The sequence below is a fragment of the Solea senegalensis genome, linkage group LG5 (genome assembly GCF_019176455.1).
Source record: "Solea senegalensis isolate Sse05_10M linkage group LG5, IFAPA_SoseM_1, whole genome shotgun sequence".
NCBI lineage: Eukaryota > Metazoa > Chordata > Actinopteri > Pleuronectiformes > Soleidae > Solea > Solea senegalensis.
The window spans coordinates 22,268,398-22,556,755 of NC_058025.1; the positions used below are offsets into that span (position 1 = coordinate 22,268,398).

General features: G+C 41.4%; 7 protein-coding genes across 21 annotated transcripts; 3 read left to right on the top strand and 4 right to left on the bottom strand.

Annotated features, from left to right (window-relative positions):
• Window positions 1-682: 682 nt before the first annotated feature.
• Window positions 683-103,208, top strand: cux2b (cut-like homeobox 2b). Of its 2 annotated transcripts, none has more exons than XM_044025816.1 (22): window positions 683-878; window positions 41,624-41,734; window positions 44,784-44,831; window positions 69,638-69,716; window positions 81,762-81,902; window positions 82,430-82,565; window positions 82,835-82,917; window positions 83,711-83,777; window positions 87,045-87,093; window positions 87,789-87,893; window positions 89,056-89,247; window positions 89,356-89,414; window positions 89,517-89,565; window positions 89,658-89,757; window positions 91,120-91,749; window positions 92,550-92,651; window positions 93,156-93,994; window positions 96,433-96,598; window positions 96,875-97,180; window positions 97,503-97,691; window positions 98,248-98,545; window positions 98,717-103,208. In XM_044025816.1, exons 1-22 carry the CDS (start codon window positions 816-818, stop codon window positions 99,528-99,530), a joined length of 4,626 nt encoding a protein of 1,541 aa, XP_043881751.1. In that variant the 5' UTR covers window positions 683-815; the 3' UTR covers window positions 99,531-103,208. The 2 variants fall into 2 exon arrangements, with proteins under 2 accessions (XP_043881751.1, XP_043881752.1); XM_044025817.1 differs by having other exon boundaries at window positions 98,269-98,545.
• Window positions 103,209-104,638: 1,430 nt separating this feature from the next.
• On the top strand, window positions 104,639-132,513 carry mtmr3 (myotubularin related protein 3). Of its 5 annotated transcripts, XM_044025727.1 has the most exons (21): window positions 104,639-104,808; window positions 109,814-109,890; window positions 111,384-111,440; window positions 113,556-113,645; window positions 114,273-114,389; window positions 117,290-117,372; window positions 118,297-118,463; window positions 118,554-118,650; window positions 118,948-119,061; window positions 119,557-119,747; window positions 120,148-120,279; window positions 120,660-120,771; window positions 121,880-122,075; window positions 122,237-122,422; window positions 122,684-122,854; window positions 123,305-123,450; window positions 123,765-125,286; window positions 126,057-126,167; window positions 126,292-126,380; window positions 129,360-129,386; window positions 132,271-132,513. In XM_044025727.1, the coding sequence occupies exons 3-21, from the start codon at window positions 111,438-111,440 to the stop codon at window positions 132,440-132,442; spliced, it is 3,726 nt and encodes a 1,241-aa protein (XP_043881662.1). In that variant the 5' UTR covers window positions 104,639-104,808; window positions 109,814-109,890; window positions 111,384-111,437; the 3' UTR covers window positions 132,443-132,513. The 5 variants fall into 5 exon arrangements, with proteins under 5 accessions (XP_043881662.1, XP_043881658.1, XP_043881663.1 ...); XM_044025723.1 differs by having other exon boundaries at window positions 118,297-118,650; XM_044025728.1 differs by lacking the exon at window positions 129,360-129,386.
• A 5,125-nt stretch (window positions 132,514-137,638) lies between these two features.
• Window positions 137,639-184,656, bottom strand: LOC122769936 (citron Rho-interacting kinase). 6 transcript variants are annotated; one of them, XM_044026850.1, is made up of 41 exons: window positions 184,421-184,654; window positions 179,598-179,703; window positions 178,641-178,784; window positions 177,658-177,777; window positions 166,698-166,868; window positions 166,532-166,585; window positions 166,304-166,357; window positions 165,650-165,790; window positions 164,578-164,703; window positions 163,129-163,224; window positions 162,844-162,960; window positions 162,538-162,647; window positions 161,307-161,481; window positions 160,695-160,892; window positions 160,545-160,598; window positions 157,017-157,214; window positions 153,375-153,568; window positions 152,000-152,135; window positions 151,813-151,917; window positions 150,251-150,391; window positions 149,854-149,961; window positions 149,403-149,664; window positions 148,917-149,075; window positions 148,686-148,709; window positions 147,793-147,963; window positions 147,478-147,658; window positions 146,900-146,988; window positions 146,714-146,818; window positions 146,317-146,486; window positions 145,810-145,854; window positions 144,424-144,504; window positions 144,166-144,301; window positions 143,919-144,058; window positions 143,687-143,779; window positions 143,143-143,251; window positions 142,457-142,585; window positions 141,622-141,702; window positions 141,463-141,541; window positions 141,044-141,217; window positions 140,525-140,813; window positions 137,639-138,766 (listed from the first exon to the last, which is right to left on the bottom strand). In XM_044026850.1, the coding sequence occupies exons 1-41, from the start codon at window positions 184,498-184,500 to the stop codon at window positions 138,743-138,745; spliced, it is 5,169 nt and encodes a 1,722-aa protein (XP_043882785.1). In that variant the 5' UTR covers window positions 184,501-184,654; the 3' UTR covers window positions 137,639-138,742. The 6 variants fall into 6 exon arrangements, with proteins under 6 accessions (XP_043882785.1, XP_043882784.1, XP_043882789.1 ...); XM_044026849.1 differs by having other exon boundaries at window positions 149,854-149,973; XM_044026854.1 differs by lacking the exon at window positions 145,810-145,854 and having other exon boundaries at window positions 184,421-184,653.
• Window positions 184,657-192,265: 7,609 nt separating this feature from the next.
• Window positions 192,266-218,850, top strand: bicdl1 (BICD family like cargo adaptor 1). Of its 4 annotated transcripts, XM_044026756.1 has the most exons (12): window positions 192,266-193,141; window positions 196,535-196,750; window positions 207,070-207,186; window positions 208,026-208,037; window positions 208,914-209,060; window positions 209,743-209,922; window positions 210,015-210,233; window positions 210,941-211,084; window positions 212,538-212,668; window positions 213,335-213,455; window positions 214,946-215,007; window positions 216,691-216,744. In XM_044026756.1, the coding sequence occupies exons 1-11, from the start codon at window positions 192,734-192,736 to the stop codon at window positions 215,003-215,005; spliced, it is 1,755 nt and encodes a 584-aa protein (XP_043882691.1). In that variant the 5' UTR covers window positions 192,266-192,733; the 3' UTR covers window positions 215,006-215,007; window positions 216,691-216,744. The 4 variants fall into 4 exon arrangements, with proteins under 4 accessions (XP_043882691.1, XP_043882692.1, XP_043882689.1 ...); XM_044026757.1 differs by lacking the exon at window positions 216,691-216,744 and having other exon boundaries at window positions 192,267-193,141; window positions 214,895-215,006; XM_044026754.1 differs by lacking the exon at window positions 214,946-215,007 and having other exon boundaries at window positions 192,268-193,141; window positions 216,691-218,850.
• Window positions 218,851-224,013: 5,163 nt separating this feature from the next.
• On the bottom strand, window positions 224,014-237,959 carry rab35b (RAB35, member RAS oncogene family b). Of its 2 annotated transcripts, XM_044026390.1 has the most exons (6): window positions 237,639-237,954; window positions 234,396-234,446; window positions 234,172-234,295; window positions 227,345-227,469; window positions 227,033-227,157; window positions 224,014-226,547 (listed from the first exon to the last, which is right to left on the bottom strand). In XM_044026390.1, exons 1-6 carry the CDS (start codon window positions 237,688-237,690, stop codon window positions 226,419-226,421), a joined length of 606 nt encoding a protein of 201 aa, XP_043882325.1. In that variant the 5' UTR covers window positions 237,691-237,954; the 3' UTR covers window positions 224,014-226,418. The 2 variants fall into 2 exon arrangements, with proteins under 2 accessions (XP_043882325.1, XP_043882326.1); XM_044026391.1 differs by lacking the exon at window positions 227,033-227,157 and having other exon boundaries at window positions 226,441-226,547; window positions 237,639-237,959.
• Window positions 237,960-238,831: 872 nt separating this feature from the next.
• gcn1 (GCN1 activator of EIF2AK4) lies at window positions 238,832-268,264 on the bottom strand. The gene is made up of 57 exons (XM_044025794.1): window positions 268,205-268,264; window positions 266,936-267,038; window positions 266,773-266,836; window positions 266,394-266,525; window positions 266,104-266,212; window positions 265,864-265,962; window positions 265,551-265,685; window positions 265,273-265,450; window positions 265,112-265,186; window positions 264,462-264,590; window positions 264,329-264,379; window positions 264,123-264,221; window positions 263,167-263,340; window positions 262,920-263,072; window positions 262,432-262,524; window positions 262,258-262,333; window positions 260,696-260,855; window positions 260,364-260,553; window positions 260,033-260,154; window positions 258,986-259,164; window positions 258,296-258,389; window positions 258,101-258,214; window positions 257,814-258,012; window positions 257,571-257,723; window positions 256,995-257,176; window positions 256,085-256,165; window positions 255,807-255,950; window positions 255,284-255,408; window positions 254,959-255,148; window positions 254,800-254,870; window positions 254,054-254,219; window positions 253,768-253,962; window positions 253,020-253,266; window positions 252,702-252,823; window positions 252,487-252,601; window positions 251,912-252,091; window positions 251,053-251,273; window positions 250,868-250,936; window positions 250,067-250,205; window positions 249,788-249,984; window positions 249,349-249,491; window positions 249,140-249,257; window positions 248,432-248,647; window positions 248,169-248,333; window positions 247,334-247,495; window positions 247,155-247,247; window positions 246,922-247,065; window positions 246,561-246,830; window positions 246,326-246,439; window positions 245,075-245,305; window positions 244,198-244,391; window positions 243,751-243,865; window positions 243,354-243,450; window positions 242,292-242,440; window positions 241,141-241,251; window positions 239,602-239,823; window positions 238,832-239,503 (listed from the first exon to the last, which is right to left on the bottom strand). Exons 1-57 carry the CDS (start codon window positions 268,220-268,222, stop codon window positions 239,378-239,380), a joined length of 8,013 nt encoding a protein of 2,670 aa, XP_043881729.1. The 5' UTR covers window positions 268,223-268,264; the 3' UTR covers window positions 238,832-239,377.
• A 2,029-nt stretch (window positions 268,265-270,293) lies between these two features.
• On the bottom strand, window positions 270,294-278,534 carry vamp5 (vesicle-associated membrane protein 5). Its single transcript, XM_044027152.1, has 3 exons — window positions 278,288-278,534; window positions 274,310-274,453; window positions 270,294-270,969 (listed from the first exon to the last, which is right to left on the bottom strand). The coding sequence occupies exons 1-3, from the start codon at window positions 278,288-278,290 to the stop codon at window positions 270,826-270,828; spliced, it is 291 nt and encodes a 96-aa protein (XP_043883087.1). The 5' UTR covers window positions 278,291-278,534; the 3' UTR covers window positions 270,294-270,825.
• Between the last annotated feature and the right edge of the window lie 9,824 nt (window positions 278,535-288,358).

A 288,358-nucleotide genomic window follows, 5' to 3' on the forward strand; every position in this document is an offset into this window, starting at 1 on the left:
TATAGTCACTTGATTCATTTCATGGGAAATTCAATATTCCGGGAACCCAGGACTGGCATGAGCGTATAAAAGCAGACGACAAAAAAAAAAGATCATAAAACCTGAAGAAATATATAAAAAAGCACAAGCTTAAAGAACTATTGAAGGATTTTTCACTTCACTATAATACCTATTTCTGTTAAAAATTGAGTTAATATATGTATATATATTGTATGTAGATTGTTCCTATTTCAAAATCTATTGTAATAGATAAAAAAACAATAACACTTAAAAATATAAATGTAAAAGTAAGAATTATAAAAGTGTGTAATTGTGACAGATTAAAAATAAAGCACAGGGTTTAAAAGAAAAAAAAAAGTAGGCATGGCTTAATTTCCCTAAACTCCACTAATCTATCAACACATCATCTCTTTTCCCTTTTCCAGACGCTATCGATCAAACTGGGACGTTTACGTCAGTATCGATAACTTTGCCAAAGCCAAATCAAGTGCAATCTTCCACGAGCCACAGCCGCGGATTCACTTTGCTCTTTTTACTTTGACTAGAAAAAAGAAAAGAAAACATCGTCTATTTCTTAGTCCTCCTCCTCCTCCTCCTCATCCTCCTCCTCCTTATTCTTCTTCTTACTTCTACAAACATGTTGTCGGACTTGTCAAACATTTCCGTGGACTTTCGTGCAGCGTGAACTCGCTGCTGTTTTCTTTTTTTTTTTTTTTTGAAAGTGGGTCCGCTGGTGGTGAAACGTTGGGGGGAAAAAAATCCAGCCCACGTATTTATTGCAGCCGCTGAAAAAAATCTCCTCAATATCCCCCAAGATGGCCGCCGATGTAGGATCGATGTTTGAATATTGGAAGAAATTTGATCTACGGCGGCTCCAGGTTAGTGCAATTCTCACCGTTTCTCGCCCTCTTTTTGCAGCGGGGAGCCTCCGCTCTGTGTCCCGCCTGTGTGTCGCTTGTTTCGGGTAAGCGTGAAGGCGAGAGCCGGCGCTGTTCGCATTGATAGTTATTAGAAATTGATCCCCGTTCTGCCTTTGTTCAGTTCAATCATTGATCAGCAGCAGCAGCAGCGGCAGCGGCAGCAGCAGCAGCAGTTCCCAGCCTCACTGATCTGGGATCAGCACCGCGGACAGCACTGCTGTGTTTATCTGCTGTTTATCGTTCAAACGCCGTGGTTTTCTCACGTACGGAAACTTTTAATTTCCCCTGCTCGTGGACGTAGCTGTAACTTTTTTTTTTTTTTCCACCCGGCGTAAATGTTTTATGCGGTTTGTGTCGACGGCTGCGTTTGTGCTGCATCTGTCAGTAGGCTTCAGTCCAAATTATTATCATTATTATTATTATTATTATTATTATTATTGTTGTGTTATAGTTTTATTTTCTCTTCTTGACACAACAAGGCTGTGCATGTCGTTAAGTGTCATTTGTGATGTGGAAAGTTTATTTAGTGCACATTAGTGGTTGTGTTACGGTGAAAAGGTTCCGTGTTGTGTGGACTGTTTATCCGTGGACACGCCGTGGTTTTTAAAAAGCGAGCTGTTACAAGTGTTGTGTGCACGTTACCGTGGTGTAGTTTGTTAGTATCGCAGCCATAATGTCAGCTATTTGTACATATAGACATATACACTCAGGGGGCACTTTATTAGGCACACCTGCTAGTGCCGGGTTGGATTCCCTTTAGCCCTTACATCTGCATTAATTCGTCGTGTCATCGATTTAAAAAGGTGCTCCTGTTCCACTACATCCATGCAAGGTGCGCTTTTATTGCATTTGAGGTGCGTTGACTGTGTGTGGAGGCCATTTGAGTGACAGTACACTCACTGTCATCAAGTTGAAGGAACTAGTTTCGGGGTAAATTTGAGCTTTTTTTTGCGCCATGGTCGTGGAAGTAGTCTTCAGAAGACAGGACACTGTGGTCATAAAGCGATGGACATGGTCAGCGACAGTACTCAAACAATGCTCAGTTGGTTCTAAAAAGTGTGTCAAGAAAACACCTGAACAGCTGACACAAGGCAGAATGGATCCACGCTTTCATGTCCAAATTCTGACCCTACCGTTCAAAATTTACAGCTGAAATCCAGAATTATCTGCCAATTCCTGTTCGTAACTGGCTCCGTGGTCTCCGTGCTCTTGTTGAAGCCCCCTGCTGCTTCAAGGTTCCACGTGTTGTGCATTCATCTGCATATCTTACTTGTAACCAGTGTTTATTTGAGTCACTATTTAGAACCAGTCTGGCCATTCTCATCTGACCTCCGCCAAGTGCCGTTCACTGGATATTTTCTTTAATTTGGACTATTGTTCTAGAGATGGTTGTGTGTCAACTTTCTTGCCCCATTCTAAAATAGCTTTTCTTGACCATGATTACTGGATTGAGCTGCTGCCGTGTGATTGCTGATGAGGAGCAATTAAACCTAACTGTACCTAATAAAGTGGCTGGTGAGCATGTCACAGTATATAGCCTAAAGCTTCACATGCAGAAAGTTGTGTTTATGAAGCACAACGCTGACAGCCAGGCTGCGCGGTTCTGTTCCTTAAAGCAAGCATGTTGAAATAAGGTTTGGAACGCCTGCTCTCCTCTGCTCCTCCTGAAGCCGCAGAAGGCTGCTCCTGCTCGGCCGACAGAGCAGAGCTGAGCAGAGGAGGGGGGCGTCTGTGTAATTGTATTCCCCGCTAATGTTTGTAAATCAGCCTCGGCCGGCGCAAGGGCACTGTCTCTGCTGCCTGACTGATGTTCTGTAACATGAGAAATGACAGGAGCATGGCAGCCTGGGCTCCTCGGAAAAGCCTACGGAGGAGGAGGAGGAGGAGGAGGAGGAGGAGGAGAAATCAGATCTGGTGGCTCTCGCTCGTCTCAAAGTACTGTCCAGCTCTGGACCTCGGTCTCATGCAGGCTGAGAGGGAGGGAAGGGGGCTATTGTTGTCGCTGATGCGGCTTTATGTGGCATCCTCTCTGCGGGCTCCCATTCGGATTCAGCCCGGCTCCACTGGACCGTGTAACATTTCTGATAGATGTGTGCGTTCAAGGTTTTCCATTAAACGTGACGGACTAACCTGGGAGCTCCAGCTCTGAACTGGCTGAGTCATTACCTAGTGTCCTGAACAGGAATGTAGTGGTTTAATACTGATAATAATGTTTCATTTATCAACATTAAAAAAGAGCAGTCGCCAGTGTCTAATTATTATACAGCCACTGATGTTATTATTAATGTGTTTGTTCCTTTAAATCCTTTATTTTCCTGTCTAATGGATCAGTTTGACCCATCTCTACCAAGCAGTGCAGTTCGGCTAAGTTGTTACATGATGCAAAATATCTGCGTTTCGCCTGTCAAAAGTTGTGACGGGTACCAAAGTAACGGCCTTCTGTCGGGTTACCTGGCACAGTGGGGTGGCACCTAAAGGGCGGAGCCAGACACACTGCGCACAGTTGATTGGTCGACACAGGTTTGTCACTTCTGGTTAGTTTGAAACTAACAGGTTAGTATATATTTTTCGTTTTCTCTTCTCTGACTTGTTTCATGTATTCACAAGTCCGGTGTGTAAGAATTAGTGACATCTAATGGTGAGACTGCAGACTTCGTGTGCCTTCACGTAGCAGAAAGGATGTCTTCGGTCATTTGTATTGTAATCTTCCTCTGTCTGCTTTGCCTGTTCAGGCTGCGATGAAAATCCAATTTTCATGGACAATATTTTCAGTTTCTGGGAATAACGCCTCCTTCATGTGACACACGGGATTTTTATTTTATCATATAAATAAAAAAAAAACACTAAATGTATGGAAATAAATTCAGCATCATAATTTGGCCATTGGCTGCTCACCCATTACAGATCGACCTCGACTACATTCAGAGCTCTGTTTTGATGCTCATCGCTTTACACATTTGACACTATAGACTCACGCATGTGACGAAGACGGCGTCTGTGTTCAAAATTCTCCGGCTCTCCTCTGAAATTGAGTTTGTTTGACACTGAAACTGATTACTATTTCACACGGCTTCGCGCGGATCTGATCACATTATCCTATTGACAGCGCCTCTGGTAAATATTCTCACAAGCTGCTGGTTGCAAACATGTGTGGAGCTTAAATGTGACACCCTCTGCTACATGTGTCTGAAATCAATTAATTCACTTATTTCTCATTCAGTCATGGTTGGAGCCAGTTTCTGCCAGCGTTAAATCATTACAGCTGTTTCACCACCTAAGCCCGTATATAGAAAACCACTCATACTATACCTGAGGACACCCATGAGCTATTTATTTCAGCAGTTAACACTGGAACGTTTATTTTCTCATTACAAGTTGTTATATCAGGAGACTAGAGTGTGCGGTTTCAGTGTTTGTTGCTGTAGATTTGTGGCTCCGAGTTGAACAGGATGAATAATTCACCTGCAGGCTGATGAAAAGAGGGCAGGGAAAGTGCGAAGCGCTGAGGTGGAGTGACCTTGGTTCCTGCTGGCTGCAGGTCACCTGGCCGATGCTGTGGTAATCATTCACACCAGCCAGATGGCATTTCCGTGGGCGAGCATGAAAAGGACGGGTCAGGGTTTGTCCTGCCAGGTCCTGCCAGGCCCAAAAACAACTCCGGGCCAGTACAGTACCTGGAGAGAGTTTGCTGCGTCTGTGCAGAGCCAGGTGATCAGAAGGTGTGGTTAAACCAGGTGGAAATGCAGTTTAATGTTATATTTAATTCCCCTGTCGCTCATTTGTTCCAAATATCCTTTATGTACACACAAAGAAAAAGGATTAGCATATTATCAAAGCAGACCAAAGAGACTTGTGAGTGTTTGGAAAAGTTGGGCACCATGCCTTTACCACCAGCTTCTTAAATCTCTCTTTTGTTTTTGGGTAGCCTTTGCAACGCTGCACTCATATGGCGGAATAAAGCGCCGCTTATTTATTGCCTTGTTTCCACACTCCCTTCCATGAATGTAAAAGGCGGTGAGGTTCTAAGATCAGGAACAAAAGCTTTGTGATTGTACTACATTTAGCATGACTCAGTTGCTCTGGTGTCAGCTCTAATCCACACACACAGACAACAGTATTGCCAAACAGTGAAATTGCTTTGCAGCCTGTGAGCCTGGCTGCCTCCACTGCCAGCCTGTGCTGTTTGCCAGTATCTCTAGATCCTACACACACACACACACACACACTATGCAATCTCAAATTGCCTGTGAAGAATCAGTGTCTGTCTCTGTTCCATTCATGCTTGCATGTGTTTGTTTGTGTGCTGCTGATATTGTTAATGTCACATGCGTCAGTATAATCTCATTGTAGTGGAGAGTAAAGTCGGTCCAGAGTGCCTCACGCCTCCTGTTATTTATCATAATGACTGTATCATTTCATTCACACGCCGCAATAGATATAGTGGGCTGTTTAAAAATCCGCTCGGCAGTTTGTGCTATATGTCGTCACTGTCACGTCCTTATTCTCAGACTCGTTTTAAGTCCGCTGCAGATTTACGTGCAGTGTTTAAAACGTAAAAGCTGCCACATCGTCATAATCAGCCATGGTGTTAAGTCACATGAGCCTCTCATATAAACATCTCTACGCGTGCCTTCATTATTAGCGCTTGTGTGAATAGATGGGTGGGACGTGTCTGTCACGGTCCCGTATCCTTGGGGTTACCTCTCTCTTCCTTTTGACAGTTACAACAAAGCAAATAAGAAAGAGGGGAGCTTTTACAAGACTATCTGGGCCAAATTGAGATGTGAAATCCAGGAGCCGTAACACCGCGGTGTAAAAGCGCAGCGAACATTAGAGAGTGAGAGGAGCGAAACAGACTTCAGCATTAAGCTGTTTAACCTCTGCGTTGTAGCATTAGTGGTAGAGACTTCAAAGCAAACGCCTCAGCGTTGGAAGCAGAATGACAAATGGGTTTAGAGACAGCTACGGTGAACGTTCTCACAGGAAGACCAGGCCTGTCATTAATGTCAGCTTAATCACTTTGACCTTCCTTCGAGCAGATTTCCATACCTATCCAATCATTTTGCCGTGGTTGTGCTCATGTTTGCAGATTGCTGTATGTGCTGCTGTTTGATCAGCGCCACAGTGATGAGTTATTGTCTTTGTCTTTGACTGTATACTTTGAATGTCCTAAATACTGTAATATTCAATGCTCATGCAGGTTTAGTTAATAGTTAATAATAAAAATGTATTGTACAGGTATCTCTCCTTTTAGGCACAAATTAAGATTTTTTTTTATTTTGCATGTGCCATTTTGTGTACCAACCTAATAGGTCACTAAAAGGTGAGCTGACCAACTGGCGAGTTGGAATTCTTTAAGTGGAGTTCCTGCTTTAGAAGCAGTGAGGACAGTGATAATGTATGATTATGGTGAGAGGGCGAGATCACATGTCCTCAGTCCTTCAACTGAGCTGCGTTCATAGCAGCTACTTTCTGTAAAAAGGAAAATTATTCACAGTATATTTTATACTCACAGGGACACTGATGTTGCTTTTAAATGTGAGAACCTCACTAACATCTGTTGGAATAAAACCAAAACGTATACCAGTAGAAATCATTTGGAAACCCATGATTTAATGCTATTAGATACTAGGTAATATTCAGTGGTATTATTTGTATATTTGAATGTTCTAAACTCCAAAAAGAGATGCAGGGTTCACAGAGATGTTTCAAAGACCCTGGTAAATTCATCACTTATGCAGGATCTACACGCGGATCTTAGAGCAGCACGTTCAAGATGCATTCAAGGACCCTGCACCTTCATTCATTCATGCATAATACTAATTGATTACTACTCAAGTGTTTTTTTTCAATACTAATTTTAAAGATTTTTCAACTTCTTAAATGTGAATATTTCCGGGTTTATATGCTCCATATCACAAAGAAATGATTTAAACTGATTTCTGACATTTTACAGACCAAAGAAGTACTCGATTAATAATATTTAATGCTAATTATGAAAGAATCAGTGATGAAAATAATTGTTAGTTGCAGCCGTACTAGGTTACTATTAAAAATTACTATTTATGTTAGCTAACCACACCAAAACATGTTTGCGGTCTTTTGTATTTCACTGGTCTGCTGATATTTCCAAGAAATATTCGGACACATCTCGACTTTGCTGTTGATAGCTCGATGGTAACTCAGTGGTAGTGAGCCGTCATTTAACTGGAAAGTTGTGGGTTTGATTCCCAGCTCTGCTGTGCCGGCAGTGTATGACTGGATGAAAGATGAGTGATAGAAAAATGCACCGTGAATGGGTGAATGTACTGGATGTGTAAAGAAGCTTTGAGTGGTCATCAAGACTATAATAAATGCAAATACAGACCGTTTACCATATGTCTATATGCCAGAATAGCAATATAACTGAATGTGTTTTATCTGCTTATGTGATGAAGTTTCTCGCTCTTGAAGGGTGTCCCATTCTGCAGAGCTAGAATTTAAACATTACCCCTTGTATGTCAGTTCCAAAGTGTAGGTAAAAATGAGAAATGGCCTTATTATCCTCTGTTTGTCTGCAACACTACCCAACTTGGTCTTGCCATTTTAATGTCTTCTGTTATGTAGCGCCGTGCCAAAAAAAGCAGTACCTCCGATGTTTGAGCAGGAACGCCCCCTTGGCAGTTGACAGTGCTTCATATTTTTCATAGCAACGCTTTCTCTGATCTGCTGCCCCTAGGCTGGAGCAATTGCTTTGCAGGAGTAAATAACCAGCTTTAACAAAACTTCAGGGACACATTAGTCTGCAGGAGGATGGCTCCATGGTGGTAGGGCTGCCTCTTCTTTCCCCGCACTGAGGCAGGTGGAAGCATCACGAGGAGAGCGGTAATGGCTCATCGGCATGGGTATAAAGCTGCGTCCTCTCTCCCTGCTGACAGCCGCTCCCCTACCTGGCGAGTCCATATTGAGCTGCGTTTCTTCACCGTGGCCTTGGCTGCGTTTGTGTTGACTGTCTGACGCCACTGTGAGCGTACTGGGCACAAGTCTTTTGAGTGTTTCTTTAAGGAATTAAAACAAGTTTTCGGATTTTCTGAAATCATGAAAGGACATCATCATTTCCAGGTTATGTAAATAATCGTTAGTTGCGTCCCTAGCCATGCCCATTACTCACTCTGTCTCTCTCTCTCTTTCACTTGTCTCTATTGTACCAGGCCCATGTTCCATAGAGTGTACAAAAAGAGTGGTCGTGGTCTTCTGGTTTGCAGGGTGAGCCCAACCAGGAAGTAAAAATGTAATGACTATCCAGTAGGGGGCGAAAATGAACTCCGTTTGAATGGAAGTCTTTGGGAAAACAAGCCTAGTTCTCGCTTGATTTATGATGTCAGTCAGAGTTAATGGTCTCAGTTGCTCGTTTCATGGTCTTCTTCAGTTTCTTCTTCATTGATCTAAAGCACGGCACATTTGGTTGAACACCAATGTGATTGACGACTAGTATTCTCCAATAGGTTCCTGGTCTGACATGGTCATGATCAACAAAGCTGCAAAGCGGGGGTTCCTCTTGCACCTGGAAGTCTGTGTCCACTTTTGATGTTTTATACAGTTTCCTGGTGTGTTCTGACGTCGGTTGTCTCTTAGCATGTGTTAGCAAGGTGTGCAGGGTGTTCCCGTTCCTGGGCCACACTCGTGAGATCATTGCTTCACTAACCTTCTCCAGGTCGCCTTTGGGGACCTCCTCCGCTCTCATTATGTGCCACAGCTCAGAGTGTGTTTACCAGGCTGGAGGAATAGTCGTCTTGTGCGTGCCACCCATTTGTGAGTCCCATTAGTCCTCATTTAAGTGTGAAGACAGAAGACCCGGGAAAGACGGCCTCTTGGTGGTCTTTCGAGTATTAAAGCAGCATTTGTTATTACTAAGCAGATGTGCTTGTATTTATCAAAATAATACAAAAGGTGTGTTATAGCAGAGGCAGATGGAACAGGCTTGTTGTGTTAGCCGGTCTTGTCTTTGTGCAGCTGCTACCCCCACACAGTTAATTACTCTCTTATTCATCCCCAACAATGGGAGGGGATGGAATAAATCTGAACCGCGCGCTCTCGCTTCTCCACCGCGGAAGGTGCAGACTGGGACCCTAAAGCGAGCGAGTGGCTTCAAGAGGTTCAGTTTATCATTTTTAATGGAGAGGAACAGGAAGTGGAGACGTGAAGCTGGGCTCTGTGATTTATACGCCGCCTCAGTCGTGGGGAGAAAAGAGCAAGTCTGTCTCCCTGTCCACACTTGACCGCTCGGATCAGAACATCAGCGAAAACACGAAAATTCTCTGGGGGAGAATTTGCCTTTAGTGACTGTAACGTTTTGGGAAAAAAAAAAAAAATCGGCCTTTTCATTTGTTATCAAATATTAATGTGAGCATTTATGTGAACACATATTCACTGGTTTGGAGGAGGAGCAGCAGCATCTCTCCTCTGCCTCCTACCTCTGTCTCTATATGGTTTTGTTGTTCCCTGAAAAGCTCCGTGATGTCACGCCTCTATTGTCACCTGTTCATTTACTTTCGTAGTGGAGGGCATCGGTGTATTGATTAGGCTTTGCAACTGTGTTAGCAGCTCTGCCGGTGTGTAATATAGGCCCTGAGGCTGTTCTGTTCTTCCGCTCGGTCTCACGAGTGCTTTCCAGACCTTGTAATCTTAATTAAATATGCAACTTTTGATCGCAACAGGGTCACTATTTTTTTGCATTCAAATGTGGTCACATACTCCCCCGCCTCCTCAGCGGAGAGAAAAAGCTGATATTTTGAATCTTAATGGAGGAGAAGAGAGAAAAGAACAAAGCGCTGAATTGAGTCTCTCCTTTTTCAATTTCCCTTGTTAGCCCGCTGATGCATTCCCCTCTATAGTTTTTTTTCCCCTGTTTTTTTTTCTAGATGAATTTTATGATATTTTTCTCCCCTCCCCATCGCCCCCCTCCCACCACCACCCCTTCTCTCACACACACTCCTCGGCAGTTTTCCCCAGACAGGTTCCACAGTGTTTTAGAAGGGATGGATTTAATTGCTCTGTGGGGATTGGTTGGCTGTGCCGGGCTCGGCTGTTTAATTAGTGTACCCTGCCGGGATTGGTTTAATGCTTCATGATCTTGAAATTGTCTGATTGTTCAGCTCTCTGGGGACTCTCCCTGCCTACGTAGGCCAGCAGGTTTAGCTAAACATTGCTCCCGGCTTCTGCTGTATACTGTTGTGCAGCAGAAAGAGTTTGCGTATAAGGAAGGGAAATTTGGTTGTGCTGGGGGATTCAACTCTTAGGACAAACCAGGGGACATTGATGCAGTGTGGCTACTCGTCCTCCAGGAGCTCTGCACAGACCTCATAGGAATGTTTACCCTCAGAGTATTTCATCTCAGCTTGACACTATATGGAAATGATCCAACTGATTATCAATGCAGCACTAATATTTAGACTGTGATACAGTGTTTCTTTATGATAAGCAGGCGTGTGATTTTTTATTTTTTTTCAAATAATTTGCTGTGCATGTGGTCGTCAGCTGTGTGAATGGATGTCTTTGGAGTTTTAAAGGTGCTCCTGTGTCCGCATGCCTTACACCGACCTGTTTTTGGATGTTTTGGAGCTCTGCTGCTGCGATGAGGCCATCGAGATCATCTCGCGCGGCTTGCTCTGGGAATTACATTTGTGTAAATGGGCCCAGGCTGTGTGTATGTGTGTGTGTTCTCCCAGTCCGCTGTAGCTTCCACAGGATGCCCTTGGTTTGTCTCAGTCTTGGCAGCGACGTTGACCTCAGCGAGAGTAAATGTGCTCTGCATCCGATCCTGAATATGGGACGAGCATGTGTTGTGCCGGCGGCGCAGTCCGGGACAGATGATACCTGAGTTCATTCTGCTTCATCAGACGTATCAAACCCCCTCCGTCAAAGACATAAATCTCCTGTGGATGATAATAAGAACACCTTCCACTGCTGCTCTGCCTGGACTTTATTATGTTTTTGTTCTCTCAGTGAGTGATGCCTGAGTGTGCGGGTGCAACAATGATTACTTTTTTGTCTGAGAGCTTTCTCCATTAGGAATCCTCCAGGTAGACGCCAGGATCATGTATTCTGCCGTTGTTGACTGGATCACATGTGCTTCAGCCAGAGGGTCATTTTTTATGCCTGTGTTTACTACTGTGTTTACACCATCGTGGACACTTGAGCTGATGCACATCATCACCGGGGCGATGGACCTCATAGCAACTGAGCTGCTCCCAAATGTAGAGTCACACGGTCCTGAGCTTCCGCCCCCGTCTCTCTGGGGGAGTTGCCCTGATTACTGAGTGACTGTGCTGGAGTTGAGGGCCCTCTCCAGCTGTTGGGGTTGTTTGTGCAATGATGATAAGGAGTTGTGTAATCAGAGTTTAGGTTGTGTAGACAATCTTTTAATCTCTCTATTATGAATGTTGTTCAGCTGCTGTTTATTGGTGAATTTTATCTCAGGCTGAAAGATGTGGGGAAAATACCTAATTGTGATTTTTTTTTTTGAGTTTAGCGTGCATGCTGTGTATAGAATTTTAAACCAGATTGAACATTGCCACACGATAGCATCAAAATATGACTTACTTTACTCAATGCAAGGAGGAGAGTATGGATTGCATTTTAAATTGAAACTGAAAAATCAAAAATAGAATTATTGTATTCCAGCCTTTGTGGTTTGCTAATTCCATTTCTTTCCAATTGCAATTAATGACCCATCAGTTGTTCCGCCCTGATTTCATCCATTTGTCTATGCACCTTTTATTCATTTAACCGTGAAGCTGCGGTGAACTTATTTATTTTGTCGTTGTTGTTGTTCGGGGGGTCCATGATACCGATAGTATCACAATACGATATCTATCAGTCAGGTCTGATAGTGTTGCTTGACAGAACAACTACACCATAAATGACCAACGGACTGTAGCTTTAAATGAAAAGTAAGCCAGCAGAATATAATGTGAGGTCTGGCTCTGGTCATAAATGTTGTTTTGGAGGTATTAATTGTGCTCTGTTTTTTAAAGGGGAACCCGGGTCAATTGTGTATCATGGTTAAAGTCAACAATATTGCTCTTTCATAAATAAGCCCCAAGACCTAATATTGGAGTGCTGGCTCTCCTTCAAAGATAAAAATATTATTGCTCCCCAGCCCCATCCCCCACTGCCTTTTGGGCAGGGTGTGAGTCCAGCTTCCGTCTAGACGTGCAGCATCATTAACCTGCCGCGACCTCACCCCCCCCTGATGAATTCGCTCTCACATCCCCTGCAGCGCAGCGCTTGCAGCCCTTCTTTTGTCCACTGGGAACTGGGGCTCCGTCGGACTGGCTATTAGAGCCACCAGCCTCTACTCACAGGCTTTAATAGGCCAAGTGGCCGGAGCCTCTCTCAGACTGTTGAATAATTCAAACCGTCTGGGCCGTGTCTAGTCCCGGGGCGCAGGGGGAAGTGAACTGGGGAGCTGGGTGCAGGGGGCTGCGTGGAGGTTCAGGGGTTAATAACAGGTCTGCCTCTCTGTGTCAGCAGCTGCTCAGCCCCCCCCCAGAAAAATGCACACAACCCCACCCCACATATGAAAGAATCCTGTTCAGTTGATTAGATTTTTCAAAATGGATCAATTTTTAATCAGCGGAGCATCTGACTACGGTCAATACCATTGTCGCTGGGAAGACGGTTGCTGGACAGTCGTCTTTATTTACAGGAATGTTTGTTTTTTACTTTATGCAGATGGAGAGACAGGAAACTGTTCGCTCAGATCACCACTGCACCACTGCAGTGTCCAGGCCGGAGACTGCAGGCCTCTTCATCCTCTGCAACGGCAACACTACCGACACTCGGTCATTTTGCCCTTTTTGGAAGATCAGTGGAGAATATTTATTCACATCAGAGCAGGAAGGTGGATTATGTCTTCTCCTGTGTCCAAAGAGACTTCTCTTAACCACTCACATCTGCATAAGTAGTGAGTGGGAGTGAGGAGCCGACAAACTAGCTGTAATGCTGCCATCAAATTTTCATTGGGCTGTGGGGAGACCCTAACATGTTAAATAATGAGGAGCCCATAAACTTAATGTTCAGAACCTCTCTGGAACTGCTGACGACGTCTAGTTATGACTTGATACGAAGGCAGAATTATGAGGAGATAATCCCTCTTCAGTGCGCACATCTGGTTCTTAAAGACGAAGAATATTCTGTGCGTGATCCCACTCCAGAGCCATCTGCAGGGGAAGATCTCGCTGAAGAACCTGCAGACAGTGGAGCGCCTCATCCGTCTTGTGTTTAGGTGACATTTTCAAGACGAGTTTGGGACGACTTAGAGATGCTGTAGAAAACCATCATATTTCAACATACAACGCCGTAAAGATAAATATGGACATCAAATGGAATTGCTCACATTAAAATATATGAATTATAAAAGCAACAGTGCCTCAAAGCAGAAGTATTTGTGAGAGCAGTTGATTTAAAGGCCCAGTGTGTAAAATCTAGGCACAATTCTTGTAATTTTTTATTTAATAACCTGATTGTATGTTTTATTTGAATTAGCCTTTTATATTTATATCAGGAGCCAGGTCACCACCATGTTTTTACAATCTTATTGAGTTTAGTTTGAAGGCTACATAAGTTCTTTAACACACTTAGGGAATAAGGAGGGGAGCGGTCTTCAGCTCCAAAATAACACACTGTACCTTTTAAATATAGATACGGAGCGATATATTGTTTGTTTCACTGAATAATTTCACTGAAGAGAGTTTGATATGAGGTTACATTACATTACATGTCATTTAGCAGACGCATTTATCCAAAGCGACTTACAAAAGTGCATTTAAACATTTGGGTACAAAGGTTAAATGTTGTGTACTGAAGTGTGTTAACCATAAAGGCAATGCATACAAATGATATCAACAATTTGGGAGGGGGGACTGTGAAATACAGTTTTAAGTGTAATCAAATTTCCTCCAAACATTTTTGATGCTATGGTGTGATGACTTGATGACTTTGACTACAGTGTGTCGATGCATTGATGTCACATGGTGAAGTAGTGCCGGCACACTGACATATTGGCTTGATATTGATGCCGTGACCTATTTGAGAATTGACTGCGTGACATATTTGTGTATTGACGCCGTGACCTATTGGCATATTGATGTGGTAATAGATTGGCACGTTGACCACTTTTGACTAAAACAGTGATTTGGCTGTAAAAAAAATTGGTCTCCTGGCAAATTGACTGAAATGTTGTAACATAGAGACAGTGGATGTTCCATTACTGTAAAGACATGGCACATGAGCATGTCATAACAACAATGTGAACCTCTGAAATCATGTTGTTGTGACAGAGCACGTTAGAATCATAGTATACAGGCAGAATGACAACAGAACATATGGGCTTCATTACATGCTGAGATAATATTCTGCTTCATTTCTTGTTTAATAGTCCAGTGTTTGTTTACTGGTGTAATTTGATTATGCTACCTATGAACATGTTTGTATAATGCTTGGATTTGGTCACATGGTGATGCAGTGGCTAGCGTTGTTGCCTCATAGCGAGAAGGTCACTGGTGTGGATCCTGATGCTACCAGTCCAAAAACGTGCACGTGATGTTAATAAGACTGTAGGTATGAATGTTTGTCTCTGTATGTTGACCCTGTGATGGACTGTTGACCTGTCTAGGGTCTACCTATGCCAGCTGGGATTGGCTCCTGTAGACCACAAGTGGAGCATAAAGCTGTAATGGATGGATGGATTTATGGATGGATGGTTTTCGTAGCCATAGAGTAAGCCATGTATACCATATGTATTTTACGGGTGATGCCGCTTGTGAATGGGTGTGAAAAGGTTGTGGGTTTGTTTCCCGGCTCTGCCAATGTGTCCTTGGGCAAGACACTTAACACCAGTTATGGTAAACCATTACCATAACTAATGACTATTTCAATAGTCAACTAGTCAGATTATGAACTGCACAAAAAAGAATTAACTACATTAAGACTCTTATTTTTGCCCAAAATAAGTTGAATGAATATATAATAACCCGGAAAATAGAATATATTTGAATATTACTACTACTAAATTAGTCGTCGACTAATTTTACAGCCCTAAAAATGAGTGCTGTGTGAAACTGTGAGTGAATGTGAGTGAATATTGTGAGCATTTACTTTAGGTAAGAGCCTTTCTTTTTTACAGAGGCTGCCATGTTTCTACAACAGCCTGAATTGAAAATGATGTGTTTTGTGTTTTTAAAATGGAAACTTGCTCTGCAAATCAGTGTTGTTTTTGGCAGCCATTCTAGATTTAGTCTTAGTTTTAGTCTTTTGGACTAAAATGCTTATTAGTTTAGTCATATTTTAGTCATTTCTATATGTGATAGTTTTAGTCGACAAAAACTCAAAAAGTATTAGTCTAATTTTAATAAATAAAAAAAAGAAGTATAGTCTTAACAATTGCTGTTGGGCAGAAACCTTTAATCTCCATAGTTCAACTTTTCAACATTTTTTTTTTTCATGAATTGATGCCGACTTCATCATACAAGTGTCACACATAAGTTGTGAAAATGAAACTTCCTCCGCGACTGACTCTAGGTTAGCCCACCTGACCCGTCTTGAAACACGGAACACCAAGGAATTTTTAGGTTTTAATTGACAGATTAACGCACAATAAGCAGAAATGTCACACGTTTTGAACGTCTCACAGACCACCCACTAACATTTACATCAATTTTCGTCTCGTCAACGAAAACTCACACACGTCTCGTCATGTTTTCGTCATCGAAGATCAATGTTCATTTCGTCACCGTCTCGTTATCGTCATGAAAAAAAGGGGCGTCAACAAAATAATGTCGTCATCGCCATCCTTGATGAAAACAACACTGCTGCAAATGAAGAACTATATCTTTTAGTGTACGTGAAGGCCACCGTAGCTCTGTGACCTGCTTGGGAAAGGGAGGAGTCAGTGTAGGTGTCCTTCATTTATTTGTCCCCCTAATTCTAATGTATTCCTTGGCTCAGTGGAAATACTTTGGTCGTTAATTGATTTTATTGCGAGTGCAGCATCCTGAAAAAAGTCTCTGATGAAATCAAAAACTCATAAATGACGATGACCATGTTTATTTGTAAAGAAGCAAATCAGCAAAAATTGAAACCAAATAGATAATAAGTTTTTATATTACATTCACAAGTCAAATCAATTTAAAGTTAAAATATAATGACATACTGAAGCTTTACCTTTTCTTCGCGTTTGGTGAGCCAGTTTGTTCACGACAGGAGATGAGTGATGATAAAACACGCGTCAGACATCAGACAAAATCTCTGTTCGCCGTCTAATCTTCCCTCTCAAACATCAAACCTATGCGAAAAGAAGCAATGCTTTCACTAAGGAGTACTGATTTTTGTACTCACTAATGAAAATTTGTTGAATATCTTTGCTGCAGTGCCATCGGCGTTGTTTTCCTTCTTCGCTCTGTGATTATGGAACTGTACTAACTGGGTGAGGTTTTGAATTCTTAGCTGATTGCCTGCCTCCAGCCACGGCACATTCTCTGCCTTCCACTCTCCAGACCTCTTTCGCCCGCTTTTCTTTTCCTTTTTGTTTTTTTTTTTCCCCTGCTACAGAGGGGATGCAGTGCACTTCATATACAGTTATGCTGAATAGGTGCTGATGTATGTTGAAAACAGTTATGCAGGTGCCTTGTCAAAATGTGCAGTGGATAGGCAGTAACACTGTTCTGTTTAATATGCTATCAATCAGCCAGCGAATTCCCATTAGTACATAAAGTATTATGAGTCTACTCTTCCCCAGACTGTCATGACAGTGCCTGTGTTTAGCTGCTCTCATGTCCTCCAACAGTGTGTCCCTATTGTCTGTTTGTCTGTTTAATATGCAAAGGTGGTCATTCAGGGAGTCATTTTGGACCAGTGTAAACGAATCGGCAACAATGATTAGCTGGCGCTGCAGAGGAAGTGTCCATCATTGTGTGAGTGCATTTGGAGACCATCACTCCTCCCTCAGCTCATCTCACCACTGCTCTCTCAGCTTTGTGGAAGACAGAAAATAAAAAAAAATAAAAAAAACACAACACCCGAACAGCACTGGAGTAAATACGCTATAAGTGGAGTTACTTAATGGGAGATTTTGCATGCTTAATTGCGAGTATGGATTGCAGGTCCATTAAAAGACATCAGTGTCGTGGCGTCCAGCATACAGTTTGAATGTACTTGAGATGGATTGATCCATTGACTTCCTGGCTTCTTTTCTGAGAGGTGTAATTAAAACAACGAGCGCACAAACCATTTTGAGGATGATTTGGAAAAACAAGAAATAAAACTAAGTATCCAGACAGTGCCGTTCCTGAGACCCAAGCGTTTTTGTTTGCTCAGAGTATGCAAGCATGCTTCAGGGTGGCATCGTAGACGTCCTGAGGGAAATATCAGGCTTATTTATTGGAGCCTTTTTAGCCCCAGCTCAATAGCAGAAGTCTGATGGCTGGGTTACAGAGGGACTCTCTGGCAGAGAGGGAGGTGGAGGAGGAGCCGGGGCCTGGCGTCAGCCCCACTGACAAGCTCTTATTTACCGTCCAGATCTATGACTCATTTTATGTACCTAATCGTAAAGCACAGAGATTTATGGGAGGTAACGGGACAGTGGGGAATACCCCAGGAGACTGGCAGATTCAGCTCCCTCCCCGTCTGCTCCTCTAACGGTTCCTCGGGTCCACGCTACCTGGTCCACCACGCCATCACCTTCTGGGAAGAGGGGGAGAGTTGGAACCCGGCTGATAAAGCCCATATTTCTGCCAGATTTAGACGGCTGATAAAGAAGAGGCTCGTAAAAATTGGATGGGCTAATGGACGACTCTGAAAAGATTGATAACAGCTTATTGGTCAGGTTCGCTGACCTCTGACAGAACTAACAATACGTGGTCAACGAGGTTCAGCAGTAGATTTAGCAAACAAAAAAAGGAAAGAAAAGGGAAGGTCGGCAGGCAGGAAAATGAATTTGCTCTTATACCTTTCGGAATCTACTGTATACCTCTTTTTTGACCTGTCATTTCTTGGTTTGTGAAGTGCAGTTGAATTTAGTCGGTTCATAAATAATGTATGAACTTCAGGGTGAAAAAATCCAAAGGTTTGACAACCCCACTTACCATCATTTTTGCCTCATGTCTGCCACTCCAGTAATGGCAAAGGGAGGAGGGGGGGGGGGAAACAAGAAGGTATTATAATACTGCCTTTGTTCTGACAGGAGAGCTCTGAGAGCCTGTTTTATATTCCTGCAGAAAATTAAAATTAAACTTTCATTGTTGTGCATGCTGTTTAATCCAATAACGATCTGATGTAACAAACTGCTGTAATATCTCCCAGCATACTTAATCGGAGCAGACTTAGCCCTGTCACTTTATATTAACCTCTGCTGCAACAGGAGAAGGGCTTCACTAATCTGCCATTGTTGGGTTTGGCAGACTGTAGCTAGTGCAAAACAGATTTGGCAGCGAGCAGCGCTAAAGTAAAGGCTTTATAATGACAGCGAGGCCTCGCTGCTATTTGAGCTAATAATGTCAGAATCTAATAATGGTGTGGCCCTTGGAATTAGATGGGAGGTGAATGGGTGGGAATAGTGGTGATGTGGATGGAGGTTGGGGGGGTGGATTCAGCCACTCCATCCCCACTTATTGTGTCACTAACTTTAAACAGTGAATTGAACAGTTGCAACCATAGAGACTTTAACATTGTCTGTGTGGGGGTGTTGTGTATATGTGTCCTGGCCTGTTTGCCTTGTTGTAGTTGTTGTGACGTTGGTGCGTCCAATACATCCAAAGTCATTAAAAAGCTGGACCCCTCTGCTGAGTACCCCATTGAAAAGGCGCCAGAAATGGAGATGGTATGGATCCGTTACTTTCGTAAACTTTGCAACATTTGTGTCAATGGAAATGCAAATAATTGTGTAACAGACCAAACTGTAGCACTCGGTGGAAATGAGGGCTTTTGTGACATTTAATAGTGAGACTGCAAATTGTAACAACTGAAGGACCACCCCCCCACCACCACCACCACCACCCCATTTCTCAAATGTCAGTGAACTGCAGTGGCCTTCACATACCGGAGAGGATGTTCTTTGTTTTTGCGTCGTAAGCTTCTGCTTCTAAATGTGAAATGCACGCTTTATGTAGCTGCTTTGTTTCAGTAGAAATGTTGAGTATAAAAGGTACAGTGTTTTATTCTAAGGTTAGGAAACCATTTAAAGTTATTTTACACATACACATACACAAACATGGGTCTCATCTCCTTAATGTTACACTCTGGACATTATAGGTCCACCAGGAAGTACCAGAGCATGGGACCTTAAGAGTTTCAGCTGACTGAGTGACCTCACAGTGCTCAGCAAAGTAGCATTTGCAGCGTCATCAAAGGACTTGACTCCTGTAACCCCCCCCCACCCCACTCGCCCACCCACATCCACATCCCACAGCTGAATGCAGCCTTGTAACTTAAAACAAAAAAAGCTGATTGGCCGCTCTCTCAGCCTCCCCTCATCCCCTCTGTGGCGGATGAGGTCTCAGCCCGGGAGATAAAATAGCAGTTATTTCTCATGTGCTATGCCATTTTGTCAGTTTGACTGTTCCACTTATTCAGTGTTTTGTGACTTGCTGAGCTTGAGGGGATGTGAGTGCCATTTCGCAGCCAGATCTGAGTTGTGTTGATTGAATTAGACAAAGTCGGAAGATAATTAAGAACCGCAAGGCGCTGCAAAACTGTCTGCTTCCAAACTGGTGAAAATGAGACGCTGCCACATCAATGAGCTGGCTGGCTCTGCTTGATGTCAGTGGTGGGTTATATCACTTGACACCCTTACCTCCTGGTGCTGGAGCCCGTTTCCTCCTTTCCCTTTAATGTTTCTCCAAATATGATTAATCACGAGTCATAAATGTGTGCTTCTGACAGTTCATGGCGTTTGCACAGCTATGTTTGTTTCTCTCACAGTAGTAACGTGATCCTCAGCTGCCAAGCCTGGTTTATGGCATAAACATTTCCCCAGTGAGGTTTCGGCATCAAATGGGGAACCACAGCAAAGTCCATGACATCTACTTCTTCGTGGGTAATGCAGTAATTCTGCTTGTGGTTTTATTAACATGCATGTTTCTAGTATAAACCCTCTGATATACATTTTGTGACATTCAGATATATAAATCCCCTGTCTGTACATTAGAATTTCCTGTACTATCAAGTTAAAAGTTGTGGCATAGTGAACTCCTCTCTTTTGCACTTTTGCAAGTTTCTTTTTGTTTTTTTTGTGGATGGTTCTATAATTTTTCAGGACAAACATTAATGAAAACAGAGAAGGAGGGGCCAGACGTTCTGTTAATGTGCCAGCGCCTCATGTGCATTCAGGCTCTTCTCAAACTTTCTTTTCTTATTCCACCCTTTTTATTTTTCACCCTATTTTATAGATGATGGCCGTGTTGGGGCTCGTCTCGCTCTTCCAATGCTGGATAGGTAATGTAGCTGTGAGGTTAATGTTGAGAATCGTATAGCCCAGGCTCTATAAAATTGACACAGTGAGACGCAGAGAGGTAATGTTTATGGTAGCACCTAGCTCTGTGTCTGCCTTTTGTGTTTGTGTGAGCCTGAATTTAAAAAAAAAAAAGGCTTAGGATTGTCCTGGAGCCCCCCAAAGGGGCCGGACAGTAAGATAGGAGGGTGGGGTGTCAAAGGCTAATTTTCAAAGCCACTCACGGGCGCTCATCTCTCACTGTGAAGTGGCAAGCGTGGCAAGTGGCTTGCATGTTGTCATGGATACCAAAGCATGGGACCCCAGAGGATGGGGAGCGGGGGACGAATGGCTGCCCTGTCTATAGGATTCCTGTCAGCCCCTGCCTGATAGATGGCATTGATGGATCATTTGTCATACTGTAATTGTTCTCCGCAAACACAGAATGCCCACTAGTATAAACAGTTGTGTGCCGCTGGGCTAATAAAGCGGGAAAATGGAAAGGGATTCACTGATCCACTGCCTCTTTCACTTAAAGAGACAATGGCTCTGTTGTCCGGGCAAGGCGGTCTGATTAGAGCTGTGAGGGCTGAGAAAAAGCCCGGCTGAGAGAATAAAACAAGGCAATCATAAAGCAAACGGCAGTCACTTCTCTGTATCGATGTGGCTAGGCGGGGGTGAAGTCTGTGAGAAGTGTTGACAGCCGAGGGAACAACAGGAGTAGGTCTAGGAGTGATTCGTTTTCTCCCCCCTCTCTATTTGGCCAGGGAAACAGTGAGGGAGAATGCTTGTCCGAGATAACAAATACAGTGCAGATGCATAGCCGGGACTAGGAGCTCGATCTGCCTGGCTCTGAGATAGCCAGGCGCCTGAGCTGGGTACAAATGATTCTAGGTACAAAGGTACTATTTGTTCACCCTTGTTTTGGTATGGGCTCTGTGTCTTTGCTATTACTGTTGGGATTGACCCTGTGCCATCTCTCTGCTCAGAATCCCCTCTCTCTCTCTCTCTCTCTCTGCTGCGGCTTTGTCTGAGTGCAGGGAGCTCACACACACACACACACACACACACACACACGTGACTGTTGAGGTATGTACAGGACATGACCTGGGATTTCTAATGTGAGCTGGAATTAGCTGAGGCTCCGCTTCACCTTTTTAGATTAGATCTGGGAAGATCTGTCAAACGAAAAAAAAAAAAGGAGAAATCCCTCAGGAGTTACAGATTAATGTTGATGGCATGCTGCCAGGGCACCAGCTGGACACGACGGTTCAGGAGTCTAACCGCAGCACAAATCTTCACATCGCTCATTCAATCTGGGACGATGAGGACTTTTTGTCAAATTACATCAAACATCATCAATTACACTTCCATGCATTCACACTCTGCCTCACTCGTTTGTCCAGGGAGCTTGTTTCTCTCTTGCCTCTGCTCTGGAGTCCTGTGGTAAGCGTTTTTATGCAGGAGGCGGTCAGTAGGTGTATGATTGTGTTGACTAATGTATGTGTTGGAGGCAGGACACAGGCGGATGTTGTGCTGAGGCCAGCGGCCCTCGTACTCCTCGCGGAGCACTTCACCCCTCCGACTGTACCCTGACACACTGTGACGACTGGAGCACTTTATGCTGACCCGGGTACTCACCTCCTGTCTGATGGACAGATTAAAGGGCCATTAAGCATAATTACTGTTTCGGTTGGAGAGTCCAACTCATCCTGTCAGAACCTGTTACAAATTGCTGCAACTTTGCCCCAGTATGACTCTTAAATTCAGAATTATATTGTATTTCTCTACTTTCTTACTACCAACAACTTTGAAAATGTGTTTGCTAAGGCCTGGGTCATACTTTCTACGTCCATGTGTCCACGGAGGTCTGATGTAAAGACATCCATGATGTAAAGGTCGTCATTTGATCATTTCCAATCAGGCGCTCGTGGACCCTTTGCAGATGAATGGAAGCACCTCCATGTTTTGGGACTGCATCAACTGCACATGCTCTCTGTAGCACAACACTCTCAGCCGGTCCCTAAACATGTGCATCATTTAAAAATGAAAAAATACACTAACATTTGTAGACAGACTTGGAAGTCAGGGAAAACTCGGAGCAACCTCATCAACCCCCAAGTTAGGGTCCTTGAAAATTAAAAAGGTTTTTTAATTTAATTTTTTTTTCCAAGGTCCTTGAAAGTTTTGGAAAATCGCCCTAAATAGACATGGGTCATTGAAAGTGCTTGAATTTTATGCTAGAAAGAAGTCAATTGATATTGAGGTAAATGTCTATATATATATGTATATATATATATATATACAGTGGTGGGCTGTCAGGGCCAGCAGGGCCTTCTCTGCTGGCCCTGACAATATCAAAAAAGTATTATTTTTTTTATTATTATAATTATTTTTAATAATCAAATTAATGTGTGTCTGAACGTGTCTGAATTGAATTACTTTTTCAGTATGTTATGATTATATTTCCAGAAAGAATATGGTTATTTTTTGTGAAGCTGAGCTGGATTTTCCTGGATGTCATTAAACGCATCATAGCTCTGTGGACCTGCTCTAGTAGTATTGCTGGCCTTTCTTTGAAGCTGCCATTTCCTATTTGGTTATAACTTTGACTGAGGTGTGTCGTCAGCCAATCAAAATGTGATATCATAGTGACAGAACGCCCCAGGCCCAGCGACATGTCTGGCGCTAGCTCCCGCTTTTGTCATCAACGACGTTTGAACCTTTGGCGGGTTTTGAAGTAAGTTATGATCACTGCATTAACACCACCGATCCATCATCTCCTTCGTGTGCACTTTTCATGGCGATCGTTTGGAGAAAAGAAGGGAATTATTTCAAGAGGAAGACCTACACCGAAGAGGTACATCATTTCCGGTAGTTCGAGTGTTAATGATAAATTGATAACATTTTTTAGAAGTGGTGAGGACAAAACTGTTGATCATAAATAGTGCCGGGGACGTGTTCCCCGCGTAGCTGATGATGCTTATGTGGAAGCTTGTTTTTGTGTCATATAGTAGCTTGTGAAATTGTGTTTGCTGAGTAATTTAACGGAAGATGTGGTGGTAATGGTAAAGTAGCCTGTAGATGCGTGTTTTTTTACTGAAGGCCCTGACTGAAACCCCACGGTACACTACTGTTTATATATACATATATAACTGTATATGTAAATGTAGTCCTGGGAACAAAGGAAATGACAAAGACTGACTTGCCCAAAATCCAGAGGACAATCACTTGTCCTGATGCAGTGGGCAAAGTGGTTCTTACAATTTGCCCTCCCATCGTAAGCTGTGTTTTATTTACATTGACATTCAGTCATTGAATTAGCAGAAAATGGTCCTCGAAATCCCTTGAAAAGTCCTTGAATTTGATGCCAACCAAGGTGTTTGCCAAATAATATGTACTGTTGAGACATGGCTAACCAGGGATTGGTTTGTGTCCATGTTTTTTTTTTTTCCCAACCCCAAAGGAGAAGTAGAAAAGAAAAAATGAACGGAAATACAACTTCAAATTTTGTACTTAGCTATTTTAGTTTGCTCTGTAATATTCCAGTTATTTTGAATTAGTGGTTAGGCCAATCAAAGTGAGCCTGATGGCTGTGGAGAGGAGTGTGTCAGGTAGTTGATGTGAGGAGTGGAGCGGCGTCTGTGTGTGTGTGTGTGTGTGTGGTCTGCTGCACTGTCTGTCTGATTATGTAAAATGTGGTGAGGTGGTGTAACGTTGGCTGACTGTTGCAGTGGTTTGCCAGCTCCACAGGGCCTTTTGCCAGTTTTTGCATGTGAATGTGCAACAGCGCCTTGTAATGCGCTCTTGTCTGTGTCCATAAGAAAACCCACACTGCCACCCAAGGGAAAGTGGTCGATACCATCAACCCAGCTGGAGGCCGAGGCATCAGACAAGAGTTTTCACGATAGTTACATCAACGTTGATGTTTATTAGGAGCTCTTCCACGAGTGTAACCTGTAACCTGCGCCGCCTTCTTTTCCTCATTTGGCAAATTATTACATCCACGGTGAGAACAAACTGTTTCCCCACTTAATAATTCACATCACTTTCATCTGATACTCAGTCACCATGGGCAATTTAGTAGTTGAATAATTTTGTGAAAAATTCATTTATTATCGCTGTGCGTTCTGAATCTGGAGAGATGGTGGGTAGAGTGGCGGAGGGGTTTTAAATTGCGTCTGCAGAGCGAGGGATCCAAGGGTAGGTAATGTGTTCTAATGTTCTCAGCCATATGCATTGTTTTCAGGGCTCATCGGTTTTACATCGATTCCCACTGAAGTGTTTAATTGCATCATGAATATGATCTAATTCCGTCCTTTTCACTGGAAACTGGAGCACTCTCTACAAATGATGTACGGCCTTGACAGCACCACATCAGGATGTGTTTTATATGGAATGTAAATTATAGTGTTAAATTAGCCTGGAAAGATAACTAGCTGGCACGGGGGAATGGACTCAACAGTTTAATTTAGTGTCAAAAGGCCATGAAGGGATAAATCACCTCTCTCTCTTCTCTACTATGCCATATTAGGCTTTAATCTTTCTCTTTTTCTTGTAATATCGCTTGTTTTTAACTGCTGCCCAAGAAGCTCTCAAGAAATGCACATGGATTTCACTTCACTGCTGAGAGTGTGAGTATGTAGAGGACGATATTTTAGCTTTGCGTCATGAGATACACTTATTGTACCTTTTATCTAGAGATCAGAAAGGGCACCACGGGAAATCTGGATGTTGTTTACCATCAGCATGGAGCTGTACTTCATTGTAGCTCTAAAAAAAAAACCTGAGACTTTTCTATGGCGTCTTTATGAAACACATGAAAGCCACTTGGTTTAGAAGAGAAACCTCCTCCCATTTCCTGTCCTCAAGGCTGGAGTGTTTGTCAGAGTGGCCTTGCCATTATCTTGAGTTACCCTCCATGACCCGGATAGGCCTCTGTGCCTGGGAGCAGTCCTCTTGCAGCCTGGTCTATCTAGTCTGATTGTGTCCTTGACGACAACAACTAGTAGAAACCACCTGGCCAAGATCTGGCATTTAATGTGAGAACTCTCTTGGCTTTGTGTTCCCAGACTTCTCGCCGTGAACAGATATTCATTTTAATTCGCATATTATTTGCTTGGTGGGATGCAGGAAGAGAGAGGATCGTGGAAGAGCTGGATGGGGCCAGAAGACCGCCCCCCTGGTGCCTGATGGATATGTGGACGGAAACACTTTGTACACACCTGGAAGCCAACCACTCACCAGAGCAGAGCCTGGTCACATTGTTGCTCTTTGAATTCCTTTACTGCGCTTTTGATTTTGACAGCTCTCTGGATAACAGAGCCCTTAAAATATCAAGTGGTGCTGTAGTTGTTTTCCTTGTTGTTTTCATCTCTGAGGAGGGGGTGATGGTGGGTTTTTGGGAGGAATTGGTTTGTTAAATGAGCTATGGGAGGTCTGCTGAGTTTTTTTTTTGAGTACGGGGGAGTTCAGTCAGATGAGAATTGCTGCGTTGGGCATTTGAGGCAGCTGTGTGAAGTCATTTTCCGGGAGTGCAAGCGGGAGAGAGGTGCGGATTAGGCAGCGCCTCTGAGCCGGAACAAGTCTGTCTGGGAAGGGATGAAGGCTACAAACCATAGATCTAATTCCCGCTCACGCTGCTAGACAGCAGAGACACTCTCACACAGCCAGTGTGAATTAGGCCCATTTGCTCCCCTCAGTCTGAAGCAAGCGAACACTGGAGCAGACAGGGAGAAGTTGACAGACTCCTCACATCCTGCCCTCTCTCCCCCAACTCCCCACGCTGTTTCCAGCCCATCTCTAAAAGCTGTCTCCAGCCCGTGCTCATTTTTATTGTTTCTTGTGCTGCAGGTCTTTATTATCGCTGACATTAACATGAACACACGGCGCAAAAACCGGTTCCACTGTGATGTTCGGAGGGAGGGGGGAAAGGGTATTCCACTGGCTGTGCAGAAAACGTTTGCACCTGTGGCCCCATTGATTGCGTGCCTGAAACTCCAATGCTCTGAAGTTCATGTCTTTTTAATGCGTGTAATGCTTTTGCCTCAGGTCATGCGATTGCCCTGAGGTTAAGGAAGGTTCACAGGGGCTTGTGCAGCGGTGGATTAGCCAATTTGCCGTCCTCTCTCTTCCCTCTACCTACTTCCCCGTTCTGCCTCCATGTGCACCAAACCAAACCTAGCGTCCTCGCACCAGAATACAAAAACCTGACCCCAGAGCCAGGCACTACAGAGCTATGATCAATATGACCCACATATACAGTCTCCCCCCAATCTATTTGATTAGACATAGTTTGCTTGTGGGTCAATCACAGTTCTAGAGTGGCATAAGCAGTGGTGTAGTCCAGGGTATACGCCGGTATATAGATTAATTAACTTTAGGCGTGAGGACTGATGAGCCAATCAGAGGCAGAGTAGGGCGGGTCATGCCGAGGAAAATATCGCTAACACCTCAGGTGCCAGTGAAAAACAAACAAACAAAAAAAAAAACTGCCGGTATTTGTAGCGATATTTATATATATATATATCTAACTAAGTATGCTATAAAAATAGTGTTAAAAATAACCAAATTGTCAACTTCAGATTTGAAGTATTTCATTTCAAAAAAATGTGCAAAAAAGAACCGAAACACCATGTTTGCCTCATGATAAATACATTTCACATTCATCCAGGCTGCTTGTGTGACCAGCAGTAACTACACACTGCTCCTAATCAAGTCATGATCATTTTATAATCGTGAGCAAGTAGAAATGACGGATCTTTGGGGAAAAAATGTCACTGTTTCTAAAACGGGGCTTTTTAAAGTTTACAGAGAAAGAAGAAAAGACTATTTGGTCATGTGTTTAAATTGGTAGAGAAAGAGGAGCTAGCTGCGAAACTAGCACTGTGTTTGAATCAGTAAACTGGTTCCAAAAGGGAGAAAATATTACTTTCCTACATGTTTGTTGAGCAGGTCGTTTATATTCCATGCAAAGTGATAAGTGCTGTTGTTGTAAACTGTACTTGCATCCAAGTTCCTGCACAGTGCAGCCTACAGGAGAGAGAAAATGAAGCAATTATGTAAAATACAGGTAATATCAAATGCAAGTCTGCCCCAAATAGAGCCCTGCAGCTGGCATCAATAGTGCGTCTCCGATCAATTGCCCTGATTGTCTTGGATCCAGTATTTGAGATCGGCATTGGGTCATCCCCGCAACAAAAGAAAGGAAGTTGTAACTGGTGTAGCATCTGTGGCACTTTTACTGAGAATGTAAACAGAGTTTCCCTCTTTAGTTCAACCACTTCTGCAACACTTGTTTCAGAGAACCTCCAAAAATCAATTGGACTGCTTTAGTTATTAAGGCTGGTTTTAGAGCTCTGCTGGTTCTGAGGAAAAATGGAGACGTTGGCGTGAGGGTGGGCCCCTGTTTCCCCCGCTGTGCTTCTCTCTCCCATCACAGCCCTCTGCACTCTACGTGTCCAGTAATGAGTTGTATTACATGCTCTGTGGTGGGCAGGTCTTGTGTTAGGGAGGTTGTATTAAATTTTCTGTGTGCTGTGAATGGAGGGGAAGGCTCTCCGTGTGTCTTGGAGAGGCACTGAATTGAAACGGTGTGCACGGAGTGAAGCTGATGAGCGGAGAGCGAGTCCTGAGAGGAACACGTGGATGCCTGGCAGGCAGGGAGACACTGTGCTGTGTTTGTGTGCACTTGTGCGTCGACACGTATCTAACAGTGTGTCTGCGAATGCTCAATGTGTGTTCACTGCCAAGGATTTCATGGAAGTGTGAAGCTGGATATAAGCTGAATTAACCTTAGTTAGTCGGCGCTGTTATCCCACAGTTTTAAACCGCGTTCCAAGAGATAGCATTTATTATATGAATGGAAATCTACTCCAGTCTCCTCATTCATCATCCAGCCTTTCATTGTGACCCTGCATCAGAAATGGCCAGGGTCGTAGCTATGGGCTAAGTGATTTTATGAGCACCATCATGGGTCTCAGGTCTTATTCCTCTTTTGTGGGGATGTATTTTCTACTTAGATGGCAACAAACTGCATTTGCACTTAAAACATATTCTGTAATCTTCTGTTATTTTACATACAAATTGCATCCTGGGCAATGCATTCATCATTGCTCATATCCAGCCCACTCTTAAATGAAAAATGTATCTCAGATGAATAATGGATCCCTCCATAGTATAATTTTGTGTTTCTTGAATATAGTCGAGTGTTTCTCCTCCGCCTTATCCGCTAAATTCCCTCCCCCCCCACCCACCCCCGCCTGGATGATGTTTAAGAGGAGGTAGATATGAAGAAAAATTACTTTTCTACCATACTTATTGTTTACCTGAACATTTTCTCAATATGAGCCCTCTTCCAAACGCATAATGTGTGAAATATGGTGTCAGAAAAAAGTACGCTGCCGTTGGGAATCATGGCGTAGTGACTTCAAGACACTGCACATTTGAACGGTAATCAATCATGATCATGTACCGTACCTCATATCGTGTAAATTTAGTCAGTATGGAACAGTTGGCGGGATAGGGTTTGTGACTAGGTAGTGCACATGGGGGCCGTCGTGGTGGCGGCTTTGTGGGGTTCCTCCGAGGTCTATGGGTGGGCAGCCTTGTGTGAAGCCAGGAGAATTGAGGTTGAGTAGCCGAGGCCTTTTGTCTTTATCTCTAATTACACGGTAGGGCTTGGGGAGAACTTTAAATCCCCCAAAGATATCTTTGTGTCCCCCCCTAGTTGTACCACAGCAGTGTCTGAGGGTGTGAAGCAGAACCATGTCTAGTAGGGGCTCTAATCCCACCAAAGACATTCTCCCTGGGGAGCCGCTGGTGTTCTCTACTCTCCATGGCAGCTCCGCAGTTTGCCACATTCGAGCCCGCCGCTGGGGGAGAAGCATGCTGAGGCTCCGGCAACCCACTCTGTTGTGCTCTACTTGCTCCTGTCGGTTTTTGTCGTCCCCAAAGTTTCCTAGCCCGTCCCTGGGAGACTTCCTGACACTGAGTTGCAGATGGGAGGCATTGGACCGAGTCAGCTGGTGTCACGATGTGGATTGGAATTCACAGTTGGGATAAAATATGAAACAAATATGTCATTATACATATGTTTTCTGCCGTTTGTTCATCCATCTGTTTCCTTGCTTAGCCCCACACCCTCTCCCTCTTGCCCTGCCATATAAACCTGTGTAGGGTTGACTGAGGAAAAACATGCAGAATTATTATCAGTCGCTTATGTCTGTGAACACCTTTAAAATGTGTCACGCTACTAAAGTACAATTAAAAAAAAGTCACATCACAATGGGCATAATGAGATCATGCCAATAAGTGAAGGGATTTTTCAAATGCCACTGATCATGACATTGTTCTTAGAATAAAATAGCTGCTCTTTACCCGTGGAAATACAAGATTGTGTCACTCCGGGGACGGACGTGATGGATGCAAATGATCCCACGACGCGTCACGTGTGATAGATGCATTTAGTATGAACACACAGTAAACAGTTTGATGTTTTCACTCCGGTGTCACCATCAAAGACGCGCACAGCACAAATGAACAAGGTTAGAAAAGGCAGAATTATTCCCAGTCAGTTAAGTGTCCTTTGATTCCTTTGCAAGTTTAATCTGCAGAAATCAATAAAAGGATGCATGTTGGGCCTGGGAGTCAACAGCAGCGGTGTTTGATGGGCAAACGGACAACCAAATGGATGATGTGGGGGAGCGTTCATCTTTCTTTGCTAAATTGGGCCGCGAGGCCCAGACTAATTGATTGATTGCATGACTTGCTGATACAATCAAAGCCTGGCCTGATTTATGGCGATAAATCAATTGATAAATAAAGTTTTCTGAGCTGGGGTTGGTTTGTGATTGTTGGGAGAGGTGTGTGTGTGAGACACATCCGTCTTGGTGCCATCAGCCTTGTTGGTTTAGTGTGGTAATAAGAAAGGCCCCGATCTCCCAGCTGACATTTACAAAGAGCCGGCTGGCTGTGACCCGCTCCCTAGATTAACCTCCACTTGTTCTCATAAGCACCACTGATATTAAAAGATGTGGAGCAGCAGCAGCAGCAGCAGCCGGGGAAAAAAAAAAAAATGAAGTGTGACTTTTTTCAGTTCACTGTTTGCATACATCATTAGGGGGAACAACAAAAATCAATTGCACATTCCAGAATAAATAAAAACAAATATCTTGTGCGGCATACTGCGAGGGGGGCCTCTTGTTGACTCTTTCCAGATTACATTTAGTCGGGTGTTTAAATGCTGATTTACAGCAAGATGGAGTCCATTCCCCGGCACTCGACTGCCTGTCTTGCCTGCCTGTTCATAATATGAAATGGAAGTTAAACACTGTGAATCTCCAGTGTGGGGAGGAGGGCTCTGGACGTGTGGGCAGTGTAGCATCAAATAGATTGTGTTTCCTCTCGTGTAAACCCCTAATGTGTGCCGAGTGCTCTGACACAGATGAATGTAAGGAATTTGCTGTAAAGACTTTACGGCCCTTTTGAGAGACATGGCTGGGAACTGGTAGAGGGGAACCTGCTCCACGCCCCCCTGACCACATGTCACACACACACACACACACACACACACACACACACACACACGGTTGCACAAGTGCTTACACATGCACACACGTCAAGGCACACAGCCCTCCGAGGAGAGCTGCTACATCAAACTGGTGAGGCTGGCGCGGACATCAGGGATACTTTTTATTTGCTTGGGGTCAGAAATGGCAGCCCTGATGAGGTGATGAGAATTTTCTCACAGACACTGTGTGCTGTCTTAGCAGAAACTAACACCACGCTTCTCATTTAACACGTGAGATCTACCCATCTTCTTCCGCAAAACAGCACACATTATAAAAAATGATTTATGTGTAAGCTGCTTGCTCCCATTCTGGGGCAACAGAAGCCTTCTACCCGATCTTCAAACCTTTGTGACGCCTCTCCGAGCTCTCAGCTGCTTGTTGTCAACATTGGTTTTATTCCCACTCTCACCGCTCTATTTAGATCCATTTATTTTTGGTTCAAATGCTGTAAAATAAAAGTGCAATGGAAAGGAGGAGGGTAAAGGAGTGTTCCCTGCCTCTCTCTCAGACAGGTGGCCCTGGTTCATGTCGCTTGGCCCCAGGGGCCCCGCTAACTGAGTCTGAGCGAGAGGAGGGACACATCTCTCAACACTACACAGGTGGTGTGAAACGCAGCCTTCTCTCCACACCTGAAATATTCAGATTCTTCCAGCAGCGTCGCTTTGATCTCGCTGCAATCGACATGGGAAAACGGAGAGAGTAAGGGGGAGAAAACAACAAAAACAAGAGGAAGAGCAGCACACCTGAGAGGGAACAGATTGACATTTCTTAAGAGAGAATAAAGAATCGCAGGTTTGCTGTGTTGCAGTGCTGCGGCTCGTCAGTTTCAGGTGAAAGTGGGCCATTGTGGTGATGGCTGTGCATCTGTGGAGCCGTCCTCCTCTCCTATTAACTGACCTCAGTGGTGTAGCTTCACAGAAACGAGTCCCCTCACTGTGCACTCGTCTTTTTCACCCAGTTTGAAAGAAGCACAAAAACAAACATTGTCCCCAATTTTAATATTCGAGATCAACGCTGTCACGGTTCCTCATTTATTAAAGCGCCCACCTCTCCAAAAACTTTGGAGCCACAGCAGCTCATTTGTGCCCTTGGTCATTTAAAAACCTCTCTTTTTCTCCCGCATATTCCCATCTCCATTTTACTTGATCATTTGGCCGTTCGAGGTTATCATGGCTTCTCTCAGGTTTCAACCCACTAGTCTGCTAATGAATCATAGGACTGTGTAATTAGTCACCCTGCATGTACCGCACAATGACAATAGACACCCTGATTGTAACCACAGAGTTTGAAAGGAGCAGAACAATGGTTGGCCTTAATGATGATAAATAAGGTGTTGTAATTGGCCTTCGTATGGAGCATTCGGCCATGGATTGCAATTTGAAGTTTTTAATTGGAGGACATTTTTAAGTAATTCTTTGGATTCACAGTGGATAGAGTATTGTGTGGAAGGGCTGTAACAACATGTTTTCACGATACAACTTCATACCATTTTGAATCCGACTCGCCAATAAGCAGAATAAGAGCCTCCGTGATCAACCGAAGATCTGTCACCAGTACACCAGTGAGGAATAGGAAGTGTGCGTGTGTGTCCAAGTGTGAATGCTGGATTTACAGTGAAGGAAGTGTTGACAAGTAGGCTGTGCTCTGGTGCATCAGGCGCCCAAAACTCCCTAAATGAAGCCGGGTATGACGAATAATGGCTGACAACACCAGTCACACCTTTTGCTGATGATTGTAATGCTCACACGCTTCTCCTTCCTTTTGTAAGATTTAGCATGCTGTTTGAAGACAGCCTGACTGACTGGGGATTAATTATTTTGGATGATTTATCAGACTTACCAGTCCAGAGTTTAGAGAGGTGTCAAAATGAAATGTGATTTTCCTCGTTGGTAAGTCTTCACAATCTATACACTACCTACATATTTCTCTGCACAGTGCGCTCGGTATCACTGCTGTAGGGAAAACATTTTCAAGAGGACTGTTTTAGGGCATTCTGAAAAGATTTTTTTAAATGATTAATCCAGCAATTATTATTACAGAGACACATTTTTCAATTAATCTTATTTGTTGATCAGCAATTATTTTCCCATTACTCAATGAATGCAATTTGGAATTATATTATTTGTCCACTAATATGTCGATGACTTTCATTTGGTCATGACAGACTCATCCACGTGCTTAGTTTCACAGCCATGAGTATAAAACAGAAAGCTAAGTTATCCTTAGTTGAACTGCCCCATGGCAATCAAACCATGTATTTACTTAAATATTTTACAGTTAAATATTTTGCTAATGCTGTAAAATAATTTCGGCAATTAATTCATGATATACAACCCACAGAGTAAATGGCTAATGTTAGAAGCCAAACCTGTTTCCTTAAGGAAGTTTCATTGTGGGTAGATTAGTGAGACGTTTAGCATGCTAAATTTCTCGTTAGCTGCAATCGCAGAGGGAAAAGTGTATGCGTGCGCTTCAAGTCACTCATTTATGTTCAAAACCATTGGTTACACAACAGAAAAAGTGATGGTGTTCATTATCAACAATGAATGTACTTTTCTGTGCCGTAGAAAAGCCGGGACTTTTTCAACGAGCTAAGCTAGCTGGCACTACGTTAGCTTAGCTCTTACAGGCCTACAAACATATCAGGAAGTTTGTCATTTGGAACGAACGCTCATATTAATACAAGCATTCGACAATTCATTGGTATAATTTCATTAAAATGCCCCCATACTGTTAAAAGTTTGGGTTTAGTTTATTCAGCCCTCGCTCCGCTCATTCTCTGGTGCCGTCTTTTATATATTCTTCTTCATTAGTGCGTGTAGTCAAAGCAGGAGAATGAACATGAAAAAGAGCTAATTGTAGCAGTACTTTTTTGTTGCGATATGAAATCATTTTACCTCCATGACCTTATAAACATCATTAAAATAACTACCTTTCAGCTGAATGGGCTGTGAGCAATAGTCACATGCTGTCACTGACAGTTGGCTGCTAGTACATGTTGTTTGGAATAGTTTGACATTTAAAGAAATGCATATTTGCTTTCTTCACAGTACTTATATGTAAAAAAAAAAAAAAATGATACCAGTCTGAATCTACACTGCAAGGAGGTAATTAGCTTGGCTGTTAGCATTAGCCTAGCAGTCAGAATGCATTTTCGTATTTCCATAGTTGTTGTGGGTGGAGTGGAGACACTTTCACATTTCTGTGGTCACAATGCAATGTGGTTTCCTTGGTTGTATTTACACCTGTAACATGTACATCTGATTGCAATCCAGTCACAGAAAATGCATTTGAATGCACTTTTAACCCGATGCGTGTCTGCTCCACCCACAGCAACTGCACGCTCTCCTCCTGATCGGATAGCAATCGGATTGTGATGTGGACACTGGAGACGCATGTTAATACCAGGTGTGGTGAAGCGCAATCTGATTTGAATGCCAGGTGTGAAAGAGGCCTTAGTGTTGGCGTCTGGCATGGTACCTCTTCTGAATCATCACCATGACATTAACTCCATTCATCTCACAAGTCAAAACAAACTCCTCAATGCAGATGGTTTGATGATGTGATGGTGCTGTGGTTTTAGAGCAGTGCAACAGTGGTGTGGATTTAATAAGCTTTGGTTAAGCTGATGGGGAGTAGAAGTGAAGGAGCATTAGTTTGTGGTAAATCCAGTGCTAAAGTCTCAGGGCGCCACCAGCTTTGTTGTTTTTCTGTCCGTCAGATTCTGCGATCATTGGCATTTGTCTTATATATTCGCAAACTGTCAATGAGTTTAACTCATGATACATGTGTATGTTGATGCTCAAGTCTTGTCATGAGTCATGTCTTGACATGAAGCTGCAGGACAAACACAGGTTTTTTACCAGTAACATTATATTTCACTCCAGGTTTAAGAGAGCCAGAGTCTATTGCTATTGTTCAAGTGTAAGAGAATATTTTCTGGATATTTTCTTTGCTCCATATAACATTTAAGAACGTCATTCACATTCATTTTACAAACCGTTACTCAATTAATTGAGAAAATAATGAAGAGATTAATCGATTATGAAAATAATTGTTGATTTCAGCCCTAGTGATTAAGAAATAATTGTACTGTTTGGTCATTATAGCTTTGCTAAAACAACAAATGTAATGGTCTAAGACTTTTGCACAGTACTGATGGATGGAGAGGTCAGTGGCTCCTCCCACCCTCATTCTGCATGGTCCAGCAAACACACACATTACAGGCCTCGCACATACACTGCCTATTTGTCTCTTAACTGATGCTCAGACCAAGCAGGCAGATAAGGTTCAGTTCTGGATCTTTTATACATATATGGACAGACGCCAACGTCTCTTCCCCGCATCACTCCACACCCCCCCCACCCCCCACCAAACATCTCCTTCCTGCCCCAGTGGCTGGAGAGGAGGAGGAAGGGGGGGTTGTTGTTCCAGTAATAATGTTGAGGCCAGACTAGACTGCAGTGATTGGGACCATTGATTGTGGTGATTTGATTTATTGATCAGTCCCCTCTCTCAAATGTGGCGTCTGAGATGCGGGGCTAATCTGGGGTAGCTAAAGACAATCTTGTGCCTCACAGAGAACGGCAGGCGATAAGAAACGTATGAAAGGAAACTACACTTATCTTAATCACACGCCGGTGCCTGTTCTGTCTTGCTGCAGCCCCGGTGCGTGGACGTCAGCACACATGTGTCTCAGTATATGCGCGTGTGTGCGTGCCCAATCGCTCTTTTGTGCGAGACCTTGTGTGTGTGTGTATTTTTGCGTCGGTGTGCGAATGCGGTGGGGGGATGTGAGGCAGTACAGTCACCAGGCAGAACAGAGTGGATCTATAAATTGATGGAATTCAAAGCCTCCAGCATCGATTACCATTATAACAAACAGCAGCACACAGAATGTCTGATTATTTTTAGACAAAGATTCTGTGCTCTCAGCAGCAATTCTGCTGATGCTGTCACACTTTCAGACATCTGCCTATGATTGCAATTAGATGGGATACAAAAAGAAAAATAATACCCCATCTGCATTTTCCCCTTTCTCCTCCTCCTCCCTATTTTTCCCTCTTTAATTTGTGCTGTCCAAGCCCAGCACACACACAATAGTGATTTTGACTCAGTCTACCTCATTGCAGTACCTTGGTAGTTTTTTTTTTCCCCCCCCCAGTTGTCAACATTTTCCAGCCTGGGTTGTCTTTGTGAAAGGCTAGAAAATAGCTTACCACTACAGATGTAATCAAGATGAGCTAGGTTTAATGAATCAATGTCAAATCTACTCCAGCACAATACATTAGTGAGCCCTGCTTTTTACCTACAACATTCACACTTGCACAGATTGTTCTAGTACCTCTTTCTGCTCTGTTTTTGTGCCTTGTACATCTTTGCGAGATTTGATTATAGATTTTTTTTTTTTTTTTCGCTGCCTTCACCTAAAACACACAAACCTTTCCACCTATCATTTAAATGAAATTGTTATTTTTTTCTTTTATACAATCCTTAGTGCTGCGTCTTTTTTTTGCACTGGACTCTGTAATCACCATCCAACAGGGTCTGGAATAGAGGTGTTGAAAATAATTGTATCCAAGATGAATTGTGATGTGGACATGGACAATACTGCATCGCTGCGGTGACAGCATATGATTATTTATAGCCGTGGAACATCGCTTGTTGAGTTTCCAGTTGCTATAAGCTGCAACACAACTGCAGGTCTATCTGGTTTTGTTTTTAGGGGTGGCGCATTTCAATTTTATCTGTAAAGAAATTCATATTTATTCTTCTACTGAAAAAGTAGTCAAAATGGACGATCATGGCCAAATTGTTGACATCGAATCAAATCATGGACCAGTGAAGGTGGACAGTTCTATTTTCAGAGACCAAACCCTGAACTAAACACATGTGCATAAACCCTAGCCCTTTAAATAATATCAGTGGTGATAGCTCCACCATGACCACTGATCGGGTTTGAAAAGGCGTTGTGCCTGCATTTGTAAGCCAAACAACACGGTTGTTGTTCTTTTTCCTGGTGTTCAGCAGTTCATTGAGCTTCAAGTCCATTTACTGACTGCCAAAAGGCTGCAGGTCTATTCTGTTCAAACCAATAAGCTTCTTGTTTCTTGGTTCTTTGTTTTGGAGTCAAACGTCCCCAAGATTGCTTTCCCCCCCTCACAGATTGACTTGAGCACATCGGGACTGGTTCCATGTATAAAATCCCTCTTTCCTGTCCCTCCAGCCCCAGTGACAGCTTCACCCTCCCCAGGGGAAACTCATCAATTATGGCTGGATGTTTGACTGGCAGAGGCTTAATGACAGGAGCCCTGTATTGACCGCACTGCCACACACTGAAAATTTGGTCCCAGTTGTCCTTTTTAAATCCCGTCAAATTATTACCAAGAAGCTTCTCCTCTCTTTAAGAGTTCAAAACATAAGAAGCAACACATGTTAATGCAAATAGTAAAGGACGTGGATCAACGTAATGGGAGGGGAATGTTATGGGGGAAATCCTCTTCAGTGTCTTTTGTGTCCCGATGGCATTGGCAAACTCTATATTATGGAACTTTTTCCATCATTCGTCTGAGCATGACACTCAAAAATAGCAAGCAGTCAGTCGTAGTTTCCCTTTGATGGGCTGTTGCTCAGGCTTCCCTCCCTCATAATGGTCTAGGAACTGTTGGGGTGCCTTTCAAAAATAACCACGCCATTATGATGGCACTGTTTGGCTCTTATAAAGCACGAGCAGTCACTGCTCTCATCAGCTAAGCTGCAGTAAGAAGTGAGCCCAGCTCTGCGTCGAGGCCACTGAAGCACTGGTGAACTTGAATCACCACACTGTTATATCTTAAGTACTTATAAAATCCACTCAGCCACTTCTAGAGGAATTTTCTCTTGGCAAGATTAGCTGGTCTGGGGTCATTTGAATCTCGCGGAGGTTGGCCGGCTTCTGAAAGCACTTTCTCTAATCTCAAGGAAGACTCATCCCAGATGGACTAACGGGAATTTATAAAGTCCTGTCGCCTTATCCACTTCTGCCATGGCCTTTTTCAGCGACCGTTCATTTCACCAGGAATGACATATTTCACACAAACCAAAATGGAATCTAAACATTTTGGATTCTTAAAGTCAATGAGAGGGAGCAGTTGTGGTAAACAGACATTTAAATCCATCTCATGTCTTTGCAACAAGTAGGAAATAGTGCAGAGAGTGTCCTCACCAAAAAATACCAGCCTTCTGACACGTATTGGAATTAAATTAGAGGTTGACCAATATGGGTTTTTCTATGGCTGCAGATGCCAAGTTTTAGACATCAGCGTTCTTTTTATAATAAATAATATAAGATATAACTGTTTAATGGTAACACATAAGAGAGAAAATATCTTTAGTGACCAGTTATTGAACAACATTATTGTCAGTATCTCCTATCACTATACTATACGCAGTATTTTCAACTACAATTATCCATAAACTAAATATTAAATGCATGAAATAGGAAAAAAAAAAGTTTTGGTAACTGCTGAGAACAAAAATGTGTCATTTGTAATATTTGGCTGATTAAATAATGATAATGATACCTAACAGCAAATGACTGTAAATAGTCTCAGTGATGGTGTTTCCTATTTTAAAGTGCTCATCCTTGCAGTGAGACATAGAGCAGTCAATATTTTGATAGTATTTCCTGGTACACTGTGAAAGGAAATGGTTTAAAACCTGAATCAATGATTACAATTACTGAACAAGTTATACTAAGTAATGTTAAATTTGAATGACCTTTCAATTATGTGAAATAGGAAATGAAATGGTGCTTTATTTAACGTGCAGACCTTTGAATGGACCTTAATCATTTGTGTTAATAAGTTCTTTTTAAATTTGTCAGTGATGCTGCATCACATTTTTTCATAAACATTTCACAGTAAATATTGAACTGAAACTTGACTTTAAACAGATGAAATCTTTCAGGCCTGTGATGAAATTTTCCTCCCAACAACTATTGGACTATATGAGTATGTACAAGCTAAAATCCTAATAGTTTTGACTAGTACTTGCATGTAGTACATGCTATAATGAAATTATAGTTTGTGTTGTATTTTTCCACTAGGGCTGAAACAATTACTCGATGAATCGATTAGTAATCAGTTACTAAATGAATCATCTACTATTTTGATAATCAGAGTGTTTTTTAAAGCATTAAAAACAAGTTTTCTTGAATGTGAATATCTTTGGTTTCTTTGCCCCACATAAGAAAAAAACCCCAATAACAAAACCAGACATTCGTTTATAGGTTTGGTAAACACTGGTCAGCAATTTTCCACGTTTTCTGACACTTTAGGGAACAAACAAGTACTCAATTAATCGGGAAAATAATGGACAGAGAGGAGCTTCAGAAGTGAAGTAGCGCATGAATTTTTGTGGCAATGATTAATAACTTATTGTGTTGTCTTTTCTCTGAACTTATGATTTACTGCATTACACTGCATTAGCCGTGATTTACTTGGCTAACGCAGTGTCACCCTTGTCAAAGTTAAATGTCCACGAGTGTCAACAAACCTTGATAGAAGCCACATTCATTGCTTACAAACACATTTAGCAAGTTGTAATTTTTGAAGTGAAGCATCTATAACAACAGACTGTGCACTCAGTGCTGCTTAAATGCACAGCATGTCATCTCTGCCACTAGGGGGCTCTCAATTTGATGACATCCGGGAGCTGCGTAAGATCCTGAGCTTCAGCTCACTTTCTAATTAAGTGACTGAGACTGTTATTATTTATGATTTCTGTCAAATGTTAAACAGCTGCAGCTCCACGACTTGAATGATGTCATTTGAATTATTAAAAGGCAACAAAACTGAACGTTAACAGTCCACTTTTTCAATATGGAATAAGGTGGAGTCATTTTGGCTAACCTATATATGTTAGTTGTTTTCAGGTATTTAAATTAGGGCAGTAATGATTAACTGAATCAAAATGACAAAGTAATTCATTCCTTTTGTTTTGTAGAAAAAAACAACAACTTTATTTCAATTTAACCATTTTTTTAAAAAAATATATGTTTATTAAATTTTCAAAAGATAAGACAGGAACAATTTTTAATTTTTTTTAACCATTTAACAAATGGGGGTGTCAAACATACGGCCCGTGGGCCAGAACCGGCCCACCAGTGCATCCAATCGGGCCCCCTGGATGAATTTGTGAAAATATCACAATGTGATTAGAATCTATATGTGAGATACCATATTTTTCATTTCCAGATGTCTGTAAATGGTTAACGCAGGTATAATATTGTAAGTAAAAAGATACTTCATTAAACGTAAAACAAAGGGAGAAATGTTGTTGTTGGTTGTGTGGTCCGGCCCCTGAACACCCCTGATTTCTGACCTCTTGTGGACCAGAAATGTTACTGTCATATCTTCAGTCAGTCCAGGGACTTGAACCAGCGACCCTTCAATTAGCTGCCTTCTCCTGACCGACAGACTGCCGCCATCTCACGAGGGCCGCTGCCCAACTTTCAACCTTCCATTTTCTCCCCCTCTTTTTTTTTTCTCTCCCTCTTTTGTGTGATGATTTATTAAATTGCCTTTAAGTAAGACTGCAGATTAATTAAAACACAGTCAATTTAATTTCCCGCCGTCATATATAAATTCACAGTGGTAATTGAATCCCCCGCTCCACTTTTATAATGTAACCCCTCATTTACAAGAGGAGATCCTCATCAATAACCTGGAGTCTCAGTCCAAACGGATGAGGAGGTGAACGTTGTCTGTTAACAGCTCTGCTCAGCACAGGAGAGTGGAGTTTGAATCTGTTTTCCTTTTTTTCTTTTTTGCCTTCCTGTTTGCTGAAAGAGCCGGGAATTGGACGACTGATCGATATTATTGGATTTGTGGATGGCATGTGGTGCAGCTGAGTCCAGCGTGAATGCAAGGTTCTGATGAAGGGGCCGGCTCTGAACAGTGCGTCAGACATGTTTGCCAGGGTGGAGCTCTCATTCTGCATCACACAATCATGCAAACAGACATTAATGGAACACTGATCGGGGCGCTGTCGTTGTTGCAAAAAGCCTGATTTGGTTAAAGCTATGGGCGCGGCTGTCGTGTACGGAAAATCAGTGTGGGGTCAATACAAAGATCGGTGCAGGCGATGGAAGAGAAGCCGAAAATAGATGTGACCTGTGGTAATTACAGCAGATGTGAGGTGTTTGGATGTTTTAGATTGGCTTTGCCTGAGCTTAAAAAACAGCCCTTCATTTCAGGAGGAAGCGCTTATTTGTTTCTGAGGTTGTTTGTCAGGTTATTGGGTCTCTGCACGTGCCACTCTCACACACTCATCCACTCTATGTCTCTCTACTCCCTCTCCCCTCTTGCCCCACTCCCTCACTGGCGCTCTATAGCCGTTGCAAGAGTATTGATTATTTCAAATACTGATTATCTAAAAGGCCTTCTGCTACTGTAGGCATTGGATTTATTTTGGCTTAATTATTTATGGGCCAGGGCTAGCTGTAAGTATTACTGCTGTGAGATCATGAAGGATTACATTGTTAATATTCAGCAGTGTATTTTTATTTATGTACACTCTAAGCTTTACTGGATGAGCGTTGGCAGGCTGGCTCCCCAAAGTGCCGTCTCTCTCTCTCTCTCTCGCTCTCTCGCTCACTGCCTCTCTCTCCTTCTGTGTGTTCATAGAGGGAGCTAAACTCTGTAGCATCTGAGCTGGCGGGTCGACAAGAGGAGAGTGAACATTCCCACAAGCACCTGGTAGAGCTGAGCAGGGAGTTCAAGAGAAATGTCCCTGAGGTGAGTCTGGCTACACACACACACACACACTTTTTATGTGTTGTTTCTCTCATCTTCACCTCAGCAGGTACTGCATCGCCAACGCTGCTCGAGCCCCCGCATTTACCTTTGTACTTAAAAAAAACAATAAAAATCTGCATTAGCGTATGGTAACATGCGCTTTACTAGACCCGCCTCTCCTCCTCCTCCTCCTCCTCCTCTGCCTCCCTCCCAGTGAGCGTAGTTAATATTTAAATGCAGAGGCCTGGGTGGGTGAGAGTACAGCAGGTTCATTTACAAAAATGTGGGCAAAAGAAGAAAAAAAAAAAGGAAGTCACCACAGTGTCGACAGCAGACTTTGTCCAAATGTCTGTGATGTAACAGGGAACAGGTGTCTCTCTCCAAAGCCGCAAAAGCAACAGGACTCTGACTGAACACACACACACACACACACAGAAGCAGCTCTCCGACATGACTGCAACAAACACTTCCTGTGCTACTTTTCAAAAATAGTTTCATTGAAGATGAATGCACAGTGGAAATTCAGGCCAAAGAAGAAAGGGGAAAGAAGAGGAAATACTGGAAGTTTAAAGGTGCAATTCAAGCTTAAAGCTGCAATAGACAGTGGTGACAGAAAATCAACAGCACTGCTCCATAGATACATGACCACGATGCAACTCAGGCAAGATACTTTTTATCATGGAGTAAGTTGATGCAATACAATTATTTTTATTCATTTTAATAACAAGCTGAGATCCAGATCTATTACTGCTTATACTTTCAAATAGATATTTTATAAAAGATCAGATCATCCAGTGTATTTTCTTTCATTTTGTGACAAAATAACTCGCCTCAGGTTCACAGTTAGTTTGGAACCTGTTGTTGTGTTTACTTTGGCACAGTTAGATAAAACCTGAGGCCTAATGTATGAATAAACATCTTTGACATTTTACATTTAAAGTGAAGCCTGTTTGACCCACGCTAACCCGTGATATCTAAATAAAACTGCCTTTAGACTCATCTCTTCATGTCTGCTAGCTTTTGTCACCTGCGGAGCGCCCCCTTGTGTCACTTGTCGCTTGTCTCACAGTTGGCTCTTCCACTTCCCCTCCCACGAAGTTGGCGAACACAAGGCATGGAAACAAATGTTTCAGCAACTCACAAAATACTTTGTCTATTATATCTGGAAGTGTCGGTTTCTTGTGTCCATTGTAATTACGTGATTGAAAGGCTGTCGGCAAGCGATGACGACGTGAACCAGTAGATCTCGACAGACAAGGAACTTTTAAAGTAAAAAAACTTTCGCATTAGCATTAGCAGAATTCTTAAACTGATTTCACGATAATAAAATATGGGACTTTGAATGGTTCATAGAGCGTTTAGTCTTTGGTTTTTTTTTTAATAAATAAGTGATCATGATTTCTAACAGGTTAATTATTACACCATCACCTGTAAAGCTTCATAAAATAACTTCTTTATTCTATCTTTGTGTTTCTGACTGCGTCTTACAAACTACTGCGTCTTTTCACATTGATACAAATGAACCGAATAAACTAAAGTAAACCTTTTGTCTGGTCACTCTGATGTGATGCCAGGGAAGTATGGTCTTCAATCCTTAAAGTCGTCAATCGTATATACTATATGGGCATGTGAAAATAAAATATGAATTAACCATGAGTCAATGTAAAACATCACATGTATCTGTCCTTTAATATTTCCCACCTATCTTACGCACATCTTTGCGTTATGCTATGTACTATATGTATATATGTATACATATGTGTGTGTATATTTGTGTATATGTGTATATATGTATACATATATGTGTATATATTTGTGTATATGTGAATATATATATATATATATATATTATATGTGTATATATTTGTGTATATGTGTATATATATATATATATATATATTTACATATATACATGTATATGTGTGTGTATATATATATGTATTATTGGTAGTCCTTCGTTGCCGAAGATGTCTCTTTGCATACTCATAGCATCACTATATGTACAGTATATATGATATATATACATATGTATATGTATGTATATATATATATATATATATATATATATATATATATATATATATATATATATATATACATATATATGATGATTACACACATACAGTGTATGTGTATAATCATTCGTTTGTCCTTCAACTCTCTCAGCAATGTTTACACCAAATTCAACCGACAAGTTCTTTTACTGGCCAAGTCATTAAAACTGCTGCTGACATCATAAACCTCACACTGATGAATGAATAACTCGCGTTTGCAGGAGTTATTTAACGTGCTCTTCCATTTTCAAAACCATATTGAGGAGGTTTTATCTCATATTTTGCCATCTCTGCATCGCTGCTAGCTTTCACTTTTCACCTGCCCCGTGTTTCAAATGTGCCCAGACCTCATTCCACTAGACTTTTGTGAGGCGAAAAAGGCTCTTAAGGTATTGAAGTGAATGCATAAAAGCTAACTCCATGAACGATAGCAATATGAGTTTGTCCTTTCTTTTTTCTTTTTCTTTTTTTTTTTACATCATCCTCTTTGAAACGATCATTTACTGGCATATTTTTATATTTTATAAATGAGCCCAGTGGCTGTTTGCTGTGGCGACGCTGGCTGCCTCTCAGCCTGCGTATGCAGTGTCGTGCTGTAATCTTGTCAGTATAATACAGGCGTTTAAGACAGGATCAGCCTGTCACCAGTGGCAGCACAATCCCTTTACCTGAGGCTGTGGGAGCTTGCACAAGTCTGAAGCACTGAGCTCTAACACAAGCCACTGGAAAGCCCCGCTTTTCAAACATGCCCACTCAAACACTTTAGGTTTTACCACTAATACCCACACCCCATAATAACATACCTAACACTCGCATTCATGCAGCGTAAGAGGAGCCACGGAGAGAATCCATTAACATTAAAGATTTTCAGTCCACTTTCTTCTGGTGCTGTTTGTGCCTCACCTGGGGCTCAGTGTGCTTCATGAACACGTGAACATCTGCACAAATGAAAAATGCTGAGACGGAGTTTGCCTTTTTTTTTTGTCTCTTAATAGGAAGTCCGGGAAATGGTGGCACCTGTTCTCAAGAGTTTCCAAGCTCAGGTGAGTCGCACGTCTTTTGGTTTTCCAGCTTTATGAAGGCTTCTACACAGCTGGCAGAATAAAACATACACAGTCTGGGAATTGCTAAGTAGGGTACTGACATCATCGTTGGAAACCAAGGTGTACCTGCTGCTTTAAAAACGTTCTATTCACGCGAACGTACACTTCCAGATTACTTTAACTTGCCATTTCAAGTCATTTTTTGGTTGTACAAATAATAATAATCTGTACAATTAAAGTGTACATGACTTTATTTTTCCTGTTGCCTCAACAATACAGAATAACAGTTTTTCAGGTTTCTCAGAACTAACCAGAATAAAGAGCTTACAGACATGAATGAAAGGAATGTTGACCATTAGTCAAGACAATAGATAAATGAAAGCTTAATAGCTTGTGTTTTTAAAGATAAGAAAGGATTTCAGGATGGAAGTAGCAGTTAGCCACCAGGGGGCGACATTTTGAATGGAAAAATTCTATCTCTCCCTTGATTTATAATGTCAGTTAACATTTTCCTGAGGAGTTAATGGTGGTTTCAGGTCTTAATGTCAGTTTGATTACAATTATTTTCTCATTGAGGAAAATAGTCGTTAAAGCACAGCGCATATGAGTGGACACTACTGTGAGTGCAAGTCTAAAGGCTTCACAACTGGACGTCATCCATTTTCTTGTGTGAGACTGGGACGGGATACGTTTCTGTTATAGATCACTGTGCTCCTGCAAAGAAGGATCTGATAGATAGGGCGGAGGAATCCCTGGCATAGTTTTCATGTTCCTGCTCATCTGCTGCTTATTGACTGATGCCTTTTCTGTCAAAGTGAAGTAGCATCTATCTGCCATTAGATGATCAGATATCTGGCTTCTCATATTTTCTTGGCTGAGACAAGCCCTCATTTCCTGTTGTGATGGTGCATTCACTGTGCCCCCTCCTGACGTCGCCATATTGAAAAAGTCATCTGATACCTACCAAGACTCTGCTCCAGCCATTAAACCAAGGTCATAAATCACATTTGTGTGCTGCGTTATGGTCCGCGAAGCAGAGGCTTATGGAAATGATACCACAAATATGTTTCCAGTCTCACTCTCTGCCCGGCGCTAACCTGAAAGCCCCCCCCCATCATCGGTAAACATGAGAACACTCAGCATGGATTGTTCAGTTCTCTTGGAAGTGATTATTGGCAGCTTCTTTTTAATGCTTTGTAATTGACTATGCCCAAGCAGCAGCAGCAGCTATCACTGCACTCTGCAATGCTCTGTGGTTGATTTGTGTGCTAATTCAATTACCCTGACTGTAAAGTCGCCCCAAATATCAGAGCCACCCTTCCATATCTTTATTGTGCAAACAGGAACCCAAAGGATTCATTTAAGCATCATTGATGTCTGACAACTGGGAGTCTGGAGATGCTTCATAGTAGATAAAATAGATGGCTGATAATGAGCGATGATTTTTTTATTTTTTTTTGCTCTTGTTAGCTGTGGGTCTCTGTGGGTTCCTCTCCACAGACGGATGAGCTGCACATTGATAAGTGAGCAGCGGTGCAGTTTTTTTTGTCTTATTGCTGGTGAAGAGCAGCGAACAACTCGGCACACCATAATAATATGATCCTCTGGTGTTTTTTGATACACTCTGACCTTATTGGTAATGTCAAACAGCTTGCGGAGGCTTGTGAACTTTACCCAGCGGTAGTCGGCGCGACCTCGGTGTAAGCTGTGGGACCCGGACCTGCTGCCGCTGCAGGGGGAGTGTGTGTGTGCAGAGGGTGGAGCTGGATGGGCTTGTTTGTCAGTGTGGTTTGGGATAAACTAAAGCTCCCCTGCAGCTGCACTGTACAGGTGGCGAACGGTAGAATAGTGAAGATATGTGAGAAATAAGTGGGTCCTAGCCGTCGCCGCCCCCTCCTCGTAGATCGCAGGCCCACAGGAGCGCCTTGTTGTATTTGGACCCTCATCATTCCACTTCTAAAGCACAAGCCGGCTCCTTTGAAGTGTTTGCGACATGACAGGTTCTCTTTCTTTTCTTTTTCATTTCAGTGTTCCCCACCCACTTTCTCTCTCTTCTCCCGTCCAATCTCGCCTTCTAATTATCGCTAACCAGGCGACTGATTAGAAACACGTTGGCGACCTAGTTTTTCTGCGGAGCTGGAGGAGGAGAAAGGGTTAATCCCAGAGCTGGTGGCTGTCATTGGTCGCTTCCCTCCTTCTTCTCCTCTTTTTCGTTCTGCTCTCCTCTTTCCTTCCCTGGAAGTTTGCTAATGAGGTCCCGTCAGAGCTGAGGAGAGGTGTTAATTTGGCCTTGTGAAGTAGGAAGGAGATTAAGGACAGTGAGGAGCTGAGTTTACGGCTTAAAATACACCGCTGTCCTTATTAATCCACAGGGCCCTGGGAGACTGGCGTTTTTGGTTTTATAATGAACACTGTCTTATAATGAAGGTAATTTTAATAAAAATTTACGGCAAAGAAGAAGAAGAGATGGTACGCGTCTCGGCGGTTCTCAGGCACACCTTTGGGGCTGAGGGATATGACAGTTATTTCTCAAATAACTGATCGCTGGAGAGACGGTTCCACTGGGCCACACTGTTCACACACAACTTTCACACAAACCCTCGCTGCCATCTGAACACGCCGGATCACATTCTTCACCAAGTCTCACCAAGACTATGAAGGCTTCTCAATGCAATTTACACCTCCCTCTCACTTTAGAGTGTAAACTCCCCTCAGGATAAACCTTTGTGAGGTGGGAAAAAAAAGAACAGTGACGGATTTCTTGTATGTTTGTAGCCTTTTTTTTTTTTGTCTCCCAGCTTCTACAAGTCTGGAAAATCAGACCAAAATTAACCAGTCATTCTATTTTTCTCCCCTCTGTCTGATGTGGTTTTGTGCTCTCAGGAAAAAGAAAACAGCAGTATGGCTCCCTAATTACTGAAACTTGCTTTACAATGATAATCCGCGGAGTAATTTAGCGTGCACAATGCGCAGATGGAGATTCTGATAAATAGTTTGTAACGTGTAATTAGCAGCTCTGCCGGTTACATACCATTAACCCCTGAAGCTCAGGAATCATTATTGGCCCTCATTATCAAGCAGCAAGGTACGATTGAGCTGACTAGACATCAAAAACATCAAACAGCTATTAAAGCGCTGCAAACTGGGGGCCGGTGGACACCTGTTTAAGAGTCTAACTGTGCCATTGCTTCCCCTGAGGTTGGGAAGTGATGATGTGTGGGGGAGGACTGTGATTTTTATGTATGTTGTTTGTCGTTGCTTGTTTTTTGACTACGCAGCTTTTCTAATTCCATTAAAAGAGAGCAGAGATCTCAAAATGGCTGCTCCGTCGCACCTATGCAGCCCAGTTCTGATGCCGACGATCGAGGAGAGGAGAGTCCAAAGCAAACTCGCTGGGGTTTGCGCTCGAGCCGCTCACGTAGCACGCTTTTCATGATCCGTCTTCGTCAGACAGAAAGAAAACAAGGGATTATGTGCAACAGAGGCCGTAGCGTCAGATTGCCATATCCATTTTCCCGCCATTTATCTGCAGCTGCTCGGTCCAGAGCCGTGGAGTAGTTTGAGTCTCGTCTCAGACCTCTTTCGCTTCACCTCGCCCCCCAGGTTTCGCCCGCAATGCAGAAAGGTAGACAAACACCGTCTTTGATCATCCATCGAGAGTGGACCAGGTCTTCCTCCTTTTGATTAATTCCTGAAGGAAATGATAATTTCTCTTGAATGTATGAATATGTTATGAATAGTGGGATGAATCAAAGAGTAAAGGATGATAATTAATTACAGCGCTATGATAAAAGGCTGTGGGTGTTATGACGCAAGCTTCCTCCGTGTCATTATGAGCGGCTCCGTAATTACCTTTCTGCACGAGCCAGCGCTCCTGGCGATGCTGGCGGTGAGACTGCCGCTCACTGAGTGAGTCTAACGGCCATAAAGCTTTTCCCTGCCTAATTGTCTGAGGGGCTCTATGGCGCTTTCATAGATGAGGGACTGCGCCGTTAGGAAAAATGCTTGGCGACACTACAGCTTTTCCAGCTCAATGAAGACGTATCTTCATCACGGGCTAAGCCTTGCAGTGATTAGGGGACAGATTGCTCGAGTGGATGGCTAACTTGGGGAGGTGCAGGTCGGGAAGAAAGTGAGGAGCGGTTTCATACAAAGCTGCCTCTTGACCACATACACTTATAAAATCAAGCGAGTAAACAATTGTGTGTATTTTTAGCACAGCATTGGCCCATATTTTCGTGGCGGTCGTCCAGAGCCCTGCCTTACACTTCTTATTATTCACACTCTGCTTAATGTAAAGGGCATTTATTGCCTCTTTCACACTTTAATGACTATACCAGGGAATTTTTTTAAACCATGCGGTTGAAGCTGCTAAAAAAAAAAAAGGTGATTAACACCATTTTTTCCACCTGTGCGTGAATTGTGCCATCACAACTCTACAGCAGTCAGTGATGATGTTATGGCGGTTAGCATTTTGCATCTTTAAATTGATCGTTTATGTCCATGGTTCTCAAACTGTGGTACGAGCTTCCTGTGGTGGAGGAAATGCTGTTCTACTGTATGTACTAGGGTATTTAGGTATTTTCACCTTATCTCTCGCTCCATCTTAATCTAATTTCTCTATACCAGTGTGTGAAGTATATGTGAGGAAGAGGAGGAGGATGAGGGAATAAATCTGCCTCCTGTGAAACGTCTGTAGCTGACTTTGCTCGCTCTCTTTACACCACTGTATTTCAACGTTGGTGCCGATGGTTTTACTCTAAACCACTGGTTTAGAAGATATGATCGCTGACATAAATAATATTGAGCACTTTTCCAACTTTCCCAGTGTTTCACACTGGAGGCACCGCTGCCGCATTCTGTTAGTTTTTAATTTGGGCGACCGTGTTAACAGTGTGGAGTGTTCACGCTGCATGTGTCTGCTTTCGAGTTCGGCATCTCGCCTATTCTTTCCGTGCGACACACGTGGTTGATAATGATATTGACATTCTACCAGCATGATTATATAAATCTGACACCTCTCGCAGTCGTTTTAGTGTCTCGGCTCAATCTGAATCCATCCGTTGTCTACCAGTTTACTCACAGGGTGAAAGGTGGGCTCCAGCAGCACAGAGACCAACAACAAATTCACTCTCACACCTACGGTCAATTTAGAGTGTCCAATTTGCCTAATTGCCTAATAAGGCAACCGGAGAATTTGGAGATAACCCACACACACGTGTGGAGAACATGCAGACTCCATGCGGTTCTGACCCAATTGTAAACCCAGTTCTTTTGCCTCCTTTTCGAGGCCCCGTCGCAACAACTTTCTCTCTAAAATGGTTTACTATAAAATCATAATCACGTCGCAGTCCGGCGTGAATAGCTGGACCCAGCAATGCAGCGATGCACCCGGGCGTAAGGATCGCTCCAAGAAGACGAGTGCGGGTTAGCGCTGTGCTGGAAATGGTGCTTTGCTGGCATTAGTAGTCATTTGACCTGAGAGTGAATGCTGATTTAACACATTCTCACTGGTGAAAATCCCGTTTAAACTTGGGGTTAACAGGGTTTTTAGACCAGTGGGAATGGACTATACCCCTCAGGCTAAGACTATGCTGCTCCTTCATACTGGGCTGACGAGGTGTCTCTAATGTGGGTCTCCTGCTCAGCTGTGTTGGGTTCATTGAGCAGCAGTAGTGGGCCGGGGCCCAGGATCTCCAGGCCATTACCTATTCACAGCACGTCCAGGCTTCCAGCCTATTGTGGGGATCATAATGGGCTCTGGGGCCATGTAAACCAGCCGCTCTCTGCTTCTGCTCCTGCTTTTATCACTTGTGTCCTCTTCATCCTAAGGAGAGGGAAAGACAGTGGGAGGGAGAAAGGTAAGGAGAGGAGAGGGCGGGGTGTGGGCTGTAATTGGAAGTTAGATAATTCCTTCCTTGAATCCTTGACGTCCTCTGCGTCTCCTGAGGGTGAATGCCTGTTCACCACGTCACTGCAGAAAAGGTGCTCTGACCCGCTCTTAATGCACTTCGCTCACTGTTTCAGGCTATATTACTTTTTAAGTTTGCTTGTATTGATTATGACCTGTCAAAGACAAACATGCTTATATGTGGATATTAGATCCAATATTATACGCCTGTCCATGTTATCCTTTCATAGTCATGCCACAGCTCATGTATTGATAAATGAAGGAATGGCACAGTCGAGGTCTTTCTCTTGTCTCTTGGTTTTCAGCCATGACAATGACCTGTTTTATATCCAGTTAATTAACTGTAGTAGTAATGTTTACGCTCAAGAAGTTTAAAGTGTGACAGTTGCACTCAAATAAAAAGACACAGTAAGGGCTAGAAATCACTAGAGTCACATTTAAAGTAACTCTGTGTGTTATATGTTGAAGTGTGTTGACACTATGGCTGTGTATCTCCTGAATGAATTAGACTTTAGTGCAGTAGCCATTCAATGTGCCTGGTTTTTGAGGGGGTGGATGCATGTCTCCCGCTATCTCTTGCATTGCTTCTCCAAACGACATCACAGTCAGCTCTGCACACACTGGCGGCCTCTGTTGGTCATATTGGCAAGTGTGGAAACACAGACAGACACACAGAGCCACTAAAAACAATACTTCACTCTCACTCCGTGGGCTGAAGTCACTAAGAAGTAGAGTCGAGTCGAGCACGAGTCTAATCTACTAGTGTAGCTTCGACTGTGGGACTGGTTGAAAAGTAAATGACACACACGTCACACGTTGTATTAAATATCTGAAATATATTCAAGGAATACATTCTAGAAAGACTAAACAAATGGAACATTAAAAAAGGTATTTTTAAAAACAGAAGTTATTTCAACATAACTTCTTTTGAAGTTATTTGTCACAATTTTGACGAGAACACTAAATCAATTTCAATTTCAAATCTGATTCAATCATGCTATACACAATTTACAATACATGTATTATTGGTAGCCTCAGTCTTTCAATCTGCAATAAAACATTTTAAACTGCAAAAACTTGAAAATCTCAAAACCAAAAGTCCTTATGGGAAAATCTGGTTTGAAGTTCTTCCTTTAGCTCCTTTTTTAAAAAGAAACATGACCCACATTAATGAGGAATTTCAATACTTTTCCTTATTTACAAGTTGGTTCTGCATTACCAAGTTTCAAGACAGTTCTGTGATTAACAGACAGACTTTCTTTGCATGTGCACATAAATTCCAACGCACAAGGTCCCAATTATATGATTTTTTTTTTTATTATTTGATTGGTTTTAATCTTCCAATTTAATCTTTCTAACCAGTATTGCTTACTGTGTATACAATTTGGATCTCTCTCTAACCTGATATATCATTATAAACTGCAAAATAGTTCCATGTAATATGACCACACAGCCTACAACCACATCAGACTGTTTGAAGTAATCACCAAATTGTCAGGGCACTCAGCGACATACTTTGGTATTCAACATTTTCAAAGTAATTGCAGAATATAATAAGACATTTTCCTTTTTAAGATGTTACCATAGATGCAGGATCAGACTGAGCCATATTATAATATTATATTACTATGAACTAAAGTTGATTAAACTAGCAGACAGTGTGGTCATTGAGATGACATCACTGATGAATCTCTGCCGATTGGCAGAATTCACCAAATATAGTTATTTGCCCGGTAAAGGGTTAACTTCTCACAGACTTCACTGAGACAGATTGTGACGTCTCGCCATTGATTATCTTTGTATCGTGATATTATTGGTATTGCGTATCGTGTCGTGAAGTACTCTGTTAATTTAGAGATAGATGGAAGGAATTTTATTTAACCTTAACCTCTCACTGACACAACACAAGAACACATAGGTTACTCTCCAGCGTCTGTTCAGGACTCTTCATACTGAAGATGTCTGGCATTGAGTTGAGTACAATGGAGTATTTAGAATATTAAAAGGACTCTTTAATGATTGACAAAGACAAACATGCTGTAAAACAAAGCTGATTTATTTCAATCTGTGTTTATATTGTAAACATCAAGCCCATATTTTATATATTCTGGTAACTATAATGTACATTTTGGTATTGCTAATATCTTTCTATATTGTACTTTCACATATGTTTTATTATCTTTATCTTTACTGTCTTTGCTGCTGTGACAATGTAAGGACTAAGAAATGACTTATCTTATCTTAACTTAACTTAGTATGTAAAAGGAGGAATGTATCATTCATTTTACAATAGCCACATATTTATTTTAAAGCTTTATGTGGAAATGTGAAGAAAAATGAGCAACAAAACAACAATAACATTAAGTTTTGGTGAAGACAAATGTGTAACAAGAAGGAGTTTCTCAGGAGCTCAGACAGTAAGTTTGAAAATGAAATATGATCAGGTCAGTAAATGACTACATAAACAAAGCCAGTAGTTGAGTGGTGGTGGAGCATCATATTTCAGCTCCAGACTCTAGGCCTCGTGAAGAAGAAGACTGACTGTTGTGATGCTGCGGAGAAGCCTGAACCTTTCCATCAGCTTCCCAGTGTCAGTCGGATTCCTCTTGTGCTGTGATCTGATGGCATGTTTGTTTTCCTGTCCTGACTGATGCCCTGTCGGAGTGTCCCAGTTGGGTGTATTCATCATTATGGATGCGTGTTTAGAGCTGGGGATGAACACCAGGTGAAGAGGAGTGTGTGTGTGTTATAAATAGGCACTTGGCTCTCTAGCCATGTGGAATTGATGAGTTTCAGCACATTCTGCTTTGCAGTGCCAGGTTTAATTTCTACCGTCCTGACAGCACAAACCTCAGAGCCCGGAGACGTCACGCCTGGCTGCCGCTGCTGTGCAAATGTTAGCCATGTTTGAGGATGGACGCACGCACAGCGCCGGGTGCACTGCTCCTATTGGACATCTGACTGGGTGTACATCCGCTCCTCTAAACCCCTGTCACCTTTGGAGACAGGCAATCACATTCCCCTCCTGACCCCCGCGCCAAACAGGCACTCACCAGCAGCACACAGTAACTAATCTAATAGGCAGTTCCTGAGACCTTGCTCAGTCTAACATGGTCAACTGCTTGTTATGAGACAGGTGAGAGCCTCCCTTGCCTTGTCTGCTCTCTGTAGGCTCCTCAAGTGAGAGAACAACAACACTAGCAGCAGCATCAGCAGCAACAGCATCAGCAGCAGCAGCAGCAGCAGCACTGTCTCTGAGAGTCCCCGACTCCTGGCTCACTCTCAGCTGCTGGCAAGAGCACAGTCAAATTAGCCAATAAAAATGTGTGAAATCGGTGGCTCGGCGCCGGCAAGGACATGCCAGGAGAAATAAACATCAGCACTACAGCACAACCAGGAAAAGCTCATGTGAGGAGGAACTGCTGGAACGGCAGAGCCGCTCCGCCAATTCCACAGCGCAGAATCAGAGCCGCGCCGACACAGTCGGAGAGGAAAAGTTGTTTCTCCACTCCAGCGAACAGCGAGACGTTGCCTCGGATCAGGCCGGTGGCAGCACGAGTCAAAAAGAACATGAGCTTTTGTCAGAGGCTACACAGAGTGTATCCCTGTGCTGAAGTGAGTTAATTCCATGTGTGTGTCAGTGGTGTTTCCTCTTTGCTGAAGCCTGGGAACACATGATGCTCAGCTGTGAAGTTTAATTTCAGCAGAAATCTAAACAAACTAATTAAATATCATAACTTTCTGAAGAAGGCTCTTGTAAAGGTACCTGAAATTTTAATTTAGACTTCAAAAGAGCAAAGACTTTAAAGCAAATCTATTGTTTTTCATTTAGACTTGCAATTTTCTTTTCTCTGCAGTGCTGCAGCACGTAGTTATGATTGATCTGGTAATTAAAATATGCAGAGAGGGAAAAAAAAATATTAACAGCTCCTTTTTTTTCCCACTTTCTTTTTGTTTTAGAAAACAGTCGACACGTTTTCCGTCTCTTTCCAGCACAGATAATTAAATTTTGCACATTGATGTTCTTTACACAGTATTCATCGGCCTCATTATTTTTCCATTTTCATCTTTCTGGAGAGAGATCGATAGATTGATAAAATGACGGAGTCCGTCTTAAATAATGCAAGCGCAGAAAAGTTACACTTACTTTGCTGCTGGCTAAGTGTTTGAACTTTTATTCTTCTTTCAAATAGTATTTAATATCCCATGAAGGTAGAGCTCACATTATTACATGCTAGTGTAAATCATTTATTTCCATTTTTGCTGTCCGTTTGCAAAAAAAAAGGAGAGAAAAAGCTGAAGCTCTTCTTTTCTATGGTATATGCGATGATGCTTGTCAGGGCTAATATCCTAAATGATAAAGAAACTGGCAATTCAAAGAAAGACGGCGTAAAGTAGGCCAATTAGTACCTAGGGAACATTTTGCTAGAAGAGATAGCAGCTCCAAATGTCACATACACGAACATAAGGACTGATTGTTTATAATATGACCTGACAGTTTGGGTCTCTTTAATATGGGATTAACTACAATACTAATTAAAACAAGTTAAAGCACCTCTCTTACTGCAGTGGGGAGCAACTCTTCTGATGTACGGCAACATTAAAGTGTTGCTTCCTCATCACAAATCAAAAAATGTGTTTTTGCACTTTTCAGAGACTTCACACTCAAAAATTCGACAACACTGCCCTTAACAGAAGCGATCCAAGCCCACAGATCCGTGCGTCCTTTGCCTTTGTCACACACAGATATATGTTTTAAAGTCCCACTGTGGGGATCTCTGTTTCATCTGAGACATGAAGTGGCCGCGGTGGCCCGAGGAGAGTGTTAAACACATCCTCAATTAAAGCAAAGTAACTTTGCATCTTGTCATGATTTCTCCTGCAGTCCCTGTAATTGGGTCTCAGTGGATTTCCTGCTAACGCTGGAGCTCTTCTCCAGGAGTGGGGCTAAAGGGGACGGCAGACGAGGGGAAAAAGCCACTGGCCTTGGGTGCTTGTCACTGGTGTGAAGAAGCCGCAAGAGTTGGCTGTAGCCAAACAGAGAGGACACGTGGAGCCAGGGAGTCCTCAAAGACAAGCACCCTTACTCAGGAAACCTGGGTATCACGAGGATATACGGAGGTTTACTGTTTGAAAGCAAGTCATGTTTTGCAGCACTGATAGATTTGAGCACTTTTACTCAACTGAAGCTTTAAAAGCTTTCAATGAGGAGCACACGGAGCTAATCAAAGGCAAAAGTGACATGAACTGAGCTTCTGCAGTTCTGAAACTTGGTTTATTGGTTCTTTATGTTCTTTATGTGTTAATCATGATACAAATTAGATGGAGCACGGCTCTTGTGGTTGCTGTGGAAACATAATATATACAGGGAGGATATTCTTCAGTCCTACTAAGCGTATACATGCCGTAGTAATCGGACTATGTTAATAGTATGTTAATAATGTTCATTTTAGTTTGACTAAGACTAGCTCGATTTGAGGGTTAGGGGACATTAAGAAAACCAAATTATTATTGTCTTAGTCCGACTAAAATCAGACTTTTAACATTCACGTAAACACACATGAGACGTCCCTCACTCCTCCCCTGAGCCTGCACAGCTTCCTGAAAGGACGACTCTGGGTCCGTATTCCAAGTAGAGGTGGGCTAGATATATCATCTAAGATAATATTATTGTGAACCTTCCTTGCTGATGGAGTTTTTAAAGGAACTCGTCTGATTATTATCGTCAAAATCCCCCAAAATAGAGATATCACCCACCCCTGATTCCAAGTCGTCTCACTTTAGCTTTTTATCTTACACCTTTCCTCAGTCAGCGGTGACGCAACACTGGATGTGCAACGCAGTGTCTTTCATCATTTATTTATTACCTTTACTTTTAATCACATGACGTGGATCACTCGGGTCCATACTGGAGCGTGTTGGAGCTCGCAGCACAGTCCGGTCCATTTGATCCGGAAATAAATCTGCTCACTTAAACTCGCCTGCGTTCTCCATTTTCACAGCAAACCACACAACATCACTATATTATTTATCTGATGGGCCCAGAGGGCGTTCACAATTAATGTGCCGTCAAGCTACGCTCACAGTGCCCTCTGCTGGTCCACGGGGTAATTACTCTGGAGGGTCCAATGGGCTTCTAGGCTGAATATTTTTGAACTTGAATCACCTGTCACCAAACAGATATCTGGAAATAATACTTGTTTTTGTACTTTTTATCATGCAGGTAAAGGTAAATAGAAGCACTAAGTTACACCAATTAGGTGAAATAAAGTCAATCCATTTCACAGAAACGGATGTAGGTGATAGATAGATAGATAGATAGATAGATAGATAGATAGATAGATAGATAGATAGATAGATAGATAGATAGATAGATGGAATGAATGCAGGCAATCTAATAATAACTGGAAGAGCAATATTTCATGGTTTTCTTCAAAATGGCAAACTGAAGGCCTCCTTGGGGTGTGTGTGTGTGTCTTCTTCTGGCAAGACGTGTGAAGGACAGCCGAAGGTGCGTTGAGATCCAGTGATGGGCTTGTTTTATTACATCTCATATTGAGACCAATCTCCGTCCATTCACCTGAAGGACAGCCAGCTATTCCCTAACTAAATTAGCCACACGCTTTGGTGTGAGGGATGGGCCTTCACACACACACACACACACACACACACAGACACACAAGGCAGGTACAAGCAGTCACACAATGCCCCCCCGTCTCATGCAAAACCTCACATGCATAATCTCATGTCCTGTCCGTCATGTTTCCTTTTTTCCCACACACACACACACTCTAACATTACACCCTCTATCCTCTGCCTTCAGCAGCTGCTCCCCTGTTGGAGCAGTGGATGTAGGGTAATTGCAGTCATTGTTTGTGCCCCTGTCATCCAGACCCCCATCCTTGTGGGACCTTGTGACACAGATCTCTGCACTGTCGCGTACCTGGCAATCACAAGTAAAAGTGCTTTGTGCACCTCGACAGAGCGTCTCCTCGTAATGCGGCGAATGCATGGAGTTTTAGCTTTAAACGCACCGTGACTGGGAGGGCGAAAGTTTCTTCATGTTCTTTCTCCCCTAATGAAAAGTCTTTTGTACAGTCTGTTTTTTTTTGTTCACTCAAGGCGGATGTTCTAATGAGGCAGAGCCTGAAATAGCGGTGGGGCTAGCACTGCAGAACGATGACATCCCATGTGAGAACTTGCCTAAATCACAGCGGCTGCAGCTGTGCGTCAGGTTTCTTTATTTATAACCCGTACGGAATTGTCCTACACTCGGAGCATATGGAGGGTTATGTAATGCTCAGCATCCAATAGATAACCACTAAAGTCAGATCCTGTGTGTATATATATATATATATATAAAAAACGCTTGCTGAAGAGTTGTTTCTGAGGCTGCATTAAATTGATTTAGTGCCCTTGAATGTATACTTTACAATGATGTAACAAAAATAATGGGAAATTGTGAAGCAATTTCTCTCAAGGGTTGGTTTCACCCAAATGAGAGTGGAAGTATTTAGATACTTAGTTTTATTTGTCCTGGTCTTGAAGTATGAATATGTATCTGACGCTCCTGCCTCCACACCTGACCCGTGGGTGTGAGTGGAATTTAGATGATGGTCCCTAAAGCCTTGTAAGTGCTTTTTTTTTTTAAGGGTAATCCACAGACTTTGTACTGTGTGTACTATCCCTTGAAAAATAAAAACCACTTTTGAAAACTGATGACAGCGTGTTCTGTGGCTCAGTGGTTTCCAACCTGTAGGTCAGGACTCCCTGTGAAGTTTTGCTGAGAGAAGAAACACAAAGTTGTTCTCTAACATTCGCTCCTCTGAAGTCTTGTGTTACTTCTAACTAGTAAATGGTCTGTGTTTATACAGCGCTTTTCTAGTTTTGGTGACCACTTGAAGCGTCTTCACACTTCTTTAGTTTTTTCCCATTCACTCATTCATACATCGCTGGCACGTCGGCATTTAGACAAAATTCATCGTTTCATATTGAGACAGAAGCGGAAATCTGTTATGGAGAAAGTTATACTTGTATAAATCTGTAAGTGAAGAGGACACATGTTTACTAAAGGCTATACTGTCCACTTTATTAGGTACACCTGTTCAACAAACATCAGTGATATCAGTGGGATGCAGGTTCAATGCAAGCAAAGGATTTATAACTACATTGTATGAATAATTCTAATCTAATTCAAGTCACTCTGTTTCATGTTAAAGGGATTTGTCTTATTGTTCCACTGTAGTTTCATCTAGTAATACAGTCAATATTTAACTGATGCTTGACTTTAAAACGATGTATATCACAAATCAAGTCGCAATATTTAAGTTGTTGTTTTTTTTAACCCAAATCTTTTACCCTTACCTTGAATCATCAGCAGCAACAGAAGACCTCACCCTGACCCATTATCAAGTGGCCACCAGTGAGTGTGTACGGGTCTGAAAGCACCACTTGCTGCGACAGGCATCTCCTCTGATTAGCCGTCATTCGCTCAAATTGAAACGCGGCGGCGCGTCTGTCACATCGCATATGAGTGATCCGGCAGGAAAAGCTGGTCATTACAATCATGACATCAAACGGCTGGCAGCACAGGTCAATCAGCGCGCATTAACCGAACAGAGCTCATGTGTTTTACAGCCTTTAATGGCACGTTGGCACCGCTGAACATGAGTTTTAGGCTGGCATCCAGCGGGCACAGCAGAGGGCCTCCCTGCAGAGCCACAGCAAGATGGGCCTTGGCCAGCCCTTCAACAGAGCTATATGAAGGAGTGTGTGTGCAAGTATTACTCATGCTGTGGGGACCTACATTTGTTTACACAGTCACATTATGGGGAAATGATGTGGCATGTTGTGTGGTTAGGATGAGGTGAGGTGAAGGTCAGATTAAGTCTCCAAGGAAAAGTCAATGTAATGTCCTCTGAAGTCATGGAAACCAGACTGTGTGTGTGTGTGTGTGTGTGTGTTAATGCGTCGCTTTCCCTCCATCGTTCAGCCACTCGGCTGATTTATGCAGCAGAAATGGACTCCTTTTATACCGGGGCGTTCATAAATACCTAAAAAGGTTTTAAAATGACGGTCAGGTCGCTGTCAGAAAGACATTATGCACGGGGACAAAATCATTTTGGGAAGATCCTGACTGTGCTGTGCAGTCTCTGCTTCCCGACTCTTTGTAATGTCGTGGTGTTGACGTGTGGTCACACTGATGCATTAGTGGGTGAGTTCTTGGATGACACACACACACCGTCCGCATCATCTCTTAACCTCCACCTGGTGCTAATTATAGCCGATGAAGGCACATTTGGGTGGCACTCGGGTGATCTGTCATCGACAGGCGCTCTCAGTCAGGCTGGGAGTGATATCTCTCTGTAAAATATGTATGACATCAAAAAGCCTTAAAGGTTATTACAAATTAATAATGAGTAGTGTGCCGAGAGCCGTAAAAAATAGCCTCCCCTTGGCGTCGTGTCTGAATGTTTAATTCAGCATGCTCCAGTATGGACTGCTTGTGCGCAGTATGTGCAGGGGGGCGACGAGGCCTCTCCAGTGTCCGTGGTCTGCAACGTAGAAACTAAAGCCGCTGAGTGCTGTGGTTTGGTACACTACAGTATGTGTTTTTTTTGTGTTTTCATTAGGAATAATATTAAAATAATCATCTGTTCCATTTCTTTGGCACCCTTCCCTTGCATTGCCAGAGTGGTATAGCTCCACCCACCACAGTCAGCTGACAGAAAACGCAACTGCCTTGTGATCGGGGTAAATATCCCATGGAAGTCGTGGCAAGCGCTCGAGCAGGAAATAAACAGAGCTGCTGGATTCCCTCCTTTGTTGTCTGTTGTGTTGCGTTTGATGTCATTGCACCAGTACGACGTCATAATACTTGACCATAGATGGGATAGAAACATTCAGTTTAGACTGATTAATACAAATATGAATGATCATCTGTCGGGAGCCGTCAACTTTTGTCTTGAATAGGTGCGTCGCTTCTGTCTGCAAGCCTCTGAGAGCATACAGAATTATAAATACACTAAAGGAAGCAGTTCTACTTGCATCAAGTGCAAACTCTCTGAAGACTGAAGACACAGAAAAGCTTTTTTCTTCAGAGTGTTTCTCTGAAGCAAAGTCGAATCATTGGCCCTGAACCGCTCCTCACAGTAATGTTTGAAGACACTGTACAAAATTGCCTTATTTATGCCTGTAATGTAAGCTGTCTGTTCTGGTGTCGCTCATTCTCCGCGCAACTGGCGACAGTGGCAGCCGAGTCTGGAGTGAATTTGCCGAGCGACTACCTGGGAAACATCAACAGTCATTAATTATGTAAAACTCCTCTCACAGTGGGAGCAGAGAGAGCTGCACACAACTGCAGCGCCCGTTCCTATTAGACTCAGTGTACTTTACAATGAGCCACTATCGCCTGCAGGCGTGGAGAGATTATCAGCCCACTGCCACGACCCCACCATAGAAAGACACACACTAAACGTGATGTGCGCCAATGTACGCTTGTGTTTAGCTGACGAGGAGAATCACAGGAGTCTCGGCGCTGTCTCTCCTCTCTTGTCACCCCATCATTCACTTCTCTCCTTTGCAGCTCCTGTCTGCTCTTTTTTTTCTCTCTCTCCAAGGCAATTGTCTGCGTTTGTGCTTTCTCACTACAATGAAATTGGCAAATGTGACAGGACAAATGCCGTGCCATGTTCGTCAGCGGCGCCGCGTGAAGGAGGCTGATTTTTCTTTGTTGATGGTGCTGCCACCAACCACCGCGCTGGTATCTGTTCCTCACAACCAAATCACACTCGCCGTCGTTCTTCACGGGGGCCTACCTGAGATCTTCCTCGGAGCGCCGCGATTGACAACAGCAGATTTATCAAGCAAATAATGGACCTCATTTTTGCACCATGTGTTCCCGATCCATCTTGTGCGATGAGCGACATATGCGGGACTGTTTGGCAGCCTTCAAGTCGTCGCCACAGCGCTTTAGTTTCCGCCGTCAGCTGCGGTCTTCTAAGCCGCGGTTCGAGGCTCGTTCATCAGTGTTGTTCTTTTTTAACGGATGCGGCTCTGGCACGATGTTCCTCCACGCTGAAACAAAGGCAGCGCTGACACCTGTAATTAATTAGGCTATTATGCATTCCGCAATGATAATTGCCTCACTGGAAAGTCACCAGCCTTCTAAGAGGGAGAGAGAGGAGAGGTGGATGAAGAGTGCTATCCATCATAGCGGAGCGCTCTCTCTCTCTCCCTCTCTTGTGCACCCTCCCTCTCTCTCTCCCTGTCTCTCGTGTCGTGCTGTCTCACCTTGACTAGTGTAGGCAGGGCTAGAGAAACACTGTCAACATGTGTCTGAGGGCAAGATACGCAGCTGCGGCTCTCCCTTGCCAGAGCTGCTCCAACAACGGCCTGCCAGGGTCCGTCCACTCCAGGGCTTTGGCGCACATTGGCACACTTACTCATGACACCCCATCTGTTGTAGCTTTGTTCACTAGGGCAGTACAACACCGGGATAATGGGGGCACTTTATTTTTATAATTAGCCCTTACCTCCACTTCTCCTCTCTCCTCTCCTCTTAACACTTCTCCTACCACAGGTACACTCATTGCAGCCCTCCCTCTCAGCACATCAACCACTGCCTTTATCGTAGCCTCAGCACGCCCACGCTCCCTCCCATCGTGCCATGATAGATAGTTTTTTTTTTCTCCTGCAGATGCACACTTTCCTCAAGGTTTAGGTCGTCGGCTGCATCAAACATTTGAAAAGCGCGAGCTCAAAGAAAACCACAGCGTGCAAAGATTGGTTTCCTTTCCTCCTTTTGTCTCTCGCTGGCTCTCGACTTTGACTTTGCAGCGACTTTGAGGTGTTGAGCTTTGAGTTTTGTCGAGAGGGCGGGGAACACGGCAGCTTGTGCCGCCTGTTGATGGTGAGGGGGACCCACAAGGCACCTGCTGTGCGGTGGAAACAGCAGGCCCTTTGATCTGGATTTTATGTCGTGCCATGTTCTGTCTCTTATGTTGCTCTCGGTGCCGCATCGGACTAGATTGCGTCACCTTCGCCTTGATCTGTGGAGATCTGCTCTCTTCTCAGTCTGGGTCGTTATTGGCACGCACCACTGTGGCATTGACCTGAATTGTTGCTCATTTATTTTCGTCTGATATTCGAGCGACACACCTTACTTCATAGTGTAAGGTGTGTCGCTTGAATAGTGTATTCATAGTGGTTGCCACATCTCAGTGGTGGTTATAAAAATTCTATTAAGGCTTATTCACATTTCACTCCTTGTCTTCTTGGACTAGATTCATAATGATGTCTCTAATCCAGGATAACAATATCACAACAGCTGACAGTGGCTTATTTCGGCACCATGGCATTTGAATCTCTGACAAAAACATGTTGTGTCTGCTCACGTGATGATGTATCATGTTCTTGAAGGGGACTCCCACTTGGTTGGAGTAGACTTTAAAGCTCCAGTGTGTAACTTAAGCATAAACATTTGATTATATTATTATATTATTGGTTATAAAAACGCTAACACTAAAAACTCAACCCGCTGTAGATATTGCAGAAGTGATGACATTTACCAGGGTCTTTAGTCATGTTACAGTACTGTACCACACAGTGGAACAGTTCCAAAATATAACACCAAAATAACTGGCCCCAACTCTTCTTTTTTTTTTGGCACCCTTCCCTTGGGGTACCAGAGTAAAATGTTACAGTGCGGTCCAGGTGGAACTAGCCCGGCTCCGCCCACGACAACCAGCTGATTGGGCGACAGAAAAACATCACTCCCCTGCGATCGGTGTAGCTCCATCAGTCTATTCTTCAGTAAAAACTGACCTATGGCTTTAAAGTTACAGACAATACTGTACTGTACCATGATGCAAAACATGTCATTATCTTTAGCATCATTTGACTATTCGAGAAATAATACCAGAAAATACTAGAAATGCTCATCCCTTGAAACTTTGCTCATCAAAACACTGCTACAAGGAGAGTTGTAGGAGGGGCAAAAGAATAAAAAGCTGTGAACAGTAGGTGAGCTTCTTCGATAAACACTCTATGATTCAACTTGTGTTTTGGCTTTGCATGAAGGGATATATATAGTAGTTGTGACGTGGTCAGCTTTGGCCATTTATTTGGCTGAGACGGCAGCTCTGTTTGTGAGCTCAGTGTGTTGACTGACAGGCACGGCTGATTGGAATTGACATGGAGACGAGACGTGTGCTCTGACTGCTCATCTCGCCGGGCATCGAGAGATGGCCACCGCCGCCGCCATGCTGTGCTACTGCTCCGAAGATGGGTGTCGCCCTGATTAAATCTGCCCTGAGAGGCAGTCTGTGTGTAGTGTGTGTCTGCATGACTATGCCGTGTGTGTGTGTGTGTGTTGCACTTGCATAAGTGGGTGCACACAGGCCTCTCACCATCCAGACTATATTGCGATAGGGTCTACATCTGCCCCTCCTCTCCTCCACACACTCATCAGTCACTCCACACAAACTCATCTCTCTCCTCCTGCCTCTCCTTTGAACCTACACTCCACACAAAACAAACGCCTGCAGTCACTGCTCCACCAGCGCTGGGTGGCATGGATAAATTATGATCCTTTCCCCCCCAATTGTCAAGGGAAAATAATGATTGCATGTGCTTTTCATGTATCTTCAGCTATTAAAATATGGTATATCTCTTAATCTTCTTCAAAACCATATAATGGGATCACTTTAAATGTATTATTGTATGTATGTTGTATATACATTTGTACAGGAAGTGAAGAGACAAAAAAAAGCTATTGGCTTAGACGAACCTTTGCCTTGTCACAATGAACTGTTATTGATGGCTGTATTAAAAATGCATCTCTGTTTGCTTGCTTTGGAAGAGCTGAAAGAATTAGCTGACTGAAATAAATTTTTAATCGTGAATAATTTGTTTAAGTCACGCATCAAGCAAATATGCTAAACGCTCCCCGCGTGCGGTCTCGATTAGACTATTGACGACATGATGTGGGGTTTCCACGCACTATTGTTTTGCAGCCATAAATGTATTACTATTATTATTATTAGAATACTTTATACTACTTTCTTGCTCTTGCTACTGCTTAGAATTCAGCAGGATTTAGCAACAGAATCGGTTACAATATGCAACTTCACCCCTAGATGCCACTATACCCAATACACTGGTCACACCTCTATGTTCAAATGCAGAGTTCTTTATGGCACTGGACCAACAATGATACTCTATGCTGTATATTATGTATGTTTGTGCAAGGAAATAAATGGACTTGACACATGGATCAAAAATGACGACATTAAAGGTCCAGAGTGAAACTTAGGGAGATTTATCCATCCATTAATCCACAGTCACACAGTCATATCAGCTACACAATCCAATGCTAATTCACCTAAATATGTTGTTTATTTTGCATATTTATGTTGCGATAGGGAAGCGTTCTCTGGAATAGGATGAGGTCAAGTTTATCAGAACGTTCAAGATGACGAGTTACTGCAGGTCTGTTTGTCTGCTGTTTCCACTCTGATGAAATGCTCCGGGGGCTTTATAAGAGTCAGTCTGTCAAGTTCTGCGCTAAATCGCTCCATCTCTGTGGATTTAAAGTGCACAGTGAACTCTGACGGCCACATGACATCTCTCGTCACTAAAAAAAACACTATGAGCCATTGTGTGGCTGTTCCAGTGATTAAAATGTGTTTAAGGAATGTTTATGTTATGTTTATAGACTTATAAACAGGAAAATGAGTTATTTCCTTGTATTATCATTATTATTATTATTATTATTGTTGTTATTATTATTATTATTATTATTATTATTATTATCATAATCGTTTTTATTATTATTATCATTATCATTATTACTTTTATTATTATCATCATTGTTATTATTATTATCATTATCATTATTACTTTTATTATTGGTAGTATTATTATTATCATTATTACTACTATTTTTATCATTATTATTATTATTGTCATTGTTATTATTAATAATAATAATAATAATAATAATAATAATGATTATGATGACAATAATAATAATAACAATAATAATAATAATAATAATAATAATGATAATAATAATAATAAAAATAATAAAAAAATTCAGTGTACGTAAACCGACAACTTTGAGCACATTTTGCTTCATTTTCTGAACGCTTCTTTTATCACCAAAGACTGAATGTTTGTCAGAATGCAGCAGATTTTGCTGGGAGGTGTTGTGACGTGCGCTGTAGTGGTGGTAGTGGTGGTAGTGGGCGTCCCACTGTTTTGTTCTAATAAGCAAGGAGCAGGACCTGGGTTGTTGTGACATCCTGTCAGCCTGTGGGCTGGACCGCCGCTCCGTGAGCACCGCAGTAGGATGGACTCCCTATGATTGTGCACTGACCTTTGCATCATGGGGTAGATGACAGGTAATTTAGAGGCCTCAGGGACTGTGCAGCCATACATTTGCTGTCCCCAAACCACCCGTAGCAGCAGCAGCAGCAGCAGCCCCAGCCCCAGCCCCAGCCCCATTCACCTTGACATGAAGGCAGTGTATTCGCTGCATGTGCACACACGCGGAAACATTCCACGCACACTTGCATTTGATTTTGATGCATATGCAGACAGGCACCGAGCATTCTACACTTACTTTACTCAGACAGAATCACACGATCTGCGTTGACACCCTCCCCACACCCCCATCATCATCATCATCATCATCACACACTCTAATCACCTACATCATCACAACCCATCCTCCAACAACCAAAACACAGGGGGTGGCAAACTGGTAAGGCAGAGGAGGGAAAAGATGATTTAGAGTGATAATTGCATAATCACCAGTTGTGATAATTGTAATTGATGACTGCATAATTGCTAATTGCGCTCTTTATGGGAACCTCTCTTTTCCGTTGTCTCTGTATGTCACTCAGTAGCCCTTCACTCTGCTTCCTCTACTTCATTCTCGATTTGTTCTCTCCTCCTTAATTTATTTCTCTCTCCCCTCAACACATGCTAGCTTGTTCTCACTCAAAGACACACAAACACACACTTGGATGCACACACTCACTACCGGGTACTGTATTCTCAAAGGCTTATCAGTAAGTATTTCCCAGCAGCCTCGTCCCAGAGGCTGTGCTCTGCCCACTCTGTTGCGGCATGAAGAGTTATGGAGGAGCGTTAACAGGTTTCCTTTGTCTTTCTCACGCTACTCTGCCCCAGGCTTTACTTCTGCTTGTAAAATCAACCTGCGGCCAAGCCCGTTCCCTTGGTAGCCATATCCTCTATCACAAAACGGGGTGAAAACAAAGAATGTGCTGTGAGCCAAAGCCAGGGCCAGAGCCACATCGTGCAGCCCGGGGAGGAAGAGGAAGAGGAAGAAAATTAGCCAGGTCTGTCGTTCCTCGAGCCGTACCTTTCTGCACAACAACCCCGTGTGCTGGGCTGAAGGTGGATTAGCATGGAGATGAAAATGACTCCCTGATCAAACCACATTATGCACGACACCTCAGTGCTTTGACGATAGCAAGGGTGTGTGTGTGTGTATACACGCATAGCGACCACTAACATGAGAAGGCACCAGGCAGGCGTGTGATTGATGTCTCTGCTTGCGTCTGTAGGCAGGTTAATGGTGTGATTGTGGAGGTAATCTCCGTGTTCTCTCGTTAAAGGATGATGGAGGGCCAGGAGACCTTGTGTGTCTCAAGAAAATGGAGCCCTGGCTGTTGCCTTCACACAATCGCAGCCTCTTTTTTTAACATATACAGCTGATGGCCCTCATTTGACGTCTGGGCTTCAGAAGATGCTCACTCACCCTGGTTGTAGTTTAGGTGTAGACTCAGGTAAACATCCATACATTGCGTCTTGCCCAGGACTGTGGACGTGTCCTCAAACCACCTCTGAATGAGGATGCGTTCAGAGGTGGATTGGAAGGGTACGGACCCACACGCAATCTGGATGTAATTGGATCGCTCAGGAACGACTGTTAATGCCAGACCTGAACAGAGTCAGAGATAGTGGTTTGTTTTGGTGCCACAGAGTGCTGTTGGAGGTTTGCCCGTTGTCACACTGAGCAGCAGAGGCCCTGCCTGACCAAATTGCTCCTCTTTGTGGTGAAAACGAAGCAATACATAAAACCGGTGGGTATCAAACAAACCTTTGCTGAACCAACACCAGTTCTTCATGTACTCCAATCCCACGCTTGAAGCTGTTTATGGAGCCAGGGTGCAGTAGATATTTTTTCGCTTGTTTGTGGAGGACCAACACGGCAAAATTAACACCAAGGGGGGGAGTGAGTGAGTGAGTGAGCGAGAGGTTTGAGATTTGTGGGTGGGGGTGGGGTTAAATTGGGGTTTATTTGAGTGAAAGAACAGCCCAGTGTAGCAGGGAGCTGGCTAAGAGCTGCAGACTATTGCATCTGTATTGATTGGACTCTAGCCTTTTCCATTTTCCATGAACTCCTCCGAGCTGCTCCAAGTGGGAGTGATGGGGGGGATTTGCTTGATCTTTATGATATTTCTTTAAACATGATGCTGTCGTTATGCTTCCCCTGGGGAAGACGCCAGCCGGCCATTTCCAGTAAATCAACGGCTCTCTGTCCCTCGCTGTTTTCCACACACCTTATTTATAACCCCACTAAACAGCCCCAACACACCACCTACATCCTCCTCAACCGCCACCATTCACTTAAGTGTTTTCATCTTTTTGCAAAATGAATGTTGTTCAAGTGCAGTCATGCCATCGAGGAGCAGCCATACCACGCACTTGACCCTCTGTTGTGGAGTCTATGGGGCCGGTCCAGGAGAGGCTGTAATCAACAGGGATAGAACTGGACACGGACAATAGATGGAAATTATTTCAATTCTGTCTACTCGTGCAAATCATCTGATTTCAGTCTGTACGTTTACGTGCACAGTTACATCGAGCTAAGGCCGTAGTCCGACTAAGACAGGCAATCCAACAACACAGTGTGAATATACTGTACATGTGGAAGAGAAACTCCATTAATTGGCCGTTTACGTCTGACTCCGCCTCTGTAGGTGGTGCTGTATCTCTCTATAAGCTACTGCGTGTTGAATCAGTTTCCTGTTGACTTTTACGTCACAGAAAAAGTATGTTTCGTACCTGCTGTGCGTGTTAATTGTGATAAGAATTAGATGGAGCAAGGCTCTCGTGGTTGACAGTGCCGGGTACCAAAGTCCAATGACTCGCATTATCCAGGTATGTTAGTCTGACTATGGCTAGCTCGATGTTAGTTGGACTAACGTGTTTATGTGACATTTCTTCTTTTAACATGCATGTAAACACACTTGAGCGTTGCAGGACGTCCTCTGACTTATAATCAGGCCTGAGATCTGATAACCCACATACCCACCAGTGCAGGTGCCCTCTCCATGGGGGCCAGGTGGTGGCTAATTCGCTTTCTTTGTCCCTCCTAATGAATCGTTAATTGGTTTGCATCACCCACTGAGCTGAGGATAGCAGGTGCCATGTGCTGCTGGTGATGGAGGCCACTGTCACTGGCAAGCCTCCCTGTTCGCGCCGGTACCTACATTTAACAGGCCAAATGTCATGTCGCTACTTGCAGCAGCTTGGCGCTTAAACAGGAAGAATCTGAAGCTGTCTGTGTTTATTGAATGGAGCTGCACTCTACTGTATGTTACACATATTGAAAATATAGTAAATATACAAGGCACGCAGGAGTGTTTGTTTCCTTTAATGGCAGAAGACTGTGAGGTTGACCTTTGCTCATGTTGCTATTGATCGAGAGTTAGCTGTTTAAGATTTTCAGCATCTTTTGCTCTGTTTAAAAGCATCAATTTATATCTAATGTTTAAAATATGACCTGCTTTGTGAGTTATAAAAATTCCCGGCATTCTATCAGTCAGTGTTTACCCTAACAGTGTCTCCTCCCCTGCAGGTGGTTGCTCTGAACAAGCGCAGTAAGGAGGCAGAGTCTGCATTCCTTGGCATCTACAAACAGCTTATCGAGGCCCCAGGTGAGTCTCCCACTAAGACCAGAGAGATGTGCATCTCCACAAACAACAGCAGCACACATAATGTATATATGTATATGTAAAGCGAGGCACACAACCCCTGAAAGTAAGCTTGTCATTGATGGATATGGTGCAACGGCACAAGGATATAGGATAGATAAAGCCGCGTAGCCTGTGGCTCTTATCTATTTTTCAAAGTATGTGCTCTCAGAATGGTTTCCAAAACTCTGCGTGAGGCCACTTCAAAACCACAGCACTGGTCCTTGAGTGTAGCCTGGCTGAGGAGCGAGCATATCCTTGAGGAACACTGCTGTTGATTGTGGAGGGCCAATTAAAATCCCAACTGAAGCCTGGCTTCATGGAACGAGAGCGCGCGCAAGAGAGAGAGAGAGAGAGGGAGAGAGAGAGAGGGGGCAAAGGCAGAAAGTCAAAGCAGAGGAAAGACATATTGTGTGTTTATTCAGTTGTTATTTCAGTGCCAGGGCAGATGTACTGTATTGCACTTTGTTGCGGGAGACGGCAGCAAAACGCAGCCCAATCTCAGTCTAGATCAGAGAAACACTTGTGGCAGGAGTAGAGAATGCTGTTTACAGATTCAATGAATACAAGATAAAAGTCTGCATCAGAGAAACAGTGACGGCAGCGACTGACTTTTAAAGGTCTCCATTTTTCCTTGAAGTCCCCTGCTTGATATTGCACAGCAGACACACACACACACTTTGAATGGAGTTGTATCCATTCAAAGTGTGGAAAAAAAAAAATCTGGGTCTTTGAAGATGTTTTCAGTTTGATTTTCTGACCTATACATTTTACATCACGGCTTTAATTCAAGCTCGCGAACATCTTCTGGGATTTACTCTGGAAGTCACGAACTCAACGCATCTCAAGTAGAGGGTAAACTCACGCTCTGCTTCAGAACAAAGAAGTTGAAATAGAAAGAGAGGTCCGTGACACTCGTTAGCCATCAAACATTTGTTTTCTAATACCTCTTTACATACAGCGTGTATATGAGCTATCACTGCCTCTCTGTCCTGGAGTAAAGAGTCGTGGTTCCTCAACAAAGTGAAGCTATAGTTGTTATCAAAGGATGTTGAGCAGTGGATTGAGCAACGTAATAAATGAATAATAACTTGTTATTGATGGAAATGAATGAGTGTAATAATGGACAAAATAATCAAAGAAAAAGTAATTGCTTAATTAAAAACTTAGCAGTTATATTAAAGAAGCAGTTGAGGTGGTTTTAAAGTGTGGTTTATGAAGTACTGACACACAAGAGGTGCCGTTTGAGAATGTTATTGAAATAAGTTATTAAATGACCTTGATATGTCAAGAGATTAGAGAAACGTGTTCATTTGAAATACAGGCTTCACTGATAACAAGCCAGTTTGCTCACGATTTAAATAAAAGCCTGCAAATATACTCCAAATGATAAAGTGATCATAGATCATTCTTTGGATGCAGTTCCTGACGCAACCTTCACATTCATATGGGCTTTGGACCGGCACCAGGAGAACACTGGTGCAGGGTTCAGATTTTAGAATGTAGCATCATGGAGCCGCTCAGCCTTTTGGTCCTCAGTCTTGATTTGAACCTGTGTCGTGTTTACACTCCACCGTCTTCTTCGCGTCACTAAGTAAAACTCACCTCAAAGTGATTTCCATGAACATGACAGTGAGTGGATTTCCCTCCAGTGGCTTCCACACAGTCACAACAATCGTTCTGCTGGAAAACCTCTGGGATGTGGTAGCGCAGGAGATTGGCAGCGCGAACGTGCCGCTGAATTATGTGCAGAGATGACGGGATGTGGTCATGTCAACATGGAGCACAGCACAAAAGGCACAAAAGGAGAGTTTCCAACGTCGCGTTGAATCAATGACAAGAAAGAGAGGAAGTACTCAGTACTACAATGATACTCCTGATGACTAATGTGTCACATTCTTTTTTACTGTCTCTGAAACTGAGTCACAGGAGTGCAGGACAACTGTAAACATGTCAGGTAAATGTGAGTGAGTGAGCGAGTGAGTGAGTGAATTTGTCTCGAGCATCATCTTTTATAGAAAGAATGGACGAGTTGCTCTGTTAATGACTTCCCAGTTTTATTGCTCCGTGTCACATCTGCTATTGTTGCGACTCAAACACCGGACATAATATTGGACACGACGCCATTAACTGAGACTGATTGAGGTCATTTTTGAAGTGACATGAAATTAGGACTGCGGCTAACGATTATTTTAATTATTGATCAACCCGTCCATCGTTTTTGGTCCATAAAATGTCAGAATATGGTGCAAAAAAAATGTTGATTGATATTTCATGAACCTCAAAATGATGTCATGCCGTATGATATAGAGCAGCAAAGAAACCCAGAAAAAGCTGAACAATTTTATGTATGTATATATATATATATATATATATGTGTATATACAGTATATATATATATATATATATATATATATATATATATATATATATACATATACGTATGTATATATATATATATACATACGTATAAATATATATATACATACGTATATATATTTTGTGGCTTCTAATAACGACATCAAAGGTACAATGTGTGGGATTTATCAGCATCTGTTTCTGAGGTTGTTTATTTATTTATTGTTGCCTCAAAAACAGGCCATATTTATATTAGAATCTGCATAAATAATAAAATAAATAAGTTAAATATAGAAAACAAAACATTCAAATACTTTGTATTTTCTTCTGTCACTAACACTGCACATATGATTTGGTTTACATACTGTAGCAACTATAATGAATAATAACTAATAATATATGACTATAATTGATAATTCATGCACCTTCACTGGATTTCTATGTTAAAATTCCAATCATAATTTAAAGCCCACATAGACCGGAAGCTCCAATTAACGCTGCGTTTGTGTGTGTATCTACGTCATTACCTCGTTACAAGCATTCTATGTCACCTTTAAAGTATCTATAGCTACCTGATGCCAACAAGTGACAGACACCAGGTTTTCAGAGTGAAACTATGATTAACTAACATTCGCTGTGAGACATGGAGACAAAGAAGAAGACAACAACATTTGCCTGTGTGTTTAAGGTATGGACTGACCGCTGTGTTAGGACAGGACATCACCTGCGCTCTCTCTCGTCTCCTCTGTGACTCACAGCCAGATTTGTGCTCGGCTGTGATGCGTTCACTGATGCTCGTTCGCACGTATAATCTGGCTTTGTCCAAATATTGGTGGGGACGCCGTCCGTACACAAAGCCACGCCCCTTGGATGTTTAGTCCGTCAGCTAAAAACACATGGCAGCCTTCAGTGTGCTGAACTGTTCCTGATGTAAGTACACGAGGCTCATTCTGTGGTAATGAACACTTCAATTCGCACGTTCATTTAAGTGATTGTAAAAACATAATTATTTCTGCCGTATGGAAATAATTTGGCCTAAATCTTGCACAGTGGACGTGTGAGTGCCGTTCGTCCTCTGAGTGTCTGCAGCCACAGCACTCACAGTGTCAGTCTGCCATCTGTGTGAGGTCGGGATTACAGTATCCGGTGCCTGTTTGTCACTGCGCGTCTTGCTGCCGGTGTCCAAGGTCACGACTGCCACCCCCCACCCCCAACCCTCGACTAGAATGGATGAGTCCAGGTATGCCAGAGGACAGTCATTTGGCTGCGGCCCCACTTCATTTCTCTCTGGCCCTCAAACACAACAGAGAGCCCGCCCCCCAACAACCGCTGCATCTCATGTATTTTTAATCTTTTCACAGATGCAGTTATTCTTTACGCGCCGTGCTTGTTCATCTTAATGCAGTTATTACTATTCATTGTGGGAAGTTTTTCGGGCCAATCAGATCAGGCCAGTGAAGGAGTTAATGAATGTAAGAGGTGAACGAGGAACATGGGTGTGGGGGGTGTGACCTGTTGTGTGGCGCTGTCGTTAACATCTGCTCATATATCAGTTATCCACTTTGCTTTGAATGCAGAGACACTCACTGGCCACTTTATTAGGTACAAAGTACACTCACTAAAGTGGCCCCCGCTGGGGTTCTGCTGTGCTGGAAGATCCACGTGTTTTCTTTCTCTCTCTCTGAGTTACTGTTTCCTCTCATTCCATTCCTCTTCATTCATTCATTCATTTTCTAATGCTTTATCCTCCACATGAGGGTCATGGCTGGAGCCAATCACAGCTGACATAGGGTGAAAGGTCACAGGTCGTCAGTCCAGACGAGCAGTCTCACACTCACACCCACGGTCAGGAGTGTTTTTGATGTGAGAGGAAACAAGGATGCACACTGGCAACAGCCTATGATTATCATCAGCAGTAATATAAGAAAGGATTAGTATACTGTATATATCAATATAATATTTATACACATGTACACACATACAGTATTTGCTATGAATGTTCATGTTTTAAACTGCAATTAGCTGCTTTCACAACTAACCACACACACACACAGGGAGAACATGTGACCTCCATGCAGAAAGACCGGGCTTAAACCCGGGTCGTCATCATATATCCAGTTTACTGATCAGATTCCAGTGTGATAATGCTCCACTGCTCAATAGCAACTTTAACACAACAGTCAACTCAAAACAGGAATAACTTTTTGATGCAAGTGATTGGAGTGTTTTTCCCCCCTCTCTCTTCTTTTGCCTTTTGTGAGGCCCCTAAGCCAACATGTCAATCCACGCGAGTGTTTCATTAGTGCTCTGTATTTTGATCCGCCTGTGACATCTCCCCATGCTGTGTACTGTAACTCCCACCCTGTCTGCAGCTTGAAAGAGGCTGTTAACACTGTTTCCCTAACAATGTTTATGTCACCTCCGCACGCTTTTGATCAGTGCAGACAAACACACTTCTCGATCGCTTTTTAAAAACAGTGCAAACTTCTGCCCAGATTCGTCAGGTTCTCAGTGATCCACCCGTCGCGTCTCTTCCTCTCCTCCTTCCAGAGTCTCCTCTCTGCCAGAGAGTGTGTGTCTGTGTGTGCGTGATGGAGCTTCAGCGTCTGATTTGTTGCCACCTCCGCGAGAGCAGTTGAGGTGCTGTCGCCAGGGGCGTAGCCCTGAGACTGATGCTCCAGGTGTTTGCTCTTCCTCACCTCCTCTCAGCCGCGCACACACTCATCCCTCAGGATCCACCCGCTCCCTCTCCCTCCTTGAGAACGCGGCGTCTTTTATGTGTGAGCGTGGAGCTCACAGAGACTTTGTGAAGATTCTCATCTGAATACACCCTTCCAAGAGTGTGTGTGGGGTTGTGTATGGTCGTGTGTGTGCCAGGCCTCAGGCATGTCTGAGTGTGTGTGAGTGTTGAAATGTTATGGCAACAGTGCTTGCTAGTGGTGACCACCGGTACTGCAGAGCAGAGGACTCAAAGATGCAGCCTTTTTACCACTTTCACTCGTGCGTCTGCCCGTGTTATGAGTGCCTCGCATGTTCACATCGGATGTCTCCTTTGGCTACGAGATTATGTGAACAGAACACTCTGACCGTAGTAATCCAGAGTCATTCAAATGCATAAAGAATAGCTGTCCTTTTTCAACCTTCCTTATACATAAGCAAGTACCAGAAAGTGATGCCTGCGAGGCACAAGTGAGCTGGTTTTATTGTAATTGTGTGGCTAAGTACCTGCAGTCAGAATGCTGCTGCTGCTGCTGCTGCTGCACGCGTTTGTGGCAGTCTGTCGGAAAATAAGGGCGTATAAAATGTGATGGAAAATGAAAGCTCTCTGGGCGGGACGCGATTATGCACAAGTGATTAATAAGAGCAGTAATAAACAAAGGCCCAGGAGATGTTTGAGGTGCTTAATAATGCATTATGTTCATAAAAGAGCCCGGGCCTCTCCAACTGATCCCTGTGGAGTAGGAGACCCCAGAGGGACCGGAGGAGAGTGTGCTCTTAAAAGAGTGTAGGAATGTGTGGGATTCATGCATGTATGTGAAGAGAGCAGACTGCTGTGTTAATCTATAGTGATTTGTCTCTCATGTGCCATAAGTAAGAATGTTTTTTTATTATTATTTTCCTCTGATTTCAGCTGTTTTTTTGGATGTCATCAGCTCCACTTTGTTCACCGCAGCATCCTCTGTTCATTTTAAACGCTGGGAAAAAAAAAAGCGTCTCCCTTTTTGATGTCACTCCTTCTCCGTCCTTCAGTGTGTCAAACAAAGACGTGGCAGCGCGGTGGAAAAATAACAGGTTAAGAAGTTTGTTTTGTTCACACACAAAAGGCAGCGGCGTCCTTCTTCCACCTACCTTTTTATATTCCTATCTTCTCACTCTATCTGCCACATCAAGGTAAAGTGAGACTTCAGTTCACCGCCTGAATGCCAAATGCTTGTTGGTTTAAACAGAGAAGTCATGCTCAAGAATTTGTGGAAGAATTTATTTTTTGTATTTGAAACTAAGGCTTGATTTCTCCTACATTCCATATATCACTTACATTGTCTATGGAGGTGAAAGTAAAGTGTTCTTTCAACCTAGTTTTGGTCCTTGACAACAATATTACAGCAGTGTTACTGTTTGTTGCAGCAGCAGTGGCGGCGGCGGCAACAGCAGCGGAGCATGTTTATGGACCTTGAGTCCACTCGGAGGAAAAAAAACAAAAAAAAAAACAAGACTGTTTTGAATGAAAAGAAAAAACCTTGGAGCACAGCCTTGTAAATTAATTTGTTCGTGTTGTATGATGGGAACACAGCTGGCCTCATTAACATGCGCACAACAAATAATTATAGCTTTTTTTTTTTCGCTCTTCAGCCAGCCAATGCTTGGCTAATGGGCTTGCTGGGTTAATTATGTCAGAGCATAATTACACAGGGCCCAGGGAGACATAATGGTGCACCCTGCTGCGCCCACACCGCCTAATGATGGTGTATCGCTGACAGGGCCAAGACGGACCGCCCCGACACACCTGCTTGTCTTGGCGCAAAACTGCTCCGGTCCACCCCCTCCCACCTAGACACACATCCTGGACCGTCGCAGTGTCCTCTCAGTTCCACCCACACTTCCCCAGGAGCTCTCCCCATCTTCTCTACAGTATCTGCCTCCTGCTTTGAGAGGAGCAAGTGTCACAGACGCGGCAACACAGTGACCACAAGGCGGCAGCTACAGGGTGGCAGCCTCATTATCCCTCAGCTGATGAAACTCAATAATAACAGAGCTGGGACTGTGCAAAAACAATTAAAACTCACGCTCAACTTTTATTAGCTATTAGCAACTTAGGCTTCATCACAAGCTCTGCCCTATTTTTGGAGTTTGGCTGTTTTCTTAAAGCTGCAGTGTGTAACTTTTTGTTGTTGATGTCATTGTTCCGCCTCAGGTCGGTCGTCATGAACACAAACCATGCAACATTGTTATTTTTTGTGCTCCATATTTCATCTGAAAACAGGCTCTGTTAAGCAGTACTGAGGGAGCGTTTGTGTGTATACAGCAGCAGTGCAGGGGCGGGTGGGGACAAGTAGCTTTTATCTGCCAAACATTGGCTTTTTTTGAGCAGTAGAATTCACTGCTGAAAATGTTTGTGGCAGATTCTTTGTGTCGTTAGATCGTTAATGTGCCGACTTTTAAGCATAATTTAGATTTTTGTTATTGTGTCACATGATGATCATTATGTGGCGTTACAAAAACCTGAGAATAATACACTTCCACTTTGGGAGAAATCACTGTGGATGGAAGTCAGGAAGTGAAATAAATGAATAAAGAAATGAATGAGAGACGCTGTTTCATACACAGCCTTTATGAAACAGCTAAACTGGAACTCCTGCAAAGAGCAAATGTTGCATTAAAGGTCCAGTATGTAACATTTAGGTTATATTAATGTGACAAAAATGTACGATAATTCTTCATTTTTCTGTTTGTACATTAACTTGATTGAATGAATTGTTGTCGGAGAATCAGCGTCTTTGTCACCTGACATAGTTTCCATTTTGTTGACCTGTTTTTGCACATTGAGAGACAAAGAAGCATTAAGAGACTCAAAAAAATTATGTTTTATCCTGTTTAAAAGCACTAAATTACGGGACATTCTCTGATCCTTTTATGGTTAAAATAAATAAAAAAAAGTCCAGATGAACATTTTGAGGGTTTGGTGTTAAAGGGTTAATGACACAAAACTGAAAACACATCAAATACTGACGCAAACTTAAGTATCTTTACCCATTCTATCTTCAGAGTGCGTAATCTTTTTAATAACCTTTTACAAAACACAACAGTGATTCAAAAGGACACACAAACTGAGCTTCAGTGCTTCTCTGTGCTTGTTTATTTTTATTATTTTCCTTTTTTCTCAGAATATCTGGAGTGAAGTAGCCCTGACCTGTTTCCGAGGGTTTTATTTAGTCGTCACAGAGGTGATCAGAGCGGTCAGCGGTCCAGATTCTGTGTCATCATTACAAATGTTTCTGTTTTTCTTTTTGGAACCGAATGTCATTTCATCGCGAGGCTCTAAAAATAGACGTATTATCATAATAAGAACACTTCACATATGGATCCTTTGCACTTTCACATGCACACGGATTCACTGTTCACGGAAAATGATCCTGGAAATTCTCCTTGCCTCGTTGGACTCGACTGTCTCTACGTTCCCAGACCTCAGCGAGTTCTTAATTATAACTGTTTAGAAAGAGTCAAAGCTACAAAAACACCATCCAGGTTGTAATAAGCCAGAATGAATCCCGCACTGCTCACAGCTCCTGAGCGCGTGTGAAGCGATGCGTTCACAGTTCCACGATGAGGTTATTGAATGTGAAGCTGTGTGTACCCTCCAGAGTTAGAGAAGATGATGTATTAAGTGTGCTGTGATTTATTAGCTCAAACGAGCCGCCGTTGCCCAATCAGTTATCATGACCTCAGAGCAGACATCCAATCACCCATAATTAAGATAAGAGATGAATTTAAAAAACGGAAGCGTTTATGTGACTCGCACGCTGCCCTGTCAGCTCGGCTCGTCTCCTGATGAACACGGTGACAAGTTTCCACTTTGGTTTGTGGGAAATTCCTCATACATTCAATTTATTGTCATAGTTTAGTGCAAAAATGACAAGTGCCCGATAATTTAAAGCTGCAGTGATCACTTTTGAATGCAAACAAATGTCCATGACATTCAAAGTATTGTCAGAAGAGTTCACACGCGGTGGATTAAGCCCATCAGCTTGTGATGTTTTGAATCTCACGACTCCGGAGCCTTTATTTTCATAACCACTGATGAAATTCTTCCTCCCACTGCCGTCTCAACTTAGCACAATAAATATACAACATGCAACGACAATGGCTTTTAAAAAGTTTATGAAGTATAGAATAATTATAATACTCAAACATTTCCCCAGTGACTTTGAAAATGCTAAATGATTTATTAAAGGCACTTATTTTTGTTTGATTTCACCCTGATTTGATACAATTCTAATGGAAATGATCAAAATGTATTCATGCTGTAGGGTGCAATGCATAATGTATATATACAAAAATACCCAGCATATATTATTACTGTGATTTAGGTGTACAGTGGGCTGCACATCACCTGCATAGGTTACTGTATTCACTATATGGACAAAAGCATTTGGCCAAACTGGTGGTCCGGGGGCCACATGTGGCACATCTGCCACTGAGGTGATGGAATATAGACAGAATATAAGACTATATGTATTTGCTAAAATATTATTACTATTATTATTATGATAGTAATAAGACATATGGTTGTAATCATTGCTTTATTAAATGTATTACACTCAACATTAAATGACATATATTTAAGCTGTTTTACATTACAGTTGAATTTTCATAAATGTGTTTTTATTGTTGAGTGTACAAACAAAACAAGCACTTTTACTTTGCAATTCTGTCTAATATTATAGTGAATATCATATATTACCCACCCACTACTACTTTTTTTCTCTAGACCAGCCCCCTCTTGACTAGACTAGATGCTCATTGGCCCCCAGGTCATTTGAGTTTGACACCCCTGCTTTAGGCCTCTTATCTCCAATGAAGGAGAATTTTAACACTTCAGCCTACAAAGACATTTTGGACAATGTCATGCTTCCAACTTTGTGGCAACAGTGTGAGGAAGGCGTGGCGCACAGAGCCCTGACCTCAACCCCATCGAGCACCTTTGGGATGAACTGGAACAGAGATTGTGAGCCAGGTCTTCTCGTCCAACATCAGTGCCTGACCTCATGAATGCTCTGCAGAATGAATGAACGGACACCAATTCCTGTAGAAACACGTGAAAATCTTTAGGAAAGTCAACCAACTCTCTCCTCTGTCTTCCACTCGTACCTTCAGAGCTCTGTGCTAAAAAGAAAAGCAAGCGGAGTAAGTGGACCTTATTATCTCCATCAATTAGTAGCTCTGTTTTCCAAAGTTCTCAGCTCTTTCTGGACTCTCCCTCCGTTAGTGAGTGCAGATCCCAGGCCCTGGGAGAACATCCCCCCGCTGCTCTACTTTGATGGGGTTAATTTTGTATACAGTCTTAAGTTCTATCCCTTCACTTTAAATTTGACTTGACTTTACTCCGCTGCTACTGATTGATAATCCTGGCTCGCCCATGTGTGAGAGATCCCTTACTATAATCTCTGCACTTTGATCATTAAAAGTTGAAAGGATATATGGGAAAGAGGCTGATAAAGTGATTTCTGTGACAGTGGGTCGATGGAATAGCAGTGCTTTAAGTCATCCTGTTTGTCTTAGAAGAGCGCTGCTCTTAATAGTGATGTCCCTCGTGACTGATGCAATATCTCCACGCTCAGTGTAACAACCAATGCCGACAATGCTCGACTGTAAACGGGCCTGGGAAAAATAGCTCAATCAATTAAATGGCCCAAAATGTTTTTGTCTGATGAAAATGCAGATGTGGCGAGCTGCAATGCGAGGCCAACGATTTCAACAAATTGCACTTTGCCGAAGTTGCGGCTCTCTGATGAGCGTTTATTTTCGTGGCCCCCGCCGCCTCCGACTTTGCATTCTCCCCGCGACGCGTGGCAAAGTTTAAACGCCTGTGTGGCTCCAACTTGTTATGAAAAAGCCACTTCAGTCGGTGCCCGCACTGAAGAAGGGATCCAATTGGGTTTCCACACAGAAGTCTAAGATGAGTGGATGAAAGCTGCGGGAGAAAAGTTTGTGCAGCAAAGCAGCGATTTTCCTCCTCTTTTAGAGTTTTGAAGGGCTGTGTGTGTGTGTGTGTGTGTGTGTGTGTATTGTGCATGCATGGAGCTACACCCCTTGTCAAGGAGCTCCCCTGAGCTTCCCTCTCTCTGCTTTGGCACTAGAAGTCACCTCCTTTGGTGTTCAGCAGGCAGGTACACAACAGGAGCAGCTCCCTCTCTCCCTCTCTCCCTCCCTCTCTCTCTCTCTCTCTCTGAGCTGTTGAACTTTTCGGGAGGGGAAGAAAGGGAAGGGGAAGATTAAAAACAGCGCTGTGATGTGGAGTGCCGAGCTGCCTCCTGAGAATTCCTGGCATAATAATTTAAATGATCAAATGATACAGAGGAGACTTGTTAGCTGAGAAACAGCCTCCTAGTTGGCCCCATGGGCCCGGTGCTGCCGCGCATGCATTGCAAAACAGCTCCTCTGTTGTGTTAAAGAATCCCGCTTTTTTTTTTTTCTTCTTCTTCTTCTTCTTTTTTTTTGTGCTCCCTTTTCAGGAGCAGACTTTTTCTACACTTTGCTTAGGTGCATACTCGGGTATTAAGACTGCGTCACAGTTCTTCTTCACGTCTTCTCTCTCATTCATCAGCATGTGAGCAGACTCATTAGGTGTGAGTCCTCTACATGTGACGGGGGTCGGAACAGCACTTGTGTCACTCGGTCCAGCCTGTGAACATTTCAAAGGCGCCTGAGTGGGGGAAAGTCTTGGAGTCATTCTTTGGAAACAAGTCTCAGTGGAATAGTCTGTTGAAACTGTGATGCAGAAAACTCTGTAAAGTGCTTCACACACAGTAAAACAGAAAAGTAGGAGTGTCTGGATGTCATGTGGATCTCAGTAGATTTTTTTTTTCTTCATAGATTTGTTGATGTGTCTGTGTGTGTGTGTGTGTGTGTGTTGTTGTTTTTTTCTCCCCACAGATCCAGCTCCCGTGCTGGAGGCCTCACACACCCTGGAGGAAAGGCTACAGCAGCTTCAGAGTTCGGCCCCAGACGGCGAGGCCCTGGTACGAGAGATCAGCGGGTACTGGAAGAAACACTTGGAGTGCCTTGAAAAGACAGGTCAGGTCAAAGGCAACTCTACTTAAATGCTAATGTTCCTTTAATGCAGGGCTGACGTTGCTGCTGCTGTTTATGTCGACGAGTGCTCAGAGAGATTTAAATGTTCCAGTGTAAAAGAAAAGTTGGAGTGCAGTGGTTCCTCAACTACTGACTAAATGAAGTTAAATAAAAAAATAAGCGCTTTGTTTTTTGAATACAAATTTGTTCTCTGAATTTCCAGGATCGTTCATATGATTTTTTTTTTTTCTGGTTTCTTTGAACTTGTTTACCAAAGAACCCAGAATAAAATGTAATATCTTTGATTATTTTTGAGTTTGGGCATCTCTTACCTCTTTGTGGACCAAACAAATAATCATCAAAACCACAGCGTAATCGCTAATGGAAATTATTGATAGTTGCAGCTGCAATAAAAGGCTTTAAAGGTAATAAGACGTTTCATATTTAAGGCATAAGCACAGGAAATTTTGTTATCTTGTGGATGTGAGGCTAAAAAGTTGGCTTTCATTCATCTTTTTCCTGCCGTGCAGGGCTCACAGAGGACAGTCCTGGTGAAGCCGCCCACTCCAGCTCTCCATCCTCTCTGATGACTCCCAACAGCACACCCGCTCCTGGGGCCCCAGGTTCCCCACAGCCCAACTATCAGGACCAAGCTGAGGACCGAGGGTGAGAACCAGTCAATGTTCCATTTATATTTCTTAACCAGTTTGTCCCAGGTATTTCCCCCCAAAATATTCATCAGTAACTGTTTGGAATTATGAGGATTTTTTGTTCTTATAGTCATTCAGTGTAGTGGCTCCACACTTTCACAAATAAAAACCGGCGTTCCTCCTGTGTTTAGTTTCTCCTGATGAAGACGTGCTCCCTTCACAGATCGTAGCGTTCAGCATGTGGCCATGACGCAGTGAAGGAACTAACAGAGTTGTCTCTTTCAGGGAGGAAGAGGAGGAGAGCGCTGACGTTAGTTTGGCTGACAGACTATCAGAGGCCGAGGAGAAGATCAAGGGCCTGCATTCATGTGAGTGCTTTAAAAATAATGGCTCGTACAGTCTCTGTTGAATTGAATTTAAGCCTGTTAAACAGGCCGCATGCGTTTCATTGCAATACAGCGCCCCCTGCTGAAACACTGTCGCATTGTTTACACAAATGGAACAATGTACTATTATAATAGTCCTTACATGTGATAATAACGCGATCAGAAAGGATGATTTTCAACGAGTTCAAATGCAAAACAAGGAAAAGACACTCAAACTCAGCGATGCTTGACTATGAAGTTAGTTTAAAGGTGCAGAGTGTAGAGGAGCAGATACGGCATGCATTCAATGACCCTTGTGCAAACACACTATACAGTACACTCCACTAAATATGAACTCACCAACGTCTGCTGCTGCCACCTAGTGGTAATAGATTCACTCCTTAATTGGAAGCAATTCAATAATTTGAGTGAATAAGTGTATAGTTTTACTATATAATACTATATACATTCACATCATATGCACATTTGTTGTTGCTCCTTGGTTGGGCTTGACTTTTCCGTGTTATGCATATTTTTTGACCATGCATTAATTACCTTTATGATTATTCTGGAGAATTTCTGGGAAGTATTTCTCTTTGTTTTGAAATTAAGCAATATTAATTATACACAATATTTGCATATTTGCAGTAATTTGCAAGTTCAATCGAATGAAATATTCTAAATATGTGTGTACTAAATTAATAGATGAATTTAGTTGTGCACTGTAAGGTAAAGGTCAGTGTTTGTGTTGGTGTGATTTTTCTGAAATGAATTCATCCCCCGTCTGTCTCCCCAGCTTTGAACACTGCACAGACAGAGCTGCTGGACCTGCGGTGTAAATATGACCAAGAGATGACGAAGAAGTAAGAGTCCGCTTCAGACTTTATCACACACAGCGCTGTCACACTGTTATTTTATAGCCTTAATAAAGTCCCTGCAAAACCCGGTTATGCTTTTAACTAGTATAACCCACACACACACACACACACACACAACAAGGGCCTCGGTGCTTGAAGAACATCATCTAGAGCATTTCCTAATTTTGCCGCTTAAACTCTAGTCCAGTGTGGAGCTGAGGAATGCCATTGTAAAGGCTGCGAGTGAGAGTGACTCAGCCACTAATGCGGGTCGATGAGAGAAGTCGGTGTTTGCCTTCACTGGCAGCTGGGCCTTGACAGCCCTCAAGAAGAATTGCTCCATTTAAAGATTGCTTCAGAAAACACTCTACCTTGTCCTGGTCTTTGAGCGCAATGTATCCACCGCACGCCTGAAATGAATCTGAGCTTGTATGAAGGATGTCGATAGACATTCAAAGCAAACACTCTTTTGTTTGGGTTGTGCTCCAGAGCACAGTCAGCCGCTGCTAATGGATTTTCCTCCCAGGCTTAATCCATGGTGCAATTGAACTGATGTTTCTAGACCCACTGCCATCCATTTTGTCGGGTTGGACACCTTTTTCAGTTTGGGCTTACCTTTCATGTGCAGCAGCCGCTTTGAAAGAGCATCTCTGCTGTGCAGTTTGTCATTTCCTGTGCGTGTGTGCTGCTGTGGTCACAGCACCGCTGACCCCCAGAGCTCCAGCTGCAGTTGTCCGTCCCTGACCCTGAGCCTCCGAACACGGAGCTCCTCTCAATTACTCTCACTGACCGTTTCCTCAATGTTGATAAGAAAGACTATTTGTCTGCTTTGGCTTGAGTAGTCCAGCAGCTAATCAATACAAAACATTTTCCGTACTGCACAAGTTCATTAAACGTGGATGTGACACCTGTTAGTGTTTGCTGTCAGCGGGGCGCCGCGTATCCTGGCGTTATTGATGGGATGGGGCCACGAGCAAAGACCCACTGAAACCAGGACTGCAACACACAACACTGACACAAATCCTTTTAGTCTGAGTCGGACTGGTTCCACAAATCACTGTAGAAATATTAGACGACTGAAGGCTGATGTCTGTTGGAGGGTCCCAGCGCCTCAGGAAACCAAAAGAACTCACTCACTGAACATTTTTTGACAATTCTACAGCCATAAAATCTAAATTTAATCCAGGAGGCCTGAGAATTAAAGCCTCAAGGAGGATCTCAAGGAATACTTTCCCCACTTTCAGAGTGAACAAAGACCAGTTTAACTGACTTCTTTGGCCCAAGTATCAAAGTGCTAGTGCGTTATCAGATGATACGGCCTACACATAAATGTAACGTCATTTTTTGTTCATGAAGACCAAACAGCCTAACGTTACGTACCGCAGCTTTAAGGCTAATCACATGGAGACAGTTTGTACAGTCAGGAGTAAACATGAAAGTTAGCGATTGCTCGGCTCAGTTTAATGTGAATCAGGGCGAAAAAATAAGTGTTATATTTGTGATTTGTAAGTGATATTTTCATTGAAGATTTTTGTTCCTTTGGTTTAAAGGACTGCTGTGTCCTGAAACTCTGCACGTATGTAAATCAATCACAGCGTCCTCGTTAATTCCGTATCCATATCTACCTTTTGAAAACCTGGTCCCATGTGTGCAAAAGGAAACTGTTGAACTTCAAACACACCTCATGAATAATCCCGCTGAGTCTCTGTTTAAATTAGACAACTCTAATTGTTAGATCTGTGGAGGGAAGTAAAGCAGGAGTTCAACCGCAGAAGATTTCTGAGGAAACAAAATCAGTGTGAGCATGTGCAGTGTGCTTTTTCTTTTTGCCCCAAACAATGAATGAGCACAGCCACAAATAAAGACCTGGAGATCAAAATAATTATGACAATAATAATAACTTAGAGTAGAGATCATGTCACTGGTTAAAGTACGTCAGAGGTTTACATATGAGGTGGGTGTTAATGGCACATTAAAGATACAGATGACGAACAGAACTTTAAAATATAGGAGAACAAAATGTTTTCAGTGCTTTAGTGAACTCTTGACTCTTTCTTATTACAGATGACAGTATTTAAATTGCCAATTAATGCTGCGTTTTTATGTGTATCTGCGTCATTACCTCGTCTATGAAGCCATAGTCCATAACAATCAGTTCTCCCACTGGGGTTTGATTGTTTTCCTGAGCTCTACGATGCGGAAATGCACTTCCGTTGACTAATAACGTCACTGGCGAATTTCACTACTCCTCTAAACAGCAGCGCCTCCTAGTCCGGGCACACCCGGTGACGTACTTTCAACCGTAGAAGAAGGACCTTCTTCTTCTTTTACGGCTGAAAGTAGTAATATAAAGCAGCACACAGCACCAAACTTCACCTAAAGTAAGGAGCAGTGCCAACAATATTTATATTACAATTTTTACAAACCGTAAAACTGCCTTTGTGTGCTTGTTTTGTCGTTTAGCATTAGCGATAGCCGGCTACAGGCTAAGCTACACGCTTGTTTGCATTTGTGTGAGTTTATCATCTCGGAAGCCACAACGTTATCCACTACAGGCGTCCTGCAGCAGTCTTTCACTTGTCAAAGTGTCTTCTGACTCTGGGATTACGGGATTACGGCATTACTCAATGTTTTGATCATTGCTAGGTGACAGTAGCTGCTCATTGGTAGAGGTCCCAGGGCGTTAGGAAGAAATGGGCGGTGGTGTTGTCTAGCGATGATGAGCTGGTGTTTAGTATTTACTGCACTGCAGTTAAATTACGCTGCTAATGTGAAAACATTAGCAACATACATTTGCTTAAATATAATGGGTTTTGTTTCTTGTAGTATTACAATGTAGTGACCAAGCATGTTCTAATTATATACATGTTATATATATATATAGTGGCAATGCTAAAATAACAGCTGCACAGAGCAAAAACTGCTGCTGTAGAGCTCCAGTGTCCCTTAGCACACAAATATTTAGCTGTTTCTTTCTCTGCATTTGGTATCATATACGTCACGGCTGACTGCTTTAGTTACATGTGAATGTTCCTGTGTGCGTTGAGAAAATAAAAATGGCCGTGTGTCTCGGAGCGTCCTGTGCGCCATTAAAGCGGCGGTCATGTGTGAACTTCATTTTAGGATGAATGATGTAATTAAAGAGATGTGCGGCAGCAGTAATGGACCTGTGTGTATGTATGTGTTGGTCACTGGAGAGTCGCGAGTGTTTCCTCTCACTAACCCTGCCTGTGTGTGTGTGTGTGTGTGTGTGTGTGTGTGTGTGTGTTTCAGGGCAGTGGAGGTCGACGCCATCATGGCAAATCTTGAGAAAGCAAACCAGGTGAGTACAGTCGCCTCCTGCACCTCTCTCTGATTGAGATGCTCCTTCGCTGAGGTAATCACTCCTGTAATCAAGCCTTGGCTTTAATTAGACTCTCTCCGTCCTGTGCACCCCCTTCTTCCCACTTCCTCCCCCTCACACCTCCCTCCAATGAATGTGTGATTAGTGAGTGTAAACTTGATCCCCTGTCGCTGGGCACGCTATGGCAGCATGGCTCCACTCAGCAGAGAACAGGAGGCTACCGTGCGCGATTGATGCTGGAGCGTCGAACGCCGGGGTTCTTAGTTATCTCATTGCCTTGATTGCTTCCTATCCTGGTGATACCTCTTCTCCTCTGCTCCTTTCTTCTCCCCTCTGCTTCTCTCTCTCTTTTCCTCACTCCGCTGATGTCTGCCAGCAGCTCCTAGATAAATGTCCTCAAAAACGAATCATTAATTAGCAGACTGGGTGTGACAGAGCAGGTAAACAGTTTTTGGGAATAAAGTGGGCCGACTAAGCAGCACCCTCAGCAGAATAAACCGGCGGCTGCGCTTGTCTGCGCTCTGTTTTTTTCCCGCTCGGCTCTAAATTTTCCGAGCACAGGCGCCTCCTTTGATTAATGTACAGTATAAGCTCTCACCTTGATCATCTCATTAGCCAATTGATGTGGCTGGTGTTTGGAAATTGTAACACTGTGATTCAATTTTTGTGCACAGAGAGCGGAAATGGCTCAGAGGGAAGTGGAGAGGCTAAAGGAGCAGTTAGCCAGCAGCCAGAGTGCCAGCACGGGGACCTGCCATCCAACAGAGGGTCCAAGCAGGGTAAGGAAGATGTGGTGTCCTACAGTATTTACTCAGAAGGTACTAAATACAGGTACACTGTAAAAACATCTATCCTGACGGTAGATAGTAGAAATCCGTCTCGAATTCCTCCTTCGATCCGATCACAAGACCCTGGTTAGGAGGTGGTTTGAGGACACGTGGCTGCATTCCTGTTCATGCATGTACACAACAGGAAGGATCATACACTAATTCACAGTATTAAATTTTGAGCTTCACAATTTCATGTTGCAGCAGACACAGATGAACACACAAACACTCCTGTACAGTCAGACGCTTCAATAACATCATTTTGTCATCACGACATCAGCGCGTGTTTGAATTAACAGCAGGGGGAGCCAGATCGGGTCTCATGTGGTCACAGGAGAGGCATCTATAGGGTGCATGTCACTGACACAGGGTGAAAGGCAGGGTACATCCTGGACAGGTTGGCCGTCTATTACAGGGATAACATACCTATGGTCAGTTTTAAGTTCCCAATTAACCCAGTGGTTCTCAAACCTTTTTTGGCGGGCCCCCCTTTGAAGGAAGAAACATTTCCGGGCCCCATTTTTCCTGCTTACGGTATTCAAAAAAGTCAGAAGTCTGTCATCTTCATCCCCCACCACATTCGCCACATTCCAAGACTGAGATACGCAGTCTTACGACTCTGTCGGATACGCATCGTCTTTCCTCCTCTTGGATGTTTTTAAGTGTTTAAGTAAGACACTTTTTCATTCTCGCTCCAACGCCAAAACATTACTTCCACATGCTCCATGTTTTGACCTCAAAAAACAACCACGAGTGCCAACAATGCGAGCCACATCTGCCAGATCTGGACTAATTCAGTCTTTTAGTTATGGACAAAGGCTTTGAAACGTTATCTTAACTTTGGCAGACAAACCTGTGAAGAGAAGTGTCATATAGTTTTTAATTGGTATGGAAGTATTGTTTCAGATAGGTCATTATCAGATCCATTGACATTAATTAAAATAGTGTTACCTTATCATCTTTGCAAAAGTGAAGATCTCTCACTTCCCGTCTGCCTGAATAACATCAGCGCCGCTCACAGACGCAGTAATTCGCTGGCTGTCCTCAAACATTCTCTCACCTCCTCACTCCCCTCACTTCTCCCTTCACTTCTCTGTGTGTGTGTGTGTGTCAGGAGAAGAATGCGAAGGGCGAGGTGTTACCATCACAGTTGGAGGCCGCCTTGCTGGCTAAAGACCGCGAAATCCTCCGGCTCCTTGAGAACATTCAGCGGCTGCAGTTCACACTGCAGGAAGTTCAGGAGACGTCGGCCAATCAGATCCTGGAGCTGGAGCGCCAGTTGGCATACAAGACAGAAGCTATTGAGGTGAGAGGCTGCGACACATGACAAGTGAGAGAACGCGACGAGCAGTCACTCAGCCCTCAGTGGCTCCGACAATTAACGCTGAATGTTTCTCGTTTTTTTCCGTTTCAGAGATTAGAAGCTAAACTGCAATCCCAGATTGATTATGAAGAGATTAAAACTGAACTCAGGTGAGTAATTTGGGGCCCACGGAATGTGACGTTCATTCATAACGATGTGAATTTATATTCAAAAGCCTTGAGTCTCTGTGTGTGTGTGTGTTCTGTCTGTAGTATCCTAAGGGTAATGAAGCTGGCCTCAGCTAATGGCAGCTCATCTCAGGTAAACAACAATAATTATAGCGATATGTAAAGCTACAGTAAACCATTAATGACCATTAACAGCTTTTGTGTGCGTTGTGTGTGTGTGTATAGGAGTCTGCCAAGGCTGCAGAGGCTCTTTTACTGGATAAAGAGGCGTTTCTTCCATCTCACAAGTACCTGATGGAGAAGGCTCGAATTTTGCACAGCAATGGTAAAATAAATATCTGTCATGTTTCATTCTCTGTCTGTTTCTCTCCTGGTTTAAATAGTTTATATCTCAAGGTTGTGAAATTTGAAGAGTTTGTGAGTTTTGTCAAATGGCTTTCTGACGGTGGTCAATTCCAGAAACGACACACAAATGGAAAATAAAAAATGGATCCTTTGATTAAAAAAACAAACGTTATTTCAGCACAGCTTGTTTTGAAGTTATTTGACTGCAAGAACTCTCTTTGAGTAGATGTGACACACACTAAATCAATTTCAATTCTGATTCAATTGTGCAATCCACAATATACAATTTGTGTATTATTGGTAGCCTAAGTCTTTCATTCTGCAATAAAAATAAATAAAAAAATGAGAAAACTAAATAAAAAATCCTACCACCCCAAACCAAATCTCCTTATGTGGAAATCAGGCTTGATGTCTTTATTCAGTGGGGATTCACTTCTTTCTTCCCTCTCTTTTCTTTAAAGGAAACATGACCCATTTAATGCCAGACATAAGGAGTTTTAATACTTCACAAACAATTGCTGCAATTCTGTCCACTTAGATTTGGTACGACTGCGAAGTTGGTTTTGAAGAGTTGGAGATCAGGCTTGTTAGCGTAGCATAGCTGATTACCTTTAGCATCTGATTCTTTCCTCCCATTTGGCACTAATCAGATATGACCCATGAAGGTGTAAGCAGGAAAAGTGGCCTGGTCAGATGCGGTGACCTGGTCAATGTGACTTACAGTAAGCGTCCTTAAAAATAGGATGGGGGTGAATGATGTAAGCACATGTGAACACTATCTTCAATCACATGACTCTCTTTTGAAGGACTCAAACCAGCAGGCTCATGCTGAGCTTTCAAGCTTTTTCAGGATTTCTAAATTTCTAATTAACACCTCTTTCATTTATTTTCGGGGCCTACTATTCATTTTCAAGTCATTAGCCACGCCCACTCCTTGGCTCGTGTCCTCAAGAGTTAACCAGCGTAAATGCGGATATCAGATATGAGTCACTTTTCAAAGTAAGATTCGATTCAGGAGCCACTTTCCGTCTATTAAATGGTCATTGATGCATCTTGGTGCACTTTCTATTAGTTTCTATAAATGAAATGTGTAAGCTGGTAAAAGTAACAACTACATTGAAAAGAAGTAACATCTTGAATCACAATTGACATTTAAGACAAAACAAACTGAATCATGCTTTTAGTTTAACAGCTCAGCATCATTAGCACCTGTGTGGCTCTTGTTTGGAGCACATAATATCTTATAATATCCTCAAACTCGTTATTTTGTGGCAGAAATTCCATTCATCATAAAGTGGACCTGTGAGTTATAAGTCAGGTTTACTATGCTTTGTGTCACCAGATGATGACCAGTCTGATGATGCAGTCAGGGAGACAGGCAGACCACCCGGCTCCCACTCGTCCTCCTCTCAGGTGGATGGCCGTGGCTCCACCAGCCCAGGCCTCCCCACCCTGGATGGTTCCTCCTCCAGCCATGACCTCCTGCGTCCGTTCTCCGTGTCGCCGTGCTCCTTGGACCGACACTCGGGGGACCACGTCCTCCACAAGCAGCTCCTTTCCCCACACTTTAAAAAGGAGGGCCTCATGGCGTTTCCCACGGCCCTCTACGCAGCCAAAGCTGCCCTCATGTCAGCGACCCAAGCGTCTGCGGCAGCAGGCAGCGGCGACGCTGGTTTGCCCAGCGACCAGTCGGAAAGCGGTAGCTCAACGGCAGGAGACGATGACCAGCTGGACACGGCCGAGATTGCCTTCCAGGTGAAGGAGCAGCTGCTCAAGCATAACATTGGCCAGCGTGTGTTTGGCCACTATGTGCTGGGCCTCTCTCAGGGCTCGGTCAGTGAGATCCTAGCGAGACCCAAACCCTGGAGGAAGCTGACGGTGAAAGGCAAAGAACCTTTTATTAAGATGAAGCAGTTCCTCTCTGATGAACAGAACATCCTGGCACTTAGGACCATCCAGGTCCGCCAGAGAGGTGAGTGGAAACGGCAACAGTGACACCATTTTTTGAGAAATATTAGATCAGCGACGAGTAAGTCGCTGATCAAGGAGTAAGACAAGGAGTTTCTGTCACACACTGGACCTTTAAGGGAAAAAAAATGTAAAACATGTCAATCCTGTATACATGTCTACATCTGTGAATCCTTAAATAACTACTTGCTGTTTAAAACATGGAAAGTTTTTGATGTAGCTGTCATGATGATGCATTTCACCATTTTCTTTGCCGTTGACTTTAAGAAAATCCAGTATGTGTTATTTTGTTGCAGTACAGCACCCTGCTGTTTTAGGAAATTCAGTCAAAACATGAATCTTTGCATTTATTAAATACAAATCTGGGGGTTTTAGAGATTGCCTTCATCCTGCAGCCTTGTTTTGTGTGTTCAGTGAGGCTTTAGATAACCTGGCAAACAAGGTGATGGCCTAAACTACCCTTACAAGAACCGTGTAGTTTTAGAAAGGGTCTTTTGAGAATTGCTCATGGACCTGTGTACGTTTTGAATCGTCTAATCTTCTTGGACCTCATCCGTGACTTCTTCACGGCTTCCTCTGCCATGTTACTTTTAAACTTTGTTTTCTCCCTAGATTCGCAGCGTTTGAAAGTTGAGCTTCCCGTATACTGCAACCTCAGACAGCACGCGCTCAAAGGCAGCCATTGATCTACCAGTCAAAAGCAAAGCTTTGGAACTGCTCTCTGATCAACCATCCCACTCACCCCCCTCTCCTCCTCTCTCCCCTCTCTCTGTCTCTATCTCTTTCTGTTACCCTCTGTGGCAGGGAGCATCACTCCGCGCATCCGAACTCCTGAAACTGGGTCAGACGAAGCCATAAGGAATATCCTGGAGCAGGCCAAGAAGGAGATCCAGTCCCAGAGGGGAGGTGAGGATGGAGCTGCGAGTCATAAGTCATCGCTGAAAGACATGCTAATTGATTTCTGTTTAAATTAACAACGATAATGAAACATTTTGCTCACCTGCTATGAAAAATGCAATAAATACTCAAATATATCAGTCGGTCATTCACTCAAACCTTTATTTAACAGACAAATCAAACCCACCACCTTCTTGCTGTGAGGCAAAAGTGTTAACCACTAAGTCACCATGCGCAAAACGCACAAACCTAACCTGATAATTCTCTCAAGACGTTTGTTACAAAATAGCAAAGCACGACCCATTTCCTGCCTGCACAGACTAACTTTGTACTTTTATATGTTAAATAAAAGGTTAGAGTAATTCAAGAAATGACAGATTTGAGCTTTTATTGCAATTTTATAGAGTGCCTGAACTTTTCTGGAAATAGGGCTCAGCAATTAAATGCATATAATGTGGAAAAGTGATTTCTGAGTTGTTTATCACTGTCAATTTGTGTCTCTTTCTTGTTCAGGTGATTGCAAGTCATCTCTGAACAGCTCATCAGGCAGAAGCAGTAATGGAGCAGGCAGCAGCTCAGATGAAACCATAAAGAGCATTCTAGAACAGGCCAGGAGGGAGATGGAGGCCCAGCAGCAGGCCCTGATGGAGATGGAGGCCTGTGGGAGAGCTTCCACTGCCAGTTCAGGAGCACAAATGGAACATCTAGGACCCCCGGAGCGCTCCAGGAGCCTGTCTTTACCAGTCTCCATCAAACAGGAGGAAGGGGGCTGTGTTACCGTGTGTATGGCTAACACCATCAGCAGCCCGCAAACACCTCTCAGTGTGCTCTCCCCGGCCGCTTTTGTCCAGAACATCATTCGCAAAGTCAAGTCGGAGATCGGAGAAGCGGGCACCTACTTTGATCAGCACTGGTCACAGGAGCGGAGCTCGCTGGGCCTCAGTATCGGAGGCAGCTCTCGACCCTTCAATTCAGTCTCTCCTTCCTTGTCTTCCTCCTCCTCTGGGCCCTCTGCGTTGCCCCGGCCATGGCCCCGTCTGGAGAACGGAGAGTGTCTCCCCAACAGTGAGGAGGCCTCTGCCGCCGAGGACGAGCTGGTGCTCAGCAGGCCGGTGGAGGTAAAGGTGGAGTCGGACACATCGGTAAGCGGCGAGTCTCCAGGACCCGGCACAGGACGCCTGTCCTACTACCCGGCGTACATCCCTCGTGCCCTCAAGCCCACCGTCCCGCCACTGACTCCAGAGCAGTATGAGATGTACATGTATCGAGAGGTGGACACCATTGAGCTGACCCGGCAGGTGAAGGAGAAGCTGGCGAAGAACGGCATCTGTCAGAGGATCTTTGGTGAAAAGGTCAGATGTTGCTATTATCTCTTAATTCATGCATACTGCGATACACCAAAAAAACACTCAGACTATTCACATATATTCAAAGTGAATTGTGTCCTTGAACCCTAATTATGGGTCCCATCATTTCCCACCTCTTCTGCTGCTTATGTAAAAAATAGTAATTAGGGCCTGAGCACTCACACAGCGGTGCGATGACCCTACTCCTGGAAGTTTTATTTATTTTGCATTTTTGAGGCACTCACAACATCGGTGAGAATGGACCAAAATTTACATCCAAATCAGAACTGAAACAGAACATGAAAAATGTTATGAGTTAAGGTTATAAAATGTCCCCAAAGCTGGAACCCAGTTGCACCAAATTTCATTGCCTCAACAGGAAGTCGGCTACTTTCAATTTGGCGTCCATCTTGGCGATTGGCAGTTTCATAAAAATGATAAAACTCATTGTTAATCGTGCAACATTAACATTAAAAAAATGCCTCAATTTGTACGAGACACAAAGAGAGAAGTTATCTATAGGTCTCTCAGATTGAAAAGGGGCGTGGCCACAGCAACCATCGAAATTGTGGCGAATTTTGAGCATTTGCCACGACACAGGAAGTGTGTCGTAAACTTCACCGTGCATTGATTGATCGGCTCAAAGGTTCTTACATGACATCAGACACATAAAGCTAAGTCATGGGTGCAGGGTTAGTACAGTGTGTAATATTTATGTTGCAGCTGTGAATATCCCTCACCTCACACTTCCCTTCCAGGTGTGTTGGAGAGCCAGTGTAGCCAGCAGTTATCATCCAAAGTCTGTACGTTGTGGGCGAGTCACTCGATCACACGCATTTCAATGAGTTCACACGCTCACACGCGACAGTTCTCACGCTGATAAGTGATAAAAGTCACTGCACATAAATGAGTAATCTATGAATCGATGATGCGATGGCAGATTGCTGTGTGTAGTTCATTCATACAGCTGTCTTGAATTAGCAACCTATCAACCAATCAGAGAACAGTATCTGTTGTTGCCAGGTAAAAACACTGGTTGCAGAATGGATCCACAGCTCGGACACACGCTTCTGCACGCCTGCACAGCTGGAGTCATCACACTAGGTTTTTTGGGGGTACTCCTCACACCAGAACTAAATCGGATGTTTCATTTTCCTACTTCCTCTCCTGCTCGTGCTGAATTCTGCTGAATTTATGCGGCTCTGCTGCTGCATCCGCCAGAAATAGAAGTGCTGCGTATACATTTCGACCCCCTGTGTGGGGCCAGAGGAGGACGGTTGGTGACGAAGCACCGGGATGAGGCAGCTAAGACGAAAATTCTAATGTAATGGGAGGTGTTTCTTCAGAGAAGGCGGTACATACACCTATTTTAACACAAAATTACCAAGAGTTGGACCTGGATCAATTCATAACATTACTAGGTAACCATATACACTAGTTTTAAAAGTGGTGTAGGGGATTGTAACAAACTTCTCCAGGTCCATGATTGCATCTTTGGTGAGTTTAAGGCCAAATGTAGACAAAGCCATTTATTCTACTTTTGTAGTTTAGATTTTCGTGTTAAATCTTGTGCCATAACACATTTCGTAGGCAGGTGAGTGGACTCTGGCCACACGGCAGTGGCCCCTGTGTGTGTGTGTGGGTGTTTTCCGGGTTCTCCGGTTTCCTCCCACAGTCCAAAAATATGCAGAGGTTAAGTGGGCTCTCTAAATTGACCATAGGTGTGAGTATGAGAGCGTATGATTGCCTCGTGTGTCAGCTCGGATCAGCTCTACTAGAACATGTTTCAGATGTGAAGTTCCTCTTTTTGCTATTCTAGAACGAGCCGTGTCTTCAGTCCTTTCAGATGTTTTTCTACAAATGTGGGAGAGCAGTATTTTTCTGCTTTGCCTCACTCCATACAAAACTATTTTTAACATCTACACAACATTATTTTGTGTAGCCATTAGCATTGTCCTTAGCTGAGTGGTCAGCATCGGAAGCTTACTGCAAATTTGACCCTACCATGTAGATACAGTGTCTCCCACTGTGGGATTTCCTTAGTGTACTTTGTGATAATTAGTTCAAGTGGTGCGGTTCATTGTTTAAAGTATCCAACTTTGTCTTAAAAAAGAAAATAGACATTGTCTTTTTTGTTGATTTGTCACCATGCTTAAATTCTCAGTAAATAATATCATCATCAATCATTGATAATGTTGCTGTTAAAATGATCCGTGAATGGATTTTTTTATTAAGACACTTTTCTGTGTGACCAGCGCCAACAGAAACATCTGTGGCGTTCTGCTTCCCTCTAGTGGCTGTTTTCAGACAGTTTATCAAGGAAGTCATTGTATCAAGCCAGTCATGTACAATCAGTTATGTTTCATTTATACATTTATTCTCATTAATGCTGATGATTTCCCATGTTTACTCACCACATATCAATCTTCTGTGGTGCGGCACAGGTGCTGGGTCTTTCTCAGGGCAGCGTGAGTGACATGCTGTCACGGCCTAAACCCTGGAGCAAGCTGACCCAGAAGGGCAGGGAGCCCTTCATCCGTATGCAGCTGTGGTTACTGGACCAGCTCGGCCAGAGCCTTAACCAACCCCCACACCAGGGCCATGCTCAGGGTAAGCCTGCAGTGTATAACACTAACAAATGTGTTGGTTTTTAACATTTAAGATAGTTAAAATGGTCATTTTATAGCTACAGGGCATAACTTTTGTTGATGTTTTTATGTTTGTTGGTCTTCATCAACAGAAACAATGAGTTCTTCATCTGAAAATAGGCTTTGTCAGGCAGTACTATCAGACCTGACCTCAGTTCTAAAGCACAGTAATTGCTGAGAATTGAAATGTGGATGTATCTAGCGCTTACAGTTTTCCTGTACTGTTTCCCTCCTCCAGATAAAAGCCCAGTGACGGCCCACTCCTCACCCTCCCCACCCTCTAGTCCAGCAGAGAGCCACCCGAGTCCACTGGTCGAGCCTGTCTGTCTCTCTCTGGAGAGCAGCAAAGAGAACCAGCAGCCTGAGAGCCTCGGGCTGGGCCTCCCCCCACACACAGACGGAGGCAAATCTACTCCCAGCCTCATAGCTTTGCATCAGCCCACAAACCCTCTTGGCATCCAGGAGCTGGTGGCCATGTCTCCTGAGCTGGACACCTTTGCCATCACAAAAAAGGTCAAGGAGGTGCTAACGGACAACAACCTAGGTGTGTATGACATCACACTTTACAGTTTATGTGCTCATTTTAGATTTGCACATTAAAAACTGAATAGCGAATTAAAAAAGGAAATATTGCATATAGTTGTTGGTGTTTTTTTTAATGTGACTGGAACATCACTCCAGCTTCCTCATTTCACTGCACTGGAAAAAAGTGGAAATGGCGCGTGAGTGGAGGAACTGTTTGTGTGGAGTGATAATGAAACCACAACATTTATTTAATTAGATGGAAAACTAGCTGGTGCAGGATGAAGCTGATGCAAACACGTGCGGTAAGACGTGTCACTGACTGCGTCTTTGTGTCATCACAGGCCAGCGTCTGTTCGGGGAAACCGTCCTGGGTCTGACGCAAGGTTCGGTGTCGGACCTGCTCTCCCGGCCCAAACCCTGGCACAAACTCAGCCTGAAAGGCAGGGAACCGTTTGTCCGCATGCAGCTGTGGCTCAATGACCCTCACAATGTTGACAAGCTGAGGGCCATGAAGAAGATGGAGAAGAAAGGTGGGCACTAATAATAATAATACTAGTGTCGGACAAGTTATTCAGGAAGTGTACTGAGTTACTGAATACAAAAGTAATAATTTTACTACAGTTTTTACTTCAAAATTATTATAGTTATTATAGTAAATATAATCACAACTCACCTCACTGCACACAGTGCCCTAAAGGACAAAAAATAAAGAATATGCTTCCTATTATAATTTATTTGAATAATTTTAAAATAATAACATGTATATTAATTTTAATTAACTAATTCATTTTATTATTAATTAAACAGAACATAAGACCTCTGCAAAACTTAACTGTAAAATTATACGTTTGATTTATAAAAAAAAAAAATGCCTGGAACAAGGTTAGTAAATAGCATATATCAGTCTTAATGAAGGTGTTCCAGATAAAATTATGATTAGAAATAGTGGCTCGTCTGCAGTACCTTTGCAGCCCACCAGGGGGATTGCACTGCAGTAATGTTAATGTGTAACACTAATAAAAATACTAGTAATAATAATGTGTTGAGTTGAGCTTTGAGTGTATGTTGTTGATCTCTTTATACCAGATATCACTGTCTTCCCTCCAGCCTATCTGAAAAGGCGCTACGGGCTGCTGAGCACCGGCTCAGACAGCGACTCCCCCAGCACTCGCTCCGAGTGTGTGAGTCCGTCCCTGGTCTCGTTGGACCTGTGCCCGTTCAGCCAGGTGAAGAAGCCCCGCGTGGTGCTGGGAGCAGAGGAGAAGGAAGCGCTGAGGCGGGCCTACCTGCTGGAGCCGTACCCGTCTCAGAACACCATCGAGATGCTGGCCTCTCGACTCAACCTCAAAACCAACACCGTCATCAACTGGTTCCACAACTACAGGCCAGTGCAGTGAACTTTATGACCTTTAGTCGAAGTTTTCATTGTAAATTCATACTTTTCATTCACTATGACACACGCTGTCAGGTGGTGACCGATGTAGTCTGACCTTGACATAAAGGTCATCCTCTCATACCTGTACGTTGCCCTCTAATGAGCAGTGTTTGTGTGCAGGTCCAGGATGCGACGGGAGGTGCTGATGGAGGGTCTGCCGGACAATGACACCGACCCTGAGCACCACAGTTACTCCCCCTCAGTGACGCGGAGCCCCCACTCTGACGGAGAGGAGAGGAGGCTGCAGAAGACCTCAGGACACATCCACTCCAGCCTTCCTCTCAGCGCCAACACTGCTCTGCCTCATGTCAAACAGGAGGCGATGGACAGGGAAGAAGAGGGGGGGCAGGGAAAGGAGGGCTCAGTGAAAGAGTCGAGGGTTCAGTGTTTTTCTATGGCAGTTCAATTCCCGCAGCTTAAAAGCGAGCAAGAGGACTCCATCGCCGCCTGTCGTGAGCCCCACTTGGCCGGCCAGGGCCTGAGGCACGAAGATGGTATGAGCAGCCAAGCTCAAGGGTTCTACTCTGGCTCGGTCTCCATGGACGGACCACAAAGAGCCAGTCAGTCCAGGCACGAGGGGGAAGACGCTGGAAAGTCCCCCGTCGACCCAGTCAGCTTCAAGGCCTCGTCAGAGCCATGCCGCAGTAGCCTGGAAGTGTCCCTGAACTCCCCCTCCGCTGCATCCTCACCCGGCCTCATGATGTCAGTCTCCCCTGTCCCTTCCTCCTCTGCCCCCATATCGCCCTCACTGCCCAACCCGCCCTCAACGAGCACCAACCACAGCCTGGACCCCAACCAGAGCCCTCCCTTCCAAAGCCCCAAACTCAATAGAAGCAGCCAGAGACGCAATGAGAAAATGGCCAACCTCAATAACATCATCCACAGGCTAGAGAGGGCAGCCAATAGAGAAGAAACACTGGAATGGGAGTTTTAAGCCCCGCCTTTCCTTGTATTTAGTCCTGATGACCCTCGCGGCACACTGGAGAGTCTAGAATCTTCCTGAAGACTCTGAACGGAGCGTGGCTCCTGAAGGTCTGTCCTCATGACTCACCACTCGATAGGAAACAGGAACAAGTAGCTAAACATGCGGCTCAACTCCCTGCAAGAACTAAAAAGTCGGGAGGGGGGAAAAAAAAAAAGAATTTATAAATGTGTATTTGTTTTTGATAATGCATACTCCTTTGAAATATATGTGACAGCATTAGCTGTTGTTTTACCTTTTGGACTCGACATGAAGACTTTTGCAGCTATGGTGTCATCAAATGTACACTGAAGTTCTGTAGATTGCCACTGGGTGAGATTAAAAAAAGACCCCTGTCTTAAGCCATTAAAAGCACTAGAACTATTTGAAAAGAGACATTGACCAAATTTGCTACTTTTTGAATAGCAATTTTTCAGATTTTGTCTGTAAGACTGGACAGTTTAAGTCAAGTAACATGAAATCCTATTACTGACTGAGGGATAGTCCTTTAAGACTCTAAATATTCAACATCCTGTATGTATTGGTTTCTCGGTGATATGTTTTGAAATATTTGTAACTCACACGTATAAAATGTGGTTGTACATGTTGTAGAATTGTCTGCAATAGCCTTCTCTAAACCTGATGTAGCATGGTACTCACCTGACCCTGTTATCCTCTGTAGTTAGTCACCTGTGATTATACTTGAGCGAAAACAAGAAGAAAAAAAAAGTTGAAAACCCTGCGAAAAATAAGAAAAAAGTAAACGTTCAAATCTGATAAGTAGAGTACTTTTAGTGTTTTCTTTTCTTTTCCTTGTTTTGAATAATCCTGGAGGTTTACAGTTTAAGGCCCTTGTGCTTCTGGCGGCACCGTTTACACGCTTTCTTTCAGACTTTACCTCTCTGACCCTCTTAAGGCACTGGTTCTCAGACTGTAACACCTGTTTTACCTCAGATTATGTTGACACACATCCAGCTGTGACCATGTGTTTCATTCTTACACACAGATATGACCCACGCATATTTGAATCAGTGGAGGAGAAAGTACTCTTCCGCGATCACGAGATAAAAAGCTACACCAGTCTTGTTTTTTTTTTGTTTGTTTGTTTTTTACAAAGAATATGCTGCTGTTTGAAGAGATGGAGCGCTCATGATTCCTGCGTGTTATGCTCCTCCTCAACCTGACTGAGTGCACTTTCTCAAAGTGCATCTTTTACTGTAGCTACAACAACGTGTACTTGACCAAACAATTCAACCTCTAAGTACAGTTAAAACTGTAGTGCGTAACTTTTAAATACAAACAAAGTGTTCAAACCGTCGTCAGATCACGTCACACATCAGCTCTACAGGGTCTGGGTCTGGTCTGGTACAGCTCTGGCACACTTCAGGAACCTGCACCAGGATTTTAACCAGCGAGCTTAACACTGTAAAGTCAGTCGTTCACTTGTGGAAACCAAAGACTACCTGGTTTTTCCCTTGTGAACCATCATGTTATCACTTATCAGAACGTGAGTGGGTCTTAGGGAGACTCTCACTCATCTTTACTTCCTGCATTGATGACGTTTGGTGGAGCTTTGGTTCACTATCTCTGTTTCTCAGTATAGCGTATGACGGAAAATTCAAAGACCATGACAATGTTTCAGAGTTGAATTGTACTGCTCAGAAAACATGGTCGCAGTTTGACAGTATTGTGGCTTCTTGTCCCCGCCCGTCCCTGCTCTGCTGGAGTATACACACAAACGCTCCCTCAGTCAGGTCTGATAGTTTTGCTTGAAATTCCGTTGTGTTCATGAAAACCAAACGGAGGTAGAATAATAACATCAACAACAACAACAACAGAAGTTACGCACTGCAGCTTTAAGATGGGCAGTCTGAGAGTGATACTCCAGTGCTGAGATGAGACCTCATCTGGGGCTCCAAGCTCAGCATGTGAGAGCATGATACACACAGTGTGACCTCTCATCCACATGAAAACATTCAGTCTGTAAGTACACTGAAGGTTACAGGTATCCCCTCATATTTATCTTTAACCACTTGTGTATTGTGTCCGTAGAAGTTTCTTTGTCATGCTTGCAAAAATGTTCTTTCTGTATTTTGCCTCTATTTTATACTCAGAACAGTTAACTAGATATTCAATACCTCGTGTATGAACTACTTACAGCACTTAGATTTTGATAATTGTGAGGAGAAATTTCAAATATCAACATTATCCTAACTTAGTGTCCACACGTTTTTTGCCTTTACTGTATCGTTGAAGTTGGTAGTAAACACTTGCACATGTCTACATAGTTCAAAGGACTTGGATTGTATTATGTAGAGCTATATATTACACATTTACAAAAAAAAAAAAAAGAATAATATCTTACATTCTTGGAACAAAATGTGCTGATTTTATTGAAATAGAGTGTACAGATTTAATAAATCAAACCCATTTAAGCCAGTTCTGGTCTGGCAAGCTTGCCCACGTTTTAGACCTTCTCTCAGGGTAGTCTTGCTTTTTAAAGCTTTACTGAAACAGTTGCTGTCATCAGTGATTCCGACTATGATATAAAAACATGTGGTGTAGAGAAAGGCTTCATTATATATTAGACGGGCCTGTGGGAGCTGTAAGTACAGTATATGAGAATTGGAACTTTGGGGATAAAAAAAGCAGTGGTGTGTTGCTGTTTTGTAATTCATTACACACGATGTGTCCAAGTGCAGCGCAGACTGAAGCTACCAGGACGAGGCTGATGGGTTGCATTTTTCCACATCAGTGACTTTGCCACCAACGTTTTTTTTTTCCTCTGATTTTTTCGTACCACCTTTTTTGTGCATAATATACTATATGATTAGAAGTTTATGAGGCATTTCTTTCACTGAAATGTCGTTGTCTTTCATGGTAACATATGTTGAAAAAAAGAAAAAGAAAAAAGATTGAAAATGTATTTACCCAAACCATTATCTCTACATGTAAAAGCTCACCTCATTGTTTTTGCATGCAAATCCATTCTGGTCACAGGACAAGGGAAGGGATAGACTGTGGTTTTGTGTTGTTGTTCTTGCACAGGGATTGAATCAGCACTTAGTCTTTTTTCGTCTTTTTTTTTTTTATTACATTAGTGAAGTCCATGCATGATGCAGCTGATTAATGTGGCTCTCACAAAGCCATGATGAATCCATTCAGAACCCCCAAATGACCCGGTTAACTTTACTTGCAGCAGATTTCAATTCAAAATTAATTTTGTGCCATATCATTATGCCTCAGGCAGAAATGCCTTGTGGTAACATGTGATTTAGGAGTGGTGTAGTGTGTAGGGCTTCATCTCACCCACTTTGGAGAAAAAGCAAAGCTTTTTTTTTTGTAACAATAGCCCTACACGTTAGATGGCTTTTATTTTATAACTGACATTTGTCACTAAATAGAAAGGTAAATGGTCAACACAATTGTAATGACTGCATTCAGAATTGAGAGTTTGTCACACTAAGAAAATGTTTTCTTGGGATGTGAGTGGTGAGTGAATAAACAGGAAGTGTCCTGCAGGTTTGGTAACTGTTCAACATGCCTCACATGTCACACTATGAAATGTTAAAGAATGGACTAAATTATGCCAAGCGTCTTGGAATTGAATTTGCGTATGTAAGCCATCATTCAATACATAATTGTTTAAGATCCTGCTGTGTTATGTTTTTATTTCTTTATGCTGAGGAATGAGCACACACGCACACACACACACACACCAAGGTTATAATAGCTTTGGATTATCATTAGTTTTAGTTTTGCTATTTTGTTTTTAAAATGATTTAGTTTTAATTTGTTTTTAGATCGGGTTTGCTAGTTTTATTAGTTTTTACTTTTGTAAATTTTTGTTAATTTTCTAAATAGATTTAGTTTATTTTTTGTTACTGTTTAGTGTTTTAGTTTGAGTTTTTTGTAATATGGAGTATTTGCAAGGTGCAAGATTCAAAAAGGTACTGTGTCTCAAATACGTTTCAAAATTGCAAACAGACAAAAAAGTTACACACTCAATATGAACCCAAAAGGATTATGCATGAAATTAATTTACAAACTCGAAAATTAAGCACATTTTCGCTACAGTTTTAGTTTATTTCAGTTAACAAATATTTTTTCAGTTTTAGTTTTCCTTTCGTTTTTGTGAACTATAATAACCTTGACACACACTCACACACACAGTGTCTGGTTTCCATGACTTCAGAGGACATTACATTGACTTACATTATATTGAAAATGTACTCTAACCTTAACCACAACTACTACAGGCTTAACCTTAACCTCATCCTCAACATACAACATGTCTTCACCGTAAAATGTAATCATTTACATTATGGGGACTAGCTTTTTGTCTTGTCACAAGACCACAACTGAACCAGTTCCTCAGAAATGAGGTTCTGCTTCATTAGGAACAGAATTTGACGACTAGTCCTGACAAGGTCAGTGTTCATGGCAGTAATGATCCTAAAGAGGTAGCAAATACACGCACACATGCACACACTTCTTAGTGAGGACTTGTCATAGACATAATGTATTCCCTAGCCCCTTATCCTAAACTTAACCATCACAATTGTGAAGTGCCTAACCCTTACGCTTAACATAACCCTAACTTAAAAACCAAGTCTTAACCCTGAAAAAGCAATTTAAAGTTGTGGGGCCGAGAAAAAATGTCCTCACAAAGATAGGTTTGTACGTTCCAACCATTCATACTCACATATATCTGTTGTTTCCACATTATAGCCTCCATATGATCTTTCAGATTTGATCATTTATGGCCTTTATATATATGTATTAGACAAGTACACCATCTAGTGGAACAGAGAGGTAAGACATTGTAATAACTACAAGCTACAAAATGTGGGTGGGAGGGAGCAAAGAGAAATAGTTAAATCAAGAAATAAATAAAAATCAGTTTCTGCAAAAGTAACAAAAAAATCTGTCTGTCTGTCTGTCTGTCTATCTGTCTGTCTGTCTGTCTATCTATCTATCTAACAGCCACGGCGCAGCACTGTTTACATGATAGTAGCGCGTGGTACGTCGGAGCCCCTCCCCCCGCTTCGACTATCGCTCTGACGCGGTGACGTCACGAACCACGTAGATTGGTTGTTGGGTTGGAGAATTCGCTGCGATGGCGTCAACGGCTGAGTACTGGACTCGGATATGACTCGTTTTTATTCAGTCGAGTTTTATTTGCTGCTCAGCAACTGCACGGGATTCGGGTGAATCTTCGGCACCTGACTTTTCATCGCCTTTTTGAAAGGTAAGCGCCCCGGTTGTGCTCGTTCCTCGGGTGTGTGTTTTGACAGAGGCCTCCGTTTTGGGGTCCGCCCTCCATCTCATAACAACAAAAACAGAGCCGCGCTAGCTCGAGCAGCTAATAGTGTTGTCGAGCCAGAGAACTGGCTGTTCTGCGTTTGTTTCAGCTCCTGTCAAATGCCAAGTGCTGTGACATTACAACACAGCAGTGCAATACTCATAAATTAATCTTCTTGGTGCTTACTCTCTGAATTTCTTGTCGACAGAGGTTAGCTTGCTAGCATTGATTTCGGCTATATTTGATAACCGTTAACTGCAACACAGACGCTGCCTTCAGAGAAAAATAGTTTAATTCACAGGTAGCTTCAAAATAACATTTGTCTCTGTACGCGGGCAGTTATCTTATGGACCAAACAAACACAAGCGACAGTAACGGTGCATGAGTTCTCCTTAATAATGTTGCAGAGCACTTAGCTTGCTAGCACTCGTAGTAATATGACGATTCAGACACTATACTTATTTTGCCTCAGTAACGATCATTTATGTGACTGGCATTTAGCAAGCTATTATAACTGCAAAGTGAAACCGTCACCTGAACTTTCCGTTAGCAGAATGTTTTTTTAAAGCTTTCTATGTGATCTCTAATCCTTTGGGTCTGTTGTTAAGCCGTTAAGCTAAAAGTCGGTTTTTACAATTCATAGTTTTTAATAGATCATTTTTTTAAATGAACTTAAAATCAGTTTGCGTCTTACAAAAAACAGAACAGCACTTGAATGCATTCAATAGAACAGATAAGTTGATAATAGAACGCATCAAAAAACATTCACTCAATGGCTGTTGAGGCGTATATTAAAGTGGTGTGTAAGCGAATGTCTTTTACACCCAGAACATTGTGAAATGAGTTCACACAATGCTAATTAAGCATATCAGCTCCACATGACTCGCTCTGTTCCTTAATGTAGCAGAGTTTTTTTTATTGTTCTATGGCTACACAGACTGATGCATGTCACATCATGAGTGGAGAAGGGAATGTTGAAGCGTAACAGCCACACTAGTAAAGTGAAATGGCAGCAAATTTTAGATTGTGGAATTCTCCCTGGTTCTCTGAAACATGAGTGAGGAAGTGAGTTACTGAAATTAATGATTGGAATACAGACCATGAGTTTTCTTTTCAGAAATCTCTGCATTCTCACTTGACAAGTGGGGAAAGTCTGGGGGACAGTGACACAAGCTGGTTGAGCTGCACGATTCTGGAAAAAATGTGAATCACTGAATATTGGCCTGCAAAATTGTTATTATTGTTATTATAATTATTATGGTGACATATGGCGTGTTTCAGCTAGAGCTGAAACAATTAATCGATGAAACGATTACTAAATTAATCAATTACTAAATTAATCGACAACTATTTTGATAATCGATTAATCCGATTATTATAAGCTTCTTAAATGTGAGAAGTTTTCTTCATTTCTTTGCTCTGGATAACAAAAAAATCATTAAAAGTTAATAATTTTGGTTTGTGGGCAAAACAAGACATTTGCAAACATCATCATTTCCAGGTTTGACAAACACCGATCAACATTTTTTAAGGTTTTGTGATATTTATGGGCAAAACTATTAATCAAGAAAATAATCGACAGATTAATTGATTATGAAAATAATCATTAGTTGCAGCTCTAGTTTCAACTAGCTCGACTTGTGACGTCATAACCAGGGAAAATGACTGCTATGCACTGATTGGTTGGAGTGCCGTCATGGGACCAAATAATGCCAAACTGTAGATCAATTAAAAAGACTCAATAATCCTGAAAACGTGGGTTAATCTCCAACATTTAGCAAGGAAATGTGTAAACTCTCATCATTTAACAGAGGAGTCGGTGTATTTCGTGATAGCACTGCTGAAAGCCTGCGCTCAACTGCAGACTGGCTTCCGCCTTCACTGATTCACGCGATGTAAAGGCTTCATATGTTGAGAGTTAAGGCAGCGACAAGGCTGCATTTTGGGGTGAGAAACTCAGAGAGGAAAATCGTTTATTTCCCTCCACTAGTTCTCTGACAATATCAACATGGCAGCGTGCGTGGAAAACAGCGAGAGTGCCGTCAGGATCAAGCCGAACACTGCCGAACTGTAAATCAGTTAAAAACACTTAGGGCAATCAGCGAGCTGCATAAACTGCCGCTGTATGTGACTGTATCAGACTGAGTCTGTGCTCTGGTCATGGAGGACGCACTGAACAAATATTTTTAATTAGGACGTGTCAGAATGGTCAGTTATGAGCTCTATTTGACCTTTTCTTAAAAATGTGTGTTTGTACATTGGTGAAATATGGTCACTGACTAAATACGGCAACCGATGGACGTTTGCTGACTTTATCCGGCACATTAGTTTCATATATAAAATCCTCTGAGGCTGGAAGTTTGTGTAAAACACTGTGCTCCACTGTGCAGCCACGAACAGCACACTTGTCCCTCCGCGTTGACATAATACCGCTCTTCCTCCCTCGCCTGCACTCTGGCATTTTATAGGGACAAGGTGGAGCTATGGTGGGGCTCTCGAGGTAAACTTACTGGTGGGGTGGTAACATTTGCGGTGAAATGCGCATGCTGCCGTCATAAGCGCAGGGAATTCAACATTGCATGTTTTATCGCCTATACTTACACTAAGGGGGACCACGTAAACATGACTGAGTATTCTTTTTCCACACTTTGGCGACTGGTAAGGCCTCCAGAGTCCCAAATATAAGTATTAAAATGGTTAAAAAGTTGATTTTGCATAATATGTCCCCTTTAAATCACCTCTCTTGCCATTCTGATGGTTGGTATGAACTTCAGCAGCTTATCGTGGCCATGTCTACTTACCTACAATATATGCCTTGAGTCGCTGCCATGTTGTTGGCTGACTGATAATGTTGAGGTAATGAATAGTTGAATATGTATATTTAATAAAGTGTCTGGTAAGTCAAGATTTCTAAGGCATAAAATTCATACTATACAGTATCTAAAAATGTATGTTAACAACCGTACTGTAGCTGGGGCTGATAATGAACAGTGCTGATCTGATGTTGGACATTACCACAATTATCAGATTTACAATGCATGAAGTCAGCAAATGAACATGAGATTTCTTAATACAGCTTGAATATTGAGTAAAGACGAATGCAGACAAAACAATTCACTGGCACTGTTACACCTAGGCCTCTTTTAGTAGAATTTTCAGCACATCATTATTTGCCACCTTTAGTCTGTGCATGCCAGATTTCTTGACATTTGTCCACAAGTGTGCATTATACAGAGGTAAACAATATACTTAAATTCGAAATGTATCTTCACATAATCCATATACATACTGAACTTAAGTGCAAAGATGTTTGCTTGAGCTTAAAACCTGTAGTACTGACTGTACATGTCATTATCAGGCGTCATCATTTCAAGAGTAATGCCCAAGATATTTTTGTTTATCAAGACCATTGCCCGCCACTGGAAACTGGAAAGTTTGGTGTTTGATTCAGTTTGGTGTGTCAGATTATATCAAGACATTTGTTGGCATTGTATTTGACGAATTTTTTAGACCCACTAAAAGCCGTCGGTTATTGCTATTCATAGTTTTTTAATAGATAATTAAAGTTAAAAACACTTAAATGCATTCAATAGGAACAGATAACTTGATAATAGAAAGCAGTGAATTATTTAAGTTTTTTGCTCATATGATGTTGCATGGTGAATGATGGTCATGGGATAGGAGTAATTTTAAGGCTATAAGGGGCTTATTAGCCTTTCCTGTGTGACTTTGAACCCAGAGCTAGGCTGCATTCACGGATCACGAGCATGCTGTGGTAAACAGAGCTGCATGTGTGTATGCGTAGGGCAGATAGGCTTTATCAGGTAGCACCAGCAGTGAAAGCTGGACTTCCCAGTGAAGAAATGACATCCCCCTTGCTGCTTTACACCAGACAGTTCAGCAGTGATGGTGGCCTCTTCAACCATAAGTGCAGCAGGCTTTTTTGTCTTCTCTGCCCTTTGGATTTTTAAATGTTCATGAGGTGTGTGGAAGTCCTGAGCAGCTCATTCACTGACCTCCAGATCATATTTCCGTCTCTGCAAGAGTAGCTGACCTTTACAACTCAGCCTGTATGTGGAGAGATCGCCAACAAGTTGCCCATTTATGAGAGAGATAGTAGTGCTGAAGAAGACATTTTTTTAATCAAATTTGCAATTTTAAATAGTGTAATTAGCAAACCACCAAGGCTGCAATTCAATTGTTCCATTTTCAAATGTTCTGTGTTCTTGGTCACTTTAAAAATGCAGTACATAAATGTCAAAAACGATTTATAACTAAAAGTTCTCTATATATTAGTGTGTAATTGAGTATAGTAGTTAATGTTTTGATGGTGTCTAATGTGATAAAACTGCATCTTCTTTAGAATTCTGTAATACAGTAATTTGAAGCCTAACTTTTAAAAAATGACATTGCAACTCAAATTGAAAATGCAATATATACATATATATATCAATAAAAATCACAATTGCACATTTTTCATTTTACATTTATATTTCAACCTTAAACTGCAGGAAATGAATACTACCCACCAGCTAAGTGCTGTGAAATGTCTGGCTGTTTTATGTGTGTGTCTGAACAGACATTTGGGTTCTTAACCAGTTGCTTTTATTAACCTCAAAATGTCAGAGTCGGTGCAAATTTAATATTATTTAGTGTGTTTCTGAAAATGACTATTAGATGACCGACTCATTTGACCAAACTATGCCTGTATGCTGACTCGGAAATTAAGTGCTTCAAGACCTAGCAGGATTTTTTACTTCTTTCCACAACGGAGTTTAAGTGGTATCTCTGAGCTCACATGCAAGCCACTGTGGCCACCAGTACAGCTATATTTGCCAGGGAATCAAAAGAGCTTCTGTAGCTTGAATGTCTCAGTGAAAAAGTCTGCTGTTCATAAGGAGACTCATTTGCTTATTATTCAGTTGTATGTTTTTTGCCTCATTTTCTACAGATTTTCATGCATTACTTTTGAGAGTTACAAAAAAAGGATCACAAGGACTGTTCATCGTCCATCACCGATTGCCTCTGGTAAGTTTAAAAGATGTTTAATTTGGCATCCAGTGCTTCTGCTCCCCTTTACTATGCAATAGCTACAAGCTTTACTGTAGGATGTTGCTGCTGACTATGTCTTTCTGTTGTAATGTCATTTCGTGTTGAATTGATTTGCTATTGAATGTGTTGAATGCGATTGCCCGACCAGAGCTTGCGGTCTCCTCATTGACCATGAGCTACAATTAGTTTTTTGCCTTCAATCATTCTCTGAGAACATAGTTCAGCAGTACATCCTGATGCTTTGGTACAACATCAGAGTGAAACAATCCAGTTGTTGTCTCATCTTGTCAAATACATTCCAAAAAAACTAAAAAAAAAGAACGTCAAATTAATGCAGAAACAAGGGCGTTAATGTGGTCTGTCATTTCAGGTAGTAAAAATTCAGTGATCCTCTAGATGAGACTCGCCATTTATTCTTTTAGACTGAGCATATAGCAAAGAAGAAAACACCCAAATTACAGTGTTCAAATGAAAAACATACGTTTTGGGGCCATTTTGTGCCTTCATTTGGGATTGAACTGTAAAGGGATGACTCAGTAAAAGGAGAAAAAGGTGCCTGGTTGCCTAAATACATTTTGAAAATACAATTTTAAATTCTATTATTTATATTCTCTTCCAAAAAGCACTTTGGCTTTGTCTTGAAAAAATAACATCACTTCTTATAAGTTTATGTTCACTAGGGAATACTCACGCCATCACCTTTACTGCGTCTTCCATCTTCCTTGCCTGCCTTTGATCTGCCCTCTCAATTAATTTCCAGTGGGAGAAATAATGAAGAATAAGTTAGGTGTTTCATAAAGTTTAAAAATAGGAATAAATAGAGATAGTTACCAGAATATACTCAACGTTTTGATGTACGAATAATCGGCTGAAAAGTGTGGGAGGAGATGGCAATCAAAAAAATATGGCAGAACATGATACATTATTCAAACCTGCATCCAGCCAATGTGAGCTTTCACATAGGTGACAGAATTTCACTGAGCAACATTTATTTGGGCCGAGGTCGATTTTTTTTCAAAGTTTCTCTTCCCACAGGTATACTTCCACCCATTCTTAATGTGTGTTGTTGATGACCTGACAAAAATATTCAATTAAGCAAACACTCTGGGAGAGCTGGGACTGTTTACAAACAAATGTGACCTTATTCAAATCTATGTGTCTGACTGACATCATAAAGTCAGTCCTGAAGCAGTGAAGTGGTTAAGTTTGAGCTTCTGAACTAAGCAAGCTTTCCTCTCGTCTTCAGTTTCGTCTGAATCCACGTATTTCTCTCCTTCTATTTATTTATTAAAATGGCTTTTTAATATTTAAATATGATTTTTTTTTGGTCCTTAAAATGTATTCACATAATTGTATTGATCCTGTGTGAATATAGAGGATGGGTCGAAAAAAATGATTTATTATGGACTTTGATGAGTTACATGAGTTGTATTAGAATTAACTGTCATCTGTTTGTTGTGCTTCCACAGACTGGTCCAGGTCGGAGTTCCTCATTGGGTGACCCGCTCTCCTTCACAGGGGCCATGGTAAAGTAACATTACTGCATGTTTGCTTTCAGAGTAGCTGCTGTCTGTCGGGTGACCTGAGTGCAGTCGGCAAAATCGGAAACTCTCCATTGATTATTATTCAGCTGTGTTTACCGGAAAGCAGACAGTCAAAGCAGCTAGAGCAGTTTCACAGTTTGTCCAAGGCTGCTGTCCAAGCAGAGCAGCTTCCAGTTTACACAGCAGAAATTGCACTGTGCTGTCTCACTATGACATAACCAGCAGATTGAATGCATTGCTCGTGTGCTTGTTTTTTGTTCTGGGTTGGCATGCTGCTCTGTGGTGGCTGCCCCCTGGTTGGCCTCAGCTCACTGCTCCTCCAGCAATTGTTGGCCGTGTATCAGCCAACACGGCTCATGCTGAGCCAGCGTCCTACAGGACGTACTGACATCATTGACGACCACCTTAATCTTGCTTTGCATCGTGTTGAGACTGCATTTTCGTCCCGACCAAACACAGGCTGTAGATTCCTGCTGATTTATGTCAGCACAAGGCCAGACATTTTTACCCCCACCAGATTTCCCTTGAGGAAAGATTCCTGACCCCACTTGTGTGTCCATGCTTCGCATTCCCCTCTGCTAGGCATCTGTGAAATGTGCTCATCTGGTGTAAGGCTACTGTGGCAATTCACACGTTCTGTCTCTAAGAAAGCCTACTGACTGCTGGTGACAACTCCAGTTTTAAAGCACTGTATGTTATCAGCATATGTTATTGCATGGCTCATTGTGCAAGCAGTGATTACAGTTAATTAGCCTGCATTGTACGTTTCAGTGTGGACACAAATATTAGGGCTTCATCCACACAATGTGAATGAAAAGTTACTTTCAGTTTCACCTTGTGATTGACCAGTTTTAAAGTAAACATAAATGGAGTAGTGCCATACCATAAGGTGTTGTTCTGCAGCGTCATTTGTGTGTACAAACATTATTTGCAATGTAGATGAGAGTGACACTGGTGCAAAAGGCATCTGTTGAGACACACCTGCTTTCTGGGCACATCCGCATCATAACAAACTTTCAGTGCATCTTTTCATATGCGGGGTAAAGAAGAAGGTCCCACTAGTCTATGTCTACTCTGAAATAAACTCTGAATCTCCATCATCCAGACAAAGTCCCTGAGTCAGTTGGTCACTTTGTTCTCTACACACATATTGAACAGCAAACTTGGGGTGAGGTGATATCATCACTCGAAATCTGTTGTCCTTTTTTCCTAGTTTGATGCATTAATTCAGTGGTTCTCAAACTATTTACACCAAGTGCCACCTGAGAAAATAGTGAACTCTTGAAGTAACACCATTAGCACCAACGTTAAAATACAGTGGTGTAAATAGACCGAGCAAAGTCAGCTACAGACTTTTCACAGGAGGCAGATTTATTCTCAATAAGATTATTTGCTCACATATATTTCACACACTGGTATGGAAAATTAGATTAATAAGGAGTGAGGGATAAGGTGACTGTAATTATTATCATTTAGTTAATTTATTTTTTTCGCTATTTGTTTCATTTTCTATGCATTTTAATTTTTTACTCCACATTCCTCAGCTCCACTCTGATCACATACCCTGGTACATATAGTGGAACAGTATTTTTGACATTCCTCCCAGTACCATCCGGAGGAAGCTCACGTACCACAGTTTGAGAACCACAGTGTTAATTAATTCAGTGAGGCTGCAGCGACTTCAGTCATCTCTGCACTTCCCAGGTATTGGTTGCTAAGTAAGTCAGGCTTGGCAGAAGCTTCTTCGTTTTTAGATGATACATATAAATGGCCACACAAATTATTTTAAATGCAGCACTGTCTAACTGGCTTTAATTAGTCCTTGTCATCACTGTGCTTAACTATGTCATAACACATGATTTGAATAATGGTCAGGAGCATTAACACTTTCCCCCCAGAAAACGACTACTTATACTAGTCTTATACAGGGATTTATCTGCAAAACAGATCCAGGATCAATGCTGGAAATGTATCTGTGAAAGGAGTAGGAAAAGGGAGGAAAGAAATATCAAAAACCATGTTCAAACCAAAGCAGAGTGTGTGTCTGTAAAAGTTGAGTCTCATTCAGTAAAAAGTTAACAGGCCTTCTTTCTGCAGGAGGAGGAGGGGCAGAATAGCTTGGAGTGTATCCAGGCCAATCAGATATTCCCCAAGAAGTCCCCCGTCCTGGAGGAAGAAAACATGCAGGTCAGGATGTTGCTAGTTGCTCTGTTTGTGTCATAAATAAACATTGGGTAAAGTGACAGTTATGTGTAAATATGTTTGAGGCGCTTCCCTTTAATCAGTTACATAACCACCCTCAAACATGAGATGTTAAATCCCTCTCTGTTTGACCAGTTTTAGAAACAAAGTGTCAGAAGTTAAGTGCTCTCTGAAAATAAGCGTTAACATTCACAGTCATTCGCTGAAAGCTAATTCTGAAAAACATTATAATGATGTGACAAATTCTTTTTATCAGCTGTGTCAGCGCTCAGCTGGTCAGTCAAGATATTTCTCGTATGCTTTAGTCATGGTATTTTTGATATTTAAACTTGCAGTTATATAACTTGGAAATCTTGCTTTGAATCACTATGTGTTGTGTACATTTAATAACATAAGCTGTTTAAAAAGCTTTACAAGATACAAGCCTAGGTACATGATATTAGGTCAATAAATACCTTATACAGTTACACTATCGTCATGCTAACCATATCCACAGTGCTTTAGTGAAATCATTGATTTTACTGCATATTTATGTCATGTATTGCTAACATCACAGGTGTTATATGTGAGGCTGCAGTTTATTTGAAATATAATATCACTTGCAATTTCCAGGTGCCCTTTCCTGAGTTGCATGGGGAGTTCACGGAGTATGTGGGGAGAGCAGAGGATGCCATCATCGCCATGTCCAACTACCGCCTTCACATCAAGTTCAAAGAGTCTGTTGTCAATGTAAGTATCTTGGACCAATGTGCTTCAAGGTCAGATACAGACAGAGAATGATTGTCACAAACTCAAAATAACAGCTAAATGGAGTACATTGCCTCTATTAGAGGCTGTGTGAGGGTGTTAATGTTTTGTGAATGGGCAGAGCTGGGGCCATTGTGCCAACACAGGCGTGACCAGGCTATTCACAGCTGATCTGCACTGGCAGCAAAGCCATGTGACTCTTCCATCACCTCCATTTCTACACGTCCTTGCCTGTCTGTGCTGCTTTCTCTCTGCATTTGCCGTTGCCATGGTTCCAGTTGTTCTAGAGGGGATGCATAACAGTAGTCTTCTCTCTCTTGACCAAATGTGGTCACTCTCTAAGTCTATGTTTTCATTAGCACGTGTGACAATGTTTTCAACAATGTACTATGTTTTCGTGTTAACAACAAGGGTTTTATACCAAACTACTTCAGTCCCTCTGTCTTTTCATGTGGCCATTACATAAAAACATTTTTTCCCTAGCAAATTCCCTTTTGTTATATGCACCACTCATATTCTACTTGCGTGCAATTATTTGAAGGTTCTTTAAATCTCAAATTAACTATTCACTCTTCTCTTATAAGAATTTGTTCTTTTAAATGTTTTAGGAAAGGAATATGGTGTGTTTAGATCACTAAGCTGCTCTATTGCAAACATGTGAGGACAGGAAAGTTGAGCAATGACAAATGCTGTGCCACAGGAAAACAGTTTGGTTTGTTTCACTTCCTTCTCTTATTAACTATCGTCATTTGTGTGAAGCACTTAGTATTTATTCTGTCTGCAGAAAATACTAATTCTATTCCTAAAAGAGTTGAACTATTAAGTTATTAATATTATTAAGAACCAGTACTCACGGAGTTGATTACACATTGATTTGTTCGATTTATTTGAAAAGTGAATTAACAGCACCAGTTTCTCCAGGAAGTCTGTGATGTTGGTCTTTTAGAATTATATACTGTGGTATATAAAGGAGTATAGATGAACTGTAATACTTAAAGTTGCCCATAAGACTAGAAAAATGTGTAGTCAAGGAAATGCCTATTAAGATGAAGTGATGTATTGATGTATTATATTCAAAATATCAAAGGTCAACATCCCACTAATTAACGCTTTTTACATCAGAGAACTTTGGCCTGTTACCAGAGCTCATTTATATTACTGGCAGTAGGTTAATTTGTTTATTCATTGGTTCTGATGAAAGTGCTTCCTGTTGCTACTGGCTGCACATCATGTATGGTTGGCCTTCACTGCGACCTTAGTGCTTCTAGTCACTGGCTCACAAACCACCTCACTGTGCTCACATCGTACAGAGCCAGCGTTCTCCTCACACAGATTTAGATGTGTCGATGAGGCATCTGCTTCACATGCCAGAGTCGTCAGAGCTCACAAATCAGGAGTGGGAGGTGCAGAAAGAGAGTGGGAGGCTGTTGACAAGCAGTTCAGGAATTTTGATAGTGGCCAGATTTGGTATGTTGATTAAAAGTCAGGAATCCAGTTGCGGCAGCAACATCCAGAATGTGCTCACCCCTGTAGAGACAGAAAATATTCCCCAATCAGCATGTACTTTTTTTGACTATTGTCCTCTGTGTTTTGTTTTGGATAGAGTTGTTGTTGCGAGGTGTCAGTAAGTACCAGCAGAGCTGCATGGTGTGGAGTGGTTAATTGTCTAATATTTATATACATGTTGTTTGTGCCTGTTTGTTTAACACCAGGTGCTGGATTAAAGAGGATGTGATGGAAAAATATGTGGGGGGGAAATCAATGTACACAAATCATTCAAACTGCCAAACCTCTAATAAATCAAAATATTAACCAGGCTGTGTCACTGTCTTTGCACTAATGTAGTGGGAGCGTGAGCCACTGATGACTGTCTATTGATGGTGCATGTCTCCGGACTGTGTGTGAACAGCACATTGAACACACTGCACTGCTGGAAATGCTCTTAGTTTAGCTACTGTAAGCTCTCACAGAGCTTAGTCAAAAGCAGCACAAGTATTTCCCTGCAGTATTTAGAGAGTATGCGCTGAAGTCATGAGCACATGACTCTTCTGTACTTTGGATAGTGTTTGCCTATGAAAAGATAAGAATGTAGCACTGGGACAAAATTGAGCTCTGCATGATCTATTGTTTTTGTGCTCTCCAATGCAAATGTAAGACGATCTATATTTACTCAACTCACGCGGATGCAATGTTAATGGAAGTGCACCTTGGACGAGATATCTGTGGCACAGTGTGGCTGAATGGCTTTGGTTATGCAAAGAAATAAATTAGTTAAGAATGATGACGATCTCAGCATGGAGGGGTTTTACTCTGTTAGCAGGACTACTTCCCTAACTTCCCTAGTTACAGTCTGTCACACTGTATACTGACTACATGGATTTGGTTGCTATACTATTTAAGCTACATCCATGCTTATACATTTAAAGCAAAATGTATCTTGTTTCAGCATCACCAATACACTCAACATGTGTGCACTAGTGTAAACAGGATGTAGACCGTGTACTCTGCAGTTGGTTGCTTAGTTGCAGAAAATGCTTCAAGAAAGGAAGTGCTATAGCAAAAGTGAGAAGAGGTTCTTTCTTGGACAGACAATGAATTGTTATTGTTAGTAATTGTAAGAACACTTATGATTTCTTTCTCCTGACTATTAAATCTTAATCTGAACTTTGGTGTCTTGGTTTAACCCGGTCCATACTAAAACAAAACCTCAGTTTTCAAATAATAACAGGGCAAGTAGCATTTCCTATGACTGCAGTTTTAGTACTGGGAACAGTCAAGGTAAATGTAACACGTTTTTAAAACACCTTATATTGGTGTGGATGTAGCCTCAATGAATCTGTACGAGTTTGTAGAGTTGATGTTTCCTCTCTTTTACTTTGCAGGTCCCTCTTCAGCTTATAGAGAGTGTGGAGTGTCGGGATATGTTTCAGCTCCATGTCACCTGTAAGGACTGCAAAGTGGTGAGGTAGGTCCCACCCTTTTAAATTGTTTTTTCTGACTATTCTCACGGAAATCTAGATAGCAGATTTAAGGTTGCTAAAGTATCTTTCACGCTTAAAAAAGCTGGTATAATACCTGCAATTTGTGAAACCAGCTCATCAAAAAAGGCAATTAACACCAGTGGATGGGCTGATTTTCACCTGTGTGTGAAATGTGAAATCAAGCAAATGTCCTGTTAACAAAAATAAATAAGATGAAGAAGAAATTATGCCACACTGATGCCATTAGGAGATGAAACTGATTTAAAAATCTGTGTGTACTGCACAGTTAAACACGTTATCAATGGTCAAAAATTAATTCAAGCCCTGGATTTAACAGGTTTTGACCAGTTGGAATGGTGTATAAGATTTAAATATGGCAGCCCAGAGAAACAAATCTAGTTTAATTTAAATGCTGTGCTGCTCCCTGAACAAAACTGTTTACTAGTTCAGTTTGTTTTGAGTTCAGTTCTTACAATACTCTTGTGTTACTTAAGTAAACTTTCTGCCAAATATTCTCTGACTGTATTCACGGCCATACACACACACTTTTAGGATACACAAACATGTTGGAAGTTTCTCTAATGACCACGTTCATGATTAACACCCTTTTAGACAAGTCCGTTTCTTGAGCATCCTGTTTATGGAAAATTATCTTTGATGAGACTACTGTCAGAGTCTACAGCTGCCATTTTTCGAGCTAACACAGGCAGTAATTTACTCTTTGGTCGGGAAATGTGCTTTCAACTAATGTTAACAATTCAGTCATGTTTTTACTTGACTCTGAAATATCTGTGTTGTATATATTGTTATTAAAAGGCTCTTTTTAAGCACCACTCTTGCAACCTTATAATACTTTGTAGCCTGATAAGGGTAACACATGCCTTTGCATTCCCTTGTTGCATTTCCAGGTGTCAGTTCTCCACATTTGAACAGTGTCAGGAATGGCTAAAACGCCTGAATGTCGTAGTACGTCCTCCCTCTCGCCTGGAGGACCTCTTCTCCTTTGCCTTTCATGCCTGGTGCATGGATGTGTATGCTGGTGAGAAGGAGCAGCACGGCGAACTGTGCAGGCCAGGTAAACTACTTGTCTTTCCCCATGTTACCCCAGCAGATCCTTATCACTGCTCTCTTCTCATCTTATCAAACATCTCTGCTCTCTCTGTAGGTGAACATGTGACCTCCTGGTTCAAGAACGAGGTGGAGAGGATGGGCTTTGACACTCAAAACGCCTGGAGAATATCTGACATTAACAGCAAGTTCAGGTAAAAACAGCTTCTCATGCAGGATACAAAATGTGCTGTGTTGATTTCCATCACTCTCAGCTTTGCTTTCATTGGCTGACATCACAGCGCAGTGTATGTGTGTTTTTGTGTTTAAGACAGTGGGAGGTTGAGTTATTGTACGCCACTGATGCTGCACCCTGGGCAGAAAAAGGCCAGGCCTGGGATTAGGTGTCCATAGACAGAGACTTTTGTTGAGCCATCAGGCCCCCACCCCTGTTTCCACTCTCTCTTTCTCTTTGTTTAACCATTGCTCTCTCTTTCTCTCTGCTCTGCCAGACTATGCCCCAGCTATCCTCAGCAGCTCCTGGTGCCAGCTTGGATCACAGACAAGGAGTTGGAAAATGTGGCGGCCTTCCGCTCCTGGAAGAGGTTTCCTGCTGTGGTTTATAGGTTGGTGTGTTTGTTTCTCTCTGAGCTCCTCAAACCAGCAGCATAACGTGTCACCGCCATACACAGATGAAGAACATAATGTGCTGATTGGCTTTATTGTTTGCGAAATCAATCAAAACCTTTTTTTCTAATTTCCTATAATAGTGCCTCTGTGGACAGAGTTACAATTTCTAATAACAGCCTCATTGGGCTGCATTTCTCTGTCTGCTAGTATTCACAGTGTGACTTCCACCCACACTATTTACTTTACTTAATGACTTAAATTTTTTGCCTTCAGTCACTTGTATCTAAAATCTGTGCTTTACAGAAACTGAAAAAGTAGTGAAACCAGTGATGACAGCTTTTTACCTTTTCCAATTTTTCGATGAGCAAAAACAATTTAAGCCACAATTTCTATTATCCTGATAATTGTAAAAGACAAATTTCAATCACCGGTCATATTGGTCCATAACAATCCTTATTGTACGAAACAAACCTAATTTGTTTGTCACACAGGCACCTCAGCACAGGTGCTGTGATCGCACGCTGTGGTCAGCCCGAGGTTAGCTGGTGGGGCTGGAGGAACGCAGATGACGAACATCTGGTCCAGTCCATTGCCAAGTCCTGTGCTATGGACAGCAACTCCCGCAAACACATCCCCAACGGCACTTACACCAACGGCTCAGACCTGCCTGACACCGACTTTGGTGAGTTCACACTCAATCAGCCTCAGTCACCCTCAAAACTGACATACTGTGTACACTTTCATTCACACCTCCAGCTGAGCACACACCCATACACCGAACTTGACACTCACACAGAATATTTCCATGCAAAGGTCTTGCTATTTGCATGCAACTGCAGCAGACAATGTTGTGCAATCTGGCATGTCATAGCTTGTCTGAGGCAGTGGGTTCGCTCAGATCATAGTAACCTCTGATGTCAGACAGATTGTGATGAATTAGTCTACCTATGGCTTACTCACGTCTTATAGTTTGTTTACACTTTTCTTTGGTCGAGATAAAGATCTCTGCCAAAAACTTCAGCACTCATCTCAGTTGAAATGATTTTAACTGTTTCTGTTTGTTTGTTTTGTGCCTCTATTAGAATCTTCCATGACCAACAGCTCAGAGGTGGAGACGCTGGTCATCCAGGCCCACAAGTTACTTATCCTGGATGCCAGGTCCTATGCTGCTGCTGTAGCGAACAGGGCCAAGGGGGGAGGCTGTGAATGCCCAGGTAGGTGCTCTCAGCACAGTATCAGATTACAAACGGAATTAGGACACACGGTTCATTACCATGCACAGTTAATTCAAGCTACTATATTAGCTTAAGGTGACTCGTCAGTCCAAAAATGCACCGGTTTGGATTTCCTTATGGTTTTCTTGCTGATTTGGATACAGATTACTTCGGAAAAGGAGCTGAATTTCTTGCAAGGGTGCATATCTTGTAAATGTAATGTGTAATGTAATTTCCAAATACAAATGTAGTAGTATGTATGAGTGTAATGTAAATTTAGCTTCTCTGTTACAAATGCAGTTTTTTGTCTGTGCTAATATTAAAATGTTTTTATTTTCTAACGCTATACTTCTAATACTATTGCTTTCTTACTGTTCCAGAATACTATCCCAACTGTGAGGTGGTGTTTATGGGCATGGCCAACATCCACTCTATCCGCAAGAGTTTCCAGTCTCTACGTTTCCTCTGCACCCAGATGCCTGATCCAGCCAAGTATGTTTTTCTTCTATGCCTCCTGCAGTGCTTCTAATTTCCCCTAGTCATTACTCCACAGCTTTGCTGGCTCAAACTATAAAATCCAAAGCTCTCATGCTTTGCTGGTATAATTGTTGGTAACTGGTAATCACAGCTGTGTTTTGGCCTTGGCCATACATCTGTGCCTGATTTAGAAAGCCTGGCCCAACTCCAAGTGGAGGATCCCTTTCTCTATCTGCTCTCCCAGACTCGATGCCACAACAATGTGTAATTGAAACGCTCTGTGCTGGCTTTAGAGGGTGCAAGTGCTCAGAAGAGCAAATCAGACAAAATGGACTCAGAACCCTGTGCTTTCATAGGCCATACAATTCCTCCTTCCTGTTATATTCATTAATTGAAGTCTTGTGCACAGAATGTATGATATTTGTGCAAAACACTGACCAGCATGATGTCATTTATAAACTGAGTATGACCGTCTGCTAAGCATGACCACAGACTCCAAGATAAACACACCAATAATGCCTGTAACACTAACCTAGATAAGATAAGACTAGTGAAACATTTACTCATCATTGAAGTAGGTCAAAAATGTATAACATTATGTCTCACTCTGGTCACCCATGTAATGTATTACTTGTGTCACCCACACAAATGGACAGAAGGAAATACAGTTAGTGGTAATTGGGAAAGACACTGATTCTACTACATTATAAAGAAAAATAAAAGACCAGCTTTGTTTATTCAGTTTAACACTTTTAATCTGCAGCAGTAAAAAAAACAGAAACATTCAGTCTGCACTTTCAGCAACATATAGAGCAATATACTGCTCTATAGATACTGAGCATCATCTCATCTTAAATCCAGCATAATCAGTAACTGGTCGTGCTGCTGTGCACCAATGGTTGCATGCATGATCAAGGAACCTTTGGTTCCTAATGCTGCTTGTATTGATTTCTGGGGGTTAGTGTTTTTCCTTTGAGGTCCTCAAAGGAAAAACAAATTGAGGACATCATGGACGAAGCAGATCTGATCCTTTTACTGTATGATGCCATGTATGACACATTATCACAGGCATATAGGATCATGTGAATTTTCTTTTGCTCTTCTGCTGTGTCTATGCGTGCAGCTGGCTTTCTGCACTGGAGGGCACCAAGTGGCTGCAGCATCTGTCCCTGCTGCTGAAAGCAGCGCTACTTGCTGTCAACGCCGTTGATCGAGACCAAAGGCCTGTCCTGGTGCACTGCTCCGATGGCTGGGACCGCACACCTCAGATCGTTGCTTTGTCCAAATTGCTACTGGACCCTTATTATCGCACCATTGAGGTACATATGAAGACCTCAGTTCTCTGGACTCCCTGGTCTTAATTAGCTATTTTTGTATTATTTTAACACATATTCGTGTTACAATCCATGAATAGTAGTAACATTAACATAACAAAAAAGGTATCTGTTTACAATTGACAGTTGTTTTGATCTTTATGCAGGGTTTCCAGGTTTTGGTGGAGACTGAATGGTTGGACTTTGGCCATAAGTTTGCAGACCGCTGTGGCCATGGAGAAAACTCAGAGGATCTGAATGAGCGCTGCCCTGTCTTCCTGCAGTGGCTGGACTGTGTGCATCAGCTACAGAGGCAGTTTCCATGCTCCTTTGAGTTTAATGAGGCCTTTCTGGTGAGCACAAGTGGTGGAAATCAAACACCACAGTTGTGAAGGCCTTTTCTCAGATTCTGAGATTAGATACTGCAGAATGTTTTCATCTACCTGGTAATGCCTCTAATTTCAGTGTCATTAAACTGAGTTTCCGGTTGTGAGACACTAATATGCAGTTAGGGTGTGTTCATGAATCAAACAAGGAACCTCCTGTCATTTCTGTTCTTATTATTATACCTGTGGTATCTGTACAAGCCTTTACATGTTTGCTTGTGAATGCAGGTGAAGCTGGTACAGCACACCTACTCCTGCCTGTTTGGCACATTCCTGTGCAACAGCGGCAAGGAGAGGGAGGATCGTCATGTTCAGGAGAGGACCTGCTCCGTCTGGTCACTGCTGAGACCGGCCAACCGCACACTGAGGAACATGCTTTACAGCTCACACTCTGAGACCGTACGTCCATTGTTTCTGAAGCATGTTGAAAAAAGGGTTTTGCTACAAACCACAAAGCTGAGTCCAGCTTTTGCCAATTCCAGCTTGGCAAAGGATGAAATAAAATGTGTCACTGGAAATAATTGAGCCCTCTTATTTCAGAGCCCTCTTATTTGGGAAGATTTTCCCAAGTCTTCAAAATACATTATAGGATAGATGAACCTCGGAGCATAGTGTATTTCATAATGTCTTTTAGATTTATTGTTAATTGTTGTGGTCTCAAGCCTAATTTAAAAGGCTCTTGCCTTCTGAGAGTTGCATTTTGTGGTTAGTGCTGCTTTTGTCTTTTAATTTCTGTGCGTGGGCATCAGGGCTATGAAGTGTTGTTGACTTACCAAGAAAATTAATCTGCCACAAGTGCCTTCAGATATTCTCGTCAAATCTTACTCATTCATCATGTTGTTGTTGTAGGTTCTCCACCCAGTGTGCCATGTGCGCAACCTGATGCTGTGGACGGCAGTCTATCTGCCAAGCTCCTCCCCCACCACCCCCTCAGATGACTCTTGCGCCCCCTATCCCGTACCTGGTACCAACCCGGAGGATGCACCACTGGGCAGGTGAGCCTGTTTTATGCTCTTATTATTCTCATGCGTCATTACAGCTTTACCATGATGGAAGAACAACAGGAAGTTGCTTCATATTAATGTTGACATTGTTTGAGTGCTTGCAGAGTTAAAGAGACTTTACCTGAGAATTTACTTGTTAATGTTGGTGCTGCATTTTTCTTGTTTGGATGAGGCCACCATGTGATTTATTTGTGATGTATTTGTTACACAAACATTTTCTAAAGATGTTGTGCCTATCAAGCACATTAAGCTGTTGTGTAAAATAAAATACTTTTCCTGTGTGTAATTCTTGTTTTTTTCTTCAGATGTACTAAGACTCGCTCCTTTGACAACTTACCCAGTGCATGTGAGCTAGGAAGCAACCTTGCTCCTAACCGCCGCTCTAGTGACCCGAACCTCAATGAGAAGTGGCAGGACCACCGGTGCTCTCTCGAGCTCAATATGACAGCAGGGCCTGAGGGAGGGGGCAATCAGGACCAGGAGGTGCTGTCTAATGCAATGGAGCCATACCCAGATGATGCGGACTCAGAGCTGGAAGACAGCTCACACCTGCGGGCCTCAAGTGCTGACCTTGAACAGGGAGTCTTCGAGAGGCCTGCAGCCACAGGAGAGGAAGTGGAGGAGGCTGAGCTCTCTGTGGCAGTGGGTGTGGCCGAAGGCCAAATGGAGAACATTCTCCAAGAAGCCACAAAGGAGGAGGTAGGAGCAGATCAGAAAGAGGGAAGCACTGCTGTTGCTCAAGTTATAAACACTGTTGACACAGAGTCAGAGAGAGTAGCAAACGTTGGAGATGAAGATGAGTGTGCTAAAGTAAATGGGACTGAGATCCTGACAGAAGCCTCTGCTAATGGTCACCATCACAAAAATGGCATGATAGAGGCTCAGGAGGATGGTGAGTCTCCTCTGTCCACAGAAGAGGCAGATGAGCAGGATCAACAGGTACCTGAGGTGACTCAGGCATCAGAGGAAGTTGTAACGCAGGATGTTGAGGAATCTTGTGTAAAAGAGGAGGTTGCACATGAACTCAGTGAGTCTGGCTCAAGTGAGCCTGAGCAGCCTGCAGCTCACAGAACTTTAAATAATGGCTTTATGGATAGCTCACCTGAAGAGCCAAGTGAGGATGAGGAGACATGTCCTGACTGTGAATCTGACCACGATGTATCTGCTCCAGTGGAGCTGGTGGATAAGAGAGCCTCGCTGTTGGAGAGTTCAACAGAAACTTTAACTGAAGAGGCCTGTGGCAGGTTGGAACCCCCCACACAGCCGCCCGTTTGTCTCATCAGACAGCCGTGTGCTGACAGCATGAGCCAGCCGCCCTGTTCCAGGAAAGAGAAAGGGTTTGAGGCAGGCGAGCACAGCTTAATCAGAACTTTAAACGGGGGCACGAAGCAACCCTCAGTCAGTGCCTCTCAGTCAGTGAGTGCTGATCTAAGCAGGGACGGCGACAGCTCTGACGGCGAGCCTTGCGCGGGTCCTCACTGGGCCAAAGTGAACGGGGAGCGGGCCCCTCTGAGTCGACAGATGTCTCTGGTAAGCTGTAACTCCCTGATCCTTCATCAACGGGGCAGTTGCTCCCAGCATCGCTGTTGCCACGCCTTGGTTGGCCGAGCCGTCATCAGCCCGGAGCAGCCGTCACGCAGTCACCTAGATGATGACGGGCTGACACTGCACACTGATGCCATCCAGCAGAGGCTGAGGCAGATCGAGGCGGGTCACCAGATGGAGGTGGAGACTCTGAAGAAGCAGGTACAGGAGCTGTGGAGCCGCTTGGAGAATCAGCATCACACAGGCTCCCACAGGATCAACGGAGACATTGGAGATGAAGTGGTAAGATGTTGACAGGTTGATCATTAATGAACCCCCGGGCAGGGGTGTGTGATATAATATTTAAATCAGAATTCCAAATGTTGAATGAATAAATAAATAAATAAATAAATAAATACATAACCTGTCCTCAGTTGTAATTAAACCCCCTTCACACTAAACTAAACTGTGTGTGTGTATATATATATTTATTTACATATATTATACTTACATATACTCTTAAAACTACCCTTCACTTTTTTAGCCAATTGGTAGCAAACCAATTGTTAGCAAAATATTAAATATATTATTGTCTCAGTGCCCGAGGGTGTATGGAGTCATTGTAGGTTTACATTTCTGTTTACACCAATTCTTACCTATTTTTGTGCTGAAGAACTGAGAGGAGTATTTCCTCTTTAACAGCCCAGGTGGGCCAAAGCTTGTCGTCATGTACTTGTTCATAGATGGAGCCTCTTGCATCAGCAGCAGTGCTGATGTTTTTGGGCTGATTTCTATATTGAATTTGAATTTTGTCCAGCTTTAGTTTTAGCATCCAGTACAAGACTTGCACTTCATCTGCCTTTGCTTTGCAAAGCTACTGGGTCATGGTTGTATGAATGATTGTGTGGCAAACACTGTGGCATCACAGTTAAATTGTTTCTATCGTTCTCATCCCATAAAAAATTAAATCTGTATTACCATGAATGATAAGATGTGGCACAGCTTTAATTTGGGACATGTAACTGCTGCCAGAGGGACTCCTATTTGCTCATTCTTTGTCTCCCTCTACGTAGACCTCAATGATAGACTCTGAGTGCAACCTGGACCCCAACTGTTTGTCACGTTGCAGCACAGAGATGTTCTCTGAGGCCAGCTGGGAGCAGGTGGACAAGCAGGACACTGAGGTGAGCAGCTGGACTAACCTAAATGCTCCTTTTATAATGGTGGGAAGGAGCAAAGCTCTCATAGCAAATTGGTGTTTTCTTTTGGAGGTTGCCTTCACTGACCACAGTGCTCTGTACATTACAGGTCACTCGCTGGTACCCTGACCATTTGGCAGCTCAGTGTTATGGCTGTGAGAGCCGGTTCTGGCTCGCCACAAGAAGGCATCACTGCAGGTAAAGACTTGACAACCGTCAGTCACAACTCCACCTCTCCTGTTCAGGCTTACGGAGTATAAGCCTGATGTTTTGTGTCCGGATACTGTACATACAGGTTCAAACTCAGGCAGCTTTCAGTTCACACTAAATTTGTCTCATTATGAGGGAACTTCACTTGCTGACCTAACGTTAAAATCAGACTATTGATTGATTTTTGTCTTCTTGCATGGAGTTGCCATTCTTATTGATTAAATAACGCAACATCTGTTATTCATAACACAGGTGTCCATCATTTGTTCCTTCAGGGTTTGTTAGATAGTGCTTCTAGAATTAGACTGAACAATGTCCATTTAGTACCTGAAATCTTCAATATATCAATAGGTGCTTCAGTTGGTCTGTTTGCTGTCTCTTATTTTAAGCAGCTGATATTTCCTCTGTTGTTATCACTTCCTCATGTCATTGTTCTGTTTTTAACCCTTTATGCTGCTTGGGTTGGGTCAAGTTAATCACTGTGTGTCAGTTTTGGATTTCTATCATGGTCTGGACTGTAGACAGATGTCAACAGTAATCTGTAGGTTTCCTTTTCATTGTAGAATGTTACAGATTTTGTCATTTTTATCTAATGCTGAATGTAAAACAAAACATACATCTTAAATAGGAATTGTGTTACAGTGTGTTGTATATATTTTAAAGGGGATATATGTAATGGTGACCTTTTCAATTCAAAACACTGTAGAGCGTTTGTTGCCATAGTTTCCGAAACATGAAAGCAAGGAGCTGCAGTTAAAAACCAGCGTTACATCGTTCATACTCATGCACATACATAACTGTCCCAACTTGTTTGGTTTGATTTCATGTGCCAGCAGCAGACAGAGAGTAGAGAGTGAGTGTCTGTCTGCTCTATATAACCACATGATGAGAGGAGATGAAATAATATTATGTACGTTAATGTGAGGGGGGGAGAGAGAGCGTTAGCTAACCTTGGCTGAAGCTCCTTGTATTGTCTCCCTGTGCAGGAGAAAAATAGCCACACTTCTTCTACATTTTTCAGCCGTCTATATTTTATCTCATCTCCACTGTTGACCCTTGCTTTAATGCCTCCTCTGGTTGAGATGGTTTTGAGAGGGGTAGTGAGCCTCTTTTGGCGTATTTCCACCAGCTCTATTCGCCTCGCCTCGGCACGACACGGCACGGTTTAGGTTGCATCTCCACTACAAAAAAAGTACCTACTCAACGTGGGTGAGTCATCACTGCACGGCTGCGTGAAACTGCGGTGACTTCATTTTATACGTGACACATACACACAAACAAGTGACTAGTGACTTAACACCAGACTCCTGGTATTGGTGGAGATTAACCCACGTTTTTAGGATTGTTAAGTAGTTTTAATAGATCTACAGTTCGGTACTGTTTGGCTTGATTTGTGTGTTTGACGTCTCTTCCTGTGACGGCACTTTAGCCAGTCAGTGGCCGTCTAACCAATCATCGCATAGTACCTACTCGGCACACCTTTGGAACCTCGCCGGAGCAGGTACTAAAAATAGTACCTGGTACCAGGTACTACGCTAGTGGAAACGCTACTTAAACCATGCCGTGGCGAGGCGAGTAGAGCCGGTGGAAATACGCCATTTGACATTTTCAATGCACAGTTGCAGCTCGCTGTGTTTGGTTAACTCTGCTCTGTGTGGCACAACAGACCCAAACCAATCGTGTGTGTTTGTGACACACTAATGAAAATTTTAGTTGTGTATAAACTGGCTGCACCTAGGGCTGGGCGGATGATCAAAACTCATATCTCGATATTTTTTGTTCGAATGGCGATATGCGTTATTATAATGATATTTTGAACAAAACATGTAAAGTGTGTACTTTTAACTAATCACCATCAACCATTTAGGTTTTGTTTTATTTTTTTGCCCAACAAAGCACAGCTGTGCATATATAAACAATAGTGTTCCCTGTTTGAAACATGTAAAGTATTATAAAATAAAATCTATAGTAATAACCTACACTTCTAAGTATTAGAAGTAAAAGTATTTAAACAAAGTGAGCAATTACAATTTTGAATATGACATTTATTGAAATCATTAACCTTCTGTCATGAATGGTGACCTTTGGAGTCTGTGGAGCTTCTAAACATCACACTGTGTTTTAATTCAGACGAAATCTGCTGTTTATCTGAGTGAGCTTGTTAGCTCACCGGTTAGCCGCTTAGCTGAGAGCTGAAACCCAGGGTCCGGAGTGTACAACAGAAACCCAGAGACAGGAGACCAAAAACCCAGAAACCAGAGCCTCTGTGTCGTACACGGTAAACAATGAGCCGCTAATGTGTTTTAAGTCCACTTGGAGCCTAAATCTGCAGGTAACAGCTGAGCGGCTGAAAAGCGGCAGCAACAACATACAGGCATCACCAGCTCAACTTTTATTTTATAGAAACAAGTAACGAAAATGGTTAAGGGAAATGTACCGGAGTAAAAGTACATATTTTATTGCGGAAAATAACAGCGCCATTATTCTTTTATCTTAGCCACCAACTGCTCACTCTCCACCTGCACTGTGTCCGCCATGTTTTCGTTCAAGTGGCTGTTGTGATGTGTAGCGTGGGTGGGAGAACACTACGTAGTACGTACATGTAAGGGCCGTGATTGAGCAGCTGAACTAGGCTTGTAGGCTCAGAGAGAAGCAGTTGGTCTCATTAAATAGTGTTCGCAAGGCAATATAAAAGTATAATATATAATATACTGGTATGGCAATATTGAACTACATATCTCTTTCAACAATATACCGGTATAACTCTTACTACTGTTATGTCGCCCAGCCCTAGCTACACCATTGTTACTAGTGAAGCCAGTATTTCAATTTCATTTGATCTTTTCAATTACATATCATGGTCATTTTATTGCTTAATGAAATACATTTCTTACATGTAGCCCCTTTAAATTGTCTCGTCTGTCCAGACAGTTCTTATCCATTGTCTGCCCCTTTCCTCCTCCACAGTGGCAGAGAGACTGTCCAGGAGCTGTGGTGAGATCCGGCTCCTCTCCCAAAATCCACCCACCCTCCACCTCTGTAACCAGATATCACAATTCACTGCATCCCTTTCCCCCTAATCCTTACCCCACCTCGCCTCCCCTATCCCACCTGGCCATGATTGTGTCTGGTTTTCTTTTATGTGTTTTAGTTTTTGGCTTATTCTCAGGGAAATTGTTCTTCATTTCTCAGATGCATTGACTTTACTGTGTTTTCATTCAGCTGTTTTTAATTGGCCGTGACTGTGAGCAGGATGCTGCCAGTGGGTTGGCTGTGTTCGGTCGAGGGCTGATTATTTTATGGGTGGTTTTTAGGGCTGCAACTAACACTAAGCTGTCTATAAATCAATTAGTCATTTTGTCCATGAAATGTCAGATTTTGCTCAGTTTTCCATACATTCTGAAATGGTAATGTTCTCAAATGTCTTGTTTTTTTTCAGCTTGAATACAATATAATATAATATAATGCATATCATTTGCTACATGGAGCAAAACATAGAAAATATTCACATTTTAGAAACAAAAGAAATCATAACAATTCATTATTTTCAAAATAGTTGGCAGTTCATTTAGAAATTAATTCATAATCGATGAATCGTTGCAGCCCTAGTGGGAATCTGTGGGTACCTCACAATTTGATTTGATTATGAATCAGAGGGCAAAGATTCATTATTGAAAGATTATCAAATAATAACTTCCATTTGCAATATTTAGGGGTGGATAAAGGTTACAAGAAAAGCAGCTTTTAATACAGAATTAATTCTAGCAGTAAAGCTGTACTTGTATTTTATTCTGTTTTGTTCTTCTTTAAAATATTGAGAACAACAAAAACATTGACAGAGAGAGCGAGAGAGAGCAGTTGAGCTTCGGTTGAGAAAAACGATGCATTGGGGGATTTCTTTCCCACCTCTAATTTTTCTCCTGAAAAATCTGAATAATAAAAAAAAGCATCCTAAACATTGACGTCCTGCCATAGCGCCACATCAGCAGCCCACCCTCCCTTCACCCTGGCAGCATGCGGCCCCAAACCCCCCCCCCGCATCGTAGCATGGTACTGAATGCCACTCGTGGTGTAGACGGCTAGAAAATTCTCAGAGAATTAAATGACATGTTTTTCATGTTCTGCTGAGGGTGAGTACAGACAGCTAGAAGCCAGCACTGTGTGCATACAAGTGTAAGAGTGTGAGCATGGCCTTACAGCTGAGTCTGAGCATGGGTCTCTGAAGCCTTCCTGTTCTCTGATCGTAACTTGTGTTTTTAACAGGCTGAGCATTGCCGAGTGTAAGAGCACCTCTGCTAACCCAACGTTAAGTGAAACTTCACAGGAAACTATAATTGTAAACAGGAGCCGTGTATAAAGTAGAGGTCTTCATGGGTCCAAACATCAAATCAATAGGTTTCATAAAAGAGAGACACATGAGAATGCAAACATTGAGAGCACCGTGATGCATCATCATTTAATTCATTCATTAAGTAACAAGTGAGAATAGTGCATTTGTTACATATTAACAGTGAAAATGTCCCAAGAAAATGGAATCATTTGCTGTACATGTGTAAAGCCAAGTTAAAAGTCCAATAATAAAACATTTTGGGCAGTGATAATAAGACTGATTTGAAGGCTTGATCTTTTTTTGATGTCTTCAAATCAAATAAACAGTAATATATAACATTTAAATATAAACAAATTCAAGATTCAAACCATCATCAGATGTGTTCACATAATGCTGATTAAGACTTGTCGACTCTGTGTTTCGCCCGCTGACATTCCCACGTTGCACACAGGAAGTGATTTGTTTTATGCCAAGAGAGACGGTCTTTTGACAAAAAGACAGTCTGATCAGAGTTGATAACAGTGTTTGGCTGCAGACACTGAGAGCTGAGTCCGGCCGCAGTAAAACAGGACTCAGAATCTGGACCCAGCATCAGTGTGTCTGAACTGTGGAACTGTGAAGACCTCTAGTGCAAAGCTCTGGATGATTCACTCAAACCTGCTTGTCTCTCATGTTTTATCATGTGTCACTGTGATCATTGTTATCAAAACACGGCTAAGACAGTTTGTAAAAAACAATGTTAATTCTGTAAGCAGACATGTTTATGTCAGGGTCCTGTTCTTCACAAGAGTGCTTACTAATCCACGCCAGCAATCATCCGTCTTTAAACACTCAGATTTGATTCATTAGTCTTTATATTCAGTGTGCTCTTATTTTGAAATAAAAGCAGCATGATCCATGTACGTTGATTCATACAGTTAAAGGTTCCATAGAGAGATGGAATTAATGATAATAACAATATTGTTATCGTTATGGAGCTGGTAGTAATAATGTGACCAGTCATTATTCAGTAACATGCAGTCCATGTATCTTTGACCTCATGATTAGGAATATTATTTCCATGCATGATGCTGCATTACATTTCATAAAGTTTAGTGTTAAAATTACAGTGTCAGACACAGACTATAGTCCAATTGATACTAATATAGTGGTCTTTTTTATATATATATGTATATATATGCAATACTGGGCAGTATGGTCAAAAGATCTATTTATTATGATATATATCATTAGACATAATGATAAAATGTATGAGATTTAAAGACTGAGTTTTTTCTTTACCACAAAAAACAATAAATACAAACATTTTGCAAATGAGATGAGCGAGAAAAATAGAAGTATTTGTGAAAACCATAACTTAATCTTCTCACCTAAATCATCTATAATCATTTTAAGCTAAATGAGTTCTCCACACATGAAGAACAGAGCCTTGGTTTGCATGTAAACATGATCTGAAAAGGAGACACGTGTCACTTGTAGGTGTGAAGAGTGTGTGTGTGTGTGTGTCAGAGAGAGTCCAGCACTGACTGCTGTCCGTTCTTCTTGCAGGAACTGTGGTAACGTGTTCTGCGCCAACTGCTGTGACCAGAAGATCCCAGTGCCAAGCCAGCAGCTGTTTGAGCCCAGCCGCGTCTGTAAGGGCTGCTACGGCAACCTCCAGCTCGGCTTGGTTCCTCTTGACCTGGAGCTGGAGAAACCCATCGCAGCCAGCTCCAACTGAGGGCAACGATGGGGAGGGGGGGAGCGGGCTGAGTGGAACAGCCACTGACACAGACGCACTGCTGATGTTGGAGCACAGGAGCTACACAGAATGTCCCATGTACTTTGTGTATGTGTGTGTGTGTGCAGCACATTTGTATATACTGAGGATGACGTGGCAGTGGAGCTGAATGAAGTGTTTGCCAGATGCTGAGTGCTCTGAGTTGTGGGTGTGTGTGTGTGTGTGTGTGTGTTAGAGGAGAAATTGCACACTGGCCACACAGAGCATCAACGGCAGTGATTGGACTGCACTCTGAGGCCAGAGGGGTGAGAATGGACATCCTGGTTAAACCAGGCAGGCAGAGAAGGTCGTCTCACTTTGAAGTCTCTTGGAGGACTCTGGTTCACTGAACACACTTCCTTTGCTTCTCTTCATTTCTCCACAACATGTAAGATCAAGAGCAGGAAAACTTCCATGATTCACAAGAAAGTCTCTGAGCATCACAAACGTCTGGATTTGTTGTTTAGGAAGAAGCGAAAAGGGTCAGTTCACCCAAATACTTCTGGATCTCATCAGATTTCTGTTGCCGTCCCAGCACAGTGGAGGTGAATTAAATTATGGCTGCAACTATGATTTTCTCCATCACTTAAAAAGCTTTAAAAAAAACCATGGTATCTGCATAATGTCAGAAAACCAAATAGTTTTCTGTAAGATGACTTCCATCCACTTTATTCTCCACATGACGGTCACAGGGAGCTGCACCCAATCCTAGCACACATAGTGTGCTCTTATTTTGAAATGGGAATGACAGGTCACCAGTCCATCACAGGGCCACACACACATTCACACCTTTACAGTCAATTTAGAGACCAGTTAACCTAATCGCAAGTTGAGATTTGTGAAGCTCATCACTGAAATGAAGTCTTCACATTTTGCTCCAAAGATCCAAAAATCCCATCATGCAACTCCACTGTGTTTAAGTTTTTCAAACATCAGTGACATCATCAGGGTCATTATTGACGGAAACAAACATGTCATTATTGAGTGAACTGACCCTTTAACTGGGCTCAATCTCAGCTCTGCTTATTTGCTTGCTTTAATTTTGGTGAGTTTTGAATCAGCTTTTTCACACAGAATGATTTAGATGTGAGTGTGACTTGACAGTAGACAATACAGGTTAGTGTTAGTTAGTATGGGTGAGTTAGTGATTTTAAGTGTTGAGGTTTAGCCCAGGCTCACCTGGTTCAATCGCCTTCCTTTAACCAAAACATTTCACACCGTCTTTCCCACATTACACAACTCATCAGGAGAGTCAATAATTATTTGAGTTTGTTTTTTTTAGTCTAAAAAAAAGTCATTCAGCTCTTCCACACTGACTGTTATTCCTCGTCTCTAACCAGCCCCCCAAATATTTTTCCCAGCAGGCACTGGGAGCTGGATGTCTCCACACACGTCAGCTCTTTGATGGAAATCAGAGCTGATGGTGTTTATTGGACACGTTTAAATGTCCATGTTCCTCTTATTGTTGTTAATTATAATTATATTAGAGGCGTTGGTCAGCGGTGGCCTCACCTGTGATTGGCTGAGCAGTGGAGAATCAGCAGCAGCAGCAGGATGAGCTCGATCTTTGCGTTTCTGTTCTTTTCTTTGCCCTAAAACTGACAGTGAATCCTGTCAGAGAAGCTTTAGTGAGACGCCCGCTCTGCCTGACACCTGTCCACTCACACACACACACACGTATTGTTTTTTTTTTGTAAAATAAATAAAATAAATAATATATTCAGATACCTATATAGCATTTAAGAAAAATGTATAGAATCCTTGAATAGTGGCTCACTTAATTAGTCACCAAAAAGGTTTTGTTTAAATTTCTTTGTTTTCTTATGTTGCAGATGAATACATATATTTTGCAGCCAGTTAAAAGAATAACGGGCATCTTCTTGTTGTTTTTTTGTTTTGTTTTTTTAAATAGAGAAGCAGGGTGTCCTGTTTTGATTGCAGTGGTTTTTTTCCCTTTTAAATGCGATGGAAACACTTTGATTTTTAATTTATTACATACGTTTTTTGCTGTTTTGGAAATCCAGACAATTCAAATTTGCCCCATGATAATCAGTGTTTCTGAGCTGGGATGTGGAAGATGCTTTTAATCTGTGGCTGCAGTCACACTCCTCATTTCTGTTTGTTTTGTTTGGTAACAGCCAGACTAGCGGACGCAGTGACTTCCCAATCTTCCCGCACGGAAGTAAACAAGCCTGTGACAAGCCAGACAAAACAAGACTAGTGTGTGTCTGTAGCCAGTGAGACGTCTATGCACTGAGTGAAGTGTGGTCCAAAACAAGCAGCTGAACACAACACACAAGCCCCGACACACACACACTCCATTCTAACTCATCAAACAAACACTACCTCTACTTTGTACACACACTCATTCACACTTAATTTGTTTAAGGCCTTTGTTGTCACTATTTACTGTTTGTTTGCTTTTCTCCCACCATGATTCAGCGGGAGCATTAAAGCTTCACCATACAGACACACACACACACACACACTTCTGTGACAGCTGGACTAGTTCATGCCCCCTGTGAACAGTGTATATGATTATCTATAACATGAACCAGAGGGAGGTGGTGATCTTTATTGTGAGTCTGCTGTTTGTTTGGAGCAGATGATTGAAGTAGAGCTGCCGTTACAGGAGGCAACAGCTCCCCCTGTCTTTAAAGACACTTCTGTATATAACTTGAAAACTGGAAGTCATGCCATTGTGACAGGAGATGCATTCACTGACATAGAGCAACAACACTGGAAAGCGAGCATTTGCCCCCTCAGGCCAACATTTTATCCAATAAATGGACAGTGTCAATAATGATACTCAAATAAAGACAAAGTGTGCGTTCAACCCTGAGCAGCAGCTCTCTGCTCTCTCTTCATCTGCTCACAGCTGACTGCATGTCACATCTTAAATGAACAATCTAAATCTGGCCACAGCTTCACACTCCTGACTATCAAACATGGACGCGAGGCCCCGCAGACACTGACTCACAGACGGCAGCACAGACGTCAGACACGAGGTCACGAGGTCACGAGCTCGTCTCCTTCAACAATCCATGAATGTGAATCGTCTTTAAAGAGAAAAAAGAAAATAAGAAGCTGTTTTTTGCACATGATATTATAATTCTATAGACACTGCCACAGAGTGCATCAAAAATAAAGCTGAAAGTGTGCTTTTCAGTATTGTAACAAGCATGATGGTTGGAGCGTGTGTGTGTGTGTGTGCAGGATGAGGTGGAGACACACACACACACATTATCAGGATGTTTTTTTTCTCTACCTTCTCATTTGTAAACATTTAGTCATCGTTCTCAGACGGCCCAGGAATCACTTTGACATGAGTGTGAACGTGTGAATGCATCAGTGTGACTGTGTGTGTGTGTGTGTTTCAGTGGAGACTGGAGCCAAGCAGTTTTATTACGGGTCTCTCACAAAGGGATCACTCGTGCTTTCGTTTCATTGTTCCTCTCTTTTTTTCTGTTGGATAAGCACTTTGATCTTCTCATGTCTGTCAGAGGAGTGTGTAGCTGTACATAGCATCTTCCTGTAACAACAAGTGCTCCTTGTTCAGTCTGAATATTTTGTTTTGTTGGATTTACTTTACACAGCATTACGTTGTTGTAGAATTAAAGGAGAAATAAACTAGATGATCTTGGTTTGTTTGCTGTCTGTTGTCAGAACCTGACATCTGTCTTAATGTCATTTCAATTTCAATCACTTCCATCAACTCACAGTAGGGTGACTGTGTCATTCTAAAAAGAACATGCATTGAGTCTCAATGAGTCTCATGTTGAACCCGTGTGGCCCTCATTTACCATCAAACCTCCACTCTGTCCATTAATATGGACATCAATATTAAATGTTATCATTCTGGGGAATTGAAGAACAACAATTCATACAATAAGGGGATTGTAGACATATAAAATTCAAGTTTAATTGTTTTGTTTTCAACTTCTGTCTAACTAGAATGATTTAACTGCATCTTTACACAATAAAAAAGAAAGTACTAGGGCTGATTGAGTGAAGTATCAAGTTTAATGTAGTGTGTTCATTTCATATTCTGATAAATATGAAATGAATTACACTTGTAGTGTGAAATGTTGGTTTTGTTTGGTTTGTGAGCGTCAGGAGGCGTTCAGCAGCTCCCATTTAAATTTGTGAAAAACAGGTGTGAATTGACAGAGAATCAGCCAATCACAAATCACCCTCGTCTTGATTTTTAAAAAAAACTCCAAACCAGATTTTTAACATGGGAGTGAATGAGAGCTTTGACAAGAACTCTCCTTTTAGGTGATTTTAAGAAAAACTGCAAGTCATGTGAAAAAAGTTGTCTGGAAATTGTGGGCTGGAGAAGAGTTTGGAGATTTTTGTGAATATTTTCCTAGCGTGTGACACTGCAGCACGCCCACACATACTAAAATCTGAAAATGGCAGAGAAAGTACAGAACCTAAACTGTGATAATATAAAAAATGTAATATATATCAACACTTTGACTTGGGTGAGAAAAGTCCCAAGTTTTGTGACACTGTGAGGCTCCAAAGTGGGCTTGCTTCGGATCATTTTTTTTGACCGTTTCGCATTCATGTGTATGTGGAAATTATTCAGTTTTTTTGCGATTTTTGTTGCCATGGTTACTCAAAACGCTTTGAAAGTCACAGTACATGATTCCCGATTAAACCACACGTTTTGATATAGGATGTGTGGGGGAGTACACTGAGTGTCCAATTAATAATGAGCTATTAGGATTGGGGACCAGCCCTTTACCTGGCTGAGATTTGAACTGGCAACCCTCCGGTTACAAGGCCCAATTCCCTTCTGTTCTGCTGCCCAAATGAAAATATGTAGATAAAATATCAAAATCATCTTTCAACATTTGTCTGAAATAGAGACAGACAGGAAAACTCTGCTAAAAAGCACCTGGTCTGAACTGAATGAATGAATGAATGAATGAATGAATGAATGAGGAAAACCTGCTCCCACACAGGTTACATTCACAGACTTACTTACCATGGCGAGTGACCTTGTTTTTACTCCTCTTTAAAACTCAGACTTTTCCTCATTTCAGGTTTAACAAACTCAGAGTTTTCACTAAAGCTGGCCCCGCCCTCACTGCTACAAGCTGACGCCGTGGCCGACTGCAGCTCAACACACAGAGAAGAATACGGTCAGTCATTTCAGTTGTGTTTAATGCATATAACTTGGATTACAACTTTAAAAATCAACACTGTCTAACATCGACGTCTACTTAATTGAATGCAAAGTCAAGTGAATTCATGACAGAAAAGAACAACCTAGAGAACGAGTCAAGATTGAAGAAACGACGAGTGCTGCTCTACGTTAGTCATGCTCACTGATGTGATGAACGGGGGGAGGCTGTACTGGCTCCAGAGAAACCAAACTAAGAAGTGACAACCTCTGACGATACGAGACTTCATAGCACTGCACAGAAACAGGACATCTGTACCATAATCAGCAGCAGCAGCAGCAGCAGCAGCAGCAGAAGAGAGAGAGAAAGCTGAGGCCTGACTGTGAGGCAGAGCTGCGTGTTTCTTCTTCTTAGGTTTGCCAAAAAACAAAACAAGGAACACTTGGAGCAAAACATTGCTTAATTATTGTTTTACAAAGTATGGCTGATGACGACTGTCTGTAAAGCAATCATATGCGGTAACATATCAAAGGCTGTGGAGTCAGCAGGACCACACGCTCCATCCAAAGACAGAGACTGTTCTTAAACTCCTGTTCAAATCCAATCTCGTGTGCAAAGTGTCGCTTCCTCGGAGTTCCTCTTCACGGTTGGATCCTCTGAACTGTGATCGTTCACATTCTGATTCAATCTTCGGATGTTCCTTTTCCACTGACCTCATTATTTTTCCCTGAAACATCTTCAGATTTGCATTTTTTAAAAAATATAGACATGGCTTCTTCACCAGCCGACTGTTCCCTTTATCTATAAAAACTCACACAGCGATATATATATGTACACCTTTGAATAGACTTTATAAAGTAGCTTCTCCTGATCTGTAGGTTTCCTGCCACCAAATCTACTGAAAACACCACTCAGAAAAACGGGGGATGTCGCAGGAGACGCGTCCCAGTGCAGGTATATGTGTTGTTCAAAGTGGAAGTGAGACTGCACTATGTACAAGCAATGAAGCTGTCAGTCAGCCTCAGTGTGTGTGTGTGTCTGTGTGTGTGTGTGCGTGTGTGTGTGTGTGCGGATCAAGTGTCTTCTCTGGTTTCTCTCCAAACCTCGGTCTGCAGCAGAACTGGGTTCACACTGACGACTGATCCCACACCTGCAAGACAACAGCAGAGACACCAGATTCTCTCATGTGGTGACATTATTTCACATGTAACCCCTCCTCTCACCCACTCCCTTTCCCAAGAGTGTAAGGGAACTACGGTGGCCTGCACACACCAGAAAGCATGTTGTTGTTGTTCATTTGTGTCAATTGTTTATTTTTACATCATTATACTTCAGTGTATACAGTTACCCAATATAATCCAATGTACCCACTTAAATGTTACACCATCAACCTTTAAAGTGTGTTTAAAAAGCCTTATCCTAACCCTTAACCTAAACCCAATTCTAATCATTAACCCTAAAAAAGCCCTTTAAAGTTGTGGGGACAGATTTGATGTCCCCACAGAAAGGCGCACACACACACACACACACATGTTGGACATTCATGACTTGAGGGGACATTGCATTTCCTGGAGACTTACTCACCTTACTAACCTTAACCATAATTACTACTGGCCTAATCCTAATCCTAACCCTAACCTTAAAACATATCTTCACCTTAAAATGTAGTCATTTACGTTGTGGGGACTTGATTTTTGTCCCCACGAGGAAGACAAGTCCCCATAATGTGACTGTGTAAACAGTTTTAGGTCCCCACAACATGAGTAATACCCACACACTCGCACACACACACTTTCACCTGCCAGATAATCAGTGATGGCGCCCTCCTGTGGTGTTGATGTGTGCTGCTACACAAGTGTTTGTTTATTTCATCAGTTTGTCTTTGACTTGTGTCAGGATTATAATAGTCATAGTTTGGACTGTTTGTGTTTAAAATGAGTTCATTTTCATTTGTTTTTAGAGCAGGTTTGCCAGTTTTTATTTTTTTGTAAATGCTTAGTTTTTGTTAAGTTTTTAATAGTTTTTATTCTTTTATAAATGCTTAGTTTTAGTTAAGTTTTTAATAGTTTTTATTCTTTTATAAATGCTTAGTTTTAGTTAAGTTTTTAATAGTTTTTATTCTTTTGTAAATGCTTAGTTTTAGTTAAGTTTTTAATAGTTTTTATTCTTTTATAAATGCTTAGTTTTAGTTAAGTTTTTAATAGTTTTTATTCTTTTGTAAATGCTTAGTTTTAGTTAAGTTTTTAAAAGTTTTTATTCTTTTGTAAATGCTTAGTTTTAGTTAAGTTTTTAATAGTTTTTATTCTGTTGTAAATGCTTAGTTTTAGTTAAGTTTTTAATAGTTTTTATTCTTTTCTAAATGCTTAGTTTTAGTTAAGTTTTTAATAGTTTTTATTCTTTTGTAAATGCTTAGTTTTAGTTAAGTTTTTAATAGTTTTTATTCTTTTATAAATGCTTAGTTTTAGTTAAGTTTTTAATAGTTTTTATTCTTTTGTAAATGCTTAGTTTTAGTTAAGTTTTTAATAGTTTTTATTCTTTTATAAATGCTTAATTTTAGTTAAGTTTTTAATAGTTTTTATTCTTTTGTAAATGCTTAGTTTTAGTTAAGTTTTTAATAGTTTTTTGTAATATGGAATAGATGCCATTTTAAAAGTGTATTAGGGCAGATGAACAACCATCCCTGTATCAAATATAAGAAAATAGGTAAGGTAAAAATCAAATAGCTGACAGACTAAAGACACACATAAACATAACATGAATAATAATAAATAACCCTCATGAGACTCATAACGTTGAGTCTCCATCTCTCAGTCTCTCAGTAGTTTTCATTCTTTAACAATAATAACCTCTGTGGCAGTTGATGTTTGAGATGGTGTGTGAGGGGACATTTGACACTACCCCACAGTACCTTATTTACAGGGGCGAGCTGCGTTCGGACAGAGCCAGCATGGAGGCGGCTGCTGTCCCCGAATCTCCCGGGTGACCTCTCCCTGCGGCTGTCCAGCACTCTGCCGGGCGACTTCTCTCTGTCCAGCGGTCGGGCGGGAGATTTGTCCCGTCTGAACTCAGTGCGACCCTCTCTGTAGCGATGCGGCGTGCTGGGCTCTCGATGCAAACCGTCATGGCTGCCGGGGCCAGAGGTCAAGCGTTTGGTGATGTGCTCAGTGTAGGTGGGCGGGCCTCGCTTAGTGGGACTGCTGTAGAGCACACAGCGGAGGACAGAGGACAGAGGACAGAGGACAGCATCTTTACAGCAGACAGTGGTGTTGACCTCAAACAGGGAGAATAAAGTGTGAGAAATAATGCAGAGGTAAAAACTATTTCATCTATATAAAATAGATAATAACCATGTGTTTGTAGTCATTCACAGTTTACTGTAACCTTCATGTGTTTTGCTCTAACTACAGTGTTGACAGAGGGAGCTGACCCTCGACTGGAGCCGCTCCTCTGCAGCTCTCCAGACTCTCGGATCAGACTCCCTTTACAGCAGATGACCCGCAGTTTATTCTGATAGGATGACGCCAGGTAAATGGCCCCGGATGAGATGGCTGGGCCCAGGTAGCGAGGGCTGGGGATGTCCAGGTGAGCCAGCACTGTGGGACTAAAGATTGATTGATTGAAGATTGATTGAATGACTTTATTCCTCCCCCAGGGGGGAAACACACATTCACAACACATTCAACAGCTCAGTTAAGAAATGAGAATAAAAAAAAAATACAATATAGTAAGAATTATTTATTTATTTTTTTTAAATTACACTCTAATATAGAGTAAGACAAACACACCTGAGATTTAAAGTGTTTTAAATGCTTCAACTTCTGTGCTGTGTGTGTGTGTGTGTCTCACCCCAAAGCAGCATGTCCCTGAACCTCGATGACATCCAGAGAATTGAAGTAGGTGACAAACAGGTAAGGTTCTCTGTAGGCTGCACCAAAGGAGAAATGATGAGCAGGATTACACAGGCGTCACCACATTCATTTGATTTGAGTTGTAAGATGTGCGCACCAAAAGACAAAGGCAGACGGCTCCACTTAATTTCCTCAGTGCGGCTTCTTCTTCCGTACCTGTCCACAAACACGCCAAACTCTAAAGAAGAAGACGAATATGAAGCATAAGTCTCACAATACTCAATATCTTTATAAAAAGGAAATTAAGAGACAAGATTTTACCCTTTTCTTCTTCTTTTAGCTTTCATAGCTGACAGACACGCAGCCAGGTCACATGGTCACAAGAATGTGATGTGATTTACCAAAGATTTACAGATTGAATTGGACTTTACCACCGGTATCAGCTCATAGTGCATGACTTTAAAATGTAAACACATTTCTGTTATTTTCAAACTATTGTCAGATTAGTTCACACAACTGGGATTAAGTGAAAACCAACCCAAACCTGACAAAACATGTCGTGTGCATCTTTGGATCCACATATGAACTGTTTATGACGGGTACATAAAATCCAATCATTGCTTTAGTGTTGTAGTAGTAGTTTTTTTTCTCCATTTTATAAAAGTTGGACTTTTTGTAGTTCATAGTGCAACAAACTGTCATTCTTTTGTGTAAAGTACATGTGTATGAAAAAATGATCTTCATTTTATGAGTTTTGCAGCTGCAGATTCATACTATTTGGGTGGTGAGGGGACATAGTAAAGGAAGCAGACCCCTGTTTTAGATCATGTAGAGGAGCTGGCAGTGTTTTGGTAATTCCTCAGACTTCCTCAGGGGGGCGACAGACGCTACACACTGGCGCTCTAAGAGGATATACTGTACTGGTGGTTGTAGTGTGTGATTATCTTTGTTTTCTACCACACTCCCAGCACTGACTGTGTGTTCAGACGCACCATGAAAACACAGCAGGTATTCTTCCTTCTGCATGCCGCTGGCCACCTGCATGATGGCGATGGGGAAGCTGTGAGACGAGGCGGCGAACACGGCCGAGGCCAGTGACATGTCGTTCTTGTCCAAGAACTCTGCAGGGGATGAAAACACAAGACACTGAGTGAGACACTGAGTCACAGTGAACATCACACAATAAATGCAGAGTCAGGGACCATCTGTTTCAAGACTTATGATGAGTGGTTATGTTGTGCATGAACATCCCAGAAAATACTCAGACCAACAACCATGTCACATTCAAAGTCACTAATTCTGATGCTCAGTTTAAACTTCAGCAGGTCTACATGACTGTCATGTGACTGGCTGATTAGATATTATACAGCAACACACAAGACCTACCTTTTTAGTCTGACTTTCAAGTTCTCTTTATTAATAACAATAGTTATTATTTTATTGTACATTATCTCATGTATCCATTTATTTTCTTAGCGTTTTCAAATTGAGAGCCCCCTGCCTTTTAAACTTTAATTTCTGTAGTTACTTTTATTTAACCTCAGTGTTTCCTCATTGATGATAGTGTTTTCTGACAGTTTTGTCTCTTTTAATATCTCAACAGATATCTACACACGGCTATTTTTTTATGTCCGTTTTTTTTGTTTGTTTTTTTAATAAATATTTGATGTGTCCTTACCCTCGAGCACAAACTGCTTCATTTCGATCTCATAGAACTTGTTGGTTCCGATGATGATGCTGTAGCTGGTCAGGTGGATGCAGCTGCACGGCTCCAGAGTTTCAATCTCCTGTCATCAAACATTTGAACATCAGTGTTTTTTTTCCCTCATGATGCAGTTTATAAAAGCAGGTGACACACAGATACTTAGGTTTCTGGATTAGTGTGGGCAGTGGCCCTCTAGTGGACCTTAGTGGTACTGTATGTACTTTACTCTGACCATAAATGAAATAAAAATTATTTTGACCAGTATTGAAATTATGAGTATTTATTTGTAATTTGGATAAAACATGTTGATTAAAGTCTACAGATCTACAGTTACATCAGTCACACTCGGTTCATCAGTAATAATTTGAGGTTAACTGATCACACACTCTACTTTCTCGTCTTATTTGTATACTTTTCCTTGGTAAATGACAGTGTAATGTAAACATGTTTCTGTATATCATGGTGTAGTCACAGTTAATAATTGAAACTGTATACGTCACAGCGAGGCCACACCCACCTTACGGATACAGTATTTGTTGAGGTTTTCATTGTAGCGCAGGATGGTGATCTTGTTCGGCATCGCTGCACATATACAAGGACCATTGTCGACCTGGAACCAAAAAACGCGCGTCTCACTGAATCTAATATAGTATATCACACTTTCCAATATTCTTATATGTGCAATAATTAACCCTGCAATGGAAAATATAAAAACAATAAAGGCAATAATAGATCTTCTCTTCTCTTACTCTCCCAGCAGCAAACAGGTGACAACCCTTCACTGTCTCAAAGATGTAAGGAGCCAGTTCAGACTGACTGGGCAGGTGCGACTGAGCCAGAGACTGTTTTACTCTCTTTATCTCCACCAGACACAGCGCCCTCTCGTCCCCTGTAACACACACACACACACACAGAATATCACACTGAGATTCTCTTCTGCACGCGAGACCTCGCGTCCAGCTGTTCAGTTACGTGAAAAATAGGAGAACATCTCACCGACAATCATCAGCAGTTTCTCCTGCTCTTTGATAATGTGGATCTGAAAGACGGACCCCAGACCGGGGATGTGAGTCAGCGAGTTCTTGATGACGTTCAGCGCGTACAGACCTTCTTCAGAGCCGACCAGGACAATCTGCAGCACACGGGTGAAACATGTGAGCGGTGAGCATCTGCATTAAGACATGCTGCACGTCAACTGTGTTTCGAAATGATCCAACGTCTGTGAGTGAAAACAGCGGAAGGACGACGTTGTACCTGATCTGTGAGAGGGAGAGTGCAGTTAATATCCAGCCTGTCATCTCCCTCCAGCTTCAGCAGAGAGTTTCCCAACAGCTTCTGGAAGGGCAGAGAAAAGGTGAGAGGTCAGCTGGGCCGTGACCTCAACACAACCACAGTGGGAGGAGCAGAGGAGCAGGAAAGAGGTGGGGGGGGACGTCACATGACTGTGCAGGAGAGACAGAGGTGGGACTCAGTCATGTTTGACTTGAGGCGGTGGGTGGTTTGCATATTCTCCTCCTGCAGAGGCTAACTGTACACTCTAAACTGCCTGTATGTGTGTATGTGTTGGACCTGTGACGTGTCCAAGGTGACCTGTGACCTATGACCTTCAGAAGATAACAAACGTTGTCATTAACACAACTCTAAATCGCACTCCCTGGTCATTTAGGTCCAGTTTGTGTCATCCAGTTTATGACTTGAGACCCAGTCTGTGGAGAGTGTGCAGAGGGGACAACAGACAAGAACACAAACAGTGTGTGATCCCTGGTCCTCGGGGCAGGACGAGTGAGGAGGATCAGAACTGCACCAGTGTGCTTGTAAAACAGCAAAGCAACCAAAGACAGGGAGGAATCGCTGAGCAGCATCGACACAGAGGACAGTGGGAGTGAAGAGTGAGTGATCGCAGCAGGTGAGAGCAGAGGAGTGGGAGGGTGAACAACCAACACAGTAACAGACACATGCACCACTGGTGTGCCACTGACTCTTATGTCTATACAGTGTTGGGCAGTAATATATGACTGTAATAACATTCATTTACCTGGTAACGAGTCGTGTGTGTGGGATTATAATTCTAAACAATAAAAAGCAAAGTAGTGCTGTGTTTTTATGTCCTTTAGAGACTGAAGAGCTGATAAACCAACCATAGTATATATATATCTATATATATATGTATATATAACCATAGTCATAGCCTCTGTCTAAATGCAGTGTAAAGTATAAATGTATGCTAACCACTAACTCACTAACATAGAATAACATTTTAACAGAACTTTAACTCCTAACTCCTGTAAAACAATGTCCATTCTGTTACATGTCATTTAGAAGATGCTTTTATCCTTGTGTGTGTGTGTGTGTGTGTGTGTTCCCTCCAGGTTCTCCAGGTTCTCTGGTCTCTCTACACACCTTTGGCCCTATGTCAGCTGGGATTGGCTCCAGCAGCCCCGCGACCCTCATGTGGAGGAGAAGGAGGTAGACAATGGATGAATATATATTATACTGTATATTGACTAATGTAACTTATTACCTTTGATAACAAGCGACAAGTAAAGTCATTTTATGACTTATTAAAGGATTGAGATGTAATAACTAAACTATTACTCTAACTTGCCCAACACTGTGTGTAAACCTTCTGTAACTGTTTACCTGGACCAGAGGAGACAGAACCTTTAGTCTTTTGGACACGGCTGCCTAAGTGTGCCGTGAAACCCAATGGAATGAGCAGAATAGAGCAAATCAACAAAGCATTGCCCATATACAGGACATACGTTATGGAATGAATAGAAAGCAAGAAGGAGGAGGTAAGAGAGAGGAGGAGAGGGAGGAGAGAAAGAGAAGAAGGGAACAATTAACCATATTTATAAATGAAACTGTTGATGATCTATGAAAAACAAGGAGATTCATGTTATATGTTGATGAGTAGCCAAACACTGTAAATGGCAATGCATAGAAATCTGTATTTATAATCAAAGTAAAAGACCTTGACATCAGCCACTTAACCATCTATCTAACTATCTATCTATCTATCTATCTATCTATCTATCTATCTATCTAAGTTGTTGTGGGTGTGGTTTTACAGGTGTCTCCTCGTCCCTCAGTCACACTTTGACTTGTTTTTCAGATGAATAATGAAATAACCGCAGAGATACTCACTGCGTCTGCCTCGGCCTTCTCTCTGGACGCTCGCCCACTGGCCACCACAGACTCTATGACGGCCACCCAGCGCTGTTTGTCTGGGAAACTGGGAGCCAGGAAGTAAATGGACTGTCCGGGCCAGCAGGGGGCGTGACAGCGAGACTCAAGCTTCAGGACGTAAGGGACGTCTGGCACAACGTGAACACAGGTTATATATGAATTCAGCCACAGGATACAATGAATTTAATGTCTTATACAAAGTTAAAACACTCAGTGGAATTCTTAATTCACTAGGGAATTGACTATTATATTTTATTTATTTATTTATAAATAAGTGTGCATCACTATATTTTGTATTATTTATGCAACATCTTATTGTGTTATGTGTAGTAAAGGAGAGAGTAATGGTGTTTACCTGACTTGGCAGTGTTTGGAAGCTCAGATGCTCCTACAGCTCCATGAACCATCACCTCTCCATCTGACAGACACAAGTCAAACTCCTCCACTGGCTTCACTGAATCTGAGCAACACACACACAAATGAACATGGTGGAAGGTCTTGTATGTGATGCTCTGCTAAATGTCCAGAGAGACAAAACCACCTTCTCTGGGCTCTATCTCGTAGATGGACACTTTAGTCCCGTCCAGGACCACATACTTCCTCTCCCAGCCTTGACCTCGCTTCCCATTCCTGCAAACACACGAGGCCAACATGAAAATCTACCACTGACCTTTGTTTAAGAACTGTTTTAAGTAACACTGAGCGGCTGAGTTGGCTTGTGTTTAACGTCAGGTTGTGTGTGATCAGTGGGAGATCATGGCACAGTCTCACCAGGAGAAAGAACCTGAGACACATGACCACGTCCAGACTAATACACAACATAAACATGTGTGCATGTGAGGAAAAAATGATGCTCCTTGTCTTAATATTGATTATTCTCAAGTCTCAGGGACAGTATATACAACACAGTATTGTGCCAAAAACAAAACATTCTGCTATCAAACCTTAATAATCCATCCATATAAATGTAATTATTTGATTAATTACCATAAATAATGTATGTTTTTTTAAAAAAAAGAAAGGACTGCAATATCTTTACAGCCCACCAGGGGGCCACAGCCCACACTTTGGGTATGGCTGATAACATTTGAAAGATGACTGAAGAGCAGCATGTCGTACCTGGGCTGTTTCATCCAGCCTTCCAGGTGCATGTGTCCACCGGCGTCTTTGAGCTGCTGTCCTGGAGAGCTGCCTTTGTCCCGACACAAGCCGTCAGACAGATGCAGCGAGCAGTCACTGGACATGCCACATGTGGCTGGAAGGCAGGGGGAGCACTTGGGGTGGCACAAGGCGTGACACTCTGACGAGGGAAAACACTGCACAGTCAGACATGGTTTTGGCTCCAAAGATCACGACTCATCATTTGTATTAATTGTCATTTTAGGGATCATGTATTTATCTATTGTATAGTGTTTAATGTAACACTGAACTCACCGAGGCAGGTAGCAGCTTGGCGGCCGAAGTGCACAGTATCCAGGCACACGGTGCACTTGGCAGCTCTCATGTTGAGTCCCACTGTGAAGCGGTGCGGCGTGTTGTGGTGCACCGCTCTCTCCCTCTCTCTGTCTCTGTCCCTCTGGCTGTCCTTCAGTCGACGGCTGTACTCTGATACAGTGAGGGATCACAGTGAGGGCAGCTCGTACAGAGTGTGGATTCATACTCAACCTCGGTGTGCCATGCCATACCAGCTATGCAATCAGTTCAAAACAAGGAGAATTCGAAGAAACGCGAAGATGTTCAGCAAAAATGCAGAAGCAGTTAACTTGGAAGACAAAGATGGCTGAAGAAGAATATTGACTCCATCAATCCCTTTGCTTGTTCCCACTCACTGCTGAATCTTAAAGGAATTACTCAGTCAACATTGACTTTTCTGTTGATTTTGTTACCAAATCAGATGATGTGTGTAGAATTAAAGATATATTTCCATTCATTTATTATCATTTAAAGATGAAGACCTCAAGACTGAACAATAGCTTTAATCTCATTCAGAGTGAGGGTTCAAACAAACCAGCATTTGGTGAATCATAGCATTTATCTTATGATACATCTCTGTTAGTGTATGATCATGTGACGTTCAGGTGGTATCATAAGAGAGGACCTGCAAATCAAACTGACTTAGCCTCAGCAACCAAAAGAGAATGCTGCAGATTTCTAAAGCTGTGCACTCACAGGAGTAAATTTCCTGAAGCCCAACCACCAGCGTGATGGAATCTGACATTTTATAAAAAAAAGTGCAGAGCTTTTAAAATCTGGCCTCTAAGGATGTGAATGAGACAAAAGGGAGATAAGAGACGAAGCTGCAGAAACCACGAGTTTGGACGACTTACTTTCAAAAGAGACCCTCCTTCTTTCTGAAAGGTGTGTGGAAGAAAAAGGAGAGTAAGAGCTCCACATGGCCGCATGGCTGTGTGAACATGTGAGGGCCAGTACATGGACGATAAAGTGTAACGTGTCCACCGATAAAATCTGGAACTGGTTTTAATGAACTGTAAAATCACAGTGTTGATATTGAAACCAGTATATTTCTATTAGAGGGAAAAAGTCTTCCCTTCACTCACCCTCAGGTGTGGCAGTCTCCTTCCGGCGGCCAGAGCTGGCGGGTGCCAGGTTTGTCGGCCCCTGCTGGTGCTCAGGAGACTTTACCATGGCGGACATGATCATCTGCTGCCGCGATGGGGCCGGGATCGGGGAGTTACCATGGTCTTTGTACTGGAGTGCTGTTTAAAGGTTAAAGGGATAGATCACATTATCAACACTGCTTTAGCCAAACAATTTAAAGCAGACCTATGTCGATCGATATCTATCTATCTATCTATCTATCCATCCATCCATCCATCCATCCATCCATCCATCCATCCATCCAGCGCTTCACAAAGAGGCAGTCCTCTCTGCACATGAGGTTACAGTAAGCTGTTTGCTCCCTCACTAAACACATTCATCAAGTAATGCAGGAAGGAGAGAGGGCAAGAAGACAAGACGTTGGTAGAAAGACAGCATCACTGACAGCAGCTTCAGTGCAGAGAAGATAAAAGGCGTAGTCTGACCTTCCTCTCTCAGAGTTCTCAACTCTGCTCTCATTTTCTGCAAAGCCTCTTCCAGCTCAGTGCAGCGGGACCGTTCTTTGTCCAGAGCCACCTTCATGTCACTGTACTGCAGGGGAACTGGCTGGATGGGAGGCACGGGGGACACCTGGCCCTGACTCTGGCCCTGGCCCTGGCCCTGGCCCTGACTCTGAGCCTGAGCCTGAGCCTGAGCCTGAGCAGCCATGGCAGCCAACAGGTCCTCACGACGACGGCCAAACAGGCCCTGAGACACACGCAGAAGCAAAGACACACGACAACTCTTTCAAAACACATCTGCAATAAAATAATAAACAACAAAACTCACATATTTTGTATTGTTAGTAATCATGAAAAAAATTATTTTAGCAAATTTTCAAAGAGATACCTCAATACTTAATTCAACTTAAATGAACATATAATAAGTGCATTAGACCTTCTTCTTCTTGGAGCCACCGTGGGCCTGGGCCTGGAGGAAGTCTATGAGCTTGGTCTGCTGTGTGATGGTCCCCTCCATTTTCACCTTCTCATGGGAGTACACAGCCTGCAGGTGGAGCTAAGTGAACATCACTACTGCCATGAATTTCTCCTCAAGTACTTCACTTCACACAGAGAGGTGACAGAGAGACAGAGAGAGAGGGAGGTATGCTGAGGGCTCAAACACAGTATGGGACGCTGGTATGGACTTGTAGTGTTAAAATGGAAAAACAGTGGGGGCAAAAAAACAAGACAAGCCAACAATAGAAATATTTTTTCTGAGTTCAGCTAGTGGAACTCAGAAATCCATTATCATCAGTGTTTTTCTTCCATTACATTCATGTGTGTAGCAGCACCTGGATATTCTCCAGCTGGTATTCCAGGTCAGTCCTCTCAGTTTTCAGCAGGTCAGTCTGGTCCAGCGCGTCCTGCAGTCCCTGGGTCAGACGGAAGATGTGGGTTTTCTGGGCGTCCATCTGCTGCTGCAGCTTCTCTTGCTGTGCAGGTAGAAGAGCCCTTACATCACACACACTCGAATATTTGGTTGGACCACCTTTAGCTTTGATCAAGGCTCTCATTCGTTGCAGAGACACACAAGCACAACACAGCGAAGTCGTCGATGTGACACTTTTTGCAGCTACTTTTCGCACGGCTTCTGTTCTCGATTTAAAGGCCCAGTCTGTAAGAATTAGTGACATCTAATGGTTAGATTGTACATCGCCACAAACAAACAGAGGCCTCCTTCGCTGATCCTTCTTTTTCCCAAGTGTGTCAGGAAACTACAGTGGCCTTTGTAGAGCAGAAATAATGTGTTTTTTGTGTTTGAAATTAAGATTCCACTTGGAAAAAAAGTCATATAACGTCTAAATATATGCCTAAAGTCAAATGAAAAGACTTTTCTAATACTACAAAAAACTAACTATTTTTAGTATACACTTAGTAGTATATTATATATAAGTTCTACCAATAAGCACTTGTAAATGTTGTAACTGCCATGAGCACTTTCACTATTTCAGTACTGCCTGCATGGTCTCATGTCTGACACACTCGCTGAATACACCAGACTCCTCCGTTAAATATCGAGATTTTAGAAATGTCCTTGCTAAATGTTGGAGATTAGCGCAGGTTTTCAGGATTTTTAAGTCTTTTTACATTTAAAAATCTGCAGTTGGGCATTGTTCACTTTGATTCTTGTGTCAAAGAAAAGAAGCAGGTACCAGGTACTATCCTTGATGGAGCAAAAAAGAACTCTATAATAGAAAAGCTAGTAACAAGATAGTTAATGGTTAATGGAGGGTTGCTCAGGATTGTTGTCCTTGGCTTGGATTTCTCCACCAATGTGTGAGTGCCAAAGACGTTAACATCATTCTGCCTATTCTGTAATAAAGCATTTTTTTTATTCATTAATTCATTGATATTTAGTGGAACACAGGCATCCATCTGTCCATCATCTGTGTGATGTTTCCTGTGCCAGGAGCTAGAAAGCAGAATATTTCCATCTCCAACCTGAACAGTTCATAATATAGAAAAGCGTCTTTTCTTTAAACCCTGCAACAGTTTTTATGTCCAAATAAGTCAACTCTATCTCATCCAGATTTTACACTGTGGTTACAACCGCTGTAAATCATCCTTTGTGTCTCTGTGTCTCCTTTCATTTCTGAGGACATCTGGGACAGATATCAATGTTTTGTACTAACAGCTTTTGAGACTTATGACTATGATTAAACTCTGAAATACACATGAGTCCACCCCAGAAGTAAGTAAGTGACCCAGCCTGCAGACGAACCCCTCTACATGTTACACACTAACCCTCATTTTAATTTGTGTTTTTCCTCAAACGTCTATAAATAGAATCCTTTTCCTGGGTGTACCATACGCTTCCATACACACAGTGTACGTGTGAAAACACAGACTGTACCTCATCCAGCAGTCTCTGCTTCAGATCTCGCTCACTCTCCAGCTTTTGCTGCAAACTGCGGGCGTTCATCTCCAGCATGGCGTGCTTCTTCTCCAGATCATTCAGCTGAGGAAACAGAAAGTGTGTCTCGTGACATCTGCTAACCAGAAAAAGCACAGTGGTCGTTCAGCAGAGCGGGAACGCTTACAGTGTCTGCGAGACTCTCGGCTTTGAGTTTCTGGTCTTTGAGGGCCTGCTGCAGGGCCAGGATCTCAGCTTTGTGCTCCTTCACTGCCTGGTCCACAGCCTGACGAGACTCGGAGCTGCGCTGCTCTGCGCGAAGCCTAAAACAAACATCAAAACATGTTTTCAACACTTATTCTGCATCTTCATACTGAAATGAAATCTAGTTTTACTAACAGTATGTTTCTAAACGGTTGCTAGGTGCAGTTCTTTTAAGAAATCACCTTGTCCTGCCTACACCGACTATAAATAGTTTTACATATTTCCCAGAATACATTTTGAGAAACCCAAGAGAATATAGCCCAAACCTGTTGCATTTACTGTGCGTAGGCAGAACGATCCAGATCCAATAATGATAGGAACACAATATAAACACAAATAAACCAATATACTAATCATTTTACAGTTAAATGATGGTACATTATGGATTATTGAACAATAGTTTCATGTACTGGCAAGAAGTCCTTAAACTCAGCTGAGGTCTTGTCTGCCTGTGTTATAATAATCTGAAGAAATCTGTTCAGATTGCTCATTATCCTCATTTAAATCCCCTTTAAAGACACATTTTCAGAAGCGTTTTTCATGTTTTTATGGTGAAATGTTTGGATCATGATTTTGAACTGTCTGATCCTCATTTCACAGCTTTTATTCTTTTATTCAGTTTGGCTTTTGTTTTCCTTTTATTACGTGTCCTCCGGCAAAGTCTAAAAGGCAGAAGGTCAGGTTGAACGGTTTTGGAGATAAAGAAAGTGAGTCAAGGTTGAGATGGTTCGGTCAAGTGCGGAGGAGCGATGGCGATTATATTGGCGGGAGGAAAAGAGGAAGAGCACAGAGACGGTTCATGGAGAGGACAAGATGGAGGCAGATGATCTGCTGTGGTGACCCCTGAAGGGAGAAGCTGAAAGAAGAGGAAACTTTTATTCTAAGAACCACCTGAGAAAATATTGAGCTCTCAAAGTAAAAACCATTATGGACAAAAACTGCAGTGGTGCAAAGTCACCTACAACTTTTGACAGGAGGCAGATTTATTTGCTCTCTCATCATCCTCCTCTTCCTCAAATATACTTCACCCACTGCTATAGTAAAATAATATTGAGATATAATATATATATATTATATATATATATATATATATATATATATATTTAGTTTTGTCCAACTGTTTCAGACTCTTTCCTGAACTGGCCTGTGATTGGTCAACATTTCCCATCAGAGGCCATATTTTCCCAAGATGCAGAACTTCTCTCTGAGATCACTTGATTTACATTATTATAATTTTTTCTTCAACATTTACATGAAAGAACATGACAAAAGTGTGCACACCGTCACATGGCTGTCACCTGTTTTGTTTCTCTGTGTCCAGCAGTCTCTGGATGTCCCTGGTCCTCCTCTCAGCCTGGTTCTTCTCGTCCTCCAGCGTCGCCCTCCAGGCATCCCACTGTCTCTCCTTCTCCAGCAGCTCGTCGTTCAGGGTCTCTAGCTCCAGAACCTGCTCCTCCAGCATGGTGCACGTGGTCTTCAGCGTCTCAAGGTTCTGGTAAGAAACCGGTTTCAGTGAGAAATACATCTCTCATTTTGAAAGAGAAGACCCAGGAGTGGTTACTTCTCAGCCACAGCTTTTAGTGGAGGTCCCCTTGAACTAGTCATTGGCCCTTCAAGTCCCTCATATATGCCCAGCCATGGAAAAAACAAGAACAAGTCTCCCAAGGGGCATTTTGAGTTATTTACAGATTGGAGAGATTTAGGGAAAAACTGCGTTCACTATCAGCGCAACAGTGATTTGGAAACCCCTACAAATCGATCCAAAGATTTAAAAATGTGTTCAATTGAGCTCCAAGGTTCTCCTTTAACTGAGGCTGTTGCTGTTTTGCATGATTATGTTTTCATCTGCTTTGCCTTGATGTTGCTTGATATTTGCACAATCCTCAATATTCCTTCGTTATGAAGCTGCAGCGCATGATGTTTGTCGATGTTATTACTCTTTGGTCTTTGTGACCAGAGATGATACAGAAATGATGTAACATCACGCACGTGCTGTCGCTTTCATTTGAGTGTGTGTGTGTATGCAGTGGCAGTGCAGGGGTGGGACGACAGGGACGAGAAGCAGAATTCACTTCTGAAGTGGTTCCGTTTGCAGCAGTTGATGTTGCTGTTGCCGTCGTCAGGTGACAGCTGTGTGGAGCGAGCTGAACTTTATTTGAGTTGTTCCGATTCGGAAAAGCCTCCGATACTGCCGAAAATGCTGGTATCGGTATCGTTATCGGCGAGTACTGGAGTCCAGGCACCGTTCCGATACCACGATACTGCACTATTTAAAGATTTAAATGGATTTTTATTTTAGTACATAATGGCTGCACTTTAATTTGTTTTTTATAATTATTCCTATATTTATTATTTATTATTATATTTTAATATATTTTATTTTATTATAAGTTGGTGTTGCACTACTGTTTTTTATACTGTTCTATTTAAAAATAAATATAAAAATAAATGGCTTCAATTTGCTGTATTCATTCATGTTTACAAAGGGTTTAACCTGAGAAAGGCCTTACCACAATGATAATCATATCACAGTATCACACGCAGCAATAGTATGATTTTTTTTTTTTTAACATACTGGTATCGGTATCGGTACTCAACAGCACTAGTATCAGAATCAGTATCGGGAGGGAAAAAATGGTATCAGAACATCTCTATTGTTTATGTTTAAAAATTACACATTATCACTTATAACTGTTTCTTATGTTTATTATGGTTGATATCGCTCCAATTAATTCTGAAAGAAAGGTTAAAAAAGCCAGAACATTTAACGTTACTGTACATTTTAGTGCTGTAATCACATTAGTGGCACATAATCCACTACGCACAAGGATCCTTGTTGTCTCCTGAGAGGCTGCGATAAAGGCAAGTACCATTATTGATTTCTCTATTGGATTTCACCTGGTGCACCAATGCAAGGATGTTTGATAGCGAGAAACGTTTTAAACTGGCTTAATTTGATGCATATTAAGTTAAAATGATGCTTCTGCCTAAAAGCTCATTATAGAAGCATTAGCTGTCCTCCTCCTGGTTTTGTCCCTTCAGAACCTGCTGGTAGAAGCTTGTGATAAGAATAGTAGAAAGGAGAAGAAAGGATATTTTCATCTCAGACATGGATGTTAATAAGTCACATGTACTGACTGCTTCAGTTTGAATAACTGTGGGATTATTTATATGTTCCCACAGTTTGGACACATGAATGTTTTCTATGTTACCCATGGAGCCAAAACAAAACACTGTGTAGCATCACTGTTTTAGACAAAAGCAGTGGGAGACTAAAATAGCCTGCGCTGGTGCTGCAGCCCTCTGAAGTCCAACACTTCCACAGCTGACACAACCTGGGAGTGATGGGGATGACACATCCCTCCCACACGCCACCCCATCCCTCGTCTATGACTTCCATCGCTGGTTACACAACCACGAGGACCGAGAGCGCTACTGGACACCCACACATGAGTCCTCCCACAGGGGCAGCGCACACATCACACACAGCCTCCTCGCTCACACTCGCTCACACTCGCTCACACTCGCTCCCTCTACAACCAGAACACAGCACGTAACAATGATACTGAAATATTCCCGGTGTTCCTGCTGAGAGGGACGTCTGGGTCACGTTACCCGTCCACCTGAGGTCTGACTGGCATTGAGTTGAAAGTGGGCAGATTTTAGCTATAGATTGTTTTCATTGTCCATATTGTCAGTGTCAGACTTCCCTTATCAACGGAACAACTAACATCACTACAATCAACATTAACATTATCATCGTTCAAAAACATCGGAGAAGATCATTCATTAGCAAAGTTTTGTAGCACTATTTTTCTACTTCTGAAAATATTTTTTTATTATTATTATTGAATTTTGATACTGCAAATACAGCCATTGCTGTTTATATGGGGGAGGTATTTTTATAAGCCTTTTTGGCGTCCAACCTCCCTTGCACAATATGAAAACTTTTAATCCACTTCCACTGTTTTTATATAATATATAACATACACTGTGCAAATAAAGTGTTTTATAAGACAGAAAACTGGACAAACCTTTCCTTGCAAAGCAAGAATTCTGTGGTCATGATGTCTGAGAGTAAAGACCAGTGCAACACGGCTGCTGAGACCTGGCCTGTTAATGATGATTGATTGTTGTGATCAGTCACTGAACATGTTCACAGTTTAATCTCATGTACCTCACGGCGGTGATGATGCACTGTCACGCAGACATCTGCATAATGGAGATGAGAAAAACTTTCTGGACGTTTTAATGGTCAAACTGATTTATACTGACAGGGACAGACGGACGTGTGTGTGTGTGTGTGTTCTTGTATTTGCTACCCTTTCTGACCTGGCATAAACACTGACCTTGTCAGGACCAGTAGTTCTCATGGAGACCAAAACCTCATTTGTGAGGAACTGGTTGAGTTTAGGGCTAAGATTTGAATTGTGGTTAGTTTAGTTCAGGTTAGATCGTTTAATTTAATTTAATTTAATTTAATTTAATTTAATTTAATTTAATTTAATTTAATTTAATTTAATTTAATTTATGTAAAAAAGAGACTTCCATTTCACTATTTATTGTTATCTGGTTATCTGTCCATTACCTCTAGTTTGCATTTGTACTTTTCTCCCTAGGTTTAGGGATTCATTCCAAATGAATGAGAGTTAATGCAAGTCTTAAATTGGATAGAAATACAAGAATGTGTGTGCGTGTGCATGATAGCTTGACACAGAGGGAGAGAGAGAGAAAGAAAGAGAGATGAGCGCAGCTGCAGGTGTTTGGTGATTTTCTGTTGCAAAGCTATTTTTGATGTAATAATCTTTAGTGTTTTCCTCATTATTCCTTGCTGCCTTGTCTGCAGTTCGGTGAGATTGATTGTGTGGTGTACAGACAAAAGACTTTCATATCTTTGTTCAAGGTTCACTCAGTTTCTGTACTCGGCAGCTGCCATGTACCTGTTTCTGGTTGTTAAGGTGCATCTCGCGGTCGGCCACCTCTCGTCGCAGCCTGTCCACGTCCTGGCCGAGCTGCAGCCGGTCCTCTCTCTCATCAGAAGCCTCGTCCAGCTGCTTGGACAAGTAGAAGTTCTGACGGTTCAGCTCAGCGTTCTCCTCCGTGAGTCGGGTCAACTGCTCCTCCAGATCTGTGATCACCTATGAAGAGCACCCGACTATAAAATATCTGAATTTTCTGAGGAATAAAACAGGCTGACATAGATAATATGCATTGAAAGCTGCAGAGTCAAGTGATTATTTGTATGCTGAACAACAGCAGAATTCACTTTTCATGGGTTCTTCTTTGTTTTCAGTTTGCAAACTCTGCTACTTTAAAAAAAATTGATAAAAACGCAACATAAATCAGTCAGTCATTATCTACCGCTTTATCCTCCACCAGAGGGTCGCGGGGGGTGCTGTGCCAATCTCAGCTACATCGGGCGATAGGCGGGGTACACCCTGGACAGTTCGCCAGTCCATCGCAGGCAACATAAATCAAAATGTATTATTATTCTCCCACTTTAAATCTTTACCCAAATCTGCCACACAATCAAACAACCATTGCTTCATTACTACAAGATGCAGATTTCTTGGCTGTATAGTGATATAATGCAGCGATCTGTATGTAGTTTGGCATCTATAGGCTACTTGTTTAAAATTCAGGCAGGATTCAGAGGAAGGAGAGAGCTAATCATTTCATCAGCATCTGCCGGTGCCTTTTAATCAGCCTGAGCTGCTGTGGACTCTACAGGGAGATGAGGGTTAGAGGCTGATAAGGCTGCCAGTAAGACTCTCATGAGAACACGTGTACCACGCAGAACTTAAGGTGGACGAGGGGAAACAAAGGCAAAGCTTTTAAGTACATAAATTAGCTGTCTGTTCTGTCCTGACTCCCTCGAGGCATGAGACTGACTGCAGTGTGTAAGAATTAGTGACATCTAATGGAGAGACCTTTTTGGGGTCTGTGTTTATAGGTTGAGTTAGTTTAGAAAACACACTACACAATGCACAATACACACTAAACATTAGCAGAGCTTGCTGCTGTGTCATACATGAACACAAAGTGTCACAGTTGAAGTCCATGATATGAGCACAGCCACGCAATTTAGCATTTTTAGTCAACATGGCACATGACAGAGCTGCTACTCATGTTACTAGGCAACAGATTTCAAACTGTATAAAACACTTATCCTACGACTACGGAAGCCAAACTATTTTTATTTTGAAATGATTATCCCAAACCCAGATGGCTTTGGGGCAAGGGGCATTTCACACCCTGGATGAAATGATGAAGATAATAGTGAGGATGATAAATGTTATTAATATTAGCAATTGTTGAAATGCTCCTGGGCTCAAGATCCCTCGTCTTTCCAAAAGGGTTTTTGGAAAGTTTTTTGTCACTTGAGGATTGAGTGAGTGAGTGATATATATACACATGTATATATATATATATATATATATATATATATATATATATACATAAATATACTATGTTTAATGTCTGCAAATAAACCTGTCTAATTGTCACAGATGAAATGGTTATTTTGTGGTGGTTCTCCTTTGTCTTTCTGATCTCATCCTGCTTGGTTGATTGTTTGGTTGTTTGGTTGGTTGTTTGGTTGGTTGGCTGCTCTTGTTTTAGATGAAGTGATCGAGCAAATGTCTGTATTTATTCTGCTCATCTCTCATTCCACGGGCAAATCACTTCCAGAGCTTTTTACCCTCAACACTGCTGGATACAAATTGCACAGCTCTATTTGTGAAGGTTGTGGGCGTACATTAAATATAAACTCTGGTTAAAGAGGCAGTAAATCAGTCCCACAGTTCCCTTGACTAAAGCTAACACAACATTTACTGTACACAAAAAAACATAAGTGAGGAACATTAGCTTTTTCTATGACACTAACAGAGCAGCACAGATGCTGTGGAGAGAGCAATCACTGCTTTTTAGAAATACACAGATGCTGAGTGACTAATGTGGATAAAACTGCATGACGTGTTGTGTGTGGATTAAATAAATTTGCATAATTCAAATATAAATAGGGTGTTTTTCCACTATATAGTACCGCCTCCCCTTGGCTTGACTACACAGTTTGGTTGGTTTTCCATTCCAGTAAAGTTCCTTCTTGATATTACAAGCAGTAAACACTCTGATGGTTAACTGATATACAGTTTTTCTCAAATCTACTGTTAACTAAGTGAAGATAGGACATAAACTGGGAGAATAAAGCTTTGGAGACAAAATGGCAGCATTATTACACAACATTTCCAAAATAGTTTTTATTCAAATGTAACTTTAAACACTGTACTTTGCTGTTAGTGTTTCTACCATCTAATCAAAAGTGCAGCTAAAAAGAAGAAGAAGAAAATATGTTGGTCTACTTTTATATAGTTAATTATGCAATGTTATGTTTTGGCTTGAAGGCAGCAGAGGAGGAGAGTTCTTGTCCAAAAAAAGGGGCAGGACAGGGTCTCCCTTCATTTTAAGGTCTCATTTAAGTGCTGGATGTGGAACCAAAATGATGCAGATGAGATAAAAGGAGATGGCAAACATCAAGAATCATTTCCTGAGAACGTGTCAAGACATGTTGGTTAGATCTGTTTAAAATGTTTAACAGACAAACGGAGAAACAACATCCAAAACACAAAGTGGCATTTCAAGCTCTGCATGGAGCAGCATTTGGCTGCGTTTGCCTGGACAGAGTCCAGATGAATCTATGGACACTGATCTACCAACAGTTTGCAAGTGGGAGGATTTGAAAAGTAGATCATTGGGATAAAGGAGGACAATGTTGAACGTGGTGGTTGTTATTGTTGATAAATGACATTTAAAGCTCTAACCAACTAACTAAATGTGACAAAAGCAGGGGTCCCCAGGGCTTCACAACAAGAATTGTATCTTATTGTGTTTTTAATCTCTTCTCATGCACATGGTATTATAACAGGCAGTAACATAACCCTCACATCACTGTCAAATATACAAAAGACCCAACTTTTAATAGAGTGTTAGATAACAACAGTTACTAAACAGGTGGGAGTTTCAGATAAAAGATGTAGCTGTATAAAGCACAAGGCATTATTAGTTAGTGGCTTCACATAATGATGAATATGTGACACCATGAAGAAATATCATATTCACAAGACGTGGAAACCAGAGGATGAATATCCTATTTAAAGCTGATGAAGCTCCACATGACTCTCTCTGTGTGACTGTCTGTCTCTCTCTCTCTCTATATATAGCAGCGCTTTGTTTGTCTGTGGCGTGAAGTGATGCGTTTCATGTCACGGCTGAGCAGGGAGGTGGAAGAAGCACACGACGTGAGTAAAGCCAGACAGATTCATACAATTGGACAAGAACTAAAAAACACCAGGAACCTCCCACAAGATAGATAGATAGATAGATAGACAGACAGACAGACAGACAGACAGATAGATAGATAGATAGATATGTCTAGTATATGCCTATATGTGATTGTGTGAGCATCTTACCGCACAGCTGTCTCTCAAGGTATCAAACTTGCGTTGTATCTCATCCCTGTGTGCCTGTGGGGAATGACAAGAGAGAATTCAGCACACATTTTACTACGACAATTATAAAACCTCAAAAGAAACCTCATCTTCACTCTCTGTGCGTCTCACTCTGAGCACAGTAATCTCCTCCTCGGCTTCTGCAGTGGTCTCCTCCAGCTCAGTCTTGGCGTGCTGCAGTTGGTTCTCCAGAGCGTGCCGAGCCGCCTGCAGGTTGCTGATCTGCGATTCCCGCTCCTGCAGCGACAGGGTCAACTCTGTCACCTGACGTTTGATCTCCAGCTTCTGTTCCTCATGCTCCAGCCCCATCTGCAGAGGCAGATCCAGGATCAGGGAGAAAGAGGAGGACATTCAGTCATTCACTCATGCTGACATGGGGAGAATTAAACCTGACACCGCAACTTAAATCCCTCTGCGATCTGTTTTCTTACAACTGAAACTACCACCTATAGCCTAGGATGTAGGAGAGGATTAGCAGTTAACCACCGGGGGCAACTAGTTAAGAGGCACCAGCCTGGCACAGCCAGATGTGAGGGTCAAGGTGCCATTGCAGGCTAAAGACAAATATAGAAAAGAGTAAGAAAGCAGTGGATAATGTAAGTGACAGCTTGTGGGCCGAAATGAAGGTGTCACACTTTAATGGGAAACCTTTTATCCACTAATCTAAGAACCCTGCGTCACACCCTGGTTTTAAGCTCCTCCCCCTCTCTAATATCTCCTCACCTCTCTGAGTCTTGTTTCCAGCTCCATCACACGGCTCTTATTGCTTTGCTCCTGCTGACTCATTTTCTCTAGATGCTCCTCCAGTTTGGCATTCTGGGCCTCCAGCTTCCCAGCCTGAGACTCCAAGTAGAACTTCTGCTGGCGAAGCTCTGAGATCATTTCCTCCTGGGCTTTCCTGACATGCCAACATGTGCAAAACGTGAAGCCCTTTTGTCCACAACAATGTCCCTTCAAGATATTATACAAGCTAACCTTTACTGGACAAAAATTTGATCTGAAAATGGGCTCTGTCAAGCAATACTATCAGACCTGACTGACGGAATTGTTTATAGCAGCAACGCAGGGGTACAAGAGGCGTTCCAACTGCAGAAGGACCTGTTTTTTGAGCAGTAGAATGGTCTCCTACAACTTCTTACATCTTACAACGTCTGCTGTTTAAGATGCCAGCCTCCTTACTTACAGTCAGTTATTGTCAAGGGAAAAACTTGGACTTTATCAGTTAACATTAGCAATTACAATTTCTGATATAGATCAAAATCTTTAAAACTGTCTTTGAATAGTCATCCCTAAGGGATTCAAAATGGTCTAAAGTGAAAAAACGGGGACATGAGGGGACAACAGTAGAGCACAGCCTCCACTAGATTCTATAATTCGTCACTAAACATAGTCGGGTTGGTTTATTGGACACACTTTTTGTGTTTTCAGTTATAGTCTAACCTAATTCTACTAGTGCCTGAGATCTGAACACCGATAAAACCCATAAAACACCCATAAAATCTCTACTCCCATACTGAAGCCTCAGGATTTGCTGTTTCAACAGTGTATGTAGATGTTTTTTCTCTCTAAATGGGAACATAATGTACTAAATATTTGTCATGTGCTACTGAAGGAGACTTTCAATAAGAAAAAGTGTACATTAAATGAAAAGTAGGCTTTTTAGTGTACCATCAGAAGATCTCTTTCTATAAAAGCCAACTTTTACTATTTAAAAGTATTTTAAATAGTATTTAAATTAAATGAATATTTGAATAGTTTTTGTGGTGTCTCATACCTTTATTCTCTATCTTAGGGTTTGCCTTCAACTGTTACTTCCTCTGTATATGTTTGAAAGCTTAATACAAATACAGAGAGCCATGTGGAGCATTGTGTGAACTATATATATATATATATATGTATAAAAAATCATTCAGTATGGTTGAATAGAAGTACTGTTGTGTGTCTCAATGCTTACATGTTTTTTTGTGTGTAGATGCTGCTGTTGGCTGCCAGTTTGTTGGCCTCCGACAGCTCAGCAATCCTCTGCTCCAGGCTGTTCATCTTAGAGTCCATAGCATTTATGGTCTGAATAGAAAACAATCAACACCACATTTGCGTTTCAATTAAACATTCAGCTGGATCGCCTCGTCATTCCACAGTGTGGACGTGTGTGCACTGTGCTCCACAATAACTGACTTAAGATTATTCAAAAACAAGAGGTCTATGTCATTGTGGTAAGTAAGCCTGAAATAGCGTCACTGCCAATCTGGTCACTTCTTACCGCCTTCTGTTCACTGATGATGCTGCACTTTTCCCGCACCTCCTCCTCATACTTGCTCTGACTGGACTCCAGCATCTCCTTATCAGCCATGTCCGCCTTCATCTGAGCTTCCAGCACCTGCTCAATGCCAGGCAGCCCACATTAACCAACACCAGGATATTATTTACCAGGACAGAGAATGGTGTGAAGAGGACACAGAGTTCACCCGCAGAGCATTTCCTGTCATTTAATCAGGATATACCCGCCTGGTGTGAGTAGGTTTATGAGTTGTTAGTGATAGATTACCTTTATCTTGTCCTCATAGAGCCTTTCCTTCTGCTTTAGATGAGTCTCGAACCGCTGGGCTGTGGCCTGAGTCTCTCTGAGATTCTCCTCGAGCTCCTGCACAAAAACACTGTTAGGCCTAATATGAGCAGCTACATAAACAGATGCTAAAACTATGTCCTCAATAATGGTGCACTGTTGAAGTGCTGTCAATGAATGTGTGATTAGTTAGAGGCAATATAAAGTAATTACAAATTCAGACATCATTCAGCAGCCCCTGCAACCCTCATGTGGAGGATAAAGCATTAGTGAATGAATGAATCATTCTAATCAGTGATGATAATGTGCTTTATGTTGTTTTATAACCCACTTATTATCATGTTTGATTTCGCTCAACTGTACAAATGCTGTGACTGTTTTCAGACACTGTCTGCGTGAGACATGTTCACAACAGCAGGGGAATCTCTGGAGGATCCAGCTGAGGGGGTTTGAGCGTGCAGGAGTCTGGACACTTGACGTTTGACACCACAGTTTGAGAACCAAGATACTAGGGAATTGGAATCTCTGGAAAACCTCAGGACCTAGGAGTAGCTATGGAATTCAAAAACCTTAAATATATCAAATTCAGTCCTTATTTTGTGAGAGAATTTCCTCTTCCTGAACGGTGTCCTCCAATTTTATTTTACTCTTTCCCGAAGTTACAACATGTGCAAATAACCTACATTATTTTCCCTCCAGCAGTAGGAACCCTGGCGTGTTTCAGTCCTAGTCAGGAAGTGTTTGTCTACCAACACAACACAGTTTCCATGAAGAAACCATGAATGCTCACTGAAAAGCACTAAAAATGATACTCAAGCCCTGAAATTGTCATACCTCAACACTACGCAGAAAATGTGAATATTGTATATTATAACCTGTGTAATTAATGATAATTGAACATGTTTTTTCTCTGTAAGTGTCTCTCAGCAGCTCTGTGAACGCTCCTCACTACAAACATGAGGAACAATTAAGGACAATTGAAAATCCACTGACTGTGGCTACACAATCCTCTTATCAGGATGAAAGAATTTAGGGGAGAACGCTGTATACTTACAATAATATGGTAATTATCAGTAATAATATAGGTGTACCCCGCACCAAGCTAAACAAGTTCAATAAAAGCAACAGGACAATGAAGTAGAGGTTTCAATCAAACGCCCACACTAATTATACAAGCTAATTGAAAGCACTTGTGTGGGTGAATCATGGCTGTGTGGGAGTTTTAATAAGAGAAAATATTAGGTATAACTAATCATTATAACATGGGATGACTTTCAAATTCCTGGATGTAGAAATAACAGTTTACATGCTGAGGTTTAGCTTCAAATGGATCATACAAGATAACACTTTCTGAGTAAAGATGACAAAGAGCTATGTTTATGTCACACCTCGCGCGATTATTTTAGCTCGTGAGATGAAAAGCTGGGTTACCAGAATCTTATCTGCCATCTGCTGAATCTGCTGGGCCTTGCTCTGAATTTCATCCTTCAGTTTGGTCTCACGGCGCTCAACAATTTCCAGTCTTTTCACCTGGTTCTCCAGAGTCTTCCTGCCATCCTGCACGCAACAACAACAGCAACACACGGCCAACAGGAGATTTCTTCTTACCTCAGGTCAGAGGATGAATAGTTCAGAACAGCGCTCGCTGCTCCATGGACTTCAAACTCATTTAGAAGGAAAGCTTACATGGCTAGCGGGCACCTTCTTCCCGGAAGAAGCGATGATATACTTAAGCAGACAATTTCATTTGGCTCATTAGTGCTGCACCTTTGCCATGTTTACATCTCATTATTCAAAGTTTCTGAGAATGGTTTGAGGCAGCTCATTTGCATTCATGTGCCATGGTTGGAGAATTGTATCTGCACTGACTCTCCTTTCTAAATGTAAGTGACGCAATGTAGGATGTCAACCTCCAAATAATGTCTCCTTGTAACAGTGAGAACAGGTCCACATCGCCTGCATTGGCACTATATGTAACTTTCGTTGTTTTCCCCCAATGCTCAAACGAGGTGGAACTATTCATTGAGTGGATGTCATGGCAGAGGCAGCAAAAAACGGAAGAGGGTTAAGTAGAAATACTCGACCAAAGGTGACCAAAGGTCCTCTTACTGTCGGACTAGTAAGTGAAAGTAGTTTGCTTCTATAGCTCGTGTGTTTGAGCTTGCTGTCCATCAGACCATCTTATTGAGGACGTGTCATCACATACACATAACGCACACATAAAAATATAAAATAAAAGAATTAAAAAAAAAAAAAAAGTCTTTGACTAGAACTTCCCAGGTACACAAATGGATTTTCTTTTCAAATTGTGATCAACATTCATGGTTTCATGGCATCACACCACAAGTGTTTCATGGAGAGTGGTAAAACAACATATGGGCTCTTTGTGCCAGATTTATTTACGCAACACGTTGAACAAAGACATTTGTGATGGTGCGATGACGTGCAGAAGAATGAGAGGCCAGGACACATGAGCAGTATGCAAGTGTTTGTGTGTGTGCACCTCAGTCTCACGGAGGCGTCTGCGCAAGCTGTCACTCGAGTCTTCCTTGTTCTGTAGTCTCTCGAGGTCTCGCTCCATGCGGTCTTTGGCCACTCTCATACTCTGAAGCAGGTCTGCGGCCTCAGCACTCCCCTTTGACGCCTGAGTCAAGGGATGGACAGAAACCAGACAAGCAACTCCTGTTTAACTTACATTTAACTTGTTTTTGTGTGTGTGTTCATATATTTGAAGGGGCTTTAAATTGCTTTGTCAGGGTTAAGACCTGGTTTTAGGGTTAGAATTGGGTTTAGGGTAAGGGGCTAGGGAATGAATTATGTCAATGAACCCATGGCTATAATCTGGCATATTTACTAACGCTCATTCAAAGTCTGATCCTACTGATTATTTCATGAACTCGTGTGCACTGATTCAGAAGAAGAGCCATCTTAGATGTGGACTCTGATGGTACGTCTGAGATTTATGTCTAGTAGAAGACAATTACGATTAAATTATCTTTACTAATTTGATAAAACTGCGTGATTGCCAAGAATGCAATTAGAAGGCTAGTTTTAAAAGACAGCTTAATTGTTCATTGGGTTCAAATGTGACAGATGAGGGTTCACACATGAAGCTGCTATAAATGATTCATTCATTGTTCATGCAAAAATATTCTACCTTGGTGAGCTTCTCTTGGAGTTCATAAATCTTTGTCTGCTGCTCAGCATTGGTCTAAAAGAGACACGGAAAGATAGGGTCAAGAACACAGGCATCACGAGATGTGATGCTTATATAAGTAACATTCCATGTTATCATTATTTATTAAAGTCACTCTAATCCAGTCACTGTACCAGAAATAGTCACTTTGCAATTTTCCTTCACCATCAAATCATTTCCATAAACTACCTTCTCCAGTCTGGCGATCACCTCCTCTAATTCCGCTTTGCCCTGCTCTCTAGCCTGTGAAGGGATTAGAAAACAAATGAACACTGAACTCATGTATGTGGCATGATTTTTCTAACCCTTAATATTTACACAACAGTGATAATTAATGATGAGTGACAGTGAAGACCTTCTGCATCCTGTGCTGGTAGTCTGCAGCCTTCCTCTTCAGCTCCTCGCTGCTCTGACGAGAGTCTTTCAGCTCAGCCTCGTAAAGGTCGCTACGGCGACGGGCGGCAGACAGGTCCTCCTCCAGCTGTCGGATGGTAACTCTCATCTCTTCCAGCTGGGCGTGATATTCCTATACCACAGAGACCCATGAATGAAATAAGAGAGGAGAGAAAAGTAGGTAAGAAAATCTCAAATATGACAAACCAATCAATGGATTCCATTCAGCCGATTTCACAATTTAGAGAGAAAAAAAAAACTACAGCGCAATTACTGTGTCTGAAGTACAAATGGGCAGCCTTAGTGCAGTTTGACCGGGTCCAGTTTGACAAATGCTCTTGTCGAAAAAGCCGCTGCATCATTCATAAGAGCAAAGTCTTTCATAAGAGATGTGCTTCAAATATGCTGCATTCAAACTTGCCAGGAATTAAGAGTGCATGAGTGCCTTTATATATCAAGAAATTGGAAAACGAGTGAGAAGCACTTCAAATATAAGTACAAGTACAGACTGTGATTAAAAGTCTTGGGCCACCATTCCATTTGTATTTAAAAATATTTTCAGAAAGAATTAGCTAACTATTAAATGTGACCTTCATTTTACACTTGAACAACAACAGGACTCGAACCCTAACCCTAATTAATGCCATTTGAAACTATTATAGTCTATTATTAGGTTTGAGCATTTAACTCAGTGAATTTGACAGACATATAACATCATTTTGCATCAGCGGGAGCACTCTCAAGAGGAAAATCAGCAAACAAACCGCACTCAACATGTAAGATGATGTTTTTATAAAGACATTTCTGCCATTCATACAGAAAAGCTCCTCATTAGGAATGACTGCGTTGTTCAGCATGACAATGCTGGTAATGGTAATGGACAGACCTACACAGACTCCAGACCTGAATGTTATAGAGGCAGTGTGGGATCACCTAGAAAGAGACATAAACAAATCACTAAAGCCTGAATCTAAAGAGGAACTCTGGTATATCCTGGCAGAAGTAGAAGTGGTATTATTGACCAGAAAGTTACTGAAGAAAACTTCAAGACAGAGCTCAAGATATTGCCACAGGAGGTCAAACTAAAAATGGACATTTTGTCGAAAGAAACTTATTCTGAAAATTATTATTATTATTATTATTAGGGTCCGAGCACACCAGGCGTGGAGGAGGTATTATTATAATCATTGGAGCCATACAGTTGGTGTAGAGGTTAGCGCTCTTGCCTTTGCAGCAAGAAAACTCAGGTTTGAGTCCCAGTAGGAACAATGCAATATGGGGATTAGGTAAATTGGACACTCTAAATCAACCATAGGTGAGAGAGTGAATGGTTTTTTGTGTCTATGTGGCCCTGTGATGGACTGGCGAACTGTCAAGGGTGCACCTATAACGCTGTGTCAGCTGGACAGTTGAGTGATGACATGTTTATAGAACTACAATGTCATTTATACAAGCAGCAGAGACTGCTGATGAGATCTGGATCCTGCAACCTGCAAGATGAGGACACAGAGTGAAAGAGAGAGAGAGCGGAAAGGAAGGAAAGACACTAACTAGGGAGAGAAAGAACAAGGTTAATGTCATATTCATACCCTGAGTGTGATCCTGTATTTAAAGTTAGACTTAAAACCTTCCTTTTTGATAAAGTGTGTAGTTAGGGATGGCTCAGGGAAACCTGAACCATCTCTTAGTCTAGGTCTATAGCAGCATAACTATCAGGGTATGAATAAGACTTGAATTATATGGGATTAACCTTGTTCTATCTCTCCCTACAGTAGTTTTTGTCTTTCCTTTCTGTCCCTCTCTCTGTGTGTCCTCATCTCACGGGTTGCAGGATCCAGATCCATAGATGTTGTCTATGTAAAAGACGTGCGTTGAGATATTGTATGTTGTGATTCAGCTCTATACAAATAAAACTGAATTGAATCAACTGCCTTTTTTAACCCTTGTCATCACAGCCCTGTGTGAAGTAAAAAGGAAACGTGAGGGGTGGAGAGGACAAAGGAAGAATCCAGAAGGGTTAAGGAATGAGAATATTGAACTGTGACCTAGAACTCTCGGAATACTGGAATACAGCATGATGCAAATGATTAGAAAAATAATGATAAGAATTTGCTTTAAACAAACTTTATTAGATTTTTTTAATGGGTAATCTGATCATGATTTGTTGGAATAAAAACCCAACAAATTGGATTACATTAGAGAAGCAAAGACCAACTTGTAGTCAGTCATTTTAGGAGAAAGAGTAGGTGAAATGAAGGACTCCGCCTCTCGGCAGAAAGCAGAAATTTGAGTAGTTTCCTGGCAGGATTATTCCTTCGCAGTTTCCCAAGAAGTCATCATAGATGACGTCATTGTCAAAAACCTCAAGACTCAGGATGTTGCCCTCCTTGGCGTTGGGGTAGGAGAACTCCTCATCCCACGTTGGGTTGAGGTCATTTGTTTGAACAGATGTGTCACCAACACTGTCCATGTTGGAGTACACCCAGAGCCGGATTGACGCAAATGCAAACTAGGCACGTGCCTAGGGCCCGATTGGCAGGGGGCCCAGACAGAGGGACAATCAAAACCTAAAAATGACTTGGTCTGCGTTTCAAGACGATTTATGCTCCTCGTCCTGATGACGCGACGCTGTCAGGGCGTTCTGAGGACAGTCTGCTCCAATCGACAGTCGCGCAGGAGGCAGGCGGGCGGGAGAAGCCGCAGCCACAGTTAAAACTAAGACTAAATCTAGAATGGCTTCCAAAAACAACACTGCACAGTACACCATCCAGAGAAACATCCAGACCAGTGGAGAAAACTGCTGAACAGTCCAGACCAGGAGCTGAATACCAGAAAATGGAAGAGAGGTGATGCTTGTCCATGAAAATAAACCTCTTTCCACGACAGCACAGTTTCTCTTACTGCACATGTTATTGGTCTTTGTATATTTGACTACTTAATGACTACAATTTAATCAACACATTTGATTAAGATTTTCTGAAAAATGCAATAGCTTACAACATTTATCTTATTTTCTCTGTTTACATAGCAATGCTGACACCTATTGGTGATTTACTGGTACTACTGCCTTAACGATGACACTCGCAATGGATAAGATAAGGATAATTTAATAGCACTTAATAGAGCCTTGTAGTAACGTATAAATACGGTAATAAAAATATAAAAATAGTCTGATAGACTGTTTAATATACGACACATGGCAAATGTGTCGTATAAAATTCATGTAAAATGTGAATGAACTTTTATTAGTAACTTTGGTAAGTTTCAGATTTCAATATATAAAAAACATCGATGGAGGGGGCCCCAAAAAATACAGTCTGCCTAGTATAGTCCATTTATTTAATCCGACTCTGAGTACACCTTGACGAAGCCGTCTGTGGTTCCAAACAAGTTAAAGGGAAGAAGCTCTGCGTGCAGGTCATACACCTTCAACTCGCCTGCAGCCACAGTCAGACTGCACAAGAGCAACATGACGATGGGAAGACTGGATGCCATGGTTTCACTGAAGGTTGTGGAGGAGAAACCATACTTTCATTTGGGTATGTGGATTTGTGACACTCTAGGCCAGAGGTCTCAAACCCGGGGCCTGTGGGCCATGTGTGGCCCTTCAATCTATTTCATGTGGCCCACAACAAACCATCTCACCATCAACCTTGCCTCTCTTACTTAATCTCCAAACTGTTTGACCTGAGCTGTCACTCTCACGCTCATTTATGATACAGACATTGTATTTTTTGACTAAAATAAGATAATAAATAAATAAATAAATAAATATAATAAAATAAAAAAGACTACTAACTTTTAGAGGAAAACAATGTCTAAACATTTTAAAGTCTGGTGGATTAAAAAGTGACAAATAAAAAAGGTAAAACACAAACTCCACACTGAACTAAATAACAGTAACAGAAGTGAAATGGTTACCTGCCGTCTTGATGTCTTTTCTCTTTGTGTCTCTGTCGTTTAGTGTGTGTCAAAGGCCAGTGGAGTTTATATCTGCTTCACCTGACCCTCACACATCACACAACCTGTGTGTATGTGTGTGTGTGTGTACAAACTGGGGGGCCTTAACAAATGTTGTTATGAGGGCTCCCCAAGAGTCTGATCTGACCCACTGGACAAACTCCATGGATGTCCACTTCCTTATGTCGACATAGCATTTTTTTACCTATGTAAAAAATGAAACACTGCTTTTACAACCTCTCATTGTTATTGTTGTTATTATTCTTAGTTTACGTGCAATCCAAATAAAATCTGCTATTTTTTGATCAATCAGACATGTTTCAAAAACTGCATTCAAATTTAGTTTATTTGGACAGTATGTACTTTCATTTAATTGTTTGTTTACACTGTGTTTTAGCTTTGTTTGTTATTTTGTAAATATTCTTCAAGTCTTTTATGACTGCTCTATAAGCCATCGGCCAGGTCGTCATTGTAAATAAGATTTGGTTCTAAATCGACTTGACATTCCAAGAATGTTTCCATTTGTTGTCCCCAAAGATAAATAAAAACACAATACACACCTGTATAGTTCATTTATGTACACAATGTCAAAATAACAAAGCTAAAACACAGTTTAAAAAAAGCTATTTACAAATGAAAGTACGTACTGTAAGTGTAAGTAACAAGGAATTAAACTTGAATGCAGGTTTTGAAACATGAGTCTGTTTGTTCTAAAAATAGCACATTTTCTTTGGATTGCACACAAACTAATAATAATAACATTAGCAATCAGAGGTTGTAATAGCAGTGTCTATTATTTTTTCCAAAAATGCTATATAGACATACAAAAGTGGACGTCCACAGAGTTTGTCCAGTGGGTGGGGTCAGACCCTCAGGGGGCCCTCATAACAACATTTTTCTAAGGCCCTCAGTTTGGCCAGGAGCAGCCTGATGTGTAAAGGCTGTAAACAGAGAGTAAACGCACACACACAGGCTTGTGGGATGTTGAAGAGAAGAGAAGTCTGTTCCTTCTCTCTAAACTTTAGTCAGGAATATTATTTCTTTGACTGACAGTGACCTTTTTTAAAATGGTTTATTGTGCAGCTCTGTAATTTGGCAAATCCAGTTATCAGACTTCAGGACTGTACAGAGTATCAGGACTTGGCATCCACACAGTACTTTTAAAAAAGATTAAAAAAAAGTCAGCCAAAAAAGCTGACATGTAAACATCCCTAACAGTTGTTGTTTTATTTTAGTGTACATACTTCCTGTATATTCTAGTTGTATCCAATAAATAACTGAGATACAACTCATTTATTGGGCCACACGGTAGTGCACTCTCGCCTTGCAGCGAGAAGACCCCGGTTCGAGCCCTGTTGGAACAACTCCATGCCTTTCTGCATGGAGTTTGCATGTTCTCTCTCTCCGGGTTCTCCGGCTTCCTCCCACAGTCCAAAAACATGCAATGTGGGGATTAGGTGAATTGGACACTCTATATTGACCATAGGAGTGAGTGTGAGGTTGAATGGTTGTTTGTCTCTAGCTGTGTGTGGCCCTGCGATGGACTGGCAAACTGTCCAGGGTGTACCCCGCCTATCACCCCCCGCGACCCTCTGGTGGAGGATAAAGCGGTAGATGATGACTGACAACTCATTTATTTATACACAATACAAAGGGCCCTGATGTACAAACTTCACAGTAAAGTTTGTGATGGCCTTGATGTGCATGTCTGTTTAACAGCAATTAGTCACGGCCTAATCAATTCATTGTCATTTCAACGTTGTCTTCAGTTTACATCAGTCACACTGATAAAAAGAGAGAGACTGCGACACAGACTGGGACAAGTAAAATAGACCCAATCAGACATGGTGAAAACACAGTGGACTGGCTGAGAGAAGACACTGTCTCTCTGGCCAGTATGTGTACTTACCTGTATATAAATAATACAAGTCAAATAATAATCATCACATAAAAAGAACAAAAAGATGAAATCACACTAAAGTAAGTGGGTTTTCAAGTGACTCAGCCTTATCTTTATGAACCCAAACACACAAACATGCTCCTCCTGTTCCACTGGTGAACCACTAAAGCTCTCATCCAAATCGCAATTATTTAGTCATAGATATGGAACCCTAATGATACACAGCCTGTCAGGCTCTGTATTCCTTCACATGCCAGAGCAGTAAATACTGGGCTGTAATGAGGCAAATACTCTGTATCTTGTGTTGTCTTTTCTGTAGTATGTCCAAAAAGAAAAAAAGAAAGAAGTGATTTAGCCAAAACGTGTCAAACCACTCAGTTATTAAGCAATAATCTGGTGCATTTAGTGTTTTACAATGAGTCAGCTGGAAATCAAACGTGTCAAAGGAGAAGCCTGCATGTTTGAAATCCGTCACACAGTACCGATAAATCCCATCAGCTCCACATGACTCTCTGTGTTTTTAATTATAGCCGTGTTCAGGACTCATGTCACCTAGCGGCATTCCCGCACTGCACACAGGAAGTGACAGAGTGAGGCGACGACAAAAAAAGTGCTGGGGAAGTGACGTAAAGTTGGTATATGAGTGCAAATGTTCAGAAGTGATAGACAGATGACTTTGAAAAACACAATACTTCATTATTATCATTACTGTGTTAGATAGAGGAATAAAACTCATTATTGCTGTTGTTTTTGTGGTAATTGTGGAGGCATTTAGGTGCACAGCTCATGAGTCATGATACATTTTCCGATACAGTATATTGAATTGTATCATAATTCTGATCTGGTATCAGAATACTGACAGGCCTGAATGCCTAAAACAAGCGGACAGCATTTCAAGGGTATGGGTAATTGAAATGTCAAGGCTGCTCTTAATCAATTAAAATAACTTGAATATATTTAATACGTCAAATGGAGAAGAGTACAGAGAACCTCCTCAGTGGGGGCGGGGTCATCATAGCACGGCAGTTGTTTTTTTTTAACTGAAATACGGCCGAACAGTTTGTGATCGGGCTGACGATCACTGGCTTTCAGCAGTGCTGTCACTGAATACACAAGAATACTGAGATTTTACAAATGTCCTTGTTAAATGTTGTTCGGTTTGATTCTTTTCTCTGGCGTCGCGCTCATGACTCATGACAACATTAGCATTAATAACATTAATATCAGCTCACTTGGACACTCTCCAGAGCAGGAAACAGAACTAGCTCCACACATCACGAGTAATGTTGAGTCGAGGTAAACTGCCAACTTTATCCATGACGGTAAGACCTACTCCACATGGAGGTGGGTATTTTTAAAAACTGATGTTTTCCTCCTACAGTTTTAAAAATATATCCTGTTCACACGCGCTAAGTTCTCAAAAGCATCTTCATCCATGGGTTAAAAACCGAAAATCCCACTGCTTTAAATAGAATGTCAGGTCAACAGTTGCCCATAGAACTGTAACTGTAAAGATCTGTTGGCTAGTGTAAATAGTGTATGTTTTAAGCCTAATTAGCGCTCGTGCAAGTTAGAATTAGAATTAGTTTTATTTGGACCATAGACTGTATATAAAAAATGTCCTGGTTGCAAAGGAACTCCTGTTGTGAAGCCTCAAGCTTTGGTATTTGACTGGTACCATGTGGTACCATGATACTAGCTGTCAATCACACTGGTACTCATATGTGTGGTGTTTCATCATCTACTTTCCTTTAAATGTAAACATCATTTTCAAAACTGACCTCAGACCGGAAACTAGTGTTTGAGGCCACCGACATTTTCATTAACAGTCTATGGTGTGGAGCTCAGCTGCACTACTGAAGCAGGTCAGAGAGAAGTGCTTGGTTCCTTTTCTTTTCCAAAAAAAAGAGTCCCGCGGTCAGCAGACAGGGGGCAGCATCTTGTGCTTTATTAGCCTGGGTGAACCCAGTCGAGTCAGCAATTTGATTTCGCTCCGCAGACACATCTGGCGAGGACACTGTTTTTGGCCAACTTCAGAATCTCCTGAAAAAGGGAACCTTTCACAAACAGGTTTCACGTTATGATGACACACAGTGCATTTACATGCATGTTAAAAGGTCAGATTTTACTTTGTTACTTTCATTTCAAGCGCACTGAACGATAAAGGTGGAGGAGTGGAGCAGGTCAGGCACGCGGTCTGGAGCCAGACAGGGAGACTGATTTTAATGAAGCAATCAGCGTAATGCAGACGTGGATGCAGATTGTCCACCCACTACTGGCTGGACCACACAAGAAGGAAGATTGATAGAAAAATGTAGAAAACTCAAGAATATTGAACATGGTGAGAACTAGGTTATTTCAGCTTCACTCCATTAGCGCTGAACGCCCAGTGCTTGTTGGACAAGCAGCCACCTAATCATGAAAACTTCAATCTACTGATCTTACTGTGTTGTAATGTCTGAGGGAGGAAGGAGCTGACTGGACCATTGGTTGTTCTGAGGTTTCTTCTTTGCTCCTGTGTCTTTGTCTCTTCCCGTGTGTTTTCAGGCTCTAATAGCTTTTGCACAGATTGCTTTTCTCTGAAAGTGTATCCGTCCACAAACTCGACTGTTTGTTGATCCAACACTGCATGGCTTCTGCATGAAAATGATAAACACTGCAGTCATATGACAGCGCGTGGGAGACAGATGCTTTTCAAGATGAAATACTGGATTTAACTGGCACAAATAACCTGCCGAAAGGCACCGCTGGGAACAGAGGCCAGATAAATTACATAAGCTACCCTCTTAAAAATTAAAGACACAGATTGTGCTTTCTGTTTAGTTTTAATAATTGTCTAATATATAACAGGTATATGAAAGCTATTGGTTTGAACAGTACAACCACAGTTATGATGACTGGCACTGGCAATGTAACTTGTGGTTTAACTACAACATCCTACTTGACAGCATACATAAACACAAGCAACACAAAATAAAGCACTCATACACTGTCCAATGGCAAAGAAAAATGACTAACCATGACACTGCCCGAGTTTGTCATGTGTCAGTTACACTCACACTACATATGTACCGCGTCTGCATGACAGGAAATGACTTTCCTCACCAACAGATGTGATATTCTGTATCTGTCATTGAAAAGGGGAAACTGGATGACCTTTTTAGCAGCAGTGAATATAAACGGCAGCATTTTTACATGTTGTCACTCGAACATCACACAGACACTCGTTCCCACTCATCGTGTTTGTATTTGTATTCACGCCCAAATGTCTGTCAGGGTTCGTACAACAGAGCTTGGATCCAATAGGCACGCGACTGAGTCAGATACGTAAACAAAAGAATGCCAAAGCCAAGAGAAAAGGCGAAAAAACAAAGCTATAACCAGAAAACGTAAACTAGATCAACTTGGATTGTATCTCTAGACATGAACAAGGTAATGAAGAACGCACTGACAAAGGACAAAGGGAACTTAGGAAGGGGAAAGGAGACCAGGTGCAAACACTCAAGGTAATCAGACAAGTCCTGTTGGACGAAATGCAGACCAACAGGAAACCCGAAACCCTCACCAAAATAAAACAGGAAATGACAAAAACGTGACTCCCAAAACAAACATAACTACCAAATTTGCCGACGTGTAACAATGTCCCATAAGGAAGATATGAAAGTCTACAGTGGCTATATGCACTGCACATATGAGCCATTGTGTGTGCAAGACACTTACTCGCGGTGTCATTTCCAGTAAGAATATCATTGCCTTTATGTGCTGAGTGCTGTTGTCTTCATCCTACCCCCGTTGCGTGGCATCTTCTCTTATCGAGTGGCCTTACAAATAGCACATTTTATGTTGTTGAGAGCTCAGTCACGTTCAGATGCAGTACACTTGAATGTGAACTGTCATCAGATTTGACTCCGATTTGAACAACCTAGCGTGCAATCTGAACGTAGTCTACAGTAAAACTTTCTTCAGTACAGAGTGCAATCTTCAGCGACATGTTTTGGACAGTTTATCCACTGATTGTCAAAAAATCAGTCTCTCAAACACCACAAGCTCCGGCCCTAGCACCTTATCACGACAGCCTGCCCACTGCATCAGTGCACTCTTCACTTGTAGGTATATGGCTCTCATCACCATAGCAACCGTTGCACAATGTATTCACTGCTTGGTAACCAGAGCTAGTGTAGGCTGAGGAAAAATAGGCTGCTTTTCTGCTACCTTTTAAAGAAAAAAAAATGGTGCACAATGCCAGCGGGTTGATTCTTCATGCTGTTGATCTGTAAACTGTCAGTCTTGGAACAGCTTAATTCTCACAGCTGGCAGCATGGAGTCATGTGAGGCTGCCACACATGCAGGGAATGAAAGCACATGCACAAACACCCATGCCTGTCACACACTCATCGCATTTGATTTGACTAATTAAGATGTGCATGTGAAGCTATGCTGCCTTTTCCCCCACACAATAATCTCCTCACAATGGGTATAAAAGGGGACTTTAAACAAATTGTGTGATGTTATAATAATTCACCATATGTTAAATAAATGTCTCAAATGGCCTCTTTATGTTGCACATGTTGTAAAAAAAAATGTTTCAGGATTAAAAAGGTGTCAACGGTCATTTGAGTATAAGGTTCTGCTATAGTAGGCATTTCTGTACATGTGTTAATGATATACTGACTGCACTAATATAGAGTGGTGGTGTTAGGCAGCACATTCCTGTGTAATTAACACTAACTCGGCCTTAATGATATGACCTGGTCCAACTGTCACTGTGAAAGACTTTCAATTGACCATTTTTCAGTGTATTCAGTGTCAAAGAATTTGACATCCCTGTCTTATGTAGTGTATTCCATATACACAGTAAATATTTCCATTTCAAACAAACCGTCGAGAGAAAAACATGAAAAACAGAACTTCACTGAAACTATAAAATAACTATATTGTTAGACAGTTGATCGTTGTTTGCCTTTTTCGTGCCCTGATTCAGTTTTGATTCCACCCCTTGTCGGAGTAAACAGCATCTCGACACAGTGACAACAACAACACAACAGCCAGCCCGCCTTCCTACCTGCTCTTTGATTTCTTGGAGCTTGTTGCTCTGTTCTCGGATGTCATGGAGGAGCTGCAGCGCTTTGTCATCCTCCTGTGACACCTCCATACGGGCCTGTTCCAAACTGCGCTTCAGACTCTGCAACCAGCAAACACAGAAAATATGTTCAGCGTGTCAGCAAATAAGAATTAATGCCATTCAACATAGTCGTCTTGCAAAACACTGTCATAAAACTGAATATGGTAGATGCTGATTCCAATTTTGCGGTTTGTAATGCCTTCTGTCAATCTGGCAATCGGTATAATAGTGATGTGGAAATGATGAGTTTCAAATTGAATGTTTTAAAAGACGCGACATCATTGCAATGTTCTCCTGTGCTGTACTAGATCTGTAAAGGCAGTGAGCGGAGTGCGAAGGAAGATGGGCACACGTGGGACAATGGTCTCTGGAGCACTCGCGTCCCTCAGCTCTGCTCCACTGGGACGGAAACAAACACGGACAGTTTTTGCACAGAATACCTGTCTTTTGATACAGTCACAGGTCCACGACAGTACCGAGACGGCCGTGGCAATGATGGAAAACTGTAGTGCAGTGGCTCGCATTGTTGCCTCGTGAAATGACAAGAAGGAGCAGAAACTTTCCTCCCTGCTGTTGTTACAAGGTTACACATGTTACTCATCCGTGTGCAATACAACTCGATCATTTCACATAAGTGCAATATCTCATGTGCAATCCTGCTTTACACGGTAAAAATATGTATTATTCGCTGCTGTGACACTGTACATTTCCCTATGGTGGAATTAATAAAGCATTATCTCATCTCATCTCACAGCAAGAAGGTTTGGATCCCGGTCCGACCGTGGTTTTCTCTGGGTACTCGTTTCCTTCCACAGTCCCCTGTGTCACATACTGACATAGGGCGGACCTCATGTGGAGGATATATGAATGAAGGCACCCACCCAACCACAAACAACCATGTGTAACCTAAAGGGGCTACTCACACTGCATTCTGTGATATAGGTGGCCAGGTCCTGTTCCAGGATTGTCCTCTGGGTCTCTGAGGCCTTCAGCTCTATATCCTTCTGCTGCAGCACTGACTCAAGGTCCGACATTTTCCTCTGGACAAGCGAGATCTCCTGCTCAACCTAGAGACAATCACAAGAAAACTTTTAATGAACAAATACCAGCGATCTAAGTAGATACATACTTAATTACAGCCTCTCTTCAGAGTGTATCTGTGTGTTCCTCTGCATCCACAACCACACGTGAGTGTGTAATTCTACAAAGCTGCACGTGTCTGGAGGCACACGTCACTGGCAGTGATTGACAATATAATTAGATATACCATTACGGCATTAGACCGCCTGCAGAGCATTTTAAAGCAGAGACACAACACAATCACGGCACATAGTGTGTAAGGACACACATGCAGTCAGACTGCAGCATGAGGCTGCAGCCAGTCAAACTAGTAGGTTGACACTTTTGAATCTAACCATTTTTTTTTTTTGTTCGTAACTCATTGTTCAGACAAATCCGATCAAAGATCAAAATAACTCCCTCTCTTGTTACATAGTTTACAATCGTGTAACATCGTGATGGATGGAAAAGGTTTTTCAGCACAGTTCCTGTCCGCTCAACAGTTACAGCTTCATGACACGCGGAAAGTACACAAACACGCACGTTTGTGCAGATATTCTTCTTATTACACTGCAGTGACTTCCATTATTTGGACATTATTTATTATTTAATGTCTAACCACAATTCAAATCTTAGTCCTAAATTCACCCAGTTCCTCAGAAATGGTGTTTATGCCTCTTTAGGAAAAGGTCCTAAAGAGGTATCAAATACAAGTATACACACTCACTCACACACACACACACACACACACTTGTAGTGTGAAAGCAAACTGACAACAGATGGCCGAATGTCTCGGGAAACACACGTGAGAAGAGTGATACCTGTGACATGTGTTCGGCAATTCTGGCTCCGTCGTGTTTTAAATGAGTGTTTTTCTTCCAAATGAGTCTGGTCTTATCTGGACAGTCGATGGATCCAGTCTCTAATCTGCAGGAAGATACAGGAGACATTTCACAGTTTATTCACTGAATGTGTACACTTTTATAATCATACTACACGGATGAGGATTTGCAATTCATGTCGGGCACTCATCATAATCAAAGACCATCATTTCATGATAAGACAAGTAAGCAAGGATAGCAGATCACAATTATTATTCATGCAATCAAAATATCCATATTAATGCTCTTTATAAATAGCTCATCAAGCAAATGTGACCCCATTAAAAGCATTTCACAAGCAAAGTGTCACAATGGTCCTAATATAAGCGACATGAGTTATAGAGCAGGCGTGTGACAGGAAGTTTCAGAGGTGACTTCTACTGCCCAAAATAACCCCACCCGCCTCTGTGGCGCTGCTGCATACATACAAACGCTCCCTCTGTGAGGTCTGATAGTATTGCTTGACAGAGCCCGGTTTTCAGATGAAGGAAGTGGCATGCGATTGATGTTCCATCGTTTCTGTTCGCGAGGACCAAACAGAAGCAGAATAATAACAGCATCCAAACAGCTGCTTTAATTATTCAGTCTGTTACAGAACAAAACTCTTATACTAATGCAAGGGTGACAACTTAAATATGTACATTTTCTCCAACATGTATGTGCACAAACATGGAACAATCACAACTAGAACTGTTCATTTGAGATTTGCTAATTGCTGTTTGCTGATATGAAAATGATTGATCCAATCATTCAGCAATCATCATGATCACATTCCACTTATTCTGTTCATATGACAGCAACTGTAGCATGTTGTTCACAGTGAGTAAACCACACGCTACATCCATACTGCTGCTGACCAAATATGTAATACATCATAGCTTAGCAGAGGCTATAAATATCTTCCTCGTGTTCACACAACAGCCTCTTTTACCACCACTGGATATATTTGGCAGTTTTTGTGATGGGGAGGGAGGCACAAGGATGAGCGACAGAGGGAGAATGTCTATTAAAAGCAAAGGCTCACCTCCCACTCCTCCCTACAGTGAGATGCTCGACTCAAGCTCAACTAACATGTGGAAAGCTGGAAGAATGCTCTGTCTTCTCTGTGGTGCATGACTGCATTCACGTGAATTGTCTTTTTTTGTTTTGTCTCTCGTTATATCATCTGTTGTCGAGCAAAAATAAACATTATAATGATACTGATGCAATCAACAGGCCACACAGACTGTGTTCAAGCTGCATCATAACTGGTATTTTAGTCTGAGTGGCAGCATATGATGCAGGAGCAGGTGGCTTATGATGACGGCGGGAGCAGAGCGTTCGCTGAGGTGAGCTTTTCTCTAACACCTACTGATCCTCAGCCTCTGAGCAAGTGATATCAGTGTCACGGCAACAGTTCCTGTTTTTATAATAGTTGCACTGAGAGGTACAGAAAAAAACTGCTTTGACCTTTGTCAGGTTTGATCACAGCAGAAGAACAAATTAAGGTGCTCTAATAATTCCTTCTCATGACAGGAATTCTTGCTTTTAAAATGCTTCCCAACTAAGTTTATTATTGAATAGTCTTTCAATTTTAAGATATAAAACAAAGATATATTTCTACTGTTGGAGTTACACAATGGCATATTTTTGGCATATTTTTGGGGGGATAATGTAGGACAGGCACGTTCACACTCTTTGCTTCTGTCTGTGCCAATTCAGTCACTGCTGCTTGTAATTGTTTGACTTGACTGTTTTTACCCATTTGACTGTATAAACAGTGACACTACTACTACTACTGCAACTACTATTACTACTAAACAATGTGGAAAACTTTAGCACAACCAGCCAGTGATGAAGCTGGTGTTACACTGTGCCTTTCCAGCATGAGGCAGCAGATGGGGACTCAGAGCTGACGGTCTTCCTCTCACACTGTAGGACGAACTGACCACGATGAACTGAGCTAACATACTATGCAGCTCCCTAAAAACAATGACTATAATAACTATACTTTTTAAAATCCTCATTGTGTTTGGTAAACATTTACAAATCCTTGTTAATCTAACATGGAGCCTGTTCCAGTCCAGAAGACCAACACATTTCTTTTGCTTTGCAGTATAATTACAGTACTTCAAATCAGAAACAGTACACAAACACTATGAAAACCCATCAACAACAGGAGAGGAGCACTGGCCTCCAACCCAATAGAATAATGATTTCTCGTGGGCTGAGTACAGTGTGCTGGACTGTGAGTCAGTGTTGTTGAAGAGGAGGACAGTGGAGAGAGGTCGCATCCCAGTCATAGTGTTGCTCTACGTTCAGTCTGTAGGGTGACCAGGAGACTGTAGGCAGCAGTGAGTGTTGCATCAGTGTAGTGCCACAGACCCTGCCCCTCATCCTCTCTACACGTACAAACACACATTTGTGCTAATTGTCTACAATAAATTGGTAATTGAGTGGTTCTCTGATCCAAATACATTCTCCAGGTCAATAGTTTACTGCTTCACACCACAGGCCTGAAGGATCAAGGAAGGTTAAAGGTCCATTGTGGAGCATTAAGGAGGCAGAATCCCTTCAATTACGGTTTAAAATGACTCAGAAAAACATTCTTCTTCATCTGCGTCATTATTTAATTTTATTAGGGACTTCAAATGGTTCTCTCACCGTTATGTTTGAATGAGGGACCTTAGTAAAACATACAAAGTAGTAAAACAAATTGTTTTGTGTGTGGCACATTAATGACGTCACATTTCACACATGGGATTTTAATGAGAGGTGAGAGGAAGCTTAGTAAACAACAACAACAACAGTTACTTGTGGTATGCAAAGGCCACCGTAGTACCACCATAATAAAAGAGGTGAAAACCTGATCAACTACAGCTGCAACGAACATTTAATGACTAATGCTCCAATCACAAAACTGCTGCATGGGGACTGACTTATGTTACAGGTTTGATTAAATCTGCCACTAAAAACTTTTTTTCTTGTCACTGTGGCAAACACCTGTGAGTATGTGAATGCCATTTATGGTGGTTGAGTTGACTGGATATTACAATCTATTAAAGTGTGCTGAGCACTCAGGAGAGCGAGCGAGAGCGAGCCAGTGCTTCAAAAACCCAGTCCGTCATTACATCACACACACAAATGACAAAGAGGATCAGTGTGGGCTTCTGAAAGAGGCTCTTGGGAAAATGACACTTGAGAGCATCGCAACTCACATCAGCACCGACAGATCTGCTCTGCATCCCCCCCCGTATCATCCCCCTTCACGCCGGCCTGCCTCCACAAAAAGGTAACTGCAGATTAGAATAAACACCAGCAGATATGACTGCACAGGCCATTTCCCCACAAAATAAAAGCTGTATGTGTGCATTAACACAACGCACACACACACGAGTCCAGTGTTAGCGACATCTAATGGTGAGGCCTTTAACGAACACTTCAGGGAACTACACAACTACACCACCACCAGAAAACACTTACAAGGCACACAAACAACTAACTTGTACAATTACGGACAGTTTGGTTTTGTAACTTCTGCCAATGTAAATGTCACAGACTGGGCCTTTAAAACCAGTTACAGAAGGCTGGAAAAATCCTAACTGGCAAGGATCGCTCACAAAATAAAGCTGAATTTGAAAGAGGGTGGAATATATAAATAAATAAATATATTATAATGTATTCTTTTTTAAAAAACAAGCAAACTTGTATTTACTTTGGTTTTTACGTCATTGCACTCTGCAAAACATGTTCCACATTACACATGATTTGCATTATCCAATTACTGCACTGTACTGTGTACGGTATTTATTATCAATATCGACCTGTCCATCTATCTACGTCTTAAATTGACTTTCTGCATTAACATTCTGTGGTGTTTTGTCCAAAACGTCCTGTCATTCCTCTAATTTGTACTCAAGCTGAATAAATAAATCAGCTCTCCTCTCCTCTCCTCTCCTCTCCTCTCCTCTCAAGCTGCTGTTACCATAGCGATCCATTCGTCTTCAGTTTCTCATACTTTTTCCCAAGCACTTTGTAATGTCACCCTTGTTCCTGGCTGCACTGAGTCTCATTCCCAACGACTGTCACGCCTTTTCCTGCTTGAAATTCAAAGTGAGTTGAGTTCATTGGGGAGAACCCTCGTGTCACACACATTCTGATGAACTTCTGACATAGTATCGGCACAGATGAATTAAACATATGCCGTGCTCTCATTAAGAACACCACTACAGGGAGTGACAGCCATCTGTATGAGCGTGTGCTGCTGTACGCACGCCAGTGAAGAGAGATGTGCAAACAAAGACGGTATTTCAGTGTCGTGACCGAAGAATAGCGCTCAACCCCCTGATCGACAGGATCCAGCTGCTGCATAAGCTCACTGCTACCATCACTGTGTGAATCCTCAGCTGAGGTGCGAGAGAATCTGTTCATTATTAGGCGGTAGTCCAACCATGCTGAGACGGCAAGGCAACTTTATTTATAGAGCACATTTCATCACAAAGAAACTCAATGTGATTTACGTGAAAAACAATTTTAGAAAAACACAAAACCACGCTGTGACACAGCAATAATAGCTATAAACAGTATCAAGTACACTCATAGTAAGCTCACACAAATAATGTTATTATCCCCACCCCCCAACACCCACACACACACACACACACACACATGCTCACTGGGGAAATAACAAAGCACTGGAGCTGTTCAGCAGAGATACAGTTTTAAGTCATCACCCTCAGCCCCTTCCTTATTTTTATTTTGAAGTAAAAGAGTGATGCACTTACAGAGAGACTGCTACAGCTGACAGGTCCTCTACTTGGTCTTCTTCACATGCGGCACCTCCTCGTCCAGTAAAAGCGTTCATGTGGGGTTTCCCTCCGAAGCAACCAGCCAGAATGTGCGCTGCGCTGCTTCATCAAATTCAGGGATGTCATCCTTACTGGGGAGAAAGTGAAGCTGAGAGGAAGAGAGAGAGAGGAGGGGGAGAGAGGGAGGGAGAGAGAGAGAGAGAGAGAGATGTGCTGTGGCAGGGCAGAAAGATGTAAGACAGTGAGCGTGTCTACAGATTACTGCTCACAGGGAGACAGAGCAGAGCGAGGGAGGGAGTGGAGGCAAACATTGTAGAGTAATGCAGCATATCAGTGATCACATATACTGTCACATTTGAATTATATGGCACCTTTCATATATAAACTGCAGCTCCTGGCAATATAGAAAGGAAGTGTGGGGAAAAAATTATAAATAAATGAGAAAAGACAACATGCGTAATTTGATAAAATAACAATATAAAAAGGAAAGTGCGGGGGGGAAATGATAAATAAATGTAAAAAAAAAAAATCATAATGAAAACATTGAACACAGGGCTAAAAAAAGTATTTTAAATGATCCCCACGTAAATTGGGGAAAAATATCCGGGAAAAACATGCAAAAAGAAAACAAAATTACATTTTTTTTATGTTCAGATATTTTAAGTTTTCAAAACACAATCAGAGGCAAGTATTTTAAATGTTCAAAAGGAGGCAAATTCATCCTGTCCCACTGAAATACATATTTTGGTGCATAGAAGCTTAAATAGGGTGATAGTGTATTCAAATTCCAAGAAGTGAGACGCTGCTTTATTATTTATTATTGATAAAGAGCTTTGTATGTGAGTAAAATATCCTTAAAATCAATTCTAAAAGAACTGGTTCTAAAACACACAAGGAGTGAGTGAAAAGTTGAGTTAAGTCGAGTTTGTAGGCGTCCATGGGCTGCTGTAGAAACATGGCAGCACAAGATGGTGGCCCTTCCCTAAAGTAGATATAAAAGGCTTAATCTGAGGATACAAAAATCATTTTAATTTTAAAGTGATCATATTCTTAAACACATGCTGATAGGCAATATATTCAATTTCTGCAAATAAATCCTCCAAAACGAGACACATTGGACCTTTGAGGTTCAAAGAAAGAAGCCAGTATAAATGCTACATGTAAAATGTAAACAAAAATAAAATATATTGCATGTCCAACTGAGACATGGAGTATTATTCCTGTACTGCATAAATTCAGCAATCACCCAATTCAAGTTATTTTTAGCCTGACACACTTAGGGGTGGAATTTAGATTTTTGTACAGTTATAATCATGTGTAAATGTTATTTTTAGATCAAGCTATGTACTGTAATTTCCTGTATTCAAAGCTATACTACAAGTATGTGTACTGCACTTACAATCTGAATCTCCATCCATCCATTTTCTACCGCTTTATCCACCTCATGAGGGTCACAGCGTGTGTCCAAGTGTCCAGTTCACCTAATCCCCATATTGCATGTTCTTGGACTGTGATAGGAAGCCGGAGAACCTGGAGATAACCCACACACACACACACACACACAGGGAGAACATACATTCTGTACAGGAACATGACTGATGGTCCAAGGGTCGATCCGGTCAAGTCAACCAGACATAGGAAGACACCAAAAAGCAGCAGAAGAGCAGACAGCCACGTCAAGAAGATGGAACACAAGAAGCTGGTGAAATACCAAGGGCTGAAAGAGGAAGTAGAGAAAATGTGGGGAGTAAAGGCAACTGTGGTCCCAGCGGTGATAGGAACACTAGGTGCTGTAGCCCCCAAACTGCAAGAGTGACTGCAACAGATTCCAGAAACATCATTTGAGATCTCAGTCCAGAAAATTGCAGTCCTAGGAACAGCTAATATACTGGATTATATTATATATGTTGGATTAGACACAAGACTGGCCACACGGGTGAGTGGAGAATTTACATAATTGTATATATATATATGTATATGTATATGTATATGTATATGTATATATACATATATATATACGTATATACATATATATACAATTATGTAAAATTCTTGGTTACAAACATATTTAGCTTTATAGCTCTATCTTCTATCTTTTACAGGGCAAAAATATGATTAATATGTAACACAACATATTGAAGTAATATCAAATAAACAAATAATAACACAGGAAAAAAATATGAGTCATGTCACAACATAACCAGGTCCCCAGTGGGTTACATAGCAGTTCAGGCTCCTGTAAGCCAAGTGACACATCACTGTGATACTGACACACACACACACACACACACAGAGTAACAGATGGCAGAAGCTGACCTACACTACAGCAGGGACAAGTGTGTACATGTTACTGTTGATCAGAAACAGTTACAGTAATCACTGGCAGATAAAGAACAAATGGGTGGTTAATTACCTCCACTCACTAAGAGTGTGATGCTGAACAAAGGCATGTGAGATCGTTTGCCTTAGTTGTGTCACTAAAGATGCATATGCTGCTCACCTCCATCTCCACACAGATGGAGAAATATGTGCATTAATAATTTAGAAATAGAACTCGCCACTTCTAGCTTATGCTATTACATAACAGAGCATGTTTTTGGGACTACTTTCATAACTGAGCATTTACAGTAAAGGTAAAAAAAATAGACCTGCCTGTTCACTGCTCCGTAGGATAATATGATAATGTTTCAAAGGCCTGTACATGCTCTCCTCTGCTGCTGTCGATTTTATTCATATTGAAAAGTCTCAAGTGGAAACAACACATTTGAGTGGATGTAAAAAATGCTTGTTGTAGCTTAACGATTATTATTTATTCATATCAGTATGAAAATGATTGCAATTCCACTGTTGGGAAGAGGCTTCATACTGATGTTACCTAGCAACAAGGTGCTGTATGTGTTGAAGGCCAATTCCAGCTTAGTTCTGAAGTGGAGACGGAAAATACCAATCCATTTGGAGTAGGTTTTCACTCGATGTTTTGGTGCATCTAATTATTTATGTATCACTTTAAAGTGTGTTGAAATGCTGCGTCCTCTCTGCAGCGGGCAAACACTGTTGTTCATGTGAGAAACTTTATATTCCACATCAAAAAAGATGTAGAAAATACGAACAGCTCGCAAAAAATGGTGGATATTCCATATCCTACAACAAAACTAATCACAGAGACCACTTCAGGGGTCAGAAATCATCAATTACAGAATAGAAATGCTGCCACTTGCTGGCAAAACATTGAAATTGCTTCCTTTTTCTGTCCTGCCTGTAATGTTATGTTATGTTGCTATAAGCTAAGAGCTATCACGTTTGTTACATAAGGCAGCCAAAACTTGGTCTGGTTAGAAAAAGGCAGAGTCGGGCCTCTGTGACTAAGAGATGATGTTACATAAGGAGAGAACACACAGGAACAGGAAGATGCTGCTCTAGTTATTCAGTGTGCCCGCGATGTGTCACTGTGATTCTGTGGGAATTTGAATTATTACTGATCGAGTAAACAATATTCAAAGGACACAAAGACACGCGGCCACTTACAAATACACCATACAAACTAGGTTTCTGATGGGATTGAAAATCACAATGCAACTGCACTGCGGAAGATATTTACACAGCATATTTTGACAAAACACACCCTATATATCTGAGATCAGCGGTTCACAGGAGGCAGATGTTTTCCCAATCATCCTCCTCCTCCTCTTCCTCAAATATGCTTCACACGCAAGATGGCGCGAGAGATAAGGTGCCTCTAATTATTATAATTTCATTTATTATTATTATTTATACGCACGGCAGTCACATTTCTACAGCTCCACTCTGATCAACATACCCTGGGTTATACAGTAGAACACTATTTCTCATTTTCCTCCCAGTACCACCAGAGGAAGCTCACGTACCATTTATAGTCCATGGCGTACCACAGTTTGAGAACCACGGCCTGAGATAATTGCGATCTAATCAGTGAGAGGCACTTAAATGGCATTGACCATGAGAACAGAGCAACCTTGAACTATTTTTCATTTCATTTATTCATTATTCGTCATTGTCTCTATTGTTGTTGTGGTTTCTTTTAAAATTTCTCTTTTTTGCTTTTCTTTTTCATAATTTTACCTTATTTTAATATCATATGTTTTTTAAAAAAAAAACATTTTCAATTTGTGTACATCACTATGTTAAAGTCTGTAAACATACAACAAATACACACGGAAAGAAAAGGAGAGAGAACTTTTTTTTTTTTAAAAAATCAATCAATAATTAAAAATAAATAAATAAATAAATAATACAATAAATCTAAAAGGGAGGGGGGGGCTCAGTCATCACAATCAGGCAGAGATGTCAAACATTCAATATGTTTTAAAAGAGGTCTCCGAGTCCTCTTAAATGAACTTAAAGATCCATTCAGGGAAAACCTAAGCCTTTCCAGTCTAATGGACAATAGCAGCTCTTTCACCCATCTGCTGTGAGATGGAGGATGAGGGTGTTTCCAGGTGAGGATTATAAGCCGCCTGGCCAACAGGTTAGTGAATTTAAGAACAGTCTGCATAACTTTAGAGGAAATAGGCTGCAAAGGGGCGCCAAACAAGGCCAGGAGAGGATCAGGAGTAATAATAGTGTCATATGCCATGCTAAGAGTTCCGAGGATTTCACACCAGAATGTGGAAAGCTAGGACAGAACCAAAACATATGTGAATGGTCAGCTGGAGATTGTTTGCACCTATTACAAGAGGCACTCACATTGGGGTAAATCCGAGATAACTTCAAATGAGTGTAGTGAACTTTGTGTACAACTTTACACTGTAGGAGGCCGTGTCTTGCACAAATCGAGGAGGAGTGAACTAATTGCAAAACCTTTTGAATCCAAGCTCTTGTTCCCAGGAAGCCTTGGGACCAGACACTGGACTGTCAATAGCAGAACCGATAAGGCTGTAAATACTAGAAATTAACTGTCTACGATCAGGATGAAGAGATAATAAGGAATCCACTAGCGTTTCCGGGGGACGACTAGGGAATGCCGGGTTCTGGTTCCGAATAAAATGTCTTATTTGAAAGAAACGGAATAGGTGTGAATTCGGTAAGTCAAATTTCTTTGAGAGCTCAGAAAAGGATGTTAAAGTCTGTTTAAAATAAATAAATAAATAAAAATAAAATAAAATATATATATATATACCATATAAATAAACCTGGATTGGGTTGGATTTGAATTAATCAGAAAATTTATCTCTCAAAAGTTCTCTCTCCCAACCTTAAAACATCTTGTTTTAAACATATAGATTTCATTTTTAATTAGATATCAAAATTCTCGCAGATTCATTTCGTAATCATTGATTTGTTGCTGCAGCTCCAGTGACTGCTCACCACCCACTGTTGGCTCATATGTGTGTGTAATATCCTGTGATTTCTGAAGAGGGCGCCACAGTATATAGAGTTTGTAATATTTATCTCCAGCTTGAGATGACCTGTGTGGCTGAAGGCAGATGAATAACATTGTGTTTTGCAATTAAACTATTTCTTTAATTATGATGGAAAAAATCAATATAGTGTGGAGAAAAAAAACAGTAAATCACAAATATTGATTGTAATAAACGACATTTCTGTAGCATGCGGTTCAGTTTTTGTTCAATCTGCCATCAAATAAACACTCATCATCTATGATGCCCCCCCCCAGTCACACAGTTGTAGGCAGCAGTGGAACAACAAGCTGTGACCCACTTCTTTTGTGCCTCCACTTTATCAGCTCAAGAGGCTTTGTTCGTAATCATTCATCACCAGTGCTCTGCTCCTTACTTCATCCTCTTCCCTTTCAACGCCCACCCATACACACAAATACTTTCAGGTTTCTGTGAGGACCTTAATCTGGGACGTTACCCCCAAATTTACAGTGCTGTAACTTTTGGAAGTGTTTGTTTTTCTTCATTGTGGCAGAATATTAACATTATTTGTATGCTGCCGTTTGGCGTTTGTATGTATACAGCAGCAGCACAGGGGTGGGCGGGGACAACTGCTGAACATAACTCACTTTTGAAACTTTCTTTGTGTTTCCTGTCTGCAGTCGTCTCACTTTACTAGCGTAATGTTGCTGTTGCCTTCATCCGTCTTGACATAAACCAAATCGCTATACTGAGAAACAGAGAGAGAGAGAGAGTCGTGTGATTTTCATACTGTGACCTGTCAAAATGTCTTGAATCATGAAAACAGAAATGATATTTTAAAAAGAATTAGCAAGGATGTACACATCTATATATTTGAGTTCATAATCTAATGGAGTACTGGAGTTTGAAGGTGAAAGTGTGTTAGGGAATAATGGAGCTTTTCCATTATACATTTTATTTTCCATTAGTTATAGAACCTGGTACCTGGTGCTTTTTTTGTACCTGCTCTGGTGAGGTTACAAGCGTGCTGTGCCGATACTAGACTGTGGCCACTGATTGGTCAGAGAGTGTCGTCACTGGAAGAGTCATGGGCAGGACGTTTGGCACAAGAATCAAACTGAACAACGCCGAGCTGTAGATCAATTAAAAAGACTTAAATGAATAATCTCCAACACCTATCAAGGAAATATTTAACAGAAAAGTCTGGTGTATTTAGTGACAGCACTGCTGAAAAGCTGGTGATCTCAAGCTCCAGTCTACGCTTCGGTCTTGCAGGAAGTACTGAACGATTCGGTGAACAAGTCTTTTGAGCTTTTTAATGAAATGATTCTAATGATTCAGTACACTTTTAGCTGACTATGGTCATATTTTAACACATCTTCACTGCAGACCCTTTAATAATAGTAGGTATATCTACATATATATATATGTATAAAGACACAACTACAGCCTCATAAACCAAAAAACAATCTGCCAAAAAAAGTCCTCATTATGTAAATCAGTGGTTCTCCAACTTTTTAAACCAAGAACCACACGAGAAGATTTGGAGCTCTCAAAGTAAAACCATAATTGTTGATAATGTTAAAATACATTGGTGTAAACAGATTGAGCAGCTACAGACTTCTCCTCCTCTTCACACACTGGTATAGTGAAATTAGATTAAGATGGTGAATCTAATTAATATTATTTTATTTATTTACATATAGTATTATTTATAAGTATATGAACTTGGAAGAACACATTAACACAGCTAATCCTGAAATGTATTAAGTATATGGACATTAATAAGTAGACGTGAGACAAGAGGGCATTCTGGACACATGACAGTCAGACCATATGTTTTACAATATGCATCCTGTATATGACAGGAAGCTTGAGGGTCTGTCCTGGATATGGTGTGTTAGGAAGTATAGATGTCTTTTGTTTGACTAAATGGTGATATTGTCCAAACTTTATAGATCATGGGACAGTATGGTCTATCCGGGCCCAACTTGTTTTTCAAGTACACGTTGCACCTTGGAAACAGGAGAAAGGCGAGTGTTTGAACATGTAATGCCTACATTGATAATGCTAGATAATCTATATACGGTTAGTTTTGCTCTGGTTCATTCATGTCGTTCACGCAAGAAGAACACCTGCATTTTGTGTGATATGATAGATATACCAAATAAATACTTATATTAAATAAATAAATAAATAAATAGATGAATGAATGAATGAATGCATTCAGGGCCAGATTCCAAACATAATTAGACACATACCTGACTTCATTTAACATTTATAATTTCCAATGTTGCTGTTTGATACATCAGTAGTTTGTAATGAAGCATTATAATTGTCACGGATATTGTGTGTGTGTCAGAGGGAGAGAGAGAGAGAGAGAGAGAGAATCACCAAAATATGGCGCTATCGTTCTCAACCAATCAGCGGCTCGATTGTAACAGGTTGCAAGCTGGCGTCACTACACCGTAGCGGGAGCGAGCGCTCAAGAAGGGAAAGAGGTTGAGAAGAAGGCATCGGGACCGCGCTCATCTGTTTGACTGGCAAATGCCACCGCGGTGTAAAAGGCCAGTCATTATGGGGGACCCGGGACTCCAAAACGGCGTGGACCCTGACCGACCGACCGAGCTGAGCTCATCCAGGCGGTTTATACCAGGATAAGAAAAAAAAAACGTCACATATGTCTATAGTGTGAGTCCAGTAATAAAGGCTCAGCTGCTGGAGAGGCGGTGTTTGCTGCGATTCAATCAGAGTCAGAGTCTGGGAGGTTGATCCAGGAGAGAGGGACCGTTACAGTCTAACAGGATCCAGCTCTGAATTTACAGAATGATGGATGGATTGTCGGTGAGAAGCCGGTCCGGTCAGCCCATCCCAGTCAGAGCAAGGTGGGTTCACCCGGAGTAAAAGCCGTCTGCTCTTCCCTGTTGGCTGTATGTCCGCCTCCTGCCTCGACCTGCAGACGTCTGCCGCGGTTTCAGCACCACTGGAGCTGGACAGCGACTGCATGGAGCCGCGGCCCAGCCCCGGCGCGCACGAGCCCGGCGGCGGTTTCCAGGCTCACCCGCTGCGGCACGCCGGCTCCGGAGGCCTCGGTATGGCCTTGGAGGAGGAACTGTCCATGCTTACCGGCGAGCGGTGCAACGACGACGGTCAGAGGGAGCCGTCGCCGGACACAGAGACGCCTGTCGCGGGGCATAACGCAGACTTACTGTCGCTCTTCCGTCAGAAGGAACGAGACTTGGTTTTGGCTGCTAAACTTGGCAAAGCGCTGCTGGAGAGAAACCAAGACTTGACCAAGCAATATGAGAAAATGCACAAGGACCTCAACGAGAAATTAGAGGTAAAGTAATTAAACATAATATCATGTAATTAACTTTTAATGCTGCAATAACCCTCTTTCTGATTTGGCCTCAAAATGCCATCATCCAACTGCCAAGTTTGGGCCATGGCAAAGTAAACAAACTCAACAAGAGGAGAGCAACTGTTGGCCGAGGAGCCTCACATTCAAACTATAGCAGATACAGTGCTGTGCAAAAGACTCAGGGCACCACAAGCTTTGTTGTTTCTATGTCTGTCACGTTCACTTGGATTGAACGATGTGACAAACTGTCAGTGAGTTTAACTCACAGACACAGGTTTTACCAATAACATGATAAAGCTTGTCTCCAGGTTTAAGAGAGACAGGGTTGTGCTATTGTTCAAGAGTAATTCACACCAACTAAACTTAACTAAAACTAAAGTACACCCGTGCCTGCCATCTTTTCTGGATGTGTACCAATAAAGTGATTGAGAAATAATGATATTGTGAGCTCATTATTCTAATCTAATGGTGGCCCAAGACTTATGCACAGTGCTGTACAACATGGAGTTTCATTATGATTCCTCTTTTTATGGCATTGTGTTATTGCACCCAATGTGTCATGAGCTGGGAACTATAGCTGTGAGTCATTTTGAACCAAAAAAAGAAAGCGAATCTCAGTGTCAAACGATGCTCACTTTCAGTATAACGCAAGGACAGAACTAAAATCAGATATTGGGGAAAAGACATGACAAGAGATGTCTGCCACCACTGATGTCTTATTAACAGTGGACATATCAGTTTAGGTGCAAATGAACGATAATTATTAAATGATATTAGCAAGTGACAGACACAAACAAGTGAGATGCATCCATTCCTATTTACAACTCGCCTGGTGTGAAAAACTCCAGCTATGAAAAATGATGAATGACTGGTCAAAGACCTTCAGGGAATAAAAAGGCAGTGAGAGGTCGCTGAAGTACAGAGGTTAAAGAACCTCACTTAATTAGCCCTAATGCGCCAGTGTGGCTGAACATCTCAAGGAAGTTATTATAAAAATACATATTAAAGAGACAGTGTCTGTGGAGACACTGCAGTTTTCAATATACACAGTGAGAATATTAGGGCTAGGGAATAGTGCTATACAAATAAACGTGCCTCGTCTTGAATAGGGCTGCAGCAATTCAATATAGCAATTGCTAAATTAAGCTCTAACTACTCTGATAATATATGAATGTGCTCTTTTTAACAATTAAAACTAATTCTTAGATGTTTCAGCTTCTTAAATGTGAATATTTTCTGGTTTCCATATGACTAAGAAAATAATTAAAACTGAATAATGTTTGTCTGACAGATGAATTGATTATGTTGCAGCCTTAAAGCAGAGATTAATGTAAATAGTATCAACTATCATCATACAACACAGAACGTTCGTGTCAAAATCCTCATTAAGCTCCTGTGGTTGCCGTGTTCCCTAAAGTGTGAATCCAAAAACAGGTCAGCTCTGCTTTTGGATGAGACTTAAAGATTTTTGCTTTTTCTTCTTCAATTTGAAAAACATTCAAGATAAGATACTTCGATTGCTAACAAAAAGAATCTCCCATCATCATATAAGTGGACAGACTGGTGGGAAATGAATGCCACTGTGGACTGAAACAAATGTTGTGACATTGCATAAGCTTATTGTTATATTATTCAACATTTGAGTGTCTGTATTGTTGTTCAGCTTCTTCTTCAGGTTGAATCATATACACAATAAAAGCTGAAGAGCTGAGCTGTAGTTCTTATTGCCACAGGGCAACACGTGGCCTGAGAGAGACAAAGACTAATCCTGTGCATGTCCAGGGTCATTACTTTATCAACTGTACATCTGCTCAACGCTTTGATCCATTTTCATCCTGGTGTTGCAGCTCAGGAGGAGGACTAAGCTGCCTCTTGTCATTATTGATGTTGTCACAGTTCCTCTTATCTGGTCGTAGAATGGTGCTTCGTGTTGTTCAGTGGTCTTGTTTTGAATCTCTTTGATGTGTCCCCTTTTGTCTGGGCATGAAAACACTGGACACACAGATGTCAGCTGCTTCAGTCCTGGACTTACCCATAATAATAACCATCATACCTCACATCCAAACTAGCAGCTGCTGCTGTGTGGTGCATCTGATCACTGTTCACTATGGAGAATGGAAGGGAACAATGATAATTAAGTCGATCAGCTCCACATGAGTCTATGTTTCTTAACAGTGTTCAGATCTGTTCACAGAATCAGAATCAGAATCAGAAGAGCTTTATTGCCAAGTACGATTTGCACATACAAGGAATTTGTTCTGGTGTCATTGGCGCATAACAAGCATACAAGTGATTTGATTTACAGCAACAGTGTTCTAGTAAAGTAACAGCTGTATACAGTCTGATAGTTTTGCTTGACAGAGCCTGTTTTCAGATGAAGGACACGGCATACAAATAAATATGTAACATTGTTTCCGTCCACGAGGCAGAATAATAAAAACAAATCCCCAAAAGTTGCAAACAGCAGCTTTGTTACGTTAATGTTAACTTCCAAAAATGCTGTAAAACGAATCCAAACATAAACAGCCAATAACAGAACTGTCATTTAAAGAGACAGAGACACGGGAGACTGGTCCAGTCTTAGACTCCTTTAACTCTATCCCAGATGGCACCAGATTAAATTTGTGTTTTCATTGGCTTGTAACTGGAGGGTTCAAGTCCCTGCCAGGTCAAGGACTGGGCTACCCCTGAGCAAGGAACCCAAACCCCTTTGCTCTGAGAGGCATGAGGGGCCACATCCAGCGTAAACCTGTAACCCCAGTGCCAGTCCCAGCTAAATGAGAAATGTCAAGTATATGCGTAGAGCTGAAGCGATTAATCGATTATTAATTGATTACTAAATGAATCGACAACTATTTTGATAATTGAGTAATCGGTTTGAAGCATTTTTCATGATTAAAACAAGATTTCCGATTGTTTAAGCTTCTTAAATGTAAATATTTTCTTCATTTCTTTGCTCTGGATAACAAAGAAAAATTTAAAAGTGAATCATTTTGGTTTGTGGACAAAACAAGACATTTGAGAACATCATAATTTCCAGGTCTGATGAAGACCGATCAACATTTTTTAAGGTTTTCGGATATTTAATGGACCAAACGATTAATCGATTATGAAAATAATCGTTAGTTGCAGCTCTATATATGCGGATTGTCTGAAAGACAAGTACTGGCTATTGTCAGTTCATTTTTGTTTTGTTTTGTTGCATGTGTACAGTACAGTGGTACACACTTTCTCCTGCATCAGTATTTGTCAGGCTAATGGTAAAACGTATCAGTCTCGACACTTATACACCATTTATTATGAGTGTAAAATCATCAGGGGCAGTAATTTAAGGCCCGAGTTTACTCTCTCTGTCTCTCTGTCTCCCTGCAGCACTTGGAGCAGGAGAAGCACGAGCTGCGCCGGCGTCTGGAAAGTCGAGAGGGGGAGTGGGAGGGTCGTGTGGCCGAGCTGGAGACAGACGTCCAGCAGCTGCAGGGGGAGCTGGAGCGTCACCAGGTCCAGTTGAGGGATGTTGACCGGGACAAGACCAAGGCCATCAGTGAGCTCTCTGAACAGAACCATAGACTGCTGGAGCAACTCAACAGGGTGAGTAGTGTGTATGTGTGTGTGTCTCTCATCCTATTATCAATGTCTATGGCCATAGTTCTCAAACTGTGGAGCTTCCTCCGCTGGTACTTGGAGGAGAATCTGAAACATTGTTCTACTGTGGAGCTGAGGAATTTCGACTGGGTGGGTCGAAAATGAAACAAATAACCAAAATCAAATAATTCAATAATTATAGAGTCATCTTATCTCTCGATATGTGACATCTGATGAACCTTTTATCAATAATTGAAAAATATGTTTCACTCAAGTCATAATAATAATAATAATGATAATAATAAAGCTGCAGAAAAAAAGCAAGCATGAAAAACATCTGTTAGAAGATTCAGCTGAACTAATCTTCCAAAATAAACACAAACATTTCTAAATTCTCTGGCAGAGAGCTCCGACCATGCTTCAAAACAAAAAACTTGTTCAGTCAGCAAAACCTGGCTTTTATCCTGCTCCACTGACAACCTGATAAGATGCAGCTGGTGCGCTTCCTGGTGTTGGGACTGGGTGTGGTTCACCTGAAGAGAGAGAACGGGACCTAGTCCCAAAGTCCCCACTAAACCCTTAAGCCCTAAATCCTCACAGACTTTGATGACCTCACCTGCTTAGTGTGAGGTAATGGGGCAACACTTTACTCTCCATATTATATTATATATTATTCAGTTTCCCTTTCTTTTGTGTCATGACTCTTACAAAGATTTAGGACCCATGTGCAGGTTGGGAACCAAACGTCTTTCATAAATCAGAAACACACAATGGCAAACTGAACACCGAAACAGGGGAACTGTTGCACCAAACTAGGATAATGGATTAAGCCGGGCTATGTCACTTATCCTGGCTGAACTTAGCCTCAGGTCGGTTGCATGTTACCATGGCGATTTATTCTTTGCAGTTAGCCTGGCTAACAACAGCAACAACAACAGGATATGTTAATCCTGGTGCTCAGTCCGTCCAGTCTGCTGTTAATCTGATCAGAAATAAAGGTGTTTTAGACACCTAGTATGGAACAGTACAGAACAGTATAGAACAGTATAAAACAGTATACTGTTCTAACCCTAACCCAAGACCCATTGAGATCAAGATCTCTTTCACAAGGGTGATCTGGAACATTATAGAACAGTACAGAACAGTACAGTATAGTACAGAACAGTATAGAACAGTACAGAACAGTATAGAAAGGTATAGAAAAGTATAAAACAGTACAGTACAGTATAGAAAGGTACAGAACAGTATAGAACAGTACAAAACAGTATAGAGCAGTATAGAAAGGTATAGAAAAGTACAGAACAGTATAGAACAGTACAGAACAGTATAGTACAGTAAAGAACAGTATAGAAAGGTATAGAAAAGTACAGAACAGTATCGTACAGTACAGAACAGTACAGTATAGAAAAGTACAGAACAGTATAGAACAGTACATTACAGTATAGAAAAGTACAGAACAGTATAGTACAGTACAGCACAGTAAACAACAGTATAGAAAGGTATAGAAAGGTATAGTACAGTACAGAACAGTATAGTATAGGAAAGTACATAACAGTATAGATATCAAGTGTTTCCTCTCTTCATACACTTCCATTATAAGCTGTTTTCCACTTGTTTACAAACGTCTTCTGTATTTCTGCATCAGTAAATCTGTGATCGAGACCTCATGGTCTACTTCAAAGAGACGTGAACGTGCACTTACCAGGATCAGTTACACCTGACTTGACCAAGCCGCGCCAGACTAAGTCAGGATGAACTTAGCAGCATAGGTTAAGACTCGCTGTTTCAGACATCCTGGCTATCTTAATTGTGCTTTTTTGCAACAGGCCCCAGGAAACTGAACAAGTGCCAGACACTGGGGAGCACAGAGAATAAACACACTAGGGAGGCAGGGATAATCAGACACAGGTGAGACAAATAGGACACAGGTGAATCAACAAGGAAGACAGGACAGGAAATCAACTTAAAGACATGCACTTACACTTTAACAAGGTACAAAATAAACAGGAAACAAGGGAAACAAGAAGCCAGAAATACACACACATTCATACATTGCTTCTCTATACAAAGCTTTTTCTGTCACAGATCTCTCATGACCAGCCGGTGGATAATGGGGAAGGGAATGGGGCTTGTAACTGAAGTGATAGTAGTTAGAATCTCAGCTGTGGTGCCCCTGAGCAAGAGACCTCGTGCAGATTTCCCCGCAAGGAGCAGATGTGTGCTGCCTCCTGCTCCTGTGCCATGTTTGTGTGTTTACTCGTAGCGTGGAACAATTAAGGGTTAAATGCAGAAGTTAAATTCACGATCACTGGTCGGTAAACCAGATTTGACTTTGGCACAGCTGCAGAAGCAGTCTTGCATTAAGTGTCTCACATCGGGAGGTAGACCAGTGGATCGAACCCTGACCTCATAGTTGGAAGATGACCTGCTCTACCATGACCTACAGGAGCTGTATTGTATGTATTTGACATCGTGTTAACGCTGCTTCAAATATCATTCCACTCTATACTATATTTATGTGTGTGTGTGTGTGTGTGTGTATTTGTATTCAGTGCATGTATTCACTTAGTCCAGTTCATGTCTGCCTGACTGACATTATATAAGGTGTTCAGCCAAGTGAAGACTCATCGTCCTCCGAGGGTTACGGGAGATTTCTACCTTTATTCAGCCTCTCTCTCTCTCTCTCTGTCTAACCTCAGCTGAATTGTGCTAACTCATCAGAATAAAAGTGGAGCTTCTGGGTCTGAGGTTGCATAATTTATGATACCCTTATGCAACAGCATGATGCCCAGATAATGACAGGGTGAAACAAACAGTCTGGTATGAGATAATAAAAAAAAAAAACAGACTAATAGATGGAGAGATAGGCAGTCACTGGTCACTTTATTAGGTACAGAGGATACCTATAATAGTGACACCCGTTGTGATTTGCTGTAACTCAGCATCTGTTTCACATGTTGTGTATTCAGAGAAGTTCCTCAGCTTGTCTTGGTGATAATAAGTGGTGGTTTTAGTTACTGTTGCCTTTGTGTCATTCTGAACCAGTCTAGTCATTTTCCTTTGACCTCTGCAATCAACAACGCATTTCCTCCCAGATAACTGCTGCTTACTTCTTTGTAAACCCTAAAACAGGGGTCTGAGGCCAATGAGCATCTGGTGTGCTGTCAGGCGGGCGGGAGCTTAAAATTCATCCATTTTCTACTGCTATCACAGACTTTCAAAGTAAAAGTATTTGTTATGCTATGGAACGGCACATAGTTTATGAAAATAGCTGTGCTTCAGCCACTCTGCGTACTCCAGCACAACTTGATATTAAGTGATGGGCCGCATAATAGCTAGTGGGGGGCTGCATGGCGCCCATGGGCCACGAGTTTGAAACCTCTGCCCTTTGCAATATGTCAATTTCAAAGTCACTTAAATCTCCATTCTGATGCTCAGTTCGAACTTCGGCTTGACCCTGATCATGTGACTAAATGCATGTGATTTGCTGTGGTTTACGTTAACAAGCAGTTAAACAGGTGTGCCTAATAAAGTGGCAGCCTGACACAAAGAAGTGAGGCTGGACTCTGACTTGACATGCTGCTCTCACATCAGGGTGAACTGTGACTGATGGAGCAGAGAGAGCTAGCGTCGGAAACTCTAACTGATTAAAGCCTCTCTAAGGAGATCAAGAAGGATTTATCCCGTCAAACAGCTGAATGAGTGGCTGTTTTCAGCAGTCGAATTTACCTCTTAAACGCTTTGTGTCTGCTTCTTTGTGTTTTCAGTCCTCCTGCTAATCGGTTTGCAGTCGTCTGATTTTACGAACTCGAGAAAGATCTAAACACTGCCGTAACGAGCTATTGAGATATGTTTCGTCATAATTGTGCAAACTCATTTAACAATGGTTTCAAATCAGGGAGCGCAAAACAAAATTCCAATTAAACAAATGAAATACAATATTTTTGAATGATTTGTGTATTTTGATTTTCTGGTTCATTTGTTTGTGTTGTTTGAAAATATTGACACAAATCTAATTCCATATAAGTCTAACAGACATCTGTTTGTATTCAAAAGTTACGTACCACAGCTTTAAGGTGCTGAAATGACATATTGATTGAATTTGACAAAAACATGAATCTACTATTGAAAGTTGGCAATTTATATTGAAGTCTATTACTAATTAATTAATGAGAAATGTTATGGTCGTTTTCAACAGCAGCAGAACTACATTAAGCTGTATATCAGTCTATCAGAGGAATAAACACCTATAAGAGCATTATTATCCTCTGAAGCTGTACCAGGTGCAGGTAGAAGAGCACTGGCTGCTACATATGCACACATGCTGCTGCTGTGTACACAGAGGCTGACAAGCCCGTGCAGGTGCTACAGTATGTTAACTCCGTCAGCACTGCAGTCCATGGTTACACTCACGCCTGTGCGTGTTGTTTCTCCTCCTGGGGAAAAACACGATCTGCTGCCGGGCACATGCTGCTCAGGGAGGAGGAGGAGGAGGAGGAGGAGGAGGAGGGAACGTTTCTGATTTAAAGCCCCAGTTCACCTGCTGTGCACAGCAGCTCTCATCATTGTCCTGCTCAGACTAAAGCAGCCCTCTGCTCTGTCTTGCTCCAACACCATCATCACATTGCAATCGGGATTTGTGCTGGACACGTCGGTTGCTTTGGATTGCAGCGGGAAGCAGACACTTAGTATAATTAAAGTGCATTTAATCTAAGTGAAACCTGGGTGTGGGAATCTATAAAGATATTCCCTGAAAGTGGTCTATATTGTGTTGTGGAGGGAGAGCACATCTTGTGGCCTTTGTGACTCAGTAATTGACTCCATCGATCCAGATTAATGACTCGTTGTGTAGCTGTGTAATAAAATAAATGAGGTCAGTCCCAGTGCCATCTCTCTCTCTCTAACCCTAAACCTTTGTACCGCCTTGCCTCGGCACGGCTCGACTCTAACTTATCATTAGTGCTCAGTACAGTCGCTAAATTGAGATTTAAGACAGTTCCTTGCTAAATGTTGGAGATTAACACACATGTTGAGGATTTTTAAGTCGTTTAATTGATCTACAGTTCAACATTGCATGTAGTGAGATACTGTATGTCCTGAAGTCAAGTGAAGTGGTGAAGTTTAAGCTCCTGGACGACGCATGCTCTCTTCTCTTCTTCACCAATGGTTTTCTTACAAAACTACATTTGTGCTTTGTTTCATTGTAAATCAGTCCATATGTGATAAAACTATGGAATAAACTCATGTCCCTCGAGGATTATGAACACTCCACAGTCCCTGGGCATGTGCCGTAACAAGCTCAATAACATGTGTGATTTCCAGCAGGTGTCACTTGAGAGCGTGTTGACTACAATACACACATGTGACACACAGATGATGTGTCATTATAGCACTGAATACAATACATTCATAAATATAAAGTCAATATACGGTAAAAGGAACACCAGTAAGGATAAGAGCCATAGATCAGATGAATAAAAAACTCTTCACAGATCACTCGCCTCCAGTTTGCTGCAGCGTGATGACCTTGAAAGGGGAGGTCACTCCATAGGAAGGAAGTGATGTAAGTCATGGGTTAAAATGCAGCGCTGAGGGGGGATTAGGTTATAATCTGTGCTAATTCAGTCCTGAGCCAAAACAACTTCAGTGCATACTCTTAATTATTACTTAATACTTACTTAATTAATAACAGCAGGTACCATTTTCAAAAGATTATAACAATAATCTCCATGTCATCACATCTTTTCCTTGGCTGCCACACAAACCACCTGTGGTTATTTGTGTGTGTGTGTTTAAGCAGTGGGAAAATTATATCAGATAAAGCTGGAGTGCCATGTCCTGACTCCAGCTCCAGTGTCCACATGCTTTATGGACGTGGTCATCTCTACTTTCCCACCAACCTTTAACTAATTAAAACTTGACAGCAGCCTCCGGTGACTCAATAGTGTTGTTTATTCAAGGCTGTGGAGGAGCAATAAATCAAGTATATAACAACGGTTATGTCAACACTTTTAAAAGCAGAAATAGAAATCTGGTTTCTGCTGTTGTGTCTGCCCTAACAACAACAACAACAATAATAATAATAATAATATGAGTGTTGCTGTTATTATTATTATTGTTAGTATTATTATTATTATTATTATTATTATAGTAGTAGTGTAGTAGTATTGTTATAGCTATTATTATTATCATTCTAATTATTATTATTAATAATAATAATAATAATAATGAATGGCTTTGAATGAATGAATGAATGCATTTTATTAAAAGAAAAGCTTTAGGCAAAGTAAAATAAAGGTAATCAGTGGCAATATCATAAAGAAATATGAAGTATTTTAAACATCACAGCAAATGGATAAATAGAACACTTTTTGCCATTTTTAACAGGTTATTATTTTGACTGGAGAAGTGTAGTCCAGCACATGTTTATGTAGTGTCTCATTTGTTAATAACGGTTGCACTGATTTCTAAAGATTGTCCCTGACAGATGATAGAAACAATAAAAGAACAAAGCAGCAGTAAAGTGTTTCCAGATTCCCTCCTCTTTCTGCAGCTGACAGGTGTCCAGTTATTATCTCGTGCATGTGATCAGCCTCAGGTATGGCTGTTGCTCTGTGATTGGATCATGCTGTCGCTCATAAGGATGTGTTATGTAACCGCGAGCTGAGAGCGGGATCGTCCCTCCTTCCAACATCCGGAGGAGAAAGTGCACAGCGAGAGGAAATTACCAGAAGCACCGAGACCCACAAGACGCAGCTCCGCCAATCCCGCTTCTCCCTGGTTGCTATGACAACCGAGTGACATTCGAATTTAAACTCTGTGTGTTGTTACCATGGGAATGTGCTGTACAGAATGGCACAAGGGTGCAGATAGTGACACAAGGTTGAGCCACCAAAGGACCCATGACGCACCTGCAGTCATATCAGTCACATGAATCTGCTGCTGCTGCTACTGAGCTCACATCCTCAGATATTTCATTTAGTGTCTTCTGTTCAAGGTTCAGCAATGTCATGTGGCCAAAAGTGAGGTCAGCTGACGATCTACATCTACTGAATGACCAGGTTACCAGGTCCATCCATTTTCTACCGCTTCATCCTCCACATGAGGGTCGCAGGAGAAGACTTGACAACAATCGTCTAACTCTCCTATCAAGACAGAAACTTTTTTAAATCCAACAAATGAATCAAGTTCTCGGGTCAGCAGTGTTTTTACACTTTGAGGTTATCTATCCAGAGATGAACCATTCACTCTCACGCTCACACCTATCATCATTTTATAGTGTCCAGTTTGTGCACGTTTTTGGACTGTGGGAGGAAACACACACGGAGAGAACATGTGACCTCCATGGATGTGATTTAAAATGTAGAAAAGTACAGAACGTCCCAAAAAAAAAATACTTAAGTAAAAGTAAAATTACAAATTTAAAAAAAAATACTTGAAAAAGTATGAGTACACAAAAAAGTCAGGGGCAGTGGCGTCATCTGTTTGCTGTGGAGCAGTCACATTTGTTCCTCTCGTGCTGATGATGCTTAATCCTCACATGTGAATTTATGTGTAGATTTAGTTACTATCTGTAATACTATCAGTATATATATATATATAACACATATAAATACTGAGCTTATTGGGTCAGTGGGCCAGTTGTCGTACGACTGACTGTGAAATGACGCTGCCTCCGCTGACTGCACATCTGTTTCACCCGAGACACAGCGCTGTGCAGCTGTCGCAGAAACCCCCTCACATCTGGAGACTGTAGCTGAACACACGTCACGGTAATGCAACATGTGGCAGAAGCAAAATACCACAGTGCTACAGTAGCTTTCATACAGCATCCGTCTGTCAGGGGACGCCTGAGTTACCTGTTCAGACAGAGCGTCAGCTGACTGCAGGGACATGTAAGATGTTACATGTGCAGTAATGGAGAATTTATGTCTATAATATGTCTCTAAACCACAGAAGACAAATCAAATCACTTTCTACAAATTCTTTTATCTTGTATTTTTAGTCTGTTCAGCACTTCAGCTCAACTGTGCTTGTTTTAAATGTAGAGAGTTGCACTCATTTATCAGTTAAGCTGATTATTTGAACGTTTTCTTTGCCATTTTTTAAATAATCCACATCAGTTGATTATTATGTAGTTCTTCAGTGATTTAAACATTTTTGTAACGTTTGATGAACGGTAATTGCATTTAAAATTCATTTAGTTTCATCCAAAAGTTAGTTTTTTAATGATTATGTGTTTAATATTAAAGTTTGAACCTCATTTTAATTTCATAATTTGTAATAATACACAAAAAAGCTAAGTTTTGAGAGATTTCATATGTTTTTCTTATTATATATTATAATATTTTTTCAGGAAGAGGAAAGAGGAAAACATAAAGTTTATATATATATACAGTATGTATGTATGTATGCATATATATATATGTATATATATATGTATACATATTATGTTAATGGAAAATCTGTGTCAACACAATGTACAAAAGTCTGTTTAAAGAGTGCGTGTGAACACATACAATATTATAATAAAATCCACAAAATTCAAATCATATATTACTCATTATATTTGTGATTGGCAATTTACAGACTTTGTGACTTGGTTTGAAAACTCCATCTTTATGCTGTGAAGAATATTATTTTAATAATAATAATTAGTAGAAGTTATGTGTCTGGTGTAATCAGTGGACAAACTGATGAATCTGGAGTTTTACAAACTATGTTATTTCTTCATTATGTTGTTATGTGATTATGGGATTGTGAACTCATAACACTTCAGTCTCAGTCTTCGTTAATGAGACTGCACTGAAGTGGATAATTAATGGGTTTATGCTGAGAAATGTATTATTTAACACTGGGAGAACACAATTATTTCTGTCTGAAAGTCATGTTTATGGCTATAGGTCAGATTACTTTATTCTAGTGTTCTTTTTATCTTATTAAGTATTTTCCAACTCTATCTTTGCATTAGAAGCATTTAATGTGAGGAGAACAAGTGTCGTGTAGATCTCTCCGACATTCTTTCAAGCCAGGTCACATAGTGACCGCTCAGAGCTCACACACACTCACACACACACACACACAGGGTTATGTTCAACTCTTCCTGTGAGCTTCTTTGGAAAGCTACTGCAGTGTGTGCTGCCACCTAGAGGCTGCAGGTCATAGTGATGCACATGGTAAAAGACAAACTATTTGAACTTAAAACAACCCTGCTTAAAGTTGTTTTTTTCCCTCCTTGCTGAATCTACTTAATGTGTGTGTAGTTTCCTCAGTGAGCTGTAAAAGGGAGTCATGGCTGTTGCTGTTGCCATGGCAACGTTGATGAGAAAGTGAACAGAGAGTGAACAGTATCCTCCCGAGTACGGCTCAGTGCTAATGAGTGTAGTCTGTTCCCACCTGTCCAATGAACTCAGCTGATGCAGGGATGAGATGGTTGCTGCTGCTGCTGCTGCTGATGCTGCTGCTGATGATGATGATGCTGCTGATGCTGCTGAAGAGCCATGACATTTAAGGGAAGATGTGCTTCTAGACAAACAAAAATCAAAGAGACATAGGAGAGATATCAATACACACAATACACAGCCTCAACGGCAGATGCTTTTTCAGTTTTCTTGTATGATTTTCTACCTTCATGGTACTGTAGATGTTAATGAATGAAATCCTCCCTCCTCATCACTCCTGGGTGAACAGAGAATTGAGACGTGGTTAGACGACTGAAAACTCTGCTTTACTGAGAAACACAGAGAGAGTTATTTCAAACTGAGAGACTTAATCAAAATTGTGTCAATTCATTTGACAATGATTTGAATGTAATAGACTTATTTGTATTAAAGAGTTGCACACTAATTATTATAAATAAAATAAAATATTATTATAAATAATTATTTTATTAATAATACTATTTATTATTTGATTTTATTTATCTCTCTATCGTTTTTCTTTTACTCTTGACCGTGTCTTCAGTGACCTGCCTTTTCAGTCCGTTTTCCTCATTTTTTAATACTTTATTCCTGTCTTTATTTTAATCTCTTTGGATATTTTCAGCTACTTTTGTATTTGCTGCCTTTACTTTTATTTCTGTAGCCTACATTTTATTTGACATTATTTTCTTAAGTGGAGTCTATTTGACCTCAGTGTTTCCTCATTGATGATGGCATTTCCTGATAGTTGTGTTTCTCTTGTGTCTGTTAGTGTCTCCATAACGTTGGAATTGGTGAAATTGTCCATGCCAGTTTTTCACAAATGAACATGTGGTATAAAAATGACTCTGTAGAGTGCTCTTAAAATAACTGCAATGTATTCTCTGTGTGTGTGTGTGTGTGTAGGCTGCAGAGGTAGAGAAGCAGCTGTCCACTCAGGTCCATTCATTACGGGACGATTTCAGGGAGAAGAGCATGTCTACGAGCCAGCACATGACACGACTGGAGACTCTACAGGCTGAGGTGAGACACAAGCACACTTCATTATGGGCTGCACAGTTTATTCTAAATCGTCAAAATAGCAATATGAATGCGAGTGTGACATACTGACACTGTATTACATGGTCAAGAGGACAGGGAACTTGCATTGTAAACAGAGGGTGGCCAGTTTGATTCCCCACCAGGTCAAGGGCTGGGTTACCCCTGAGCAATGTACCCATTGCTCCCTGCATGAGCTCTGCTCAGTGGCTGCAGGATTGGCTAAATGCAGAGAGGAATTTACCTACGAGGGTGAACAAGGTACCAACAATTCAAATTGAAAGTAAAATATCAAATTTTACTACAATCACAAGATCATGTCCACTTTTTATGTGCAGTCTATGCACAGGACCACAATTTAGGATGAACCAAGACAAAACTGTTCATGTATATGACATGTTCACCCATGTAGAATATGTAGCATATGATTGATACTGTATATTAAATGTAACACTATAACTCTGACAAGCTCACATCATTTGTTAATGCCAACAAATCTACTTGAAAGGAGTCAAAATTGGTGGAGCATTTCAGAGACGGAGGCATGAGCTCAGGTCAAGGACTGAGTGAGCGTCTGTGCTCATCTGGTGGGAGGAGCTCAGGACAGAGATACCTCATCCCAAAACGTCAACTGAACAATCGACAATCAGCTCTTTTTGTAGTGAAAACTCAAAAAAAGCTTCTGTTTCGGGTTTTAAGCGACTGAAATTGATTTATCTGGTCAGGGCACTTTCTCTTAAATCATCTTTTTCTGTTTTCTTTATCTCTCTCCCCTCACTCTTTCCTTCTCCCCTCACTCTCCTCCCTCCACTTGTTTGGAGCAGCAAGGGCTAGAAGTGAGTGGACGCTGTTTATGGTCTGGACTGCATGCTGCATGCGGTGTCTTGTGAAATATCAGAAACCACTGTGTCATTGCGCTTGCTTGTACTTTGTCGAATTAAATGCATTTAAATGGGATCTAACTGGGACTTTATGTTTATCACACAAAGATAAAAAGGGAACGAAGTCCTGACAGTGTGCATGCAGCTGTGACGTCACCCGTGCTCATCAGTCAGTCACAGAATAATGGAGATTTCCTCCATGAGTCTCTCTTCAAAGCCGAGCAGAAAACACCCAGACTGCAGAGCCTGCGCTATAATTGGAAGAACCGGCTCCTGCTCTATATTTGGCTGAGATGCTGCAATGTCTGGGTGCTCCCACTAACACTTGGCCTCATGTGACATGTGCTGAGTTCTCACAGCTTTGTTGCTCTATTTCTGTAAAGACAGAGAGACTATAGAAAAACCCAACAGAACCTGGCAACGCAGACGCTCATATGATCTGCATGTGAGCTCCTGTTCTGTGAAGTAGGTTAACACATGTAGGTCAAAAGGGAGGAGGGATCAGAATGAGCAAGAAGTGATGTTGGATTCATGGAGAAAAACACTTTGTGCTGCTATCATCAAAAACATTCCTAAAGACGAGGGTGGCAGCGAACGCCTACGCCCCGTGCTAGGCAGCAAACATTCTTCAGAGCAGTGGGAGTATGTTTTAATCTTGTGTAAGAGCCCAGCTCGCCTCACAATCCCAAAAACAAAGTGTTGCCTTGAATCTGGCCCACAGATCCCCATCTGTCTGCGATCGACCCAGAAAATCCAAACAATCCTCAGTTTCGCCAATTCGTGCCCATTTCCTGTGGCGCCGCGTCTAACCACCGCTGTCTGACGTGTTAGATTAAGATGCTGTCGGAGAGGAAGATGGAGCTGGAGCGGCGAGTGCACGCCATGCTGGAGGAGAACGAGCTGCTGCAGAGCACGGTGGTCGACCTCAGAGAGCGGACGCTGGTGCTGGAGAAGCAGTGTCATGAGAAGGACTTGCAGGTACGGAGATGTTACAGAAGGTCTTTGACGGTAGCTACCACCTCTGTAGAGACTAAACCTTCATGTCAACATAGCCGTTTTTGTGTTTTAGTAGTCAGCACTCCTGTCAGGTCTCTACGGGTATAAAAAGGTACATCATAAGAAAAAGTTAGAACATGACAAAGGTGATGGAATGTCATCAGAGATGAAGGAAACTGCATAGGTGACAATTAAGTTCATTCACTATTTAAAAGTTTACTTACACCACTTTGCCAGCAGAGATGTCAAAGACGACGACCTCCAGCTGTAGGTCAGAAATGCTCAACATCAAAAACATGTTGGCGAGAGTTGAAGCAAAATGATGCTTTTGGGGGCCCCAAGCGGCCACTTAGTTTGCTTATGCCTTGGGCCGGCCCTGCCCAAATATATCTGGGGCTAGCTATTGTTAGCAGCTTCGGGTATTTAGTGTAAACAAACAGTGTAGCAAGTCTACGGATACAAAAATAAACCATACTATGTGTATGACTGATTTACTGTGAAGCAAATATGACAGAAATGTTAATGGAATGCACAGTTTCTCTCTCTGACATTTAACATTTACACTGACTGTGCTCCTAGTTTTGGGATTGCAGTACCTTGGTTGGACACTAATGGCTGCTGTTTCATACATTTTTCTAAGTTTTGCCTCCTCTGTGTTGTCCAGTTGCGACAGAACCAGCTGGAGCTGCAGGAGGTTCAGTTGTCCCACAGACAGCTGACTGCTCGGCTGGAGGAGCTGACAGACGAGCACAGCCTGCACAGCCTCACCCCACACCCATCCAGTCTGCTGTGTGAGATAGAACAGTGCATGGAGCAGGAAGAGCAGGAGCAGGAGCGGGAGCAGGTAAATATTATCCTCACTGCAAGATAAAGTTTCACTGAACTCAATCTCGGCTTTGTTCTGTTGTGTAACTCAATTCGAACCCTCCGCCCTAGTTGCGTCTTCAGCTGTGGGAGGCTTTCTGTGAGGTGCGCTCACTCTGCTCTCATCTACGAGGAAACGACGTCACGGACTCCGCGCTGTCCACCGACTCTTCCATGGACGAGTCCTCAGAGACGTCCTCAGCCAAGGATGTGCCTACTGGCAGCCTCCACACCAGCCTTCTGGAGCTGCGGAGACTAACACAGAACCTGCTGGATGGCAACGAGTCCACGGTAATTAACATACTGACTGTGGACAGGGGTGTTGCAACAGGGTAGGCAGAGCAGGCAATCATCTGGGGCCCCAAACAGGGAGGGGGAGGTCTACAGGAGCTGTAAAAGTCACATTAGACTTTAACAACAATGTCATAGTTAAAGGCAGAACACAGGAAAACAACATACTAATGAAAACGACTGGCACAGGAGACAAGGAGCATGTAACACCAAACAGTTCCAGGTCAAACACAGAAGACACAGAGATTAAATCCACTATGACAGGAAGTAAATCAAACCAAAGACCGAAGAGAAGTAACCAGGAAACAGATCAAAGAGAAAGAAAAACAATGAAAGACCATAAACACCAACACCTAACTAACCCAATTCCATCAAAATGTTAAAACTGCTGCATTTTCTGTTTTCTTCTATCACAACAGTTCAGCCTGGATGTTGTTGTTTCAAGTCACATGGTTGTGTTTCTGTTGAGTTTACAAGAGATTTGCAGTTTCTTATAACAAACCTCTACTTCTTTCATTAGTCATGTATTTGTCCTCCAAATGTGTTGATTTCGTACGTTTATCTAACATTTATAATGAAGCATGAAAATGTCCTAATCGTATATGATCATATAATAAAATAAAGTGTTAGCAGTACAACAGTACACCTGCTTATTATACTGCAAATCAAGACTTTCAGTGGATTTCATCGTGCGTGTGTGTTGAAAGGGCTCGCGGCGCAGCGATGAGGAGGCTCTGGAGGAGCAGGTGAGGAAACTGGGAGAAGAGCTGAGAGACACCAGGGAGCTGTACGAGGCTGAGCTCGACAAGACACGTGGCAGTGAACGAGAGCTGCTGCAGCTGCACAACCAGGTACCAGCTCCTACCTCCTGTATGTAATGTGTACTCTCATGTACTTTTAATACCCAAAGGACTTACAGTAACACTAAGGCTGGCCAATAATAATAATACCATATTTGATATATTAGTTCAACGTTATATCAATATTGTGACACAAGATCTTAAGATTTTCATTAATATTATGATATGATATCAGTAATGGTTTTTCCTGGTTTTAAAGGCTTCTGCTATTGAAGCGTTGTTTATGATATTTATGATATTAACCCGTATCACAGAAGAATCACGTGTGGTTATTGCGGTCATTTCACTCGCGATGATGCAGTTGGAAAAATGCCTGGACATAGTTTCCAAACTCAAACAAATGTTATTTTATACTGTTCAAATTTCAAAATTAACTACAGTGTTTTCACTGAATTAAATGTTTTGGTTTTCTTCATTTTTAATTTGTTAATACACTATTTTAACATGCAGTAAATTGTAAATAACTGCCAGATATTGAAAGTTACTCTGGAAAAATGGGCACAAGCACTTAACTCACAGGATATTTAAGGTTAAATAAGGAACAAAAAAAAAGGGAAAAAGTGAAAACATAACCTCATTGGTGGACTGGGACTCATTCTGAGCACAGACTGGAGAAGGATAACATAACCTGTGTGATATGATTTAAGAACCCTATAAAGATATATTTCATGTTTGACTTCAGGGCCCCATAAAAATCTCAGGATGAATAACAGGAGCAAAGATATTGGGATAGTAGCACAGAGACCTGTTCAGTAATCCATCCGTGTTGATGGTGATAATAATAATGATAAAAAAAACAGAGAGAAATGTGAATCTAAATGACAGTATATTCAATGTTAAGTTATAATAAAGTACAAAATGTTTCTTTATAATCAAGAATCAAGAAGTTTTTATTGTCATTATGAGAACATAATGACATTTTTGCATTATAATCATACACTCATTTGATATTGAGTTTTTTGTAATTATTAATTACACTTATTTCATTGCTGCGATAACCATGTCTGAAAAATGTTTTGAAAGTGTGCTAAAAACTGTTATCAAAGGAGCGTTTGATTGGAGTATTATGGGATTACACTCAAATTAAGGCATTTGTCATTTGTTTTCCTACAAATAATGCACTTACATATACTTATATATGTTTGTGTGGTACTGTATAATAAATATATTATTTATAACACATTTCAGTTACATTTCATTAGTGTACTCATTTTAAGTACAGCAGAGCACCATTTATAGGAGGTTTTTGTTGCAAGTATCATCAGATATATCAAATTAATAATAAAAGAAATGTACCTGGCAATATTAAAGTATATTTAGTTTTGACATTAAAGCGTTAAAGATTCTTTTTTCTTTTTTGTAAAGTTTCATGGCTGGAAACAACTGAACTAAGGCCCGTGTCTCACAGATGTGTTTGATGTGTTCTCCTTCATATGACCCACAGATGGCGCTGCTCTCGGTGGAGGTTTGCTCTCTGCAGGACGATAACAAGCGGATACGGACGATGGCTGAAGTGCGAGAACCCAGCGAGCAGCTCCAGAGCGCGATCAGAGACAGAGACGAAGCCATAGCCAAGTAAGATCACATCATATCTGTGTCATTCACCCAATTCTCTTTATATGAGCAGCAGTATTCCGATTTTAACATGAATAATAGTATGAATAAGACACTAAGGTCTGGATATCACTCCTGTTTTCCTGAATTAATTTGATTCTGATGGATGAGGTCCCAATTTGACATGATACATTCAGATATTTTTATTTCCATACCAATGCTGCAGATTGTACAAAAGTTGGATCTCTTAAATATTGTTTACATTAAAGGCATATTTCACCGTTGGAAAGATGAATGTCCATAAAACTGTGCCGTCTATGGAGTAGAAATGTGAAATAATATTTTGAAGCAAGTGCCTTCTTGACCGAGAAAGGCAGAAAAATGTAATTCTGGCTCATGTAGATAAACGATAACAACTCCCAGCATGCACTTTTATTTTATGTTATTGTACACTAAATACAAACATGCTTATAGTAGAGTAGTATATCTGACAATGTCTATATCTATTGTCTGACAATGTTACTGAACCTTTAAAGGGGCTATAAGTCAGAAACACACAACAAACTGTGGCCACTAGGGTTTAAAAATTCTAAATAATTGATAGCACTGTTAAATGAATACAGCTGTGTAAGTGGTACACAGCTGCCAGTGGGACGCCTCTCTAATGTGTCTTTCTGTGTCTTACAGAAAAAAAGCAGTGGAAATGGAGTTGGCAAAATGTAAAATAGACATCATGTCTCTGAATAACCAGCTCTTAGACGCCATCCAGCAGAAACTCAACCTGTCGCAGCAGCTGGAGGCCTGGCAGGTGAGTCAACCTTCACACGCCATTTCAGTTTGTGTGGTTGTTCTAAGCTTATTCTCCAAGTGTCCTAGATGAATTTTGTTCATCTAATTGCCTGGAAGTAGACTCTGATGTAACATATACAGTATGAAAGTGAGATGACTCTAACTAGAACAAGTTCTTCCTTCCCTCTCACTTGTATTTAGTGTCAGCGAATGTAACACAATCACTCAGTACGTTTTCATGACGGTTCATTATTCTGTTTGTCCAACGATAACCAGACTTTAAAAAGACATGTTTACATGCTCAGTGTCAGACTAACACCCCCAGTTAATGTGACTGTGAGTTGGATTATTATTGGATGCATTTAACTGGACCCACACTAGACTAAGCACTCTGCACACAGTCCACACTTCTTGTACACAGAGAAGCTTGTACACAGAATAAGGTAATGGAGAGAAACAAATATCCAGAGCAGTGTATTTTTTGACTGATGAGTAGGCCAAACTTAAACAAAAATTAAAATTTTCAGTTCATGGAAGGTAGAAAACAGATTTTGACACACTTCATACTATAAAGCAATTCCCAGCTAGTGCTTATATACTGGGTCAGGAACACTAGTCTTATTACATGGCATAGTAAACTGGAGTTAGTGTCAGAATGTGCAAACATTAGGACCCAACAAAAGCCTCCCATAAAACAAAAAAGCAAAAAAAGCAGAAACAATCTAAAGCAGAAGGAGATCAAATGTTCCTTACATAATACATTATTACAGAATATTCCTTAATAACTACACAGCAAGACAAAACTGAACAAAGTGAACTGAGACAAACAAACCAACAAAGACACTGAGGAACATAGATGAAGCAGGGATCATTAAACACAGGGGAAACTAATAAGACACACATCAGGACAGAAAGTAAAAGAACAAACCAAATGACAAAAAACAAACAAACAAGGTAAATAAAATACACAAAAACAGAGAATCACGAAAATCATCTGCTCCATGTGAATCTCTCTGTGGTGAGAGCTCATGTTGCCCAGTGACATTCCTGCGCTGCACACAGGAAGTCATTTGGTTTATGTCATGACAGACGGAGACAGAGGCAACACTGAACTAGTGAAGTGAGATGAGTGGAAACACAAAGAAGTGTCCATGGAAATTTTAAGGGATAAATGCTTGTTGGCTCTGTCCATCCCTTGTGCACATGCTCCCTCAGTCAGGTCTGATAGTATTGGCTGACAGAGCCAGTTTTTAGAAGAAGGATGCAACATGGATATAATGTTAATAAGATACAGCATCTTTAACTACACATGGAAACGTACTGAGTATACATACACTAAACCTCTCTATTAACCACTCACAGTGTATGTCAGTGTGTTGGCTGTGCATCAGTAAGAAAACTCCCCCCCTCCTCACCCCTAACTAGCAGCTCTTTCCTCTCTCTTCTCCCTGCCCACAGTTTGCCTCCTCAGGGCTCTTTACTGTTTGGCTCTTGTGGTTTCTGATCTAGTGGCCTTTCTCAGCTTCCGTACCACCCTCTCTCCCCTGTGGTGCCCCCCTCCTGCCTTAGAGGTGAGCCCGAGCTGCGCCATCTCGCCGTTTTCACCCTCCTCTAACCCAACTACTACCATGCTGAGCCATTCCATGCCACTGTTAAAAGACTCTGAAGAGGCTCATCCCAGCTTTTCTTCCCTCTCTGAAACCATTATCCATCACACCAAACCATTCTACAAACACCTGACTCTCTCCTGTCTCCACACACCTGTATCCCAAAAGCAGCGTTTGTAGGTGATGTAATCACATGTTACCTGTTGAAAGACCACAGCACAGTATCCCCAGCAGATATTAATGCTTGGGATTTGTATTTGTGCTTTTTAAACAAGTCATATTTAAAAAGCATAAATCGTTCTGTCTGGCAAAAAAAAAGAAGAAGCAGTAATAAAGTACAAAGCAGCTTTTTAGAAAACCTCTGGTTGTTTTATTTCTCAACCACTACAAACAACAAACCTGGCATCTTTCCCCATCCCCATATCAGTTTGACGCAGTTTAGAGCAGATAATGGTAAATCTCAGGGGTCAATAAATTATTAATGGGACAGGAATGCAGAAAAAACAATTTTTCTTTATTTAGACTTTGCTCTAATGACTGAATTACTTTGCCAACTCAGGCTTCTTAAAGCTACTTAAGTGACTGAATTTCTCTTTGACACGAAGAGAGTAATGAATTAAATTAAATAGCTTTGAGTTGAGTCTAAAGACATACAGTATATCCAGTGTAGAGTATCCATATGAAGAGATTTTAGAGAGTCACACAACAAAAGCCATTTTCCTTGAAAGACATTTGGCTACAAAGTCAAAAGGACACTGTAGCTCAAGTAACCAGCCAAACAAAGCAGAAAGCTCCGAGCAGAATGTGCTCAGCTGGATTGTATATCATATAATTGGACGTCTTTAATGGTAAAATGTGTCTCTGTAGAGTAGCTGTGGGTGACGACAGTGTTTGTCAAACAAGTATCAGTGACTTTTGGACAAACAACCTACACAGACCCATAGACACACTAGAATCACTGAAGGGATTTAGAGGCAACTTTTAAAATAAAAGTGATCCATTTAGTCCACCTATGTCTTGAGCATTGTCAGATATAAGGTCTGGTCCACATGTAGGAACGTTTTTTTTTTTTTACATCACTTTCAACATAAAAACCCACTGTTAAGTACAGTCAAAATCATGCCAAGTCAGCAGGGGGCAGTATAACCAAACTGTCAAGCTCTGTCGGCCAAGTCCACTTAGCTACAGTAACACTAGCAGAAATCTGGCTACGAACGACGCCATTACACAACTCAGACTGTGGAGAATGCACAGAAAAGGCTCCGTTTTCAAAAATAGTGGACTCACTGGGCCTGAGAGACCGAAAGGAAAGGTGGGAAAAAGAGAGGATAAAAGTCACAGAGACAGATGGGACGTGGAACTGAGGATGCCACAAGAACTATCAGCTGATGGTTTCAAATTTGAGCTTCTTCTGCATATTTTGTGCCACAAAGCAAATCTTGGGTCCACTAGATTGACATTGTGACATCATAATACAAAAATGTCAGCTTTGATTCCATGCTGTCTCATTTTCCAGAGATATTGAGCACAGTTGCCAGTGGTGAAAGGTAGCTGTGGTGTCTTGTAATAGGATTCAGTAGTAAATTGATCTCTGTGATATTTCTATCCTGTCCTTCTCTAATCCATGTCTCCCTCCTTGGTTTAAAGGATGATATGCACAGAGTGATTGACCAACAGTTAATGGACAAGCACCAGGACGAGTGGCGCTCCTCCCCACCAGGGTCATCGCGGGCCCACGGCAGTCAGTCCTCCAGACGAGCACACCGCATTTCCGACCGGGACAAGAGACTTTTCTCTTTTTTCAAGAAGAATTGAGTCCCGTTGGACCGTTCCTGTACACAGCAAACAGACACAGAGACAACACGAGGGACAAGGAGGTGGAGACGGGGGGAACCACTCAGCCAAAGAAGGGCAGTGCCTGTTTTCACATTGGCACAGTTCTGGCACGGTTCCAGTTCCCCAAACAAATTACGAACCAGTCGACTCAATCATTCAAAATTACTTATTAATTAATATAAACTTTTTATTATTATTGTTTTTCTGCAAACCCTGACATCATCAGTGGGTGAGTCAACGTAAACTACAGAGCTGCTGTAGCTGATTTACAACAAGCAAGGTAACGTCCTCTGGCAGGAAATAATGCAGTTCACATAAATCAGGCAACATGTCAGACAGCTCGTCTCTTCACTGTCTGCTTCTATCGTAGATGATGTGCTAGAACAGTCGGAGAACATTTTACGGGATCCTCAAAGATCCAGAGAGCTGGTGGAGGAATCACTGAAATGTGCTCACAGCGAACAGAGACAGAGCGATGGGAACAAACCCAAGCAACTGAATTTGTGATTAGCTCTAGGTAAATCATCGACTTAGACTGGATTTACCAAGAGTTAGTCTGCACAGCTATACGAGGTAATGCTAACACAACACCTACCCAGTCCAGTGACAACAACACTATCTTTAGCTGGTAGACGCCAGAGTTGAACGTTTGTCACAAAGCCAGATTATGTCCGTTTGTTTCTCTCCAGACTCTTGTAAACAGTGACTCAATAAAGTAAGATGAAGGGAAGTTAATCCAGAAGTTGAGGATGTCAGGATTCTGCAGGTCCAGAATAATGTCTTCTCCGACTGTTTCCAAACTCAAATAAGGATCAGATTCAGTCTGTCAAGTGCAATATATTTAAAATGCAGATGGAACCGCTCCCGTTCATTTGTGCTGCATCGATGGGAACTGTGCCATTGGTTGCCAGTGTGAAAACACTACCTGAGGTTTGAGAGGGGGGTCATTTTGCACTTTATCTGTCTCATTGCTCTTCTCCTTGCTGATGGATTGGCGTCTGCAAACAGTGAGTATCAGAAATGTAAGAGCGGGATTTCCCCAGAGGCTTTGGCTTAAGCCCCTCTTCGAAAGTTATCAGTCTTAACAGGGTCACAAAGTTTACCTCCAGAGAGGAAGGTTTCCTTGTAGTGCCTCTATGACCATCTCTACTAGCCCACTGCCAACTCTGTAGAGAGGGGAATACTATGTACACATTGTTATTGTATGCATCCCAGTTATCAGGCCAAGGTGTCTGGGGAAAGACGAGGTGGACATAATGGGACAGTGAGGGATCACTGGAAATGAAGCTGTGATCGCTCAGGTTTGTTCATTTGCCCAGATGTTTGGAACATGAAGGCCAACTTTACAGATCATAGCATAATGTATTTTTGATAAAAGAAATGATAAAAAAATAATCTATTACTTTCTTTATCCATAGCCACACAGAGTGTATTTTGTATGATTTAATGTCCAAAAAAAACGTTTAAAAAGGATTCTGATTTACTTCCATGAAGTTCAGGGATTCACAAGAGAGATATGAAAGCTGCACTGAGAGTATTTTTATATTAGCAGTTGATCAAATAAATATGTGTGATACAGAAAGGAGCACAGGTGATGGGGATCACATTAACGATTACTGTGTTCAGTTAGAAGTCGGAAGAGTGTGACAGCATGAACTCTCAAACTGAGGAAATCATTCATTTGATCATTAACACCTGTGATTTTCCTACTGTCAAAATGGCTGCTGTGACTCTGCTGTTGGTCCTGCAGAGCACTCACAAGTGCACGTCACTTTAACTGGGTGTTCACACCAAATGTATACTTGTGGTGTGTGGTCACCCAGAGCTCTGCAACACTTCCACTTCCTTAATTCCAGCCATGGTGAGTTAGGTGCTCCTCCAGTGAAAAACACTGGTTTCTAATTGAGGCAGATGGCGGCAAAAAAATGCACCAAAATGGTTAGCACTCTTGCCTTTGCAGCAAGAAGACAAGGGTTCGCAACCCGGTCGGAACGAGGGCCTTTCTGCATGGAGTTTGCATGTTCTCCCCGTGTGTGCGTGGGTTTTCTCTGGGTTCTCCGGGTTTCCTCCCACAGTCCAAAAACATGCGACATGGGGAGTAGGTAAACTGGACACTCGAAATTGACCATGAGAGTGAATGGTTAACTGGTTGTTTGCCTATCGTCAGCCGAGATTGGCACAGCGCCCCCCGCGACCCTCATGTGGAGGATAAAGTGGTAGAAAATGGATGGATGATCCTGCGGCCGTTTACATGCAGTGGAGCAGTTTCTGTCATAGTACCAGTGCGAGACAATGTAATAGCAAAGAAAAGATTTAATTGGCAATTTCTTGTGCTGGAGTATTTGCATATTGTGAGTTTTCTCAACTGAGATCAGATGATGATCAGAAACACTCACACCCCTCCTTTTTCCATGTCAGGGAACTACGGTGGCCTTTGCATACCAGAAAGGATGTTGTTCTTTCTTGCAAAGGAAGTTTCTGTTTCATAATGCACATTCTCTGGCTGGTTTGCTGTTCAAAGTGAAATAGAAACATCATGTCACAGGATGGAGGCCTCCGTAAAACAACGCTCTTGCTGACAGACGTGGAAGTAACTAGAGGTCCTATTTCTGTCCATGGTACTTTGGATGGAGCAGATCAGCCGTGTTTATAACCGCGGCTGTGTCCTTGTTCCTCGGAGGAGGTCAAAAGTCTGTGCGGCACTTTGCATCCTCATTCCCATCTTGTTATAGCAACACCTGACTGCACATACACGATAGCTGTTCTGGAGGCCATGTTGTCTTTCGCAGTTGTTGTCCTCCCTGCTGTGTAAATACAGTTTCTACCAAAAATAAGTTCTATAGCGCAGATAAAAGGCTACAAAAAATGATATTTGACAGCATTTATATACATATGGGTAATATATTACATTACCTGCCACTAAATATTATACACAGGACCTTTACTAGTTGGAATTTGCATATGCTGTGTTTACAGCCAGAGCAAATATGTGTGCAGCATAAAAAGAATAAGCAGGGTTAGGGTTCGGCTTCAGGGGAAACTACAAACCCAAAAATAACGACACCTCCTTTAGTAAATACTCACATCTTTCATTTTATATTTGAGCTGTTTGCCCCAATCATGTCAGCACTTTGAAGTCATTAGACATTAGGATCCTTATAAGAAGTGAATGTATGAAAACCAGCACTTTGTTTTGAATGGGTCTCACATCTGTGGCCTTCATGTTCCTCTCTGGCATCTGAATAAACCTTTGGGCGACTCAGGTAGGACAGTTTGTTCTCCTACACTTCACATTTATATTTAACATTTAAACATTTATGCTTTTTTCAAGGAAAAAAACAAAGACATTGTCCTCATGATCTCAATCATCTTCCTAGTTGACCAAATTAAAAAAAAAAAAAGAAAAATGTTTACACATCAGCTTGAGATGGAGGAAGAACAAAAGTGTGTGGAAACAATCTAGCTGAAGAGTGGACGACGTCTGAGCTGCTTTGGTTCCACTTTTCTAGAAAAAGATCTACCTCCATTCTCTTTGCTTCAATACTTCACGGGCACTTTGATTTCTCCGCTGCCGGGCTTCCTTTAGGTGACACGTGTGTAGTGAATCATCGACGCCTCATGTCTGTCTGTGTTTGAACTCATGTCTGATGCAGCTGTGCAAACCTATGCAGATGTTTCTCCTCATTTCAGCTGGTTGTTGGGAAGGATCAACCCAAAGAATGATTTTGTTTTATATAAAAGTTAAATAGGTTTGGATGAAATCAATATATTTATAAGGAATAAATGAATTATCTTTTTTTTAGAGAGAAATATACATTGTTATTTGTAGGCTTTTTTTTTATTATGTGCGTCCTCATAGTGAGCAGGAAGTTCACTGACATGATCTGGGATTTAACTGTTGGGGTGTGGCATAGAAGCAGTGGAGGTGTTGATTGAAAGATTCATAACCCTTTTTTTTTTAAATCCAGGCGTGTGAAAGAAATCGTAGTCCAGTCATGAGTTCTTCCACTTTCTTTTAGAACAGTGATTTAAGCTCCAGTTTGTTAGAATCACTATCACACTGGAACTGCAGACTAAAGCAGAGTCAAAGCATTCAGCATTTCAACTGAGAACAATATTACCTTTACTGGGTAAGGGAGGGATGTTTCTCTGTTGTCCAATCAGCTGACTGAATGATGTACCATGTTACTCTTCCCTAAGGGGCAGGTGCAGGTAATCACAGGAGGACAGGAAGTGAAGGCACCTGAAACAAGGCAAAGATGCAAGTTTCAAAGTAAAAAAAAGGAAAAGACTAATCAAGTAATATGAGAGACAAAAGGGAACTTCACTAATCAGGGACGTGTCAATGTGGGCCAGGTAATACTTAACTGCTGCTTCACATGTGAGCACAAGTTACGTTCACACATAACGAACAAGAGGGGGAGGAGCTTGGACATTTGGGAGAGACTCGTTGTTTAGTCATTGCTCCTCTCGAGAGGAATCAGTTCAAGTGGTTCCGGCATCAAGACAGGATTCCTCCTGGACATCTCCCTGGGGAGGTGTTCTGGGCATGCCCAACCAGAAGGAGGCCCCAGGGCAGAGCCAGGACATGGGAACACCAGTGTGTCCCACTGGGAGAGGAGAGCCTGTGTCATGGTAACTGCTGCCCCCAGAACCTGTACTCAAGGAGAAATGAAAACAAAACAGGTTTTCATTTTACCATCTTCTTTGTTGTTGCTCTTCATCAAAACAAGAGCACGCCGCCACCAGGACTGGAAAATGTTGAATGTACAGCACATTCATGCAAAGTCCAAGCAGAATCAAACTGGAGTTGTGCTTAATACAATACAGTGTTAGGTCTGAACCAGTGTGGACATGGGCAGATAAAGCAGAAAGTATGACCTGGCCCTTAGTGACACCTAAAGATGAGTCTGTAGATCGGAACAAGGGGAGGACTCTTCCACTCACCCCTCCCTCTCCCAGGTGTGTCAGGTAACCGTGGCAGCCTTCACATACCAGAAATGACGTTACACACTACAGATTTAACCTTTACTGCCGAGATTAGGCAGACTATCACAGAATTAGGTTTAAACAGAAATGCTCGCCATTCAACGTAAAATGTCACAAAATCCAGATCCTGTAGCAAACGTGGTCACTTTATCTGTGACTAGAGAATGACGAGGGGTTATTTAAGGATTTATTAAGCATTAATGTAGCCATCAAAACCAAAAAGGCTGACTTATAATAACATTGTGTCACTGCTGTTGTCTGAACGGACACAATGTGAACAAACAGTAAAGAAACACAAACATGTTTCTTCCCCCAGAGGCAGAAAGTGTGAAAATGGGTCAAATAAGAAAGTGAGATGTGTTTGTGTTCCTCCTGCAGGCGTGGACGAAACACACTCTGACTCTGCTGCTGCAGCCACACCCCTCTTACTTGTTCATTTCATGTTATGTTCGTTAAGTCTGATGACTGTTTCTCTTTCTTGTGTGTGTGCGTTCTTTATGACACTGTAGACTGTACCCATTTTTTTTTTTCCCATTGAAAGAATTTTTTTAAAAACAAAGAAAATGTCTCCGTGTTTCTGTGGTAAATGCTGCGGTTGTGGGTGTTATTGTTGAGTTGTGTGTCGCAACAGTGACACACGTCAGTGTGTGTGCGTGTTGCTCGTCTCTGTTCATTCAAATGTTATTTTGGAAATGAGTTGTTGGGCTCATTGTGCTCCATGTGAGTGCTTCCATTCACCACTGACTAACAGCACTGTTTCAGTTACACAATGCTTCAACTATTCAAAATATTTACCAAGCAATTTTCTTAGGTTTTCTCTTGGCTATTTGTTTTGTTTGTTTTTTTTGTACAAATAAAATAACTTGACAATCTGCTGGTCTCCTGTGCAATGTTGGACCCGTGGGCAGGACGACAACTCATGGGAGAGTGCAGGTTCAGAGGGTTAAGAAAAAAGGCTGTATCACAAGGCTAAAGTAAAAAAATATACAACACGGACCAACAAAAACATGACAGTGTGGTCAGGAGAGAGCAGACGTGAAACAACACGGGTGAAAGTCATCAACAAACCACAAACAGAGACATGACAGGAGGACAGAGACAAAATAAAACCGGACGTCAAGTCAACAAAATACACGGAGAAAAACCACAATAAACAAAAAGTTCAACCAAAACAGGATTAATGGTCCAAAAGGAAAACTAAGAGGCAAAATAAATGAAGGCACTAAAAATGTATCAGGGGTCAAAGTGAGGGGTGAACACAGGCCTTTGCTTCTCTGAAGGATCTCCCACACGAGATGTTTCTCAAATCTCGCTTGATTTTAAAAACATTGGAGGCCACAAAAGCAACGAACTGTGTAAGCGATTTTTTTTTAGACACCTAAAACATGCAGGGAAAGGAAGGACCAGGACTGAAATCTGGTCAAATCTCCTCTAGTGTGTGGCAGATTTAAAACGCTGATTCAAAGTCTACAAAAAACAAATGTTTTTTTATTTTAAAGCGATTATATGTAGCGGCGTTGTGTAGTTTAACAGACGAAGTAGACCTTAGGGTTGGCCGTCTTGCCGTTTATTTCGCAGAGAGGGATAAATAATACAGTCAGTGCCCGGTTCCTCTCACACACACGCATGAAAAATCGACTTTTTATGAAAAAGGACGTGCTTGACCGTTCGGGACCTATAAATAAATAAATTACAACTTAAACCACCCCATAGTATTAAAATTAACTTAATTAATATGAAACAATGGCGGAGCTCATACTCCATGCACATACCAGGGAGAGAGCGAGGTCCGACTGCTGTTACCCCCCGGGGTGCTCGACCCTAATCCACAGGGGTGCTGCATTTAATTACCATAGGACAAACAAGTTTCCGTGTTGTGAGAGGAGTTTTCCCTTTTTATGGCAAGTGGAATCACATTACTTCTTAACTCCGTTACATATACACTTATAAATCATATCATACTTTTGCTAATATATTCATTTTAGATTTTTTAATATTACATAATTGACGTTTTTTTTAATTCATGAAGTAACTTGGGTGTCATCAGCATATGGAGTCATTCATATGCTGATGACACATATGCATGTGTTTGTATTTCACTGCTTTAAAACCAAGCATCAAACCACAGACAAATGAGATCAGTCATTATGTGTCAAATATTTATTCTTTTAAAACGTTTATTACTGATTAAATTCATGTAGGGAAAAATGAATAGTACATCTTTTTCTCCAGTGTACAGCAAACCACAGCTGACGAGTGTGTTTCCACGTAGTAGCACACATGCACGATTTGGTGTGCCAATTATGTGTGTATGTTCTTTATTTGAATATAAACACACAAATATATTTATATATACATACACCTAATGAACAGAATCATAAAGTGTGAGACTCGATGCCATCCCCGGGCTGCGGAGGACATAGCAGCCACTCGACGTTCATCAGAATCCCAAACTGCCCGCCAGAGTCTGCCGAGAGGGTGAAACCCACGTATTTCTGACAGACTCTGAGCCAGTGCCTACAACTCTCTTCATTTATTACTCTCCCAATTCAAAAATAAAAAAAAGAATGTCAGTGATAGCCACTTAATGTGATGCTTTGCCTCTGTGACAAACCCTGGTGGTGCACATGGAAATGGAGAGGAGCTCAGGCCCCAACACACTCAGATTCAGTGCCGCACAGGGGTCATACTTTCCACGTTCCATGTCTGCAGAGAGCTGTTTTGCATGTACGTAGATGGCCGCGATCCACTCAAACTAAAATGATGGTCAATCTCATATTCCATTCTAGTAGTGGCAATTTGTCAACATGATTTTGCCCCCTTTTGTACGTCCTTGTATTAATTGAGTGTTGAGCTGAACGTGTGTGGGTACAAAAGGGCCTCCTCACATACACTCAAGCAGGTTTCCATGGTTACTGTATTCTTCGTTGTCTCTTTTGACCCCCCGTTACAGAGCGCACCACTAACTGGACTGGAAAGTGAACATGGAGCATGTGTGGTCAGGTGACCTCATGTTCATCCATGTAGGGTCAATTCAAGAATTATGATATTTACGTCAGTGGACGGTGAAAGTATGACCCGGGCCGTACATTAACAACTCTGACACACTCATCATCATCATCGCCATCGTCATCTCAACACTGTCCGGTAACACTTCAGTTCAACAGGTAGCAGGGGAAGTGGTGACAGAAAAAACAAAAATAGAAACTTGACATCAGTCATGAGTTAAGAACATCCTGCGAGCTGAGGAAGAAGATCTGTGAATCCTTGACAGTCAGATAAAAACCCGCTCAAACAAAGTGTTACATGGTCAGATACTAGCCACTCGTTTCCTCATGTGACCACAAACAGGGAGTGAGTCCGTCGCCGTGAGAGGTGCTGATATGTGCTGGGGGGGCTAAAGAAACTGGACATAGGGCGGGAGGGGGCTTAACCCTGAGCACTTCCTGAGGACTCAACTGGGTCCAATCTGACCCTGATTCACCCTTCAACCAGGTGTCACTATGGCAACAGTCCAATGGGAGGCGCCACTTGGCTCCTGGTGTGTTTTTCTCTACTATATTGGCAGTATCGTTCTTTTATTTAAAAAAATCAGGTGGAGGAACAGGTTTTAAAAGCAAAGTAAGACTGCAGTGAGTGCCGTCAGAGCTCAGGTCCGTGTGCTCTGCTGCTCTGCTGTACTTCAACAACAACACGACAAAAATGTAAAATCAGTTATTGTTGGCTCAGCACTACTGGAGGTTAAAGGGGAGAGGGGGAGGAGCTTGGCAAAACATAGACAAAGAAAATTAAAACATGACAAAGTCACCAGTTCTGTCCATCGGATTAGTCGCTAAAGATCGTCTACTTATCATCATCATCATCATCAACATCAACATCACGTGTGATTTTCTTTTTCCCCATCAAGTCAAATAAAAACAATATCTAGCAGTTCATGATGTGCTGGCATGAGCCGTGGTAACGTGGTGAGACCATGCTTTTACTCAGGCGCTTGCTCCAAAAGACACATCGTCTCCTGACTGAGCGGACAGTCCCCGCCTCACCCGACTGTCCCTCCCAAAAAAAAACAACATAAAACTAGAAGAAAAAACAGAGCTCCAAAATGGCGAGTCCTCCTTCTCCTCCTCAGTTTGACATGACTCTGAATGTCCCATGTGCAGTGGAATGAGAAGGAGAGATGAGCTACTGATGAAAGAGAATGGGATTATGTTGATATAAATCTAGGAATTATGGCAGTCAGTTGTCAGCTTGCAGATCCTTTGAGAAACGAGGACCTCGGGTAAATATTGCCCATCTGCTGAATTCCAAATAAAACTTGATCTAACATCTAATAAAATCTGCTCATTTCTTTTTAAAGTCTCCATGATTGGTCTGTCCAAAGGGGACATTTTTCCATTTTTTTTTTTAAATCTTCCATTTTATATTTATTAAATCTTTATTTCTCTTTAATTTAGATACTCTGAGTCCCATTGTGTGTGTATGTGTGTATGTGTGTGTGTATGAAAAAGCGATGCTGCCTGGCGGCCATTTTGTGGGTGTCTTGGAGGTTGCTAGCAGCACTTTTTCTTCCGTTTACTGTTCCGGGTGAGTTTGACCACGTCGTTCTGTTGCTGCTGCTGCTGCTTGGCCAGCACTTCCTTTTTGGCTCTTAGAACTAACTCTGTGATGCAGTTGAACATCTGCAGGATGAAGAAGCACAAACAGCAGACGCGTGGTGAGTGATCACATCAGCCACATCAAACACTCTCTCGCCATCTCTTTTTACACTGTTTTTTTTTCAGTATGCAGGGAAAAATGTATTTTTCATTGCATTGAAACTTTAGTGAATAACTTTTTAAATACAAACAAATTGCTCGACAGTTAATATCAGTTATCAGGTGTTGTTCCTCCTGAGCCGACGACACCAAAGCATAGACACCTACTGCGTAGGCCTCATCTACGTACAGCAAGCAATGTAGGGCATGAAACAGTAGGTGGCGTCGTAACAGAGGGAGACATTTACTTAAATATCAATTGAACATGTATTTTGCACAAACTTCAAGCACTTTTCAACTCCTGTCAAAAACTTTCAAGGATTTCAAGCACCTCTTTTTCAAGGAACTCTGGCAGTGGATTCAGCTTTAGTTAGAAAAACACGCCAGTCAATACACATCAGACGATTTACCTCTTCAACATTGATGTTCTCTTTTGCACTCGTCTCAAACAGATTGATTCCCATCTGCTCAGCGAACTTCTGCGCGTCAGTCGTCTCCACCACCTTGGAGTTGGGGTCGTCATTTTTGTTTCCCACTGAAGAAAGAAAAACATTTCTCAGTGACACATTGGGACTATTTTCACAGAGCAATATCTATATATATATCTATATATATGTATACATAGATATACACATATATACACATACATACATACACACATATACATATATATATATACACATATATATATATATATAATATTTTATAAATCACACACTCACCTAATATTCGACACACGTCGTCACAGTTCTGGTTAATTTCATGTAACCATCGTTTGACATTGACGAAGGACTCGGCACTCGTGACGTCGTAAACCACTATGACCCCATGTGTTCCCCTATAATACCTACACACAGCAGACACACACAATGAGCCTTTAACATTTATACACAGCAGAGATTACAGTCTGAGGAAAAACAAGGGAACAAAGCTACAAATAACTTAATAAAGAGCTTAACATAACTACTTTCCCCATTCATCAAGTAACTGCATGGATGCAAAAATGTTGCTGCTTTACCATCAGTTGTTAAATAATAATATAATATGAGGTAATAATAATAATGATAATATCCATTTGAAGACACTAATCCACACTTGAAACATGACACCTGGTGTCAATATAGGCAAACTGGGTGGATCTGTGGGTCAGGTTGGTCTGAAAGGAGATGGTGACACGTGTCCAGCAGGAGGAGACAAATCCCAGTTAGGAACTGAAGTAGAAAAAAATGACTATGGGTATGGGAGTTTTCTATAGTTGATGTTGGTATATTAGTATATTTAGCTTTTAGTTTTCCTTTTTTTAACGGTTTAATAACAAATCATACACAAATGTGTTAAGTAAATATTTGATATATTATTAGCATGTAACTGAAAAACGACATTTTGTCAAATAGGTTCATGGTTCCAAAAAAACAAATACATCAGTCAGTCAGTCATCATCTAACCGCTTTATCCTCTACCAGAGGGTCGCGGAAAACAAATACATATGTACTTTAAATTCAGATATGTGTAGAATTTAAATCAGTATTGGCCGAGTATTACTTATTTATGAAATAATAATCAGCAGTGGGTAGAAAGATGGCAGAATGAGCTCCTGAACTGAGCAGCAACAATAAACATATAATTCAATTCAATTTTAACACAACATACATTATCTCAAGGCACGGTACATAGACACCTGGTTCTTTAGCAGTGACAGAAATGTGTAACTGCTCGTGTGAAGGAGGAAAAGCCACAGAAATGAGAGCAGCATCTCTCTCGCTCTCACACACACACACACACAGCAGTGACAATCAGGCAGTTCTACTGTAAACCTGCAAACTTCAAAATGGAGCATCCTCAGTGTAGCTCGACTGTGCCAAACAAAGAGTCTTTTGTCAAGCTCAATATGCATGTGTGTGTGTGTGTGTGTGTGTTGCTACCTGGTGTGACAGAGAGGGGATATGGTGTTGTCCCCAATGCCCAGCAGTAATGAGGCACCAGACAGCAGGAGGGGATGTCTATATAGTGTGTGCATGTACGTATGTGTGTAAATAATAAACATAAACACACACCACAGGCCTGCGGTCGCTTTTTATGCACTTAAACCACACTAACAAGGTAATAAAATGTTAATGATCCACACTACTAGCTCAAGTCATCAATTGTGACTCCTGACACCCTGTGGGGTGCAGACTGATCTGATCACTGAGTGCAGACTCTGCACTTTTACGAATGGAATAATCACTACGACTACATTACTTGTTCTTTTGTTTAAATGCTGTAGCTGATCTAAACTTAATTTGGTATTAAAAGGTGAAGGGGAGCAGGGAGTATACACCCTTTATTTCAAATTAATTTCCATTCATTTGTGTCTGTCAGTGTTTAAACTGTGGTTAATAACAATGTGGTAACTGAAAAAAGCTGAAAAAAAATGTGACCGCATGCTTCTCAGAAACCCCGTGAATGTCGTCTGGCTCTGACTGACTTGGACTTGAATGCATCATCAATGAACACGGACCACTTGTGAAAGCATCGCTTCATATGGATGAGTGAACAGAGCTGCTGTTGCACTAGCACCGACATTTTGGACCAAGACAAATGCTCAGTTGTGAAGCCAAGTGAACGTTGCAGAAGCAAAACTGAATGAAGGTGTTTCCCAGAGTACACTGCACAGGATATCCAACAAAAACGTGTTATCTCATTTGCCAGTTAGCATAACCATGCTATATGTAGTCTTCACACCAACCCTATAAAAAAAGGGTTTCTGTGTGGTTTTTGATTTAACCAGTGTCTGTGTGTCTGAAACAAGCACAGGACACACAAGCACATAGCTGCAGCCAATCAGAAGTCAAGAAGAGACACGGAAATGGCAAAGCAAACATCTCAATGTCAAGAGACGGTAAAACAAGAAGCTTATATATGTCAACGTTCTTTCATATGGTCTTATTGTTTAAAACAACACAATGTATGTTCAAACAAAGATTATTTTGAAGGTGCATCTACTGACAACAGGGTTAATGGCCAGAACAGGTCTGCATCTACTGCATTGCACTGATACAGTACAGTAAGCGAACGGTAAAACCCCTTGGTCAGGTGTGTTTTGACTTAGAACAGTACCTTTGTTTGGTAGGTGGGTTGTGCACTGATGGCCACGTTAGCAAGTTAAGTTGCATTATGTTGAGAGCTCACTATTTTCTCAGGTGATGCTTGGTATGAAAAGTTTGAGAACCACTGCCACAGAAAATCCCAAGTCAACCACTAGTTTTCTCTCAAACAGGCACAGAACATATACAGGTTGTTTGTTGGCTGTGGATGACAGCTGACTTTTCCACTGACACAGGCTCACTGAGGCAGCTTTGCAGTTGGCTGTCATTCTTGCCGTCAGCTGACTATCAGGGAGGTGTGTTGTACCAGTTTAAGAAGTCATTGCAAGGCATGACTAAATGGGTGTCATTATTTAATCCCCAATGACAAGCTTAAGCCATCTCATTTCTTTACATCGTCTGCTCAGGACACCATTAATCTTCATACAGAAAATGGCAATGGCTACACACACACACGTTAAAGAGCTTGAGTCTGTGTCCATGTTCCATCATCGCCACAGTGAAATTCATTTAGGACCTAATGAGACACCATGCTGTCCTTCAGCAGGCTGTCAGCCTTACTTTATTGAGCCTTAATAGGTTGTCTGCGCGTTGAAGGGATTCCTATGTGCAGGAGCGTCACACTACTCTGGAGCTGGAATGCTCTAGTTGATTTAGGTGTTGTGATCATCCTCACGCACAAACTATTGACAGTCAATGTACTGAATCAGTAGAATCAGTTAATTAAAAAGATTAAATTACTAGAGTACTTCCATCTGACAGTCTCAGAACTGAAATACGGCTGAACAGGTTGTGATTGGGCTCACAATCGCCAGCTTTCAGCAGTGCTGTCGCTAAATACACCAGACTCCTCTGTTGAATATTGAGATTGTGTTGGATGTCTTGCCCACAACTCTTCCAGCGACGACAATCTTGGACCAATCAGTGGCATCTGTTGACGTCACATTTTAGTATCAGCTCATCTCGCTTGGAACCTTGCCAGAGCAGGTACCAAAAAAACACGGAACAGCAAAAAAACATGTAGATTTGAGCCAAATAGAGCTAGAACTGTATGATGAAAAAACACCATTAGTCTGCCGTTATTCAGGGTGACGAGATTGCAGGAAATTTCAACAGTGGAAATTTTCCATGGTAATCTATGGGAATGAACGGAAATAAAGTGGAAACCTTCAAAATTGAAGGTTCGGAACTTTGATATAAAGTTTCTGGAAATTTACTGGGGAATTTCCCATCCCTTTGCAACCTGATTCAGGCTTATTCAGGATTACACTCATGAGGTTTGGACAGCAACAGTTTAGTATTCCACGAGTCCAGTGTCTGTCCCATAACACAAACAACACAAATGACAGCATATTAATGCTTAGTCTTTTTTACACAACAAGTGTCAATTCTGTACTAAAATATCAAGCCCGTCCATGTAAACCGCTTAATTGAAATGAAAAGTCCATCTTCCAGTGGCACTTAGAAAGGCAAAGGAAATCATTGGTTTGACAGCTGGCATTAGTGCAAGACTCATGAACATGAGTAATCAGCTGTCAGCCACAGTGAGGGACACTGAAGAGGACGAGCTGACAGCAGCAGCAGCAGCAGCAGCAGCGGCAGCAGCGGCGGCGGCCTGAACAATGGCTGTTTACAGAGAGTCAAGGAACGCCACAGTAAACAAACTTAATAATAAAGCAATCAGGTCAATGATAATCTGTGAACTCCTTGTTTAGTTTGAATGCTTGGGATGTTTAGTCTCCTTAATGCAAACCTTAAGCAGTGTTGTGTGGATGTAGAGACGGTTCCCTCAGGCTCAAACAAAGGCAGCAACTAACAATTATTTTCATCAATGATGAATCGGTTGGTTGTTTTCTTGATTTATCATTTTCGTCATCCATACAATACAGGAAATGATGAAAATCCTAAATCCTTGCTTCCTAAACCTCAAAATAATGATGTCCTCAAATGTTTTTTTTGGCCACAAACCATAAAGATTTAGTTTACAGCCATAGAAGCAAAAAAAGCAGAGCGTACAGTAGTTACATTAAAGAAATCTTGGACGTTTCATACACAGTGCTTTCAGGGAAAACAATTTGATTTGTTATATTATAATTATAATTTTACAATTATTACTGTTATTAAGAGGAGAGATGACAGCATTTAACAATATAGAGCAAAAATAACAAAGAAATTTGAAATCTACATTCACTTTGCATTCACTGGCCTCACTTGGCCTGAGATGAGTAAACGGTCAACTGGAGACTAACTCCTGCTGCTGTGTTGTCCACTGACCCATTAGAAGCTTTGATTAGCACTATGCTGTGAACAGCAGGAGTCGTGGTCAACATTGCAGTGCATGCGTTCTGATTTGTTGCTTGACAGGGAAAGTATTTCCATCCGAGTGAAGTGAGCAGCTGTCTGTTTAAACTGCACTGTGACTCAGCAACGTGAAGTAAATAGAACTCTTGGGGTTCAGACTCACACACACGGGCTGTACTTGTGTTTTACATTTGAGGGACGAGTGGGAACTCGGGTGCAGCGACGTAAAACAATTGCAATGTTACGTGGTAAAGTTTGAATGCATATTTGAGTGAAGACCTTCACATAGGGGTCCCTCAGCAGCTTCTCTTGTCAGGAGGCGGCCAGTCAAGTGAAAAAGGGTGAACATTTTTGACGGTTTAGTAGGGATCGGTGATATGAGCTTAAAATTAGATCAGAATATTCAATCATGATATTGCAATGACAATATTTGTGAAAATTCTAAATTAACGTGTTTGTTTTGATTTGAAACAATATAAAGTTCACAATAAAAACTTGGAACAAATAAAAAAAAAAATCTATGATGCAAAATGAATCTTTTATTTAAAAAAAGACAAAGCTGTTACTGAATAGATTTTCATCATGTCTAATGCAAGGGCCACACTGGTTGTGTGTAGTTTGTGGCGGCTGTGTCGCTGATCTGCTGCATCTCTCGTAGCTCTATGGTTCACACATGGACTGCGCTGGATTCAGACACGATTGTCCGGCTCAGGTCAGGTCGACATGCTAATTGTTAAGTTCCTTTAGTAAAACTGAGTAAAGAAGGGTGAATTTTAAGGGCTTTAAACTAAACGATAATAAGCACAAACTGATAAGTGACCAAACTATGATTTCTGTTTAGAACCGGGGTTTACCATTTACAACAACACCGAGGCTATTAAAGCCATCCACAGTGTAGGTTCTCCTTTTCTGAAATAAACCATAAAGCCACAATGGTTCCATTACGTAAATAGTTATCAGTAGTTACATGTGCTCATGGGGCTTGTAGTCATCCCTTCTGGATGTTATAACTTTTGTCATTTGGCATAACCACAAATAAAGGCGACGTTTAATTTGACCAACTGTGTCATGTGTCAGGTTTGGTCAATAATCTCTTGGATTCTCTCACTCTAGCCTGCTGTGTGTCAGCTTCAGAGATGTTTCTGGCTTTTACATAGGGTTTATAAAATAGTCTCTTATACACTTATACACATATTCTTCAGTTTGAAGCCATGCATCTGTTGGTTTCCGCCACATTAAAGAAATTAAATTAAAGTGTGCATTTACGTTTGGTGCTTATGTGACGTGCTGCTATTACATCATTAATCCATGAGGTGGTGGGAAGATTTATATGGATATTAAAACGCTACCAGGATTTATGGAATGTTTTGCTCCCATCCGAAGCCTCTAACTATTGCTAATGAAAAATAGCATTTGCTACCATCTCTATGTAGCAGTCATGGAAACGGGAAGACGAGGCAAATGTACACATTGCTGCACTTCCTCGATCCGCCTAAACTCAACCTAATCGCTGCTTGTTTGAATTTGGACTTGTGACATTTCTGGGAGGTGAACATCCCGTGTATCACGTTCTGTGTATGGTCTGCATAAAGACAGACACAGCTCACCAGAGACCAACACTTAGGAATTGATGTGGAACCATGAGTCCTTCTCCTATACTCATCCAAAAACCTTTAAGTGCTTTCAATATTTAAGCGACATCAGAATATCTACAGTACAGCAGGTTACAGGATGCTTATACCAATGTTTTAAGGGGAATCATTCAATCATTAAAAAGATTTTTAAATGGTAATAATAAAAATGTAATTTTGAAAAAAAGGCACTCTGCCCCAACACCATTTGGAAGTCAGAGCCACATAGTTAGAACACTGGACAGAAGTGTGACACACACTACGAGCAACAGAGGGCAAAGCTGCTCAGCCCTTCCCACCATGAAGCACGACCAGGAGCCTCCCTCTCACATCTGTAATTAGGATTTGCGGGGAATTCCACCCAGTTTCACAGAACAGCCCCGACTTATTCTCGTTGTCTCCAAACTGCTTCCTCAAAATAATACCTAATCCCAGGACCACAAAGTCATGGTTTCAGATCCAATAGTCAATACAAAAATGAAAAGTTTCACATGGAAATGCACGTGTTTGAGTGAGCATGAGTCTACTTACGTGGAGGTGATGGTGCGAAAGCGCTCCTGTCCTGCTGTATCCCAAATCTGTAGCTTCACCTTCTCACCGTTGATCTCCACTGTCCGGATCTTAAAGTCCACCCCGATTGTGGTGATATAGCTACCTGCAAACACACACACACAAACAACAACAGTCTTAATAAAGTCCAACAACTTTAAAGAAACAGAAAATGATGGTACAGTTGCACAGGGAGAGCCACACACCTGAAAATGTGTTGTCTGCAAATCGCAGGAGGAGACTGCTCTTCCCCACTCCTGAGGAGGAAACACAAGCACAGCATGAGGTTTACAGTGCATCAGGAGAAACAGAAGAAAAACAGTAAGCATGCATTCTTTCTATAATTTGACTTTTAACTTTAAAACAAAAATACAATTGTATTAAATGTATCATGTTGAGAGTTTGAAGGGGTTTCTAACCACAAAACAGCAGCTTTCCATATGTCTTTACTTCCTAATTATATACAAGTTGCCCAAAATGAACAACATGTGATGACTGCAAACCAAAAAAAAAACACAAACATCTGCAGTAATCCTTGTGTCCCTATGGATTTAGAACTTTATAGAGAAAATGTTGTTGAGGTTGAAGGAGATAAAGCTGTGTTGTGTAACTTTTATTGATTGTTGTTGTTTTTAATGCTGTTATTCTGCCTTGGTTTGCATTTCATGTGTATGTGATATTGTATGTATGCTGCCTCCTTCATCTAGAAACGGGCCCTGTCAAGCAATTCTTTCAGACCTGAGGGAGCATTTAAGTGTATACAGTGACAGTGCAAAGGTGAGCAAGGGCTAGAAGCATTTTTACCATCAAACTGCTATACAACCAAGTTTATTGAGCAGCAGAATCCACTTGTTTAACTTTTTGTTGGCGTTTCCTTGTGTTTTCAGTACGGCAACCTGTTTACAGCCATCTTGTTTGACTAGCACTATGTTGCTGTTGACGAATGGAAGCATTAGTGGGATCCTAATTTTACCAAGCAAGATACATAATGTGGCACAACAGATGAAAGAAGAGTAGAAAGCAGAGTGAGGAAAGAGGATTGGGATTAAAAAAGAAAGAGAGATGAGAGGGAGTGCTGCGTCTCAGTTGTCAGGTAACAACTGGAGGTTAGGAAGTGATGCTGCTCCCCAGCCTGGGGTGCGACTCAACCTGCAGACCTGTTACTTAGCCTACCCATTGTGTTATTGTCATCTCATATTTGATTGGTCCTAACATAAAAAGCTCTCAGGTTCCTGTGGTCTCCATGCTGCAGTTGTTTTGTTCAAAGAAACAATAACTAAAGCTTCAAAGCAGAGGAGACATCATCGTTTTGTACTCTGAGAGCTTTAATGTGCCATGTCTCCCTGGTGCCTCTACACTATAAAGCTGAACAATTTAGAGAAAATTTCTGATGGAGCCTTTTCTTAAAGATGTTGTGGCTTAAATTAATTATTCTCTGTGTTTTAGATTTGAAAATATGGATCATTACCACCTCACTCCATCAAAATATTAACTACTGTTCTCTGTAATGCAAGGTATGTATGTGTTTGATCAATTAAACTGCGACCTTTGCGATTTTGCAAGTTAGGATTGTCATTAAAAAAAAGATTCACTCTCCAGACAATAGAATACCCAGCATGTAAGTGACACTTATTTTAACTAATTTTAACACTTTGCAGCCTGGTACATTGCTTGTCATCATGAGATTGTGTAGGTTTTGTAGAGGGCTGGCTGTTAACATCTCATGCATGCAGTACAGTGCTGGACAGATTCTATGTTATATAACTGTGTTAGTGTCGAACCACGCTTTATGAACAGTTACATCATGTGCATGTCCTACTGTGTGACAGGCAAAAGGATAAAACAAGAGGAGCTAAGTGGAGATCCAGTGTGTGGAATGCTCCGATTCTCATCATCACATCTGTTTCTACATCGACGTGCAGCTGAGAAAGGGCACAAGGTCACATCTGATTTCCCCTAAATGACCATGGTGCATCAACAGCATCACAGACAGATGTGTCTCCACAGTACACTGCAACTGAGTGGACACTGGCCTCTGTGTGTGAGTGGCAGTCAAGGGCCTGCTGTGCTGCCTTACTTGCAAACTGTGAGCAGCCAGCTGATGGGGTAGTGCCAGGATCGGGGTTGTCAATGAATGCCAAGATCAGTCAATGCCCACAAACAGTTCTTGCAGGACAAGGCTACACTTCTACTAAGGGTGGAGCCAGTGAGCCACATCAAAAAAAGGCATGTTAGCCAGAGATACAAAAGGAGCAGCCCTTACTGGTACATTTCTGACCTTTTAACCTCGAATTTCACGACCACCATACTCGCAATAGCTTCTGATTGTCCCCCTCTATTGTGTATAAATCAAAGGTGATGGAGCTTTCTCTGTTGGTGCCCCCTAACCACCACTGAAATCTTTAAATATAATGTATATCCTTACATTTCAATCTTGCGTTTAATATTTGTGCAGTCTGGTTGTATATCGCATAACCCTTTCATTCATGACTTGACTGAAACAGGAGTATACTCATCTACCTGTGATAAATAGTTACCATGTTTGCCTCGAGCTTTAGCATAGTGCGGAAGCTAAACACAGCTCAGGTTAACCAATCGCCAGTAGTAGCAGTCTATGAACCTGAGGGTGTTAGCACATATATGCACTTAACTGTGTGACTTTACAACTGTTACTGACCATTATGTTAGCCACTTGACTGTACTTTAACCGGTTAGATACAAAGGTGTAAACCGGAGCCTGCAGTGCTGCATTCCTCCACTACACAGCGGCTAGCACTTCCATACTAGCCAGCTAACTATATATATGTGTATATATATATATATAAGCGTTGTATTTTCTTTATCCAGGTGTAACGTATATTAATATCGTACAGAAAAGATAAATAAGACCACTTTTTACTCATACATTAACACGCCAACCTCTTAGCGTAGCAGCTTGTCAGCACAGCAGTTAGCTACATTACCAAAGTGCAAGGTTAGCCTAACTTCCAGCTAGCCACCTAGCTAACACAGCTAATATAGGTTACAAACAAGAAGCCAAATTTAATGAGTGTTGGAACCACATTGTTGTAATTATGTGGGTTACATTATGTGTTATGTTGTATCGTTATTACAAATGTGTCAGTCGATTCGATAAAAGACGTGGAAAACGTTCCGAGACAAACACTACTGATCTGGAAGCGATATCCGGCCTGATCGGCTGACATGCCCAGCCTGGACCCACACAACCTCCGCCCTGTCAGCGCCACGGAAATATGGCGGATGTGTACATTTCACAAATATTAAAAATAAAACCCCGTACTTATAATAAAAAAGTAATAAGTGATAAATGTATCAGACAATAACGAATGTGACCTACAAATACATGTCTGCTTCCCTCCATGTAAAAAAAAAAAAAAGAAAACAGGACAAGGCCCACTTCCCGTCCCGCATCCCCGGCGTCGCCTTACCGCTGTCACCGATGATGAGCAGCTTGAAGAGGTAATCGTAGTCCCTGGCCATGCCGGTAGCTGGTGGCTCACCCCCTGCGCCGCTTCTTAGCTCGGTTTGCTGTCCGACCCCCTCGGCGCGAGAAAATAAACCCAGACCTGCCCCCAGATATGAAAGAAAATGACCACAAGAAGTGCAACAAACTCTTGGCCACCGGCGACCGGCGGCGTTTTTCTCGGTGGTTCACGGCGTCAGCAGTCCTTTCACTCCGCTGCAAACAGCCGGAAACTCCGCTTCCTTCTCTGGTGGAGCTGCACCCAACTCTGACCAGACGTCACTGCGCAGGCTCCGGCTGCTCAACAGCCGTCCCATCCATTGATGAACAGCAATCTATCTGCTCTCATTGATTCATTGCCTCTATAATTCTAAATAAATAAATAAACAGAAATCACACAATATAAACATGGGTTACTACCTGCAATATCAATCGCGAATCTACGTTATTCTTTTAACAGTAACCCGATGATTGGCGCATCATAGGATGTAGTTAAAGGTACAGTGGGTCTTTTTTTTGTTTAAATGTGGCTGCATAAGATACTTGTGCAGAGTTTACAAGAAGGCAGTGCTGCAACATTACAGATGTAACCCAACTAAAATAAACTAACTCCCAGAAACATGAAATATTTTTTACCCTTTTCCATGAAATTTCAAGATTTAATTTTAGTAGCGCAGGGCAACAATTCAATAATATGCACAGCAGTATACTTCTCTTCATCAATCATATCTATATGTGTGTGTGTGTATATATATATATATATATATATATATATATATATATATATATATATATATATATATATATATATATATATATATACATACACACATACATACACAGATTTTTATATAGACATATAGATAGATTTATGTATATCAATATAGTAATTCAAGTGTTTATGACCATAAAGAAGTTTAAAGTCATTAACTGGATTCTGCAATCTTCCCTTAAAGCAAAAATCTTCTTGTACACAATTATCAATATCAACTGATTTGAACATTTTTTATTTATTTTTAATTCACTTTATTTTAACCGGCCCTAAATTTTAGTGAGGATTTTGGAGCCCTAAGGTGTGGGGATTGTTTTCACTCAATCATCAGTGGGAGGACAATATAATGGAATGAAAGTCAGTTTTTCAGTATTTCACACACTACATTATGAAATCAAGATCTTTTTATTTTTCTGTTTTTTTTTTTTACAACCGTATCACTGACATTGGCATGACTTTACTCTTAGAAGAGACTGCTTTCCCCCTGAACAACTCTCACACACAAAGTCCAAATAAAAGGTCAAATAAAGATGTGTCATTTCATTACAGTGATGTCTGAAATGCTTGAAATCGTTTTTGGGTAAAACAAGTAGCAAAACATTGAAACATCCAAAAAAAGATTTGGCCGTGTATGTTTCTAATTTATTTTAGAACAGGAGAATAACCTGCACATTGTGAGATAAAATAAGAAAGGGCTCAAAAGCCACTAAAACAATCTTTTGAAAAAGGGAAAAGAAGAGAAAAGAAATTTGTTGGCGAAAATGTATTAAGTCATTCAAAACACCATCTGAGCTTTGGTCCATGAGGAGCAACATGGGCACGTGTGGTGAGTGTGTCTGGGGTTTTCATACAGTGGAGACTTGTTTCACATGTCAGTCAAAAGCTTCTGTTTGATTTCTCCAGGTGACATTTTAATGCTCAGTCCTGCTCCATCATGTTAGAATGGTGTCATCTATCTCTTCATTAGAGTCTGGCAGGCTGGCAATTTTCTTCAAAGACCGGCGGTGACACTCTGACAGTAGGTCGTTACTCGCAGAGTCCAGAATGGCAGTCATACTCTGAATTAAAGGGTGAAGAAATAAAAATGAGACAAAACAGTTGTGTGAACACCATCTTCTTACAGAAATGATAGTAGAGATAGAGAGTGTAGTCTGACCTGCATGACCTCCTCTCCCTGACGGAGTCGCAGCAGGTTGACGATGGTGTGTTCACTTTGGGCTCTGACGCTGGTGTTCTTGTCCTTGGTGTTGTCCAGCAGACTCTTCAGCACAGGCTTAATGAGACTGATCTCCATTGAAGGTGTAGCCGCGTCTTTGAACACCCACCACAGCACGCGCTCTGACACCAGTCTGATGTCACTGGACTGATTCTGAAGACACTGTGTGGACACACGGACTACAAACGTCACAACACAAAAAACTCCACACATTGACAAAGCAGGGGAGTTGTCACAGCCCTGATTCATTCACATAACTTTCTTTATATTTACCTATACAAGCTAGGTTTCCATTACAATGTATCACACACTTTAACTGAATGTTTTAAAGATTTATCCGTGTTTCCTTCACCTGCTGTAAAGTGAATATTGAGTTAGTTCACAGAGACAAACAGTAGGTGGTGCTAAAATCCTTGTCACCACAGAAGGATAAGAAGACACAACTTGATGACGTAATTTTAGATAATATACTGCTTTAGTTATTATTGCAGTAATATTAGCTTGTTGCACTAAGTAGAGGAATGTTGTAGTTTGTCACAACAAACCTCTCACAAGCTGTGTTCTCTGTTTGTGATATATATTTCTTTATATACTGTGTATATATATACACACACACACACACACACACATATATACATACATATATATATACACATATACATATATACATATATACATACATATATATATATATATATTTATTTCTGAATGTCCTTTTCATGACACTCAATCGCATCTAACTTTTGATAAGTATTCCGCCAGTCACTTGACCGCACCTTGCTGCTGACGGCTGTGCCAGCAGTGTGTAAATGAAAAACTGTATGAATGGATGAATGGCAAATCTGTATTGTAAAGCAGCTTTAAGTGGTCATCAAGACTAGAAAAAGTGCTATATTAATACATGAAGCTGGGTTTAACTAACAAAGAAACAACAATGAAAACTCTTCTGTAAAGAGACAAGTGACGAGGTTAAACTGAAAGTAAATGTGGACGGGGTTTTTCATTCATGCTGTAACTGATAAGAATCAATCAGGAAGTGAATGAGGGGAACTCCGCCATCAGGGTTACCTGAAAGGTTACCTTACTTTATAGAATCTCTTAAATGTCAGGGTGGTGTGGATGGCAGGTGTATCTGGAGCATAATTCATGCATTTGTAAACAAACATTAGGAAGTTTGGATGGAGCCAAGGCTTTTAAGACTGTGACTTTTATGGGAAAACAGAAACATCAACATTTTTCAAATAACCCCTTAAATGTGCAGTAAGCTGTAAATCAGGTTACAACCATTTACTGAATGAGAAGCTGTAACACATTAATGACATTATTCCCCTTTTTAGGGTAAAGTAATTAAACAAACATGAGACATCTTTAGCGTTTACACACATCACATTTACCCTCACTTCCTCACAAACAACAAATAATAAAAAGGGAAGCCAATACCCTGTGATAATCAAGTGAATGAAACTCTTCATGCTTTACCTTGACGAACTGTGTGATGATGCGCTGGGAAACACTGTTGCCTCCTTCTGTTCTGAGACTGTGCCTCACCAGATATCCCACTCCTCTAATTCCACTAGCGGCAATGGGGATCTGGAAGAAGAGAGAGACAATATGTAATATCGAGAGAGAAGAAAAATATCAAGGGAACACAAGAGGAGTAGAGGCAATAGTAATAGTCATTTACAGGGCTGTGCAAAAGTCTTAACGCTGTTTTAGCAATAAAGTAATGACCATTTCTCTTTATGAGAAACACCACCAGATAATACAAGGAATGTGTATGCAATAATAAAAGAGCAGATTTTTTTCAAACAAAATAGCTCAGTGTAAAATGTAAAGTAATTAGTGTGACATCCATGTTACACTTAACGAAAGCAGGATCCCAGCACTTATTCTATCACTTACACACATTCATACTTTGCTGGCACATCATTCAGGAGCAAAGTTGGGTTAAGCAGAGCTGGGAATCAAACCTGAAAGACAACTTGCTCTACCACTGAGTCACCATTGCCCTAATGTATAAATACCAACTTTCTGCATTTCATATCATGTGTTGAGACTAGTTGAATAGTATATTAATTTATCTGCAACAATTCCTTTGAAAAGAGGACTAAAACCCACACGTATGCCTGTCAAAGAATATATGAACCTCTGTTAGTTTAGTGCAGCATTCAAACAGGAAACTGAGAGTCTGGCTCTCTGTGGGTGCAAAAGAAATCAGCCTAACAGTTTCTGCTGAAACTACTGCACTAATCTGTGCTTTATGAGCTGAAACAGCTCTTGAACAGGAGCACTCTTTACTGGTTGCCTGGGAACCTGCACCTTCCCACTTCCATCCATTAAAACTAGAACTTCTAAGTGACTTTTACAGGATATTGATTGCAGCTGGGGTTGGGTGATATAGCCAAAAACATTATCATAATAAAATGTTTCAAAGTGGGTTGACTTGATATTATTATTGATATGATATAATGATAGTTAAAGAGTGAGCGTCGAGGAAAACAATTAAGGTTTTGAACATTTTCTAAATCTGAGGCTTAACATAGCAGTCATTTGTGTGTTTGAATTATTGCCTAACTCTAATTGCAAGTGTCATCAAAAAAGTGATGAGCGCGCAAAAACTCTGCCCTCACCCTGTCAGCAGTGGCGTTGGCCAAAATGGTTTCTGTTACACTGTCACAGTATTCCTTCCCACACAGCCTCTCTGGAGCTGACTTGACCGCTATGGCCAGAGCCAAGCTGCGACCGTGACGCACCATCCAGTCCACACCAGACATGTCAGCTGGAGACAAAAATAAAAGACATTTATTACTTCATGCTCTTCATGTTTTACAGGTGGACAGAGGATTGCCACAGAACATGCACACAGTTTAAGTCAAGCTTTATTGATCTTGTTCTATTGGACATCTTTTGTTCCCTTTTGTTTTGTGAATATCGCTTACTGTCAAAAGTCTGCGTTAATAGCTGCTGTAAACATGACATATATGATTATGTACTGAAATAAATGTTTAGTTAAAAGTTTCAGTTTCACACAATAAACATTTATACATTTTGTATGTTTTTGCACATCTTTATCAAAGTAATTGTGATAAAATGACAACAAAATACTTGGAATGAGCTGATCCAACACTCAGTATCAGCATTGGTCCAATACTAGTCAAAACCAGTACTTTGGCAATCAGAAAACCCTAAAAAAGATATCAAATTGCCACCACTGTCATGTGACCAGGACATGAGTGAGAACTGCAAATGACTACTATTTGTTATTACTAACATACACGCTGACATGTGAACCAGATAGTTGATACATCATGATTGAAAGAACCTATATGAAAGGTACTGATTTACATTGATATTTTTGTATTTGTATGACAGACACAATATTCATATAATAACATGTTAAGCATGCAAATTGTCTTCAAACCTGGGATATCAAGACACCATTAATCTACACACTGAGTCATTTTCCTGTAACCTAAACCCAGTTCTACTCCTAACCCTAAAAACCAAGTCATAACTGTCACAGCCTGTCACAGCTGTGAGGACCAACCAAAATGTTTTCACAAAGAGAGGTTTGAGTCATAATGTGTCCTCAAAGCCTACTACAGACATTACACACACATACACACTGAGTTAATTAGTGGCTCAATTTGCAGTGAATGGTCATTTTTGTAATGTTGTACTTAAATACCAACCTAAGATGTGCTGAAGTAACACATTCTTCAGCTCCTCGTCTGACAGGAAGGCACACAGCTCACCAACACAGCCTGCTGAAGCCATTCGAGTTGCATCCTACACACCAGACAGAGAAAAAAGTTGAGCGTCTATGATTGTCTGACACTTAACCACATCCTCTGTGTCTGACTTCCGTTTTTCTACTGTGATCACAGAGAAACCAATACCAGTGAACAGCTCTCTTTGAAATTCCTTCACTGTTTATACATTGATACTTTATCTCACTGATAAACACCAAGTACATTCAGTCTCCATTAGTGGTCCTGAGGTAAAACAAGTGGCACGTTGCAACAGATTTAAAAAAAACAGCCTGAGGTCTACTTTGATGATGCAAGATATCTGCTTCTCCTATCATACCTCATCATGTCCCAGCATGCCCAGTAATGTGGTGGTGATGTTTTTGCGGATGGCTGGGTCCACCTTTGACCCGGCCCCCTGGATGACAAACCTCAAGGCTTGGAGCATCGTCTCCCTGTGATGGGGTAATGGACATAAGCATTAGAACAGATATGATGTGAATTTTAATATATGAACCTGATTTAAGAAAGAAAACAAGTTACATTAGCATCCTTTATTTTAATAAGGATGCTAATGTAAGGAAAATTTTCTTCAACATAAACACAAAAAATATGATCCTTAAGATTTAATTATCAAATACAGTAAGTGACCAGGCAGCTGATCTTTATTTAGCAGTGCTCTCTGGTGGACAAATTATGTAACTGAATCGCATGAATACAAACTAATAATGCAAACTGATTTAAGTCTTAGAAATGAAATGAGGAATCTGTCATGTGTCTTACTCACCTGACTCCAGAGTCCTCAGCATTGCGGATGGCAGACAGCTGCTCAGTAAAGAGTGGGTCCACTTTGGTGTGGATGGCAACCAGTTGGCCCAGAGCCTCAGCCGCTCTCAGCCTCACTGCACGGCTCGAGTCCTGCAGGGCCTTCAGGAAGGTGGTCTGCAGCTGAGGGAGGAAGGGCTTCAGGGCAATGCCCACCTGGAAAAAAATACACTTCAGATGTTAGAGCCAAAGAAATACCCCACATTCATACTGCTACATTATCAGATAAACACGATCTGCCTCCAGATAAGTTTTTTAAGAATTTGAATCCCCTCTAACACACATGAAGTGACCATTCAGGAAATGCACATGTTTATGTAAACAGGAAGCTGATTCTGTTTGTTCAGAGCTGATAGGTGAATTGTGGCCAATATGAACAAATCAGGAAGTGATTTTTGGTAAATGCATCTATAGATTGTTAGCTGACCGTCTAGACTGAAATGCAGCTGAAACAGAGATAACAGTGTTGTCTAATGTCTCTGTTTTTACATCTCATCTGTGAAGTGTAAATGTAGACTGCACAATTAATTGTAAAATAATTGAAAACGCAATATCCCAATTAAAAGACACTGTGATTATTTAATAAAATGTGTGACCAGAACACATTCCTGGCACAAAAATGTTGCTCTTTAGATGAGAAACAATGTTATGTTTGAAAGATGCCAAAATGTGTCAATGACATTTAAGACAAAAAACAATTCTTTGTAGAACATGAATCATACTGCAATAACATTATCTGTCAACAGAACCACAATATGATTTATCTGACCATATCATGCACCTTGACTGAGCTGATTTTTATGTGTGTTATTGTGTCATAGGGAGTTGCAAGCACAGACCTTTGCCAGCAGCAGGGTGAGAGTCTCCAGCAGAGCAGTCTTAACTGTCCAGGCAAAGCGATCTCCTAGGATACGAATAAGGGGTCCAGTGATGTTGACAACAGAGGGCCGCAGTGCCTCGGGAGAGGTCAGTTTGATGACCCCTCCTAATGCTTTGGCTGCTTCTTCTTTCTGTTCGGGACTGCCGGTGAGGACACCCTCTCTGAGGACAGGCAGGATACAGGTCACACCCTGTGGACAAAAAGATGACACAGAACATAATGGACATGGTTAGGACTGAGATAGACCATTATATTTATGAATAAATTAACAGCATGAGAGTACAGAATAACCAGATAAGCACAACTGGACACATGTGCTTCATACCAGACCTGGAGTTATCTCTCCATCGCCTTGTCTATGCTTTGCATAATCCTGATCAATTAATCATTTTTCAAATCAAGAACACAATTTACAACACAAAAACTGCAAAGGCTGCAATTTATTTATTCCATTATTGATTGTTCTGTGTTCTATGCAAATTAAATATATAATACAATTGATTTCTTTACCATTCTTAAATTAGACTATAGAGCAGGTAATAAATGTATTTATGGTTTCATGTGGTAATGCTGCTACTGGAAACTTAGAAACATCATACTGCAAAATGACAAGTTTTCAACAAATCGTTCAGGCCCTCTTTCCATCAAAGGGGACATGTATTCACAGCTGCTCAGTAGAACAGCCAATGGGAATGCCCCCTATATGAACTGATTTGTGATTGGTCAAAGACTCTGGTCACAGGCCAGATTTCTCAGAGTGTCTCTCAGATAACTTGATTTACAGTATGTTACAAGGTCAATAAAAATGATTAATAATGCCAATTATTAAATTGTTGTCTACCTCAGTATTAATTGTGAAAAAGTCACATTAGGGTTTTCTAGTGTCACCAACCAATTATTTTTTCTTTCTCTCTTTGTAATAAAAAATGTTGTGTTAGCAACAATGGTCACTGACATCTCTCACTCTGGTAAGTGTCTGTTAGAACTGCCGAGGCAGAATGATGATTAAACATATTCCACTTTTAAACCTCACTTTAACTTGTTCTTTTGACAGTAGGAATGGTGTAACACTGCCCTTATTATCATTGGAGCAAACAAGACAGAATCTTAGGAATGCAAATGGCTGTAGTAATTACCAATATGAAGTCAACATGCTACATAAAAGGTGCTAGACTGCTGGTGTTTATTGTGTCAACAGGAGCATTCTTACCTTCTTGGGCAGACAGAAACCAGGTAGGTGCTGACCCTTCACGTCAGCAGCTGCTGATCTAATGTCTCGATGCAGGTCATCAATTAGAGCCAGCTGGCTGCTTGCATCCAGTTTCTATGCAACAAAGTGTAAACGGAGTACATATTAGCCCTTTTACTAAAAAGGACAACAAATAAACTCTGCTTTCTCTGCACTGAGAGTGAACCTTTCATGTTTCATGTTCACTTCAACACACCTTAGTGATGGAGTTGATGGTGTCCCAGCTCTGAGACAGGATCTCAGGTTTGGTGTCATTGAGGAGGCGGATAAGGCCGGACAGTAAAGTGCGTGTATGCAAACTGTAGTCCAGGCGAGTACGAGCAAAGTAAGCATTGAGAATAGTGATGGCGGACTGTCTAAGGCCGGGGTCGGCGCTCCGTGTGGCCTCCAGCAGATCCTCTATGATGATACGCTGACCCACTTCATCTTCCACTGACAGGATCACTGTTTGGCAGTTGCACAGCTCCTAAGACAAAAATGATACATGAGGTTTACTGTTAGTTCTTCATGAGCAAAAGGACAGAAGGAGAACAGTGCATATGATTTGAAAGTGTTACCTGTGCTTCGTCATCTGTTCCCAGCTTTCCTGTGAGGGAGGAGAGCAGAGCAGGCAGGATGACCCCTAAGTGGCGAGTCAGAGCATCGCCAGCCACCGCAGACAGGAAGGCCAGCACACGGGTGTTCACAGGAGGCGCAGTGAGCTAATACAATGACAGCAGACATTTAACCTTAGTCAGTTACACAGACAGTAGTTTGGACTACTAAAGCAAAACCAGACTGTGAACATTACCTTTGGAACCAGGTATGGAAGCACAGAGCGACTCTTAACAGCCATGACTTGTTTAAGACCATCCAAAGCAAATCCAGCCGTCTCCTCATCATCCTGGCAAAAGACATTTCAGTGGATTATAGCCCAGGACCTTTATGCTAAGTGGATTATAGACTGCCTTTGTGTCTTTGCTTCCTCACCAGTTGTTTGAGCAGGTTGGGCAGGATGTCATCCAGTGCCTGGTGACCGATGGTTGCATGGAGCTGCTCAAAGGTTTTGGCTGCAGCCTCTCGCACCTCCTCCAGTGGGTCACACAAAGCCTTCCTCACTGTGGGGACCAGTGATTCAGAGAAGACAAGGACCTGCAGTGCAAAGACAACCAGGTTAATAACTCATGATATCAAAAACGTGGGTTAAGATTTCTGGGTACTTTTTCCTATTATTTTCTTAGACCCCATGCAGACCCAGTTTAGATCTTAATGCTTCCTATACATCATGAATGCAGATTCACAGAAAACATAGTTTTCTGGCCGTGTAGGACGATTCTGTTATATTTAATATTTTTACTGCATAAGAAAGTGTTTTAGTTGAATTGAAAGTTTAAGTTCACAAAATCAAGGAATTATTTTGAACTTTTGAGAACTTTGGAACTTTGCCAAAACTAGCAAACAGCAACCAGTGTGGCTTATTGTGTCTGTAAAAAGGTTACTACAGTCAAGACTTGTGAGGCTTGTGAACAAAGAAGTCGTCAGTATGTATTTAAATGGCATGTGAAGCCAGGTCCGATGTGGTCACAGGAAACGCAGCCATGATGTGTTGAAAATGCCAGGTTTCATAAATGTTGTACAGCCATACACAGTACAAATCATATGTGATGAGATCCCGGAGGATGGATGTTAAAACCAGGTCTGAGTGGGGCGTTAAATATAGATTCTGGACAGAACCGCTATCAAGTGAGAAGTAGTTTAAAAAAGGCTGCTCATGTATTTTTAAAAGTACGTCTTTGTTGGAGAGAAAAGTGTTTGTGTGACTCACAGCGTCTTTGCTCGTGGACTTCATGATTTCACTGAGGCCGATGCAGACGCCCTGTCTCTCATCGCTCTTGTCAGAGCGCAGGCCTGCCTCCAGGATGGGAATGATCTCAGGGAGAATCTTCTCTCCTAACTTCCTCACCAGGTCACCCAGTGTGCGAGCAGCAATCTACAATTACAAGATCACACAGCATCCGTGGACACACTCAGTGTTTTTTTTTTCACAGAAACAGGACAACACTGGAATGAAGTGAAACAGAGGTATACCGTTCTCTTGTCTGGGCAGGTGGAGGCCAGGAAACCCAGCAGGAGACTGAAGAGGGTTGGGAGGATTTCTCGAAGAGTTCTGGGAGTGTTGGACACCACGATCTTCCACACATGGAGTGAAGCCTGTCGAACCACCAGCTGGGTGTCTGAACGGCCCATATAGAGGCCAGAGAGGACGCGGTTACGCCGCTCAGCACCAAGAGCACCAATGATAGCCTGGAGGAGGAGGTGAAAGGTCAAACATGCTTGACAAATCAATGTTCTTTTAAAAAACAGAGAACAAACAACAACAGCAGCATAATGGTGCATCACATGTGTAGACGGAACCACTCGGAAACATGGAGTTTCCTCCACAACCTGGACATGGGACTCCGAGATTGCTGCCAACATACAAAATCTGCTGCTTTGGCCGTTAATAGCAACTCTGTCATATTTGTTTCACAGTGAGTCAGTTGTAGACAACGTATTGTTACATTTTTAACCGTAGACATGTTGCTATGCTGTTTATGTGAGTATACTACCATGTAGAATGTTGTTATTGACTGGTATTGCTAACAATGGCTAGCCTGAGATACGTTTGTGATTCCAACTCCTCAACTGGAATGCGATGAGGGTGACGTCACTCCCAGTTCCAGGGTAAATGGAATGCAGCATAACACAGGAAACCTTGTTTTATGAACTGAATGAATATGTGTTGAATATAATCACTTTATTAGATGCAGCTGTTCCAAAGTTGTCATCCTCAGAGGCCGTTTCTGTGGTCATCTTTCCTGTTACTCCAGAGATATGGAACAGTAGATCTCCAAGCAGCTGCACAGAGCTGAACCTGCAGAACATCAACAGCACAAACCCATATTTAGCCAATATATGAGATGTATTCAATCGATCAATAAAGTGCCTGTGTGTTTAAATCTAACCTGATTCTCCACAGGTCATCAAACAGGCCTTGTTCCAGCTCAGGGAGCAGCAGTGCGATGGCAGTCTCAGCATACATGCTAATGATTCGCTGTCCTGCACGCAGTGCTGTGTCTCTCACATATTCATTTTCATCAGCCAGAGCCTGACAGAGAACACAGAGAGCGTTAGAGACACTGAGCTGCTGTCAACAGTCACATGATGAACAGTTAAGCAAGGAAATGACTTGTGTCAATGACAAGGCAGCGTCCACATTAAGCTGTACACTGAAAAAAGAAAATGGCTGACAAACACCCAAATTAAGTTAATTCAAACTAAATTTACAAAGTTTTACAAATTGCTTACTTTAGTTTGAATGAATTTAATTTATATTTACCTATTTATATAATATGTATATAATAGAGTAATGCACATTACAACAACATTAAGGTTGTTATTAACCTTGAGAATGCAGGGGATGATGGGTCCAACGTAAGGGGTAAACTTGTCTCCAAAGGTCAGTGGCAGGTAGATGAACATCATGATGTAGCCATCTCTGACATGGGAAGCTATGTCAATCTTGCTGGCTGTTTGCACCACATCTGGCATCAGTTTGTCCAGCTTCTCCACTCCAAGACCGGCCATAACCTCAGCCAGACCTGAACACACAAAGCATCAGTCGCTGAATGATAAGTGGAGCAGATCTCCAGCTACACAATAAAAGAATGGAGCAGAACTGACCTTGAGCAGCCCCAGAGCGATCTACAGAGCTTTGTTCAGAGGCCAGTGTTTCCATAAGCCATGGCAGCAGGTCGTCAAAGCAGGACTCTCCCATCCCCTTCACCATTGCACCCAAAGCCTTGGCTGACACAGTACGTACCTGGGGAGGAGGAAAAGAGTTGCTACAGCTTTACCTCTAGACAGCAGTGCCCATACACTCACTGGCCACTTCATTAGGTATTAGTTCAACCTGTTTCTCAGCTTGAAGGAAACTTTCAGCATCTCTATAACATGACTTGAAACTGTTTCTTTAACTGAAACATTAACTGTACAAGAGCATTCTGTAAATATTGAAAATAAATCTGTGTGAAGCATTTAACACAAAATACTGATATACTGAGAAAATGCAATTAGCAAACCACAAAATAAATTTCCCTATTTTTGACTGTTCTATCTTGTATGAAAATAAAAAATAATATAACTCATACATGTCGGAAACAGTTCCTATTTTATGTTCTCATCCTTGCAATAGAATACAAAGTGGTTCATTTTTTTGAGATGATGTGTACTTATGCTCCACCACATGTTGACAACACATTTCAGCCCCAATAGAATACATACAGTATGTTGTATTGCATGTTGCACATAATATATGAGACTCAAACTTTTTACTTGCAAATATTCATAACCATAGGTGTGAATGTGAGAGTCCAGAGTGTACCCTGCCTTTCACCCTATGTCAGCTGGGATTGGCTCCAGCTCCGCCCGTGACACTTAAGAGGATAAAATGATTAAAAATTAATGAATTGTGAGTAAACACACCTCAGGCACTGGGTCCAACAGAGAAGCCTTCAGTCCGGGGACAACACTGGGCAGGTAGGGCGACAGATCCTACAAACAATGACACACATCACATAATAAACTGAATGAGAGTGTTCAGAACACACTGGATTGAAGGACAGTGTCTACTATTGTCTACTGTTCAGTGTTTCATCAATGCTGTGTACCTTCTGATCAGTGAGGGAGTACATGTTGCCAATGATCTGAGCAGCCATCTTGCGAGTGTCAGTGGAGCGATCTTGGAAGGCTCTCTGGACGATGGGCATGATAAGGGCGAGCGAGGCAGCATCGATGAAGTGCACAAACTTGGTGTCGAGCAGTGTCTGCAGGCACATCTGGGTCTGTCTGGATGGATCAGTGAGGGCGTCCAGCAGGATTGGTGTGATGGCTGAGAGGGCAACAAAGACATTGCTGTCAAAATACTACCTTACTTATCAGTAGTTAACAAATAACAAAAATGATCCATGCATTCTCCAAGTGTCAGCATCAAGTTTGTTGTTATTATAAACCTAATTCACTAGTCTCTTGCATTGTTTCATCTATGTTTGGCAGAATGTCTGAGTTGCAAACTAAAATACACTTATTATATAAAATAAAGCATAAATAATGTATTTTTCATCTTATTGCCTCAAGATATTATATCCTCCAAACTATGCATCTCAAAAAATACAATTGCATTCACCATAAAATTTACCCATTGAATGGGTAAGACTATATTATGTTCATCCAAAAGATGGAAAGCAACCCCATTCACAAACTCACTACACCAACCCAGGTAAAACACAACTTTGTTAATGTGGTGGTAGCAGACATCTCTCTTTCTCGTGCTTATGTGCCCATTACAGTGATCTCATTGTCTTAAGTGAATATGTGTATATGTGTATTAAGTTAATACAGTGGTCACATCAGACCACAAACACTGCAAGAAGGGAGCGTGGGTTCAAGGAACACACAAAAAAAGTATCATAGGCCAGTGAGAATCAAGTCGTGTGCTAACAACTCAGTCCACATCACTATGTGCCTTACCCAGGATTTCAGGGTTACGTATGACAGAGCCGATCTGTCGCAGGGCCTGCTGGCCAGCCTTCTGCACCTTCACGTGGGAATCAGTCAGCACCTCCGTCAGTTTGGGCACAATGCTGGGCAGGCAGGAGGACAGCTGCTTGGGTGCACAGAAAGCCATGGCGCCCAGCAACTCTACTGAGCCTAAAGAAATAAGGAGGTAATTCACCACAAGCAGCGTTAGACATGAAAAGACAATTGACACTGATTATATACAAATCGGAATAGAAGTTGCTATTGCTATAAACTAAGATGTCTTGAACAATGGTGTTTGTGGGATTGCACTTCTGTAGCATCGGTCATTAGAAGCAACCAAATCATGGGAGCTGCAGAGATGAGGGAAGTAAACTCAGCCTCACAATGTCACACATGTCTCCATTGAAAACTATTTGTGTACACAAAAGCTGCTGCGTGTAGGCTTTCTCAGCTTTCTAAACAATCCTCAGAAAGACAGAAGACAACGACACATTCTTAATTCTTGACCCTTGATACATTCCAGATTTCTCCGGGATCTGTATATGCACAGGGCTCCTCCTCACCTGCTTTAGTTCTCCAGGACTCCTCCTCCAGAGCCACAAGCAAGGAGGGCAGCACCAGTTTCACTCCATGGGCACTCAGGTTCCTCATTACAGCCTTGGCACAGTCATCTGCAGCCTGGGTGAAAACGTAAGAGTGTGAGCAGCCTACCAATATGTTTTTTTAACAGGCTAATACAAAGAAGACAGTGTCCTCAGGAAGTGGTCAGCCTGCTCACCTCTCTGACATACTGGTTTCCATCTCCAAAGCAGAGCAGGAGGTGTGGCAGCACGTGAACAACGTACGGCTCAAACAGCTTCCCCAACATGTTACACAGCATCTCAAAAGCAAACAGTGATCCTGTATGAGACAAACAGCTGGTCAGCAGTTTATTCTTTAGTCCACAAAATATTTTGTCATTTAAGTTCAGTATGTACGATAATATTTGTGGAAGTTGTGTGCTAAACACATCGAGGGAACCAAACAAACACATCCGCATAAAGAAGATTTAATCCAAAGCCAAAAAGTTTAGGCAAACAGCTTAGAGTTGACTGACCTTCTCTTCGTCTGAAGTTTTTCTTGTCTTGGATGGCATCGGTCAGTGTGGTCATAATTTCCTGCTGTTTGAGCGCCAGGATCCCGAGACCTTTGACCAGGCCAGCCAGTCCATAAGCTGCTCCCTTTCTCTCTGCGTATTTGTCGCTCTCCAGCAGCAGCTGCAGCAGGTTTCTCACAATCCCTGCAGCATCTTCCTTGATGGCAGGGACTAGAGGAGGCAAACAGCTGGCCACAGACTCCTGGACCTGAGGACAGATTTGACAAAGCACAGAAGTGAGTATTAGATTTGAATTTCAGTTTAGACAAACAGGTCAAATTAGTAGCAGTAGTAGTATTTTTGAAGCGTTGAGATCTGCATTTTAGTGATTTTTTTTCTGAATGCCTTACAATGAATAACGGACAATGAATAAGGCTACATCAATGCCAATAAATCAAGATGTGTGTGTAGCTCAGTTTTAGGAGTAATCTGCATCCATACATCTGAATACATACATCAAAAAAATTATGAAGTACAGAAAAAAAAAAAGAATTCTAAAACTGAAAGTAATTGTTTTAGTGGAGCTTTAATTCTAGCTGATAAGAACCAATCAGGAGGGGAAAGCAGGCTGAATCATTGTTTCCAAACAGCAGCGAATCCAGCAGCGCTGTACACATTACTGGTGCTTTAATTCCCCGGGGTACTGTGGGTGTCTTAGCAAAAACAGAGTAGTATGTAGTAGCTTGACTCGCTAGGATGAGTTGTTTACCTGCTGAGAAGGTGTCGAGAGTGCTGTTATGAGCTTGGCCACAATGGGTTTGACTTTGGGGTCACTTTTGTCCAGATGTTTGGCCAAGGAGCCCATGAGAATAACCACACTCTGTCGGACAGAGTCATAACTGGCGTCCTGGGGGGCGTTCTTCAGAAACTCCTCAAACACGGGCAGCAGAGAGCTCACATTGTCCTGTTCCAAAAAAGCAGAGATGTAAGTAAAGGTGTAGTGTAAATGTAAATGGTGATATCAAAGTTCACATTGTGTGTTGTGCGACCTGTACCTTTCCATGTGTATTGAGTGCAGAGAGGGCTGCGTCCAGCATGCAGCGCCGCACCTCAGGGTGGCGGTCGTTCAAAGCATCAGGAACAAAGAAGAGGAAGAGCGGGGTGACCTGAGCTTCATCCAGGTACTGGGACAACTTGTTCAGAGCCACAGCAATGCCACACCTGACAAAACGATAAGATGAGACAAAACAAACTTAGTAAACAAGAAACATTTGACATTTTATAGATTATAGTTCTCTCTGTAGAAAATGCAGTAGCTTTTATGATAATATTTTACCTATATACACTAAAAACAGTGAGCTGGCTGCAAAAGCTGCATTTTTCTGTCATCAGTGTTCTGTATTATGGGGGTGAATTGTGCAGTCATGACCTTGCGTTACTGAGATTCAATGATTATTATTTCAGAACCCTAAATCACATATAATACATCAGGAGAATTTGCTGTATTTTTATCACTTTACCGCTTAAAACAGACTTTTGGATGATTGTCATACCGTTTCAGATTTGAGGAAGGTCCTATTTGTTCGGAAACACCTCCCAGCTATGTGCTTTAGCTTAAATTTTTAATGTCCAATCATCAACAACGCACATACTAATTTAGTGGTCACAAGCAAAACTTTGACAAAAATCTAAAAATAAAAGCCTCATCCCTGATGTGAAAGCTGCATCAACTGGATACAGATTTAAAATGTATTTTAAAATTACAAACAGGTATTTCTTCTTAACAAACACTGAAGTTTACCTGGCCTCCCATTGGTCAGGTGGAGATTCAGAGATAACTCTGCCCAGGGCATCAAGCACAGGAGGTGGTCTCTTTAAAAATGACAATGTAAGAATATTCAGTGTCAAATTCAGTCACAGGTACTAGACATAACTGAGAGAGTAAACGTGTGTCTCTTACATAGAGTTTCTTTTGGTAGAGCTCAGTAAGCTGACTGAGCACTGTAGCACACTGGTCTCTGTACTCAGATGCGGCATGTGACAACGCATCGGCTGCAGCAGAACGGACAGCTTCCTCATGGTGGGTGACATCTCCAATCAGCAGGGAGCAGAGCTCAGGGACCAGCTCCAGACCCAGAGATTCCCAGAGTCTGAGTGGGAAGACAGACATGCCAAGAAATGAGTTTACACATTACTATACTCCATCAGAGCATAAACACATTTTGTAGGATAAAAAGCAGGCTCACTTAAGGATAAAAACAAAAAAGATATATAATAACACCTACTTTTCAGCCAAGGCCCGTCCCTCCTCTTCAACATCAAACCTGGAAACCCAAAGCCTGCGGAGTAAATTCAGACCAGATTCCTCCGTGCTGTCTGTAGGGAGGGCAAACTCCATCTCTAACAAACCCTGAGCACAAAATGAACTGGGTGTTAATTTGCATGCAAATAAATGATCAAGTACTACAACCATCCACCCATTATCTATCACTGGAATACACCCTGGGCAATCATGTTTTTTTTGGTTACCAGATAAATTGTGATTCAATATCAAACAATTTTATCTCTGGGAATGGTCAGTTTGTTGGTCCTTTCATTCCTGTTCTACAGCTTTATCCTTCATATGAGTTTCCTCCCATAGTCCAAAACATGCAGTGGTTAATAGGACACAAAATTGACATAGGTGTCAATGTGAGAGACCTGTCCAGGGTGCATCCTGCTCCCCATGACCCTCATGTGGAGAATAAAGCAGTAGACAATCAATGACTGAATGAAAAAGTGGGTCCATGTGTAAAATCCTAAACCCACCCTGAGAGCAGAGTCCCGGACAGAGAAGCAGGGCGAGAGAAGGGCATCGAGTAGGACATCAATCTCTTGCTGCTCTGCTACAGTGCAGCCATCTCCTCCTCCGGCACTGACAGACAGAGCTATCAGGCACTGAGATGCCAACACCTGAAACACAGCATCTCACAGTTCAGATATCGCAAACAATATTCACAAACAATGGATAATCTAGGGAAGGCATATGATGAATTATTTGAATTCAAACTGAATTTAACCTCCGGCTATTAAAGCTGCTTGTTTACCTGGATTCTTGGGGTGGCCGTGGAAATAATTCTGATCAGTAGCAGGAACATGTTGACACGTGGGAGCAGCTCAGGCCCATTCTGAGACAAGAAAACAAAACAATTAAAATGTAAATCCATTAACAGACAAAATAAAAGGAGGCTCTTTCATAAATTTGCTAAAAAGCTGTGAATGAGGGGTGCAAGCAAGAGTGCTAAGTAGACGACTGAAATGGATTGCATGAAAACTTTGTCTGTGGTCTGTACTGATGATTTATTTTTACTTTATTTCCTAGTCCTTCTCCTGTGCGGGTCACAGACGGAAAATAAAGTCAAAATGTTTGATCCAGAGGCACTGTTAGGAGGCATTGAAACATTAGGAGCTACGCCAAGCTCAAAATTTTTAGATTTTATACAAGGGGGAGACGTGTCCGTTTTATGTCGGATGGTTTCCTATTCTTCACATCTTCAGCAGTTCTCCCTCTCTTTTTTAGTGTCTGTCACACTCCACCGCTGTCATACAAACAAGAAAAATTAATATTCCAACCAAAACAAATTTTAATTATGACGTGATGATTACATCATTTACATAATGTGACTATAACTAATAAGGGTGGGGGTCATCGACACACTATTTTGTGTGGTGACATTTTATCGCTTTTATAACACCATGTATAGTGTTTAGTATATGCAGTCATTTTATAACTGATAAAAAAATAAACATTAAACTTTTTGTGGATTAGAATAAAAAAACATGACATTTCAGTCCACTAGATGGTGCCAAGTGTTCACTCTCACTAGAGCTGTTGTGCGAGTATATTGCATTATGATTTCTCAATACTCACTACTTTGCAATATTGTGTGGCAGCGTCTCTGGTGATTCCCACCCCTAATAACTAATATATTTTATACATCACGCCTGTGACTTTACCTCATCGATAACAATGTCATCAGCGTCCGTGTCGGCCCTCAGCTGCGAATGTTCTTTGATGACTTGTAAGGCTTTGGTCATTATGTTCTCGGCCTCCTCTGTGCTGCCAGAAGACTCCCTGATCACGGCGTTGAGGAGGGGTAAGCAGTAGGAGAAAGCTGGTGCAGACAGTGGAGCAACGTCTGAGGAAAAAAACCAAGAGGGCATTTCAGCAGGAAGAGATGCCACATCCACGTTCAACACACAGACTTTTTTATACACTTTGTTCTCTATGTTGAATGTAGGTTCTTATGCTTCTCCTGCAGAAAATGTGTACTTCTTCTCATATCCCAGATTTTAAGCTGAAGAGGGAGACGGGCTGGACCTTGTTACAAGTCCAGATGATTCTCCTATCCTATAGTGCACAACTATTGTTTGCCTAAAAGAATAATGCATGATATTTTGTCTGCCTGTCCTCTGATTGGCCAACACGGCTTTACATTACGGTTATTTTGATTTGGCATGATTTTGACAGAAGTTGATGCATGATTCAGAACTAAAGATAGCTTTAAGATTGCTTTCCAGGTCTGTGCTCACCAGCGGTTTTGCTTTCTCTCTGCGGGACAGTTTGGTTGTGCAGCAGCATTATAGTACGATTAGCTGCAGTGTTGAGGTCCTCCTGCCCCCAGGCCTCGTCAAGATCACACTCCGGCTTCAGCAGCCGCAGAGTCACGTGACCAACAAGCACAGCTAGAAGAGGTTAAAAGACGATAAATGTCATTTAATTGAGCGACTGAGACAAATCTGTATTTATTTACACCATACAAGACTAAAATGTACCTAGATAGTGAAGGTGCTTGGGCATAAGGCACTTTCCGATGTCCAGGAAGACCTGATGGATGCATGGAGCAGCCAGAGGGGACTGTAGCAGGGGCAGTAGGACCTGGAAGACAGCGGGCAACTCCCTGGTGAGCTGAGCTGGTTTCTCCACCAAAACAGCTTCCAGCAGACCAATCACACTCTGCAAATCTGCATCCAGCTGGTGAGTCACAGGTCAAACAAGGAGAAAATTTAAAAAGCTGTGCTTCAAAATTCTATTCATTTATTGGCAGACTTTGGTTTCATACCCCTTGAAGTCTTTTTCGAATAGAAGATTCCTTATCAAGCTGGTTTTGCATCCTTTCCTTCTGTTTGCTGGTAAGCTGCACTTCTTCTGTGATGCCTTTTTTCTTTTTAAGCTCCTGTAAGAGTAAAGAGAAATCAAAGTGATGTTTCAGACATAAACACCACATCACAGAGCACTGATGGTAATTGCACTCTACCTCCTTTAACTCCAGTTCAATGATCTGTTCCTTGTAAGAGTAGGCCTTGTTCTCTCTTTTCATGTTGGCTTTCTTGGTGCTTTCCTCCTGGGCACTGCACGTAGAGCAGAGGTGGGAGACAGAAGTGAGTCGAAGTCGCGGAAACAAAAACAAAATCTAGACTGGGGCTACAACTATCCTACTACTAAACATAATTTTCACAATCTGCATCCAGTGAAGCATTTTTAGGTCCTTTTCAGAAATCATCTGCATCTATAGTAGCATACCAGACAATTGACCATTCGGGTACACTCAGTGCACATGCTGGTGTAATCAGGAAGTGGATTCTCTCCTCTGCAACTGTTTGTATTACTAATGGGGAAACAATATCAAGTGGAAAGTACGAGCAGGGATTTTTTGTTATGAGACACAAACTTGATCTCTGACAGTGGAGTGGTGGCTTCTAAGAACCAGGCATGAAGCAAAGCAGATATCTGTGTCAAAAAGGTCTCGCAAAATTCAATAAAAACAAGGGGGTCTGCTTCTGTTCTGTCTGTCTAAACTAAAAGACCAAACAAGTTAAACTGGCAAAACAGCCTTCTACATTTTAGGAGCTCTAAAATGCTGAGCTAGTGTGGACACCAGGCATATCGGGAGCAGAATACTTGACAAGTAATATGATGTAATATGTGGCTGGAGCCCGTGTGTTACCTCTGAATGATGCTGCTGTCATATAGTTCTCCCTCAGGTGTCAGCATGATGGCATACTCCTCCCTGGTAACCTGAAGTAAGGCAGTTTGGGAAAGTCCCTCAATGATGCGACTGATCACCCGTGGTAACATCTTGTTTGGGGAGAGGACACAGAGGGCGCCAACAGCATTTTTTGCCGCCTGGGGAGACAAATATGATCATGTAAAGTAAAGGCAAAATACTCACAGGGATATTTCAGGTTTTTACTTTGCCAAGTAAGCTGCTTGTACCTGGCTGGAAACTTAAGTTTGTAAATCAGTCCCCCACACACACACAAAGATCCATCAAGAAAAATGGTGATTTTGCATCCAAACACACAGGACCTGTTGATCGTCTGCCGTCTCCATCAGTAAGTTCAAATGTGTTAATTTGTGACTTTGTCATTCAAAGTACTTTGGATTTAGCGCAGTGACATAAAACTTACCAAATGAGGCAGCAGTAAACCTTCAGGTCTTGTGTTCCCACAAGTAAATTCAGATTTTCTCTATGGGTTTTGGTGTGGGGGAGAATACAGTATACAAACTTCAGTTTCCAGCCAGAAAAGCCTGTCTAACGGTGAAATAAAGCAGCCAACATCATCTAAAGCTATTGGAGACTGAAGCAGGATTTTATTAGGTGAGCCTTTTGTTAAGTGGCTAAAAACCTCTCCCTGCTGGCAGCACAGATATCTGTGAAAGCCAGCATCCGTGTACCAAGCCAAAACTGAAAGCAAATCTTATCCTTGCACGTAATGTGGTAAAACACAGCAATTACTGAACTGAAGCTTGAAAAACAATGGCAAATCAGAAAAATCAAAATCTAATCTTTACACAAACAAAAACACAAATATGTTCCCACATTGTTCAGTCCAAGTGTAAAGCATATCAGTACGAGACAATAACAATGTCTCATATATGTAGAATGAGAAAAAACTGTTACCATGTCCTTCAAACAACTCGATACATCCACAGAAATCAATCAAGTGAACTTTATGGACAATGTCAATGTAATAATGAATTATTGTCAGACCTTGTCAGCATCGACCTCCAACAGATGTGGCAGAATCAGCTCCATCTTCTTTTCGATAAACTCTTCTGTTTTTATGTTCATGGATGAGAGCAGAATAGGCCACAGACCTTGACGAGCTTCAACTGAAAGAGACATACATGAATAGTATGAGATACAAAGAATGAGACAGAATCAATAACCAGTCATTAATACAGAAAAACCTATTGACAAGATTAATTTTGCATAGTAACTCACTGTAAAAGAGTTGACGAATGAGGGGAACAAAACTAACAATAATGCAACATTACAGACTAACTGCAGTAAAACACTAGAGAAGAAGTCATTGTCGTACATATGGATGGATGGTGAGTGATGATGAGTAGGTCCATGGCTAGTTTCTCTGCTTCCACAGGGTCGGTCCATTGGCTGGCAGCAGAGCAAACCACACACAATGCTTCCAGCAGGACCCGAGGAGGAACATAGCTTTTACCCAGATCAGTCAGCTCTCCTGACTCTGACACCAGGGCGTCCTGGGGTAAAACCTGACAATTTACAGAAGTCAGTCAGTCTGTTACAATAACTAAGTTGTTCTTTCACTTTCAGATTGTATTCACAAAACATGAAGGCAGAAAGTACTGTATTTATACTGGTGTATTGTCTTTTTCATGGTGTATGAGTCCTTACTTTATGTTTGTTGATGACCACACAGAGTTCTCTCAGGAGGCCATGGGCAAGACTCGAACCACCCAGAGAGGAGAGCAGCTTTCTGATTGTCTGCTGTGCCTTCTTCCTTAGACGCCAGCTCCGAGACAGCAGGATTGCAACAGTGGCGTGATGATACATCCTAAACAACACAGTCACAAGCAGGAGAAACCAACAAACAATTAAAGAACGGCAGGGATAAAAAAAACAACCACAAATTAGCAATAAATTCACATTCTGTATTTTTCCTGCACAAAATGTAAATATTGTCTCTTTTTGACAACAACAACTTAAGCATTTATTTTCAGTGTACAGAATCATTAGACTCAGTTAATTAAATTTATTCACAGAATCGCTCAGTACTTCTCGCATGACCAGAGCACTGACTCTGACAAAGTCACTGAACTGAAATACGACTGCTCGCAATCAACACTTTCGACAGTGCTGTCGCTAAACACACCAGAATCCTCATTTAAATGTTGAGATTTTAGACATGTCCAGTGACGCCACTCTCTGACCAACCTGTGGCCGTCAGGTTGTCGACATCACATATAGTATCGGCTCAGCTCACTTGGAACCTTGCCAGAGCAGGTACTAAAAAAATGTACCAGGTACTATCACTCATGGAAAAGCAAAAATGCCAAAACTGTTTAGTGGAAGTGCCACAAGTGACAGGAGGATAAAGAGAAAGAATCATCATTCTCTTAATAGTGTATATTTTTAATATACTCACAAAGAGCAACATTTATTTTTAAATGAATAATCAACTATGTATGCCCACCACTCACTAAACCTCTCTAAACAAACTCTACAAAACATGAGAAAAAACTCATGCAATTATAATAATTTGTAAAAAAATACAACGTTAATCAAAATATGAAAAAGTAGTAAGTGTCTCATAAATAGCATCTACGATAAACTTAGTTTTCAAAGCACATTTGCAGTACATCCAACATCAAATAAAGCAATATAATATATAATACTGTAGTCACATCAAAAACCCACCCCAAATTATCACTTCTAATCATTATGTTGATATAAAATCAATTGCAGTTTAATGCAACACTGTATCTTAAGTGTTTATCAATTGTAACAATTCTCCCTCCTCCCACAAATGAGATTTTTAATTTAACTGCAAATGTGTTATACTATAATACACAATAACTTGTAATACAAAGTGACTGATTTATAGTGAGATATTTGTTGATGATCTAGCATTAGCAGTAATGCTAGTATACGGTTGTGCAAGTGTGATAAAATAAAGCAAATGATTTTAAGGGAAATTCATACTGGACTGCTGCTGCTCTTTCTGTTCTAATGACAATTTTAACATGATAGAAATCAGAAAAAAGTATGAGGAGTGGAGGAGATCATATTTGGTTTAGATGAGTGTAAACATTGTTATAGTTTCAAATAATGAATTTATAAGTAAAGATAAGGTCATCCTTTATTAGTCTCACAGATAATATGCTCCTTCTTTGTAAATGTGCCAAGATGCTTTCACGGTCGAAGTCGTGTGTAAGTGGACAAAAGGACAGACTCACTGTGATTTGCTAGCGTTAAGTCGGTGGGCGTGGTCCAAGAAGAGCCTCTCACAGAGCAGCAGCATTGTAAGCAGAGCTGGAGAGAGAGAGAAACAAATAGAAAATGACTTTGTCATGACATTATAAATAAGCCATGTGTTTCTGTTGTGATGATGTTGATAAAAACGGCCTTACTTTCTTCACTGGCCTGAGAGAGAAATTTCTCTGTGGTGAAAAGTGGCTTCTTCTCATCTAATATCACATTCCAGAAGTTGCTGAATTTTGCTTCTGCAGAGATAAAACAACAGAAATCCTCATCAGCTGTATATCCTTTCATACTTAAAGTTCTCCAACAGACATGATTAAAGATGCAATGAATTCTGAACACATACCACTATTTAAAACAATGACCAAATGGTAAATAATGATTATCATATAAATGTTTGTTTTATTCCAGGGACACAAAGAAAATCTTTGCCCTGAAAAATCTTGCCGTCCTTCATATTGTTATGCTATATATGAATACTTGCAAATTCAATCATACAAATGTAAGAAAGTACCTTTAATACTACATTTCATCACAAAAAAACAACTGTTTTAGAGCCCTTTAGAACCCTACATAACCCTCACAATCCTTGATACCTACGTATGTTTATCCCTAATCTTGATGAATAAGTCCTCACCTGTTTGTGTCTCCAGCAGAGCCAGTCGACTCAAAAGAACAGAAGCTGCCACTCCTTCTGCAAGCAGAGCATGCTGGGAGTTTTGGGCCAGTGCCTTCTCCACCGTTTGGAGAAGCAACGGCATGAGGTTAGAGGCCTGGGCCAGAGTGTCACCTTCAGACCAGAGAAAATAAATCAAAATGGTTACTGGTGTTGTACTCAATCACTCCATCTGGACATGAAGGCAAAACTCAACTGTGCATCTAACCTTTGAAGGCCCCAACCATGGCCTGGAGGTATGCATGTCTGACCGGAGAGGTGGAGGTCTTCAGGGTGAAGGCTTTCTTAAACCAATCCAAGAGAGCAGAGGGAACTTCTACTGTCAGACGACTACTCCACTGTGAGAGCACGGAAACTGTGTGCACTAAGGTGCCCTCGTGAACTAAAGAAAACAAAGAAAAGTCAGCACTGACGTGAAACATTATAGTTTGACCTTTCAAACAATTGCATTACAGGCTGTTATTGTCTTAAAGAGGATATATGTAAAATCTAAGTTGCAATCCAAATTCAAAACATTGTAGAGCGTTTCTGAAACACAGAACTTACACCTGCCATTACACTGTGATCATGCATTGTATCATACTTAAAAATCGCACTTTAAAACATTGAACCCATTGGATACATTTTCACATGTCAGTAACTGATAAAAGTGTGTCTGCTGCAGCAACAGTGGAGATTTATCACATGAGGAGACAATGAGACAAGAATGGATTGTAATTTAACTAGTTAACAAGTTAAATATCCACCAACAACGTGAGAGGATGAGATAGAACTTGGCTGGTGCATATATGATTCACTGTCCCAGAGAAAATGATCCACACCATCATCTATTTACAACATTTTTTCTATCAGTATTTCAAGCATTTTTAAGCACTTTATCCAAAATTCAAGCACTTTTCAAACCTTGAAAACAAAACATTAAATTTAAAGCATTTTCAAGGATTTTTTCAAAAACCCATTTAAACCCTGAAAACACCAAACTAAAACATTAACACACTTTGCAGCCCCCAAATGAAAACTGAAATTGTAGATAAACTGGCTTTACCATTATCAGCCAGTATTTCAATTAAATACTTTTAGTTAATCTCTGATGACACATCATGGTCATTTCATGACTTTCTTTCAGGTGTAGGATTTGTCAGAATGAAAACACAGCAGTAATACCTTCTTGCTGTAAATATGGGATGAACATCACAGTGACCGCAGAACTGAGAGACTGGCTCGAAGTTCCTGACACAGCATGATGGCTGCAGCTGGCAATCCCTGCAACAATAGCACAGAACATTTCAGGTGGTAAAACAGGTCCGCTTGCATTTGTAACTCATGGATAGGTCATAATTAACATAAATATAGTCTGCAAGGCCTCGTACCTGACAACACGCTCATCTTCTGAGCTACAACTGTGAGTTTTCCTTCTGAACCTGCAAACGTGAGAGTTGTGTTTCAGGTGAGTAAATCCAAACATGAATAAGACCAAGTCTAATCAGTGATTAATTATCTCACCTCCGAGAATCTTAAAGAGGTGTGTGATGATGTCCTGCACAGCGGTGGGATCACTGCACTGCTGGGCCAGGTTCTGCATGGCCTGGACCGCCTCTTCCATCAGCTGGGTATTATTGGCTTTCAGCTGGCCTGAAATACATCAAGCACACGGTAATTATATTTTCTACACATGACTATACTCAGTCATATCTCTAATATACCTCCACCAAGGCCCAGCAGTTCCATTAAATCAAATCAAGCATTAAGTTATAGCTAAGCTAACTCCTGAATAAGCCCTTTTACCCCAAACCTCAAGTATGTCTCTTTTGCGCCACCAACTGGACTGGACTATTGTGCTAAAGAGAGCATGCGGAAACACTTTAGTCCGTGATGGGTCTGCAAGGCTAAACAGGTGATGAAATTTATGTGACACTGATCTCTACGGACATGTGAATATGGAAAGTACGACCTGGCCCTAATAGGGTCTTTTTTGACCCAAACCCCAACTCTATATTAAGTTTTGTGAAAATCTCTTAATTACTTTTTCTGTTATTCTGCTCAAAAACAAACAGTCAGACACAGGAAAAAACTAAACTTTCTTGGCTGAGGTAACTCACTCAATGTGTCTCTTTTATAGAACTAAATTAGCCTAGCATCCATTGAGGCCTTACTTGCTATGGCCTTTCCGATGTCCATCGCGTACTGACTGAGGTCAAGAGTTACGGCAGACAGCAGACAGGAAATGGCTGGAGAAAGAGCAGACAACATTGTAATCAAATACATGAGAGCTGACAGAATCGATCTCAGTCACAAGAAACTGAAAGTGCCTCACTTTGCATGGCGTTCTCTGGACTGCGGAGCATTGTCTTCTGCAGGGTAGGGAGCAGCAGCTCCTTGAACTCAGAGTGAGTCACATGACGCATCAAGGAGCTGCTTTTGTTCAAAATGTGCTGCTGTGGTTTTGTCTTGCTCAAAAGGACTGATTTTATAAACAAGTCCAACATGGCACTCTGGGGGAAAAAATCACACTGATTAAATGTTGTAACTAATGTCGCAGTACATAATAAAATATGTAAGGTTACAAATGAGACTGGGAATAAAACAACTCACCCTATGTTTCTCTATTGTGGCTTTGTCTTTCTGAGCAGAGCAGAAGTCTAAACACACCCCCAGCAGGACCAGAGTTGTAGGGTTCTGGTCCAGACTCAAGAGTGTGCTGATGTACTGATCAACCAGTCCAGGGTTCTGTTAAACACAACACATGTCAGAGTTTTAGAGATGACAAACAGATATTCAAATATCACAGAGGTCTCTTGTGTTTCAAAGGCCCACTAAGATCAGCATTTAAAAGACCATTCAGAAATGATTAAGGTTCTAGCAACTTTGAAATTACACATCACTGCCAGTGTTTTACGACACTCACTTCCACCCAGAGGTGATTGAGATTTCTGAGACTGGATTTCTGAGCAATGGTCTTAGCTCCACCCACAACCTCAGCCACAAGAAGGCTCTGAACCTCCACCTAAGGGAAAGGAAGACACATGCAAGCATGATATCAACATCCAAAAAGACCAATCCTGAGTGGCAATGACATTTGATACTTTGGTGATAACTGTAAGACTCAATGTAAACATTGTTTTTATTTTTTCCAGATAACACTGACCATTTTCTTCCAGAGGTGTCCTTCTCTTTTCTCTGGGGCAGAAAACACAGATGAGACTAACTGGATTGTCCATGACAGGCCAATGAAGGCTGCAGAGCCCGTGCTTTTACTGAAAATACCACAACGGAAAACATAAGAAGGGAAGAAACAGAAAAAAAACAGCTTCCAAACTATTTTTAATCATGTCAACTATTATATGGGTGAATGAGAATGTCCAGGGACATATTTTGTAAAAGCTGAAATTTACAACCAAGTCACAGTTATAAAGTGACACTTGGTCAGAGCACTACCTGGGTTCTCCACTTTTGCTGATGATTCCACTGTTGAGCAGGCAATGAAGGAGACTGGTCACCAGGAAGTCCGGCTGACTCTCAGCCAGCTGGCTGATGACAGAAAGCAGCACTCTGCGTGATGCAGCATCCCTGAAAAGTAAAACACATCCGTAATGCAGAGGTTTTCATAACATTTTGTCCACCACATTACTTTCACGGTGCATTCACTAGTTGAAACTGTGAAACTATGAATAAAATGCCACAGAGTTGTGTGGCCAAAAGCTGGCTAATCATTAATATTCTGAAAAAAGTGTGAACATTGTCACTAAAACCTCTAACAAGAGCATTGAATTCTGATATTTCTAGTAGGTGAAAGTGCATAATTTCATAAACCTACCGATATCTGTGAGGTGTGAGACAGAAGAGCTTGCATAGTCCTTTGATGGCAGGTTCTGGTAACTCTACAAGGCATTATGAAAAAACAAAAAAACAACATTTTAGCTGACATTTTTAACATACTTTTCATAGTGTAATAAATTTGATAACACAAAATCCCTCACCTTTGCCCTTTACACACTGTTTCAGCTCTCCAAATATCTCCTTTCGCTGCTTCACACTGGCTGTGGTCACTTTTGCAGCAAATTTCCTCAGCGTGTCTGAAACCTGAAACACAAGTCACATTTAATACAAATACTAGTCTTATGACCTAAACAACAGCGACACTTTCCTCATCTTACAGACGTGTGAGAAGAACAAATAGACAATCTCAAGTGCTTGCAAATAAGCACAGTGAAGGAGCGACAATTTGTAAAATAGAACATTGTTCTGAGAATGTCTGTGTCCTATGTACGTTTAATTTTTTCAGTTTATGCATGTTTCACACCAGACTATGGACCTCTTAAAAATTTACAATTCTGATGATGTAGTATGAGATAACATTTGTTATGTATTGTTCTTCTCAAAATTGTGTTCATATATGTATTAAGGCATTCTAAACGACAATCTATGGTAGAAAATACAATAAAATCAATGGTAGAAGAAAACACAATAAAATATTTACAACTACAAGCAAGAAATATGTAATTTTATTGTAAATTCTTGGCGGAACATAACTAACACAAGAATCAACATTAATTGTCCAACAAAGTTGAACCTCATTGTAAAGGTGACTAATCAGGCTTTCCAATGATATAAAATACAATACCAATTGGTATTAAAGGGGAGATATAATTGACTGGCATAACGTTACCAAACTGTTTTTGAGGGGTTTATATAATGTTATTCGCTTATTGCCTAGTCCAAGATCCTGAACATGAAAAAGTGGCATCAAGCCATCCCATATATGTATTGTAATTTAAGACCAATTCCCCATGACTCTATGTCTGACAAAGCCAAAACCACACTGCACAACCAAAGCATTGACACCAGTCATCTGCTTTATCGTTAGAATTGACAATCACTGTATAACGAATATTGAACATTGGAAATGCATATTACTTCCACTAAATCAAGTTCCGTAACAAAAGGTTCCAATCCATAGCTACAGCTCGACTCTTGTGTTGGAGAGAGCGGCCGCCGCTGCTGCTGCTGCTGCTGCTCAGTCTCATCAGTCACACATTAGGGCTACGTAGCACAGAGCTAACAGGATGCTAATTAGCCACTGGCGAAGTATAGCCGCCTGCTTCTCTCGTTTCTCGACGAACACACCAAAACTCACACACAGCATTTCCATGAAGCGACACTCGTTATAATTCGATTTTGGTTGCCTACGTGCTTTATGATCGTTGTGTATGAAGACAGCACACTATTAAAAAAACAGCCACACAAACCTGCGTGTCCGCTGCCATCTTGCCGGTCTTGATGCAGGAAGGACTTGAGGGGGTTACTTCCGGGTCATCTCGGCTCTCAGTAATGTTACAAATCTTTTTAATAAAAAACTATTGTACATACTCAAATTCAGTTTGGTGTCATTTGACAACTCGTATATTGTGTAATACGTCAAAATGTGTTAATATTAGTTGCAAAAGTTGTATTACATGTTTTAAATCTAATGAAAGTAATTGATTTTGTTGTAAATCTATTCATCTTTGCAGATTATATTAAGACCATGAAGTTTTTTTTAACTCAAAGAAGAGTGGGATATTCTCTTTATGAAGGATTAGTGTGCATTGTTTTTTGTTATCTGTTTATACACACATATATGTATGTATATACACACACATACATTATATATATATATATATATATATATATCTGTTCAAAATTACCACCAGAGGAAGTGTAGTACCACTGGTGGTTCACATTTTGAGAAAACCATGGGACTCGATAATATTATACACAGTACTATTCAATTGCAATAAATGTATTGTCTATTGTCTTATTTTCATACTTGTTAGTAGGCTGACACCATATTCAGCATAACGCTTAAGTATTGTACCATTTTGAATACTAAGTGTTTAAGTAAAAACAACACAAGACAATTCCTCTGATTGCCAGTGAAGTCAATATAAGAGTAAGGGTAAGGATCACACAGCTACAACTGTGCAGAATTTCCCCAGAAGCATCATGTGATTTACTGCTTTATTTTTGGCATTGGTTAGGGTTAGACACCCAAAATCTAATTCCACTTAGGGCCCCATGAAGGCTTGGGCCAGCCCTGGCATAACAGCATATTTGATGTGATTAGCTCAGTTCCATGTCAGTGTTAATGACATGGCTGAGAAAATGATTCTTTCTTCGAACCATAACCAGCACCACTTGTATCACTGTTGCTTTGAATTCACCCAATACAGACGATAAGAGCTCATCAAACTAAATTCAGGTTTTTATTGGATTCACAAATGTCTTTTTATCTCTACATGCTGGACAAACACACCCAAAACTCAACAGGTACAGAGGAGCTGAACCACATCTCTCTGTCTTACTGTTCTGTAATTTTCCACAAGAGGGTGGCACACTACCACACCCCGGCAAATGATGAGTGACTCAATTGCCCAGTGTTTCCTGTTATTTCCTGCATTTACAAAATTCCTTCATCAAATAGCCATGTTGACTGCACTGCTTTCTCTCAGGCAAGACTGAGTGTGGTTATGAAAGTAATGGTTGAAGAGTAAGAGGTTTTTTTGTGGTTTGTGTGGTTGTATGAGGTGTATTATTAACACTGCTTTTACCAAACACAGTACAGCACCATTTCCGTGAACCAGCCTGGAACCAGGGCTCTTTGTCAAAACCTCACACAACCACACTTCAGAAAAATAGAACTACCCCATTAATGTTGTTATTATCTGACCACTTTATTTTTTTTAAATCACATGGAATCAAATCATATTTCAAGGATTTCATTTACTCTCGTCTTTTGTTAACGGCTAGCACATGTGGTTGATTATTATAGAACAATGGCGAGGTCATCATCGTTATCATCATCATCATCATCATCATCATTTTCTCCCACTTATCTAGGATCAGGCATGCTATTCTCGCCCCTTCCTTTCCTCACTGCTAAGTGATTACATCAATCTTTTACACAATATTATATTAATTAGAATATATAATATAATATTCCCTTCTCTGAAGTATAAACACTGTCCACGAGGGTTCATTCTCATATTCTTTGTAAAAACCTGCAGATTGAATTAAATAAAATGCCAAATGCCATGAATTATTAATTCCAGGCCCAAACTATCTTCCTTGTGCTGGCGGTTCAGCTGTTTGTTTGTGTCAACCTCGTATTTGTGGTATATTAGAATATGGAGCAGTTTGTGAAAATGAATATATCTGGTTTTATATACATATGTTACATAGATTGATGTACAGAACAGGTTTGGAGACAAAATGAACCAAAATAAACAACACAAAAAGTAGACGAAGAAACTGAAATAAGTGAAACCCAACAAAATTGAAATCAGTCAATCACTCAAATACATATTAAAAAAACACATTTTAATGATAACTTTGAGAACATTTCACAGCTAAAATTGCATTTCTTTTTTTTCTTTTTTGTAGCTTGTACATAAATCTGGTTTAGCCTCCTCTGAGGCACATAGCAGCCTAATATAAAAATCTTGGCACGATGTCACAGCACTTTTTTGTTAGATCTAATAAAAAAACAACAACATCATGATAGTGGCATCTTACAGGGAGTGTGCAGAGGACTGCTTTTACTCTTTACAATCAATTTACAGACTTCCAATCCACATGTGAAGTGATGTGTCCTTCCAATATTGGAAAGGTTTGGAAAAGTTATTTTAAAGACAAGAAGCAGCCGAGCAACCAGTTGTACCATATAGATTGAAGACACTTATGTACACTCCCATAAATATTACAGAATGAGCACTTCAGGCAAGATGGTAGAGTCCCACAGTTTGGACTTCACTTTTATCTTTGTCCCTTAGTCCCATTATCGTATTTTCCTTTCATCAGGCACTCATCAAGAAGCTGCAGTCCTCATGTGCTATCCCACAACGGCAAAGATGATAAGTGTGATAATCACGAGCGCTGCCACCACTCCGACTGCAATAAACACATATTTCATCTTCTTGTTCTCACACCTTTTCTTTTGCTTCACCTTGTTGGCCGTCTTTTCAAATGCTTTACTCTGGAGGAGAAAACACAATGAAGAGGAAGAGGAAGGTTACATTACAATGTTTTTTTACATGTCTAATCTTGAATCTTGAGTTCACTGCATTCCAGTTGAGAAATTGGAAACGCAATACCAGTCGGGAACAAAGCTCTAAGTGGTTCAACTGACTTACTGTGAAACAAACACAGCAGAAGTGCTATTAACAATAAAAGTAGCAGCATTTGTATGGTGGCAGTCGGGTTTGGGGAGGTTGCTCTGAGTTTCCGAGTTGGAAATCCGAGTTCAGGGGGTGTTCCTGCCTAAGGACCTCAGAAATGACGAGTTCTGACAACAAATGGAATGCACCATTACTCGAGGACAGCATGACTGATTTTTACTGCCTACTTCTACTGCAAAAGTTGTGTGCATACAAAAACCTATACAAATACCTTTAATGCTATGAACCATACTCTGAATTTTAATTGTTTTCATGTATATGTAACAATTATAGATACATTTACAACACTAATTCCCAAGGGGGGGGGCAGTGGAGCAATTGTAGGTGGGCTGTGGAACATCAATAAATAAATACAACAATTCTATGAGGTAATCAGTAATAAAATCAAGCCCTAAGATTTAAAATATGTGAATACGTTGTCCCCTCACATTCACAGTGGAACACAGTATCTACAGTATTTGGTGTGAGATCAAATTTGATGGAAGACTGTATGAGGTGATACTCAGCCATGATAGAGCAGTGGCTTTCAGCTGGAGAAAGGAAACTAGAGATTTGAGATTAAAGGAGGGGCTAATTTAGAGAACACATTTTACCCATGTTTTCCTGCTTTTCTTTTCTTTAAGAAATAATATTCAACTTTTTAATATAACAATGGATCACGTAATTGTTTTAGTCCCACGGGTCACATAATTCTCACATTGGCCTGTATTACATAGTTGTTTTTTAGTTCTCAGGGAACTAATATGACGTAACGAGCTAATCACTCATCTGCTATTATACATACAATTTGGGTTTACAAAGATAAGGAGTGAAAGGAAACAGCTTTAATACAGTGGTTCAACACTTATTCAATAAGAACATTTCACGCCCAATGAGAAGTGGGCTGCTCAGGATGATGAACCCTCAGATGATCAATAGGGCTGCAACTAATGATTATTTTCACAATTGGTGTGTCCATGTTGTTTTGTGCAAAAACCACAGATATCCAGGAAACCAGAAATGATTCACCCTGGTGGACTGTTCAGGAGAAAAAAACAGCACTAATGAATCCATATTTGACACAGAAATGCCATTTTCTACAGCTTTATCCTCCACATGAGGGTCACATCAGAGGGTCAATCCCAGCTGACATAGGGTGAAAGGCAGGGTACAACCTGGACGGGTCACCCCTCCATAGCAGTACTTGGAAAATAGTCATTTGAAATTGAAGAGAATAAAAAGTATTCAAAATGTGTGTTGTGTCTGCAGCTCATCCCTGCTGATTCTCACAGTTAGTGACGTTTCAAAGCTGCATTTTATACTTGACTTCTTGGTTGTTAAACACAAGCTCGACACATCTCTGTGTAAACTTGTTATAACCTGTCTGTCCAGTATGCACAACAGCACTGGTTTTTGTTTTGGTTAATGTCAGACTGCCTGTCTGTGGTGCTCTGCAGGGGCAACAGGTTTATTAGAGCTTCTACCAGAGACGTGTGAAGCTCAACAAAAACAGTAAAAACCTGGGCTGCACCACCAAAACATCCCACATAGACAAAGGCACATTTTCAATGCGTAGTATCAAGCATTTTAAGTACCGGGAGCCTTAAATGGAACTAAATGGTTCCTGCAAACCATTGTTGTCTGCCGATTTTTCTTTTCAGTGTCAACATGTTGCCACATTTCTTTCGATGTGAGAGTGAACTGTTCTTTAGTTTCAGATCTGTATCTCTTCCACATTACTCTCTTACTCTATTTATTCATTCATTCATTCATTCATTCACTATGTGTGGAGGAGTGCAGGGGGCGCCGTCTGCTAGTGAAAGGTGACAAAGCCTTGTCAGTGTGCAATAGTCCACTGTATATCGAGTGGACTAAGAAAGGCAACATCTGAATGCAGTAGCTGGAGTTTGACCAGAGAGGGCAGTAAATGTGGATTTTTAACATTTATAATTTCAATACTAGCTGCAATTAACAATTATTTTCACAATCGATTAATCGTTTGGTCCATAATATGTCAGAAAAACATTCATCAAACCTGGAAATGATGATGTTCTCAAATGTCTTGTTTTGTCCACAAACCAAAATGATTCACTTTTAATGATTTCTTTGTTATCCAGAGCAAAGAAATGAAGAAAGTATTCACATTTAAGAAGCTTCAACAATTGAATCTTGTTAATCATGAAAAAAGCTTCAAACCGATGAATCGATTATCAAAATAGTTGTCGATTCATTTAGTAATCGATTAATAATCGACTCATTGAGTAATTGTTTCAGCTCTTGTTTTAAGCCACTTTCACACTAAACAGTCAACACCAACACAATTCCCACTGTCACCTCTGAGTCACTTGTGTGTGAAATTTGACATCGTACTATTTTACATCTTTTACTCTGGTCCCTTGTTTAAACTCAGCGGCGAGTGAACAACTTCAAGTCGCTAATGAAATAAAAATATTGAGCCAGGTTCAAATTCTTAAAAGTAAGGTTTTAAGAATTTACGACTGGAGGATGCATGTCTTAGCAAAACACCACAAATTATGCCAAAAATGTAGTAAAGTGGATGAAGAAGAAGAAATTAGCGTGGTCACATGGGTCTTGCTGATCTGAAGCGTATAAACCCTGCATGCATTGCAAAGTCATTTGACTTGGGAGTGAATGCAAAACAAACACATTCCTGAATACCAATAATGAAAAAACTGTTTAAAAGTGTAACTAAATGGGGTAAATTTGAGAACTGTTCCCCATTGTGATGTAACACAGGCCAACTGGGCAACGTGGGAATGATGTGACCTGCTTTTTGACCCCCGGACGGACATTTGTCTCGTGGCATGTCCTGGACTCGCTCTGTCATACCCAGGGAGACCAGCTCACTTCATTCATCTTAAGGAACAATAGGAAATACCTCTCTAAAAATAGCACCATAAGGCAAAATCAGGATGTAAATTGTACATTTCTTTTCCTCTCCAGCTCCACCTACGTTGTATTTATAGACAGCAATATGACATTTCCTCGTCTCAGTCCCTAGGTGCCTGTTAAAATGGAATGTTTTTTTGCCGTTGCTCCAGTTATTCATCTTATCCATACAACCCAGAGATTTCCACTGAGTTAAAATATTATTCTCATTATTTTTTCCACTTTGGACAGCTTCTCTGAACTGCATACCTTCTCCAGCAAGACATCAGCCCGGTCCTCCAACTCTCCAAGTTTGCCAGTTCTCTCTTCAGCCTTGTTCAGGTTGTCCAGCATGATGTCCTTCACCTGCTCCACCTCCTCCTGGGTCTGCTGTAGGCGGTTCTTCCCATTCTCCTGGCCAAACACACACACACAGCATGGATACAGAGTCAGACGTGATGTAGCCAATTGGCATTTTTCAAATGATTTATGCCCCTGCATTGTTTGGGACTCATAATGACAGTTTGTTGTTGTAAACAGCCAGTGTTGGCTGTGAGCTGGACATTTGTCACATTCTCACAGGATGTGACCAATGTTATGTTATGCTATGTTGAGCTAACGGAGATTCAACTGGGAAAAATATGGTAACCCTCCTTTTAAAGTGCTGCACGACTATTTTGCCCTTCTACTTCGTCCTAAAACTCAACAAGAATCAGAATAATCTACACCTACTGTACATGTGAATGCACAAAAATGGATCAGGCTAATGCTGCTTTCACACCGGACATTTTTTAGCGTAGCGCAAGCACTTGAGTTGGAATTTTTCCATTTTGGTGACACGGCCATCAGTGTCACATACTTGCCGGTGACCAGACTCAAAATGGAGGAGAAAATGATCATTTCTGCAGTGTGAAAGCAGCATAAGACTTAGCCCAATCCATCCTTTTTGTGCATTCACATCTGGGCCCACAGGCCATATCATGCCCAGGTCTGGGCTTAGTAGTAGAGGCAGGGAGAGAAATGGGACTGAGCCTAAACAATAAGCAGTGAATGGATGCACATAACAGCCCAAAACAGAACAGTTTGTTCAATGTTTCATTTCAATGACACTAATCTAAATATATTTCAAAGACAATATGAAACTCTAAAAGCTGCTGTAAACAGCATTGCTGGATAAACTGTTGATTATTGAGTTTAGGTTATTATAGAACTATTGAACCCTGCCTTGTGCCTAATACAACTGATTCTAGAAAATGTTTCTCTGCAGACAGACAATAATTTTTAATATTCTGGTCCTTAGAGAGAAATTTCACCAATTGCATGCATGTTTGGATTTGTTTTGATTTTTTTTCGTTTTTTGTGGCAAAACCAAAGTTCTTTAGTTTTCTCTAGGTTTTCTGTACCACTCCCTCAAGAACAAGAGCTCAGTGGTGGCACTGATGGTTATACATACTCATACTCAAATTGTCTATACTGTAATGGAAAGTATAAGGCTTAATTCAAAAACAACAGGACATCCTACATTTTCCAGGAACTTAGGTTATGGCCAAAGGAATACATTATTACATGCTGGTAGTGAGCCAGTTCTGAATTCTGATTTTCTAACCTTGTACGATAGGGGAGAGTATTGACACTGTGGGAAACTGATCAGCCTTGGCCAAGGTTTGTGCTCTTTGAATGCTTTGTCTAGATCAGTGGGTCCCAAACGTTTTATACCAAGAACCACCTGAGAAGTACTAGTTAATTAAAAAAATAAATATCAATGTTAACAGTTACAGTGGTGTAAATAAGTCGAGCAAAGTCAGCTACAGGCAGATTTATTTTCTCTCTCATCATCCTCCTCTTCCTCACATATACTTCACACACTGTAAAGTAAAATTAGATTAAGACTATTATTTAATGTGTAGTGTTTATTTTCTTTCATTTTCAACACACTCTGGTGAAAATACTTCAGCTCCACTTGGATCACATATCGTGGTACAGTAGAACAGTATTTATGATTTTCCTCCAAGTACCACCAGAGGAAGCTTGTGTACCCCTGGTGGTACACGTACCACTGTTTGAGAACCAAGTAATGCAAAGTATATGTATTTCTTTTTGATGTTTTCAAAATGCGAGTAAAGTTAGAAATTGTACAGCTCATCTATACAGAATGAATAATCTTGTTGTGAATCTAAGAACAAAATATACCAATGTGATCACTTTTAAAGGTAAATGCGCTTTGAATGGTAACTTTATTTTAAGTCATAGGCCCACAATTAAATCATGGAATAAAAGGAAAATGAAAGTATGTGACATCTAGTGACAAACTAGAGTAGAACAGGTTTTACTATAATCGTAATGATTCCATTCAGTCGATAGAAACCTGTCTGTGTACTGGACAGAATGTGGCTGTGCAGTAATCGGCCTTCTTCTTCCCCTCTGCTCTGCCCATGAGCTGTGAGAGGAAGGCAGCATCTCAGAGGTTAACAGGATGAGGAGCCAAACAAATATATAACATGCACACGTTCAGCATTTAGATTTGCTTCAGAATTCACTGTCATTTCCTGTCGAGACTTTCATGAACAACATCCTGTATGTGCAAATTCACAGCGGGCGTGTAGGTTAACTGGGCCAAGAACAAGAGTTTGAGCTCCTTCTTATATACGAATGCTGTTAGCTGATTGACAGATGCCCTGTAGCTGAGTTCATCCTGGAAACACAGAGTAGTAGCTGAACAATGGTCTGTCTTCAAAATTCAGCTGGCTTTGTCTTAACACAGGCACTGCTGCTCCTTCCGAATCCACACCTTCCTTCCTTCCTTCCTTTCCTCACTCCCTCCATCCTGCCTGCATTAATGTACCTGGCATTATGCAGGGAAACCACACCTACATCACATTATAGCCTGTTCACTATAGCACAGTGTGTGTATGAACAGTGAAAACACGTGCTGCTTGTTATCTTCCATTCATCATGATCATCATTCCTTACTAAATAAAGTGAAAAGAAACACAAAAACACAAGAGAAGTTCCAGAGGAGACAATTGTTAATAATTATAAGTATTTCATTGATTTTATTTACTTTAACTACTCTTTAACAACTGCCCTCCAGGGATGTTTCAAAAGAGTTTGAGGGCCATAGGCAAAAGGGTCCTAGGGGCCCTACAGCAAAATAAAACAATTAGAAGCAATAGTCTTTAAATGTGTTTGAAATACGATTCATGTCATATCTGGGTCACAACAGCAAGAAAATATCTGAAACTTCTGAGAACTTCTAGAAAAGTCCAGCGCAAAGATTTATTGTAGACATCCGTTTAGTCACACACAAGGAAAATACAGAATAAGTCTGAATCATAGTCTGCGAGATTTTTACTGGCTCCATGTTTGTGTTTGAAACCGGAAGTTCATAGATGTCACCTGCTACCACGCACCTACTGGATGGTCCCAGCTCTCAATCACACTAGTGCCCACTCACCATGATGTATCATTGGTTTTCTTCTAAACTGACATCATGTTCAATTGAAGAAGACCTGAATCTAATGATTAAGAACATCAACTCATTCATAGTAGAAGCTCATTTTCCCATAGACTACTATTCAAACTGAGTTCTCACCAACCCTGTGGAGGCCCCTGCTCTCCATTACTTTACATACTATATCACATTTGCCAACTTTTCTACCTCACTCATAATAGACAAAAGTTTTATCATGATAAAAAAACATATCAAATTAGTCCAAATTAATGATCATCACAATAAAACGACTGAGCATTAAAGAAGGTGACTGAACCAGATCATTTATAAATGATTTATACACAGAAAACAACAAACACTGATGCATATAATTATCACTTATATTGCACCTTTGTTACATTGTTATTGAAGGACATTATATTATGATGTTGAGTAAAGATAAATAAAAAGTTTCCATTCACATTTTAAAAAAAATGCAATAAACACGTAATACAGCCAATCATAATGTGGCTTGGTCTTATTTTACTTACGTTACATTACCTTTTTGTGCTGCTAAATATTTACATTCTTTTCTTTTTTCCTTATTGTTTCTAAGAATAAATGGCTTATAACAAATGCACCTGGTTTCATTAAACAGAACACGTTTGAGTGGACAGCCAGCACGTGAACCGTGTTACCTTCATGTCACTTTGCCCGCAGTTCAGGGTTCAAATTATTCTACTTCAATCAATAAAACAAGGAACAAAACAGACACAACAGTGTCCACTGTAGACCAGAGCAGAATGACAAGTACTCACCATGACTGTGTTGTCTCTCGCTTTCTGTCTGTCTGTCTGTGTCGAGTCTGTCACCAGATCCAAAGCATTTAAAAAGCGACTGCTGTCAGCTTTAGAAACAGGAAGCAGCACAGCTGCGTTTATACGGAGCTGGAGTTGAAAACAAACGCCCCCTTTTCGATAAAGTGTCCTGTCTTTTGGCAAGGACTCGTCTCTGTCACTTTCGCTTACACCGAGTTGCTCTCTCACTGTGTCTCTCTCTCTCTGTGTCTCTCTCTCCGTCTCACTCTCTCTCTCTCTCTCCCTCTCTGACGCTCTTTTTTTCTGGCCGTGAGGCGTTCACGGTATTCCCGGAAAATCTACAATTACGCCATGTGATGACGTGACTAATGCGAGATTGGTCTTGCCACTAATGACTAATAACAAATGCTAAATCCATAAAGCGCGCACTCACGACCCGGATCTGAGGATGATGGGTACATGTGTACTCTATTACGTTACATAAGAACAACTAAGAAAGGGATAGTTCAGCTTTTTTTATGTGGTTGTTTGAGCTGTTAAAACAGTACAAATTCAGTACACGTACATGACGTTATAAAAATGATGAATGTGTTTTTTGACTAACAAAACCAAACTTGTACAGATGTAAACATACTAGTCTGGCTCCTGGGTTTTGACCTGTAAATAACAGCAGACGACAACAGCGAGAAAAACATGGTAGATGTATTTTTGGGCTGATAAGGAGAGTAAATGTATTCTTTGTCAGCTTAAATGATAATGATATTTAGAAGTGAATGGATAAAATAAACAGACGCAATGGCTAACAACTAGCCACCCGCTAACGTTGTCTGTTTCACTGAAATGGCGGTGCACTCAGCAGTCAAAGTTAAAGCTCTGGTGTATAATCTGTTGCCAAAACATTCACCCCCAAGACCCCACTCCTACATTTGTTTTTCAACATTTGTTTCACCTTGTTCATGTTTCAGAGAACTGGGAATAATCACTTAACCTGTTTGCTGCTGTCTCATTTCATGAGCCGATGTTATAAGATAAGACAACTTTTATTTATCTCACAGTGGAGAGAAAACGGCGTTACAGCAGCTCAACAATAGATAATAAACAAACAAATAAACAATATACAAGTAAGTAATAAAAGTAAGAAAGAAATTATTTACATATTAATACACCTTATTACATATAAATATAAACATATATATGTAATAAGGTGCAGTTTCTCTCGATAGTAAAAATATACTGCTATAATATTATGCTTCTGCCTTCCCTTATGAAGTAAAACGCATCATTCGTGTCACCACAGACACCAATAAGTTGCATAGTACTACAGCTTTAATAATGTATCAATGCCATATACAACCAATAACATTTTCTTCACCACATTCCAGTGACAACAGTGTCTTACCACATTTATTTGACAGTTGTTTTTTCATATTAACGTTTTACATTAGACACATTTGTAAATAAAAACTGGATTGATTCATTTTACACAAAAGAAAATCAATGGTGTCTGATTGATTTGTCCCTCTTCATCTTTCCTGATTTTCTGCTTAAATTATGTCAGCTGATCATTCTGAGAGGGAGATTTTACGCTGGCAACCCCAGAGCTAAACGGTTTAATTGTGTATTTTATAATCACCACATTTCAACCAGAATCAACTATAAACTGGTTCCTCCACTGTGGGATCCACAATTGTTTCCAAACTTTTGGTTAAGATGTGTATGTTTGTTAAACAACATCCATAAAATAAAGTTATTTGTTTACCAACTCACTATGATATTAGGTGATACAGATATGGCTGTGAATCACTAGCTACATTATACACACAATTAGATTTTTATTGTGATTAGGGTTGTGATAGTTTGGCATTTTTAAAAAGTGTCTTCCCGTGTAGAAAGTTTGGGAAACACTGGTCTATGATGATGATAAGTTTATATATGTCTTCAAACTAGCGTGCTATTTTATATTAACTTCCAATAAATCTGAGTAAAAGCCAAAATGAAACAAATCTCCATATTGATTGAGTAACCTAGACAGAAAATCTGTTATTGATTATCACAAGCTGTGGAGTCTGTAAGAATTACCCTCTCTGTGATTTCCATTCTTTCACTCTTGAAAAGGCCTGAGGCCCTTGAATGCAGCACCCTGACTCCCGTTTTTTCTTATCTCCAAGTACAGCAAGGAAACTGAAAGGAGCATATACATTATACACTTAAAGGCCTTGACTGTGTGCTGTTGTCTTCTCCTCAGTAAAGTTCATGTCAAGAACATTATTCTGGTGAATTTCTTTCAGGCCTTTGTTGGCTTCCTGCCTGTGAAGGGTGTTGCCTACTTAGGCCCTGTGCACAATTTTAAGAAGGTGACAGCTGCTCCACCCTTGTGAGAAATATGTCTAATTTGTACAATATCCCCAAAGGGACTTCCCGTATGTCTGTGGCACTCAACATAAATATCTTGTCCTTTAGGGTACTTTCCTGTTCCATTCAAAGGAATTTTGTTCTGTAATGTTTGACCAATTGTTTTACTAATTTTATAAAAACAAAACAGTGGTGCTATGATACTGCAGGACTATTTTAATGGCAGTGTCACATGGAGAACAAACGTGTCTCAAGGTAGTTGCGGAGCAGTTGGTTGTGGTTTGTGAAAAGCGACTGCACTCCATTGAAGACTACACTGACAGTTCATTATAAGTGGTTTTATCTATCTTATGATAAGAGACTGATAATCAGTCAGTGTGAATTAATATGGCAAACAAAACACCCCCAGCCAGACATCACCAGACATTTATGCAAGCAATGCTGACACAATTGAGGTTCTGTACAATATAATGACATGTGCTGACGGGGGTTTACCCTGTCTCTGGCCCATGCTTGGACTGACTGCAGCCCACAGAGGACTCAAGCAGGATTAATGGACTTGTCACGGAAGACGTTCTTACATAAGAAGTTGTGGCATCAAAGGCAGCAAAAAGAGGATGTAAACAAGGGGAGGAAAAGGCAAATACGGCATGAGAGTTTTGAAAGTAAAGAGGTGCCAGAAACAGGAAGTAGGGCATTTTGCAGAACCTTGACAAGAAAATCACCTTGTTCAGGTTTTTTTTTGTGAATGGTCAAAATTCACCCGCATTTAAAGCAGAAGTGCGTAACTTTTTGGGGATTTTGTCGTCAATGTTATCATTCTGCCTCTGTTTGGTTTTCATGAACAGAAACTGTGCAACTTTGTATATTTTTTTGCATGTATGCTGCGTCCAAATCAGGCTCCGTCAAGCAATACTATCAGACCTGACTAATAGCATGTTTCCTTGGGACATTTGCATTTCCACTAGCATAGTAACTGTTACCTGCTGCTTTTTTTAGTACCACTATGCTGAGAAACACAGAGACTGTGATTCAACATTCAAATTAAAATAATTGGCTTCATTGTTGTTGTTTTTTAAAAAATAATCTCAGCATGAAAGAAAAATAACACACTTTTACAGTCACTCTTTTAGTTACAGTTTTTACAGAGAGTAGTGAATCACTCTTTTCATTCACCAGCGGTATGAGGAAGAACTAATGGATTTCCCCTATTTGATAAACACAAATGAGTAAACAAAAGAAAGTATCCTCTTCCTCATACTAATGATGATTTGCTGTTATCAGCCTGATTCTGTAACATTTACCAGATCACACATCAACACCAGACATAAACTAAAGCTTAATCATGTTTTAATCTGTGGTTTAGAGTGGTGCCACTCTTTGTCTGTGGCAGACCCCAAATACCACTTTCACCACATCACTACCACGACACACAAAGTGCTCTTTCACTATTTGTATTTTATAGTACAGGTAAATAATAATATAATAGAATGCGAAAGTGTGATTTTTCTCTTGTTTAGTACAGAGTCATATTACTCATACCACGGTTCACCCCAGTACACAATATAATATGTGGATATATACAGTACCTGTATATAAACACTAATGCAAAACAATTTAGTCACAGGTTATGACAGAGAAGATTTTTCAGTCTAGTTCAGTGTGTTTCTTGGCACAGAGGCAGGTGAGACAGGGTTGGCTCAGCACACTCTAAGAAGTAGATATCTTATCGTGCTGTCAATGGAACTATTTATTATTTTGTCTGTCGGCTGAATGTGCTTCTGTATTTCCTGGCTAGGATCTTCTTGCAATCTCAATGAGGTTAAATAAATGTCATAATAAATAATAATAATAATGATAATAATAATAATGATAGAGAAATAGGACAAAGCCTTCAACAATAAATGTGAATAATGTGCTGGCAGAGTGTTGGTGGTTGACCTGGCCCACACCTAACCAGCAGTATGTACAGTCAGGACATGTAAACAGAAAGGACAGAATCCATAAATCTGAAGTACAATAGTTTGGTATAGTCAAGTATAGTATATTATCATTAGGCCTGTATATATTATGTAATGTAGTACCGTGTAATCTATAGTATAGTATAGTATAGTATAGCATAGTAACATTTTCTGAAATTATATATAGAATAGTATTGTATTGTGTTGTATTGTATTGTATTGTATTGTATAGTATAGTACAGTGAAGTGTAATTTATATGGTACAGAATAGTACAATGCAGTGCAGTGTATAGTATAGTATAGTATAGTATTGCGTTATATGTGGTATGGTAAGTAGAGTCACAGATATAGCACGGAACAGTATAGTGTAGTTTAGTGTGTGTATTACAATATAGTACACTGTAGTGTAGTGTATTGTAGTGTAGTGTGATGTAGTGTGATGTAGTGTAGCGTCATGTAGACTCACTATGCTCTGTGCTTTGAAAAGTGTGCTAAATGACAAATGTACTCAAATATACACGTCATCATCATCAAAGTGTCTTGTGAATAGAGTATTGAACATTATTCTAATTAGGGCAGCACATGGGAGTTTGTCAAGTCAAAGACTTGGTCAACAAAGGCCGTCTTCAGGGGAGAGTTTGTCTGCAACAAAGGCCATATTCAGCATGCTGACCACGCTCCCTTCACATCATTGTCCAGCACTTTTTCATCGATGGCACACTCACATCCACATGACCACAGCAGCCTGAGTCCGGCCTCATTTCCAGTCAGTAACGAATGGGCTCTTTTTTTTTTTCTTTGTCGTTGTTCCAAAAACCTCACCACATCTTTTGTCACGGGGATAAAAACCTTAATAGTTTCCACTTGTTGCCTAAACAGCACAGTCTGACTGATAAGCTGCAGAGTAGTTGAGTCAACAGGAGAGGTGAGCCTGTCACGACCCATCTGTGCTCATTCTTTTTACAATTCTTAAATAAATTGCAGTTGCACATGGCCGATGAAGTTTTGATCTCGAAAACAAACAAACTAAACTGCGCACTTTTTAAAGCGAAAGTATCCACAAATGAGGGTGACAATGGATGTGTCAGTCAGTCACAGTGATGCATGACGGCATGTATTGGCATGTGTTTATGTCACAGTACTAACTTTCGTTCTAATGTTTGTCTAAGCCAAACGTAAAAGGTGACAGCAACACCTTGTTGCATAACAAAAGACTTTTAATAACCCGAAAATGTGAGTGGCAGTCGATTGTTTCTACTGCCGCAGAAGATTTGGAGAAGTCCCCTGAAAAAAACCCTTCAGTTTTTACCTGCATCCTGTCACAACTAAACAAACAACAATGTTGTACATGTAAATAGTTCTCTTTATTATTCTCTTTGTTAGGTATTGTGTTTACCTGTTAGTTATCAGGATTAAAAAGAAAGAAAGAAAGAAAGAAAGAAAGAAGGTTGATTTTGACTTTTACACATTAAAAAAAAACAGTTTTAAACGACTGCAAATAAATACGATCAGTGCTCAATGACATGTTACTTGAGTTGACATATTCACGATCCCATTGCGACGCAACGATCAGGGATGGCTCGATCACACTCTTATCATGTCTGACACTAAAATCGCAGCATTGAGTACAGCGCTGGACCTTGACATAAAATCCTTGTATTATACACGTAAACATGTTAGTTTGACTGAAGTTGGGAGTTGAATTATTATTGTATATAATATATTATATTATTATTGCATGAATACATTCAATTGACATACTCACTCTTATTTTCAGCTGTAAGCTGTGTTTGTGTTAGAGGCCTATTGGTTAACATGAGCCCAGCAGGAGGAACCATGGGAGGGCGGTAAATGATCTCTCTCTCTGCTGGTTGGATGGAAGAGTTTGAAGCGTGGGAACAGACAGTGAACAGCTGAGGCTGATGCTGGGTTTATTTACAGTCATCACAGCGCCATGGCTCAAGGTTGTGTTTGTCCTCTTTGTCGACTCGTCACAGGAGTTTCTGTCTTATCTTTGTTCAAGAATATGAAAGCGCTATTTCCTTTTTTTAATCGGGTTTTGAAATATCAGGTGACACTGTGGTTATGTCCACGTCTGGGGGGGAAAACCAGGGTGCAAACAGTGACACAATTTCTAAGGTTATTAAAAAGAAACAGTGTGGTGCAAGAAGAGTCCCTGCACAGCTGGGCCAAACTAGAGTGTATAACATTGAGGTTAAGGTAAAGTAATTGAATCAGTAGCAACTGGACCTGTAGAGCCACAGATATACAGTATGAACATTACATTACGACAATATACCCAGGGTGTACACACCACCTAGCGCTCTATGACTCTCACAGGATAAGCAGTAGATAACAGATGGATTTCTCTCTATCCTCTCTCTGAATCCACATCAGGCTGCTGCTGCTGCTGCTGCTGCTGCTGCTGCTGCTGCTGCTGTGCACTTGCCAAACTCATTTCCTCAGATTTCTGCTCTCACTCTTGGATTTCTGTGAGATGACAGCGTCATGAAGTCTAAATGTCTTGCCCAGTGTAATAGTCCTGTCCTCGTTGCAGGCGTGTTCCCTTGACGTCTTGCAGAATCCCTCATGGGCGGTCACCGTTGAAACCTTTTTATGTGCCTAAGGGTAACTAAACCCCCTCTTCTTCAGCCAACTCCGCACCAATGCCAGATTTTGAAAAATGCCAAAAAGTGGACTGAGAGCTGACGAGTAATGTGAAATGAAAACAGGGACTAGAAAAGATTTGCAACTGGATCAACAAATAACATCACTAGATACACATATACACTGGTTTACACCTGGAAAAAGTGGTTTAGGGGTTTAGTTACATTTTATAAGTCTATTCAGACCAATTTAACAACTTTATTTAAGCAAAAACATTGTGTTTTTCATGTTATTGCCTGTAATGCTGAAAGTGCTACTGAGGCATTTTATTTTCAACATAACTTTACTGAATAAAAGAGCTAAGATTTTTTTTACCACTTATGGTTGAAACAGGATGTTATAACATAGAAACCTTGTTGTTTTTTTTTAAGGATATGAGATTCATTTTTTCTTTATTTGTCTTCTGCTCATATGTATTTATCCACAGAATATGTTTTTTATATTGTAAAATGAATGGTGTTTGTAATCCCACATGGGATTATCTGGAATGACAGAGTGACTGACTGATCATTTAAGATCATGATGATTATAATGACGATGACGAACGCTGACATCACACTTTAACAGCCACTGACCTCACTTCCCACTGTAACGATACAGTAAACCCCAGATGCATTAGCGCAAACGTCTCTTCTTCTCTTCCATTTCTTTTCACTCCATGATGAGGTTGACCACCTCCTTTTTCTTCGATCACTGATTGATTCCATACTTGACTTCATCTTGTCTTCTTGTGAGTCCTTCCCTTCTGTGGTGCTGGCTCTCCTCCCTCTCCTCCCTCTCCTCCCTCTCCTCCCTGCTCCTGGGACTGGGTAGGAGAGTAATAAACAGTGTGATTACTTGTTTGCTGTAAGTGGATTACATGCAAGAGTGTAACCAATTGTCACTTCTATTTAAAAACAACAATGCATTACCAGCAACTGTCTCACTGCACCCATCACAGGACAATTATCCAATTAACCTCTGCATGTTTTTCGGACTGCAGGAGGAAAACCAGAGAAAAACCATGCAATCTCCACACAGGAAGGTCTGGACCTTGTTGTTGCAAGGCAACAGCGTCAACCTCTATTCTGCCATGTGGTACAACAGTTAACTATTAGAGGGAGCAGAGGAAGATGTGTTGCATTTCTATCATTGCAAACCAGTCGTGTCTTCTCTGATCTCTGGCAACAGCAAATCATTGCATTTACTGCTCTATGTAAACAGTAGAGTGTGTGTGTGTGTGCGTGTGTGTGTGTGTGTGTGTGAAAATGCCAGTAGATCAGCACTTGGCCTGCAATCCTCAGACCACCAACAACCATGTCACGTTCAAAATCACTTAACCCTCGGTGCTCACGCAGCACGGATTCATACCGAAGGTGCACCCACGGTAAATTGCAAATACTCCTTATATGGACATCCTGGGGGTGTGTTTATACGTCACATCTTCAGGCTTTACTAAAGGCGTTTTTTCATCTTTTTATGTGTTGTTGAGTCAAAGTTATGATTCATTTACATCACATTTATAAAAAACAAAAGGGGAGGAGCGATAATTGTGCAGAAGTCACAAAATAGACGCTTTTTCTTTAGTTTTGCTTACATAAACAAACTCATTTTGAGTGCTTTTTACTCACGTATGTTTATATAGTTGGTGAATTGATTGCCTATAGCGGAGATCTCCAAAATTCTTTCTTCTGAGAGTGACTTTGACACAATGAAAATGGCCGAGAGCTGCTCGTATCCAACATTTATTCGATGCTTATTTCAACCCAAAAACTGAATTACAAAACGTTGGCGTCCACAACTCACATTTTGCAATAAATATAACAACAGTAGTGTCTAATTCCATGTGCATTTTGTATTTCTGTGTGCATTTCTTTCTGTCATACTCACTATTGAATACAAATATTAATGCTGTCAAAACGTCAGTCTTAATGCTCTGTCTTCTAAGAGTTAAATCACTTTTCTTCCTCATTCGAATGCTTGTGAGCAGATGAACAGGTGTACCTAATAAAGTGACTGGTTAGTGTATATAATGTGCTTTTATCGGTTTTACGTGTTTATTGTTGTTGTTTACGTATGTTTAGATTCATTTAGGCTTTACTTAAGTAAGTTTTTACAGGTAATCATTTCCAGCCTTTCAGTGTATTTGTATTGTGATATGATTTCTGTTTTAGCGCTGATCTTTCAATCATACATGAAGCCCCTTGAATTGCAAAGATGCCATACAATGAACATTTGAATAACGAATTGATATTTCACTTCTTAACATTCACTGGACAGATGAAGCCGCACATTCCTCTGAGTTAATAAAGTGAAGTTAAAGTGGTTGAGGACGTGTGGTGGACGAGGCCGAGGTGAATCACAGGAACATGTTGGAACATGCAGATCACAGTAACATCCATTTTCTCTGAGACAAAAAAACCAAACAACTTCCATAATAACAGATTAGCCAGAACCCGGCAGCAGGATATTTAGAAGGTAGATTGACCTTAGAGTGATTAGTATCCAGGTTTGTCCTTCACCTTTGCCCTTGGAGCCAAAACAGGACGTGTGAGCATCTCAGCGACAGGAAACCAACAGACAGAGCAAAACAAGTACACTCTCAGTGGAATGTGTCTCATTCTGCTGATGGCTGCTCAAACACAGCCAAAATGTTCTCACTGAGACTTCGGGAATTGGCTTCATGTTGAAAATCTTGGGCAGGGACCTCGCTTTATGTCACATGTCATGACATCATTTTTAAAGGACCTTTAAATGTGACACACACAGCTGCACTTGCAGTATTTATTCATGCTTTTTTGAGCTTAATGTAAAAATAATTATACAAATACAATCTAATAAAGATGTTCCCAGTGTCATAGCACCTAAGCTAATTTTCCCATCACTTAAGCCCTGAACTGTAACTGTATAAAAAGCATTCATTCTAGTTTGTTTTTTAACCTTAGAGGGCAGATAGTGGCCTAGTTTTAATTTACACTTTCATATTAAAAGTGAAGCACTGAAAAATACAAAAACTAGTAAACCAGTTTCTAACCACATGCATACCTTCAACTACAAAATAAAACCAAATGACTTACCTTAAACACTATTTACATAAATGAACATATTAAAG

Coding starts and splice junctions, on each gene's coding strand:
- cux2b (XM_044025816.1), top strand. CDS start 816: ATGGCCGCCGATGTAGGATCGATGTTTGAATATTGGAAGAAATTTGAT. Junction 82,918..83,710: donor GATCAAGGGCCTGCATTCAT/GTGAGTGCTTTA, acceptor CTGTCTCCCCAG/CTTTGAACACTGCACAGACA. Junction 87,094..87,788: donor ATCTTGAGAAAGCAAACCAG/GTGAGTACAGTC, acceptor TTTTGTGCACAG/AGAGCGGAAATGGCTCAGAG.
- mtmr3 (XM_044025723.1), top strand. Junction 122,076..122,236: donor CTTATTATCGCACCATTGAG/GTACATATGAAG, acceptor ATCTTTATGCAG/GGTTTCCAGGTTTTGGTGGA. Junction 123,451..123,764: donor GAGGATGCACCACTGGGCAG/GTGAGCCTGTTT, acceptor TTTTTTCTTCAG/ATGTACTAAGACTCGCTCCT.
- LOC122769936 (XM_044026849.1), bottom strand. CDS start 184,500: ATGAACGCTTTTACTGGACGAGGAGGTGCCGCATGTGAAGAAGACCAA. Junction 150,392..151,812: donor AGCAGAGACTGCTGGATGAG/GTACAGTCTGTG, acceptor CTACCTGCACAG/CAAGAGAAGCTGCAGCAGCA. Junction 149,974..150,250: donor ACCAGCTGGAGAATATCCAG/GTGCTGCTACAC, acceptor ATGTTCACTTAG/CTCCACCTGCAGGCTGTGTA.
- bicdl1 (XM_044026754.1), top strand. CDS start 192,734: ATGTCCGCCTCCTGCCTCGACCTGCAGACGTCTGCCGCGGTTTCAGCA. Junction 193,142..196,534: donor ACCTCAACGAGAAATTAGAG/GTAAAGTAATTA, acceptor GTCTCCCTGCAG/CACTTGGAGCAGGAGAAGCA. Junction 210,234..210,940: donor TGGATGGCAACGAGTCCACG/GTAATTAACATA, acceptor GTGTGTTGAAAG/GGCTCGCGGCGCAGCGATGA.
- rab35b (XM_044026390.1), bottom strand. CDS start 237,690: ATGGCCAGGGACTACGATTACCTCTTCAAGCTGCTCATCATCGGTGAC. Junction 227,470..234,171: donor TTTCGCACCATCACCTCCAC/GTAAGTAGACTC, acceptor TGCTGTGTGTAG/GTATTATAGGGGAACACATG. Junction 226,548..227,032: donor AGAACATCAATGTTGAAGAG/GTAAATCGTCTG, acceptor TTCATCCTGCAG/ATGTTCAACTGCATCACAGA.
- gcn1 (XM_044025794.1), bottom strand. Junction 259,165..260,032: donor TGGAGGTCGATGCTGACAAG/GTCTGACAATAA, acceptor TTGTCTCCCCAG/GCGGCAAAAAATGCTGTTGG. Junction 245,306..246,325: donor GTTTCTGTCTGCCCAAGAAG/GTAAGAATGCTC, acceptor TTTTGTCCACAG/GGTGTGACCTGTATCCTGCC.
- vamp5 (XM_044027152.1), bottom strand. Junction 270,970..274,309: donor CTGATGTCTTGCTGGAGAAG/GTATGCAGTTCA, acceptor TTTCTCCTCCAG/AGTAAAGCATTTGAAAAGAC.